General features: G+C 42.5%; 23 protein-coding genes and 2 long non-coding RNA genes across 59 annotated transcripts; 12 read left to right on the top strand and 13 right to left on the bottom strand.

Annotated features, from left to right (window-relative positions):
• The first annotated feature begins 3,965 nt into the window (after positions 1-3,965).
• Positions 3,966-23,601, top strand: acap1 (ArfGAP with coiled-coil, ankyrin repeat and PH domains 1). Its single transcript, XM_071459377.1, has 23 exons — positions 3,966-4,107; positions 6,888-6,945; positions 9,785-9,904; positions 10,223-10,276; positions 10,463-10,521; positions 11,430-11,613; positions 12,070-12,114; positions 12,297-12,392; positions 14,210-14,284; positions 14,425-14,537; positions 14,734-14,785; positions 14,925-15,025; positions 15,180-15,291; positions 15,464-15,672; positions 15,785-15,854; positions 16,033-16,127; positions 18,128-18,321; positions 18,664-18,714; positions 18,971-19,146; positions 19,691-19,800; positions 20,978-21,088; positions 21,167-21,228; positions 22,857-23,601. The coding sequence occupies exons 1-23, from the start codon at positions 4,055-4,057 to the stop codon at positions 22,952-22,954; spliced, it is 2,298 nt and encodes a 765-aa protein (XP_071315478.1). The 5' UTR covers positions 3,966-4,054; the 3' UTR covers positions 22,955-23,601.
• A 219-nt stretch (positions 23,602-23,820) lies between these two features.
• Positions 23,821-32,336, bottom strand: slc16a13 (solute carrier family 16 member 13). Of its 5 annotated transcripts, XM_071459387.1 has the most exons (9): positions 32,318-32,336; positions 31,731-31,832; positions 31,282-31,438; positions 30,383-30,421; positions 28,130-28,372; positions 27,441-27,584; positions 27,049-27,305; positions 26,019-26,550; positions 23,821-25,371 (listed from the first exon to the last, which is right to left on the bottom strand). In XM_071459387.1, the coding sequence occupies exons 5-9, from the start codon at positions 28,356-28,358 to the stop codon at positions 25,145-25,147; spliced, it is 1,389 nt and encodes a 462-aa protein (XP_071315488.1). In that variant the 5' UTR covers positions 28,359-28,372; positions 30,383-30,421; positions 31,282-31,438; positions 31,731-31,832; positions 32,318-32,336; the 3' UTR covers positions 23,821-25,144. The 5 variants fall into 5 exon arrangements, with proteins under 5 accessions (XP_071315488.1, XP_071315487.1, XP_071315491.1 ...); XM_071459386.1 differs by lacking the exon at positions 32,318-32,336 and having other exon boundaries at positions 31,731-31,915; XM_071459390.1 differs by lacking the exons at positions 30,383-30,421; positions 31,282-31,438 and having other exon boundaries at positions 32,318-32,335.
• A 2,197-nt stretch (positions 32,337-34,533) lies between these two features.
• On the bottom strand, positions 34,534-39,158 carry bcl6b (BCL6B transcription repressor). The gene is made up of 12 exons (XM_071459763.1): positions 39,025-39,158; positions 38,643-38,717; positions 38,307-38,515; positions 37,700-37,948; positions 37,429-37,548; positions 37,052-37,244; positions 36,723-36,934; positions 36,529-36,635; positions 36,239-36,382; positions 36,008-36,138; positions 35,538-35,675; positions 34,534-35,435 (listed from the first exon to the last, which is right to left on the bottom strand). Exons 3-12 carry the CDS (start codon positions 38,504-38,506, stop codon positions 35,295-35,297), a joined length of 1,635 nt encoding a protein of 544 aa, XP_071315864.1. The 5' UTR covers positions 38,507-38,515; positions 38,643-38,717; positions 39,025-39,158; the 3' UTR covers positions 34,534-35,294.
• A 4,403-nt stretch (positions 39,159-43,561) lies between these two features.
• On the top strand, positions 43,562-51,885 carry trip6 (thyroid hormone receptor interactor 6). Of its 7 annotated transcripts, none has more exons than XM_071459431.1 (11): positions 43,562-43,664; positions 44,163-44,209; positions 46,450-46,663; positions 47,207-47,310; positions 47,427-47,540; positions 47,650-48,237; positions 48,352-48,445; positions 48,558-48,727; positions 48,935-49,113; positions 49,247-49,367; positions 49,751-51,885. In XM_071459431.1, the coding sequence occupies exons 3-11, from the start codon at positions 46,456-46,458 to the stop codon at positions 49,880-49,882; spliced, it is 1,710 nt and encodes a 569-aa protein (XP_071315532.1). In that variant the 5' UTR covers positions 43,562-43,664; positions 44,163-44,209; positions 46,450-46,455; the 3' UTR covers positions 49,883-51,885. The 7 variants fall into 7 exon arrangements, with proteins under 7 accessions (XP_071315532.1, XP_071315526.1, XP_071315530.1 ...); XM_071459425.1 differs by having other exon boundaries at positions 48,349-48,445; XM_071459429.1 differs by having other exon boundaries at positions 43,586-43,664; positions 44,163-44,197; positions 48,349-48,445.
• Positions 51,886-51,987: 102 nt separating this feature from the next.
• sst5 (somatostatin 5) lies at positions 51,988-53,110 on the bottom strand. The gene is made up of 2 exons (XM_071459432.1): positions 52,709-53,110; positions 51,988-52,480 (listed from the first exon to the last, which is right to left on the bottom strand). The coding sequence occupies exons 1-2, from the start codon at positions 52,835-52,837 to the stop codon at positions 52,286-52,288; spliced, it is 324 nt and encodes a 107-aa protein (XP_071315533.1). The 5' UTR covers positions 52,838-53,110; the 3' UTR covers positions 51,988-52,285.
• Positions 53,111-54,977: 1,867 nt separating this feature from the next.
• LOC139607295 (uncharacterized) lies at positions 54,978-61,610 on the top strand. Of its 6 annotated transcripts, none has more exons than XM_071460048.1 (19): positions 54,978-55,189; positions 55,290-55,379; positions 56,064-56,153; positions 56,255-56,379; positions 56,506-56,604; positions 56,903-56,957; positions 57,052-57,221; positions 57,348-57,444; positions 57,537-57,754; positions 58,029-58,182; positions 58,776-59,002; positions 59,083-59,200; positions 59,647-59,870; positions 60,282-60,399; positions 60,496-60,665; positions 60,744-60,841; positions 60,918-61,048; positions 61,131-61,181; positions 61,341-61,610. In XM_071460048.1, exons 1-19 carry the CDS (start codon positions 55,171-55,173, stop codon positions 61,436-61,438), a joined length of 2,352 nt encoding a protein of 783 aa, XP_071316149.1. In that variant the 5' UTR covers positions 54,978-55,170; the 3' UTR covers positions 61,439-61,610. The 6 variants fall into 6 exon arrangements, with proteins under 6 accessions (XP_071316149.1, XP_071316147.1, XP_071316151.1 ...); XM_071460046.1 differs by having other exon boundaries at positions 56,461-56,604; positions 56,903-56,953; positions 57,048-57,221; XM_071460050.1 differs by having other exon boundaries at positions 54,979-55,156; positions 56,461-56,604.
• LOC139607302 (uncharacterized) lies at positions 60,561-61,859 on the bottom strand. The gene is made up of 3 exons (XR_011684830.1): positions 61,612-61,859; positions 61,318-61,419; positions 60,561-60,646 (listed from the first exon to the last, which is right to left on the bottom strand). It is a non-coding gene; the product is annotated as an uncharacterized lncRNA (long non-coding RNA).
• Positions 61,860-61,994: 135 nt separating this feature from the next.
• Positions 61,995-66,305, top strand: LOC139607297 (uncharacterized). The gene is made up of 19 exons (XM_071460053.1): positions 61,995-62,154; positions 62,244-62,299; positions 62,372-62,461; positions 62,610-62,737; positions 62,896-63,036; positions 63,103-63,174; positions 63,285-63,455; positions 63,600-63,696; positions 63,783-64,000; positions 64,089-64,239; positions 64,308-64,516; positions 64,606-64,723; positions 64,803-65,008; positions 65,111-65,228; positions 65,308-65,480; positions 65,592-65,689; positions 65,783-65,901; positions 65,986-66,126; positions 66,202-66,305. The coding sequence occupies exons 1-19, from the start codon at positions 62,132-62,134 to the stop codon at positions 66,246-66,248; spliced, it is 2,376 nt and encodes a 791-aa protein (XP_071316154.1). The 5' UTR covers positions 61,995-62,131; the 3' UTR covers positions 66,249-66,305.
• Positions 66,306-68,290: 1,985 nt separating this feature from the next.
• On the bottom strand, positions 68,291-72,697 carry LOC139607296 (uncharacterized). Of its 2 annotated transcripts, XM_071460051.1 has the most exons (19): positions 72,537-72,697; positions 72,392-72,447; positions 72,230-72,319; positions 71,762-71,889; positions 71,484-71,624; positions 71,344-71,415; positions 71,085-71,255; positions 70,911-71,007; positions 70,598-70,824; positions 70,359-70,509; positions 70,082-70,290; positions 69,875-69,992; positions 69,590-69,795; positions 69,370-69,487; positions 69,114-69,286; positions 68,905-69,002; positions 68,693-68,811; positions 68,468-68,608; positions 68,291-68,392 (listed from the first exon to the last, which is right to left on the bottom strand). In XM_071460051.1, exons 1-19 carry the CDS (start codon positions 72,557-72,559, stop codon positions 68,346-68,348), a joined length of 2,385 nt encoding a protein of 794 aa, XP_071316152.1. In that variant the 5' UTR covers positions 72,560-72,697; the 3' UTR covers positions 68,291-68,345. The 2 variants fall into 2 exon arrangements, with proteins under 2 accessions (XP_071316152.1, XP_071316153.1); XM_071460052.1 differs by lacking the exon at positions 72,392-72,447 and having other exon boundaries at positions 72,537-72,693.
• A 146-nt stretch (positions 72,698-72,843) lies between these two features.
• On the top strand, positions 72,844-77,251 carry LOC139607294 (uncharacterized). 5 transcript variants are annotated; one of them, XM_071460042.1, is made up of 18 exons: positions 72,844-73,025; positions 73,115-73,170; positions 73,250-73,339; positions 73,575-73,702; positions 73,792-73,932; positions 74,009-74,077; positions 74,157-74,327; positions 74,404-74,500; positions 74,641-74,855; positions 75,053-75,412; positions 75,507-75,627; positions 75,709-75,914; positions 76,017-76,134; positions 76,218-76,390; positions 76,537-76,631; positions 76,716-76,834; positions 76,923-77,081; positions 77,147-77,251. In XM_071460042.1, exons 1-18 carry the CDS (start codon positions 73,003-73,005, stop codon positions 77,191-77,193), a joined length of 2,388 nt encoding a protein of 795 aa, XP_071316143.1. In that variant the 5' UTR covers positions 72,844-73,002; the 3' UTR covers positions 77,194-77,251. The 5 variants fall into 5 exon arrangements, with proteins under 5 accessions (XP_071316143.1, XP_071316142.1, XP_071316141.1 ...); XM_071460041.1 differs by having other exon boundaries at positions 75,053-75,418; XM_071460040.1 differs by having other exon boundaries at positions 74,617-74,855.
• A 133-nt stretch (positions 77,252-77,384) lies between these two features.
• Positions 77,385-81,503, top strand: LOC139607299 (uncharacterized). Of its 4 annotated transcripts, none has more exons than XM_071460060.1 (5): positions 77,385-77,874; positions 78,005-78,125; positions 78,208-78,281; positions 79,576-80,439; positions 81,165-81,503. In XM_071460060.1, exons 1-4 carry the CDS (start codon positions 77,848-77,850, stop codon positions 80,404-80,406), a joined length of 1,053 nt encoding a protein of 350 aa, XP_071316161.1. In that variant the 5' UTR covers positions 77,385-77,847; the 3' UTR covers positions 80,407-80,439; positions 81,165-81,503. The 4 variants fall into 4 exon arrangements, with proteins under 4 accessions (XP_071316161.1, XP_071316159.1, XP_071316160.1 ...); XM_071460058.1 differs by having other exon boundaries at positions 79,558-80,439; XM_071460059.1 differs by having other exon boundaries at positions 78,208-78,296.
• On the bottom strand, positions 80,725-97,594 carry arhgef15b (Rho guanine nucleotide exchange factor 15b). The gene is made up of 16 exons (XM_071460038.1): positions 97,259-97,594; positions 91,616-92,144; positions 88,945-89,946; positions 88,775-88,829; positions 88,129-88,184; positions 87,559-87,827; positions 86,719-86,879; positions 86,311-86,463; positions 85,686-85,815; positions 84,616-84,690; positions 84,155-84,247; positions 83,892-84,046; positions 82,798-82,965; positions 82,620-82,705; positions 82,411-82,515; positions 80,725-81,977 (listed from the first exon to the last, which is right to left on the bottom strand). The coding sequence occupies exons 2-16, from the start codon at positions 92,046-92,048 to the stop codon at positions 81,808-81,810; spliced, it is 3,111 nt and encodes a 1,036-aa protein (XP_071316139.1). The 5' UTR covers positions 92,049-92,144; positions 97,259-97,594; the 3' UTR covers positions 80,725-81,807.
• A 2,075-nt stretch (positions 97,595-99,669) lies between these two features.
• hdlbpb (high density lipoprotein binding protein b) lies at positions 99,670-115,493 on the top strand. Of its 2 annotated transcripts, none has more exons than XM_071460036.1 (28): positions 99,670-99,801; positions 101,572-101,651; positions 102,907-103,008; positions 103,220-103,371; positions 103,631-103,846; positions 104,756-104,962; positions 105,313-105,528; positions 106,858-107,064; positions 107,210-107,317; positions 107,607-107,711; positions 107,994-108,072; positions 108,779-108,918; positions 109,026-109,130; positions 109,237-109,350; positions 109,438-109,524; positions 109,813-109,944; positions 110,296-110,514; positions 110,686-110,907; positions 111,135-111,353; positions 111,621-111,762; positions 112,073-112,200; positions 112,296-112,400; positions 112,592-112,726; positions 112,942-113,085; positions 113,242-113,421; positions 113,560-113,676; positions 113,793-113,951; positions 114,102-115,493. In XM_071460036.1, exons 3-28 carry the CDS (start codon positions 102,933-102,935, stop codon positions 114,192-114,194), a joined length of 3,807 nt encoding a protein of 1,268 aa, XP_071316137.1. In that variant the 5' UTR covers positions 99,670-99,801; positions 101,572-101,651; positions 102,907-102,932; the 3' UTR covers positions 114,195-115,493. The 2 variants fall into 2 exon arrangements, with proteins under 2 accessions (XP_071316137.1, XP_071316138.1); XM_071460037.1 differs by having other exon boundaries at positions 99,797-99,930.
• A 1,687-nt stretch (positions 115,494-117,180) lies between these two features.
• neurl4 (neuralized E3 ubiquitin protein ligase 4) lies at positions 117,181-136,598 on the bottom strand. 3 transcript variants are annotated; one of them, XR_011684827.1, is made up of 30 exons: positions 136,237-136,593; positions 130,927-131,443; positions 130,771-130,836; positions 130,189-130,688; positions 129,215-129,326; positions 129,007-129,095; positions 128,820-128,892; positions 128,217-128,490; positions 127,641-127,822; positions 127,399-127,484; positions 127,153-127,315; positions 126,840-127,050; positions 126,168-126,244; positions 125,973-126,051; positions 125,311-125,480; positions 125,061-125,189; positions 124,643-124,788; positions 124,273-124,491; positions 123,186-123,284; positions 122,929-123,081; positions 122,656-122,823; positions 122,382-122,540; positions 122,015-122,194; positions 121,403-121,496; positions 121,201-121,308; positions 120,972-121,116; positions 120,630-120,742; positions 120,311-120,470; positions 117,986-120,148; positions 117,181-117,878 (listed from the first exon to the last, which is right to left on the bottom strand). XR_011684827.1 is itself a non-coding variant. In XM_071460035.1 (29 exons), the coding sequence occupies exons 1-29, from the start codon at positions 136,399-136,401 to the stop codon at positions 119,944-119,946; spliced, it is 4,839 nt and encodes a 1,612-aa protein (XP_071316136.1). In that variant the 5' UTR covers positions 136,402-136,598; the 3' UTR covers positions 117,181-119,943. The 3 variants fall into 3 exon arrangements, 2 of the variants coding, with proteins under 2 accessions (XP_071316136.1, XP_071316135.1); XM_071460035.1 differs by having other exon boundaries at positions 117,181-120,148; positions 124,643-124,785; positions 136,237-136,598; XM_071460034.1 differs by having other exon boundaries at positions 117,181-120,148.
• On the top strand, positions 120,369-125,154 carry LOC139607301 (uncharacterized). The gene is made up of 3 exons (XR_011684829.1): positions 120,369-120,507; positions 122,969-123,101; positions 125,015-125,154. It is a non-coding gene; the product is annotated as an uncharacterized lncRNA (long non-coding RNA).
• A 1,097-nt stretch (positions 136,599-137,695) lies between the features above and the next one.
• On the bottom strand, positions 137,696-142,428 carry shbg (sex hormone-binding globulin). Of its 2 annotated transcripts, none has more exons than XM_071460054.1 (8): positions 142,167-142,428; positions 141,372-141,469; positions 140,733-140,922; positions 140,342-140,503; positions 139,291-139,447; positions 138,887-139,023; positions 138,489-138,690; positions 137,696-138,212 (listed from the first exon to the last, which is right to left on the bottom strand). In XM_071460054.1, exons 1-8 carry the CDS (start codon positions 142,266-142,268, stop codon positions 138,079-138,081), a joined length of 1,182 nt encoding a protein of 393 aa, XP_071316155.1. In that variant the 5' UTR covers positions 142,269-142,428; the 3' UTR covers positions 137,696-138,078. The 2 variants fall into 2 exon arrangements, with proteins under 2 accessions (XP_071316155.1, XP_071316156.1); XM_071460055.1 differs by having other exon boundaries at positions 142,172-142,421.
• Positions 142,429-144,068: 1,640 nt separating this feature from the next.
• On the bottom strand, positions 144,069-170,307 carry zbtb4 (zinc finger and BTB domain containing 4). Of its 4 annotated transcripts, XM_071460033.1 has the most exons (3): positions 170,169-170,307; positions 169,871-170,013; positions 144,069-152,695 (listed from the first exon to the last, which is right to left on the bottom strand). In XM_071460033.1, exon 3 carries the CDS (start codon positions 152,677-152,679, stop codon positions 147,187-147,189), a length of 5,493 nt encoding a protein of 1,830 aa, XP_071316134.1. In that variant the 5' UTR covers positions 152,680-152,695; positions 169,871-170,013; positions 170,169-170,307; the 3' UTR covers positions 144,069-147,186. The 4 variants fall into 4 exon arrangements, with proteins under 4 accessions (XP_071316134.1, XP_071316132.1, XP_071316131.1 ...); XM_071460031.1 differs by lacking the exons at positions 169,871-170,013; positions 170,169-170,307 and adding an exon at positions 162,923-163,318; XM_071460030.1 differs by lacking the exons at positions 169,871-170,013; positions 170,169-170,307 and adding an exon at positions 158,392-158,546.
• Positions 170,308-172,773: 2,466 nt separating this feature from the next.
• Positions 172,774-185,990, top strand: polr2a (RNA polymerase II subunit A). The gene is made up of 29 exons (XM_071460029.1): positions 172,774-173,131; positions 173,987-174,119; positions 174,230-174,366; positions 174,511-174,684; positions 174,807-175,088; positions 175,218-175,379; positions 175,525-175,745; positions 175,853-175,985; positions 176,106-176,230; positions 176,378-176,588; positions 176,710-176,919; positions 177,012-177,180; positions 177,328-177,422; positions 177,516-177,719; positions 177,846-178,068; positions 178,174-178,357; positions 178,550-178,721; positions 178,868-178,973; positions 179,402-179,607; positions 179,694-179,957; positions 180,082-180,289; positions 180,380-180,480; positions 180,561-180,665; positions 180,801-180,983; positions 181,080-181,283; positions 181,417-181,603; positions 181,709-181,822; positions 181,907-182,056; positions 182,281-185,990. The coding sequence occupies exons 1-29, from the start codon at positions 173,045-173,047 to the stop codon at positions 183,429-183,431; spliced, it is 5,901 nt and encodes a 1,966-aa protein (XP_071316130.1). The 5' UTR covers positions 172,774-173,044; the 3' UTR covers positions 183,432-185,990.
• A 1,004-nt stretch (positions 185,991-186,994) lies between these two features.
• On the top strand, positions 186,995-202,262 carry capgb (capping protein (actin filament), gelsolin-like b). 2 transcript variants are annotated; one of them, XM_071460061.1, is made up of 10 exons: positions 186,995-187,140; positions 189,155-189,244; positions 195,619-195,812; positions 198,406-198,560; positions 199,338-199,496; positions 199,698-199,847; positions 200,003-200,089; positions 200,176-200,308; positions 201,592-201,683; positions 201,928-202,262. In XM_071460061.1, exons 3-10 carry the CDS (start codon positions 195,620-195,622, stop codon positions 201,991-201,993), a joined length of 1,035 nt encoding a protein of 344 aa, XP_071316162.1. In that variant the 5' UTR covers positions 186,995-187,140; positions 189,155-189,244; position 195,619; the 3' UTR covers positions 201,994-202,262. The 2 variants fall into 2 exon arrangements, with proteins under 2 accessions (XP_071316162.1, XP_071316163.1); XM_071460062.1 differs by lacking the exons at positions 186,995-187,140; positions 189,155-189,244 and adding an exon at positions 190,414-190,573.
• Positions 202,263-204,502: 2,240 nt separating this feature from the next.
• Positions 204,503-211,165, top strand: LOC139606810 (E3 ubiquitin-protein ligase TRIM39). Its single transcript, XM_071459159.1, has 10 exons — positions 204,503-204,609; positions 205,505-205,554; positions 205,838-205,980; positions 206,165-206,263; positions 207,179-207,310; positions 207,405-207,527; positions 207,673-207,801; positions 208,720-208,798; positions 209,161-209,187; positions 209,301-211,165. Exons 1-10 carry the CDS (start codon positions 204,518-204,520, stop codon positions 209,831-209,833), a joined length of 1,407 nt encoding a protein of 468 aa, XP_071315260.1. The 5' UTR covers positions 204,503-204,517; the 3' UTR covers positions 209,834-211,165.
• LOC139606812 (CD209 antigen-like protein E) lies at positions 210,841-214,291 on the bottom strand. Its single transcript, XM_071459164.1, has 6 exons — positions 213,675-214,291; positions 212,847-212,948; positions 212,457-212,573; positions 212,027-212,187; positions 211,477-211,601; positions 210,841-210,958 (listed from the first exon to the last, which is right to left on the bottom strand). The coding sequence occupies exons 1-6, from the start codon at positions 213,817-213,819 to the stop codon at positions 210,841-210,843; spliced, it is 768 nt and encodes a 255-aa protein (XP_071315265.1). The 5' UTR covers positions 213,820-214,291.
• A 125-nt stretch (positions 214,292-214,416) lies between these two features.
• On the bottom strand, positions 214,417-222,722 carry LOC139606808 (receptor-type tyrosine-protein phosphatase eta-like). The gene is made up of 11 exons (XM_071459158.1): positions 222,297-222,722; positions 221,377-221,465; positions 220,188-220,779; positions 219,341-219,589; positions 218,581-218,823; positions 218,158-218,281; positions 217,347-217,501; positions 216,968-217,225; positions 216,253-216,519; positions 214,923-215,020; positions 214,417-214,757 (listed from the first exon to the last, which is right to left on the bottom strand). The coding sequence occupies exons 1-11, from the start codon at positions 222,343-222,345 to the stop codon at positions 214,674-214,676; spliced, it is 2,208 nt and encodes a 735-aa protein (XP_071315259.1). The 5' UTR covers positions 222,346-222,722; the 3' UTR covers positions 214,417-214,673.
• A 65-nt stretch (positions 222,723-222,787) lies between these two features.
• On the bottom strand, positions 222,788-229,630 carry tp53 (tumor protein p53). Of its 3 annotated transcripts, none has more exons than XM_071459160.1 (11): positions 229,493-229,630; positions 228,362-228,495; positions 228,196-228,274; positions 227,875-228,063; positions 226,498-226,672; positions 226,272-226,384; positions 225,963-226,072; positions 225,593-225,717; positions 225,418-225,509; positions 225,259-225,329; positions 222,788-224,621 (listed from the first exon to the last, which is right to left on the bottom strand). In XM_071459160.1, exons 2-11 carry the CDS (start codon positions 228,448-228,450, stop codon positions 224,525-224,527), a joined length of 1,140 nt encoding a protein of 379 aa, XP_071315261.1. In that variant the 5' UTR covers positions 228,451-228,495; positions 229,493-229,630; the 3' UTR covers positions 222,788-224,524. The 3 variants fall into 3 exon arrangements, with proteins under 3 accessions (XP_071315261.1, XP_071315264.1, XP_071315262.1); XM_071459163.1 differs by having other exon boundaries at positions 229,426-229,600; XM_071459161.1 differs by lacking the exon at positions 229,493-229,630 and adding an exon at positions 229,442-229,464.
• Positions 229,631-235,298: 5,668 nt separating this feature from the next.
• Positions 235,299-246,349, top strand: LOC139606925 (solute carrier family 2, facilitated glucose transporter member 4-like). Its single transcript, XM_071459368.1, has 11 exons — positions 235,299-235,625; positions 238,037-238,132; positions 239,648-239,808; positions 241,913-242,037; positions 242,195-242,310; positions 242,577-242,739; positions 243,119-243,306; positions 243,462-243,566; positions 244,076-244,177; positions 244,292-244,495; positions 244,675-246,349. Exons 1-11 carry the CDS (start codon positions 235,593-235,595, stop codon positions 244,900-244,902), a joined length of 1,521 nt encoding a protein of 506 aa, XP_071315469.1. The 5' UTR covers positions 235,299-235,592; the 3' UTR covers positions 244,903-246,349.
• Positions 246,350-246,515: 166 nt separating this feature from the next.
• On the bottom strand, positions 246,516-250,999 carry LOC139606926 (Y-box-binding protein 2-A-like). Of its 2 annotated transcripts, none has more exons than XM_071459369.1 (10): positions 250,838-250,999; positions 249,731-249,794; positions 249,620-249,653; positions 249,455-249,544; positions 249,120-249,359; positions 248,711-248,799; positions 248,399-248,606; positions 247,735-247,866; positions 247,559-247,635; positions 246,516-247,146 (listed from the first exon to the last, which is right to left on the bottom strand). In XM_071459369.1, exons 1-9 carry the CDS (start codon positions 250,914-250,916, stop codon positions 247,597-247,599), a joined length of 975 nt encoding a protein of 324 aa, XP_071315470.1. In that variant the 5' UTR covers positions 250,917-250,999; the 3' UTR covers positions 246,516-247,146; positions 247,559-247,596. The 2 variants fall into 2 exon arrangements, with proteins under 2 accessions (XP_071315470.1, XP_071315471.1); XM_071459370.1 differs by having other exon boundaries at positions 247,559-247,632.
• Positions 251,000-253,341: the final 2,342 nt, after the last annotated feature.

Below are 253,341 nucleotides of genomic sequence, written 5' to 3'. Positions count from 1 at the left end.
CTCTAAAGTTGAGCTTGAACTTTCATCGACTGAGGAAATCACCAGAACAGCCACTAGTGATCACTGCGGTGAGATCGTTTTGTTAAATGCTGATTTTTTTTTTTTTTGTTGATGTTGTATCTATTTACTTATTCAAAACACGGGACTGGTTGTTATCAGAATAACAAACAGGTATCAGTGTGTTTCCTGATCTAATACAAAGTTTATTTTGTGAGATACATTATCTCTGCAGACACAAAGGAGAGAACGTGTTACAGTGGCATTCTTCATGAATCATGTTTTGAATATGTCCTTTTAAATACCTGGTATAAAGGCAGTGAATAAAGGGTTTCTTTTAAAAGATAAGTCTTAGTAAAGCTACATTTTTTTTGGTTTGTTTTTTGTGGTAATTTAACTGGCCTTACAGTTGCTCCTGCATTTTCACCTGATCTTGATCAGCGCCATGTGTTAAAATCTGGTTTGTCTGTTTGTTTTTTCTTTTTGGAGGATTTCACATCTTTACTAGACAGCTGCCAGTGGAGAGAGGGCAGGAAATGGGGGGAAAGGGTGAGTAATGACATGTACCAAAGGTCCCTTGCTGGACATGAATTATTTGATCAGCACCTTAACCCCTAATTCACCAGCTTGTCACCAAAATCTGGTTCTAATACTTTTAGTATTGCAGTAATACTACAGTATGCTTACATGCTGCATATTCCTAAACAAATACGTTCTTGATTAAAGTGGCAACAGGGGCCCAGTTAGTAGATATTTTGATTTTTATTTCATTTAAGTAGCTACTGTGGACTAACCACCCAATCACAGTGGGCATGACAAATTACATCCAGTGTGAGCCAGGTCGTTAATTTTGAAAAACCCTCCGGATGTGACACCTTGAATTGCCTGACTTGACGTTTGGACAGACGCGTAGGGGATCTCCTGTCAGAGACAAATACGAACCTGTCGAGTAGCCAAGTTTGACTTCGTCCAACAACCGTTGTATTTCTTTTTCATAAGCAGCTGTCTCCCATGAGTGTCTGCGCCTGCTGCACTCTCAGTCTGCGCCATTTACGCACACGCCCCCGTTTTGGGTTTTTTTTTTGGCGCAGCGCAGCGCAGCGCTCCTGACGCTCCAGCGCGCTCCAGGAAGGGGGCAGATTATTTGCTATGGACAGCTGGGGAAATGAAGGAAATAGTCAAGCTTTTTTTTATGAGTCTACTGGTAAATTTAAAGTTCATTAAAACTTCATTCTACGCAAATTAAGAGGCCTACAACTTGTTTCTGGAAGTCGTGGGTAGTTTTTTTTTTCTTCTTAAACCTGTTTTTCTTGGCTATCGAAATAATTCCCACAGGACCTGGGTGAATGGCACGGAGAGAACATCTCCGGACTATTTATTTTGATGAGGCAACTTAGCAACACACACACACACACACACAAAAAACCTACCTACGCCCTTTCCGTGACGTCTGGGAAGATAAATCTGAGTTTTTCACTCACTGGCACAAAGACAGAAACAGACTGATCAGTGCTGAGGTCAGTGAAGGCACCACAGTGTAGTATCAGGGGGGGGAGATAATCTGAAGCATGAACCAAAGTAAAGGAAGAAAAATATCACAACAGTCACGTTGTTTTCAGATGAGAAAGGCCCTGTAACCCTGTAGTGACTGTTTCTGATCAGCAGGGGGGGCCACAAACACCATCTCATTGGATAGATAGATAGATAGGTAGATAGATAGATAGATAGATAGATAGATAGATAGAAAATGAGTGTTTTTGTTGCATTTCAGCACAGAAAAATAAAGGGCACAGCCTGCTGAGCCTCTGTAATTATACTGTTCTGGCTTCAGGGCATCTGGCTTCTCAACCACACGCCTCACAGTGTCTGATTACACCAGTTTGTGGTGATGATGACAAAGTGCAGTTGCTTGTTTAATGTTGCCCAACACACTGAAATGGTTTGTTTGGTTTTTTGTGACACCTGTGAAGTATGGAAGCCCCTCTGTGCCAAAAAGAAAAGATGCATGAAAAAAAATTGTCTTAGTAATTCAAAACCTGCACTTACTATGTTATATTAGTAGATCTTTGTTCTAACATAGTATCACATATTTCTGATATAGTTATTCTTGGTTTCGGTGCACTAGGCCTATCATCATCCTCACTCAGTAATTCATAGTTTTGACACATCATACGAGGACTAAGTAAGTCCAAAGTTTTACTAAATATGTCATCATTTTGAATTACTGTCTTGTAATTTTGCCGTCTGATTTAGCTGGTCATAGTTTTGACTTCGTAGCTCATGTTTTGATTTAGCTGGTCATAGTTTTGAGGTGGTGTCTCATATTTTTTGACTTATCTCATATAAGTCAGTCATACTTCTGACTTCACATGTCATACTGAGCCATAGTTTTGATTCGCGTCTCTTTTTTTTCACTCACCACTTACTTGGTACTGCATAATTCTCATTCACTATCTCATAACTTCTAAATAAGTCATAATTTTTATTCAGTACATCACAGTTTTGGCTTAGTGTCTCCTATTGTTGACTTTTGACGAATGCCAAATTAGACCACACAGTATTTTTGACTGATAGCATGGTCACAAATTCTTGCTGTGACTTAGCTGAAAAATATGACAGACTACATGTTGGTGCCGAACAGATCATAGTTCATCAACTTCTAGTGTGAGAGGCTTATCACTGGCAGATCACAAGGTGCCAGGGACCAACTTTAGGGAGCAGGAATGTAAACACAGAGTGGAGTCCAAAGCGGTGTGTATGAAACAAAATGGGGCAGGGGTGTTGTTGTCATTGCTCCACCTTTCCTCTGTTTTTCACAGTTCCACTCAGCAGCATGAGAACCAACAACATCATCATCCCTCTTTCCCCCAGCACACGTTTACAGCTGTATGTGGCCAACATTTCATGTTTTAACTCACTATTTCATGATCATCACTTCAAATTTTGATGTAGTATTCAATAATTTTAACTAATTATCAACAATCTGACTAATTTTTTAATTTGGAAGTCATTATTTACCCTCAGTATTTCACATTTTAAATTTTATTATGACATATTTTTAACATAGTATCTCATACATTTGATTTAGTAAGTCCCACAATTTTGACAGTTTTGTCTTTTTTTTTTAAAATACATCAATATTCATCTATTTCCTCTTTCTTTTCTTGGCAGACATGAGCTTCCATACAAGGTACGCAAGGTGGACGTCTTACAGTGCCTCCTCTTTGCATCTAAAAAGAAAAAAAACAGACAGTTGCCAGACAAGAATACACACCCAGTCCTCAGCATGACAATCTCACAGTTCAATGAAAGGAGTGGAAACAGCAAGTGGAGAAACCAAACGAGGGAGATAAGCATGTCCAGCTGTGTGGAGCCATGATATCAAGTGTCAGAGCCAAATTATAGCTCATCAAATCCCGTGTTTTTTTACATGATGCAACGCAGAGGATTCAGCCTTCAAGTGAGCAGAGACCATCGAGTATTACTTCTCATTTTGTGCAGTTTCCTACTTCAAAACCGCAACTTGCCGTGAGTAAGAAACCCGGAAGTACTGAGAAGAGCGATGGGGGGTTGGACCTCTTGAGTGTGTGTGTGTGTGAGTGTGTGTGTGTGAGTGGAAAGAGAGAGAGAGAGAGAGAGAGAGAGAGAGCTACTCCAGTACGCACCCGTGGGAATAAGTTCACATCCAATCCACAGGCTGCCAACTGATTCAGTCTTACTCATTTGGGAATATCGATCCGATTGGATCAATACGGAGACTTGGCGCTCCCTGCAGCATCTCGCCTTTTCTCTGCCGGATAAGATGGTAATAACGCAGCCAGCGGCCCCTGCCTTCATTCATAAGTGGTGACAAGTCGTCCTCTGGCTCGGATGTGCGGCAGGTCGGACGAACAGGACGAGCTGTGGGAGGAATACAAAGCATAAGAAAAAAAAGTCCTGCAAGAGCCATGAGTCAGGCTGAGGAGTTTTAGTCTCTCCCTGCTGTCCACCGCCACCTAAAGCGAGGGCTCAGAAACATTTGCAGCAGTTTGTGTGAGAGCTGAAGTCAAACGGAGGGATGACAGTCAAGCTGGACTTTGAGGAGTGTCTGAAAGACTCTCCACGCTTCAGGTAAGAGTCTCACCTGTTTCACTGGCGGAGTCAATGAAGTAGTGGTTGAACCATGACTTCTAGCAGCGAATAACCCTTTAAAATCATGTTGTTTTTTTTAATCTATAGTTTAAAATATGGCTAAAATAGGTGGATACAACCTATTCTATTTATAAAACAATATGTACTTGGGTTTACCTTTAATTGAATTCACATTTACAGGCGTGTATAGTGGTATCATCTTGTTTCTGTGGCTTTTTCAGACCCCAAAAACATTCATTTCAATCATTAGTTCCTCAGGGTCTGAGGTCAAGTCGTGTCATTGTAGGGGCAGGGGTTGGGGGTTGAATGAAAGGAATGAGACGTGCAATCTTGCAGGGCTGAAGACACTGATCTCTGGTCTGATAAAGTCTGATGTGCCACAGGAAGCTTCCATTAACCCTGGAAATTCAGTGTTGTCATTCAGCCTGTTTAAGCAGAGCCTCGTCCATGATGGCTGCAACTTATAGTGAAGCATGGGTGTTGGAAACATTGATTTCCGTTTCTTTTGTCAAACTCACACAAACATTCCTCATATCACCCATGCATGCACTGCGTGATAGTTTACTTTAAAGCACATTTAAGAGGTTTCACTGTGCGTGCCAGCTGTGGCATACGATCGATTTACTTTCAACACCGAATCGGCATCTTGTGCAAGCGAAAGGGAAGTGTCGCCGAGTTGGTTTTGCAAGCAGCTCAAGAGAATCTGACAGAGCTTGGGTGTGCCCTGGTAGTTTTTGGCAGGCCGCCTGAGGCACAGTGGCTGGTGTCGTCTCCTCCAGCTGATTTGGCATGTTCCAGTCCTGACTCTCGGCCTCCTGTTCTCCCCGTCCCTCGCTGTTGCCCGTGTTGAATTTATGAGGCTTGCACAGTGGTGGAAAGTTTGAGCTGAGGCAGCTGCGGCAGCGGGGTCTCATGTCAGGCCGAGGGAAGGAACAATGGAAAGAGAAGGGAAGGAGGGAGAGGGAAGGCCCAAGCTATCACACATGCAAACACAGTCAATCAGACAAAAAAAAAAACAAAAAAATAAAACAGGGAGAATGAGGGAAAACCAAGGACTTAAAACTGTACTGACAGCGCGGGACAGCCACTCAAATGTGCTGCCTCCTGTTGCTAGGTAACGATGGGGTAGGAGGGCAACAGGAAGTGAGGCGAGATGTGCTGAGGTGATCAGCAGGAGAGACAGGAAGTGTGTTTTCTGTGGGGAGAACCACGGCGGAAACTCAGCCTTAGCTCTGTCTCAATTTGCTCTCTCGCTCTCTGTCTCCGGTGCATCCGAAAAACAGCGACGCTCATTCAGGGAGAAATGAAAAGGAGGTGTCTCTTTAACGAAAGAATCTTTTTATCCGCCTCTTCTTGGCCTTCTTTTCATCCTTCCCTCTCTTTTCTTGCCCTCTCTCTGTGGCTGACTTGTCATTTGGTCATGTTACAAGAAGGCATGACATCAGGCTTTGATTCAAACATCCCCGCACGAACAAACACAGAAACACAAACAGTTACTGTCCGTCCAGTCCCTCCTCTCTCTTCTCTCTCCACTCAGTCTCGCCTCGTTTTTTTTGTTTTTTTTTTTCTTCCCCTGTCTGGCTTTCTTTCTCTGTCTCTCTGTACTGTTGGTGGAAGGGAGCGGAAACCACATGGTTGAGCTGTGTGTATGTGAGGAGACAAGAGGCAGAAAAGAGATACTGACTTTCACACCAAAAAAAAAAAGGCAAACTAGCAACGGACAGTACGTCTGAGGCCCTTTTGTGCACATGTGTGAGATGCCAAAAAGCAAAACTTAATCAATCTGATTCTCTGGAGTAAAAAAGACTGGCTGTTTTGTCTGCAGGCCCACACAAGCTCCGTTTAAACCCACAGAGATCCATTTCAAGCTCTACTCAAGGTCATAAAGTCGCTAAAAATACCAAATATGTCAAGCTCAGTTACAGTGAAGCGAGCATAAAAGGATGCACATGACTTGAAATATGTGGCGTACTGAATCACAGTAACGCTGCAGCTTCATTCAAGCATCGAAACAACACAACAAACAGTGTTGTATGAAAGGTATTTTAACTTGTGGAATTTTTGAAGAGTTGCAACAGATCGATTGATCTGTTGATTGGTTTTTTTTTAATGAATTGATTCATTCATTTTATCCATCAATTGGTTAATTTAAAAGGGACAGTTTACAATTAATAAACAAGAAAGTAAAGAAAACAAAGAAAGTAAAGGTATCATACATACATATTGTTATGCCACGTTGTTGGCTTTAATTTAAAACGTGCAACAGACAGGAAATGCAAAGCAATGACATGGGGATATTCATGCGAATAGAAATCTGTTCTAAACTAAACATTTAGTCCATAAAAAGTTGGCAGAAGCTGAGGTGGCATCTTTAACTCGCTTGTTTTATCCAGTCGACAGTTTTAACCAAGAGATTTTTCATTTTCTGTCATGTAAACAAGAGAAAAGCAGCATTTGGGAAGCTGAAGCCAATTAATGTTTGCCACATGTGCTTGATGATAAATTACTTAAACATTTAAATGTTAATCAGAATCATCCATTGATTTCCTGTCTATTGTCTCAGAGATTAATGGACTAATCTTTTCAGCACTGAAATCGCTCTGACGTCTTCCAAACTCACCACGTTTGGCACTGATCTCTCTCCATAAAATGTAACAGGAATATTAGCACTCTGGGGTTCATGTGTTGCTGTAAGTGAATTTGTAGCGACCTTTGACACCAAGATCCTGTGTGTGACTCTGTGCGTTTGCCTGTTTCAGAGCGGATATCGAGGTCGTCCAAAACGACGTGAGCGAACTCGAGACACGATTAGACAAGGTGAGATACATCAACCTTTACACCTACACCCACTCTCTAACACCATCCTGAGCCACTGCTGTCCAACACACACAAACAAACAAACGCACATACAGGTATCAGTTGTTGGAAACATGCTCCTCGTGTGAGGAGGCAGTGAAGTGAGAGGTGGGTGGCGGTGGTTTAGGTGCATTTCACCTGAAATTGAGCAGGAAGTAGCTTCAGGTGCGGCTTCCCCATCGCATTGTCCTGCAGCAGAGAGAACTACAGCTTGTTCTGCTTTGATGCGATAAAGTCATATTCCCTGTTGTGTATTTGTGTTTCATGTTGAGGTTTCATATCTATTCAATTCAGAGGTCACATGCTGCGTTTCTGTTCCCTGATGATACAGAATAAACTGTAATAAATTTGGATGCCGTGCCACTCTGTGCTGTTTATGACGCTGCAGCGCAGGTTTCCGTCTGTTTCATAATTTATCAGAAAACAAGAAAACATGGGTGCATGGAAATAAACTGTAAGTCCTAAACAAAGCATTTGGTTTATTTAACTTTCACTGCAAAGCCTCACACATTTCATGTGAGTGATTAGTGTGTGGCAGCAGGGAGATGTAGTGATTTAGAAAAACTGGACTAACTGGGTTCAAGCCCTTCAGGCAACTTTTATCTCCTGCTGTGCAAAAAACTGACTCTGAACCGGCTCCAGTGTTGAACTCTGACCTTATTGTCAAAGAAACAGAGAGACGTTTCCCAGCTTGCATGAGTACCGTTAAAACTGTAAAATTAGATAAAGAAAATTAATCCTGTTTTTTCTGTCCTGCTGCCATGCTGCACTGTATCATGCGGTAACAAGCCTGATCTGAGGACAGATTAAAACGTAACATTTGAATACATTTCTTCCTGTTGCCCGAAATGTAAAAGTCAACAGTTGGAAGTAAAAGTCCTGCACTCAAAATGTTCAAAATGCCACTTTTGTAAATGTTTTATTAGCAAAATGTTTTAATAGCAAAGTCTATTTAAAGTATTCAACATGCAGAGCTATACTGAGCATACTGAGTTATATTAATACATTTGATATTACTGATGTATTAAAAGTATCATTTTAATGTTAGCTAGTTCTATTTTATATACTGTTGGGTTGTTTAATTTATAGCAGTATGTCCTATTTTATAAGATAAGTACAATATTAACTTTTATAAAGTACTGGAATAGTATAAAGTATAAAGGATGGAAATAGAAATACTCATGTAAAAGACTGTTTATTTGGTGCCTGTTAGCGCCTGTTAACTTTAAACTGCAGCCTTCAAAAGCTGTGTAAAAGCTGAGCCTACAGTTGAATCAACACCTCTCTGAAACAGTCTCAACAAAAACTGAACAGTATAATCTAATGAAGGGAGGATTTATTGCAGGACTATTGTATTGAAGTGGAGGAGCATCTCTGCTGCCTGGTAGAGAGTGATGGTATCAACAGGCCGTTACCATCGCTGACAGTTGTCTGCTGCGGCCTGTCACATATGCAAATGTAGAATCAGATAAGATAAACTATAAGCTCCTTTTTTTTTTTTTCCTCCTGTTTTCAATTATTTCCAAATAACGGTGTCACCAAGCTCAGTGTGGCAATGGAGTCTAAATTATAAACACAGATTCGCAAAGCTAACTGTGGAACGACCGAAGTGACGTAACCACTGTGGACTCAAATGTCGTCTTCTAAGATAATGTGGCACAATGATAGCACAGGAAGAGGAGAGTCAAAAAGTCAGTTTAGTGACTCAGAGATGTGAGTTGCACAACAATATCTGCAGTTTGCTAACATTAGCTAACATTAGCCACCACAAGCCGCTGGCGGTAGAAGGCCAAGTGAGACTGAGGCCGACTGGATTGATTAACTGTGTTCGATTGCCTCAAAATGTAAATATTCACTTGTAAGAGGAAGAATATGAAATTAGTTCTTTCAAAAGACGCGGTGTGGCCTTAAACACTGCGTCCATGCTCACAGTCCTGAAGAGAGGCCTAATCAGGCACGATACATGAAACACCTGTGTGTTTAGGCTGCAGTTTAGGCTTTTTATTTTGCTCAGGTCAAGTTTAGTCAATATTTTTTGTTGTAGGGTCAAATTTTATGGTTATAAGGTTTTAAGCACCTTACTACAGTTAGCTAGCAGCTAGCTTGCGGACACAGTGCAGCATTTAGCAGCTAATGAGTCAGATATTTCCCTCAGGAGTTTGCAGGGACCAAACTGAGCTAAAGGGTGAATATTCAACTTATATATTAGATATTCAACTTACTTTTGTTGGTTGGCCAGTAACACGACTCCAAATGAAAGCTAACGTTGCTCTTTCCTCGCTGGAAGTTAGCTAGCTGGGTGTTAGCAACAACAACTTTAGGAGGTGTTGTTACCTCCATGTTATGTTAGCTTGTTAGCTGCCTCCTTCAAATGGCTAAAATAATCAATGAACATAACTTTTTTTTTTTTTTTACTGTAAATTACAGTTTAGAGTTCAAACTGTAATAGTAATATGTGCAGTCATTTTGTATCTCTTAAAATATGTGAAATATCTGGAGTCAGTACATATTCCCAAAATCCAGTCTGTAAAATCTGCTCTGCTGCAGTTTAAAGAACTCTGGTCAGTATTTAACAGAGGTTATTATATTCACTATTCACAGTGATTACTTTCAATTGGAGTATCTTCTCACTCTTGACTGTTTCATTGCTTTAATATGAGCTCTCCTGGAATAACTCCTCATTATGTTTAATTATTCATACTGATTATGACCGGCCGTTAATCGCCTCAAGTGCTTCTATTTGAAGTATCCAGGATGAGTGTGATGCTTGACTGTAGTGTTGCGTGTCTGTGTCCTGCAGCTTGTGAAACAATGCCAGGCCATGCTGGAGGCAGGCAGAGTCTACTGCCAGACCAGCAAGAGCTTCGTCAACGGCCTCCGGGAGCTGGGACCCCAGTGCTCCGGGGACAAGATGATGGCGGTGAGGGGAGCATACCGACATACCAGTCATCAGGGAGTTATTTATACACTCATGTTATCCCTCATGTAGTGTTAAACCGTCATTTCCACACTAAGATTGTGACATATGTATTCAAGGAAAATGTGCTTCAGCGTTTATGAATATCATTTTATTCACCCAAACTGTCAAATACTGAATATTTTATGCACAATTGCATAACTTTTTTTTTTTTTGGAGTGGATTGAATTGAACTTTGGATCAAAAATGGTTGTTATAGATGAAAAACATAAAAAAGAATTAATGAAATGCAGAGTCTGATCTAGGATCTCTGTCCTGCAGGAGTGTTTGGACACATTTTCCAAAAAGTTGTCCGTCATCTTGGAGGCACAGGGGGTGAGTATGTTTGTCTAGGCTTTTGATTTACTGTCTCTGCACACACTTTCCATTGCAGTCATAACGCTTATTTGCTGCAGTATGTGGTCAAGCAGGGGTTGCAGCACGTCGTTGAACGCTTTACATTTGACATTTAACAGTTATAGCAGATTTGTCTCTCTCTTCGTGTCTACTTGTCCCTGCTAGGAAGTGATTGAGACCACACAGAAGACAGTCAAGATAAAGCTGCAGAACTTTGTGAAAGAGTGAGTGCTCTGCTTTTTGTTTTTGGTCCCTCTCTCCCACTAGCAACAGTGTAATTCAGACTGAGTCACTCCCCTGCATGTCTGCCAACCATTAACCAACTGCATGAAAAAAAATATTTGAGGCTTATGATCCTTAATTTCCCTTCTCCTCATACTTTGTCTTGCATTCTGCTCTCGTTAGTGGAAATGATACGGTAGATTAGATGAGAGAGAGGATGTCTGATAGCATGCGACAGTAGGACATTAGCTTAATGTTCAGCCAGTGACACATTCTGAATGTGGTTTGAGCTGCTAGCAGGTCTGCACGTTTCTCATCAAATACTTAATGACATGCACAAATGCTGACACAGTTTTCTTCAAGTAAACTTTACTGAATTTAAATAATATAATACCAGACAAAAACACATGAATAATGCATCACGTAACTGCATTTATCCCCAGTCCCTACCTACTCAGTCTGCCAATGCTTAATGAAAGTCACAGAGATAATATGATTTGGTGCAGTGTTCTACATAGTAATATGACAGAACTTATAATGAGAGCCTATTATAAACATACATAATTTATATGCAAAAGTGAAACAGTGCGTAGAATAAAATGCCAGAAATGTGAAAATAGTTTATAAGGTGCATTGTGCTAGGTGTATAATGAGGAAGAGAAAGGGAAAGTTTTATTGTGGTATTCAAATCTGCCAGTAAATTTTCTGGAAAACATAACCAAACCTTGAAGAACAGCCTCTTATTTCCTTATAAACCTGATACCGTCTATAATGCATCTGTCAGTGCCCCTCCATTACACCGTATCATCAAAACTGTTCTCTAACTAATTTGTCAAATGAGGACTAAATACACACGTGAGCAGAATAATCAAACCAAATTTCCTTCATTTCTACTTTTCTCGTCCTCCAGAGATGTTCGTCGGTTCAAAGATGTGCGCAAAGAGTTTGAGCGCGGCAGTGAAACCCTGGAGGGGGCGCTGGCGAGAAACGCTCAGGCCCCACGGGGGAAGCCACACGAAGTGGAGGAGGCGAGTAATGCTCTGCTCAACGCACGCAAAACCTTTCGGTCTGAGGCCTTGGACTACGTCCTGGAGGTGAGAAAGAACGAATGAAGAAAGATCTGACTTCATATTTTTCTCACTTTATCTCTCATTAATAATTCATCAACTTACACTTATATGTGTGTGCGTGAAAAACGTAGATATGCAGGATCCACTTCAACTTAGACTACATATGTGAGTAAACAAACATGTTATACCAATCAGCCAGAGGAGGTTCGAAGACTTTGTAGCAGGCTGAACAACACTCTCGAAACACATCAAAGCTCCAAAGCAAAAGATTAGGAGAAAAATAACCTGTGGATCCAGGTAGCAAAAACAGCCAGGATAAAATATGCATGAGCGTGTCCTTTGCTGTTTTATATGACAACAAGTTTGCCTCAGAGCTTCCCTCCAGGCTTGTGGTTGTGGCTCCCTGCAGTTTCACTGGCCATTGAGTTTTTGGTTATGGAAACATGAAGTTTATGAAACCACTGCTTCCTTTTGTTTCAGATTAATGTCATTGAGGCCAAGAAGAAGACAGACATTCTGATGGCAGTGAGTTCATATTGACCCATTTTAAGTCCATCTTGTGTTTTTGATTATATATTGTGTCTCTATATTTAAAATGTCTACTGTATTGTGTGTCTTTATGCCTTAGTTTTTTTGCAGGGTTTCTTGAGGGTGTCTTGCTCAAAAAATAAGAGTTCTTGTAATTGCTTTCTCATGCTTCCTGTCAGATGTTGTCACTGATGGAGGCCCAGGCTCAGTTCTTCCAACTAGGCCACCAGTCTCTGTCAGAACTGGACGACTATCGACGAAAACTGAATGAAGAGGTAACTTTTCAAAGAGTGAATACTGTTGTCTCAGTGTGTCCCCGGAGCTGGGAGAGAGGAGAGGCATGCATCCAAGGTTCAGTATAAATGGGGGCTCGAATCACTTTTGGTAAGGGAAGACGAGATGATTAATGGGATAGAGCAGAGGAAAAAACAAAGCTCTGCTACTCACTGTTCTCTTTTTATGTGTTTTTATGTTTTTCAAAACTTTGCCTTTGTCTTGTGAAATGTTTGATAGTGTGCCTCCTCTAGCCTCCAACAATTATTAACATGAAACAATCAGAGTTTTTCCACACAAGCCAGAATCTGTGGAATAACTGCAGTTTGTGGCGCCAATCTACCATAAAAGTTGAAATGTGCAAGTTAAAGAGGAGGAGATGTACGCAAGCTGATGAAATCAATGCAGGTTTCAAACAGGTTTCAGGCAGGAAATGGACTCCAAATGTTTATTTTGGCTGAGGGATGTACAACATATTGGTAAGACATGTTGAATACAACAAAATTATATTGTTGTACAATAAACCACATGGTATGTTTAATGTTAGGATCCAAAAAGTTGTTTGGGTGAATTGCATCAGATGTTTATTCTGCATCTTTCTGGGGAGGTGGAGCTGAGGAATCACAAGTTGACATCACACTTTCATTGTGACAGGAAAAAGTGAGCAACAACAGGAAATATGTCACATGTCTGTGTGTCTGAGTGTGTGTGTGTGTGTGTGTGTGTGTTTCGGGTGGGGGGGGGGGGGGGGGGGGGGGGGGGGTTAGGCCTTCAGTTGTGATGGTTGTGAAGGTTAGGGTAAGAAGATAGGGAATGTATTATGTCAATGATTAAGGTTAGGAATAAGGTTAAGGTGTGTGTGTGTGTGTGTGTGGGTGTGTGTGTTTATTCCTGCTTCTTGACTGTGGAAAAACAATTTTGCACTGTCAACCTTGAACATCAGCAGTTGTCATTATTGAGCGTTTTTTGCTAAATGAAAAGAATTTGAAACAGGAAATGAATGTGTCAGCAATCACTGGCAAAATCAGACCACAGCAAAGCACTTCCTGTTTCAACAGGAAATGACAGGAATTAGAATAAGTAGATGACACAGAGAGATGGAGAGACAATAAGGAATAATACACTAAGCAGACTCTCTACAGGAGAAACCACCATGGCTCTTTCTCTGTTTGGCATAGGATGTTCAACACTTCCGAATTCCTCTGCAGGAGTGATAACCTGCCTCTAACCTGTTGATGTGTCTCCATTTTTGACTTTCTCACACAGTCAAACATGTTGGAGAGGGAAGAAAAAGCAAAAAGAGGAAAATTTTCCCTCTATGCAGAAAAGACAGGATAAAAACTAAATAGGCACAAATAGAAAAATGAGAAACATATGTGCATAAATCAGAGTCCGTGCAGTTATACTTGTTCGGATTTTACAGGTTTTAAGAACAATAATCTGTAAAGAAGAAAAACCTTTCAAGGACTGTCCTTTAATCAGATTTTCATCTTCACTTCTTTTGTTTTTTATCTATGTCCCTGTTGGTTTTATCCCTAGTGTTTGTATTCAGCCTACTGAAGCATCTTTGGGCAAAGCAATGAATCATTGCCTGTTTTATTTGCTGACTCTACTGAAACTGCAAATCAGTAAATGTACCATAAAGTTTAACGCATTATACATGAGAGCTCTTTGAAACTCTTGATGCTGGCATCCTGCAGACAGCTTAATTGAGAGAAATGCACTATGAGAGTTATTATGAGTGGAGTCATATATACATCATTTAAAAAATCAATGGTGGTGTCTGGAGAATGACCTCTCTCTACTTCTGTTTTAACAGCACACTCAGTTTGTCCTAAATTCAGCCAGAGAGAAGAGGGACATGGAGCAGAGACATGCTGCAATCAAGAAAAAGGTAACCTTTAGCGATATCCCATAGAAAATCAATTTCTTAACCAAGATAAAAATCCTGTCACACCTACAACTAAAGTGGTCCAATCCCTTCCTTGTGACTTCACTGACACACAGTAACTTGTCTTTCTAAAATATTTCTAGGATGTGTCCTATGATGACTCCATCATGGATTTCAATGCTGACGCAGCTAATGGGATCGCCATGGAAGGATACCTCTATAAGAGAGCCAGCAACGCCTTCAAGACCTGGAGCAGGTACAGATTCACCCAACTACAGCATCTCAAATGATTTTCTGCCCCCATTGGTCTCACCTGAAAGGGCTCAAATGTCCCAAGTAGTTTCTAAGCTGTGCTGTTTGTGTGCCCACTATTTGTCTTTTCTTTCTGTGCTTAAGCAACAAAGGTTTAATGTTTGACTTTATGACCTTTTCTTTATCTTTCTCTGCTCCAGACGCTGGTTTTCAATTCAGAAAAATCAGCTGGTCTATCAGAAGAAATTCAAGGTATATTTTAAATAAATTCTATTTTTAAAATGCAGAACAAAAACAGAACAAGGAGCTTTATTTAAACACAGATCTGCATGTAGAAGCAAACACCTGCACAGTCTGACCTGCATGTTTCTCCTGTCTGCGTCACTCTCAGGATCAGCCCACGGTTGTCGTGGAGGATTTGCGTCTTTGCACAGTCAAGCCCAGCACTGAAAATGAGAGACGTTTCTGCTTTGAAGTGGTCTCCCCATCAAAGTGAGTTACGTGGTTGAACATGTTCATGTGTTTGTGTATTTCAGTAATGGTGCCTCCTGCAAAGTGGGTTTGTGAGACTTTGTCCATGTCTGTTTCACATGTACTCAGAAATTAGATTATTAAAGTGTGTGTGTGTGTGTGTGTGTGTGTGTAGGTGTTGTCTGTTGCAGGCAGACTCAGAAAGGCAGCAGCAAGCATGGATCAGTGCTGTCCAAAACAGCATCGCCTCAGCCTTTCAGGAGCGCAGAGAGGACCCACACAGCCCAGTGAGAATACACACCTACACACACTCACACACAGACACACACACGCATGTACACAGACATTATCTTCTATATCTGCATTACTCAGTGGGCGTTAAATCCGAGGAGATACAGAGGAAGTTGTATACCTTTGTGCGTGTCCTCATTCCTGTTTATGTGTGTGTGTGCTTATCAGAGACAGCGCTGCAGCTCGGTGTCGACGAGCAGTTTAGCAAGCGGGGGAGGAGGAGGCGCCGATCAGGAGAGCGAGGGCTGCAAGGCGCTGGAGGAGGTTCAGGCGATCCCGGGGAACCGGCAGTGCTGCGACTGCGGAGAGCCCGGTCCTGATTGGGCCTCCATCAACCTGGGCATCACGCTTTGTATTATCTGCTCAGGAATACACAGGTACACACGCACATATACATATGCCTGCACATGCACACACACACACACACACACACACATATACACACGCTTGACTTGAAACGGGAGCTTTAATAGTTTTCCTGTCTCACAGGAGCCTGGGAGTCCATTTCTCCAAAGTCCGCTCCCTCACTCTCGACTCCTGGGAGCCAGAGCTCATTAAGGTAATTTAACCTTTTAACTGCAACAGCTACACAACCTCATTATTGCCTTTTCTGTGTTAACACAAAGTTCCAGGGAGAATAATGATGCATTATGTAATAGTTTACTTTAACTAAACTCTCCAAATAGAGCACTCAACACTGAAATAAATTATTATTTTTGTTTCTGTGCTTTCTCTAGTTGATGTGTGAATTAGGAAACACAGTAATCAATAGGATCTATGAGGCCCGGATCGATGAGATCACCATCAAGAAGCCACATTCCTCCAGTCCCAGGTACAAATAATCAAAACTATCCAGTGTGCAGACATTAAAGGGCCAGTTCACTGATTTTACACATGCCTAGAAAGTACAACTCGGGCTGTGAAAACTTGAGGTTACACATTTATAACAGAAAGTCTGTGTTGAAAGATGTGGACATTTACCAGGCAGGAGGGATCTATGAAAAGATGTTTTCGGATGCATTAGGGGAAATGTAGAACGTAGTGTTTCTTAAGCTTGACCAACAGTAGAGAGTAAAAGTCAGGATATCTCAGCCTCTGTTGCTTCAGTCTTGACCACTTTTATTTCAACATGTCTCTCTGAAGTCTCCTAACTTTATGGAGGTCTAATACTAAATGGGTGGAGTACCCCTTTAAGTCAGGATTATTTGGAAATTAAAGAATGAATGACAAAAAATAAAGGAAAATGCACAGAAGATTTGTAAATTAATTTATTCCACATTATTTATTTACATTTTCATTTACTAGTCTGAGACTTAGCTTGCCTTGAGCTGGATTTTCCCAAAAAATCCTTTTATAATTTATTATCTCAATATGCTAATTGTGAGAATGTCAATCAAACACTTCGTTTGGCTAATCTATGCCACAGCATCAAACTCAATTTGGGTAGCCAAATATAACTTCATAACTGACATCTTCCTTTATTGAAATGTTAGTAGTGGTTTGCCATACCTTGTTGTAATTAGATGTCAGCTTGGTTTGGTTTTTTTGAAAGCAGTGCAGATTGCGATTACACTGCAAGAAGAGCAGCTGATGTAGGAGGCATTAGCAGTGGAGACGGGTCTACCATAGATGGCAAACCAGAGATGCGAGAAACCCATGATGGTTTGATTGATACCCGCCTAAAGTGTATTGAAGGAAAATGGATTTAGCCACACCTTCAGTCACCATACTGATTTAAATCTTTTGTGCATTTTATTCATTTAATCGTGTGTACACATTTATTTAATACTCAGTTTATTTGGGCATTTGAATTGTTTGCCTTTAAATAAGTCATGTTTGGTCCTCCATATATTGAGACAACAATCCACACTTGAACTGCAAATCTTTGGAGGAACTTATTTTCAAATGATGAAGGTTTTCTAGCATCATTTGTTAAGCTGCTACAACACTCAAATTTCAACAGAAACACACCCATCATCTCTTCCTGCTCTTATTTCCATGATGCCTTTACATCAAGGTTAAACTCTGCCTGTGCTCGGCATGTTTTTACACTGACTCAAGACTGACTTGTCACACTCTGATTGTGAGCAGATTGGCTTCTGCGCTACACGACTCAGTGGTTCAGTGGCTGAGTGTTAAAAAATATACTCTCTGCAGAGATCTGTGTGGTTTACAAATGATTATATCAGCAGCCTACAACTCTCTTTAGACTTACTTTTTAACTTCCTCTTCTCTCCTCTCTTGTGTCACAGCAGTCAGGAAGTGCCCCAGGTACATGTTACAGATGGTTGACATTGTGACTAAAATGTCCGGAAACTTGTTGTGAGGCTGCATGCTTTCTGCAGCATGAGCTTTCAGTCTTGTCATTATTTGATTATTTTAGTGTCGCACTGCGCAGTTAATGTTTTATTTTGTAGTCACAAGTTCACAGACCAAATGCTTTATGGCAAACAGCTGATAAACGTGGACTTAAACATATTATAAGTTGTAGAAAGTTTACATTACAGTTGTAAAAATGACACATTGTGCCTTCAACAAACTTTTTTTTAACTGAATTATCTCTTAATTAAAAGATACTCAGTGCCTAAGAGACATGTGTTAAGCATTCATGTTGCACAGCTGTCCAAGCAAGTTATGGAGTCAAACTGAGAGCAAGTGAAGCCAGAAACATACTGACAAACAAAGCCCTGCATGTAGGCTTCTTTTTCTTTTGTTTTGTTCATTGTCTCATTTTGTGAGACTTTCCTGGAGAAATATGAAGTCATCAGCAACATGCACACATTCCTTCTCTCAATCTTTCTGTCTGTCTGATCTGTCATTCCCGTCCCTCAGAGGAGACAAGGAGTCATGGATTCGATCAAAATACGTTGAGAAGAAATTCATCCAAAAGCTGCCAGAGACTGGACGAAACCCCCCGCTGAGGCGATCCAGCGCTAGGAGGAACCGCGCAGGCACGCAGGACCGGACTGTGCAGCGGCCGCCGCTCAAACCCAAACCGAACCGAGCCACTCTGCCTCGGGTCACAGGTAAACCCTGAGAGACAGGAGTCAGGATGGATAAATGGAAATCTGTGGACTGTTAAAGTCTTATAACTCAGCTGGTTTACTCACCTGTTGTCTAGGTCATCACTCGCTCAGTCCTGCTGATGTTAACAAAACAGTAACACACAAACACCAACACAATCCCCAAACTTGGTGATCCAGCAAAAGCTGATAATCCTGAGGACCTACTCTGCTGTATTTATGTGTGTGTGTGTGTGTGTATTTGTGGGTGGGGGTGGGTGGGTGTGTGTGTGCTGTTGTTGTGGCAGTCAGCAGAATAAACCAGTAATCATGGCTCTCTCCCTCTCTCTCTCTCTCTTTCCTCAGGGCTCAGCCCCAGTGACCTTGTCCAAAAGAACAATACAGGCTTTAACAAAGGTGAGATAACACACACACACACACACACACACACACACACACACACACACACACACACACTAATGAACTGACAAAAACAAGCTTGTACAAGGGTACTTAACATGGACTGTCAAACTCCAACATTTGAGGTATTACACCACATTAAAAGTATTACATCAAGTCATAAAAGAGGAAAAAGGTAAAAAAGGTTCAAATATGTGTCAAAACTTAATTTCCCATTTGAAAAAAAGAGAATTGAACTGTCTGCTCCTCTCAGATATGGATGAGGAAGAAGAGGATCTAAGCGGACTTCATCCCGGGGCGCTGTTGTACCGATCAGCCGCCCTGCAGAACTTCCCCGTCATGGCCGACGCTTTGGCTCATGGCGCCGATGTTAACTGGGTCAATGTGGGTGAAGAGTCCAGCACGCCACTGATACAGGCCGTCTCAGCGGTGAGGGAGACCACATCAGATATTACAGGAATATTTATGGTATCCAGAGGATGCCCCCCCCCACCTTTCCTCTAGCAGCACCTGCAGACCTAACATTACAGTGCATGAAAAGCTATGAATCCTATTAACAGTGGTTACCACCTAAATTTGCACTAGTACACAAGCAAAAACCAAAGATGTAGAGACCAATATGCCATGAAATTCACTCAGTCACAGTCATGCTCTCAAGAGCGGGAATTATGTCCATTTTCAAATTCATGTGTGTTCCTGTTGCACCACCCAACAATCAAAATATACTTTGCACTAAAAATATCTCATAATTGGCATGAAATTAGCTGAGCACATTCATGCAGCCAGGGGGATAAACCCTTAGGGTCACCTTAGAATTTTTTAGCCTGACTGTTACTGGTCCAAGAATAACAAGAGAGAGAGTTTTTACTGCAGCCTCTATGTGCCACTGGGAGGGTTTTATCATTTTAGTGCCTTTGTGTTGCCCTGTTTGGGCAAGGTGATAGTATCTCATGTGTTCTCGTGTTTGGACCAGAACGCCCTGGCAGCCTGTGAGTTCCTGCTGCAGAACGGGGCCAACGTCAACCAGGCAGACAGCAACGGGAGAGGACCGCTGCACCACGCCACCATCCTGGGTCACACTGGGTAGGACACACACACACATAAGTAACAGTTCTAATCAAAACAGCCAAAAAATTAGTAGAGGCTCTTCAGATGCAGGAAGAATCAATTTCTTCTGTGCGAATGGTGACACAAAGTGAAAAACTGTGTTTGAGTTCAACTTATAAACCATGTCATTCTGCAGACATACTGTAGCGGCTATCAGACTAACAACAATAACCAGTCAGATACCTGACAATAAAATAAAGAAAAAAAGATACACAACAAAATTACACACTCAGCCTCTGTGAACAACATTTTTATCTTCTGCACTTAAGAGATTGACACAGGTTGGTTTATCACACAGAAATAAAGTGCAGACAAATAAACAGATTACTTCATATACACACACAAAACCTGTTTAAGCCTCCAGGCACGGTGCCCAAAGCCACTAACAGAGTTAAATAGATTCACCCTGTTTTCCCAAATGACATTTGAGTGTTGGCTAAAGTGCGAAATCTCAGCGAGTGTTGAATTAAAATGAAATAAAGAGGCTCCTACAGAGCCCACCAGCACTAATTTAAGACTTTTAATTAGGCCTTTGTTAATTTATTTCATCTTAAAGCATCACAGAGCTGTGTGCAGTTGACTTGATTCGTACTGTAACTGTTTCATTTTAAAACAGTGTCCAGTGCAGCTTTGCAGCAGCATTTCTACCAAGTAACCTTTGCAAAATGAACATGACCATTTGTTGGCAAACGTTTCTGAAAGGAAAGAAAATGTAGATAACACAGTGTTTCACTGTTTATCAGAAAGCTAAGGCTGAATCTGGCTCTAATCTGCTCCGGCCTGAGTCAGATTGGGAGCGCTGCTGTGGTGCACAAATCTGGTTTGAACATAATATTCTCATTCCAGAATAAAGTCTATAAAGTGAATGAGACAAATTTATCTGAGATTTCAGTGGTCCTGGAAGATCCTACGTGTTCTTTTCCCTTTCTGACCAGATAGGTCCAGGAAGTAATAAGCCACAAGAACCTTTGTCCAGGCCTGTTTGCATTTCTACCCCTTCTGAAGAAATTCATGGATTTTGAGATGCAATACTCACACGATCAAACAGCATCACAGAGTCTTTGTGTTGTTTTAAGCATTTACTTGGATACAGGCTACTGAAAGTCAGGATGTGACACTCTCACACTCTTTTAATGTTTCTTTTCTTTTCCAGGTTGGTTTGTCTGTTCCTGAAGCGAGGCGCTGACTACAATGCCAGAGACAAGAACCAGAAAGACCCCATAACCATCGCTGTGGAAAACGCCAACGCCGACATCGTCACCCTGTGAGTGTTTGAGACAACAGAAACCTCTGATGTGACATGTAAACCTTTGACAGCTCTAACTGCTCCTCTCTCTTTCAGCCTGCGGATTGCCAAAATGAACAAGGAGATGCGGGAGATGGACGGAGCATTCGGCCAATCAGGTCACTCAGGGGGGCAGGGATCTGGGGGGATAGTGGGCGGGAGTGGAGGCGGGCTGGCCCACACCAGGAAGAGCCTGCAGGCTATAAAGAACCATATAAGCGGCTGGGCTCTGGGGGGGCAAAATGATTAGTGGGGATAAAAGTCAGCCCTGGATTGGGCTTGTTTTTTTGGCTGTAAGCTACAGGGAAAAAGAAAATGTAGCAAAGTTTTAGTCAAGTTTCCAAGTGAAATCACTGCTTCTGCACCGTCATGTGGTGTTTATCTGCAGAGACATTCCATGGCCTTCCATGTGTATTATTCATGGAAACATGCATCATCACTTCTAAGATTTAAAAAAAAAAAAAAGAGAATTGCCTTTACTGAGGAATCATCAAAACCAGTTCTTGTAAACCAAGAAAGAGCCAGAACACAGGGTACAACAGTAGAAAGTAGAAAGTAGATAAATGAAAACAGGTTTATTGATCAGCAAAGACTGGAAAATGTCTTGTGAAACAAAGAACGGACATCGTGTGAAACTTTCATCCAAGGAGTCCACATGCACTTTGAATTACAAACGCACATCATCCTGCACTTTGAAACCCACAAAATCTCCATATAACTTGTCAATAGAGAGAATTTCATGTGGGTGTTTCCAATGTCACTGTTGTGTAAGTGAGGTTTAAGAATATGTAACTATCTATAACAGACCTATATCAGGCCTGTTTTTCTGATATTGTATATTTGGGATGTTTTTACATACATCGTGTACATGTGCTGATTTTTTTTGTTATATATCTTGATGTTGGTTGGGCTGTTATTTTCAGTCCAGTTTTGTAAGCTACATTCAATGTTGGGTTTGGTTCTCAAGGACGATTTTCTCCTGCTATTCTGTGAATAGTGACGCAGTTTGAGCTTTTACACTGTTTGTATTTGTGGCCCAAGAGCTCTGTGCTGTAGCCCTTGAGCTTAAGGTTAACAGTGGGTTTTGTTTGCAATTTGTCATCTGGCTCCTTTTCAAGCTGCAAAGTCCATTCTTTCATGAATGTCCTCGAGGGTTTTTGTTAAGTTTCTCTGCAGTTTCCAGTGTGAACTGTGTTCAGTTTTCACTCATGAAGGAATGGAAATGTGAGGCTTTTGTCTGCTTGAAACAACTGCTGGTCAGTATTTGACGTGCTGTGCTTTATCGTTGTGTGTCTTTGTTGTGTGCACTCATGTGCCTTTGCCTTCTGCCTGCTGAGATGTCCGGCTGGTCTCAACTGCTTGTGCAGTGTGCCACCTACTGAAAACTAAGAGGTAAAGTGCATGTGCATGCCCTCATGTGTGTTTGTCTGTTCAGTAGCATGCGTCTCGCTTTAGGGCTACAACTCTAAATGTGTTCAGGAAATAGCTGGTGGAGTTTAAGTCGTTAAAATTGAACATTTCCCTGAGAAAATTATGTAGCTCTTGAGGAAAGATGTAATGGTTCAAACACAGCTGTACCTCATTAAAACAGAGGATGTGCCCAGAAAGAAAAAAACATTAAGCAAAGAATTAAAAACCAGACAAGATGGAATTAATTTGACAGCAGACTCTAAAAGTTAACAGCTTGCAATAATCTTTAAAGATGTCCGGCTTTAAGGCTCATGTCTTCTTCTGTGGTCTTTTCCAGGTGATGAAACCTACCAGGACATCTTCAGAGACTTTTCACACATGGCCTCAAACAACCCCGAGAAGCTCAAACGCCGCAGTGCAGACCCCAAATCTTAACCAGCTGCTCCTCAACCTGTTGTACAATGCTGCATTTCACGTCAGCCAGACATACTTGGAGACACATACATGCTAGTATTCAGCTCTCTCTCTCTCTCTCTCTCTCTCTCACTCACACACACACACACACACACATTTTCCCTGGCTACCTGCCACATGGTCAGTCATAGCTCAGCTGGTGTTGACTTCAGAGGGACGAACGCTCCCAACAGTGAATTCTTTGTGCAAACACGTCAGAGCAGAACAATTGTGTCCAAGTGGAAACACTGGAACAGCTTTATGAGACCAGCATGAGGTGTCTTTATGTCTAGCAGAGGGTAACACCATCACTCTGCCAAGATTTCCTAATTAAATCCAGCAAATTTATTGTTTTGTTTTTTTTTTTTAAACCAAAAGGGCCGTGTTTTTATGCTCCTCTGGCATTGTCATTGACTTGATACATGAAAATAAAGTGAAGATGTTTGTTGAAAATGGACATAATTGTGGCAAAAAGTGAAATTTTATATCAATTGAATAGTAATGTATGCAGATTTTTTACATTTGGAATATTTTCAGACACTGTTCATGTCTGTTTTGTTTAACTATGTGAGGTACTTTGAATTTGTATCATGATCAAATAAAAAATGCAAAGCAAAACTTACTTTTAAGTTTTTGTGAGTGTCTAAGTTTTTACAATTTAGAGTGAGGAAATAGTCTGTGTTGATGTTTGAAGTGATGCAGTGGTATGTTTAGATGTCAAGTGTGCAGGTCCCCAGCAGAGGGTGCCAACATTTTGTGGCTGGTTATCTATGATGTTGCCACAGAAGAGCTGCCTGTTGAATTCGATAAAGACTGAAAACTACTAAAAGTGAAGACACATTAAAACATAAATACAATGTTTTTAATTAAAACTGAATACAAAATATCACATTTTAACATATAACAGTGACTGCAGGAAGTTTGAGTGGTACGTTTCAGACTTGAGGGTAAAAACATTTCTGATTAAGATGAACATTTTCCACTTCTCAACAAACGCTGAAGCTCCAACGTTCAGTAGCTGCCAGCAGGATGAAGAGTCATATTTGGTCAAACGGCTTTTTGCACTGCAAGGACCCTGACACGAGTCTGTGCCAGTAACCAGCAGGTCACAATGACCCCGGTCATGTCCTGCCTGCAAAACTGGTGTTCATTCAGCTGTTCTCAAAGCCAAAACATCTCTGGTTTACAAAGGCAGTCTTGGTTTATGGTTTACAACAGTACAAAGCGCTTATGCACTATTATATGTCATCAGAAAATGCACTTGAGAAATACCAGTCTTGTGTTCCTGCCCAGTTCCTTAATGCACTGATGGAAAGAGAAATTCCTGAGGCTGAGGGGGAGAACTGGTGTGCAGCTCTTTTAGAGCTATTGCTGTGCTCCTAATAAATCATTGTTAACAGAGAGCAGTGCAGAGTGGTGCTGCTGATTATCAAGAAATGTACCTACTTACTCTGTGAATCTGCTTCCATAAATTACACAGCAGTGTAAAGACCAACAATCATCAGGGAGGCTCAGTGAAACATTGGACAACACCGCTGTTTGTCCATGGCTCTTCACACACTTGTCATGTGTGCTTCGTTTAAAGAATATAGTTTGAGTGCAGAGAGTGAAGGTTAAATAGAAATCGTCAACATATATAGAGATAAACGAGTCAGTCTTTTAAGTCACATTCACATGAATCACAAAGAAAATAAAACAGTTCCTTCTCATTTTTTCACGTCAAGTACGCTGAATGTGCCAACTCTGTGTCGTAACTTAAAAAGAAACGAAACTCAGTTTGCATTTTCATTTTCATTTCCTATCTCGCGCTGCCATCCCACGGTGCATCTAAAGCAGCCACACATCTGCACATTGTAAATAAAACATGTCAATGCTCAGATTTTCGCTCAGACAGAAGGTACTGGCCTGAACATCAAAATGAGGTTTGGCTGTGTAACAGAGTGAGCAACTCATTGGCCCCTTTCTGCCGCCCGAGCTTTCACAGTGAGCCTCACTTTGGGTCTGAATCTCTGAGGTATAATACAAACACACAGCCATTCACCAGCATGTGCAACAGCATACTTATTGGAGGTATCTCCAGGTGGGCGCCACCGTTACACTGACCCACCTGAAGAGTATTATCAAGGCTCTTGGACCATTAACTCACACAGTCTTTCAGCTGATCCAGCAGGATCACTGAGCTCCTCCATGACTCGTGTCAGAGGGCGAACTATTGAACTTTTCCAATTCTGAATGGAAACTCTTATCTTTGTCGTCATGGGAACGTCTTCGAGGAGCCGGTGGATCTGTGCAGGAGAAGTAGTGAGGAAGAGTGGCCATGGTCAAAGTACCGAGAATAAGGAAACTGCCCGCTACCATGAAAGAGGCGATGTACTTTCCTGTGACGTCCTTGAGCAACCCTTAGGACACGGAGAAATAATCATATTAAAATAATAATAACAAAATAATTACACTGAAACACAGAGAACATCAACAGAAGGGGATGAAGATGTTGCGTGGCAAGGGTAAGAAACACCTAAATTTATCGTGACATCCCGAATATAAGGCTGCAAACAAAACTATCAACTGCGTTTAAAGTGCATAATATTAGCCTCATGCTAATCAAGAAAAAGACTCACTACAATGGATTCATGTCGTCCTGGTTACATGTGAGGTCTTATTTCTGTGACATTTAGATCCCCATTAAAGGAAAATAAACTTATTAGCTTGCTTGCATGTGTACGCTATATATGAAACTACAACTAGCAACCGGTTAGCTTAGCTGAGCATAAAGACTTTACCTAATAAAAACAGGGGAGGGGGTAAGAGAACTGGTCGACCCTGATTACTCCACTTAATGTTTGACTACATTTAGCTTCAGTGTGTTAACTTGTGTTTGTGGACTGATTTACGTCACTTTCTATAACAGTAATGTGTTTCCTACATTGGGAGACATATATTAACACACTGCCCTCAGCAACTCAGCTTTGACTTTCTCTATTGTAAACACAGCTCAGTGCATCTCCTCCAACACGTGACCCCTCTGGCTCCCTCACTGGGCTCCTACCTGACAGAGGCGTCCCCAGCAGTCCTGCACCGCTCTCGATGAGCTGCAGCAGCCCGAGGGCCCCCATCATACGCTCCACGCCCACAATCAAGGGCACCACCGCGAAAACCAAAGAGGTCAAAGCCCCGGAGCAGAAGCCGTAGAGGAGGCTGATCGTCATCAGGGCAGCATAAGAACCCGACAAAGAGCTCACAGGCAGCAGCATGATGAACGCTCCCGCCAGCGTTGTCCACAAGCTCAGCAAGTGGATCAGCCGGAAGTGTCCAAGGTCAGCGAACCAGCCCGACGCTACGCGGCCCAAAATGTCTGTGGCTCCGGCGGCGGACATGACAAAAGCAGCTTGGTACTCTGAGAAGCCGACTTGGCGGCTGTGGGCCACCAGGTGGAAATATGGAACAAAGTAGCCGACATTAAGAAGAGTGATGGCTGCGGTGTAGGTGAGATAAGGCCTCTCAAAGAGCAGCGGCAGCTCCAGGTAGGAGGAGACGCGTCGCAGCACAGCAGCACATGATGACCTGCTCTCTGAACCCACCTGGGGGGTAAAAAAAAAAAAAAAGGAAGGAAATGATGATCAAATTATGATCAAACTATCAATCTTTCTTAACTGCAAAGCTGGAACAAGATCAGACCTATCTGAGTCAGTGGCTTGAAACCAGGCTGAATGTAAGAGAGAAAAGCCCTTTAACTTTATACCACAAGTAGAGTCATCTCATAGAAATCATCGACTGAATCCTGAACTTATTCCTACGGAATATTTTTTGACCCCATTATCTCGAGATAAAAAACGTGTTATTTTGAGATCACAAGATATTATCAGTGAAACCTATTTTTTCGTTTTCTTGAGATAACGGGATAATATCTCAAGAAAACAAAAAATCTCCTGATAACATTTTGTTATCTCGGGATAACGAGCTTTGTTATCTTGAGATAACGGGGTAAAATATTTGCAAGTATGGCCTTTCTCAGCTTCCGTAGACTCCAATTTCCTTGCTGTGGATCTATGAGGTGCTACAACAGATGAAGACAGCACCTTTTCTGGGGCTTTAGAGCGTCGCCGTGGGCGGACGAGAGCCCCACAGGGCACAATGTTGAGGCTGAGGCCCCCCAGAATGAGCAGGGCCCCCCGCCAGGCGTACATCTCCACCAGAAACTGGAAGAGCGGATTGAAAGCGAAGGAGGAAATGCCGATGCTGGAGAACGCCAGTCCCAACGCCAGGGTGCGGCGCCGCGTGAAGTGAGCCATGACGGTAGCCACCATGGGAGTGAAGACCAGCCCCCAGCCCAAACCTGGAGGAGAGGAGATGGAAGGTGGGAGCTTGGTCTGTTAAACGAAGGTGATCTGAAGCATCGACAAGTAAACGAGGGATGTTTTCTCATCCTGTCGTCCAGTTGTTGATTGTTATTGTTGGACAGATAGATTACCTGAAATGACACCCATGGTGAGGTAGAGATGAACAAGGCAGGTGGCCTGCGAGGCAAGTATGAGGCCGAGTCCAGAAAGAAAGCCCCCGATCATCACCACCACCCGGGTATCATATGCATTACACAGCGCTGCACCCAGAGGACCTGCAACACAAACACATGCAGGTGTCTCCATCAGTCAGGACCTTTTCAAAACTTACTCTGTCTATAACATTTTCTTCCCTAATGAACAGTTCGCTCTTTGTTTCACCTTCAGTGACTTTAAAGTGGCCAAAATCTCTCTTATTCCATCATATATAAGTGTATACAAGTCTGCTTGTAAGAGTGAAACAGTCAAACCCACGATTCCATGTTTTCATGGCTGCACAGTCGGACATATTTAGTATCTTTAGAGACTTTGGGATCTGCCCTAGAATTTAAAATTAAGTTTTGAACAAAGTCTGGCTCCGCAGCATGCCTTTGTTTTCACAAACCACTTATAAAAGGGCTCAGACTCAATTAATCCTTCCTTAGGTGGTTAAACAAAATAAACAACAGGGAGAAATATTCATCTTCCCGGGGTCTGAGATATCATGATTACAGGCATTTTCACACTTGTGATAAGTTCCTTATCAAAAATGACCAACACATTAATCGACAGTGAAAGTGAGCCATAGCTGCGTAATTACAAACAGCTCACTGATACTCACTGAAGAACTGCTGTGCAGCCAGGCCTGTTGAGGAGATCCAGGAGATGGCCTGAGCGCTCTCCTCAAAGTACTGGACAAACTCCACAAAGAAGATCCCCAAGCTCCGCATCAGGCCGAACACGAGGCTCGTGCTGACGAACAGGGCGCCGACCAGCACCCAGCCCCAGCCTCCATCCGGGCCCTCAGCTTCATCACTCCGGCTCTCTGCTTTGGGCTTGTGGTTGGTCATGTCTTAGACAGAGTCTGTTAAAAATAAAATGAAATCCAGGTCGGTGTGAGGCGGGCAGATTAGGAAGCATCAAGGACAGTACGATCACCTTGAGCAACAGCGCAGAATGAGTCTCAGATCTGCTCTGTGGTTGTCAACAGCCATAATCATTAACTTCCCACAGGCCAATAAATTCCCTGGTTGTGTCATGTAAGTGTGACTGAGCTGCTTAACTAGTTGACCTCCATTTGAGAACAAGATATAGGTGAGAGGTGAACTCTGACCAGTGCTCACGATGCCTCACTACTGAATCAACCTTCACGACACTTTCTCTTCCTGCTTTACTGAGAATACAGGAGTCTGCAGGACGTGACGCATTACACTTCATTTTTCCTCTGCATTAACAAAACTTTTAATACAGTAATGAGACAATTTGTGACTTTAACATTTGATCATAACCGTATTGCCCAGTACTGGTCACTTTTAGCTCACTAAGCAAATACACATCTGTCTCTCATTTGGCACAGGCACATATATTATTACTGATTCACAAGCTGTGTTGTATTTTCACATGCTTCTGTTAACTGAGAATGTGTATGCTGGGTCAGCCGTGTCATGTCCTAGAGGTTAGAGAAGAGAAGTGGGCTTGGGATCGAAAGGTCACCAGGATGGGAGGTAGAAAAGAGGGTTGGAGGGGGGCGGCCCACTACTCCTGTGTGTGTGTGTGTGATGTTTTATAGCCAAGGAGGCTGAAGCAAGCACCTCCACTAACACCATAACAAATATAAATACACTGAAATGCACTATGAACTTTTAGGGAGGAAGAGCAGATGCGCTATTCCCAACAGCAAAAGCTTTTGTATTTGGTTTGGTGATCGCTCAGGCAGACATTTTCAAATAATCACAAGACTAAATGCATCAGGTTCTGGTCGGCTTAACACTTTGGCTAAACAATCTCCTGGGAGGAAACTGTCTTGACACCCAGATCTACGCTAAGAAAAGAGAAATCCGATGCACAGCTCAGATATCCATTCACTCACACATAAATCACACATACAGAAGCACTTGAGCTTATCTGTTGGTTTCTGGAGCATTCAAAAGCCGTGAGACACACACCAAAACAACACTCGTCACATGTTGTGCCGCTGACGGTAACAAGCCGGTCACATGATGCTCTAGAAATACAGCTGCTGCAGGAAGCACAGTAAGCAAACAGCGTTGAAGCTCCCCTTCAATTCAGTTCAATTCAATTCAATTTATTTGTATATCGCCAAATCATAATATGCATTATCTCAAGGCACTTTACAGGGTAAGGTCGAGACCTTTCTCTTCAGGTTCACAAAGCTCTGGCAGCCAACGTGCTCTCACTATTGACTCTCTGTGACCTGCTGTTACCCCAGTCTCCAGAGGAGCTTTCTCCATTTTCACTTCGGTTGCTGTAGTCAGCAGTCAGCTGCTTCTGTAAGGTTTCCTGAAAACTGTGCCTCACATGTTCACTCAAACTTTTCTCAGTATGCATATAATTATTATTATTGTCCTGAGGTGGCTTTTTTGTTAACTGCAACTTTACTGCAAAAAATAAATAAATAAAAGTGGTGGTAACAGTTCACTTTTTATTACAGGTAAATTATGTAAAATGAAAACAATGATTAAGATTATTTGTGCCACTGGTTGGGCAGTATTTCCCCTATGTTCACTTAATTTGCTGAGTTGAAAAGAAGCCAAAGCAACATGTAGCACAGTGAGCCGGTCCATCCCTGAGTAATACCACTCACTTCACTGCTGCAGGAATGACAGGAATCTGCAGCTAACACAATCCCAAACACACACAACCTTTAAAGAATTGCCCCATTGGGAATAAATCAAGTTTTCTGAATCTGAAGACTTGATGCTCACAAAGCAGGAAAATCAAAACTTCAGCAAACACAACTGTGACTCAGAAACCTGCAGTCAGTGTTTCGCAATGGTCTGACGACTGTTTGTGTAAATTCATATTGTTAATCTGTGTGTGCTGCAGAGTTCATGCTGCTGAATGTGAAACCAACCTGTTGCAGGAGATGCTGGAGACTTCAGTGAAGCACAGTCTGCAGGACAACAGAGAGTTTCACACTATGATCACGTGATGTGCTTGCCAAATATTTGTTTTCTGTTTTCTGGGAAACCAACACGGGAACTGCAACCAGCAACTCATCATTGCAGATAGGTACTTTTGCCATACAGAGGGCTGTTGTCTAGCCAAGTCAATTGGTTTTCTGTAGTCCAAAATCAAAAATCATTAATTTACCTCAAAAGACTGTGATCAAATCCTCCATTCAAGCAGCTGATGGGGACTAATAAATGGGTTTAAAATCGTAAGAACACAGCTTTTAGCTTCACTAAAACAACACTGAGCCTCATCACACTGCCACTAACTTTTAAGAGAAGTTGGGTATTCTGGATGGATATTTTAAAGCCTGATTCCAATATTTTTAGGTTCATTATATGTCAATCTGAGTAGCGGCAACTAAAAAATAAAGGAGTATTTTAATCATAGCAGTCCACATAAGCACATCCTTAATGCTGAGAAATTAAATATGCAGAACAGATCACGTAAACATGTTGTCAGGTGGGACTAAAGAACCAAAATCCTGGATGTCACCGTTGTCATGGTGAGTTTTAGATTTCGTTATTGATATATAATTTAGTCATTACTATGAACACTGAGTTATTTTTATGAATGAATTCAATATTAACTCTGTTCTATGCTCTCCGTGTTTATAATCATTTGATTTTTTTTTTTTTTTTCTGTATTTTTACTGCATCAGCTAAATTCACACCAATGCACAACACTAAAAAAAACAACAATATGAGTCTGAATCCACATGAAGTTGCCTGATGGTTGAGTTTGCTGGGGCCACGTCATTAAAACGTACCGACTGCAAAACCACAGGAAGGAAACACGCACCTGCAAGAACCTGCTGTTCAAGGACTCAGTCAGCTGCAGCCATGTTTCTCAGTGGTGCAGGTAGGCGGTCATGGACAGGTCAACAGTCGTGAACAAGCACTGGAAGGTGTCCAGGAAGAGCTCCACACTGCGCCTGCGCACTGGCTGCCACAAGCGGCTGCGTTAAGATAAGGAGGAGCGCACTGTATGCAAATATATACATGTTTTTGCCGATAAAGCAGTCATGCTTGTGTATTTCAGGTTTTAAAATTAATTTTCCAAATATTGCCAACATGCCCTGTGCGAGGTTAACGCTTCATGAGAAAAATGTAACTGTTGCATAACCCGTGAGCAAGTGAAACCTCTGGACCTGAGCTGGCTGTGACCCAGATAAAGTCGTGTTTAACCGAGACACCGGTGCTCTTCACGGTGCTTTACACGGTCCGCAGCCCAAAGCGGACCCCACTCACCCTCAGCCTCGGCCCGGCTCCGTCCAGCAGCTTCCTCCGGGGCAGCACATGGTCCACAGTCTCCAGGCTCAGCTGAATGAAAGCAGGTCCTGTCACCCTGAGCTGCAAGTTCAACAGTCCACAGTGAAAAACCAGTAACGGGGCGTGTGCACGGCTCCACGAGAACGCGCATATTGTACATGTTTGTCATAAGGTCTGGGTGATCAATACTTATAATACTGAATATTTTTCCTATAACAAGCAATCGTTTTGTTTTATTGATTTTGTCTTGTACATTTCTCCTCCAGTAGTGACTTTGTGATTGTGTAAAGTGCTTAAAGTCTTTTAAGAATCAACCTTTTTAACATCTGTATTGTGTTTTTTATGTAATGCAAACATATGAATGAAATAAGCAGTCAACACCATGACTGTATTTCCACCTTATACATCACACACCTAAAGAATCAATCACATCCACTTTCAGGAACATGAACCCGAAACATCATCAGTACAGAGACCAAGAGTTTACATCAGCACAGCCACTGACACTGTGTCAGCCACTGCCAATTACAAGCTAACAAACAACATAAACAATTAACTACGCGTACCGTTCAGATACATCTTCTAGTCACCGACTTTAGTCCACAATAAACTCCTGAGTCTGGTTCTGACTGAAGCTCAAACGTGGCTGAGTCCCTGATGTTCCCCCCAATATTCCTTCATACACACTCTTTCACCTGTGAACCAAGCACAGGCAGTAGTGGTGGGCGGGGCACAAAGCCTGATCCACACTTCTAAATGAGGAAGTAAGCTCAGATGTGCTCCCAGCCTCAGTTTTCCATCCCCCCCCCCCCCCCTTTTTTTACATGGGAAAACCATGTTAAACAAAATATTAATCATAGCAGAATATTTTTACATAGTTCAAAACACGTCTGGAGAGGAACTTTAACATGTCAACATGTTAAATGTTTAAGGTTTTCCATCCTCATAAAATGTTTCAGGTGAACTACACAGGCCTAAACTAAAATTGTCATGAACAAAACAAAACAAATTTAACACAAAATATACTATAAGAATATCTTCCATTAGCTCCCAGAAATATTATAGGTAGAGTAATATTGCAAGACATGAATCTATGGGAAAAAGTAAAAACGATTGCGCTAATAATTGCATTGCCAGTTGTTTTTATAATTCATATTCAAACAGAATTTAGTTTTAAACATGAAAGAATTGATGGTGACAAGATAATCTTGACTCAAAGTCTCCTTACCTTGTGGTTCTGCTGCTTTCTACCATGTCACACAGTCTGCACCAGCATCAGTTGTTGCTGTGTAACTGCTGAAACTTGAAACAGGTATGTCCAAGGTGAAGAGTGAGCAGTCAGACTCAATCATTTATTTTCAAATCTGAACATGTGGACTTCTGGCTTCTCAAGTTGTAAGTAATTACTTTCATCATATGGTTATTGTACAGCAGGTCAAGTTCTCCCAGCATGCTCAGCTACATTACTGAAATTAAAAACACAGTTTGTTCTAAAGGTGCTAAATTTGGCAAATGTAGTATTTTTAAACATTAAGCTGCAATGTTAAATTCACATAAGAGAAGCTATACAACTTCAGTGTAATAAGTTCATCATATAGTTAAAATTTTAGCAGTACAGTGAGTGAGTTTAAGACCCCAACTCTCTTAGGATCTCCCCAAAAGGTACATCTAGGCACAGGTAAGGTAACATAATCTAGGTAAATCTAAGAACAAATCCTTCTCAAATAGTTCAAATTTCAAAGATGTAGGATGGCAGCAAGGTGCAGCTGGAAGTGGAGATTGATGAGATAAAACACAGAGAATGAAGTGATAGAAATCTAACACACCCATGTGCTCAGGAGACTAACGCTAGAGGGAGGCAGCCACAAGCTCTAAAGGTGTCGGCCTCATAGACACACACACACATACACAGAGTGGAAATGGTCTGACTGGCTACAGTGCTTGTTTTATGTGCCCTGAGGAAAGAAATAATTCTCCCAAACATGTCAACATTTTCAATAAAATCCCTAAAAGTTAAAATAAGTTGCACACATTTCCCCTCTCATATTCACTTCCTCATATTCACTTCTTGGCAAACGGACAGGGTGTGATTGGCCTCAAATTGATAAAGGCAAAAACTACATGGCACAGTTTTCTTTCCTTCTTTCTTTCTTTCTTTTTTTTTTTTTTTTTTGTAGTGGTGGAGGGACGATAAAGGTTGGAAAGTCCCGTCAAACTTCCAACGTTTGTCTGCCGAGCGTGGACAATAAGCCCCACTAGCCACAACTCATCAGGCAGCAGGAAGCCGGGATGACAGAGGGTGGGAGAGTTCAGCAGGAGTCTGAAACCCCTCCACAGTCACCCGCTTCACCTTCAGGAAGCACCAGCGAGCTCACACACGTGTTGTCGGCTGGTAGTGTATGTACAGGCTATTAGGACCCTGGAGGAAACAGGTGCCCTCGGCTTCATTGTTTCCACACCAGCACCAAGAAAAAAAAAAACAAAACAAAAATCTAGAAAAATGGCAGGACAGAAGACGTGATTCATGGGCAGAAAGAGTGCGTTAATGAGAGGAAGGAAGTTCAGGGAGGAGAAAGGCTGAAGCATGGAAGCGTGGCAGAGAGAGAGCACACTTTATTGAAAATGCGTGCAGTGTGGTCAGCAAATTATTTTCTTTACAAATTCATTTTGACCATCTTTTAAAACCAGACCCTTGTTTCTGGATATTCTCTTGTTTTTCCATCATATACAACATAACACACATCATTGTTTGATAAATAAATGAGACACCAAACAACAAAAGTCCAATTGATATAAAAATTTAATTTAACTTGTACAAAACCATCTTTGTCCAGCAAATGAACTCATACACATACAAATTTAACATTATTATTAATCATCCAATTGCTTACAGTTGTATTTTTTCCTTTCCCATGTCAGAAAACAACATATCTTTTCATTTTTATACTTTACCTTCACTACAAGACAGCTAAGTCCTTTGCCTGCTTGGACCATAAAAACAGATATCACTGCAGAACACACAGGCCCCAGGCCCCAGGCCTCAAGGTTAAGATAAATCTGAGTTAAATACATGTCTAAGAAGAAAAGATCAGTATCTTAACACTGATGTAAGTGCTTCTCCAGACTTAAAACCCATGTTCACTTCTAATTTACTCCAAAAACTCCATTATTCACCGCCTCCTCCTTCATAAAACTTGCTTTATCTTTCTTTCAGACAGTTCACAGACTCACAATTCTTCATAATTCAGTGTGCACACAACCTCAAGTATAAATCCTTTCTTTCCATGTCTCCCTCCCTTCTTTCTCTCCCTTCACAAACCCTCAAAAACACTTTTATCAACATCCTCTCCATCTCACAAAAGCCACCCAGGATTCCTAATTAACCTATAAGATTCATACTAATAATGTTTAAGTGTGTTATGATAGCTCCCAACTCCCAAACCTCATCCAACAACGTGCTGATGCTAAACATTATTTGTCACATTTTCTAACAGTTGTAGTTATTGTCCAGATGTTCCTCTGCTTGTCGTGACTGATGAGCCTTCAGCAGGCCTGCAGTATGGGCTGATACGGCTCCGTCAGGACCTTGTAGCGGATCTTGGTGTTGGTGACGGCCCCGTGTTTCTGGCGCAGGTGAAGACGCAGCTGGCTCTTGTGGCGGAAGTGCAGGTCGCACTTCTCACACTGGGGAAGACGGAGGAATCAGCAGGTTAGACAGCAGGGTCACCACAGGACAAAGTCATGTGATGTGGCACCGTTGGACAAACAGGCGGCAATTTCACTCACCGTGTAAGGCTTCTCTCCGGTGTGGATGCGCAGATGGCTCTTCAGGGTCTGCAGGTGGCGGAAGCGGGTGCCACAGGTGTGGCAGGGGTAAGGCTTCTCACCTGTGTGGATCAGGACGTGGGCCCTGAGGTGGGCAACCTACAGCACACAGACAAACCACATGATTATGATGAGAGCTTTGACAAATGGGACAAATTAGCTAAAAAAAAAAAAATACTATCAGCCTCAACCCTTGAATAAAACTTTGGCGCCAGGTATGAAATGTTTTCTGCCCACCCACAGAAATTAATTCAACATTAAGAGTGAATTTCCAACTGTGTTCTATTGTTTTTAATGAAATAATGACCAGATCAGGTCCTTCAAATGTCTGACAGGCTAGTATTTATCACTGCTTAAAGACACCTGTGGGTATTTCTATGAGACAAAGAGGATACACAGTATTCTCACACGCTCAGAGAGTTAGCCCTCACCTGAACAAATCGTGCGCCGCAGGTGTCACAGCGGTACGGTTTCTCCCCTGAGTGGATGCGGGAGTGAGTCTTCAGGTTGGCTGGTCGATTGAACTGGGCGCCGCACACGTTGCAGCGGTACGGCTTGTCACCTGCCACAGCAAAAGGTAACTTACTGTTATTTAATTCTTCATTTCTACAAAACAAAGGCAGAGAAAGAGAGAATAGGGGAGATTTTTCTTCTAGCCTCACCTGAGCAGGTGGTCTTGGCTCCTTGAACGTTGCCAGAATAACAGTAGGGCACAAAGTAGTTCTCACGCTTGATTGCATGTTGGTTGTGACGGGCAGCTTCTGGATCAGTGGGGTCCCGTTTTGGGAAAATGGTGCAGGGTGAAACTGGAGAGGCACACAAAATAGATATTTAACACACCAGTGCAGTGACTGACTCTACAGTTGTGAAGTCTGTATTGAAAATACTGAAACTGTCTGAGGAATGAGGTGTTTGGACTTCTTCTGCTGTATGAAGGTGTTTTGCTTTATACCTGTTCCCTCCTTGTGAGTTGGGGGCACAATTAGGGGATCCACAGAGGGGGATGGCCCGAGGGGAGGGGCTCGGCCAGAACCCTCGTAGCAGGAGGCCTGCCCCTGTCTGATGGAGAGAGGTTCGTGAATTTGGATTTGCAAACACACACTCTGTTTTTATTGCTTATGATTCCAGTTTACAAAAGCCTCCTACCTATCAATCTGACCAGGCACTTCTCCAGACCACGCCTCTGCTGGGGCTTTGGGTGTCAAACCCATCCTGTCCGTGATGGGTGACGCTTGAGTTTGGGGTTCCTCCATCTCCTCTTCCTTCACTGTGGTCGCAGCACACAGAGGGTTGAGGACAATGTACTTGTATTTTTTCCAGTTGCAGGCCTTTGGGTCTGGTGGGGCTTTGGTATCACTCTGAAGAAAAGAAAATAGAAACACAATATATAACTTCAATTTATTTATCACATTCTTAAGGACTCCTGGTGTTAGTTTTCGGTATTATGATCATTCCTGATTTTCTTGAAAACCTACCACAAGGTTCTTGTTACAGGTGTTGGACTCAGCTGGAGAGTTCGGTTGGCAGCTGGAGCGGGCGGGGCTGTCTGGAGATGGGGTCGGGGTGCCCATGAGGGGCGACTCAGGCTCTCCTTTTAGCTCCTTTGACCTGGGCTGGCTGGACGGGAAAGCCCCTTGCTTGAGAGAGCCCCCACCCTCCGCAGGGACCCTGCAGGAGAAACAAAGGAAGTGCTATAATGAGCTAAAACCTGTCGACCAGACAAAGGCACACAAACACAAACCACCGGCAGACACACTTGTGGCAATCTGTAAACATACCCTCGCGCATGTTAATATGCTCCAGTTGCCAAGATCAGCAGATTAATTAAATTATTTTTTTAGTTTTCTCTTACCTTGTTGCCCCTGCTATTGGTCCTGGATAAGGCAGGTCTCCTCCATTGGGGGCAACAGAGGCTACAGACACACTGGAGTCCAGCTCCAACTGTGGGTGTCTTGCACTCACATTCTCCCTGCTGAAAAACAACCAACCTGTCAATCACTCAAGTCAAAAACATGCAAGATTGAACATTAAAATAGATCCAAAGCCTTATGAGGTCATATCTCAGCATCTCCTACAGTATTAATCCACAAAAAAATAAACCTGTCCTGGCTTGAATCCCTCACCAGTGCAGGTGCATGAAATCCCGGCAGGTATCGGCCACGTGGTCCATCTGCAGGTAAGCTGCAGCAGCGAGCACCCCTGGGACGATGCTCGGTGTCAGAGGGAGACGGGAGGTGTACATGAAGTCAAGCAGCAGGGAGACGCTGGATGGGTCCAAGGTGTTGGGGAGAGTCACAGTCATGAGCTGCTCGCTGCTGCCGCCACGCCCCTGAAGCAGCACACGGCGGGAGTACAGCGAGTAGAAGAACCCACTGAGAGGAGAGAGAAAGACAACAATATTTAAGGATGATATTGTTTTGGATGAGGGGAATAACACAGAAATGGAAGGAAAGAGATGAGAAGATGAAGACAATTGATGTCCCAAGTGGAAAGCAGGAAAAGTGAAGGAGACGATACAAAATTAGAGGGACAAACAACAAGTATGAGTCAACCGGAGGAAAGTCTAAAACATTACAGAGGACTGTGTCATCAAGGGAAAAGAGAGGAAACACATTAGCCATTGTCATCAGGGAAATACTCCTTTGAAAACTGCACCAGTCAGAGAAAAGCTCAAGCCTCCTGCATGGCGTAAGAATGCAGAGGGACTATTTTGTGGCACTGTGCACTGACCTGCAGGCCACAAGCACAGCACAGTGTGCCCTTAGATGCACGTTGCCGACGACCAGGGTGGTGTCGGTCAGGATGTTGCGGTGCCGGAGCTCGTTCAGGTTCAGAAGCACATCGTTGGAGTGGCGTGTGAACTCCTTCACATATCCCTCAGCCCTCAGCTCCTGCTCCCTGTCGACCCTGAATCCTCCCATAACCTCCATCACGTTTATCTGTGTGATTGACAGAGGGATTACACAACCTGGGATTCAACTGTAACAGTGCGTTACATGATTTAGTCACAATGCATGAATTGAAATTTTGAATCTTTGCATGAAAAGATCCACAATAACAACGTACCTGCGTGTAACTGATAGAATAAATAGACTGGAGTGTTCCAGACACATCTAGGTGAGACCAGCTCCCTACTCGTACCTGCATGAGGAAAAACACAGGAAACCTCCATTTAATCCACTTGATCTTTATTATGAATGCTCAAGCTTTACTAGGAGTTGCAAAGTGCTGCAAAATGATCATTACAGAGAGCTCATCAAGACATTAATTTTTTAAATAGAAATGTGAATTAAAAATTAAAGACATGACATCTGATGGCTTTTCTAAACTTAACAGGATTAATCAAGAACAAAGGGAATCATATACTTCTCCTCTTAAAAACTAATAAGTCAAGCAGTTAACAGAAAGCCCATAAAAAATATACCAATAAAACCATTTCCCAACTCACCCCGACCAGCAGGGACGAGAACTAACGCGCACCACACCGATGTCAAACCCCCTCGGCTCGGTGTTCACTCTACAATCAAAGACGTGGAGCAGGGGCTCACCCACAGCCTCCACTGGCTCTGACCAACAGTGTGAGGGGAGGCTGGAGGGAGGGAGCTCTTTATAATGTTGTGCAGGAAACCCCCATACAACCAGAGCTGCTCGTTTCCTCCTTCCTCAATGGCCCATGCGTACACTGGAAGCAACGCAGGAAAAAAAAAAGCCCCGGCCCAGGCTCCGGGCTCCAAGTATTTTTAGTGGGCTATTAGTTTTTCTAAACCCCCATAGCTCTGAGCAAAGTAATGGCAGGAAAGGATAGTGTTTGTGTGCCATGTTGAAAAAATATATATGAGGACCCTTGGGGAGATGCAATACGTGCCTGGCTATCCAGGGGTAAGCCAGAGAACATCAGGCTTCCCCCACCAACGCTTTCCTACCCTTCACCCCTCTCCAGGACAGAGGAAACCGCCTGAGAGGAAGCTGGAGGACCAACATATTGCTGGATAAACAAGCTGTGCCAATGTCATCACTGAGATTCTGTTTTTATCAAGGGATTTTTTTTTTATATATTATTGCAAATGTTGTGAAAAAAATTCGCATGATTTATCAAACATTTCATCCTAATCTGTGAGGATGTCACTCAAATATAGGAAGCAAAGGTATGACAATGGTAAAGACAAACTGTGTCATTGCTGAGTTGACTAGTTCAGGTAAACAGGGATTAATAAGTGCTCCAACAGTGTCCGGAAGCTTCTGGCCTGCTGCCCGAGAGCAGAGGCGTTGTGTTATGAGGATGGAGAGGAAGGAAGCAAGACAAAATCGATCGTTCTAGATGGGAGACACCTTCTCCTGGTGCTGAAAAACAACCTTTACCCCGCCCTTACTGAGAGAAATGTAACCGACAGATGTGCAGGAACTGCCCTTCAACCCCCCACCCCCCCAACACACACACACACACACACATACACACACTTCTGAATGCATCCTGCGAAGCTGCTCAGAGACATGGATGAAAACGCCTGCGCAGGACATCCGTCAACAATAAAGCGAGCAGAAGACAAGGGAGGAGAAATGGAGATGGAGGGGGGGGGGGTAAATGGAGTGAGGGGACAAGGACTCAGAGGTCACGAATGACTTAAAAAACAAGCGGAAAGTTACCTCATCCTGAGTGTAGCCTTGGGTTCACAGACAAGCAGGCACAGGACAGTTAATTGAGGCACTGCAAAAGTGAACTATGAACTGTGTTTCCTTCACATCAAAGTGTTTCACAGAAAAAGGAGAACGAGGAGAAAAATCTTCAAGGTTGACTCAGGGTAGATTACCTGCCCAAGAAAGCTGGTAAAAAAAAAAAAGGTCATTTGACTAATACAGAGAAATTTACTTTTATTTTCACCAATAACATTGAGTACTGCGTCCAATGCATCTTTACTGTGAGAGAAATATGTGGAATTCCTTGTTTCTATCTGCAATGCATACAGTGTGTAGTGAACCTGCAAAATAACCTACAATACTAATTTATATTTTTTGTCTTTTAGGATCAAAGTGTATTGTAGAGAACAGTATACATACAGTTAACTAGGAGACACTTCAAAACTCATGAATGGGCTGCAAGACATTATACCAGCTAGAAAATGAGAGCGCAGACCTTTGTCAAAACACATACACCAGACTTCAGAGGAAAAAAATCAAATTCATAGTAGATAATCCGAATCTGACCCAAAATTCAATGGCTTCTTTTGTGGCCCGTGCCCCATCTCTCCACCAAGTTCGGTGCAAATTGGTTCAGTACTTTTTGCATAATCCTGCTGACAAACAAACAAACATACTAACTAACAGACAAGAGTGATTACATAACTTCCTTGGCACGTATACCTGTCTGCAGATCACTGCAACTTGTAAGGAAGTAAAACATCTTTTATAGACAGCAAGTTGTTTTAAAAGCTTTTGAGTCAAACATGAAATGAAAATCAAACGTGACTGTATTTTGATATAAATCCTTTGAAAATGTGAATCGGAAGTGAAGTGCTTGCACGGGGTGTAGAGCTCGTGTGCATGTCCTTGTGCTTTTATTTGTTTGGATGGAGGCTGGATCAATTGTGTGCTTTGTAAAAGAAAAAAAGGAAAAAACCATAAAGGAAAACAACAATTAAGAAAACAGAGAGGGAGATGTAGGTCTTGGCTACTTCCAGGCATTGTGAGAAGAACGGATGGGGGGGGGGGGGGCGGTTGAGGAAAAGTGAGAACATTACTAAACAGGTTCAGCAATGGGCGGAAACCATTGAGTCTATCCCGTTGGCAAAGCTGGGCAATGCTCATAGTAACTTCCTGCTTCTTACCCCCGTCTGTCAGTGTCCGTCAGTGACCCACTGGCCCTGATTGTGATAACAAAAACTTTTAACTGTCAAATTTAAGACTCTGATTAACTTGAACTTGAAGTCAGGTTTGTAAAATTTAATGAACATCCAAAATTCTCAACGTCTATTAAACGGCTGTCACTCAGAACAAAGACAGGGATTCCCCCTTGTTTTGTGGGTTCCTGGTTGCCTAGACAGAACTATATTGTTCATCTGATAATGTATGGACTGAAGCCATGCTTTGACTTCAAATCCCCCCGTTGGTGCCAAAGTGGTGACAGCTCCTGCAACAATAACAGATCTGCTTAAACTGCCTCTTCCTGTGATTGCAGAGGACTGTGGACATATAAGGGCAAACGGTACAGAGCTACTGGGAGGAGGAACAGGAGGAGGAAGTGGGGAGATCCCAGGGAGCAGCCTTGTTTGTTTGTCCACTTATTGGCAGCGATAGACTAGGAAATAAAAAGATAGATGATAGTTATGAAACCCTTCCTGTGAAGAAATGCCTTCAGGAGATCAGTAGCCCTCCAACATAGTGCTGGGTGGAGTGGGAGGAAGAAGAAAGAGGGTGGGGGTAACGGTTGACCCAAATCTCATGAACCGCAGAATAATAAGGCGAGTGTGTGACCTTCATATGCCACTGCTGCTTGCAGATTTCTCCATAAACAACTGGGTTTATGGAGAAATCCAAAGACCAAACTCTGCATGCATGATGAGAAGCTATAACATTTACAACCAGAATCCAAAATGAAATAACCTTAAATATAAACACAATAAACACAAATCACACTTTGATAGTTGGCTAATGCTAAATAAAAACGTAATCACGTCATGTGGTACAGTTGATTTATCCTCAGGTCCTGAGGGGAGAATCATTTGTGTTTCAAATGTTGAACGTGGCACTTTTTCAAAAAATGTTCAGCAATATGGATGCAGGACGGACTGCTTCAGTGCTGCATAAATTTGATTTGATACATTTTCACACTTTGCTCTGGTTTTCAGTAAATACATATGCATATTAATTTTCACTTAATAACACAAATGTATCTTTTTGTACGAGAGTGCGTCGTTTCTTTATTTAGTTTAGTGTTTATTTTCGTTTAGTGCATAGCTAAATTTTTGAATTTAAAAAAAAAAATTGTAAAATATCTATAGAAAATAATCTCATTTTACTACATGTGTTAATCAAGTATATTAATGTTATTTACATTTTTTTTTTCTGGCTGGCCTGTACAGTATCCGCTCTGCTGTATGTACTTACCTGTACATAAACAGATTTTATTACACTCAGGTTTTGACGCCTTTATAATGTCAATACGCATAAATCATCTTTTTACAGCCATGTACAATAGGCTACAGGATCTCACCTCAAAAATATCAAAATTGGCTGATGTGAATAGAATAACACAAATTTAGGTTTTGTTTCTCCTCAGAGATTTTAAGTTACACCAACAACCATTTCTTTGTTGCAGACAGCCTTAAAATTAAATGTTTTTATAGTTTTTACTAAAGTAGGTGTACTAGTCAGTAATAAGTTGCTAAAAACAGAAAATTGTGCCAGTTTTATGTTAAGACAACAAAACATTTATGTGTTGCAAACTCTTGTTGTAGTTTAGTGTTTTTTCACATTGTAATATGAACATAAAAACTTTTATTCCATATTTTATAATCATTTTGTGATTCATTTAACTATTTAACTATAAATGTATGTGTTGTTAAGTGGCCTAGATGTAATTATATTTATTGCTTGGCTGTATTGATTTCATAAACTCAAAAATTAGAAAGTGTTGATTGAACATAAAACAAAGATGGCAAATCCTGAGATTTTAGATACTGCCTCCAGTATTATCTTAATGGGAAAAAATGTGAGAAAAGTGTTGAATATTTTTGGAAATATATGAAAAAACTGAACACCCTTGCACACCCTAACCAAAAAACGGTGGGATATTAAATAACTTTTGAACCTGGACATATATTGGGATTGCTTTATGAAATCTGCATTTAATTTATTTATGGGTTTCTTAAATAAAATACACAAGGACGGTATTTACAGTACAGCCTTGTTGAGTTTCTTATTTTTATTTTTATTTTCAGAGCTGTATGTGACAGACCCCCCCCCCCCCCCCCCCCCCCCCCCCCTCACCACGCACACGCACACACGCACACGCACACAGAGCAGCTACGTCACACGTCGGGAATGCGGTGAGGAGCCGCCGCCGCTGCTGAAGGCCTCTGGATCCGGGACAAAGTAGGTGAACGACGCCGAAGCTAAAAGAAAGTCCTTTCGGGGAAACTTTCCCTGACCTTTGGACGCTTAAACGGAGGTGTGCGTTGTGTTTGTCTGGCTCATTTCAGGCGGTAGGTGTCGGTTATTTCACCGCTTCCTCTTCGGCTGTGTTGAAGTTAGCCTGGAGGCAAGGCAGGAGCTTTGCCCGAGTTCAAAACAGGCTAGCAAACAAGTAGACAAGCCTGTTATTAAAGTTAATTGTTGATAATTATCATACATTATGGGGCGTTATATCACGTAAGTGGTGTGCTTTGCTCATATGTGGTGCACAAAGGACTGTTTTGGACGAACTACTGGACAGTTAGTGTCTGTTCAGCCGTTAACGTTGCTGTAACGGAACTAACGGAAACGTTAAAACCGACAAAATATCGCTAACGTGTCTTTTATTTGTCGACTATGTTTAATTTTATTTATTTATTTTTATTTTTTAACCAATTTTGTATTGTTCTTGATTTGTAGATGAGACCGAAGGGAAGAGGGGAGTCACAGTAAAGGTACTGTAAAAGGTAGGAAATGCTAACAGGTTGCTAACGTCGATTAGATATTCTGTTTGCGGATATAGTTTTAATCCTGTTTCCTGACACATTGATTTAAATCGAGTTGTCTACTTGTCATTTTATTCATTTTAACTAGCACATACAGCCACACTGTGTCAAAGCTAAAGCGAATAATAGTCCGTCGCCTTCAAAATAAAAGCCCAGTTGTTACAGAATAAGAAATACTGTGCATAAAACAGGGAGTAGGAATTATTCGGACTGACCTCTTAAATGTTTGCTTTTGCCACCAGTTTTAGCTGTGCTGCGTTTATTTTTTAATCAGTTTCCATATTGCAGAAACGTATGAGGTAGAGACATTTTATTTTGTAATTCGAAAAACCACCGGATGTCCTCTTTGTTTATTCCCGCTGGCTTGAGTCTTGTCACTGTCATCAACTTTGACATTTCATGTGTTGCAGCGGCTCCTCTGCATTCAGCAAGAGTAATAAATAGACAGATGCTCCAGTGTTGTCTTTTAAATCACACGAAAAACCTCACAATTGGCTTTGAACACAGAGTGATAAAACCGTAGAGATTAATTTCCTGGCCCAGACATCCTCGGATTTGAGTGTTTGCTCATCCGGATTCAGACAGGGACTTAATTCAGGTCGGCAGTGGAGGTGGTGGTCACTCTTTCCTCCACATGGTGAGTGTGGAGTGTCAGCTAAGTCCATGCTGGCACTCAATGGTGTAATGGTACCTACAACAACCCCATGAACAGAAACAATAGAGGAACACAAAGTCTAAAATAAACCAAAAGGCTTAAGTCCCATGTTCAGGCGTTGTATTTCAGTATAGCTGCATCATCCTCTCATCCATCATTATAATCCGCTTACCAACAAGGATTTATGACGGCCACACAACCCACATACAATCAATCTGAGTGGGGTATTAATTTCCCCTCTCTGACAATAACGATTTACTGTGGCTTGTCTCTGTGCTTGCAGTTCATCAGCCATTGTGTAAGTCACACAGTGGCTTCGTTCATGCATAACCTTCCTTCCTTATTACATGAACTCTTAATCACAATTCATTTTTTAGTTAGTCATTCACACTCTGTAAAATGATAACTATGCTGACAGGAGTCCATCAGAAGTTCCCAAAGTGCTGAAATGTTGTACTTAATCTCACCCCATATTTTGTATTTTCATTGTATAATGATGTGGAGTTGGTGATGTGTGCAGTTTCTTGCATTTGTGGAGTGGTAAAGAGCAGTGTTTGTTTTTTCTCCCGAATATGTGTAAAATGATGAATCCATAATCAAAATGAGTTTCATTCTCAGGCATTGAATGTTGAGCACTAAAGGCCCTGACCCCTTTGCTTGTTAGACAATATCTGACACTTATATATATATATATATATATATATATATATATATATAATGCATTGAAATATATGTGATGTTTTCAGTTGTATTTTTCCTTATTAACACCAGTATCCTGAAGCCCGTCAGGTACAGGTCAGCACTTTTTCAGCTCAGCTGTGTGCTCCAGTGTTGTTATTTATCCCGCAGAGAATACATAATATATTGTTATGAGCCAGGTGTTCACAAGTATACAGACACATATCATTACACAACATTTCCTGCCTTGTTTTTGTCTCCGCTTTTTTTGGAAATCATTGATACTGGTGTATAAACACCCAAAGACAATAACCATTGTGGACAATAACAGGCAAAGGACAGCCACAAATTTGCACCTGTTTGTGTATCTGTATATGAGTGTGTGTCCTACGTGTGTGCCGGAGATTTTTTTGCACGAGTGTTTGTGTCTCGAAGTACACACAAACACACTCACACATGTTATGGGGCAATGTGCGAGCCTGCTGGAAATCCCCATGCCTTTCAGAATGGCTGCTCTCTTCCTGCTCCTCAACTAGGAACCTATTGTTCAATCTGTGTGTCCCTGTTGCCATAGGAAACAAAGTCTGAGGCATCCCTTAGTTTCCATTGGTTACCTATGACAAAAATACACACAACAGCTACAGCTGTGTTCATGCAAATCATGGCTAAAAGCTGAAAACATAGTCATGCGCAGTCACTGAACTGTTACCAAGCAAAGTAAAGGCAACACTGTGAGGCACTTATTTGCAGTCAGGAGGCCATTGCATTGTTACAAATTAAATGCACGCAGCACTTATTTTACAAAATAAACTTTATTGTCAGAATAACATAACAGCAGCATTTTCCTTCCTCCTTCTGATCTCAAAAGCCTGCCATGTCCGGTCCCACCTGGCTTCCTCCGAGGACTCTGGACAGCCCAGAGCGAGCCGTGCCACAGATGTCCCACTCTGCCGGATCAGCGATCTACCGAGCCCCCAACAAGAAGGGCGTGTCCGACTTTCGGCAGAAATATGTTCCCTACGACCAGAATGGTGGAGGAGGAGGAGAGATGGCCAATAGGTACATGGCTACTGGACCCACAGGTAAGACCATGCCACTTACTGGATGCCACAGTCACATACTGGAGTCAGGGACTGGGGGTAATTTAAAGGAAATCTACTTAGAGTACAACTAAATTATTTCATATGTCAGACTTACACATCCTGGTCTCAGAATGCAGTATTAGACGCAGAGTCATCATATCAAACACATGTGTTTCCGTACAACTGCCTGAAATGTTAGTACAATCACTGCCATTGTGTGAAGAGATGAGTTGTACTAGAAAACCTTCTCCTTCCTCATGAGTAACTGTAACTCTGCCTACTGACCTTTTCATAACTACAGCAAAGTGGGAACCATTTACAGTCCATATACAAATCATACAATAAGCCCTGAACAGGCAGACATTATCATTCTAAGGGAACTATGAAGTTATCGTGTTGAAGGTTTGATTTCAGTGACTGATAATGCTTTCAATATGCATACAAGCATTTCAGTATTGCTTTAGGACGGACATAAAAGACTGTGAAACATATTTAAAACAAGACCTGCCATCCACACTGCGATGTCTGTTCTCTAATTAATAGGTGGACCCATCCATCATCCATCTAGTGATCACTATTACTCCCCTCCCCATGGTCCCAAGGAAGAGCGCAACTGGAGCCCTCACATGGACAGCTACGAGCTGATGGTGAGGACATGCTTAAATTTGGACCTCCAAGCTATGGGGGAAGCACTGGAAAAGTCATTGGAACATCTGCACAGTCCTTATATACTAACATGTTTTTAATGCTGTTGTGGTGTCAGCATCGTGGACCTGAGAAGCCAGTGAGCTACCACTCCAAAATCGATGCCGATATAGACTCCCTCACCAGTATGCTCGCTGATCTGGACAACCACCCGCAGGATTCCAGCACACAAGTAGGAAAATACACTGTTTTCTTTCACTGCATGTGAACAAGTCACTTTCAATTTCATAATCAATTTTGCTGGCAGTTCTTCATTTTATTACTACTACGTCTCCCCACAGCTGTACGACAATGTGCCTTACAACAAATACCTCTCAGGGGATCACTACAAGCCTGCACACCAGAGCGCAGCCCCTCCTCAGGGTCGGCCAGCCATGGGCTACCCCGCTCATGCCCAGAGCCAATACCACCCGGCTCCCCCCTACCCCAGTGAGCACCAGACACCTCAGTACTCCACCTCCCACCAGCAGGACTACTACTCCTCCTCTTCAACCCCTAAACCCTACCCTCAGCCTGTTCCAGCCTCCTATACCACTGCCTCAACTCCCACCGGGCCCAGGTTCAGTGTCCAGGTCAAGACAGCACAGCCTGTCACCTACTCACAGACAGGGAGGCAGGCGGAGCAGGCCTACACTCCACCCCCTCCTCGCCAGCACGTGTCTCGCCCGCCACCCCAGACTCAGGCAAGTCCTCAGGGCTGGTACCCTCAACACCCCAGTTCACAAGCTCAAGATTTGCACTCTGAGACAGGGTACAAGGGGAGCGGCTCAGGGTCTGGAGGAAGAGCCAACCAGGTTCCAGTGTCTAAGAGAGGGATGGAAAATAATCAAACTGGGTCAGCACAGAGTCCTGCTTATCAGACCAGCAAGGTAGGGGCACAAACCTGCATCTCTAGTCTGTTTAAATAATACAAGTGAGCTTTAAATGAAATTGAATTCATTCTTGTCAATACCCAGTTACCCATATCCTCCCTTTTCCAGCAGGGAATAGCAACAACCAGGCCTGAGGAGGAGTTGGATCGACTCACCAAGAAGTTGGTATATGACATGAACCACCCGCCTGCAGAGGAGTATTTTGGTACAGTCCCATCTCATGACATTAATGACTTTATGACACCACAAAACCTGCGTTTTGCCATTTAAAATAAAACAGTGTGTAACATTTTCTGTGTCAACCTTTCCTGCTTCAGGTCGCTGCGCCCGCTGTGGTGACAACGTGGTCGGTGATGGAAGTGGCTGTATCGCCATGGAGCAGGTGTTTCACGTGGAGTGTTTCACATGTATCACCTGCCACGCCCGTCTCCGAGGGCAACCCTTCTACGCTCTGGACAAGAGGAGTTACTGCGAGAGTTGTTACATTGTAAGTGAAGGAACTACGGAATGACAGTGTCATTGGTTTTATTTCCATCCATCACAGCTTCACATCCTTGACCAAAACAGAAACCTTTTCTTCTGTCAGTTGTTTTCATTGCTTTATATCTCAATACTTCCTGTTAAACTTTACTGTACTTTTTTGCAGTATGAGTCCTACCATCATCCATTCTCTTATTTCCATCTTTGTGTTTAGAGCACACTAGAGCGCTGTTCAAAGTGCTCCAAGCCCATCCTGGACCGTATCCTGCGGGCCATGGGAAAGGCCTACCATCCTCGCTGTTTCACATGTGTGGTGTGTAACTGCTGCTTGGACGGTGTGCCCTTCACTGTGGACGCCACCTCTCAGATACACTGCATAGAGGATTTTCACAGGTACAAACACATTCACACACACCACGCTGAACATTGTTATGTAATACTATGTCTGACTTTCTTTTGGAGCTAAAGCACAAAGTGTCGCTAATTTCCACTGAGTGAAAACCTTGATGCTTGTTGTCCCTGACAGAAAGTATGCACCGCGCTGCTCGGTGTGTGGTGAGCCCATCATGCCTGAACCGGGCCAGGAGGAGACCGTCAGGATAGTGGCTCTGGACCGTAGCTTTCATGTCAATTGTTACGTCTGTGAGGTGAGTCAGCAAAATACCAGAAACATCATCAAGATCTGTTGATTCAAAAATTTCTTTGGTGATGGTTTAAGAGTTTTAAGCAAGTTTAAGTTTGAAGAGTTGCATTTGAGTAGACATATGTTCAGTATTGGTTGAAGAATAAAGGCTGAAAAAATATGCAATTTATATTCTTAAAGTTTCTTTTAAGCTATTAAGGTACTTACAAAGTTTATAAGACCAAAATAATTTATGCAAAAACTCTAAACTTTCCTGGAAAATGTTGTGTTAAATTACCATATATTACCATATTCTCTACAGTGGATTTGTTACTACTACAAATATTTGCGGTACAAGTCCATGTGAGAGCATTAAGATGAACTGACTGGAGTGTCTGTATTCATCAGGAATGCGGTCTCCTGCTGTCGTCTGAAGGGGAGGGTCGAGGCTGTTACCCGCTGGATGGCCACATCTTGTGTAAGAGCTGCAGCGCTCGCCGCATCCAGGACCTCTCAGCCAAAATCTCCACTGACTGCTAACAAAGCTCCTGTGTCGACGCCACCTTTTCAGCACTCTCACAAACAGTCGACATATTACACCTGATTGACATCGCAGACAGGATATGCCCCAGCTTTGTTCTGTCTAGTGAATTACTTTTTGTTTTTTCTTTTGGTTGCTCTGAGCATGAATCATGATTTGATAAACATTGCTATAGCTCCCTCTGTTGGTCTGCAGCTGCAGAGGAATGTTTTCTTTTTTGGTGTCACTGATTCAAATCAGAGTTGCAACCTCACTAATTTCCTTTCATTCAGATGTCCTACCACATTTTCAATCTTTTTTTTTTTTTTTGGTACACATTTAGCTCAGTATAAGTATGACAGTAGCCTGACCTGCAGGCAGCTTGGGCTCCACTTACCATTTATTCACACCGGTACTTCTCACCCAGTAGCTTGCACATTGTTATCACTCGGATTATCACTGTCAAAGACCATGAAAGTGTGGAGGGATAGCACAGATTTAGGCCTGAAAATGCACATTTTTGTTGAGAAGCAACACAAACGATAATGAGGATGACTGCTCGTCTAAACGCTGGGACCTGTACATTTGTAAAACAATAAATGTCAAAGTGCAGAACTGCCTCAAAACAAGCATTTTAAAAACACATAAAGCAACAACTGTGACTGTACATAACAGACTGCTTTGGTTTGACAGTGAAACAGATTTTGAACAGCATGTAGCCTTTAGTGCAGTGAATCTTTGCAGTGAGTAGCCTCGTAGAACAAGAAATGTAGACGAAAGGAATGTTTAGTTAACTTTACAACCCCACAACCCAATTATTTTTTAATTCTCTTTAACTTTTACTGAATGCTATTACAATATTTGCTTGAACAGATCGCATCATTCAAACATTACAATCATGTTGTTTAGCTGATAAATCAAAGCTCATAACAGGATTTTTGCCATTTTTTTTTTAATCATCCAGAATAACATTTTTGAATGTCTACGTTACACAATCTTGCTTTGGTTTTGTTTAATATTTGTTGTTTGGTTTATACTTGACTGTTACATTGAAGACGATGGTGCAATGAAGTCGAACGCTTTCTTCTGTCTAAAGGAAAACAGGGTGTTGGTCACTTGTGTGGCTTGAAAGCATCCTGCTATATGAAGCTTGAGCCTCATGTGAAGAGTCTGTAAACGTGGGGAAATAATGAAACTGAAGTTTTAGTAAATTTAAAAGTATACTGGGTAAATTAATTTACTTGACAAATACCTTTACATACTGTTTATCCTTTACATTAGATGAAAAAAGTTGTTTGATTTGACGTATTTCCTCCCCCCCAAGAGAACGGATTGTAATTTTTGGATTACAAGTCTTCACATATGGAGTTTATTTTTGTTCATCCTTGCACTCGTGTGGGCCAAGTTGTCATATTCTGAGACTTTGGAGCTACAGTATTTGTCATGATTGTGTTTAACCGCTGTGTTTCCGTCCTCATTTTGTACATGTGTAACTTAAAGGGCTAGAAATTTGAAAGCCTTACCTCAAGGATGTCATTCAGTTTCATAACAATCCTTTTTTTTGAAACTGGCTTTGTCTGTGAATTCTGCTTTTTTTTGTGCTCATGCTAAAACGGTTCAGAGTTTTCATCACTTGTTAATTTATCTCACGATGTATATACTGTATTAGCGTTATTCAGCTTCTTTTTTTTTTTTTTTTTTAACCACCAAGGTAACATTTCATTCATGCTCAGATGTGTCATTTTTAAAATCCTGAATCATGCCAACTCCATTTGTCATCGTTACTGTTTAAAATGCTGTGAATTGGAGCTTGTAGATCAAAACCCACGGTACTGCAGCAGACTTCAGTCCGCTGAGAATTCACACTGAGGAGGAGGAGGTCATTTTGTACTGAATAGACAGGTTGTTGAAGTAGAAATGACGTTAGTTACATGAATGGGAGAGCATGTGAACCCAAGGATGGATTTTTCTTCTGAAGCAGGTTGTAGAAACATAATAGATTATTAAAATGTCAGCAAATTCATCAGCGTGTTTGTCATTTTTTTTGTGTGTTGCATTATGGGAAATATATCATCCAATGTTTTTGGTGTTTGATATCTCACCTCTGCTGCCTCAAGTAGACAATTCCTGTTGAATTTGTCTCTTGTAACTCTCCAAATTTCATTCAAGTGCAGTACTAAATCTGTGAAACACCTCTAACACACACAAATAAAAGAAATGATGTAGCCTGACAAACATATTTAAATCAGAAAAGTTTATGTTTGACACCAATCTTAAAATATACAGCTATATTGTTTACAATTACCAAAAAACGCCAGTATATTTGGCATCTTGCAGTAAATTACGACAAAGTGAGCAAACATGAAATAAAGTACAGTTTAAAAACAGAAAATTGCTCCAGCTTGATCAGCTCTCGTCTTGTGTTAACACGAGGTGAATGTCTTCCAGAAGAAGTTGCGGCAGCCTGCTTTGCGCTCCCTCTGGGAGAGGGGAAGGTGCCGCCGCATCACCTCCTCCCTGACTCCCACCTCTTCCTCCTCCAGCTCGGGGAGCATCTGGTCGACTCTCGCTGCCATCAGTTCAGACACAAACTTCAGCAAGAGCAAGTGAGCGAGATCCTAAAGGAGGACAGACAAGGAAAGGAATGGCAACTTAAAAAAAAAAAAAAAAAAAAAAAAGCTGCAAGTTTAAAGTTTAAAAAGAAGAGGGTTAATGTGAACCAGCTTCTGATCACCAGATCCTATACAAAATTGTTCATATCTTAACTTAACTTCCATTAAAAAGTACTTCCTGTATTTGAGAAAGTTAAGTGCGCACAATATGAAATTAATGAATAATAAAATTACCTTGTTGTTTGCGAAGTCGGCTCTCAGTATTTCTGTCTGCATGTCTCTGCGTGGAGCACCGCTGACCTGCACCAGCAGCACAAAGGAAAACAAAGCCACCAGAAGTACCTGCACCTGAGAGCCAAGCATCTCCACCTCAAACAGCAAACAAAAGAATCCTCCTCTTATCTTCCCTGATGCTCTTTTCAACACAGATGATGTGCAATGCTGCAAAAGTCCAAAAAATATATAACCTCTAACCAATCAGAGGTGCAGGAGCTGAACGCTATCACTGTTTGAGTGGGAAGTGTTGAGCTGATAAATAGGTCTCTTCATCCTCAAATCCTCCTCATTCGCAAGCCAACCAAAGGATGTGATTGGTGGAGAAGAGGAATGGCAGTGAGGGGATGAAGAGGTGTGTCACTGGACAGGATAAGGTCATCATTAGCCATGACAGCACGGACTGAAACAGATCCCCTAACACGTCCAGCAGAACCTCCAACACCTGACTTCTGGGTCAGTCAGTGCTCGTGTTGTAACAACATTAATTATGAAGTGTTACATGCAAAACACGACAATAAAGAGAAACTTGATGTTAGCACATGGTTTCACTTCTGTCAGTCATGATTAGCTGCACTATGCTTTGTAGGTGTCCTGCACAACATGAGTTCCTGCATGCTGTGCAGTGTTGTTAATGACACAATGTGACTCAAATGTTAATGAGGCTGCCTGGACACTGCTACCCACTCCGACACGCCGCCACCCTTTACGCTGTCACTTTGAGTCAGTGGGAATTAAACAAGGAAAATGAACATCTAAACATTAGACTGCAAACAAAACGATTGATGTAAGTGTTTTGTTTACAGGCCGAGACATAAATGAGGATGTAGTTGTGTCTGGTCAAGATGAGAAAACTGTAAATTATTATCACCTTTAATCAGGAATTTACATTTTCATCTCCTGCAACACGATGCCTAAAGAGGGTGCCTGTGATCTTCCCACTTAACTTAGTTCAGTGGTTCTTAACCTGAGGTTTGGGACCCCCAAAAGGTCGTAAGATCAAGAGTTGTGAGACAGCTTAAGTCAATTTTACACAGTGTGTTTACAGGTCTCAGGAAGTACTACACATAGCAAAATGAAACTTCTGGCCCAACACATGCCCAAGTCTGGCCCATACTCTTACACATCTGGGCAGATTCCAGCTGATAAAATAAAGTGAGCTCACCAGACCTCTGTAGCCTACTTTCTCTGCTTCATAAGTTAGAAAAGGAAAATTCAAGGTCCTCCTTTTAACTGATTTAGGATTTAATTAGGGAAATTATTTTAAAAATGTCTAGCAGGACAACATTTTATTGAAATAATACTATAAAGTGCGAGACATCCATGTTACTTTTCACCTTTACATGATATAGCATTACATAATGTAAATAATTTATATAAGATGGGTGAAAAATAGTCCTGTAATTGAAACATACTCATTTAAAGGTGAATATGATAAAATTGATGTTGTTGTTTTCTTCCTGAACGGCTCGTCAGAAAATGGCATTAACCAGTATCACCTCCTCACCCCATGCTTTAAATAGATAGTGACCTTCTCTGCGGCTGAGTTCTCCTGTTTCTTCTCCACGGGACTCTGGCTCATAAGTCTGATTACTCACACTCGACTTCGAGTAACATTTCATATTGGAGGGAAGAAGTGGAGGATGTCGTGACTGCAGGCATCCAGCTGCGCTGAAGGAGAGGGGTCCAACACTTCGATGATCACACAAATCACACCTCCACCGCCTCCACACCCGCTGCTACATGATATAAAACAGTGTCATCAGTTTGTCAAATTAATTAAGGATATTTTTCACCCAATAGAGACTTACTAAGACATACTTTTCTCCGCTGCTTCTTACTGACAGTTTTCTCACAATAAGAGGCCTTAATGTAAATCTTGTTGTTGTCTTCAGAAACTCTTTTTTATTCCCCCATCACAGCAAAATAATAAATAGCACAATAATTGATACTCATGTAACGGAAGAAAAGTGTCAACTTAAAAATACCCAACATTTAGAGAAATAATTCAATAGCCCTTAATTTATTGATCACCCTGTATCATTGTAAATTGTTCCTAAAATTATAATTCACATCTCTGCAATATTTCAAAGCATCACACAAATACAAGAAAAAGATCTATTGAGATGATCTGGGCTCCTCTCCTCTTCTTCCTGTGCTGTAAATTCACATCAGAGACAAAATACACCCTGTGCTCCACTAGATGTCCCTGTGAGACCACAGCTTGATTCAGCACCTTCATTCATTTCAGCGGCTTCAAGTCAAATACAGCTGTTGTAAATTCTTTAAAAAAATATATAATGTTAGTTTTTGCTAATTGACTTTCAGGCTACTTATAAAATATATACCGCGTGTGTTTATAAGGACTAAAGTAAAAATGTTGGCGCTAATTAGCTTCTCAATTTACAGGTGAGTCTTTCAAAATGGCGACGTTTCCCGAAGGTAAACACTGACTGACATCGAGAGCACACATCAACTAAGTCTCCGCATTTTCTCTTGAAAAAAATGAAAATAGCATTTCCCCATATTTTGTGTGGGTAAGTTTCACAGTGGACGACAGGAACATGCTTTTATCGGGTTTGTTTCAGTGTGGTGCTGCTCCTCGCCCTCCCTCCGTGGACCACCAGCCCAGGTGACATGAGAGGAAAACTCCTCATTCATTACATTTCTCTGGGTCGTTGTCTTCACCGGCTCCTTCAGCCATGCTAATAACTAATAATATTTCACCTTCCAGTGTACAGGCTCCTATATGTCAGCACTGTTAAAAAAATCCTCCACATGGGAAATATTTTTTTTTATCACAGTTAGAGCTCTTATATACAGAATATGGAGGTAAACACAAAAAAGTATGAAATAACACAGTGTGGAATTATATAGGAGATACTGTACTGAACATTACATGGTTTAGTCATGTTTACCTGCAATTTTAGAAGAATGTTTTTACAATGTCAAATATTCATGATGATATAGCAGTGTATGTACGCAAAATAGCATATAAAGTAATCACATTTATATTCAAAGCAATGAACTGTGCATGTGAAAGAAATCTTCATAGATATTAAACCAAAACATTACTTTTTATTTTGTTATTATTTTTGCCACAGTTTACCTGGAATCATTGATTTAGACGACAACCTTTTGTAAAACAATTACTCAAGTTATTCATATCACAATCTGGTTGTAATGGAAGTCTTTATTATATAATATTTAATTTTTTCAGTAGGCTGAGATATATATTTATATATATATATATATGATAATTCTGATCTCAGTTTAAAGTTCAATAAACCTAAAATGCCATTATTAACACTTGCAGGACCTTTTCAGACCAGATGCCTGGAGCGTCACTTCTGGCTCTCGGTCAAGTCCAGCTTCCTCAGCTCAATGATCCGTTTTGACTTTGAAGGTATGCGTCTTTATGTTCATTCAGAAAACGGTTAGTAGAGAAGTTGTTGCTACTGTCAGTGGAAGTTGTGCTTTCTGATGATGGTTCCCTGTTGTCACTAGACCAGTATGGATACCACATCCTCTCTGATCAGGAGGCTGCACTCTGTGGATACACCGTCCTAATCAATGATGTTGGAGACCTGGTGTTTCGTGCCTCCTTCCTGGCCTGTCATGTTCACACTCAGGTACAAGTGGCTGACATTTTGTGCTGTGATGCGTAAGTGCCCTTCATGTGAAACTCCCTGTTTCATGTATCTGCTCTGCAGATGGGCCCTGACTATCACCTGCGTGTCTGGTTTGTGAACCTGCAGGAGGATGGGAGGGTGGGCCTGTACCCCTTCCAGCTCTACTGCTCTTTCCAGGGGCGATGGAGCACCAGAGAGATCGTCTGTGAAGAAAACTACATGGAGGTGAGTTACTAACCTGCAGAGCTATGTCATCACATCACAAGAAATTTGAGTCATTTCATTATTGAAAATGCAGATTCTTCTCATTGAATTAAGATGAAAGATTATATTTAGTGAACAATAATTAGCAAAGTTGGTAAATGTTTTGTAATTATGAATGAAGCATACTATACTGGAGAAGAGTTGTGGGACGTGTTTTAATTTGAAAGTTAACTTTTCCAACACGTGCAGGCGTATAAAGAGGATCTGAGGAGTGTGTGAGGTTGTAAATGTGTATGAAGACTGCGTGTTTCCTCTCTAGGTGTCCATCCAGCTACCTGTCCTGACTGAGAAATCCAAAAATGACAAGAAGGCAAGTACTGGGATGTTTTTGACTGATGTTTAAATTTCATAGCTCTTCAAATAAAGTCATATAAGTTGATTAGATGCCTCCTGTCACTGAGCAGGGAGGTCATCGAGCAGACATGTCTGTGATGTTCCACAGAGCGGCTCGGCTGCATGAAGAGGCTGTGGTGTTGTCCCTGACCGAGGCTGCTGCTCTGCGCTACCACATCTCGATGAGAGGTCATCATCTCACCCTCCGCTGTCCCTACTCCTCCCCTCTCTCTCACTTCATGAAGGTACGCAGAGGCAATATTGTTTACTCATGATTACACCTGCATCGTTCAGTTATTTAAGATTCTTGCCTTTAGACTTTGTGTTTTTGTGTTTACCGTATGCTGTGTGTGTTTCTCTGTTTTTCTCAGGTGAGTGGAGTAGATTTAGAGATTGTCAGTGCAGCTGTCCTGTACCGACTCCAGAGCAACTTCCTAGCTGTTGACACCACTGTTGCCTGTGCCCTGAGTTAGTACAGTTTAATGCTATTCGGCTATTTGGTAAAATACCAGAGTGAAATGTCTCACATTTCTCTTCCCTCCTCCCTCTCTCACCCCCAGATGAGGCTACAACAGATGGGTCTGACCTGCTGTGGACCGTCCCTTTTATTCTGTCTCCTCTAGTTCGTGGGCAGTTCAGGGACAGAGGCATGAGGTTCGGAGTTAACGGCCAAACTCTGAGTGAATCTGACATTAAAGAGAGACGATACAAGATCGGCCTGCAGGAGGGGCGAGTGGAGGTCAGGATTCCTACAGGAGCCCATGGTGGACACATAAAGGTATATAAATAAAATGTGCTCTTTGAATAAACAGTATGAATATATACTTGAACTTTAACTTGAAGTAAAGTAAGTAAAGTAAAATTAATTCAGTTTTTAATGGACCTTTCTAGATCAGATGTCACAAGATGCATCACAATAAAAGCCAAACTAAATACATAAAATGATATAAAATACAAGTATAAGTGCATTTTAACTATAGTGCACATACACTGTACAACAGTTCTCACTGACTGAGTTTTACTCTTCAGTATGTCTGCTGTGATTTTTCCAGAGTGGTGTCATCAGGGGAGAGTATGGCCAGTCCATGTCTGTGGATCTGTTCTTCATGAGTCAGTGGGAAGACGAGCGCTGGCCTCTCACACAGCATCGCTCCTTCAGGCTGCTGAAGACCCCTGCCATCCCTCAAACCCCTTTCTTGACCAAGAGTAAGGCTTTCTTAGACCATTTTAGCACTTTCATGTATTTATTTGATAAAAAGTTCAGTGGGAAGGTGCTAACATCTTCCACACAGATGGAGGTAAGGTGTCTAAACACTAATCAATGAGATTTAAAATAAAACAGTTCCCTCAGAGATGAGAGCTGCACTTTTGCCCCCTTTTCACTTCACCTTTCAGTGGTATTGTATCAGAAATATGTGAACATAGTATGCATCCTTTTACAAAACTGCTCTGTTGTAGTTTATTGCTTTCAAAGTACAGGAAATCGAAAACAACGAAAGTGAGTTATCAAAGGTTTTATTGTAGACATTAGAAGAGTTGTGTGTGATGTTGAACATAACAGAGAAACATCAGATTCATTATTTTACATTTTACATGCATCATTGTTGAAAAATGTTCTTATTGATATAGTGATATTGATTTAAACTGATTCAAAAGTATGGAAGGAATAACTGTTCTGTTTAAAATGTTTCCAAAATGTGAATAGATCAGTGGATCTGTCATTTCAGAAAGAAAAAAATCACTAAATAGGAGCTTTCATGTTTCCAGTGTGTTGAAGATACATCTCTCTCTCTCCACAGACACAGTCCTGTCCGAGGGACTGTTTTCTGTCACCTTAGGCCCCTTTGCACCTGATGTCTCCCTCCAGAAGGTGACAGTAGACAGTGGTGGTGACCTTTTAACCTGGACCCAAAGCCAACAGACGCAGAGTGACACAGACCTCGTGGTGTCCAGGCTCTCCCACGTTAACGGGAGCTTCTCCTTCCAGCTCAGTTTCCTGTTGTCACACCCGAAAATAATCCCCGAGGTGAGAGTTTCACACATTAAGCAGCTTCATCATGTGCAGAAGAGCAGAAAGATTTGAAACAGCCTGCTGTCTGATCCCAGAATATAGGTGCTGGCTATAAGACGTACAGCCTCACTTTCACCTTTACTCTTCACATCTCACCCAGTAGAGAAGTGTTTTACCATCAAGCCACCATAGAGCACAGTGTTGAGTACACAGGTGAGTTATTGTTCAGTTTCTTCACTTTGTTGTCATCTACCATCATTATAGTGATGGTTTTGCACTTTTCAGCCCAATAACATGGTGCATGTCATTGAGCTGTGTATGTGTCATCACTGCTGGCTGTTTTTTAATTATGAATAAAACCATACATTTTCATTTGATTGATTTTACTAACTAACGTGCTGTCAGAGTTTGTCTCTTCATTTTATGGTTACATAAACTGCAACTTGCAGTTTCAAATTTCTATTTCACTGATCACTGAAATGGGACATTAATATAAAGTCTATGTAATTGATAGGTAATGGAATAAAAATAGGTCTGGTTGTTATAATTGAGAACCAGCAGTAAAACACTGTGGATTGTAAATGTAAAGAAATTGTTGAAAAACAATGAAATGCTGATCTCTTTCCCCAAAAGACAAAAACAAATCTATCCTGGTGCAGCTCCAGGTTCCCCCAGACTTGAGGGGAAGTGCACAGAGAGCAGCCTCCTGGTGCTGCTGCATCATGGGGCCCATGGTGCCCAGGGCGAGCTGCAGTGGGAGCTCTTCCTCGGAGCTCGCAGGCTGGACTGGGACCTGGTGGAGATGGGTGGCTTTGTGGTGGAGGCACAGGAGGACTACTTAGCTGTGGAGATCCCTTTCTACAGTCCTGGGATGAACTATGAGGTGAATCAGTCTTTCCTTCCCCTTTTTTCTTTTTGGTCATTTGAAATTTTCTTACCAGGTGTCTGCTGTTTTTATCACCAGGGCCATTTTGAGCTATGTCTTATTTGAACAATTTTTCATTGTTAGCAGATAACTTTTTAACCTCATAGCTTTTCTTTAAATCGCTCATTTACTCAGCTAATACCTGATGTAAATTAACTCTCAGAGGAAATTAAGGAAATGAAGGTCTTCGTTTAAAGTATGTCAATGGGTAGAGAAGATTTTAACACCTTGTAGCTACTTAGATGAAAAAAGTTTCTGGTCTTCACATTCCCATCAATGTTTACAATCTACAGTGTTTGTTCTTGTTTTCTTATGTCACTCCATTACAGCTGTTAATATGAACACGTTTGCAAACCTTTCCTCATGTAGGAGCTGACATTGCAGGGTCTCGTTGCTGGAGTTGAAGTGTCTGTTGTGGATGCAGAGTCTCTGAAAGTACAGGACAGTCTTGTCCATAAATGCACCTTTCCTGCTAGAGAACTATTAGGTACACGAAGGAAGATCAAAATGAAACTGCTTGTTATTATATTTAACCAGCGAATTTATGTTTTAGTCGTAATTCACAATGATGTGTCTGTGACAGTATGTTTGCCAGAAGGGAGGATGGTGGCAGTGGTCGACACCACCCACACCATCCCGCCCACTCACCCCAACCGAACCACTCTATTGGACCCCAGCTGTGTTCCCATGGAGACAGACGGTGCCAGAGCTCTGTTCAGCTTCAGCCTCGACTCCTGTGGGACGATTGTCACTGTGAGGGACTTATTATTCAGAATCTACACAGAAAATACACAGTCTGGCCTCTGTTCTGATCTCCTCATATTTCTTTAGACTGAGGGAAATTTCCTGGTTTATGAAAACCAGATCAGCTACAATCAAGATTTTCTGCCTTTGGTTGATCCTGTTATACACAGAGATTCTCCGTACAGGTGAGAGAACTACACTGAACACAGTCTGTCTTTGAGTAAAGTCAAACTCATGTAAAGCAAGTCTTGTCTGTTTTAGACTGACAATTCAGTGTCGCTACCCTGCAAACGATACTCGAACTCTTGCTATCCAACATCCTGTGTACTCATCTCTGGACACTTCAACCATGATGCCAGTTAAACACACACACAGAGAAGCTGTAAACACAGGTATGTGTGTGTAAAACTGCAACTGATTTGTGATAGTTGTCTTAGAAAATGTGTAATATGAAAAAAAATCTTCCTCATTAAGGTCAAAGGAAATCTAGGGTGAATCTTGAGCAGCAACAAAAACTTCATCAAGGTATTGGTGGTATAAAACTGTATCTAAAACATTGTTAACACTGTCCACTTTGAATTGAACCTAAACTGGATGAATTTTACATCAGTGATAATTCATGTATTTTGTTGCTTTCTGAAGAAGGAAGATGATGTTTAACCTCTTGTCTCCTGTTTTCTGGAGTTTCAGTGTGGATCACATGGACGTATGTCTCCATCCTGCTGCTACTCATACTCTGCACATTTGTTTCTGCATACTGGACCTGTAAATTAAATCAATGAACACCATTTTATTTATTTTATTTAGTATTCATTCTAAATTATTTTTTCTCTTTAGTTTTTATCTCAACAAGGTTTGAGAAATTAACAAGTAATTGTCTCTTTTTCCAAACATGTTTTCCATTCTGTGATTTGGTTGAAGTGTTCATTAAAGACTATTCTGATAAACTCTTTACCTGCACAGTCCTTTGTTTATGCTTCAGTTATCACTACTCAAACACCAGGGCCACAAATCAAGTGCTAATGCAGGTCTTATATTGATGTGTCAAACCATAAGAAACACAGAATTGGTGACATGAATAATATCTGCTTTGCATTTTGGTGTCCCAGTTCCAGTCCTGTGTATTGTACATGTTGGTTCACTGTCATGGCTGACTGGGATATCTAAATGGACTTGAGCCATCATTAATATTATTTGATACACATGTGCTTGTCCTTCTGCCACAATTAAGACATCCTGATTGAAAGAAAGCTTTGATTGCTAACGAGCTACACGTGTGGCTGTAGCTCCTGAGAGCCTCTGGTTGGTCAGGGGAACTAACTGTCTTATAAAAGCTGGTACAGGAGACCTCACCACATGGTGTCTGTGTGACCAGGATATATCAAGCAAGTGGTTCACTTTAGTTTGTGTTGGTTAGCAGGTGTAGTTTGCTAGCAGCTAGGCTAGCTTTAGACACTGCAAACACATTAGTGACTATGGCTTTTGGATGCTGCTTAGGGTAAGGTGTTTTAATGGTAATTCAGAAGCAGTTTGCTGCCATTGATGCACCTTTATTGCTTGTGATTGATGCATGGTTTTGTCTTGTAGTTTAGCCTTGCTCCTGTCTGTGTGGTCAACTACAAACTGTGATAACATTCCCGATGGTAAGAATTAAAATCTGCAGAAACACCAGTCTGCAACCATTAGCACAATAAGAACTAACTTTATCCGTACAGGAGTTCTTCATATGGAGTGTCGTGATCGTTTCCTCATGATAGCTGTTGACCTCTCCTTCACTGGGAATGAACCTCACTTTGAGGCTGTTGGTGAGTGCTGCACAGCTTCTTTATAAACTGGCACTCATGAGCTCAAGCATTAAATCAATGAAGTTGCCCAGTGTGGCCTGAAAATGAAGTTCATTATGGGATAGTACAGGAACAGTTTGAGGCTTAAACCAATGTGATTATCTTCCAGATGGAACAGGCGTGTACCCCATCACTGAGCAGTATGCTGCCGAGTGTGGCTACACTGTCAGTGTTCTCCCTTTACGGGGCCAAGTGGAGCTCCGAGCCTCTTACTTCAGCTGTCACACTGACAACAAAGTATGTAAATATAGCATATAAAACAGTTTTTCTATGTTTGAGCCACACAAACTAGCTTACTGTACAGAGTAGTTGTGGCATATCAGGGAAGGATAAAGTTCTGCAGGACGCAGCCAACAGTGATCACAGCTGTGATTATTTTCTTCTGGGTCTCTCAGGATGACAAAGTGTTCACATTTAACTTCAACCTGATTACAAACCATGAAGAAAAGGAGGTCACCTTTGCCTTGAACAAGACCTGTTCTCCCTCTCTCCCCTGGTTTCCCAGAGAAGTTACCTGTGAGGAGAACTACATGGAAGTAAGCATGGTTACATCTTGAAATAAGTTCAGTTTCAGCTGCTTGCTAATCTTGGTTTGTGTTCAGGTGTCTGTGAGGAGTGAAGTCACCTGTCCGTCTGAGACAAAGACAGAGGACTGGAATGCTGCTCTAAAGCCTGTACGTGTCAACATGAGAACTGTTGAATATTACGTTGATTCCTGATGTATAGTTGTGTTCCTGAATAAGTGCAACTTTTTTTTTTTTTTTTTTTTTTGTTATGTCTCTAGGCCCATTCCTCAGCCACTTCAGACTGGCAGGTGATGTTTCAGAGAGCAGAGGAGCAGTTGCCGCCCATGACCCTCTCTGAAGCTCGTAAGCAGGGCTACGTGTTTGACATGACAGACAGAAGGCTTGTTTTTCGTACCCCGTATGGACAACCTGACTCACTCAGCACTGAGGTAAACCATGGCAGTATTTGCTGTATAGGTTGTCCATGGTATTTCAAATTCCCATAACTGCATTTTTACTGCAAAGGGAACATGCAAAGTCTATCTCGTAAAGCATTTAGTCCGGAGCAGGTTTTGATTTGAGTCTCTCTCCAGGTGAATGGTGTTCTAGTAGAGGTGGTCCATGCAACTCTGTTCTCCAGACAAAGCTGGGTGGTCCTCATGGTTGACCTGGTGGCTGCTTGCTCCATGCGTCAGTATTACAACCGTTTTATGCTGTAGCTGCTTTATTTTCTTTTGCCTTGATGCACAAAGCTTTACTTGGTGTAAAATCCACAGATGAAGGATCATATGATGACAATGGATACATGATGTGGGAGACTCCCGAGGCGCTGCACCCGCTGGTGTCTGGTCTGCAGGATACGCAGGTCAACATCGGTGTGGATGGTGAACTTGTGGAGCAGCCAGTTGCAGAGGAGAGAGGCTACATTGTGGAGAAGCACAGCAGCACAGTGCAGATCAGCATCCCCTATAACGCTGAGGGAGGATACAGGAAGGTCAGACAAAAGGATGCATAAATGTTATGGACTATTTACAGTATTCATTTAGACATGACAGCATTTCTTGAAACTTGATATTTTGCAGAGCTTTGTGACCGATGACCTGTACGAGTACTACATCTTTCATCTCTACTTGGAGCAACTCTCGGTGGATGAGGATCATATTGACACCAGACTTCGCTTCCACAGGACACTTGCCACTCCTCTGCTGCCGTGCCCTGTTTTTACTGAAAACAGTAAGTTTCCCATCAAACCTCTTTGCCTGTATTGAACCAACCATAATCTGACTGGCTTTTTATTTCAGGAACGGTTCATGAGGAACATGTGTTCACCATCTACCTGGGAGATGTCCCTGAAGATGTTGAATTAGTTGCTGTTCAGTTGAATGGACACACATGTACAGTGCCATTTACAAATACAAGCATCCACACCATCACAAAAGTTGTTCATCCCAACAACACCCATGGCTACACTCTGAAGGTGCCTTTTGACGACCCTCTTGTCATACAGCAGGTAAAGGTCTTTTCAGTGAGTGACTTCTTTACATGTCAGGCTGCTTTATTGATCCAGCTTGATCAGTCAATTTATATTCTGTCTCCTAGTTCTCCAAAGAAGATGCAGCTATGCAGCACAGGCTGGACATCAACTACACACTCTCAGTTCTGCCTGAAAATGAGCCTCATCACCACCTGACATCAGTCATGGCACTAACAGATGTCTGTAAGTCACTAACCTTGTATTTAGACAGACTCAACACCAGTGTTGAGTAGTTATTCATTTATTATATTGTATCTAACAGCTCCTCCGGTCTTTGACGCCATCTGTTCTGAGTCTGGCATCAGCTTCAAACTGGACCGCCGGCCTTTTGACTACCTGTGGTACATCAGTATCGGCTCAGACCTGCTGACATCAGAGCTGGCAGCTCAGCACGGCTACATCATGAGCAATGACAGCCAGAGTCTGCTGCTCGACGTGCCGCTCTACACTCATGGATATGAATACAAGGTAGGAAGAGGAAAATGACTTCAGCATAGACTCTTGTGTCATTGATGCTGTAGCTGCCTGTCGTTTGAACATGGAAAGAAATAACCAACCTGTGATTTGCAGGACATTTCTCTGAAGGGATTCCTTGGTACTTTTGAGATCCTCGTGAGGGATCATGAAACCTCAGAGGTTCAGAGTTCAACTGTCAAGACTTGTTCGTTCACTACTTCTGAACTCATCAGTAAGAACATCCTTTTCTTTACTGTGAGTGGTTTGTGGACTTGACATGTAGTTGACAAGTTTTAACTACCTCTCTGCAGTGTGTTCGACTGATGGGAGGATGACTGTGGTGGCTGACTTGTCTCTGGCCATGCCAAGTGGAGGGGTCCCTGCTAGAACCAACCTCATAGACAAATACTGTGGACCCAAAGAAGCAGACGACACCAGAGCTCTCTTCTCGTTCCCTCTCAACAGCTGTGGATCCATAGTCAAGGTAGCGCTGCTTACTGTACACATAAGGTGCTGTTGCAAACTTAATCCTCAAATTACATTTATCTGTGGGAACATGTGCCTGCACCCAAATATAATTGCTTTGTTTTTCCAGCTCGGCAAGGGGTATGTGACGTATGAAAATGAGATTTTCCTCAGCAGGAAATGGCGAACTCAGAAAAATCCATCAGATTCCAGCAATGAGTCTGACAGGTGTAAATCTTCAACATCTAATTCTTTGGGTCGGGTCATTTACCCCTCACTCAACTACTCATGGTGACTAAACTTATCTGTCTTGTCTTCCAGGGTTATAATGCAGTGCACGTATCCTCTGGCTGGCCTCTATCGTCTCTTCTCGGTGTACAGGTTTGAGTCTGACACAGTTGGTGTTGGCAGCATCGTACATTCTGCACACTCCACTGAAGGTAGGCGACTCGCTGGTCAGACTGCATCAATCGTATCACTCAGCATCTTGCTTGCTGACAATTTGTTTGGTCATCATACTCTAGATGTACAGCGTCCCACCATCAAACCCACTACGGTGCTTCATAGTCCTGTGCCTGCTACCAGACGTACCCCCAGACCTGGTTACCACCCTCCTGCTCAGCATATCAAAGTCTCCAGCTATCTGAAGAAGCTCTCAAAGAAAGGTCAGTACTTGATAAATTAAAGGTGCTCAAATTTTAACACCAACACATTGTTTAAATCTTTATTTCTCTTCACAGGAGCTAAAGGATCTTCACAAATCAAACTCAATGCTGCCATATTTTGAAGGAATGTGACTCTTTATATTTTTAATGTAAATCTCATTAAACTGGTGTCTTAAAAATGCTGAGCCTTGTCTTTGGAGACTTGAACCAGCACTACTTTAGCTGATAATGACCCAAATAAAATGGGAAGGAGTGTTGACCTCTATTTTCAATTATAACAACTCAACTTGGTGCAAATTCAACCAACATGTTGCTATGGCTTTAAAATGCATGATTCTTGAGCCACCTCATCTCATTGAATGTACACAGGTTCAATGTACCAGAAGTCTTATGTTTAGCCACATAATTGCTGCCTGAATTGCTGGTGCATGGTCACAAGTGTTCTTTGGACAGCAACTTGTCCTTCAACCTACACAGTACACTATCCTCCAAACATGTCTTACACTCTGCCATCACATTAGTGACTGAGTTCTGGCATTTATGTAGACTCTAGTACATTGACTCTACTACATTGAGGTAGGGTCATTTGATGCACAAGCATTTCCTGACATTTTGGCAGGACAGATCCAAGAGGACAGCAAGGATAATTAAGTCACGTGCCTTCCAGGAGTTTAACACCAGTCTGTAAAATGTTTTTTCTTTAAATCTTTCATAACCAGGGTAAACTATAACCTGGCACAGTTCAGAAATGTCTGGGTGGTTTTATGAATTGTCTTGGTTATATTGTTGGCTGCAGAAAGAACTTTATACACACCTTGCAGGTTAAACAACATGATTCAGATATCCAGGGCTCAAAGTAATCAGAATAAGTTCTAGTCCCGGCTTCATACACTGTACAGGTTCATTTCAACATTAAGTATCAGTTGCTAAGGGCATAATAACATACTTTGTGCAGTTACCCAGCTTGTGTGTACTTCAGTAGAGATGCTCTATGAACATGCACTGAAGTGAGTTGATACAACCCAATGAAGTTTCATTGAAGAGGGGGGAGCTACTCAACCTTCTCATGTGGGTCGCCACAAGAGTCAGGATGGTTCCACTCTCCATGTCCAAGTCAGGAGCATTTTTTTTTTTTTTTTTTTTTTTTTTTTTTTTTTTTTAAAGACAAGCTTTATTGGATTCCCATTTCAAATACATTAAATCCTCTCACCCCTGTGAACAGAATTCAAGACCAAAAAAAAAAGTTCACATTTGACCAAGTTTCAAGTAAGCAGCTAATTTTTCAGAGATGCTTCAGATAGTTTATACTTTTATATGCTGAGCAGGAGGATTTTAACCAGGTCTTGTTTATGTTGAAAACACAAATGGGCCCAGTCCTAGAAAAAGTCAACAAATGCTAGAACGCTGATATCACAAATGTGGTGGCAGTGTGAGAAAGGCTTGGACAATAGTGTATACTGAGTAGGTTGGAGGAGTTGCTGTCCAAAGACACTTGTGACCATGCACCAGCAATTCAGGCAGCAATTATGTGGCTAAACATAAGACCTGCTACATTGAACCTGTGTTCAATGTTCCAGTTCAGAAATGTTCCAGACATTTCTGAACTGTGCCAGGTTATAGTTTACCCTGGTTATGAAAGATTTAAAGAAAAAACATTTTACAGACTGGCGTTAAACTCCTGGAAGGCACGTGACTTAATTATCCTTGCTGTCTTCTTGGATCTGTCCTGCCAAAATGTCAGGAAATGCTTGTGCATCAAATGACCCTACCTCAATGTAGTAGAGTCAATGTATGTACTAGAGTCTACATAAATGCCAGAACTCAGTCACTAATGTGATGGCCGAGTGTAAGACATGTTTGGAGGATAGTGTACTGTGTAGGTTGAAGGACAAGTTGCTGTCCAAAGACACTTGTGACCATGCACCAGCAATTCAGGCAGCAATTATGTGGCTAAACATAAGACTTCTGGTACATTGAACCTGTGTACATTCAATGAGATGGCTCAAGAATCATGCATTTTAAAGCCATAGCAACATGTTGGTTGAACTTGCACCAAGTTGAGTTGTTATAATTGAAAATAGAGGTCAACATTCCTTCCCATTTTATTTGGGTCATTATCAGCTAAAGTAGTGCTGGTTCAAGTCTCCAAAGACAAGGCTCAGCATTTAAGACACCAGTTTAATGAGATTTACATTAAAAATATAAAGAGTCACATTCCTTCAAAATATGGCAGCATTGAGTTTGATTTGTGAAGATCCTTTAGCTCCTGTGAAGAGAAATAAAGATTTAAACAATGTGTTAGTGTTAAAATTTGAGCACCTTTAATTTATCAAGTACTGACCTTTCTTTGAGAGCTTCTTCAGATAGCTGGAGACTTTGATATGCTGAGCAGGAGGGTGGTAACCAGGTCTGGGGGTACGTCTGGTAGCAGGCACAGGACTTTGAAGCACCGTAGTGGGTTTGATGGTGGGACGCTGTACATCTAGAGTATGATGACCAAACAAATTGTCAGCAAGCAAGATGCTGAGTGATACGATTGATGCAGTCTGACCAGCGAGTCGCCTACCTTCAGTGGAGTGTGCAGAATGTACGATGCTGCCAACACCAACTGTGTCAGACTCAAACCTGTACACCGAGAAGAGACGATAGAGGCCAGCCAGAGGATACGTGCACTGCATTATAACCCTGGAAGACAAGACAGATAAGTTTAGTCACCATGAGTAGTTGAGTGAGGGGTAAATGACCCGACCCAAAGAATTAGATGTTGAAGATTTACACCTGTCAGACTCATTGCTGGAATCTGTTGGATTTTTCTGAGTTCGCCATTTCCTGCTGAGGAAAATCTCATTTTCATAGGTCACATACCCCTTGCCGAGCTGGAAAAACAAAGCAATTATATTTGGGTGCAGGCACATGTTCCCACAGATAAATGTAATTTGAGGATTAAGTTTGCAACAGCACCTTATGTGTACAGTAAGCAGCGCTACCTTGACTATGGATCCACAGCTGTTGAGAGGGAACGAGAAGAGAGCTCTGGTGTCGTCTGCTTCTTTGGGTCCACAGTATTTGTCTATGAGGTTGGTTCTAGCAGGGACCCCTCCACTTGGCATGGCCAGAGACAAGTCAGCCACCACAGTCATCCTCCCATCAGTCGAACACACTGCAGAGAGGTGATTAAAACTTGTCAACTACATGTGAAGTCCACAAACCACTCACAGTAAAGAAAAGGATGTTCTTTCTTACTGATGAGTTCAGAAGTAGTGAACGAACAAGTCTTGACAGTTGAACTCTGAACCTCTGAGGTTTCATGATCCCTCACGAGGATCTCAAAAGTACCAAGGAATCCCTTCAGAGAAATGTCCTGCAAATCACAGGTTGGTTATTTCTTTCCATGTTCAAACGACAGGCAGCTTCAGCATCAATGACACAAGAGTCTATGCTGAAGTCATTTTCCTCTTCCTACCTTGTATTCATATCCATGAGTGTAGAGCGGCACGTCGAGCAGCAGACTCTGGCTGTCATTGCTCATGATGTAGCCGTGCTGAGCTGCCAGCTCTGATGTCAGCAGGTCTGAGCCGATACTGATGTACCACAGGTAGTCAAAAGGCCGGCGGTCCAGTTTGAAGCTGATGCCAGACTCAGAACAGATGGCGTCAAAGACCGGAGGAGCTGTTAGATACAATATAATAAATGAATAACTACTCAACACTGGTGTTGAGTCTGTCTAAATACAAGGTTAGTGACTTACAGACATCTGTTAGTGCCATGACTGATGTCAGGTGGTGATGAGGCTCATTTTCAGGCAGAACTGAGAGTGTGTAGTTGATGTCCAGCCTGTGCTGCATAGCTGCATCTTCTTTGGAGAACTAGGAGACAGAATATAAATTGACTGATCAAGCTGGATCAATAAAGCAGCCTGACATGTAAAGAAGTCACTCACTGAAAAGACCTTTACCTGCTGTATGACAAGAGGGTCGTCAAAAGGCACCTTCAGAGTGTAGCCATGGGTGTTGTTGGGATGAACAACTTTTGTGATGGTGTGGATGCTTGTATTTGTAAATGGCACTGTACATGTGTGTCCATTCAACTGAACAGCAACTAATTCAACATCTTCAGGGACATCTCCCAGGTAGATGGTGAACACATGTTCCTCATGAACTGTTCCTGAAATAAAAAGCCAGTCAGATTATGGTTGGTTCAATACAGGCAAAGAGGTTTGATGGGAAACTTACTGTTTTCAGTAAAAACAGGGCACGGCAGCAGAGGAGTGGCAAGTGTCCTGTGGAAGCGAAGTCTGGTGTCAATATGATCCTCATCCACCGAGAGTTGCTCCAAGTAGAGATGAAAGATGTAGTACTCGTACAGGTCATCGGTCACAAAGCTCTGCAAAATATCAAGTTTCAAGAAATGCTGTCATGTCTAAATGAATACTGTAAATAGTCCATAACATTTATGCATCCTTTTGTCTGACCTTCCTGTATCCTCCCTCAGCGTTATAGGGTATGCTGATCTGCACTGTGCTGCTGTGCTTCTCCACAATGTAGCCTCTCTCCTCTGCAACTGGCTGCTCCACAAGTTCACCATCCACACCGATGTTGACCTGCGTATCCTGCAGACCATATAGACCAGACACCAGCGGGTGCAGCACCTCAGGAGTCTCCCACATCATGTATCCATTGTCATCATATGATCCTTCATCTGTGGATTTTACACCAAGTAAAGCTTTGTGCATCAAGGCAAAAGAATATAAAGCAGCCACAGCATAGAACGATTGTAATACTGACGCATGGAGCAAGCAGCCACCAGGTCAACCATGAGGACCACCCAGCTTTGTCTGGAGAACAGAGTTGCATGGACCACCTCTACTAGAACACCATTCACCTGGAGAGAGACTCAAATCAAAACCTGCTCTGGACTAAATGCTTTACAAGACTGACTATATGCATCAGCTTTTTTACCTCAGTGCTGAATGAGTCAGGTTGTCCATACGGGGTACGAAAAACAAGCCTCCCATCCGTCAGGTCAAACACATAGCCCTTGGTATGAGCTTCAGAGAGGTTCATGGGCATCAACCCCTGCTCCACCCTCTGGAACATCACCTGCCAATCTGAGGTGGCTGAAGTATATGACTGGAAAAAGAATTGGAAGTAGACTATTTAAAAACAGGTACTGTAAATGGTTAATCCACACATTTCCCAGAAAGCAAAGACAGCATACAGTTTGGACAGCAGCATCCCAGTCGTCTCTCTTTGTCCCAGTTGGACAGGCCACGTCACTCCTCACAGACACCTACAGAGAAATCAGGGTTAGCAAGCAGCGCAAACAGTCCTCTGTTATAAAGATGTAACCATGCTTACTTCCACGTAGTTCTCCTCACAGGTAACTTCTCTGGGAGACCAGGGGAGAGAGGGAGAACAGGTTTTGTTCAAGGTATAGGTGACCTCCTTTTCTTCATGGCTTGCAATCAGTTTGAAATTGAATGTGAACACTTCATCATCCTGAAAGGCCCAGAAGAATATGGCATTGTATTAAAACGCCAGGTTGACAGGATTGGAACTCAAGATGTAAAGTAGGTCATACCTATTCTGTGTGTAGAGTAATGCAGTTTGTGTGGATAGAGGCCATTTGTACGTACTTTGTTGTCAGTGTGACAGCTGAAGTAAGAGGCTCGGAGCTCCACTTGGCCCCGTAAAGGGAGAACACTGACAGTGTAGCCACACTCGGCAGCATACTGCTCAGTGATGGGGTACACGCCTGTTCCATCTGGAAGATAATCACATTAGTCTGAGGCTCAAACGGTCCCAATCTTCAAACTCTATTCTTGTACCAGTTATTCCTGTGAAATAGTTTGGATGCAGTTTAGTGCATTATAATAAAGCTGAATCTGAAACAGCTCAGTTTTGAGAACTGCCTAAAGAAATGGGGTGAAAGATTCAGTGGAGCTCAAGAGTGTTTACTTTAAACTCTTCCCCAGGAGCCTGCCTGCCAAGTCAGTGTATTGGGAAGCTTTGGTTGGAGGTTAAATTACCATACTCTTACTCCACCCATGGCACATGGTTGTTGACCCCTGCTGTAGGTGGTACTGAAGCTGTGCAGCACTCACCAACAGCCTCAAAGTGAGGTTCATTCCCAGTGAAGGAGAGGTCAACAGCTATCATGAGGAAACGATCACGACACTCCATATGAAGAACTCCTGTACGGATAAAGTTAGTTCTTACTGTGCTAATGGTTGCAGACTGGTGTTTCTGCAGATTTTAATTCTTACCATCGGGAATGTTATCACAGTTTGTAGTTGACCACACAGACAGGAGCAAGGCTAAACTACAAAACAAAACCATGCATCAATCACAAGCAATAAAGGTGCATCAATGGCAGCAAACTGCTTCTGAATTACCATTAAAACACCTTACCCTAAGCAGCATCCAAAAGCCATAGTCACTAATGTGTTTGCAGTGTCTAAAGCTAGCCTAGCTGCTAGCAAACTACACCTGCTAACCAACACAAACTAAAGTGAACCACTTGCTTGATATATCCTGGTCACACAGACACCATGTGGTGAGGTCTCCTGTACCAGCTTTTATAAGACAGTTAGTTCCCCTGACCAACCAGAGGCTCTCAGGAGCTACAGCCACATGTGTAGCTCGTTAGCAATCAAAGCTTTCAATCATCTGCACCTGATGAGGTCGGAGTTGACCTCCTTTCCAACCTCATGGTTTGAAAAATTAACTTATAAAAGCTGGTCAAGGAGACCACAACACATGGTGCCAGTGTGGCCAGGATATCAAGCAAGTGGTTCACCTTAGCTTGTGTCGGTTAGCAGGTGTAGTTTGCTAGCTGCTAGGCTGGCTTTAGACACTGCCAACACCGTCAGTGGCTATGGCTTTTGAATTTTGCCTTGGGTGCGTTGTTTTTCTGGCAACTTAACAGGCTATTATGCATCATTCCTGCTGGCATTTTTGCATGCAATTGATATGTTTTTGTCTTGCAGTGTGGCCTTACTCCTGTCTGTGTGCTCACCTGCAAAATCTGATTACATTCCTGATGGTAAATAAATGTTTACTTATTGGCTAAAAAGAATTAGTAGGTGATCATTACTGAGATCTCAACTTGTTTGTTCATACAGGAGTTCTTCATATGGAGTGTCGTGATCGTTACTTCATGATAGCTGTTGACCTCTCCTTCACTGGAGAGGAACCTCGCTTTGAGGCTGTTGGTGAGTCCTGCACAGCATAGCATCTGCCACAAATAATTATTTAAATGATGCCCCTCACTAGCACCCATTAAATGAGAAGTGTAACAAATTAAATCACCTGTGATAATCTGAAGCTGTTGAATTAATAAGATTTTAGCTTCAGCTGTTTCAGTCCTAATTTCTGTTCTAACTGTACAAGAAGAGATTCAGAGTAAATATTGGGCACCATTAATGGTTTGTACGAATGTTCTTTCAGAGGGAACAGGCTTGTACCCCATCACTGAGCAGTATGCAGCAAAGTGTGGCTACAGTGTCAGTGTTTTCCCCCTATGGGGCCATGTGGAGCTCCGAGCCTCTTACTTCAGCTGTCACACTGGCAACAAAGTATGTGCGAACAAACACATACACACTCTCACACACAATTTACAGGCCTTCTATGGCCCAAAGGGAATAAAGTCTTCTGTTTCTTTCAGGATGATGAAGTGTTCACATTCAACTTCAACCTGATTACAAACCATGAAGAAAAGGAGGTCACCTTTGCCTTGAACAAAACCTGTTCTCCCTCTCTCCCCTGGTCTCCCAGAGAAGTTACCTGTGAGGAGAACTACATGGAAGTAAGCATGGTTACATCTTGGATTATTTTACTTATAAAATAGATTAAGATGTTAACTAATTATGACTTCTCTATAGGTGTCTGTGAGGAGTGAGGTCCCATGTCCATCTGGAACTAAGAAAGAGGACTGGGATGCTGTTAAACCTGTATGTTTCAATTCAGTTGAATATCACTGGTGTTGAATTCGTCCCCTCTTGCAGCCCCTTTATTGTGTTGTCTTTCCAGGCACACAGCTCCACTACTTCAGACTGGCAGGTGATGTTTCAGAGAGCAGAGGAGCAGCTGATGCCCCTGACCCTCTCTGAGGCTCGTAAGAGGGGCTACGTGTTTGACCTGACGAACGGGAGGCTTGTATTTCGTACACCGTATGGACAACCTGACTCATTCAGCACTGAGGTAAATGGCTGATGCATGTAGTCAGTCTTGTAAAGCATTTAGTCCGGAGCAGGTTTTGATTTGAGTCTCTCTCCAGGTGAATGGTGTTCTAGTAGAGGTGGTCCATGCAACTCTGTTCTCCAGACAAAGCTGGGTGGTCCTCATGGTTGACCTGGTGGCTGCTTGCTCCATGCGTCAGTATTACAACCGTTTTATGTTGTGGCTGCTTTATTATTATTATTATTATTATTATTATTATTATTATTATTATTATTATTGTTATTTTTTTCTTTTCCCTTGACACACAAAGCTGTACTTGGTGTAAAATCCACAGATGAAGGATCATATGATAATGGATACATGATGTGGGAGACTCCCGAGGCGCTGCACCCGCTGGTGTCTGGTCTGCAGGATACGCAGGTCAACATCGGTGTGGATGGTGAACTTGTGGAGCAGCCAGTTGCAGAGGAGAGAGGCTACATTGTGGAGAAGGACAACACCACAGTCCAGATCAGCATCCCCTGTAACGCTGAAGGAGGATACAGAAAGGTCAGAAAACACTGACATAAGTTGGTGTCTTTGAGGGGAAAATGCACACCAGCCTTGGCAGTCTAAATGAACTAACCCCTGGTCACTGGAAAGTAGATGGACTTTCAAACTAGAGTAAACCTGCATTGACAGCAGGTTTGAAATGCATCTGTGAAATGGCATATTTAATCTAATTACAAATCTAATGTATCCTACAGAGCACTGTGACTGATGACCTCTTCGAGTTTTACATCTTTAATCTGTACTTGGAGCAAATCTTGGTGGATGAAGATCAGGTAGAGACCAGGCTCAGATTTCATAGGAAACTGGCCACTCCTCTGCTGCCCTGCCCTGTTTTCACTGCTAACCAAACGGTGCTTGAAGAACGACTGTTCACTGTCTACCTCGGCAACATCCCTGAGGACGTGGAGCTGGCTGCTGTTCAGCTGAATGGACAAGACTTTACAATTCCATTTACAAACGCAAGCATGCACACAATGACAAAAGTTGTTCATCCCAACAACACCCATGGCTACACTCTGAAGGTTCCTCTTGATGACCCTGTTGTCATACAGCAGGTAAAGGTATTTGATTATGGCCGGTTGATTCATACTTTTTGTAGTATACTGTTGACCACATGAGGTCAGTAATTATGTATATTCTGTGTTCTAGTTCTCTAAAGCAGATGCAGTTCTTCAGTACAGGCTGGACATCAATTACACATTAACTGTTCTGCCGGAAAATGAACCTTTTTACCACTTCACAACTGTCACTGCATTGTTCACAGATGTCTGTAAGTCACTCATTTTAGAACTTGTCTCATCTTATTTGTATAAGCATTGAGCAGAGCAACCCATTGTCTTGTATCTAACAGCTCCTCCGGTCTTTGACGCCATCTGTTCTGAGTCTGGCATCAGCTTCAAACTGGACCGCCGGCCTTTTGACTACCTGTGGTACATCAGTATCGGCTCAGACCTGCTGACGTCAGAGCTGGCAGCTCAGCACGGCTACATCATGAGCAATGACAGCCAGAGTCTGCTGCTCGACGTGCCGCTCTACACTCATGGATATGAATACAAGGTAGGAAGAGGAAAATGACTTCAGCATAGACTCTTGTGTCATTGATGCTGAAGCTGCCTGTCGTTTGAACATGGAAAGAAATAACCAACCTGTGATTTGCAGGACATTTCTCTGAAGGGATTCCTTGGTACTTTTGAGATCCTCGTGAGGGATCATGAAACCTCAGAGGTTCAGAGTTCAACTGTCAAGACTTGTTTGTTCACTACTTCTGAACTCATCAGTAAGAAAGAACATCCTTTTCTTTACTGTGAGTGGTTTGTAGACTTGACATGTAGTTGACAAGTTTTAATCACCTCTCTGCAGTGTGTTCGACTGATGGGAGGATGACTGTGGTGGCTGACTTGTCTCTGGCCATGCCAAGTGGAGGGATCCCTGCTAGAACCAACCTCATAGACAAATACTGTGGACCCAAAGAAGCAGATGACACCAGAGCTCTCTTCTCTTTCCCTCTCAACAGCTGTGGAGCCATAGTCAAGGTAGTGCTGATGCCTATTTAACCAATAATGCTTGTCTCTGGCAACATATTTATCCTGCCTGTTGACTCTGCAACAAGGTAAATGATTGCCAAGTAACTATGCTGAAGTCAATAGTAAATGGCCTTTAAATAAAATTGCATTTTTAGCTTGGCAAGGAAAATGTGACCTATCAAAATGAGATTTCCTACAGCAAGAAGTACCTCAGTGTGAGCAAGGCAGCCTCTGAAGATACTACTGAGAAGTGAGTATCACCCTCACACTACTGTTGTAGTGTAAAGTGTTTCTCCAACACATCCAGGCCAGTAAATTAGTCCTTGTCCTACAGGATAACAGTGCAGTGTACATATCCCCTGGCTGGTCTCCATCGCCTCTTCTCAGTGCACAGGTTTGAGTCCGATACAGTTGGCAGTGGCAGCATCGTCCATAATGCGCGGTCCACAGCAGGTAGTGTGGGCAGTTCACCTGCAGGACATGACCAGTTATCACTCATCTCCTTCGCTTTCTGAGCATTTGCTTGTTTCCTACACTGTAGATCCACAGATCCCCACCATCAAGCCTACGACAGCGCTTCAAACCACACCTGCTACCAAAAGACCAACCAGACCACCTATAGCTTTCCTGCCCTCTGTCCGCCCCCCTGTCCGCTACATCAGGGTTACTAGGGTTCCGAATTTTAATGGCATGAGAAAAGGTGAGAACTTTTAAAGTTAAAGACCTTACCTCCTAAATCGTTTAAATTTTGTAATTTCTTCACAGGAGCTGAGGGAACCTTGCAAACCAAAGTGAGCGCTGTTGAAATATGAAGAATGTTTGATTTTTATAGAAAAAAACATCATTTAATAAAGCTGTTTCTTAAGTGTTTGTTTGTCTTTATTGATTTGTCAACGTGTACTACAGACAAATGGTAAAGGAACAGGGAGTTGTTAAATGTGGAGATGACTAAAATTGTGAGGACTATTGTTGTTGAAAAGACAGGCTTGATTTTTGGTTAAAGCGAGTCTAAGATTACTGTAACTTAAGAGTCATGGTGTGTCCCCTGTTTTTGTCCATGTGAGGACCTTTTACTTTGACATCTTGTGTCCAATAGTTGAACTTTTTAAAATGGAAAAATAATATTCATAGGTGTAAATGACATTTTAAGAATTTCAAACCAAGTAATTTATCATTTTTAAGGAGGCAAAGCATTATATTATTATTCAAAGCAGACATTATCCTCAAACATGTCTGAGATTAATATCTGACTCATGAATATATATTAGTGGTGCAGTGACATGAACGGGGTCTCTTGAGTCGACCTGCAGGGGGCGCTAGTCGCCATGTTCCTCCACCAGGTAGCGGCTACAACCAAGTGTTTATTTTTGATTTTACTTTTCTTTTTTCCTCATTTTGACGCCGACGTGAGGTAAACGTCGCCACTGACTCTCTTCGAGCCTCAACATTGAACAGAAAAGTCAACCATGAGCTGCAGTGGAGGACATTTAGCCGTGAGTTTTCTATCACTTTCGTTTCTTGGCCCAAAATGTACTTTGGAAACAATGGCTGTCAGCAAAGCAGACTGTAAACGGTGTTGGGGAGTTTATTAGCTGACTGATTTTCATGTTTCACCTCAAACAGAGACCCAGGCAGCCAGTCCTGCCCTCTCTCTCCACCAGGACCCTGCACCACCCCTCCTTCCTGCCTCTCTACATGGCTGCAGGCTTTGCACACCATCACACGCACTCTTACAACCAAACAGGTGAGTCAGTCCCCCACATCTGGGTCCAAGCCTCATCCAGCTGTGCAGCATCACCCACAATTCAATGTCTTCCTCTCTCCAGTCCACCCCATCATCCCAGCTGAGGTCTTCTACACTGACCCCACCATGAGCTGTGGCAGGAGGATCCACAACATAGTGAGTGATTTGGGGGTAAGTAAGTAACCAAGTGTGTTGATAAACCCACTTTCAAAACTGGATGTCACGGATATCCATATACAGTAATTCAAACTCCAACAATTTTGGGATTTAGTCCCTGAAAGGCAAAATAAACACATGTTCATAAACCTCATTATATCATAGATATTAGATAATGCTCAGGAAACACATCATTTTTCTTCCCATCCAAAATGTGATGAAGTTTTGGAAATGCATAATTTAAATCTTGATTTAGTCAAGAGTCACAGTCATTTTAAGAACATGTCCTGTTACATTTAATCAGTCTGGATCATTATCTAAACTACAACAAACCAAGTCCTGTTGTTTACTTTTATTTTCCCCAAATAACAGTTATTTTTATGGTACTACTCATTGATGTGTTTGTTAAGTCGGTCCTTTGACCTTCAAATCCAAATAAATAACCTTAAACCATTGTTCTTGATCTCTTCAGTTATTTGTCACATGAATTTCTCCAATCATGTGATGTAATTGATGAGGAGGGTCCTCACATAGTTCCCTGGTGGCAGCCCGGCCTCTGTGCTCTGTGGGTTGAGGTGGGGGTTAGAGCTTCTGGAGAGGATCAGACAGACGAGGTCATTTAATAAGATTGGCTCAGTCCTGTCAGACAGAGCTAAGACCCTAAACCAGGGGTCTGGAGGGAAATTGAGACCAAGGGAAAAGGAGGGGGCAGTTTGTTTTGATAGTCAAGATCTAGAGCCATACGTCTGTTTCAGTTTAGAAAAAAAGGAGCTAGAGCTTTATACAGTTACACCAAATTTAATTTGTATTCATTAAAATATATAAAACGGTAAAAACAGTAGTTTGGCCTTGTTATGTAATTGTGGTTAGGATATAGAAACTGACAGGTTCAGTGTGTTTTAGTGGGGAAGGGAAGACTTTCTGCGCTGTCTCCCTCTTTTTGACATGAATCACTTCTGAGCTCATCCACACCTACTGAGATCTACTCATTACTCAAATTAAATCCAAACTTTATCTTAGACGCAGCAAGTATGATGCATTATTTGTGTTTCTGTGTCTCCCTTTGGTATAAATCATTCAGTTAACGAAGCTGCAAAGCTGCTGTGTGTAGTTTACTTATGTTATATGTTGACTGTTCAAGTTTCGGTGAAAAAGGAAACCGCTTGATGCCATTTGGTGCTGGACTGTATTCTTGTCCATCCTTCTGCTTTTGTGTCCTTTTTTGTCATTTACACTGTGATTAAAACTTTTTACCACCCTCATTTCTCCTCATCAGGTTTTCGATTGCTTTCAGCTCAACACTCCACCACCAGTTATGTCCGCCTGCCTGGCCCCACCAAACCGTCGAGACCCATTCAGGCCTGGACCACACCCCACGAGAGACCTGGGCTGCCCCAAGTGGAGAATGAACCCCGTTCACTTACCAGTGCAGCCAAACCGGGCCGTTCTCCAGCTCACCCAGGAGGAGGACCAGGCCATTACTAACCTCCTGAAACTGCACCACCAGCAGCCTACACAAAATGTTGACACTACACACATGGACTTTCCCAGCGCTGCAGGGCCACCAGGAGACTTGAACCCCTGCCTGTTCCTTATTCACCCTGAACCTGTGGACTCAAGTTCAGCTGAGGAAGTAAACAAGCCCGTCTGTAGTGATGTGCAATATCCAAGGAGGTCTGGTTTGGGGAATCACCTGCAACAGGGAAGAAGTTGGTCGGCTGTGGAGCTTGAAGCAGCTGACACCCTCTTGAGTCGCTTTAGTCTCATGCAGGAGGACAGAATCTGGGGCCCGTGCCACCAGGACTCAGCAGTAACACTTTCTGATCCTCCACCATGCCAGCATAATATGGATTTACCAATAAGCGCTAAAACCCAGCAAGAGTCAGAGGCTTTATCCACATTAAAAGCTACTCATTGTGCTCAGAATGACATTAGCCTCACCAGGTTTACTTGTGTCAGTGAGAACAGAGAACCAATCCATGAGGATTTTAGGTCCGTTGAGGACAGAAGTGCCTCTGGAGATTTTTCAGAGATGAGGGAACGGATGCTGTCAGATTTGGAGGGGGACGCTGTGCATGTACTCCTCAGCCTTGGAGACATTGGACCTTTGGATATCCCGCAGTGATGGCCTTAAACCCAAGGATCTCCTTGTCCCTGGGTGTGTTTTTTAAAGGACTTTACTACATCTTCCTCATTATGGAAAATACTAGTTGGGCATTTTTTGCTTTGTTTTCTGCAGTTGTTGCTCAGAAAAAAAGTAAATTTACCTCAAAAGCCTTTATTTTTCCAGGGTGTAAATTTATTTGCCCACTTGAACGAAAATGAAAACCATATTTTCATGCCTACCTTTGAATATTGCACATATACCTTGTTATTTTCTGTCAGTGTTCAGTAAAAATGATCCCGTCCAGCCTGTTACCTAGAAACAAACACCTACATTAGCTAAAAAGACACAAAGTTTTTATTAAAAGCACTACTAGTGTTTTGAAGGAGAGAATTCTTCTCTCATTATGTACAACATATTGTACATTTACACTTTATGCACAAATAATACAAACTCTTCACTGACAACAAGCTGCAGGGGGAGCTACAGTGTTATTCCACAATGGCTAGTGTCACAAGCTAACAAGCTAGTCAACAGCACAGCTACTGAGACGTCACCAACAGCTACAGCTCAGCCACTGGTTACATGCACTTTCAAAGCTCTTGTGCTTGATATGGTCACGACTGAAGTCTCAATGTGTAGTTCTGTGTTTTGAGTTTATTCAGATGTCTGATGATTCTCTGTAGGTTTGTCTTCTGGTGTGAAAGATCAATTTTTAAATGTTAACACTGTTGAATCTTTCAGTCCGTCAGTCTTCATTGTTTCCTTTTATATCACAGGTGACACTTGCCAGGTGGTTGTGCGTGGCAGGAATGAGAGGACCGAACTTGAGCATGCGTGACACAAGAGGAATTTACGGGAACACCCGCCTCTTTTCTTTCCAGCAGGTCTGACATTTGCACGGTCTGGTCGAGCTATGGCTAGAATGATTAGCATCTCAGTTTGGTAGTTTCCCAGCATTCCCAACATGAAGAGACGTTAATGCGGGGCCACATGCTCACAAGAAGAGGTGAACTCTTCGGCTGAAATGCCAGATGTTGCTGGTCTCTGTTATTGAATGTAACCATGCACACATGACAAAGTTTCTTTGAGCATCATTAATAAAAGATTCACTTCCAGTTCCCAGCTGCTTTAGTGCACGCACACCCATACACACACACACACACACACACACACACACACACACACACACACACACACACACACACACACACACACACACACACACACACGTACTCCAGTAGTATAAATAAGGTTATGATTGCAGGTTAGTTATGATTATTGCCCTTCTCCTTTTGTCTTTCATATCCTGGTTGCTTGAAACTGACACAACTCAAAAGTCTCTGAATAATCTTTGTACAGTGTTTCCATTTGTCGTCCTTTTAAAAATGATTAAATGTAAACATCCATGAGCCTTTGTCCCTAATTAGCGCTGCGGGCATTGCTGTTGCAAACCGCGCTCGCAGCCTGTATGACCCTGTAGCGCTCTCGCAGGTTCCGCCTCCTCACGTGCTCGTTGGTGATCTCGATGACGTTCACTATGGGGAACCAGCCCTTCTGACCGTCTGACAGGCGGCTCCCCTCATACCAGCCTGCGAGAAAGAGGAGAAGTCGGAGAGGAGAGGGGAGGGAGGAGAACAAACAGGGGAAGATTGGAGGTTTCTGTATTGTTCATGCAAGAAAGTCAAAACAAATCAATAAACTGCTAAGGTGGAGGGTTGAGGATTGACACAGTTATGAGGATCAGGGTGTATGAACAAGCAGAGTCAAGGGAGGGGGGATGTTATTGATGCAAAATCATGTCATTACATTTGACTATTTTAATAGGAGTCAGGTCTGTACTGCTCAGAGATTGATATCACTTTTGCTCAGCTATAGATTTGTGTTCTGTAAAAGAGAAAATATATACTATCCTACACGTGATCTTGTTTTAAATTTGAAAGGCCAGCTTGTCTCTGTGACAGTCTGATAAGTAAATAAATGAACAGCTCTTTCTTTGTCCCAGGATTCCCTGCACGTTCTTACCCTCGTTGGTTTTGCGGATGACGTTGACGATCTCAGTGGGCTCCAGGGTGAGCTCGTCTGCCTGCTGGGCAATGTACTGCTCCACACACTGCACCTGGGGACAGTCTGACACACACACACGAATGTAAAAAATTATGGCTATAAAATCACTTTTGCATGAAGCAAAATAGGTGCATCACATATTTGAGTGCATGCTTGTGCCTCCTCACCCCAGTCCTCATAAATGACCTCATCATCCTCTCCGTCTGGGTTGGTGGGGTTGGGAAAAGCCGCCATCCACCTGTGCATGTCTGACCTGTTGACAGAAACAATGAAATGGGGCCTCATATCTGTGACATGTCTCAAAATGGCTTGTGAAGCCCTACTCAGTCTCTCTTTGCTACTCACTGGGAGGGAGCTTTGAAGAGCCGCTCCATCATGCGTCCCTGGTGGTTTTCCAGCAGCGTGAGGTTGAAGCAGTGCTCGTAGGGCCCGCTGCTGCTCCCAACTTCATCTACCGGCTGCACCTGCACCAGAGAGCGATGGGCGTGGTCGAGAACCACAAAACGCTCCGCGCTGTTCAAGAAACAGAGGTAAGTAGTTGTTTTCATGTAAATTTTATTTGGGTATTATCAGGAGTTAATGGGAATTGTAAGTAGGAAATACTGTTAAAACTACAATGGTATAACATTAAGTTGCATTTTAAATAATACGCATGTTGTGTTTGTTTTTATTTCTTTACTGCTGTCTACGAGGCACCAGTGAAATCTACTCTCAATTCACCTCAAATACCACTTCCTGCTAGGTTTAAAGAAGTTAAACCTAGCAGGAAGTTATTTCACCTCCTGTTAAAGAGTTGTGATTTCATTGTGGAGCGTGGTCACATTCATCATTGTTAAAGTGGGATAATGACAGCTTGTCAAAGCAGAGACAGCTGGAGAGCTTCCAAGGAGACTGCCTGCAACCTCCCGTCTACGGCGTCAATATAAGACAAGCATGAGTCTGCAGACCCCCCCCCCAATCACTTGTTCATACCATCACTGTTCACAAGGTTAATGATTAACCTTAATTTATGATCTTGAATGTTAAGTGCATAACTCTGAAAGAGCCCCAGTAACTAAGCTCAGCTTACAGAATAACTCGCAGGTGGAAGTGAGATCATAACTGTTGTTTTCCAGCAGCTGCTTCAACAAGGTTTACTGTCACTCTGCTTTTTAATGACATTCATGTGTGCAACGTGATGAAGACAGTGGTTTTCTCTGCTAAAATCTTAGAGTAATGTCACTGGATTGTATCAAAGTCTACTTCACATAGACATTTATCCTTTAAATCTATTAAAAACATTTTTAAAAAATCAATGTTATATCTTTGAATAAACAAAAGCAACTTGATAAAAGTATCAAGACCCAAGACCTGGAAATGTTGACATCACTTGGCCCTGCTGCGTAAGGCATCATTGCCATCTTTAAGTATTCAAAGACTAGTACCAGTCAGTGCCTCACCCCTTCTTGGCAGCGATGATGAGCAGATCGTTGAAGAGGAAGAGGTAAACGGGAGTGAACTTGGCCCTCATGTTGAACAGAGTTCCTCCTTTGGACATTTCCTGCAGCTCTCCTTTCTTCTCCAGAAATCGAGTCTGAGAGATGATCGGGATCGCCTGATGAGGACAGAAGCAAAGGTGGCAACATTAACCTCTTTTTTTTTTTTCAAGCTCTGACAAGCCCAGATAAAAATAATGGGCACATTTACCGTTGCCTGAATTTACCTTGAGCTTGTCAAACTCCAGCGTTTTAGAGATTTGAATCAGCTCCTCCATCTGCCTCATCTTTCCCACCTGAGTGTTGCACTCGTCAATGATCTTTGCGATTTAAGGAGTGAAAAAGAGACAAAATGATGAACTAATCATCTCATCAGTCAAGAGAATTATTACTTTTCCACATTTAAAAACCTCATATTCGCCTCAGCTGCGATTATATAAAACTGGCTGTGTCTCACTGACAGTATCAGGTTCATCCCTTTAAAAAAGAAAAACCTCAGACTCTCTCTGAGTAAACTCATTGTCCTCAGTGACACGTATGACTCACTGTCACTGCAGAGCTCATTCAATAGGAAATCCTTCACTGAGACAATGACTGACGTCAAATTTCCAGAGGCATGTGAGGTGCTCAAAAGTCTGATTATATGGATCTGTAGGCAGAGGGGGGGTGAGGGGTGCTGGACTTTTACCTTAGACACAGAAGCCAAAGCCTTGGAGGCGGTCTCCTCCTCCTTCGTCCCCTCCTTTGTTCTCTTCAGGATGTTCTGGAACGACAAACAACAACTTTCCATTTCTGCAACGGACAAGCAGCATCAACAAGACGCATTTTTTCCACCTAGATGCAAACAAGGCCATAAGCTTGAGACAAAGTGTGTTTGCTTACAGGTCAAGAGGCAGTGACGAGTGTGAGCGGGGAAGATTACGCTGGAATGAGGACATTCCACGCAGCAACACCCCGTGATGAACTCGGACTGCTGCCTTTCAATAGCTCAGGGTCACGTATACAAAATGTACTGCGGCGCTTTGTTTAGTCACTTCTGAAAAAATATTTAAAGGTTGCAAAGGCTAACTGCATTGTTGGTCATGCTCCAGTCACATTTCCATGGCACTGACTTGAGATTTTTCCTCTCAAGAAAAGAAAAAAGTAAAAAGGTAAAAGTTGCGAACTGACTCCAAACGACAAATTTATTTAAACATTTCCATCCCGGTCAGATCATTTAGTCATTTTTACCTTGCAAAGGTTCAAAAGGACTTGAAACGTCATCTTTTTGATTAAATCTGTAGTTTGGAGTCAATCTTACTTTTTGAGTTAAGCTGTTTTTCAGCCTCAGCAATGATGTGTGTATAACTATGTTATTACTTTTAATAATTTGACAATTTGTGAGACATTTGACACCACTCTCGTGCCTCTACATGATGTATTAGGCTGGAGCCAAGAGGCAATTAGCCTAGCTTAGCAAAAAGACTGGAACCAGGGGAAAAAGCTAGCCGAGCTCTGGTTTAAGTTTAAAAAAAATACTGTTATTACCCCTAAAGCTCAATAATTAACATGTTGTGTCCTGTTAAAAATTACAACTTACAGTTTAACAGGCAGTTGTAACTATCAGTGAACAACAGTCACACAAAGAGCCAGGCTAGCTGTGTTCCCTGTGCTACCACCCTTTATGCTAAGCTAAGCTAACTGCCTCCTGGCTGTGTTTGTCCATATCAAATTTTAATTTTGTCAGGATTCATCTAGTTGTCCCATGACGTTGCCGACCTCAATGAGCATCTTGATGCGTGTTATTCGCTGGAAGGGCAGCAGCAAGAAGGACATGAAGGGCAGCCGCTGGCACTGAGGCGACTCCTGCAGACGAGTGATGACAGCAGCAAACTGCACGTTGTTCTTCCTGTGGACACACATGAATGCAAATGGTTAAGTATGAATATACGGACAAATTATTGGCACCTAATGCAGCTGTACTGTTACTACTCTTATGGAATAGAGAAAAGGAGGGAGAAACATGGTGTTAGTGGATAAAACCTGATTTAACGTCACTGTTTTCCCTCATCTTTCGTGCTCCTGCAGGGAAAAAACTTAGCCTCACTGTCTGACAATCTGTGCCTGCTTTAGTGTTGAGCTTTCCTGCCACATGAAAAAAAGCTGTGAGATTTATGAGGTTTTGCTGAATTCTTGGACTGTGACTCAGCTAAAAACATTCAACTCTGAAACCTGAAACTGGTGAAAAAAAGCGAAGATTATAGAGAATTGTAACTTGTGGAACAAGACGGCACAGTTTGACTTCCTGATTCCTGCAGGTCTGTCTCATCTTTGCTTCACACCCAGAACTAAATCCGATGAAAGCAGCAGGTTCAGATGGAGAGGACCGAGTGCTTTTCCTTACATGAGTGTAGTGAAGGTCTTCTCCTGGTAGATCTGGTTGCGAACATAGTCGATGTAGACGGGGAACTTGTGCTGGGCGTGGTAGTGGATAATGTCACAGATGTCAGGGAAGACCAGGCCCTCAAATATACGCTCCTCCAAGTCTTTGAAGAACCTGTAGAGCCAGACAGCAAAGATTTCACAACAAACCTAAAAAAAACGGTGGCTAACGATGTGTCATCTCATTGCATCAGCTTTTTGAACCAGACAGACAAAAGCCTAAAATGCTTTAACTAACCGCCACATGGCCTGAAGTCAGCAAATGGTGAATGACATGCACCAAATGACCTCTTTGCAGTTCAAGTCATAAATCACCCCCCTATTTCCTTTTTCCTTTATCGCCCTCATCCTTCCTTCTGTCATTTCTCACCTCTCGCTGACCTCCTCGACCTTCAGGATGTTGGAGAAGAGGGTCTTCTTGTCCCTGATGATCAGCGTCTCCTCCAGCTCCCGGCTGTCCAGGAAATGTTCAGTCAGGACTCGCAGGGATCGAAGGTAAGAGGCCTCTGATGTCAAAACCTCAAACATACTCTGCCAGGGAAAACACACAAATATAAGCTTCAGCCTTAAAATGTGTCCCACTTTACTGTAGGTTTCCTGTACATAAAATATGACAGACTTTCCAGCCTGTGAGCAAAAACGAAAGGTTCTTTCTACGAATGGAAATGTTGATGGTTTGTCAAAAAATGAAACCAACTGCTCCACATGACTCGTATCTAAAAATCTGAAAGAAAGTCCACACAAGCTCATATGATGGTTAACAAGCATTTGCACGGCTCTTGATGTCCTGATGTGTATTTTCTGGTCTGTTGAAGCCGCTGTTGTATGTACCAGGTACCCAGTTTTTCCAAACAGAGCGCTGCTGCAGCTACTGGAAACAAAAACACATCACTGCCTGTACTTACAATGATTTTTTTTTTTTTTTTTTTTTTTTTGGAAAATCCTCCCTGATGTTGGAAAGTTAGGAGTGTGACTCTAAAAGCTTTCACGAACTTCAGACAGGGTGAATCAATATTATGTTACAGCAGTGAGTGATACAGACAGGGGGAGAATGGACCTTAATTTATATTAAAACATCACATTATTACTTTAAGCTGAGATTTATAATGTGATACTGCATCTCCAATTTCTCTCCTCCTTGCCTCATTGATTTTTCTTTATGGGATCTCTCGTAACATTAGCCGCCCCCTCCTCTCTTCAAATCTCTCACCTCCTGGTACTTGCACTGTTCAGGGCTGAGCTGCTCCAGCACTCCACTGGCTCGTACATCCGGCAGGTCCTGCCACAGAGTGCTCTGGCCCGGTGTGGGTACAGGGCTGCCCCTGGGTGGTCCATTTCCCATTGCAGTCCCAGTCCCAGAGCGCCGGGGAGTCATGTCCATAGCATAATCAGCACTAGTCTTACTGACGTTACGGCAAACTGTCTGGCGTCGGATCTCCTTGGTGATGACAGAGGCGCGGTACGTCTGGTACAGAGGCTCTGAGGGAAACAAAAACGAAAGAGGTTAAAAAAACTGAATTGTACACTGAATTACTAGTTTACTACTAACTACTATGACAAGTAGTATACAGCCAATAGTGTGTGTGATAAGTATGTGGTATAGAATTAACTAAGTTCACAACTGTAAGGTGCAGAGCAAATGACTGAGTGAAGATGAAAAGTTTCCCCAAATGTGCAAAGAAATCACTGAATTACAGACAAATGGCTCATTGTGAAATTTACCAAACTACACTAACTATTCTACTTTTTATGTTGTGTTTGTTACAGGTGTCAGTCTTACCATCCTGCAGGCGGGACTCCCAGCTGAACAAAGTCCCCCTCTTTAGGGAGCTATTCCTGAAACAGGAAGTAAAAGGAAATGGGACAAAAGGATCAACCAGTGTGATACGGAACCAAACTGTCAACAACAAGAGTGAATGATACAGTTATTTAAAGGGGAAGTTAAAGGGAACGGCTGGTGAAGTTCAATATTTTTATTATTATGAAAAATTCCATAAAAATACCCAAACCAACAATGTGCCATTTAGTCTCTAAATACCATCTACCTCCCATACTCTTCAGAACAGCAGTAAATAAAGGAAATGTTGGGGACTGTTTTCAGCTGTGGATTAATACACATTAGGTGCACTAGTGAGTTTTTCTCACAGCAGGATTGATTAAAGTACAGTGGCTGTGTTCAGAGAAATGTCACAGTGCATCAGTGTGGGTCATTCCTATGTTTTTATGGCTTTTGGACGAAATGTTTTGGTCTATGTCCTCAGAGGAAAAAGCTATTTCAGATTTTGACAACACATCAGTTCATCTCTGGTTTTAGTCTTTTCATGTGATTTGTTGATTTGTTGAACTGACAACCGCGGAATCGTCCGCCTTATCCTTTTAAAAATAGAAGTGTGGGGTCAGAGAAGGAGCCCAGAGTTATAACTCACAGTTCTTCCACTATGTCCTCTTTTTCTCGTTCACTCCCTCCATTCTCTTCTCCTTCTAAAAAGCAAAAAGTAAATGGTGTCATTGCTTTTGATTACACAGAAGTGAACAATGTGTGGATCATTCATTTTCTCATCTCAGGCAAAGAAATTACTGTTTGTTCAGCACAAACCTTTTATCTGTGTGAGGGACTGCAGTGAGGCACTGCTGAGCCTGCGGGGATCTGTCTTTGGTAGTGGAGGTGGGGGTCTGTGAGGCACGGGGGTGCTGGTTTGTGGTGGAGTGATGGGTCTTTGGGGGCTCAGGCCGCTGGAGGTGGAGCTGCCGGGTGATGAAGGTCGTAAGCTTCGCCACTCCTCCAGGGTGGGCTGAGGGAGAGGAATGCCGCCCCGGTGCACCGGCGTGAGGCTGCGGCTTTCTTGAATCAGAGGCATCCTCGGCGGGATGGCGGGGGGCTCGTCCTGAGGGCTTGAGATGGGTTCGTTGTCCATCTGAAACTCGGATGTGGGGTCTGAGGCGCTGGAGGACAGTTTGGCCCGACGGGCCGGTTTGCGCACCTTGATTAGAGGAATATCCAGCTCCTTACACTCAGCTGTGGTCTTTTTAGGAGCAGGGTCAAACACTGGAAGTGTGGCCTCGTAAATATTTTCTTCATCATTGTTGGTGGGTGGGTCGTTGTGCACTGGGGTTGACTTAGCTTGTTTGGGGGGAACAGGGGGGGAGTGAGAGCGAGTGACAGCAAGAGAGGCGAGGACACTGTGAGGCCCTGGGTCCGACCGCCTCCTGTGACCCTCAGCGATCAAAACATCCAAAGACTGGCTGAACCTCACTTTTCGTTTCTCGCTCTCATCAGGCGCAGAAAACCCGTCCACCTCGTCCCCTTCCTCACTGTCCTCCTCCTCTCCTGGCTCCTCCTCAGACTCCGCCCAATCCTCCCCATTCTCCCCCCTCTGCTCTTCCGCATCAGTCTCATCCTCCTCTCCACCTCCACCCCTCTGCTCGCCGTCTTCTGTGTCCACTGGCACCCACATCAGCCTCATGCCGGGCCGCTGGAGGTGGCACACGCAGCTGCAGCTCGGGTCGCAGCAGGGGCTGAGAGGGGTGTCTGGACTGTGCTCCGCCTCTGCTTCACCTCCTCCAATCAGCTGAACCTCCACCTCCTTTCCATCAGGCGCTGCATCAAAAAGAGGCACCACACGTTAGCAGCTTTGAAATGTTTATGAAAAGGGAAGAAAATAAATCACTGTTAAATTCTCTGACATTTTTTTCATCATTTTCTTATGTTTCTGTTCAGTGTGAATGAGCTGCTTCCTGTCCGCCTCTTTCCGACATGAGTATCCCCAGACATTTAGATTAAGAGCCTTTTTTTTCCTCCATCTGCTTTTATCATGGCACACACTGGACTGTCGAGTCAGCACTTCATCACTATGCAGCCAGTAAGTGGTGTCTTCAAATATTCATGGAAAGTTTGGATCATTGCAAGGGAAAAATCCAATATTGACAAAAGGAAATGAAGGAGGTGGAGGAATAATAGAGGAGGATGAAGGTCAGCGAGTAAGATTATGAAAGGCAAAGAAAAGTAACATCAGTCAGTACGGATATGTTTTTAAAAATATAGTTCAACCAAAGTACAAAAAGTCCAACACATCCAAATGAATTAGATTCTTTTTATTTACTTTTAAATGTTAAAATTTAGCACATGCGTCAGTGCTGCCTTCTTCTTCAGTTCTATGGTTGAGTGCTTTTAAAACCTATCAAAATAAAGGTTAAATAAAGACACAAACTGGATTTAGCCATTCAGACATGTTTTTTTCAGCTAACTGCATTACTTTTGATAAAAGGCATCTTATTGCTCATTTAACAGTCACATTAAATCTAATTCAAAATTCATAAATGCTCAAATATCACCAGCAGGGCCTTAAGTGGTTAGTTCATCAGCCAGCTATTCTGATACTGGATTCATAGTTGAAGTTATTTATAACCTTAGGCTTAGGAAACTGTGATCAGCATTTTTCACTATTTTCTTTTATTTCATAATCTAAACCACCAGTAAAGACAATCTTCCCTTTTAAAGTACCTATTTTAGTATCTATCTATAATAGTATTTATTGACAAAGGGGGCCTAAACAAGTGCTTTCTGTTTCTGACAGGGAACCAAAACAAGGAAGTGATATCATGTGTAACTGAGGAGAGAACTATTTAATCAGGCCACTCATAAAGTGTCACATTTTTGTGTTCCTCTTTTGTCGAGTCAGGTTGATCACTATGACACAACAAAGAACGTCCCATGTTAACAAATGCTTATGTGCTTGACTTTATGACTGCTTAATAACTAGAGGATACTGTAAAGTGATAAGGAAAAGACCTTTTCTTACTGCAAGCAAACACACAAACACACACTCACAAACGTGTATGTACAGGGGATCAGGTGACTGACAGAACCTGTTTATGACTGACCAGACAGATCAGCCAGCATCACCACACCTGTCTGTTTAAAAAAACACCCAGACACCCATATGTAAATGTGTTTACATACATACATACATTTCTGCATCAAATAAAAAAATTCTACTAATGTAAAAATGATGTGTTTTTTTCAAGTTTATCGTTCTGTTTGATCTAAAACGATATTCACTCCGGCGCCTGTGAAACTGGCACTTGCTTAATTTACACTTGGTCTTTGTCCTAAAGCTGCAATAAGTAACTTTAAATGTCGCTGCCTTAGAATATTTCCAAGAAATCATGTGACACAGCTTCCCATGACGAGGGGTAACTACACCAGCCTTAATCTGTGCATATTTTTAAAATCTTCAGTGACAGAGACAATATAAAATCCACTGTACCTGAGCGACCTCCTTCCACACTGATGCTGTCCCCCTCCTCCCCTCCCACACTCCTCTTCTGTTTCTGCAGGAGGCGACTCCTCTTCAGAGGCAGCGGAGGCGCCTGCTCTGCCTGCATCTGAAGCTGCAGACTGCTGCGCCCCGGTTTGGGCTTCACGGTAGGCGGCCTTTTAAACCGCTTATTTGGTTTGAGTTTTGAGGTGCCATTGGTGGGTTGCGCCTCTGGTTCATTCGATGCAGGGTCCTGTTTGCTAAACTTGCTCACAATCCTCTTGACTTTCCCACCAGAGACTCTCGTACTGCTGCCTCGGTCTCCCAGAGGAGGGGAGCTGGTTTGTGTCGGCGGCTTCGGGGGGATCTCTGGTCTTTGTTTGGTCTCAGGTTTGAGGGATGGAGGAGATGTGGGCTGTTGGGATGCTTCCTGGACAGACATGGTAGCTGGAAGTGGTCTTCTCTTATGGCTCTAAGCCCTGACCAATCAGGGGTCAGGCTTTGAGGGCAAAGGTCACTGTGAGCATGTCATCATCGCCTGAAAAGAAAGGAAAGACGAAATGTTTAAAACCTGAACCTGAAATTCGTATTATGCTTCCTTATAAAAATGCAGCGCCTACATTACCCACAACCCAGCTTGACTGCGAACAGTTCAGTTGGAGATTCTGATGTGCTATGCTAGTACCGGCTAACGTAGCCTCGAGCAGCTAGCGGGCTACAGGCGTCTGGTGAGTCTTTCTAACTCCACACACCCAGATTTTTTTTTTTTTCATTTGCAAACTTGTAGTCTTCAGACCCAACTGCTGCTGACTCAAGTGACATCACCTGAGGCAGATTCCACACGGCTTTTAACACATGAAGTTTCGGTAAAGTCATTAGAGTTGCCCTTCCATAATGTGACATAACTAGGGGCTTCCTGGGACAAATCTGAGGGATCAGAAGAAAGTTAAAGAAATGAGAGAGAAATCATTTATATGTTTCAGTTACAGTTTATTTTTCATGACTCTTTTTCCTTATTTTTCTTACTATTGCATGGGCTAAAAGGCAGACATTGCTTTATTTCAAGTTTCTGGGAATTTGATGACTTAATTAGACAGTGAACATAGTGAGCTGATGGGAATGACCTACAATAAAGGTCCCTGGCCCGGCTTGAACTGGGGATGTTGCAATTACGCCTTAAAACTCTAGGTTAGTGGTTCTCAACCTTTTTGGTTTGTGACCGCTTAAAAAAAGAAAAAAGACTTGCAATAATTACAGTCATTTTCTGTAGCTGAAACAAACATTTGCAACAAAACTATAAACACTACACAATTCTGTATTTCCATTACAGTATAATCCTAAAATCAGACTTTGAGCTCTGTGCAACAAATCCCCAACAGTAAAGCCTCTGAAGAAAATGAACTTTGTACATTAAAGGGCCCACGCATTCCTGGTAACATTCCCACAAATAAAACAAGAGATAATGTAAAAGCAGCTGAGTGGCTGAACGTGAAGTCTGTTGACTGTAAGGTGATGCAGTGAGGGCAAATCCACTTATGGCTACAATCCATTGATTTTTCCATTGAGATTTTCCCTGATATCCCTGTACAACGTCTTAATCTGTTATCTAATAATGACTGAGAGCTCAAATGCATGACTTTGTTTATTCACTTACTGCCTCGAAGGCTTAAATGTGTCAGCAGTATCAGAACAGGGATGCCGGAGGGGAAGTAGTGCCAGTAACAACAATCTACCTACAGAGAGTCTGCAGGATGCAGAACTTTGATTTTTTGTTAATGTGATATTATTACATCTTAAACTTCTATGTACAAGGACACAGTGAAGTAGCAAATACAAATGGTTGTTCCTCTTTTGTTTGAGTATTATATAATTCTTGCTGGACTGGTTAGGTCCAGGTAATAGTTAAACACGGTTTCAACACAAATGTACATCAATAATCAGTGCTGTCCACCTCAAGCACCTTGTAGCTTTGTAGTTTTACCTTTCAGCCTGTGATCACGTGCTCCTGCTCTACAGGTGTGTTTGACCTTCAATTGTTTATCTTTCTTCTAACATCCTCATTTAAAAAAAAAAAAAAAAGCCATGGTTACTTGTTTATTATACACAAAAGAAATCACAATTATAAATTCACCACATGACCAATCTGAAAATGTTACACTCATGCATGTGGATGCGCACAACTGTGCAAACAAAAGCACTTATCATTGCACTAAATCCACACTGATTCAATCTTTCTAAACTCAAACCTTAACAGATTTCCATAATCAAAGCGCTCCAGTCATTCAAACGAGGCTGAACCTTTTTTTTTTTAGCCTGTAAGTTTGTATAAAAAGAAACATGATGACGACGATGTGAAATTCAGTTTCCATTCTGGGTGACCAAATGGCCATGCAGCAGATTCTTCTCGCCATATGTTTTTTTTTTTGATGTGTGTGCAACAGCTGATGTAATACCAGACCAAACCAGTGTTAGTCATCTTCTGACTCATGCAGAAAAAAGAGAGCAGAGACGCAGGAAACTGCTTTGCGGGTCTCTTTGATGAATAAATGTAGCATCATCATCAAGCAGCTGCAACAAACAACAATTTCACTAACGATTAATGTAGTGAGCGTGTCTTAGATTAATTGATTAGTCATTTAGTCTATAATTATTTCAAACTGAGACTTGCTCGCAGCTGGCAGTCATACAAACCCCAGGATCTATTTTTCAGCCATGCCAGCGGTGTGGCTCTGTGGACGGCAACGTCGATGTCAGTGCCAGTCCATCACTTTGGTCCGGACTGAAATATCTCAACAACTATGTGCTGAATGGCCTGAAATGACTTGTGGGTGGAGTTGATATATTTCCTGTTGATGGAGTCAATCTGTCTGTTAATGTGTACACATTGACTTTTGGTTTTTCGTTGCTCCGGATTTACTTTCACACATCCAGGAACAAGTTTGAGAAGAGATGTGCAACTAAAACAAGGACAGCAAAGCTAAATGAAGATAGGCAAACATAAACATTTAACTATTATGTACATACAAATAGGTGAAATAGATGTCTGTATAAATATATATATAACAAGCAACAGCATACAGCACAGTGTCCATATACAAGTCAAAGAAGTGTGTCAGTTGTAAACAAAGATAAAATAGTGTGGGGGTGCAGAGTGCAAATAGTGGTAAATAAATGCTGAATGGGTAATGTAGCGTGTTGCTTTATATGCAGTACATGAATTAGGTGGTTATGAGCACATATACATGACTGTATCTAATGTATTCAGTGTGCTTGGATTTATATTTGACGATGATGATATCTTCATGTTAAGGCACAGATGTGTATGTAAACTATATCATTTATGAGCTGCAGGTACAGTAGATGTTTTAGTGTTAAAGCGTTACTACACAGTGGTTGTTTTCTGGTACTATATGACTAAGACGTTTTCTCTGCCTGATTCTTAAAGAGGCACTCCACCAATTTTTACAAATGAAGCTCAGTAAACTTGTCACTAGGGGCACCGCAGTTGTCTTATCTGTGGTTCTCAGCTTGGGCTCAGAGGAATTGTCATTAGAACGTCTGTGTTTCAAGGTAGAGGTGTGGAGTTCGAAAGAATTTAAAAGATGTGGACTTTTACCAAGTAGGTAAGGTCTCATGAAGGGTGTTATTGAAATGCATCATGGGAAAAGTGTTTTTTTTGTGTTTTGTTTTTTTTTATCTGTCCCTTGCAAGTCCCTCAGCTTTATGAAAGAGCAAAACGAAATCCACAGAGTTCCTTTTAATGGGACAATCACAAAGTGGTCTGTTGCTTTATGAGAGATTAGAGGCCTGTCATTTCATTTTGAAGTGCCAGTAATTTCATATTAAGTCGTGACCAGACCGGAGAACATTTTAAAGAAATTATTCACAGCCTGGTTTACATGCGAAACAACAGCAGGCAAACAAAGGCATTACAGATAGTCATCAACTATAATGAGTTCTTTCATGCAACTTACTAAAGGTAATAACACACAACTGGCGGCTGCTTGTTACTGACAAAGTGCACCAGCTAGTCGGACCAGTTTGAAGGAGATGTGCATGCTGCACAGTCACTGAGCTTGTAATTAAGAGACAAATGGGGTGTCACGTTTCGGTCTGACTGAAATGTCTGGCTGACAGGACGTGTATAAAATAATTAAAACGTGACAAAGCAGGAAATGCACGGTATGGAGACCTGAGGAATCAGTTCAAAAGTTGCGTCCTTTTACACCCACGCATCTGCAACCTGTACATCCTCTCATTTTTCTGACACTTGTTTTCTTCTTAGTTTTCAGATTCCCCGATCCAAGACACATTTTTTTCAGAAACATGACATACTAGAGAAAAGTATGCGTATGGGTGTGTGAGTGGGTGTAGTGAAGTTTCTTAAAGGTTTCAGTTTGGGCCCTCTGGTTATTATCATTGTCCACTGGGTGACATATGAACCTTTACTAGGAGGGTGTGTACACTCACAAAGCACTCTTGTAGACATTGGGGATCGCACATCTGATATGTGTGTTAACGCACTCCGAGTACACTTGAAGTTACATCCCCCCCGATTTTCTTCAGGCAGCCCCCACCAGACACCAAGCCTTTTGTCTCCTTTTGCTTTTTCGACCTGGTTAGTTCAATAGCCGCATCCTCCAGTCTACTGGACCTGACTGGGTCAGTGGGCCAGTCATTCATTCCAGTAAGTGTATTTGTCCTGGTAAATCCAATACATATCAGATATGGTGCGATCCCTTAAATCAGACCAGCTTGAGAACAATCCTTAAGTGCTTAAGAGGACGTCCATTAACACAATGCTGTGTGTGTGTGTGTGTGTGTGTGTGTGTATACAGTGTGCCATCTGCTCTGGAGACTAATGGCTCAGTGTGTATATAAAATGGGTAGGGGGCTTTAAGAGAGCTACTCTTTGCCTGACTAGCATCAACCAATATAATTCCTGTGCAAGCTCCACGTTGGCCAGGAAGAGGGGACGGAAAAGGTGTGTCGGGAAGGAAAACATGCACACACACACACACACACACACACACACACACACTAGGGGTGAGAATTCAGGGAAACAAATAAGGATATAGAGTCGGTTTGTTGATACATGGAGTAGTAGCATTAAAGCTTTCCCATGCAAATATAAATAAACTGTTTATGTCTTACGACTGTGCTAAAGGGAAATGCAACAACTTTAAGGCACCTTTAATATACCAACAGTGGTCTCGCCTACTCTGTGTCGATTTTTGTGATGACAAATCCGTTTTCCAACATGAATTTTCACATTCAAGATGAATTAAATGTCATGGACAGGCTATTCATAAAATGTTCCAAATCAAATGTTTGCCTATAATTGTCTTATTTTTATCCCTTAATTGCTTAATGTACGTTTTAGTCTGTGAAAATGGGAAAGTAATGGGAATACCAGGCAAAATATTACACAACTGAAAATGCTGGAGTAATGGCAGAGGGATACAACATTACTTCACAGTATAACAATGTCACTACAATTTTATAAAAACCCTTTGCAAGTGTTGCAGCGATTTTCCATTAGGGAACAGGTGCTTTCAGACGCAACCGCCAAAGTCACCAAACTGGAATAGCTAAAGTACGAATAATTAACTAATCTCACTTCAAACATAAATTACAGAAAAGAAAACTCACCAAGATTACTCAGACATGTCTGAATGTGTCCCTTCAGTCATTCGGCTGTAGTGTTGGCTGTCCAGCAAACTGTAGTTAGCTTTTCCAAGAGAGAAAGCTTTAGGTTCAGATCGGTCCGAGGCGCAGCTACGTTAGGGCACTTCAAACTTAAATACACTGTTAAAATGATCCAATACGTAAAGGCACCCGGGTCAGTTTCTTACTGTTTCTCTGTCAGTGTTGTTGTCTGAGCACACATCATCCCCCTGTTGTTGTCTCCTCTTTGTTACCCGCAGCATGTATGAGCCAAGAGGGGAGGAAAGGGAGGTAGGAGAGCAAGCCCCCCCCCAAACTGTCAAGTCACATGCGGTAGCGTTAGAAGGTTCCGGTGCATAATTTCAAAATAAAACCCTGACTTAAAACGTGATGTGCGGAAAGGAAAATATAGAAAGCTGATACACACACAGAACCAATTATCCATTTATAACATTACAAAACCCACAAAAAAAAAAAAAGTTTAAATGCTTCTGATAAGTCAGCTAATGATATGATGATGTGCCTTATTTAAAATTAATTTGTGTAATGGATTTTAACAAATGTAGAGTGTATTACTCTTTTAATTATATTCTTTATGTATTTTATTATGTTCTATATTAAGGTTTGTTTGTGTTCAGTACTTTATTTGGCTGCAGGACAAACTTTCTCTCAGGGACATTAATAGTCGAGCAGAGGTTGAGCTGAGTTGAAGAACACTACAAAATCTTGCCAATCAGACAACATTTAAGATTTTGACTATAGATAACATATATTTATGATACATAATATACTATAAATGCATTTTTACCTATCTTTCTTTCCAGCAGAGCTTTTCAATTCTTTCCAGTCAACTTAAAACAGACTCATTTAACAGCAAAAAAAGTAGAAACCAATGACTAAAAAAGCTGAAAACTGAGCAATAAACAAACATAAATTAAAACAGTGATTTATACACAGGTTCATTTACTCATAATAATAGTTCCATTGATCTATCATTATATAGTTTTTTGCACAAGATTCACAATTGATTGAGATAATTATGATTAATGATTGAAAACTGAAAACTGTGTAAGAGTTGTGCAAGATACAAACATGTAAAAACACCCATCATCTTAAAATATTAACCATATATGTTTTTCCTTTAACTCTCAAACGATTTACAATTTATTCTATTGTATGATAGTGTATTTGTATCCTTCATTTTTAAAACACAAATCTTGCATGTATGACGGTTATATTTTGGAGACTCTTATTTTGAAGGGCAAAACTATCATAATGTTGGCACTTTCCGGCTTTTTATCGTAAACTTCAAAAACTTCCTCTACTAACATCCCAGAAATTCATATTAAATCTTTTAATATACGTGTATTGTAGTATTATCACTGTATCATGTTATATGTTAATGTTGCACAGCATTATGTGATATTTCGTGTTTGTTTTCAGTAAAGCCCTCGCTTGAACAGTGAACATGAAGCAGTGGGGGGCTATGACATGATGTGGTGATCACTGCTTGTACATGAAATCACTTGAAACAGCAGCCATGCACAGCCAACCCTCTGTGCTAGATATATATATATATATATATATATATATATACAGATATTCCTATATATATATTATATTCCTTAACAGGTGCACAGAGGGAGGTGCTTGGCTGCTGCATGTGTCCCTCCCCTCACCTCTGGATTTTACTTTTGTGTCTTACTTCCACCTAGTGCTTCAGTGGGGAACAGGCGTGAGGTGTTTGTTGATGGAGAAACATTATTATCCAAGGATTACTGTTTATTTTAGATGCTTTTACCGTTTTCTCTACCATATCAGAAGTGAATGCATATTTTGGTTTTCATAAGTTTCCATTGTTCTGCAAATCTGTATCTTATCTCTCTGATTCAAAGCTTTGACCTCCAAAGTTATAATTATTAGATAGATATAAGTTATTGATTTACAAAGTCAAAATTATTAGTATAGACATTAGACAGTTAGATAATTACAGACATACTGAGTCAAAACATCACAATTCTGACCTACTATCTTATAATCTTAAAATCTAAAATAAATAACTTAGTAACTCAAATTTAGGACTTTATCTTATCTTTTTATTGACCGTAGTATTTTTTACTTTCATCATCATGCATTATCTCGCCCAGGAGAAGTGTGACGCTCTGATCCCGCAGAGCATCATGAATGAGAAGTAGACCCGGTCAGTTTGATGGTGGTGAGACGTTACATGGCCTAATAACTTCAGACGTTCTGTCGTTTATCGATGACCAGTCGGGACACCACCTCTGTCCCTCCCAGCTGAATGTAAGGACAGAGCGAGCACACTGACATGAACACTATGTAGATCTATTTGACTTGGATGTTCCTGTTGCGCAAAGATACTGCGGCATTTTGCTTTATACTCGGTGAGTCGCAGTGCATGCTCGTATCACTCCGCCGGCAGAGGAAATGCTCCTAGACCAATCACATCTGTGTTTACACCATCACCTGTCAAACACACACCCTCTGCTATATTTTCTCTCTGAAAGGTAGGACTCCTCTGTTTATTTTATTGTTCGCTTTTATCTAAATGTGATCACAGCGGAGGAAGCCAGAGCCCGGGCACGGTGGCGAGAACGCCGGCTCGACTGCAACGAGAAGCGGCCAGGGTTAGCAAGGTTAGCGCCCCTGGAGCTAGCGAGCTGGAGCTGGTTATCTGCCCGCCCGGCTTGTTTCTTTTTTTTTTTTAGCCGATTATCATAAAGTCCTTGCGCCTAATCATCCCCGGCCTGAGGTCGGAGCCAAGTGATGTGTGTTAGCTTAGCGAACACGTCTAACCAATATCTGAAACCCTTGGCTTATGTTCGCCAGCGTTAGCAGATGGTAACTTAGCCTTCGAGCTAACCGGCCATGCAGCGCATCCTCAAGCTAGCAAGAAAAGCCGTTAGTCGGTCAGAGAGAGGTGCTCTTAGCGGGGTCCTTAGCCAGCACCGTGCACGGCTGCATTAATGTCGCCGTCTGTGTTTCTTATTCATCTGCAAGGCACTGATAAGTGGTATCGATAGCCACAGTTAGCGTCAGACTGTGATGCGGTGAGCCGAGCGCTCTTTGTTTCTGTCCTTCCTTTCAAGTTTCTCGCTTTATTTGGTTTCAGTGTCGTTATTAGCGAACTAACATTTAGGCAGAGGATGGAGATGCACAGTAGGACACGTACGACTGTAAGTTAGTCAAAGGTGGAAGAAGAGTTGAGACCCATTACTTAAGTAAAAGTAACAAAACCACCACCTAAACATCCATCACCCATCATTAGAGATAGAGACATGCTTATATAAAGTTATGTTACCATGTAGTTGCATTAACTATTACTAAGGTATTAATGTGGAGCAGCCTTGTACAGTTGTATTAGGTTCAGGTGGAGCTACTTTTAGTCTTTTTGTTGTAGTGTCATCTGTAAGAGTACATCATGTTTTATAAGGTCATTAGAGGTTTTGCATACACAGTCTTCTTCTGCATAGTAAGTAGCTGTAAAATAAATGTAGATGGGGATATAGATGGATGAAGAGTACTTATATTTGCCCCTGAAATGTGGTGATGTAGAAGTCTAAAGTAGCTATAAGTGGAAATGCATGAAAAGTACTTGTGTGAATGTGCTGTCTATATTCCACCACTGCTCTTCACATACCCTTTTACTCTTTTGTTTCCATTTAAGTAGCTTTAAGACTATTTAAATAACCCTTTTCACGCTGTCTGACAGTATCGTATATCAGCTTGTTCCACCTCCTCACTTAAAGTAGTGAGGGAAATATTCTGACCCGAGACTACATGTTTTTATGGCTGCACTGTTGCATCAAATGATAATATTCTCCAGGTCTTGCAGATTATTTTTGTACATGTTTTCCCCAAATTCCAGCCTGGAATATTTGCTGCCTTTGGAAATTTAGGGAGCGACACTATAATGTAAACCGAATTTCAATCTTTGGCTGCGCAGCATGAGTTTGTGATGTGTGAAATATTGAGAGAAAAAGAGGCTTCGTGATTTTTATTCACCAAGCGCTTGTAAAAAAAAGTCACATCATGTGGTCACATTTGCTCGCCCATGTCACTGAACTGAATTAGTGAAAAACTATAAAGGAGGGACCATCGGCAGAGAGATGTGGAGAAGGGAGGGGAGGGAAAAGGAGGGGAGCGAATCAGATCCAGACAGTATAAGATGCAGTGCAGTGTGGGTGTTTACAGTATTAGCCTAACCTGTGTGCTGTAGAGCTTTTTGATTTACAGTGTTCACTTTCGCTCACTTCTTTCCCCTGCTGTGCATCCAGGAGCTGAAACACACACTCACACTGAAGCGCCTACGGTAGCCGCTAACTGGACGGACTCTCTGGCAATTGACCTTTTGCAGGTAAGCCCAGACTCACTTTGTGCAATGTGTTAGACTGAGCTTCGTCTGCTTGAGCTCAGAGTTTATAGTCGGTGTTGTTGTATATTTCCCAAGAGGTTTGTGTCTTATTCTTTTCATACTGCAGTTATTTCTCTTGGCTTTTGGAAGGGGTCAGACAGCGTCTTTACAAGCAGGAACAAATTTCATGTGCCGCTTATGATCTGAATACACACTGGGAGCAAATGGTAACATTTCAGGAGAAAAGCCCTACTGGAACCTTTCACAGATTTGAGATAATAAAACAACACAAAGTCACTGTTGTGCTCAGTCAGAAGCATCATGCAGCAGATCCACAGATAAATTTGCATGCCTGTTTATGAATGAGCAAAACATCTTGGCTGTAAAGCAAAAAATATTGAATAAAAGTGAGCGTTTCCTTTCATTCTGGAACAGCTGGACCTTTATTTCGGAACATGACTTTTATTTTTAAAGTTTTAGAAACCAGAAAAAGAAGTCAGAGATGTGAGAGATTAAACTTGTTTTCCACCATCAACTGTTAATTGAAGCCCAATGCTTATGGGGATCTTGTAAATGTGTGCTTTTAAGCTTTCAATTGCTTTTTTTTTTTATTGCTTTGCTTGCAGGTAGTAGCCATAAAAAAAAGCTATATTCTCACTAACTCACAAGAACGTCTTTGTGTTCCTGAAATTGGTCTCAGCCGGTGGAGCAGTGCAAAGATCTGCAGATTTGGGGTTTCTTTTTTTTAAAAAATGCTCTGGGAAGAGTTGCTTGACCCGGCTGTACCAATGTAAGCGAAGATCCTGTGATTCTGCATCACAAGGAATGTCAGCAGCGGTTGTTTTTTGGTCTAGGACGGCTCTTAGAGCATGACTTGTGATAACCCTGTCCCTGAGGCTTCGTGTCAGCGTGTGTTTGTCTGAGGCTTGTAAAGTGTTAATTGGAGCACACCTCAGGTGTAGGGTGCTGCATCGGTGCACTGTAGCAATGCCACAGAGGCAACCTCAATCTTCTGGGGCTTGTGGAAAGCAGTCCTTGAGAATATAAAACAGTGCATTCAAGGGAGGGAAGAAGAACATCAGAGACACAGTTGTAAATAGGCCTCTGTCTGTATTTTTGATGGCTTTTTGCTCTTGGATCACCCACTCACTATTTAATGAATATGATATTTCATGCACATACAGCAACTAACCTCCTCCTCAGAGATTAAAGGGTGTGATTTATTCATGCTTTTGCACTTCATCCTTCCCCACCTCAGTGGAATAGCGGAATAAGTCTTGAACCATGAGCTCAGTGGCAGTGTTGACCCCGGAAAGCTTTGCAGAGCATCGCAGTGGCCTCAAGGACCAGGAGATTACAGGTAACCTGTCATCTGTTATCTGTTTCTACTTTTGTTCCAGCCCAAGAGAAACATTTAGATTTTCTCCTACTGGCCTTTGTGTATGTGCAGTGCAGTTTTCAAATGCCTCATCTCTTTGTAGTTATTGGTGTCTCTCTTTTCATTCGAATCATCTTGTATTCATCCCTCTTTTGCCATCCTTACTTTCTTTACCTTTGTTTCTCGGGGCCAGGCTGCGTCCCAGAGGATGAGGCCTACATCCCCACCTACCTGGAGGCCTTCCCTCCGCTGCCGGAGAAGGGAGCACCAGGAGAGAAGGCCGGGGAGCCGGCTTCAGCGTGGGGCAGCAAGATCAGGCCCATCAAAGCCTCTGTCATCACCCAGGTCAAACAGCCACTGACACAAACAGACGCACCTCTGTTTAAAAGCATACATGTGCAAATGTTACAAGTGAATACACACACACACACACACACACAGGAGAAAGAAGGAAAGTCTTCATTGCCTGTGTCCAGTTTCTCATTTGCAAATTGTTTACAATTTATGCAAAAAGAAAGTATTTCCTCACCATAGCAACAAATAAGCAAAGGAGACTTGTAGTCTGATATCTGATCTTCCCCTCCAACCTGCCCCGTCACTCCAGGTGTTCCATGTGCCCCTGGAGGAGCGTCGCTACAAGGACAACAGCCAGTTTGGGGAGGGCGAGGAGGCCAAAGTGTGCCTGGACATCATGCAGCGGACGGGGGCCCACATCGAGCTGTCCCTGGCTAAAGACCAGGGCCTGTCCATCATGGTCACGGGCAAACTGGACTCTGTCATGAAGGCTCGCAAGGAAATTGTGGCTCGCCTGCAGACACAGGTAAATGCACCGTATTTGTTTGTGCTTACATTATGTGAAATGCCTAAATTGTGAGATGCTGAGGTGTAGATCTACTGATAAAGCTGTCTTTCTGCTGACATAAGCACAGCACATGACTATCAGAAAGCAATTTGAAACTAGGAATAAATCAGCAAGTATAGGCTTTACTCAGTGCCTGGCTACTTTGACTTAAAGTTGTGATATTAAAGCATAAAGTACTGTAACAACTTGGAAAAGCCTATTTCAGAATTTTGCATCTCAGTATATTTTCTGACAATTATGTCTGCAACAATGTGTATTATATATATAGAGAGAGATGTTAAATTCTTTTATCTTGGCCCTCATCGTCTGTTTTTGTCCACCTGAACAAAATGGTATCACAGAAGTTAATGTAGAGGAGATAACTAAAAACAAAGTTACACAAGGATAGTTAGTATTAGCTGCAGATGGAAAACTACTTACTGTGCAGGGAGGCCAGTTTAGGACAAAAAATTGAGCTGGAAAATGACCGTCAGCTCCCAGAGGTGGGCTTTCCAGGCTTCAGCAGCAAACATGCTGATTTCCACTTCAATAGGTGCACGGAGGTCCAGCTGTTTAGCTGAGCTGCAGTTATCGATACAATAGCGCAGGAAAACACTCCGTCCTCTTCGCAAAGTCGAACTCCTCTGTTTTTGTTTACCTACCGAGTGAGCACTTCATGTGAAAACTGTTTCATTGCTTAAGAAACTGAATGTGAAATCTGAAACTGCTGCATCAGCAGTTGTGGTTTTTATGGATACGTCTGCACCTTAACTCATCAGAGAGATTTATATAATGCTAATAAAGTCAGTTCAGGCCCTCATCCACTGTTTCACTGCCTGTTTCCACTGCGTAACACCCTCGCTCATGTTCTCCCTGACGCTTCCCCAGGCCTCAGCTACGGTCGCCATCCCCAAGGAGCACCATCGTTTCGTCATCGGCAAGAACGGCGAGAAGCTGCAGGAGCTGGAGCTGAAGACGGCCACAAAGATCGCTATTCCACGTCCTGACGACCCCAGTGCCAACATCCGCATCACTGGCACCAAGGAGGGCATCGAGAAGGCTCGCCATGAGATCCTTCTCATCTCTGCTGAACAGGTGAGCCCTGTACATTTAAAAAATGTAGGAATACAAACCGAAATAGTTGAAGTTTTTCTGGAGTTGCATTGGAATAAAAAATAAATGAATATAAATACTCCCTTTATTAGGTATTTTTGATTGATTGGGTCTGACTCATCAGGTCATCAGGAGCCATTAAGACTGAAACTGTCTTTTCATAGATACTAATTAACCTGATTGAATATTAAATTTAATACTCTATCGCTCTCCAATAGTGGAAGCCACTTCTTTGAAAACCGATATTTACAAATTCTCCTGTTTGTTCAACTCTTTGCTGATTCCCCTCCTCCCTCCCTCCTCCTCCTCTTCCTCCTCCTCCTCCTCCTCAGGACAAGCGTGCAGTGGAGCGTCTGTCCCTGGAGAAGGCCTTCCACCCCTTCATCGCTGGCGCCCACAACCGGCTGGTGCAGGAGCTGAGCCAGGAGACGGGCGCCCGCATCAGCATCCCTCCGCCCAGCCTGCCCAAGGACGAGATCGTCATCACCGGGGAGAAGGAGGCTGTCGCCCTGGCGGTCAACCGCATTCGAGCCATCTACGACGACAAGGTGTGTTTACTGGGGAAGGATCACAGAGATCATGTCACGCCAATTCTAACTAAATTAACCTGGCGCCTGATTGAGTTTAGAATTGATTTGTATTGTTTAATTGATTAGCTTCAGTTTAGATAACAGAGCTTTCATGTCCATACGGTTCAGGGTTTACCTGCAGCATTCACAGTTCTGTAGCTTAACCCTCCCCTTTTATTTGCTGTCTTTGTGTCTCTACTGCCAAAAATACCAAAATAATCTTTAAAACTGTAGCTCTAATTTATGTTTTTATGTTAGATTATTTTTCTGCAGCTGCTTTTTTGCTTTTGTTTTTTTTTTGTCTCCATATTTGTTTCAATAAGTGCTCAAAATATTTTCCTTCAGTCACTGATGGTGATTATTTTTTAATCACTTTTTTTGTCTTTTTCATGAAAATTTCAAAGTGCTCTAAATTAAGAACGCAGAAAAAAACATCATTGGAAGCATAGAAGGAAAAACAAAAGCAAACCCAAACACAAAAATTCAAGTACAGTTAACGAAAGTCAGTCAAACATGAGACAAGTCTCAGTGGTTTGTTTACATTCCTACGGCCTCGTGTTCTTGATCCAATCAGACGTTTTCTGATTCGCTCAGTAATTCATGCCAACTTTTAGTCTGTGCTACACTTGCATTCAGGTGTTGCTGTTACCGGGGGAGACTTGCTGTGAGCGAGCAGGTTGCGGCTCAGTTTCGGGCTGAATGGCAGGACACACATGTGACTGCAGATGTTCACTTTGTGGTTCACCACTTCAACCACTTGTTCACGCTGCAGCTGAGGGCTCAAAAACTCATCTACAGCAAAACCTGTTTTGGTGCAGTTAGAAAACCTGTTATCACTGTTACAAGAAACTACAAAAGATGGACAGATGAAACATGGAGAGGAAGTGTGTGTTTGTGTGTGTGCGTGTGTGTGTGCGCGCACCAGATGAGCGCTGGTGATAGGCAAGCCGGAGATAATGTGGAGAGAAAATTGGATTTCGCCAGAGAACAACAGGATGGGAATGCTAATTTGATTCAGTGCATATGTATGAGAGGCAAAACAAATACACTTTCTCTGCTTTCAATCACTCTGTCGCTCTTCTCTCCCTCTCTGCTCATCTTTATTTCCCCTGCTTCTAAATCCACCTTCTCCCTCTGTTCACCCAGCCTCTCTCTGCTCTGTCCTTCCTGTTTCCTGTCTTTCATTTCTCTTTCTTTCTCCTGTTGTATTCTCATCCATCCCTCATTTTTGCCACTTCCTCTTACCATGTATTTTTTTTTTTTCATGCTGCTCATGACTTAAAATCTTGTCCCCTGCCCGCTCTGCAGAAGAGGAAGACCACCACCATCTCTGTTGAGGTGAAGAAGTCTCAGCATAAGTACATCATAGGTCCAAAGGGCAACACCCTGCAGGAGATCCTGGAGGCCACGGGCGTGTCCGTGGAGATGCCCCCTCTGGACTCCGGCTCAGAGACCATCATCCTCAGGGGGGAGCCTGACAAGCTGGGACCAGCACTCACACAGGTCTACGCCAAGGTGAGGAGGAGAGAGGGGAGGTGTGTGACATGGGGTGGAGAAATCAAAAAAGCAGAGACAGCAAATCTCTCTGTAACCTGTAGATAATACATTCATAATAGTGGGTTTGTGAATGTAACTTGTTTTGGTTTTGGTCTCTGCGCAGGCTAAGAGCGTGATGGTGGTGGAGGTGACCGCTCCAGCCTGGCTGCATCGCTTCATCATCGGCAAGAAGGGACAGAACATTGGGCGGATCACGCAGCAGCTACCCCGGGTAAGAGCAGAGCGAGAGAGGAGGGGGTGAGGAGAGAGATGAAACAGGCAGGCAGGGTGTGGGATCCTTTATCTGGTCAAATGGGACCAAGTAAAACAGAAAATGATGAACAGCGCGTGTGAAGATCTGATGTAGGAGGTGAAGAGGGAGGGAAAAGTGGCAGCATGGCAGAGGGTACTTCATGATGGAAACTTGTGCTTAATTAACTGTGACACTGAGGAGGATCAGCACATGGGGGAGCAGGAGAAGTGGCTCTTTGATCATGTTGTCTTTATTTGTGTGTGTGTAGGTTCACATCGAGTTTACGGACGGTGAGGAGCGCATCAGCCTGGAGGGGCCTACAGAGGAGGTGGAGCAGGCTCAGGCTCAGATACAGGAGATCATCAAGGACCTGGTCAGCACACGCACACACACACACACACACTCACTCACACACGGAGCCAAGTTCCCCTGCACTGAAAAAAAGGGAAAATTCAGAATTATTAATTGCTAATTGCTTTAATGGTGGCTTAGATGTAACACACCCACTATGACTTATGAGAGAGTTTTTTTCGCTCAAAGCATAGAACACCTGAGAAACACGAAGGAAGCGACAGATTCAACAGGATGCAGCTGTGTACCACTGAGAACGATGTGCAACTTTAATGACAAATCTTAAATCTCACTCTCTGTTCAGCTGGTGAGGATGGACTACACTGAAGTCATCATAGACCAGCGCTTCCACAGGCACCTCATCGGAAAGAACGGAGCCAACAGTGAGTAAACCTCTGATCTGATGATCTCTCCTCCGCTGGGGCTCAGTGTTTGAATGTTAGTGGGGGCAGCCATTTTTAAATAGGTGAGCTTTCAGTTAGGATAAGGTGCTTTGGTGAAAACATCCACCACATTCAATGTAAACACACATTCACACAGATCAATTTATTTGCTATATAATTGCTAATAATCTGAGGGGTTTAAAGGTATCTGATAATTCATGTCAGTTAAAGGAGCTACTTGTACGTTCTGCTATTGCTACATAGCTAATGTTAGCATTAACAGACAACTCCCCCAATCTGCCTTGAAGCGCTGAGAGGGCGTATTATAACCTCTCGCCTTGTAAACGCAACAATGCTGGACAGTCGAGTCAAGCAACAATCACCACCACCTGTTCCTACTCCACTACTCTAGTAGTGAAAAGTTTTCACAGTGTGATACAGGAGTGGTGTGGCAAGTTTTATGAACATCACCCATTTTTTTTCCACCAGGAAAAGTGTCCAGTATTGAATTTGTTTTTAACCCTACAAAATCAATTAGAGTGCAGGACAATCTTTTTACAGCCACGTATCAAAGCTACAGGAGGTTGGTGTTTGATCCTCTAAAGATGTGGGTGTCGACCTCTGGCACATCTTTGAGAATTTACCCTGCTCTTCATTTCTTCACCACCTTGTCTTCCTGCTCACTTCTCCCTCCTCCTCCCTGCAGTCAATCGGATCAAGGAGCAGTACAAAGTGTCAGTACGAATCCCTCAGGACTCGGACCGAAGTGGTCTGGTCCGGATCGAAGGAGACCCTAAAGGAGTCCAGCTGGCACGCAGAGAGCTCATTGAGATGGTCCAGAGAATGGTGAGAATTGGATCGAAGTTTAGGTTTAGTCATTCATTAAATCATACTGGTCGACATGAACCAAAAAAGAGTCATCACTTATGTTCGCACTTCTTTCTCGGTCCCAGGAAAACGAGCGCACCAAAGACCTGATCGTGGAGCAGAAGTTCCATCGGACAATCATCGGCCAGAAGGGAGAAAAGATCAAAGAAGTTCGAGACAAGTTCCCCGAGGTGACCCTTCCTGCACTTCATCTCACCTGGACGTCATAAATAATAAAGCAATTTGTTTGACCGAGTTGCAATTTAATTTGATGAGTATTACCTCATCGACTTCCAGGTCATTATCAACTTCCCCGACCCATCACAGAAGAGTGACATCGTCCAGCTAAGAGGGCCGAAGAACGAGGTGGAGAAATGTGCCAAGTTCCTCCAGAAGATCATCGCCGACCTGGTACGAGCCACCACTGCCTGATGTTGTCTCTTTGTCTGTCTCAGTGTCTCTGCTCTTGACTTCACAGCAGCTTTCTTTCTTTTTCAGATTGAGAACAGCTTCTCACTCTCTGTTCCCATCTTCAAGCAGTTTCACAAAAACATAATTGGTAAGGGCGGCGCCAACATCAAAAAGGTGAGACTTTGAAGTCTTTGAGCCACTTAGAATGATTAGATTATCAAAAGCTGTGTGTTGATCAAACATTTACCTGTATCATATTTTGTGATATCGCACGGGCAATAATTTCATCACACGATTTTTCATGTCTGAGCTTCTGATTCTGTTGAAGGCAATCTTCATAGTCACGGTGGTAGTTATGCTCAGTGTTGATAGTGTGGTTCAGATTAAAGACGCTTTCATCAGAACAAATGTTGCATCATCATGTTAAAGACAGAAAATAACAAAGGCTGTTTATGCCACCAGATCCGTGAAGAGACCAACACTAAGATCGACCTCCCGACAGAGAACAGTAACTCAGAGATGATCGTCATCACAGGCAAGAAGAGCAACTGTGAGGCAGCCAGAGACCGAATCCTCGCCATCCAGAGAGAACTGGTGAGAGAGCCGAGACCTCAGCGGCTGCTAATGTCATTTCTGCTGCTTTCAGGGTCTCTGGGAAAACAAACGCTTTTCTGTTTACCTTCCTTCACGTTCCACAAGTTATCCAGTTGACATGAGATTAAAATATGAATTCAAGGACGTGCCAACCACTTCCTGCAATATTCTCATTTGAATTTTAATGAGGACCTTTGTTTCACCTCTCTCTCTTCTCATCTCATCTCATTTAGATTTTAAGGAAGTGTTCACAAAATGCTGCTAACAAATGATCACTAGAATATTCTTCATTTTCAATCTTTAACCGCAAAATGTATTTTTTACTAAACTCACGATCTCTATCCATCCAAGGCCAACATCAAGGAGGCAGAGGTCGCCATCCCAGCCAAACTGCACAACTCTCTGATTGGCTCCAAAGGCTGCCTCGTGCGCTCCATCATGGAAGACTGCGGCGGCGTCCACATCCATTTCCCTTCTGAGGGCTCCGGCTCAGACAAGGTCACCATCAGAGGGCCTGCTGGAGAGGTGGAGAAGGCCAAGAAACAGCTGCTGCAGCTGGCGGAGGAAAAGGTTGGTGGGAGTGGGCAGAGAAAAGTTTGAGGACTAGTGGCTACAAAGAGTGAAAGAACAAAAGAGGTGCCTCAAAAATGACTCAGAAGTTTAGTTACTATAAAGAGAAGTGAAGGAGAGGGTAAATAGTTACATCCTTTTCCTGTCCTCTTTCCTTCCTGCCGTTTTCAGCAAGTCAACAACTTCACAGCTGAGCTCCAGGCAAAACCAGAATACCATAAATTCTTGATTGGCCGTGGTGGGGCAAATATCCGCCGTGTGCGGGACAAGACGGGGGCTCGAATCATCTTCCCGTCGCCGGATGACACAGAGCAGGAGCTGATCACCATCGTGGGGAAAGAGGAAGCGGTTCGTCAGGCTCAGAAGGAGCTGGAAAGTCTGGTCAAAAACCTGGTAATTATTCACTGCACGTGCTTCGTTCTGATCTTTGAATTACTTTTTAAATCTGAATATGTCCTTTAAAAACTGATCGAACAGATGGAAATTGCAAGAAAAAGAGGAAGAGGCCACCTGAAGGACAGCATGGAAAAAAAGTAGCTTCAAGCCTCGAATCTTCAGTGTCATATTCTTAAACATCCTCTTTCTTTCTTTCTTCCTTTCTTTGTTCTCTCCTCCTCCAGGATGATGTGGTGGAGGACAGCATGGTCGTGGACGTTCGCCACCACCGCCACTTTGTGTGTCGGAGAGGCCAGGTTCTGCGGGAGCTGGCGGAGGAGTACGGCGGCGTAGCTGTGAGCTTCCCTCGCACTGGAGTCAACAGCCAGCGGGTCACGCTGAAGGGAGCCAAGGACTGTGTGGAGGCTGCGAAGAAACGCATCCAGGAGATCATCGAGGACCTGGTGAGATACGTTCAAGAAAAAAAAAACACTTTGTGCCATTCAAAGTGTGTTTTTGCTGCATATTATCATTTTTGATTGTTTGCAAACTACTTGCGCATCGCTTTAGTCAAGCCACTTGGTTGCCATGGTAACCGGCTGATCTTGTGGCCTCATGTTTCGCTCAGTGATTTTTTTTCACATCCCGAAGTGATGGAAGCACAATCTGTGTTTGCCGTGGGCGCCGTTGTTACCCAGCTGCCTCCTCTCTTCCTCCCCTCTCTCGAGCAGGAGTCCCAGGTGAGCGTGGAGGTGGCCATCCCTCAGCGCTACCACCGCGCCATCATGGGGCCCAAGGGCTGCCGCATCCAGCACATCACGAGGGAGCACGAGGTTCAAATCAAGTTCCCCGAGAGAGACGACAGCGCCGCAGGTCAGAAACATAACACAAAAGAAATGTACCTGCCGCTGTGAGACTGAAACAGCTGTTCAGACGTTGCCACCACAAAGGCGGCACGAAAACAAAGCTCTGATATCTACTGTTTATTTTCCACCTGCCAACAACTAAATGTACTCAGAGTTGTTTTTATATGGGAAACATACGAGAGTGAAAGAACAAAAGAGGTGCCTCAAAAATGACTCAGAAGTTTAGTTACTATAAAGAGAAGCGAAGGAGAGGGTAAATAGTTACATCCTTTTCCTGTCCTCTTTCCTTCCTGCCGTTTTTCACGATAAAATTACAGGGCAGGAGGCTCCACCACACGAGAACGGCGAGGTCAGTCCAGAGGCAGAGTTTGTCCCCCGCAAGTGTGACATCATCACCATCTCTGGCAGGGCAGAAAAGTGCGAGCTGGCTAAAGCTGCCTTGCTGGTAGGCACTGGATTTTTTTTTCCTCGGTTACAGATGTGACACCGTCTGTCTTTTTCCCCTGCCAACAACGATCTCGTCTCTGCCTCCTGCTGCAGGCATTGGTGCCCATAACGGAGGACATCGAAGTGTCTTACGAGCTGCATCGCTACATCATTGGCCAGAAGGGCAGTGGAATCAGGAAGATGATGGAGGAGTACGAGGTTAGCTGACGCTCTGGTGCCACCTTCTGGCCGAGAGACAGGTCAAAAGGCCTGTGATGTAACAAGAACAGCTGGTTTAGACATTCTCGCATTTAAATGGTAACATTAATAAAATGTCGGAGTGTAAGTAAGAGGAAAATATAACAGATTGTTTGCGTGTGTTTGTGTCTGTTTGTGGTATGTATGTGCAGGTGAACATCTGGGTGCCGCAGCCTGAGAAGCAGCTGGATGTGATCAAGGTGACGGGTCTGGCAGCCAACGTGGAGCGAGCCAAACAGGGTCTGCTGGAGAGGGTCAAAGAGCTGCAGGCCGAGCAGGAGGACAGGGTGAACACACTTTAAAAATCACATTTCTGGTCCCAGAAAACCTCCTACAGTCCTTTTAATCAACACGTCTGAAGTTACAGAACTGTTTCCTGCTTATTCTTTTACATACAGATGTTCGAATTATAACGGCAGAGTTCGTAGGAAATGTAGACGTACTGTAAACATATTTTAGTATCTGAGGTCTCGCTGACCCTTGCTGCTCTGTGGTCTCCCAGGCTCTACGCAGCTTCAAGGTCACCATGTCTGTAGATCCCAAGTTTCATCCCAAGATCATCGGACGCAAGGGAGCCGTCATCTCTCAAATCAGAAAAGACCACGACGTCAGCATCCAGTTCCCTGACAAAGGAGACGAGCAGCAGGTGGGTGTCGTGTAGCCGATGTGGAAAGCTAGATGTACCTCAGGCTCCTTTCTTTCCCTCTGTTTACATGGAACTATCCTTTTTCATCTCAATCAATCACACGTCTCCTCCTGGTCCTGCATTTTTTTTTTTTCCATCCTCGGCCTCCCCTCTCAGGATGTGATCGTGATCTCGGGGTACGAGCGTAACGTGGAGGAGGCGCGTCAGGCCATCCAGCAGCTGGTGTCCGAGTTGCAGGAGATGGTGAGCCAAGACGTTCACCTGGACCCGAGGACTCACGCTCGCATCATCGGAGCCCGCGGCAAAGCCATCCGCAAGCTGATGGAGGAGTTCAAGGTTAGATGTTGGTTCACAGTTAAATTTCTACTCGGAGAAACTGATTCTATTTTAAATCATCGTATCTCATCTGTTTCTTTCTCGTTGTTGTGTTCCACTTCTATTGGAACCGTGTTCTCCACTTCTTTACGTTTTCAGGTGGATATCCGGTTCCCCCAGCCGGGTTCTGACGAGCCTGACAAAGTGACCGTGACGGGCCTTCCCGAGACTGTCGACAACGCCATCGACCACCTGCTCAACCTAGAGGAGGAATATGTGAGTTCACAGCTGAGGAAGCATCAGATACAAGTACACAAAAACTCCTCGGCAGCAGCAGAGCAGAGCTAAAGGAAGCTGTTTTTAAGAGCAGTTTTCTTCTCTCCTGTCTTCAGTTGCTCAGTGTGACAGAGACGGAGACCTTGGCGGCGTACATGAAGCCTCCGTCTCGCTATGGAGGGGGAGGAGGAGCAGGAGGCATGGACGATAGCAGCGGGGGTCCGGCGAAGGGCTTTGTGGTGCGGGACGCCCCCTGGAACGCAGCAGGGAACAAGGTGGGACGTGCAGATTTTTAGCTCTAATTTCTGGAGAAAGGGAGGGAGCTGAAGACAAAAAGTCATCTTAAATGTAGACTGATGAAAACTTTGCGTTGCATCCATGTCAGTTGTGTAGCGTCTCAAACTCCTTGTGTCTGTCTGTTCCAGGCTCCTGACATGAGCAGTGCAGAGGATTTCCCTACGTTTGGGACGGGCGTGGCCCCGAAACAAGCGTCGGCCTGGGGCCCCAAGAAGTTCTGAAGCCGCTCATCTGGAGGAAGACAAAAAAAAAAAAAAACCTTCTGTAAAGTAGATCATGAGAGACAAAACAAATCTCTAATCAAATTGCTGCTCGCCTTCCTTCCTTCTTCTCCTCCTCCTCCTCCTCCTCCTCCTCCTCTCCTTAGTGACCTCCCTTTGTCTCTCTTTCTCTGTAAACCCCCTGTACTGACCTCCCACAACCAGCCACAATGAATTCTGGGAGAACTATCCCTTCTTTTGTCCTTATCTGTCTCTCTTCTTAGTACCTCCACCTCCTCCTTCTCCTTGAGAGGGTTAAAAAAAAAAAAAAAAAAAAAAAAAAAGAACGTTGAATGCTCCCTTCATAGTTTCGCTGTCCCGCTCTGCCTCTCGGGTTGCACCACCCCTGCCGGTCCTGCTGAAACATTTACAAAAAAAAAAACAAACAACAGTTCCACTTTTTTCACCTCTGACTGCCAAACTCTCCCCACAGAAGCAAACGATCAGCTCACTGGAGTACGTTAGAAATGTTTCAACTCTTCAGAGCCTGTGGAGTCAGAGGGCACTGAGCAGCCACCCGAAACTAGGTGGTGGGTGATGGTGTTTCCAAGTTACGACAGCTCATTCTTGGATTTTTAAGCTTAAAAAAAAAAAAAAGAGGCCAGTGTGTGTTTTACTGTGCAAGAAGAGTTTGTAAACAACGGCATCTTTTAAGGTGCTTTTCCTGTGTTAGCTCACTTTTAATGTGGTGCAGCAGGTGAGGCAATGAGCTGTGTGTGTGTGTGTGTGTGTGTGTGTGTGCGCGTGTGTGTGTGTGTTGGTGGGTTCAGGAGTGCTCATTCACCCACAAAGTGTTTGTAGATTCCCCCCCCCCCCCTTTTTATTTCTTTCAGAGCTGGGAGCAAACAAACAGCTGCTGTAGTCGACTCTCTGGAGGCTTTTCTTTTTAAATCACGACAAAATCTAAAGATGATGAAGTCCTGCGCCGATCGTTTGTAATGAAGGTCGTTTTGTCACAACTGTTTATTTATTCAAAAAGGAGCCATTTTATTTGAACTACTGTGACCATGCATTTTTTTACAAAAGCACTCACTGTAGCTTGATGCTTAAAACCTTAAGTTTGGGAGTGAATGTTGTACGTCAGGGTTTTGGAGCATGTTACCAGTTATTATGTGTAAGTGTACAAAGAACTTTTGGCTATTTTTTTAAACTGTGGGATTTTTGTTGTTATTGGTTTCTGGCATATTTGGAAGACTGTATGTATGCGTGTGCGTGTGGAAGTTAAGATGTATATTTGAATGAAGCTGAACCAAACTTTTACATCGTCTTTGTCCGTTTGTGTCTCTTCTCGGAGCTGTTCTCAGAGCTCTTGTGGAGGTTTTTAACCCTCTTCAGCTCATCATTAACACTTGATGATTCCTGTCAATGTGCTCACAGTGCTGCTTAACCCCCCCCCCCCCCCCCCCTCTTAACACCCCCTTTAAAAAAAAAAAAAAAAAAAAAATTACTATCAACTGCTGCAATTTGGTTTCCCCTCGTACAAGTGCTTCTCACGTATGACGTGATATTTTGTAGCAAACACCTTTGTTGCCCCTTATTCCTTTGTCCAGTTATGAGATTTTAAAACGACACGTCCTGTTGCTAAACCTCACAGTTAGCCCAGATTTCAATTCGATAAATCAAAGCTTCGCTCCTGGAATCTTAAAGGAATAGTTGAACATTTTGAGAAAGATGCTTATTAGTGTTCTCTCTCACAATTTGATGAGAAGATTGATACCACTCTGACGTCTGGGTGTTAAAGTGGAGCTATGGTGTGGAGGCCAGTGACCTAGCTTAGCATAAAGACTGAAATCAGGAGGAAAAAATGGAGAAAATGCATCTACCAACACCACTAAAAAAAATCACAAATGAACACATTAAATCTCATTTAATCTGTACAAAAACAGAAATGGAAAAACTGCAAATTTTGGTTTTATAGGAAGTTATGTGCTAAAACTTTCTCTAGGTGAGCAGCCATTATTATGAGTAGAGATTACTCTATTGTGAACAGAAAATTTGTGTCCAATGAGAATTCAGACACTCACAGAAAGTGAGGGACAGCAAATATTGTGCACAGTCCTATAAACATTTAATTTCATTATTACTCTGACCTTTATATTTATGTGTGATTTTAACAGGTGTTGCTAAGCGTATTATTTCCACTTTGGAGAGAGGCAGGTTTATTTCCCCCATGTTTTCAGTCTTTATGCTAAGATAGGCTAACTGCCTCCAGCCACACTCAGACATGACAGTTGTATCCATCTTATCATCTTAACTCTTGGAAAAGAAGAGAAGCGTGTTTCCCAAAATGTTGAACTATTATTTGAAGTGAATTTTGAAGGGCCAGGAAGAGCTCAGGGTCAGAGTGAACAGCTCGAAGTCAGCGGACATTAAAACAAAAAGAAAACTCAGGGTCCAACTAATAAGTGAAAGCTGGTGCAAAAGTGTCTCTTTACAGCTGACAACAGATAAGTAAACTAAACCGACTATGCAACCCAACAGGATCATCCAGCAGATCACTGTCTGTTAGTGGTACGCTACTGTACTTAGCTAAAAGTACAGCATCATTACTCATGTTTGTGGCACAGCAGACCAGTAATTTGTCTATTTTTAGTTGTATAACTCTCGGCTGAGTCTCTCTGCATTTTTAAATTACTTCATGTGTGTCTGTTCTTACATGGCAGGACAGAGCTGCCCCTGAAGCAGCCACTATTTCTGTAAAAAGCTATGAAAAAAAACCCACTATTGGCCTTAATGAGTAATTAGTCTACAGCATTTTGGAAAAGGTGTGTTTGAGAAAGTATGCAACACTGCAATAACATGTCAGTGACCGGATTTTCTTTCCTACTCTAAATAAAATGTGGAAAAAAAAAAAAAGGAACCAGAAGCACCAGTAGGTTTTGTCTTTTCTTCATGGCATCTTTTTGTTTTACAACCCTTCCCAAAACAAAACCAAAACAACTTTAAACCATCTTTCTGTGCATACTGTCTGTCAGTTTATTTTTATTTTTTTATAAATCAGGAAGATATGATTTGTTATGTAACAGCCTGTACAACGCAACTTACAGAAAACAAACAAACAAAAAAAAATACAAATCAAATTGTACAAAGCAGCACTGGGCCGTGAATAACCCATATAATATTTTTCACATTTTTGATTGGAAGTTTTTCCTTTGCCAAACCCCCATATTTCTTCCATCAGTCAAATCACAGCTGCTCTAAGAAGGTGACTGAGCTTCTTTAATTATTATTTTTGAGTTTGACTCATCAAATGTGTCTTGAAAGGAAAAATAAATGTTGGGGTTTCTTGTTCTCTAGCAGGTTTATCAAATTGGCAACAGGACTGTGAAAGTGGTGAGAAAGAAAGAAACGCTTTGGAAAGCTGTTCACATACAATCAGTCATTGGGTGGATGTTTTTGGATCAAATAAAACCCTTGTACAAACATTTTGACAAATGTAAATCCATGAAGTTAGCAGACGTTATAGAGCCGCAGAGCCCTAATTTATAACATTCACATGTAAACACCAGCACAGGCCTTGGTGTGAGGACGACTCGGCGTCCCGCGGATCTCGTCGCTCCTCAGCGGTTGGCTCTGGAGGTCCTGCCCGGTAAACAGTCCGACGTGACGGATGGATGGATCCGAGGAGAGGAGGTGCGAGTGGATCTGATGTAAACGATGGAGGGAAGGGACAGAGCGGGAGTGATGTGGAAAACCCCACTTAAACACACTGGCTTCAATCCATTTAACCACCTTTAAAAGAAATAACTCACATTTTGGGAATCGCGGTTACTCGCTTTTGAAGATGCTACTCTTAGTGTATGCTAACGGATACATGCTAACATGAAGCTACAGTCAGGAGACTTGGCCTTTTCTCTGTTTAAAGGTAACAAAGCCTCCTACCAGCACATCTTAAGCTCACCGATGAAAACACATCTTTTTTTTTTTCAATCTGCACAAAACTCAAGTGTAAAATCCGCCGTTGTGCAGGAGGTTATGTGGCGAACAATTTGTTAGCCGGGACTGTCAACAGTTTCCAGGCAACTAAGGGATACTCCACCGGTTGCCTGGCAACTGGTCCAAGAAATGACTGGTAACGTTCGGGCTGCTGTGAGGACCGGGTTCAAGCCCGATCAGGACTTTTCCCGAGTCGTTCCCATAGAGAAATGAGGGGAGTGCGGCCCTGCCCTTTATAGGGTGGAGGGCAGTTTACCACATTCGCCAAATCAATCACTCAAAGTAATTTCTCATGTAGAAGCAAAAAAAAAAAAAAAAAAAACAAAACAAAAAAAAAAAACTTTGAAAACACTTCCATCAGTGCATAAAAACATTTGTTATCTGTTTTCAGCTTCAAATAGTGTTTTCAAACGGTTTCAATCGGTTTTACAGGAGAAAAGACTTCAAGGATGAAAACTCTAACATATCAAGAGTGGTTGGTTTGTCAAATGGTTTGTTAACTTTCCCACGGCCACTGAAAAGGGAGCACACAGTCACTTCCCAAGCTTTTCTTTGGGACCCGTCCAGAAGAGCTGGCTGCTGGCTGTAGCTTCATATTTACTGTACAGACATGAGAGTGGTGTAATCTTCTTATCCAACTCTTGGGTAGAAAGCGGATAACCTTATTTCCCAAAACGTACAATAGTTCCTTTAAATCTTTGCGCTTGTGCCAGCAGCAGTAGGTGTATCATAACCCACCAAATATAGAAGTAAATATATATATATTTTTTTAAATATTTCACAATGTATCCTTTCACTTGTAGCACAAGTACTTCGCCATTCAGTATCTCAGGCTACTTTTAGCTTCCCAAAAGGTGGAGGTTTTTTCTGAAGTCAAATTTCTCTGTCAAACTTTCCAGTTTTCTCCACAGTTTTAAGTCTGTGATTGTTTTTCCATTTGACGAGAGTAAGAGGTGATGCTGGGCCGTAAAAGAAATGCAAACAGGACTGAGAAAAGTATCCAGACTGCTAATGTGGCGACACGAAGAGGACAGCAACATACAGTGGTACATGTGTAAACATTTTTTCTTCCTCCAGTTTTAAACCCCCCCCCTCCCACTCAAAAGAAGTCACAGTCACAAGACACTCTTGGGTTTCTGTTTTTCGTATTTTTGTGAAAACATTGTCACTCTTAGTTTTTTTTTCCTCTTTTTTTTTTGACCCACGTTTCAGTCTCTTTAGGTGTCAGTCCATTCACGTGCATGTTGGCAGGGGACAGCTCCTCCTAAAGTAAAACACTGACCGGAGCAAAGGGGCTAAGTGTTAAGATAAGTGCCAAAAGGTAAAAGAAAAAAAAAAAAAAACAGCTGTGAAAATAAGATGTTGGGAAGAATGAGAGCAAAAAAATGTGGCTAAAAAACACAACTAACTGCAGTGAATGAACAAACATGTCGTGTCGATGAGAAGTTAGTTTAAAAAAATCGCCCACGAGTGTCCGAAACATAAAGTGCAGGCAGTGTCTGTTCTTCTTTGAAACCGCCGTCGCCCCCGGCCGTTAAAAGACTCCAAGAGCAAACAACCAAAAAAAAAAAAAACCAAAAAAACAACAAAAACAAAACAAAAAAATCAATAATGCTGAATTGTCAACAATCCAGAGTAGGAACAGCTGGATTCCAGAGGAGTCTCTCGCTCAAGGCAGGGGTTGGATTTGGTTGTCAGTTTATTAAAAGTACGAGGAGTGCCGCACAGACCCTCTCCCCCCACTTCCACCCGAATGCCTCCCTTGTTGCTCCATTCACTCGATCCGGACGAGCAGGCCGTAGAGGAGCGTGCCGCCCTGCTCCTTAGTGATCCACTCGATCTCTGAGTTGCTGAAGCGGGGGTCCAGGGGCTCGCTTTGGCCGAGAGTCTGGGGTCCCACCTTGTAGGAGCCTGGACGCACACACACCTGGAATCCCACCTGGGCCTGGTGGCAGCGGTGAGAGCGGGGGTCCCGAAATCTGCATGAGGACAAGGAGAGTTACTTTAAGTCTTCTCTCTATCTTCTCATTCAGTGTTAGCTCCCTACTATAGACTAAAAGGCAAAATAAATAAATAAATAAATAAATAAAATAAAGTTTTTTTTCTGTGTGCAAAATGCAGATAAAAACAGGTGGACTTACTGCACTTTGGGAGCAAAGATCTCCAAGCCGGAGTAGCGCATGGTGGGGGAGAGCCGCACTCTGGGAACCTCCCTGCCAGGGGCGCAGTTCTCCTCTGGCTCGCTGTAGCCGTTAGGCCCCTCCGCCTTCACCGGAGACACTGAGAAGATGGACGACGTCCCTGCAACAAGATTACACATGATGCTCTTGTCCAACAGGTGAGTGCAAACAACAGCAAAATGTACTAAGAGTCAACAGATCAAATATTCCTGTTTCTGGAAAAACTACTTGAAAATGCTCAATAATGGGAAAAAAACATGAATTTCAGTCGTCTTCCTACCAGGTAGCAGCTGGCTGTGGTCCAGCGTGCGTCGCAGGGCTCCTACACTTGTGCCGTGGTATGCAATGTGCCACTTCTTCAGTGCATTAGAAACCTCACAGTGGGGTTTGATCCTGCACATAGAGGGCACATCTGGTTATAGACACATCCACCAGCAAGCAGAGCCAATAAGCAAGGTAACAAGTCTACTGAGAGGGATTGTTTTGTACTTACATTAGTCAAAGAATAAATAAATTGGCTTTGCACATTAGCAAGTAAACACTCACACAATCAACAAAGATTTATTTTAAGCTTTAAAGACCTCACTGTTTTATTATAACTGTTGAGAGACCGTGCTCTCACCTGAGGGCGAAACGGCACCATCCGAAGGGCAGGGCGTAGTCACGGGGCGGCTCGCCTCTCTTGTAATACGCCTCGTCACCTCGTAGCTTGTGGCACGACTCACAGTAGCACAGGTTGTACTTTGCATCTTCATTGAAGTAACCATCTTAATGAAAGAGCGGTGACCAACGTTAGGATTTTAGTTTCGACAGAAGGAGGTCATGGCAGAAAGGCTGGGGGTCAAACTCACCTGGTAACGTGAGCAGGTCCTTGAAGCGTGAGCACAGTGCCTGGTACTCGCAGGTCTTGTTGGGGTTGACCTCTGGAGGGGGCGTCCAGCACACACTCTCTTTGATTCCTGCATAAACAATCACACTCACAGAGTCAGACACAACAGTTAAAAGTCAACACTTTAAAGATTAAAAAAACAAACAAACATTGCTTCTTCTTACCGTCAACCATGTCAGCCTTCTCCATGTCGCCCTGACAATGGGTCTCACCACTTTCTCCACCCACAGCTGGCACATTATTTGTCACTATAGTGACCTGTCGTGATGACAAAACATTCCTTGGGTTTTAGGCGATAGTGATGTAACGGGTTATCTAACTGGTCTTCAACTGAGGTCAGACCAACTACAATTTGGACAAATCTGAATGTGAGCTAGACTGAGATTTGAGACTATGGAGGATAAAGCCTAGCCATTTTTAAAATGCTGTTTATATTACACAACGTGCATCCACGTAAAGATCGGCTTCCAAAAAGAAACCCCAAAACCACAGGAAAAATTGCCAAATCACTTCTCCGTTGTCCTAATTTCATTCAGCAAGTAACGACCCTGACTCACAGCCAACATCTGTACTGTGTTTTAATGCAGCTGTGTTCACGGGTTAGTTGTTCTCATTTACATGTTTCCCTCTCACGCTAAAACACCATGCCAGCTAGAAAAAGCTGCATCTCAGGGTGAGAAGTACGCTGCTAAGTGTGAGCAAAGGGCAAGAATGAAGAGAAAAAGATGCTTTTTTTAAATGTAAAAATATGGGAAATATTCCCTGTGTGTGCAGACCTGTTCACACTGGCCGTAGAGGTCGATGAAGGGGTAACAGGGTGATGGGATGTCCTGTGCCGCCACACCTTGGTCCATGCCGTTGACATAAAGGTGGAGACAACTGTTGGCGTCCACCAGCAGACCCAACACCGTCCCCTCTGGACAAGTGTCTAGATTAGGACCATAGTTTTCACATATCTGAGCAGGAGAGAAAAGATGGAGGCAGAAGAATTTAAGAATGAGAGGACAGAAAAGTTGTGTTCGAACAGGAAGGAAAAAGGAAAGTGAGCCAGGAGACACTTTGTTTCCTAATGTAAATTAAAAAAAATTCAATAGACATTTTCAACACAACACAGATTTTGTGTGTGTAGGTGTGTGTGCGTACCTTTAGTGAGTTGTGGAAGACGGAGTCTCTCTGCAGCAGCCAGGCCGAGCGTTTCAGACAGCACGCTGTGGAGGGGAAGTTGAGCCGATCGGGAGAGTGACCTATGACCCCTAACGACAGCGACGACGTCCATGACGGGTTCAGGCGGTCGATCTGAAACTGCCAACCAAAAACAGCCGTAAATGTCACCTTATGTCTTATTTGGCAGAATTTCATGTTCACATAAAAGCGGCAAATCAACTTCTACGAAGAAGACACCAAACTGTCGCAGTACCTGGAACAACTGCTGGCGAGGCAGCGGCTGGGCGGTGACCAGCAGGCCCTGGTTGTAGCTTGACACTCTGGCTGCTGTCAGGTTCTGGTTGGACAGCTGGATGTTTTTACCGTGGTTTTCCAGGAACGCCATGATGGTAGGCACCAGTGCACAGGGCTCAGCCTCGACCTGAAGGCAGCAAGAGGTGACATGAAGACTCTGAGGAAATTCGGGGATGTGGCGAATAAGTGACCTGTAACTTTAGGACTGACCGACTCTCGTTCTGGCTCCTACCTCTCTGACAGGGGTGCTGTCCTCTTCTCCTTCACTGCAGCTGTCTGAGGAGAGCGACGGCGCCTTGACACTCTCCATGTCCTCCATCAACGAGGAGCTGACAATCGACACTGCTGTTATCCGCCCGTACAGGTCCAGCACTGCAAACACGTTCTGCAGGAAGCAAGAGAAAGGTGCTGAATGGCAGTGTGGAGCCAAGTAGCTGTTGTAGATGTGTGTGTGTGTGTGTGTGTGTGTGTGTGTGTGTGTGTGTGTACCTTGGCCACTGCAGTTGCAGCAGGTCCCATGTCTTCTCCGTCGATGAAGATGTGCATGGTGTCATCACTGCACCTCTTCACACCCACACGGTTCCCAACCTGGAAACACATTCAATCTTAACGTCTACTGTTTCAGGGAGTCCAGAGACAAAATCCTCATGTACACAGTTTAATTTGTCCAGAAAATAAAATTTTAGAAAAGTGTAGTTTTCTTTTGTGTTCTACAGGAGCACAACACCTGTTGTATTGATATAAAGTGCTGGTGATGGACAGACTGATGTTTCTAAATGTGTTTTCTCTTTAAAAATACGTTGTAAATGTACTTCAAAAGAAACTGTAGATATAAATATTAATTCCAGATCAGAATCCTAAAGCAACACAGTGATGTTCATCTAATTAAAAATACTTTTTCTTGTCTATCTCATAAAATTAATTTTAATTAAACTGTTAATCACAGAATATTAGTCTATAAACAACAAATTAACATGGTATCTCTTTATATCATCTACTGAAGACTGATGGGTCGATTCAGCTCCTTAATATTCAGCACAGCTACTGATGTTAAGGTCTGAGTGTCTGTGGCTTTTATTTTCTTAAATTCAATATTAAATAACCACATTTCTCCCTGTTAAATGTTCAATTGTTAACATATTATTTTGCCTGAACTGTGAGGTACCCAGCTGTTTTTAAAAAGATATTTTACAGTGATTTGACAGTAAAAATAAATACATAAAAATCAAATACCAAAGTGGTAACAGCTAAAAATAAAAGATATGAAATTAAGAAGACAGAAAAAATAAAATATGGTTGAGGAATAACAGACATCACATAAAAAGGAGTGAAACAGCTCTGATAACTTTATCGTCCTAAGTCAGGGCTTTGAAACGGCCAGAGGGGGGCTCTGTCAGTGGCTGAGAGGCAGAGGAGGACGTCACAGAGGGTTTAAAGGCGATGACCTGCAGCCAGATCAAACTGTGCTCTAAGCCATTCATGGCTTTTTTCATGGATTGTAAACCTAACAAGAATCCAGGAGGAGCCTTATCTCTGGGCTCAGGTCACAGTGGAGAGAGCAGAGGGTGCAGCTCACCGTCAGCCGGTCCAGTGAACAGCCGTAGTTCTGGCGCTGCAGCACGCCGTTGCGACGGACCTCAGAGCCGCAGAGCAGCCAGGTGACCTTGGTGCGAAGATGCGGGAGGGAGGGGGAGAGGCCTGACAGCGGGCAGGACGGCAGCTCCGGAGGTGCCAGCGTGGTCAGGCCGATATGCAGTGAACCGCACCACTGCTCGTCCACTTCATCAATCCTCACCTGCAGAGAGAGGGAAACAGAGAGGAGGAGATCAGGAGGGGCAAGAAGACAAGTACTGGCTGGTATTTTTATTGAAGTTAATTTATTTCTAATCAGAAAACATATTTTTAAAAAAAAACCACACAAGGTAGTTATCAGGTTGATTTTTTACCTCAAACAACTCGTCTGCTTTGAGTTCCTTGGCACTGAACACGATGCCGTGAGCGTAACCTCCGACCCTGACGGCCTGGCAGCCTTCACCCAGCAGCACCACGTTCTTACCGTGTTTACTGTGGAGCCGATGAGCGACGCCCGCTACTACACACACACATAAAAGAAGAAAGATGGACATGATTGATGTGATTGATATGTGTGTCTTAATCATTTTCAATATCAGAATCCCATAACACTGTATGTAAAAATTTAAACACAACTCTTACGTTGGTTGTAACTATACAAAATAGTTATGTTACCAAACTTTTTACTTTTAATACTTAAAGACCTAGAAATAATTATTTATTTCTATTTTTCCATGTTTTTTCAGGCTTTTCCAGGGCTTTCCAGGCCTGTGTAAGGACCCTGTGGAGTACCTGGTGAGTGAATGGGGAAGCTCTTCTCAGTGATGTTGCTGGTACAGAGGCTGTTGTCCAGTGGGCCTGAGGAGCTGGTGATGGACACCTGAACACACTGACCATACAGGTCGATCACTGCATACACCTCTGAGAGAGAGAGGAGGGGGGGGGTTGGGGGTGAATGAAGTATTAGTAGTAGATCAAATAAAAGTTATCACACACTCCCAGCTCTCGCCAGTGGTATTTCAGCCCCTAGACTCTTCCTCACCTGGTGGCAGACCGGAGCAGGCCACACCCTGGTCCACGCCATTGATGTAATAGTGGAGGTCGCCGCTGGCTGAGCGCATCATGCCGATCCGTGAGGCCGTGGTGAGGGAGTCCAGGTCGCAGCCGTAGTTGTTGCGCATCGTGTTGCCGTCCTGCATGATGGCTGTTCCACTGCGAACAAGGGAGGAAGCAAAAGAAGATTCTGAACTGAGGAGCTGAACTCCGTGTGTGTCTGGATGAGGTTTCAGAAAAGCAAACTCTGATCCAGATGTAAACAGATGTGTCGCCTCATGGCCAAAATTCAAATTCAATGTTATTATTATTATGTCATTGTTATGACTGTGAAATTGACAGACAGGTCTTTCAATGCCAGGAAACACACTAGACAACATGCTCAAAATATGAAAGTCTATGTTCTACAACCTAATTATATTTTAGGTTTTATAATACATTTATTTTTCTGCGGGTCAAGATATCTTCAAATAATTACAGAAAAATAACCTAAATAAAGAAAGTTGATGTCTGTAATTCCTCGTTTTAAGTTGAAAACGTAAATGAACCAATTACAGGCATCAATACTGAGGACATCAAAACAACGGCTCGGTGTGTGTTTTAAATGACATAAACATGGTAATACACCATATTCACACAGCGCATCACTACCTGAGCATCCAAGTGTCATAGTCGATGTCAGTCATAGTGTTTGGAAACTCGAGCTCCTCTGGCCTGATGGCTGTCACTCCTGGACACACAGAGGGGAGGAGTGATTACACACGAGATACAGATATTTGCAACATCTAAAAATGCTCTTATTGAAATATATGTTAGGCAACATACAACAGAACAGAAACACCTCACCTGCTTCTATTGAACCCGACCAGCGGTCCACCATCTTCTGAATAACAATCTCAAACAGCTCTCCATCCCGAAGGCACCTGCAACATGCAGGTGTCCAGTTAAAGTCCTGAGGTGGCTGCAGCCTCATGGGAAAAATATTACGATGTATTCACAAAACACTGAATCCCTTTTGATCTTTATTCAAATCATGTCAAACTAATAATTTCTATTTTGTGACCTTTAACCACATTAATAACAACACTGACAGAAACATACCCTGTGTGTATCATAATTACTGATTCTAGTGTCAAAAAAATGTCTCAAGACACAAGATGTGTGACTCGAAACCTTTGCAAATATTTTGCACTCTGCTGGGTTGTTGTCAGTCTGTGCCACAAATGAGATTTCATTAGCACAGTGTCACGGTTTAAACTGCAGCACAGATGGTAGAGGTGATGTGGAGGCCTGTCGTCAATCTGAGGAGCTCTTTACAAAACCGGAAAACCGCACCAGCTGCTAAAAAGCAGGGCCTCTGGATTTACACTACAGATGTGTGACAATATAAACGTGGTGTGAAATGTGTTGCCTCTAATGTGCAGGAGCATTAGCAACACAAACCAGTGCAGGTGTGACTCAACAGCAGAGTCTTTGAGGAGTTAATCAGTTATTATGTTTTATCATTTGTTTCCTCACCTGTTGGAAATGACAATCGCGTCGTTGAACTCGCTGCGGCAGTTCTGACGCAGGGCGGTGCGCCCCCCATTGGTGATGACGGCGTTGGTGCCGTGTAGCTGGTGGAAACGCAGGTCGCTGGTCGTGGTGGCCCCGGCTACTGAGCAGGGGCTCCCGGGGGACATGGCGGTGGGGCCCTCTGAGCTGTCCTCTGGGAGAGGGGGGAGGTCCACTGAGAAAGGGGGAGGTGAAAGAGAGGAGGAATAGTTACACGCTTGACTTCGAACCTGGGTTACTTCAGCCTCCTGACCGTTTCTCGGCCTCCCTCTCTCACCCATGTCGTCCATGATGGTGGCCTGAGCAGCCTGCCCGTAGAGGTCAACCACGGCATAGACGTTGGGAGGGACGTTCCAGGCCGCTGGGCCCTGAGCCACGCCGTTCACAAAGAAGTGGAGGCTGCCGTCTTCTTTCCTCACCACACCGACAGTGTCGCCTGCCTGCAGGAGGGAAAAGAGCCGTAGTGACAGAATCAATAAAGGCTCAGAGTGACTGACGATAACAAAAAAGAAGTATGACTCACCTTGAGCCGGTCCAGGTTGTGTCCATACTCGTCCAGTATTGTTGTTCCGTTGTGCATCACACCGTTCCCCGTCATCATCCATGTCCCTGAAAAACACCACAAACTGTTTTTATTTTTGTTGTGACGTCTCTGTTTGAAAAGTGTCTCACACACTCTGGTGACTCACAGAGAAATGTAGGAGTTTATTATGAGTTCATCAGGTACCTCAGTGCTCAAAAGATTCTTGTTTTGTTTTTTTTTACCTGAGCGCAAGTTCGTCATGGTGGAGGGCAGCTGCAGGTATGCAGGGTTGTGCGTTGTGACACCGATTTCGATGGAGCCTGCCCACTTGTCCACCATCTTGTCGATGCGGACCTGGAAAACTTCATTGGAGCGCAGAGGCCGGCTGCTCAGGACCACGCCGTGGTTGAAGTCATCAGTCGCACTGTGATAAAAGTGTTGTTACCTTGTTAGTTCTATGCTTAACATACTGCAAATGTTTGTGGCTTTTTTCTCACCTACATTTACTGGAGACTAATACAGAAACCAGAACTAGACCAGTCCCAGAAACCAGACAGTAACACACTAGAGGCTGGCTCAGTACTTCCATAGTCCTGAATATGAAAAACTGTACTGTGCTGCATTTTTTAAATACATCTTTGATCAAATAATTCACATCATATCCAGTTTTATTGTGGCAAAATTACTGTTGATGTAGTTTTGTTTAAACATTTAACATTTAGGTTTGGCTGCTGTTGTTGAATGAATGAGAGTTTTGAAGAAAAGGCCATTTATCTTTCTGAAAGTGAGCTGAAACTATCAGGAGGAGGAGGACTCACTGAGGCCGCAGCGCTGTCCTGCCGTCACTGATGATAGCCGCCTTCTGGCCACAGTTGGGGTGGAAGAGCAGGCGGTCGGGCCCCTCTGGGTCTGGAGTGAGGGAGAGAGACGGCCGGGGCCGACCAACATCGGGTGATAAAGCCCTCATGATGGCGTTGTTGCGTCTGAGACGGTCACTGTGGTTGTGGTTGTGGACTATGGTGACTTTTACGGCCATGCCATAGAGGTCGACCACGCCGTAGACCACGCCGGGGGTCTGCGCTGCTGCAACGCCTGGAAAAACATCAAGTGAAAGAGAGGTACATTCTCAATTACAGTATTTCTTCTGTCCAACTTGTGTTTTGTTTAATACTAACTATAAGTAGGAAGGTCGTACGTCTATTTTACAATAAGCACATAATCATACAAAGCATCATGGGATCACAGGGTAACAAAAAATAAACTACAAATAACAAATAGATCTGTTCATGTTCTACTTGGTCACATCTTTCTGTTCTGAGCTGATAGTTGGTGCCTTTTTATAGCCATCACAATAATATCATCCCCCCACCCCTCCAGCACTGAGCTTTCTCTCCCTCATGAAGCCTCTTGATGTGTCTCACCTTGGTCGATGCCATTGATGTAGAAATGAAGCGCGCCGCTGGCTTTGCGCATCAACCCTATGTGATCTCCCTCCTGAAACACGACGGGAGGAGATGATGGACATATTAAAAACACACATACTTGCATCGTAGGTGGCACAATGCAGTGTGTGTGTGTGTGTGTGTGTGTGTGTCTCTGGTAACCAACCTGGAGTTCATCAAGGCTGAATTCACAGTATTCCCTGCGGGTTCCTTTCCCGTTGGTTAGTATCCCACAGCCACTCATCATGATTGTACCTGGAGAAACGAGTCAGAGTGTCATTAATGACCTGATGAGCTTCATCAAGCCTCTTATGTTTTGTTAAATACAGTTGTGTGTGTGTGTGTGTGTGTGTGTGTGTGTGTGTGTGTGTTACCTGAGCGCAGATTCGTCATAGTTGCAGGATAGTCCAGGTTGTTGGGGTTGTGTGTGGTTACACCGATCTCTATTGAGCCTGACCACTTGTCCACCAACTTATCAATACGGATCTGCAAAAAACAAAACAAAAAACAAACAGCAAACAAATTAAATCTCCTCCGGTGTAGTTTTTAATTACTCATTTTGAGTTTCCTTTATGTGCAGCCTCAAACGACTCATCACATATTAACAACCCCTTGAACAGTCGTGTTTATCTCGGATGCTCTGCTGTTGGTTACAGCTGGGTCATATATCAATAAAACAATAATATCCTGGTGTGAGACAAGATTTTTTTTTTTTTTTTTTTCACTTAACTGTGGTGAAATAAATGTTTATTTTCCTGGTCCTAAAGGCTGAATCACAGTCTCGACAACTTTCTCTTACTCATGCATCATCTCATCTTGACCTGCAGGGCCATCATTTAGCTCATTTCTCTCACATATGCAGTGTCAGAAACTGCGGTTCTTTCTGATTAGAGCTGAAACAATAAGTCAGTTAATGAGGCAGCAGAAGTGACACATTTTGAAAACTGATGAGTCATTTACATCAGGTTTAAAACAAAATCAAACCTTTGCTGGTTACAGCATCTTGGATATGGAAACATACTCATTTTTAATGTTTCAAATAATTGTAGAGTCAATATCTTTTGGTTTTGGTCTGTTGGTTGGATAAAAATTAAAATCACAATGAAATTGAAATTATATATAGAATCAATAGTTGCATCTTTATTTCACTTTAAGTCACTGAATTCTCAGTATCAAGGTGTTTAGTTAGAAATAATATGTTTACTTAGTAAAAATCAGCCTTCCTTCCTGACTTAGTCAAACAGCTGCACTGATAACTGTAAACAAGTCAGTCATAACTCATTATCTGTCACTTCATTATTCATGAATGAGCAAACACCGCAGCATTGACTTGTGTGATTGTAATCACCTCAAACATCTCGTTGTGTCGCAGCGGCCGGTTGGTCATCACCACGCCGTTGTTGAACTCGTCCAGGGGCCTCCTACGCTCCGCCGTCTTGTTGTTGTTGCTCAGTTTGATCAGCGTGCCACATTTCTCGTGGAAGAGCAGCGCGTCATTGGTGGTCATCCCACCTGTCAGAGCTCCTGGCCCCACCCCTCCGTTACTAGCAGGGCCGTTATTAGTGTTTCCACCTTCTCCTCCACCACCACCACTGGCTCCTCCTCCTCCTCCTCCTCCTGTTGTCCCTGTCCCACTGTCGCTGTTCGCTGCACCTCCTCCGCTGCTGCTCCCTCTGTCATTCCTGGAGGAGGAGTCAGTGCCTGCATTTCCTCCTCCTTCTCCTCCACCGCTGCCTCCCCCTGCTCCTCCTCCACCTCCACCGTCCTCCCCTCCGCCCTCATCCTCAGAGCGATAAAAAGATACTATTGCGTTGTTGAACACGTCGAAGAGCTGGTGCTCTGTGAGAACTGAGGAGAGAAAGGAAGATGAGGAGGGTTGTCAGCGCTGGTCATGTTGTAAAACCATCTGATCCGAGGAGGATTTTCTCACCTGTGTCGGGCTCCAGGTTGTTGGGGAACTTGTCTGGTCTGTTGTGACTGCAGCTCAGCTCAGGCACTGACAGGGAAGGAGTGAAAGGGACATGACTGATGAACACAGCCCAACCTACAGAGTGCCAAAGAAAAAAACACAACACTCGCTCCCTACCTTCATCTCCATTCATCATTCCATTCATTGCTGCCACATTCATCAGTGCCGTGATCCCTGCATCCTCCCGATTCCCGCATACCACCACCTCTTCCTCCTCCTCTTCCTCCTCCTCATCCTCCTCCTCGTCCCGCTCTATTGTCTCTCTCTCCCTCTCTGCAGAGGGCGGCGGCGGCTCGCAGCTCACCACCGTCACTTGAGTGCACTTGCCGTACAGGTCCACAACTGCCCAGAGCTTGGGCGGCAAGCCGCTGGCGGCCGCACCGCAGTCCTGCCCGTTAACCCAGAGGTGGAGCTCCCCACGGGAGCTGCGCTGAATGCCCACGCGGTCGCCCTCGGCGAGCTGGTCCAGGTCCCGGCCGTACTCCTCCAGGACTGAGCGGCCGTCACGCAGCACCGAGCAGCCCGACACGATCCAGGAGCCGCCCTTAAGGCCTGTGGCGCTGCTGGGGAAGTCCAGCGCGGCGGGGTCCAGTGCCGTCACGCCAATCTCTATGGAACCGCTCCAAGAGTTCACCTGAAGGGAAACAGAGGAATTAATGTTTACATCATCAACCATTTGGCCATACTTTTGAGAAACACCAACCATTTAGTTGTAATATCTCAAAAATACAGACTCATCATGGCCCTCACAAGTTGCCAGAGCCTGATGTTAACACCAGCTGCAGAGGGAGACAGCAGTAACAGCACATTTGTGAGCAGCTGTTACTCTGATCACTGGAAGCATCTGAGCCGTGATGTGGGAGTTACTGCTGAAAGAGTCAGGTACTGTGCTAAAAACTGCAGGTAGATATCTATGGAGGATGAAGTGTGCCTTGTTGTGGGATCCATCCAGTTATTTATAGTCTTTCCGTCAGTGAAGAACGTAGCTTTGAAAATAAAGCAGGACAGTGAGGACACACTGTAACACATTGAAGAGAGCTCACATGTCAACTGTAGAAGAAACGAATGAAGTTTTAACAGTTTGCAAGAAACGTCATGTAAAAGAAATTTAACCCAGGGTGGAAAAAAATGTACGTCTCATTACCAGTAAACCTTAAAGATGACACCAATGGTGCTGCACAACTGTGCACACTAAAGTAGTATCATCATCCCAAAATCTGATGTTGAAAGCATATTGATGAGGAAAGGTGGCTGTGTTCACATGCCGTCCTATATTTAGAGCTGGTGCAGAATACAAGATCAAGGAACAAAAAGGAGAGTATTACTTCCTGCTGACATCACAGTCAGTCATCTGAACAAACAAAAAAAAAAACAAAAAAAAAAAAACAAGAATATATGTATATGACTTGTAATATGATCCTCTGGGTCATATAGCAAGTCTATATTTATTTGTTTGATCAGTTGACCATGACGTCAGAAGAATGTCATCGGTTTTGTGGCGTCATAGACCTTGTCCTTTGTCAAGTTGGCCGTTTGCCTGGTGAGGGCGCACTGGGTCACAACGCTTTTTGATGCATGAAAGTTTTATAAGATTTAACTCATTGTGCACATAAAAGGTAAGAGCTCATTAAATATAAGCTTACTGCTCATTTAGTCTGAGGCTTAATAAGCCAAATGTTTTATTTCATTTGAAAAAAATTCTCATTTCTGAAAGCACCTCCAATACAAAATGCAATTTTAGCAATGTACCAAACATGTTGGTAATACACTTGTCTAAATTTGATACCTAGAAAACCTGGGGATCTTTGCATCACTCTAAGTCACTCATCACTCTAAGTATCTAAGTTGAGGGAACTTTAAGTCCACAGCTTCATGACTCCTTTCTCCAATTTTGTGGTTTTTTTTCACTGCATAGTGACAGAAACAATATCAGAGATATGAGCTCATGTGGTCCAGCTGTGATGCACACAGAGCAATATTTCAAAACAATATTTAAGCAAACAAGCCTCTCTTCCGTGATCTTGCAGATTCAAGACATGAAAACACCAAAGATCTTGCTTTTTTTTTGTCTTCCTATCACTCAAATGTTTCACTGCGAAACTCCTCGTGTCTTTGCATGACATTGGACTCCTATCACATAACAAGCAGCCTAAGATATCCATTTCTCCCCAGAAACACAAACCTCAACAAAAGCTCACAATAATGTGATACTTTATTGATCTCCAGGGGTATTTGTTTTGCCTCCACGATGTGGATGACAGACTGCAGTGTCAGCTATAACAGAGTCAGTGCAGCTGCAGTGGATTCACAATCTTGCTCAGAGACACCTCACTCCAACAGATGCTTGCCGCCACGGGGACGTGAACCCACGTCATCTCACTGAGGAGGAGTGATCTCCTGGCTCGCTGCCCACCACCTCCTGGCCGGTGGAGAAAAACATCCAACAAAAAGCAGTGCAGTTTGTGCCTCAAGCAAGAGAAAATTTAGTCAAACGTAATCTAAACTGTAAGATCAATATTCAGCTACTCTTCTTTTCCCAGCTTCTCCACAGGACTCTAGTTTAAGCTGGCAGAAATCCACCCTGATGAAGTGACCTTGGGTATAACATTGAAGCCCTGCCACCACCTGGGATGTTTTTCTGCAGCTCACGTCTGCGCCAAAGAGAAAACAAAACTAAATTTCCTTTGAGATCAATATTATTTTGAAAGTCTTGTCCTGTCTGCCTCCTTCATCTGTTCCCCTGAGCTCCGTGGCAGGTGCTATGTAAGGCAGTGTGCTACGACAGCGTGGGTATCTAGGTTAACAGATTTAGTAGTAACTCAGCCTGACCGGGTCGCCCTGTGGAGGAGACAGACATCTCCTTCTCTCGCTCACTCACTTATGTAACGGCAGCCTGTGGGTGTCTGCCTCTCAGTCTCGCTCTGTTCAGAAGCCCAATAACTACAGGATACAACCACACATGCCAAGTAGGACCAAAGAACAGCTTTTAAAAAGAATGAAAGATGAACTGCATGTGATTTAAATTCAAAAGCAGTGCCCGAGAAGCATTGCTGAGACTAAACAGAGCAGAGACAGCTTTGAGACCGACCATCCACACACAAAGTCTAACAACTGAACTCTGAAGCAAAAAATGAAGCAAAAATGTTAACAGTTCAAATATAGACAGGATTTGGACAAAGAAAGTGACACACTGAACTCATTTGGATTGACATGAATGAATACTTGATTTACTGATATCTTCATTCTATTGAGTATTTGACTGTTGTTTTCCTCTAATATATTCTGTAAAAATAAAAATGACCACTTCAGTTTTATTGTTGCCAACGAAAATAATAAATATAAAAAAAATAAAATATTATATTGAAGATGCATTTCAAGGCCACTGGGCACTATAAGGCTGTGACTAAGGGTCATTTTTGTTATTGATTAATCTGTTGATTACTTGTTTGGTATGTATTACTCATTGACTGATGTTTGGTCCCTAAAATATCAGAAAATTGTTTATCATAATTTCTAAAATCCCAAGACGACATCTTCACACAGCTTGTTTCAGCCAATTGGAGAGATCGATCAACTCCATGAACTCAATGTTTCAGCTCTGTCTGTGCTGATTTAGGGCTTCTCCTGTTTAAAGTCTAATTTTTTCTGACTAATGCATAAAATAAAGTTGGATCATTCCTGTTTGTAAACAACAGTAAAGTTACTTCTTCCAGTCTTAAATACAAAACCCAAACCCTAAACCACTGACAATAATAAACCTCTTAATTCCCTTTCTTGCACTCGTTTTCCCAACTCCCACCGTAGCTTAGTGGATGTGAGTGGACAGGATGGGCAGTCATATCAATCTGTGCACTCTGTGATGGAAAGTTATTGATTTTAAGACAGGCAATGCATGTCATGACAGAGCGTGAGGCTGTTTATGGGAGCCCTTATCAGACTGAGAACGCCATAAGGGATGGATAATCATTTATATACAGTGGGTGCTATTAACCTGGATGTTAGGCTTTACTGGCACTCATGCAGCTCCGCCTCTGCGTGGTACATTTTCAGAATAACCTGTCTATGGCCGTTGGTCTTGGCTGGACACACTGTCATTTTAGAGGGTGTGTGAGTGGCCCAGTTGGCATTGGCACACGCTCCAGAGCTGCCATGTTGTTGATAAACCCAATGGGTTGGCAGACTGCAGAGGCAGAGGCCATTACAACAGACAAGCTATCTTACACCGAAAACAACCAAACACTGTAAACACTGTGCACAGGCACTGACGAGATGTGGAGAGATAAGAGCACATACCACAAACAATCGTATATGTAAATGAACTCCACATGTTCTACCATATGATTAAACTAAGTTAAATATAGAAATGAGGGATATACAAAGATGTTTTACTGAGGAATGAGGGGGAGAGCTTTCCCAGAAACCGGCAGAAATGGATCACAGAGCAGTCTGTAATATCTGGATGACTCTGGACAGACAAATAATAAATGTATACCCCAACTGGTCATGTTATTTTTTCCTTTTTCTATTCTAACTATCTTCAAGTTCTTACAAATAAATAGTGGCAAAAGTAAAGTAAGACCACAAATGTCCCAGCAATGACGAGTGCATGTTTAGATACCTGTAATTAATGAGTTATACCTGTTAGTGGTCAAACTCTTCATGCATTACACTGCCTGATCAGAGCTGCTAATGTCTCAATGTGCTTTGTTCCAGGCTCAAGATATGCGTAAATAAGAAGGAGACAAGCTCAGTCCTTTATCATGCAATTGTGGATATTATAATTAGTGACTGTAAACAGAAAGCAGTGGCTAATTGTACGTATTTGTGCCCATTCAGGTTCACACACAGCCTTTGAGTCACCGTGACAGCACGGTCTGGTCTGAGCACTGCAGCACTGTTAGCCACCGGGACGGACAGACCGGCGGAGAGCCTGACAGGCACCGGCGACTGTCAGCCCCGCAGCTACGGCAGCCGGCGTTACTCAACTCCTGTGGCACAATAAACAACACCAAGTCAGTGTCAACACACAACTGAGCCCCCATAGCACCTTCCAGAAAGGCTAGCCCCGGCTAGCCTGGAAACCCACCGCCTGCTACTGCTAACGGCTCATTAGCATGGCTAACTGCCTGCACCGAGGCGCCCCGGCAGGCTGTCGTTAGCTCAGCCATCCGTTTAACATTTCCACACATAAGAAGGTGTTTACTAAGCCACTGCGTCCCCGCTAAATCTCCGACAGCGTGTCTAATTCACCTGAACGATCCCGACAACCTCGGTCGCTGTCAAGCCGTTTGAACCGCCCCGAGCAGCAGGAGCTCCTCACTGCGGACAGTGACAGACCACCGGCCCGTCCCACCGGCGCTGCTCCCGCATTACCGCTGCTCTCGCCCCGCTCAGGAGGAGCAGCGGCGACGGCCTGTTGTTGCTTACCTTCTTGTCAATGCGGACGGTGAAGACATCCCTGTCCCTCAGCGGCTCCTTGCTAAGCACCAGGCCGTGGTTGAACTCCTGGACTGGCTGGTTGCGCCGGGCGGTTCGGTTCGAGTTGGACAGGCCGATCAGCTTTCCGCTCCGCGGATGCAGCTCCGCCGCCATCTTCAGTGGGCGGCCAGTATTCACGACACTCGGGGTTTGCGACAGTACGTAATGGTATCCGGTAGATTTCAGAAATCAATACAATCGAGCCGCACCGCGCCCTGAGAGTAAAACATTAAATGACACGATATAAATTAATTGCAGATGTACACAGCGTTTGTGAACTATTGCAAATAGATTTATTTCCCTTTCGATGGCATTCGCATGACCAACATTTTTAGCCAATAAAATCGACTTATTTACCAAAAAAATGTGTTTCTCATTCTCCCCCTTCTTTTTTACTTGATTCATTTAGGATAATCGGCTAATGTATAGTGGCAAGAAGAAGTATGTGAACCCTTTTGAATAACCTGATCGTATTCTAAGTAAAGTACAGACAAACACAATGTGCTGACTAATATACAAACTTTGGCAGAAATAACCTCAGAGAAGCTGGAAGTTTCTCCCAAACATTTTAACCCTTGTTCAATTAGTCTTTATTTTCCATGCAACCATGCACCATGCTTTGCATTTTGCATATATATATATATACCTTGCATATTGCATATATTTTGCATATATATATATATATATATATATATAAATACTCTTCAGGTTCTTTGTTACATTACTGTTTTAAGACCAAAGGGTTTACTTTCCTTTTTATTGCCCCTGTACATTGATTTCATGGATAAACTTTTTTATTTATTTCTCAGTTTGTTTTGTTTAACATCTACGCATAATTCCAATGTATTATTCAAATAATTCCAGAAATGTTTATGCTTAAATTTTAGACAATACAGAGGTGAAAAATATAGGACATTTCACCCAAGCCTATTATAACTTTCATTATACCATAAAGCAACAGATAATATCCCAAAGAACCTGTCATCCACAGGAAAAAACCTGAAAACAGCCACTCAGAATCTTACAAATATGTAAAACTCTCAAATATAAAATAAATAAATAAAAACCTCATATATTTTTAATTTTTATATTATTCCTTGTTCCTTACTCCTAAGAATATAAAATGTTTTTTTTCATCTGACGAGCAGTATGTTTGATCTTACATCAATCTACTTCATTTCTGTTATTGGTCACATTGCATCACACACAGAGTGGATGGTGCATCTAACACCGTCTGTAAAATCCACTAGAGGGGGCAAAATCCATGTCTTAAATCCCCTGTTCTCTCCTCTACCCTGGCCTTTATTTCTCATCAGTGTTCAATCACAGTTTCTGAATCTCATCAAAGCACCATTAGCCTTTATTTGCTTAAATGCAGCCATAAAATTCATATTCACGCAGAGCCACATTAGAGAGAATTATATTTTATTCAGAATTATACTGCTGCACATACCAAGGTCAGAAAATGACTCACATTTCTCAGATTAATCTGTATATTCTGTTAAACTGGGGCTTGTGGAAGAGACATCAATTTAAAAATATTAATATTTAATAGTAAACTCTCCACATTTTAGAGGTTAATTGGTTCAAATACCACATTTAACTACAGGATGAGCAGCCTGATTAGAAACTGCAGGGGTAATGTTGTAATGTAATGTTGTTACGCCCCCTAACAACATGACATTTTGTGGACAATTTTGCAAACTTTTCATGCATTGTATTTTTAATGCCATTCAAACCCAAAGTCATCCACTGCAAACATCTACTCCACATATTGTACACGCATACTTTCTATGCAGGGCAGCTGTGGGAGGAGATTGACATGTGTTTGACAGCTAAATCCAGATCCAGATCCTTCCCTTGGACTTGGATTTTCTGCAGACAGCCTGTTAAGAACTGGGAGCCAACGTTGTCCTCACCGTCTCCTGAACAGTGAACAAGAGGAGGGAAAAAACCCAAGTGACTTTTGATGGCAGGCAACTGAACTCAGTGGATATATATCTCATTGCAGCTGGTTGTTTTCTTACACTTTCTGTATTTTGTTATTAATGTTGTTTTACTGTGGTTTGTCTATGAACTCTTCTGAACAATCATATTGGACCTTAAATTTGAAGATATACAGACTGTGGCTGTTAAAAAATTATTCAAGACTGTCCAGACAATTTGGAAGAATGCTGGACGTCATCGCTGTTTAACCTCACCTAGGAGACCTCCAATGGCTAGACGGCCCTCTCTCCATGTGGTCAGATAACCAGGATTGCTCAGTAGATTGACAGATGATGCAGTGGTATTGGGTTTATCTTCTTCGTAAAGCACTTCGAGTGAATCTGTCTGAAAGCCTATCACCAATCTATTGAAAGTGTTTTTCATACTGATCTTTTCTTCTCCGAGGAGTGTGACCTCCTGCAAAATCGAGAGAAAAAGAGAGAAGAAATAACTTTACATAACCGTGGATTGATTCACAGTGGTCTCCAATCCACATGAAGCAAATGTTCATGTAAGATGTGAAGCCAACCTTACAGCGCCATGAGCAGTTTTAAACAGAACCTAGGAACTGTCTGTGAATTCACTTTGGTTCACAGCTGATTTATATGCATACCTTTGTGTTATTATTGGCTACTAAAGCGAACATCAGCTCTTGCCCAGGAGCCCTGATGCTCAAAATGGTCCCATCCATCTGACTGAAATCTCCCCACAATTCAATCTTGACTTCACTGTTTGTCTCAATGGGGAAAACTGTGAAAGAACAAAAGATTAATTCACACAATTAACAGAATATGTGTTGGAGTGACCTGTTAAGCATCCAGTAAAAGGTATGTCCATTTATTGTCAACTAACATGTCAAATCTGATTAAGCCCAAGTAGAAATAAACATAAATATTATTGATACCTCGGATGCCTTGTCATACAAGAATGCCTTATCCAGGCCTGTTGAAAAGCTTGTTATTAGATGAAGTGTTAGCTCTTGCCCATCTCTTGTGCAGCTGAGCACAATGTTCCCACCTGAGGTGTTGAAAATGGCAAATCCAGTGCCAGGGAAGTAGCTGCCAGCCTGGATGTTTTGATAGCAGGGCCAGAGCTCCTCCGCCTCTGTCTCCCAGGGGACGCTGACGTTTAGCCAGCTGCCTTCCCGCACACAGCCGTCCATCTGCGGCTCAAACTACAGCAGAGAATGCAACAATGCATGTGGAAGAATGAACTGCGGTGAGACAAACAGTGAGAGGAAGAGCTGGAACCTGTAGAGGCTTCAGAAATGTTAAACATTCACGATTCTTCAGCACACTTATGCAAAGGAGAACAAACTGAATTTTCTCTTGTACCCAGGTGCAGGAAACATAATTATGTATATAAAAGTGCAACAGTAAAAATACAGTGTGTGTATGTAGGGTAATAAAAAGATGTAGTGACAATAAAAAACACAGGAATATACACTCTGTCACAGTGTAATTACAGGCTGTTTAAACAAAAAATCCACATCAAATAGTGAAGTCACATCTATCTGTTACCCAATAAAGCAATCTATAATTTATAGGCCCATTTTATGGAGGTATATTTGTCTTATTATCCAGATAATTGAACAAATACTGATATGAATCATATAGGAGAGGTATTTCCAGCTCAAAGCCGCACCTACAGTGTACAATACACTGTGATACATCCTCAACTTTAAAACATCTAAAGCTGTCACACCTCCAGCAGCACTTGCAGCATACAGAAGAACTTTATTAGACTGACGCAGTTCGGCTTGTGGCCTTCATCTGGGTCACCTGATGAGGGTCACTTGATGAAGGCCACCAGCCAAAGTGCATTAGCCTAATAAAGTTCTGTATACTGCAAGTGTTGCTTGAGTCTTTACCTCTTTAGACTTTTCCCTTTCTCCATGCACCTTGGAAGTAGGTGTATTTGTGCCAGAAACTTCTGGCAAAACATATTTTCATGTATCTATGGGGATACTTAGAGCAAAAGTTTGTACTGTGCATGAAATGCATTGAGGAAAAATGGATGCAGTGATTATAAAACAACTTCTGGAATGCACAAAAAAAAGCCACCTTACCTGAACAATCATCTTGTCCTTGTCGATCAGGATCCCGCCAAGAGCCAATCGGAGTTTACCTGATATGACCTCCTCTGACTGTTTGGACTGCATGCCCACCACCAGCCCACTGGAGCCGTCCACCTCGAGAATCACAAACTTCCCATGGTTGCTCACCTCCAGCTTGGCGGCAAAAGGAGGGAAAGAAATTCGGACCCAGAGTTCTTTTACAAGTCTAGTGTACTGTATATTTTCTGAGTGCATGGCAAGGAGCTGTTCCTCTTAACAAGACATATAATCTCTTAAATCTTCAAATAATTTAAGGATTAAAAAAGATACATATATATATATATTTCCAATGCAAAACGTTGCTGCTCCATTCACAATAAATTAAACTGTACTGGAAACTCACTGTGTGCCACTTCCCATCGTTGAGTTTGGGGCCGCCAAACACGCTGATGAGTATGTCTTCTTTGCTGATCTGCATCAGAGGGATGCCGTCTCTCAGGGACAAAACAAACCAGTCCTCTCCGTTTTTGGTGTCTCCGTAGAAAATGATACCTTCTGGGTCAAACGTCCGTACCTGAAAGGATGACTTGATGCTGCAGAAATAGAAAAGAGCAGATTAAAATATTAAATTCAATGTAAGAGAACTATTCTCCTCATTTCTGATAACTTTCTCTCAGGCTCCTTTTTAAATCTTAATGCTGACCAACAATATTTTACCCTATACACTTTACCCAGACTAGTGCCCCTGACAAGGGGGCAAATAGTGATAGTTATAGGAGCCTGCAGTTGAAGAAAGCCAATAATATAAAACTCACTGTAATATGTGTGTTGTTAAACATAAGAGAGCCAGGATCAACAATCTTCCAGTGGGCCCAGAGTTCCTCACCATACCCTGCACTTGCTTACACTTATTCTCCTGCGATGCTTGTACTGAAGGTCTTGTGCAAACTGAATTAGCTCACAGGCCTCCTGAACCACAGACTTCCACTGAACAGTGGATGTGAAGCCTTCATGCTGTGGCGTTTTGCTGCCACTGACATACCTGCTGATCTCACTGAGGTTGACTGTTGTGTGGATCAGTGGCCTCCACATGTCTCTGTCCTGGCCGAGGTAGACGGTGGCCCTGCCAGATACTTCCCTCTAGAAGACACAAGCTTTGTAACGGTACTTGTTTAACACTCAATCATAACTTTTGGCTCTTTATTCTGCACAGTTCACATTCATTAATCCCTGATTTATTAGTGGTTGATTCTCGATTGATTAGTGGTTAAAACCATATCAAACTCGAGTGATGAATTTTATTCCATTATTGATCCATTTTAAAAGCTTTAATTAGAACATAATATGGGAAGTGTGGTCATTCAAATTACATGTTAATGAAGTGCAAAATCAATTGTTATTCATTAACAAGAAGCCCATATGAAACCAATCATGAAACCTAATGGAAAAAAAATCATTCAATGAGGTAAAAAGAGCTTGTGGTGTCATGGCTGATTTGTCCTTCCACAAACTGAGCAAAGTCCTAAGTTTAAACAAATTATTAGCAGGGCATGCTGGGATACCCCACATCAACTGGCATCTGAACTTTACAGTGAGCAAAATCAACACTTTAAACATGTCATAGGAGCCCTTCACACATACAGAGAGTCTACATCATATTCATATTAGGATATCCACCATCTTTAAAATTTGTTCTTTTTAATAGGACTGGTGGATACACATGGTCTTTAGATGAGCAGATAGAGATAGATACAAGCATTTTACCACAACACACACATGCACACACACTAATGCCCTATTATTTCCATTACACTTTTTGCATTGCATTTGAACATACCATACCCCGTCCGTTTCCTTGCCCCTCGACTCCCCACCCCAGCAGAGCGAGGCTCAAAGTAAGGAGTATCCCATCTGCCATAGTTTTACAAAACACGGCCATCCTTCAGTGCATTCACCCACCCAGGCCTCCCAGTGTGCAGTGTCCTGAGACCTTGGGTGGTCCACAGACTCCAAACTACCTTGAGGTGTGGGTGGTGGTATGAGGAGCAGAGTGACTCTACAACAGTGTGTGTGGAGCAGGCTGGCACTCTCCTGGGGTCCAGAGGGCAAATATGCCATGGTCAGTGCAAGTTATCGATCCCCGGGAGGGAGTGCTTCGTGGCTGTGTGGTTGTGAATAATGGGAGGTTTTGCTGAAAGGTAAGTGGATAAGAAAAACACAGTGGGCAGCAGAACGAAGAATCAGAAAAAAGAAAAGGACAAAAGTGTCAGTTAAGGGCTTATATGATATCAAAAATTGTTCCAAATTCAGTAAAAAAAAAAAACCAAACAATAAAACAAACAAAACAAACAAACAAATAAAAACAATTCTCAGTTAAAGTGTGCAATTTCTATCTATCTGTCCATCTCCTTCCACTGTGGTGATTCATGCAGCATGAACATAATTGCAGGCTGGGTCAGTGACCTGAGCCAGACCGATGTGTGTTTACCCATTACACAGGAACCTTGATTCACCACTGCTGGGTATGACTCAGTGTGTGTATTTGTTGTAGAGTGAATGGGAGAGAGAGTTGAGAAGGAAACAGTGCTGCAAGTCACAGAAATGTTTTTTTCTCTTCTGCTGGCTGCATTCCTGTGATAGTCTCCTTCCAGGAAGTCTGCGATAACTGGGAAATACTAGGAAAAGTGCAACATGCACACAGAGAAAGCAACAATCAGTAAACAACAATCTGTTATTCTATTGTTGAATATTTGAGTTCAATCTGAAATATCAAATCATGGCATTTCAATGCCTATTAACTGTCACTGAGTATATGGATACAGTAGGGATTTTATTTTGACATGTCACAGTAGGAAAAGTAGAAATAATAAAATTAATGATGGCTGAATTCCATTTAGCTGCTTCAGTTTCAGTGTCCTACTGTTGTGCATGCTTGCCTATTATCATTGCTTACAAGGACACTTAATATAACTGAGCCATTTGTTAATATTAGTAATATCTGTGTTTTTTCTACAATCTGAGATCAGTTGAGGTAAACTAATCCTGTGCTTTGCTAAACTGAAGAACTGCAGTGATTATTTGAGCACTGTTTACTCACTTTAAAATACAACCACCCCCAACTCTATGATTGAATTTTTTTCCACTCTTGACCTTTCAAGGAAAATGTTTTCAGAAATCACTTAAATTTCATTCATATTCAGTGTTTTCAGGAGAGATTAATCTCCGACATCGTGTTGTTGGGATTGCAAAGACGAGCGGGCTACTCGACTGACTGTTCCAGTTTAAACCACTGAGTGTCACCAGAGGGAAAGTGCTAAGAAATCAGCTCCTCACTCTGCCAAGAGGAAGCCTGGTCAACCTGGTTTATAAAGCGTGTCTGCAACCAACTCACAGGACATGGTGTAGTCTGGAGAAAACATGAATGTGTGCTGTTGTTATTATTACATAAAAGAAAACAGGATGGAATGCATCACAAATGATACAAAAAAAAAACACACCAGTGGAAACAGAGAAGCTATTAACTGGCTGGCTGTGTGCTTCAAAGAAGTGCAAATGATCTCCACCATTGTTCTGCTTTTTTTTTTACAAAATGTTAAATGCACATTTCTCTACGGAATTCAAACCATGTCAAAGTAGGAATCTGCCAGTTTTGTAGCATGTGGTTCATATTAAGAAATGTGAATCAACAGTAAAGATAAACAGAGACAATTAAAAAAAAAACATGAGACCAAACTAGAGCTGATTTCATTGGGTCATCAGGTTAATACTTTATTTTGTTTGATTGCAGCAAAGAGAAAGAAAGGGAGACGGAAACAAGAGGAGAGAGAGAGAACAAGGAGAATGTCGGAAAAGGAGACTACAGACTTTGGGAGAGCTGTGGCTACAAGCCTTTGTATCAAATCTAAAGACAAAGTCATCAGGCAACATTAAAACATCTTTTAAAAATAACATTAACATATTTTGTGGGCTCTATATGGCACAGTATTACCCTAGACATGTACACGATACCAAAACAGTTTAGCCACACCCCTACATCTATGAACAGCTTCATAGCAAACAAAGCCATGAAATCTATCTCCAAATCTTACTGTCATTTCTCAAGAAAACGTTCATTTGCTATTCAAATTTCTTATGCCATAACAAGGCACCTTAACAGTTGAAATCTGGCAGATCCACATCTTACTATAGATAATTATTTAAATATCAAAGCAGAGGCACATTCATTTAAACTAAAACATACAGTAAATAGTTGTATATTACCACCAGATTCCAGTCCAGTCACTACAATACGTCGATTTGCATGCTTTTGGTCTGTATGATAACCGTGATGGCAAACTATGGCATAAGAAATGGTCCAAAAAACACAAACATGTCCATCTACAGGAATGGCTTGAGATAGTGTATTGGAGACAGCAAGGCTTTTTTACACTGAAACTAACCCACAGAAAAGTGTCAAAAAAAAACAAAAAACAAACAAACAAAAAAAAAACAAAAAACAGGTGCCCCATATACTGCCGAGGGATATGCTGCTTAGGCAGATTTATTTTGGTTTTCTTATTCACGCACTCACTCGCTGTTGTACACACAGAAACATACACTCACACATATGCAAAAGGCTTGTAACCACACCCAAAGGGACGCTTGTGTGCCCTTTCAGTTGGTCACGCTGTGTTTTAACACTCCTGCCCGATCCAAAAGGCGCCCCAGTACCGTTACACACACACACGCACATACACACACACGCCAAAACATATGTCCTTCATTCAGAGGTGCAGTGCGTGAGTGTATGCTTGAGGGAAGAGGGAGAATTAAACAGCTCCTAAGTAGTGACTGTGAGATGTAAATGTGGCAGCTAGTCTTGTGGATCTTCTCCAAACTGTGGTCTATAATTAATAAAAATAAAAAATAAAAAATATTAACAGAGATATGGAAGATTAAAAGGCCAGAAAATATAAGAGGAAACAGAAACAAAAGCTGTGCGCACAATGCCAGATTTGCTGAGGATATAAACGGTTAGGAAGCAAGTGTTGCTCATGCTTTGTGGATACAGAACCCAAGTTTACTGACATGTTCCTAGGACTACTGTATATATGTATACCAGACGTTATACGGTTCTTTAACAGGTTATTTGTGTCAAAACAGAAACAAAAAGAAACTGAAACCAACTCTACCATTAATGCAGCTGTACTTCATTAACCTCATGACTAAATTTACATTCATATTTTTAAGTTTACTCCCCCTTTTCACTGAAGCCACTTCCGTCTGGTAAGAGGGCTAAACAACATAAACAACAACATAGTTTAACAAAACAAACATATAGAGATAACATTACACATAACAAAAGGGCCCCCAGGAGGGCATCTGGGGAGTTTCGGCCGCCACTTTGGCTGCTTAGCTCAGCCTTTTCCTACCACTTAGTAAATGACACAGGGCAGGAGGGGAAATAGTTCAGACTATTTCCAATGTCCCCTCAGTTGGGGAGCAGGAACACTTTTTTTTTGTTCCCCAAATCATTTCCGTGGGGCCTTCTCACTCAGAGTCCAAAAGTTTTGTGCCCATATATTTCTTTTCCTATCCAGAAATAACTCAATACCCTGAATCCATTTTTTCTTTTTCTTTCCTTGCTGTCGCTTTCTTCTTCCTGGCTTAGGAAATGGAGCCTTTTCCTCTTCCAATCAAAGAGGTAAAAGCTACGCAAGGTGAAGGCTGACTGGTTTTTTATTCTTTTCGTTTTTTCTTTTTAACGTGAAGGAAATGAGATGAAAAACGGAAGTGCAATGGTCTACCAGCCTTCAATTCTTACCCAGTGGCCAGCTACATATCCAAAGCAGCTACAAGTGTCCCCTTTAAGTGACCACTACTTTTCTGTGTTGTGCACATAAGGTATAAACTATGGTGAATGCTATACAGATCCTACAGTGTCATCTGGCCGCAAAGTCACACAGTTAGTTGAGACATGAGAAGCTCAGATGATCTGTCATTGTCATAGACTCGCGTTCAGCCATAGAATTGACTTCTTAATGATTTGGATATGAGGAATCACTTCTAAATGCACTTCTATACATTGACCTACAGTAGCTATTCCAACTAGAGTAGGAATGCTGTGTGCGTCTGACACGGAATGATCTAGCCATTCATGCACACACTCACACACACACACACACACACTTTCATACATATGCATTAATACCTGCTTAAGCCCACCTCTGCATGCACAAATCCCTACATACGTGTGCATGTACATGCTCATATATAACTCTCATGGACAGTTTAACGCAGCAGGCTACACCTGCTTCCTCATTCTCACAAACAAACATATGCAAGGTTTGAGTTGCTTAATGCTCCGCCTCCATCTGTGTTGAGTGAGGACTCCTCTGTCTCATCTCTTATCGTTGCCCACCCAAGCCTTCCCTGAAGAGCGTTTATCCTCGTTATGCGGTGACTATAAAGGGAAGCAGACTGAACTAATTTTTCACACAACACACACCCTGTTAGCAGTTCTTATTTTTATATTATAGATAATATAATGATTCAGAGAGGAAGATTAATCAAGCTCTAGAACTACGACACACTACAGCAAAACAGGAGAAACGGAGGAAGGTGAGCGGGAGTAAAGAGAGGGGAGTAATGATACATCACTATAATGTCAGCCTATCCTCCCCGTTTCTTTGCTCCTTCTCCTCCCTTCACACCTACTCCTGATTTAATGCCTAGCTCTGATCTCTACTGAATAAAGGAGAGGCAGGGGTACTGTACGGGTGTAGTCAGTGACCCAGTGAGCACGCACACCTCCCGCTCATCTCCAACAGGCAAGGCCGTCCCCTTTGAAATATATTCCTCATAGTGCTTCTGTTGTCCTACGGTTTGCTGCTGCTGCTATCTCGTTGCTTCTTGCTGCTGCCACTGCTGCTGCTGTACAGGCTGGGATTTGCCACAAGGGGGTGTGGGGCTGCACCCATGTAAGGCCCAGCAGTGGCAGCGTAGTTGAAGATGGCTGGGAGGAAAGGCAGAGGCTCCACCTTGTCTCCCCCAGGTGCCATCATATTCAGAGCCACAGGAAGAGCTGCTAAGTTGTAGGGGTAGGCCAGCAGCTGGGGGCCATAGAGCAGCTGGTAAGGGTCCGGATAAAACGGCAGCTTGGCCAGGTCCCCGCCGTTAGGGACCATCACTTTTCCCAGTGGGCCGAAGGGAAGAGCTCCAGCAGGATAGGAGGACATTAGCAGGTTTTCCTCCTGCTTCTTACCAGAGCGGTAGCTGTCCGGCACAATAAGGGGCAGGGGATAATCCTGGGCAGAGTAGCCCACTGGGGTGGTGTCCCCCCGCTGGGAATCTCTGGAAGAAACAGTGTCCTGGTGCTCTGGCTCAGGTGGTTGAGGGGCACGGGGGAGAAGGAGAGCGTGGGCAGAGGGGCGGTCACCGGCACCAGCTGCTCCAGTGGGCAGTGTGAGCCTGTCGAGTCCTTGTGAACTGGAGTGAACCTGGCGGTTGGCTTGAGCTAACAGTCCGATAGTTGAGGGGGACCGACAGGGGGACTTGGGGGTGTGCCTGTGTGAGGAGGGTCCATTAATAGTGGTTTGAGTGGGGATGTGCTGGGGGGACGGCACAGGACTCAAGGGCTCCTCTTTAGGGACCAACAGCGCAATCTGCTCCTCCGGGGCATGAGCAACTCTACTCATTTGCTGGGCCCTCTCTATCTCTTTTTCCCTCTCTCTCTCCATTTCTTTGTCCCTCTCCCTTTCTCTCTGTCTCTCGAGCTCCCTCTCTTTTTCCCTTTGCCTCTCTATCTCCCTCTCTCGAGCTAGTATAGAGGACATGGTCAGGTCTTGTGCTTCATTGGGAGAGGGACTCCTGGACAGGGTTGGAACTCTGAGGTCTTGGACCAGAGGTGGTTCCTCATAACCTGTGTGTAGAAATATACCACCCCCACCCTGCCTCTCCCTGTCCATAATGACCCCATCCCGTTTCATGAATCCCCCCTCAGAGCTGGGAGCTGTTGTCATGGAAACAGGAGGAGCAGCAGTGGTTATTCTGGTCTGTGACGTCATGGGCACATTTGGAGAGGTGTTGGTGGATGCCACGACGTGCACAGGGCTGGGTATTCTGTGGATCTGGCTGTCTAGGTGCTTTTTGCTGGGGGTGCGGTAGTCCAGACATTCAGGTCCATTCATGACCAGCACACTCTGGAGAGTAGAGGGCGCGGCAGGTGTGAAGTCATGTTTAGTGGGCGTAAGATTGACCGGACTTTCTAATGGAGGGTCTGCACTTTGTGGGCTGGGCTCTCTCTCTGGAGCTGGATGTGTGAGCTCTGTTAGTTTGGGTTTGTCAGTGGATTCTGACATCTGATGTTCACCTGTCAGTTCACTGAGATGGTCTTCATGCTGCTGTGATGCCAAACAGTCGCCGCTGCTGGGTGGGTCTGGAGTTGAGTAGCTGATAACTGAAACAGAGAGCGCACTGGGAACCTGTCCTTTTTCAGTCTCTAGGTCTCTGCTAACAGCGTTAACAACTGTCTCTGTTGTTTTTGGCTCTGACGCTTTATCTTCCTTTTCTCTTTCTGGGGAACTGCTTAACTCATGGCGTCGGATATGGCGAGTTAGTGCTGAAGATGTCTTGCACACTTTATGACACTGTGGACAGGTGTGCCGTGATAATGCTCTTCTGCTGAGGCGACTTGGACTAGAATTACTCCCAACTAAGCCCACTTGCCCCCCTTTTTCTTCATCGTACTTTGCAATCTCTGGCACAGATTTTATCCCGACCCCTTCAACTTGTTCGCCAAGAGCCACTTTAGGGGGTACAGTGGGTCCCTCAGTAGGTTTGGGATGCTGGGCTCTCTGGTGGTCTTCCAACTTATCCCTTGAGGGGAAAGTAGCTCGGCAGAAGAGGCATACAAACTCCAGCAGATGGCTCAGCTCGTGTTTGTCTCGCTTCCTAGGGCTTGAGAACCAGCGGCCACATGTACCACACTCTGCTGCATTCCCATTAGTCCAAGGCCGCCTCTTTATTCCCGTGGGAGCCACTGAGGTAGACAGAGGAGGCTTTGGAGAGTGCAGAGGAAGGGTGGAGACCTCATGATGGGCCTCCTTAACCTGATCTTCTGCATCTTTGTTTTTCTCCTTCAAAGGGGTAGAGAGATAATCTTTCTTCTTCCCCTCTCCCTTGTTTCTGTTAGCGTTTGACAGTTTTGGGGTCTCCTCAATCTTCCCATCCTCCTCCTCATCTTGTGATTTCTCTGTGTCTTTATTCACACGGTTCTTGAGCCTCTCTGTCCTCCTCTTGAGCCGGATAGAGCGCTTGTACTTGAGTTTCCTCTGCCAGCTCTTGACCCTCTGCAGATGTGCTTGGGCCTTTCTCTTAGGCTTGTAGGAGTAGTAAGGCCGCCATAAATTATCCTCGATGTCATGGTCACTCTCCTGCTCACGCACCTCCTGACGGAAGTAGTACTCCCTCACTTCATCAGGAGATTTGGAGGTCTTTTTCTTGACCTCTTCCTCACAGTCTCCTTCCTTATCATCGTCTACTTCCATGCTGGCTCTGCGATGGAGGCGATGTTTATGGTGATGATGGTGGGAGTGGGAGTGCCGTGGTTCCTTGGCTTCCCGCACAGACGATGTTTCACTCCGCTTGGTTTTTGGGGGAGAAAGGCCCTTGTCTCTCCTCAGGTCTGTCTCAGAGATGCTGCGCTTTACTATGGCTTCCTCACCAATACGTACAGTGATCTGGCACAGCGGCCCTGCCTCTTTGACCTGTGACCCTACAGATGCTGACAGCTGCTTCGTGTTAGCGATGTCACTCTTGCTGTGGGACTTGCGTGATTTGTGAAATAATCTGCCTGTCTCTGTGTCCTGTCCACCTCTTGAACCCTCCTCTCCAATGTCTGAACTGTCTCTTGATCTTTTTCTATGATTATCTGCACTATCCCTTTGCTTTTTTATTGGCCTGGGGCTGCCCTTATGTGAAGTCTGACTGTTGCTGGTTTCAGAGGATGGACTGCTCATTGGGCTTTTTTCACTCCCAGAAGTGACCTGGTTGCTATGCACAATGACAGATGATGACACTGCTGTTCCATGAACTATGACGGAGGGTTTTGAATGTCCATATGTTATCACAGAGGGCATGCTTGTTTCTGTGCCTTTACCAGTCTTGGAAGTTTTGGTTTTGTTGCTACTGGACATTTTGAAGCTGCCACTACCTCTGCCCTGCTCTAACTCTAACGCTTCACTCTCATGTTTCTTAACTTGGGGCATGTCTGTCTGGGGGAGGGATGTAAGTGGGGAGAGGTCCCCGTGTTCAGCAGTCACAGAAACAGGGAAGTCATCTGGGAAGGCATCTGGGTCAGGCTTAACGCTCTGAGGGTGGGCTCCACTGATGAGGCTTTGTAGGTCCCCAGGCCCCAGAGCGCAGCCCAGGCCAGGCAGGGAGAGAGGAGGTGTTTCAGTTGGTGGCAGTAGCAGGCCATTATGCAAACTGTCACTGTAGGTCTTGTAGGGTCTCTTCTGGGAGCGCATGGGGAGAAGGCGGTAGAGCTTGAGGGCATTAGCTTTCTGCTTATAACCCCCATTGGCTGTCTTTTCACTGGAGATGAGGCTGGGGTTAATTCCATGAATGGTCTTCTGGTGCGTTTTGAGATTGTAGTAGGTGGCGAAGGCGTCCCAGCAGAAGATGCACTGGTAGCGCCGCTCTCCCGTGTGCCACACTTCATGCTTTGTACGATACTCAGCCAGGGCAAAGACTTTGTCGCAATAATGGCACGGATATTTGCGACGCCATGAGTGCACATTAGAGTGACGCTTCAGGCTGGATAGGGTCATGTAGGAACGCTCACACACAGAGCAGAAGTAAATGACATTGCCATCTACCACCTTCACAAAATGGTTCTCATCACCCGCCAGTAACTCTGTAGCTGCTGCATCATCACCTTGGATACGCGCCAGGAGGCTCCGTGCTTTCTTCCCTGGCCGCGCCTTACTGATGTCTGTTTCTCCCACAATCATTCCCCCCTCCACTCTCACCTCGCCCTCCTCCAGCGGCTCCTCCTTCGGCTGCACAGTGAGAGGAGGAGGGCCCAGGCTGTTGGAGGGTAGGCCTGGCACCTTGCAGGATGCCTCATGGGATTGCAGTCTCTTGCTGTGGATGAAGACTTTGCCACAGTAACGGCAACTGAGGGCACGGCTGCCACGATGCAGCCGCATGTGGACTGTGAGGGAGGAGGCCGAGCTGAAAAGCCGATGGCACACCCCGCAAATCAGCTCAGGCTTCAGGCTGTCAGTAGGGGAATAGGAGGATGAGTGAGGGGGTGCAGTAAGACCCTCAGATGGGGGAGGAGGAGGTGGTGGTAAAGGGGGAGGGAGGTGGAGAGTGGGTGGGTGAAGGCTTGGTCCATGAGGGCTTCCCACTTTCCCAGCTGGTCTTCCTGTTATTTTTTCTCTCCTCTCTGCATCTCCACCCCTCTGATAGGCTGATGTGCCCAGGCTGAAGAGGATCTGGGCAGTTTGAGAGGGTGAGGCTGTACCGTTGGCCACCCTGTGCCTCTCATCCCATCCATCTCCGCCATAACAGCCCCCTAAAGAGCCGCTGGAGGATCTTGGGGGCGACCTCTGAAACTGAGTCTCTGGATTGAGTTTGGAGCACTTGAGAGGAGGTGGAGATTTTATATCCTTCCTGATAAGTGCATGAACAGTCATGGGAGATGAGGAGGAGGAGGGTGAAGAGGACGGAGAGCTATCATGCCTTGGGGGCTTGAAAGGTCTGTGCTTTACATCCATAGTCGCATCCAGTTTCCACAGCGATCCCTCATCTGAGCTCTTGGAGGATGGCCGCCGCCGGTGGGGGGAAGGGGAGGACGAGGAGGAGCTACGACAGTGATTTGGAGATGTCAGGGAGGCTGGGAGCGGGGCAGCGCTTAGTGGGAAGCTTAGGGTGATTTTTGCGTTTTTAGGTCCATCAGCCATGTCCTCCAACCTGTCCTCCATCATGGCCTCTCCCCGGCCTCCATGCCTTTTACCCTTCATCTCCAACTGCTCAGCTTCCCCTTCCTCCTCCTCTTCTTCAGGCTGAGAGGCCACCCCAAGACACTGGGCAGGTCTGTGCAGTCCTTCGATCTTTTTCGAGCTGTACAAATTGACAGGCAGGTGTAAAGGCGAGGAGGCCTGAGCTGCGTGAAGGGTGTCTAGAGCCACTAATGACAGTGGCGGGGAAGACAAAGGTAGCGGCCGCTGACTCTGGTCCTCAGTTGTAGTATGTGTGAGTTTGCAGAGGGGAGTTAGCCCAGTAGCCAGGTGCTGTTCACTCAGATGTGACTGAATAAGGCCCGCACGGAGGGGGTCCCACACCTTCTCACCGGACACCATGACCAGCCCCCGAAATCTGAAAGAGAGATCAAAAAGAATATGTCAGCACTACAAACACCTTAAGGCAAATGTGCAATACATGAACGTACATTGATAGATAGCGAAAATTAACACTACACCCAAAGCTTTTGCAGAAGCAGTCATGGTGCTCACGGAACACTTTAGAGAAACGGCAAAGAAAACTAAATGCCCCAGCAATGCTGAACTCCAACAGCTCAGCCAGGAATGGTGAGTGAAAGGAGGGAGAGGGTAGGGGGAAGGAATGAATCTGCGGCAGTGCTGGTTTAGATTTCAGCGTGCCACAGCCAAGCCTTCAGAAAGGCATTCCAGAGATCCATCTCTCTCGGCTGTGACACAACATTCCCTATGCCTAATTGGAAGGCGTTCAGATTTAATCAAGATTCCCTCAGAATAGAGTGTTGACTTAGATCCATGGCCCTAACGCACATAAAAATAGTCCCACTCTCTTGCTATTTGAGCAGAAGCCTTGTTAGCCATTCCTGGCAGTGGCTAGTATTTGCCGGGCATGACTCTAACCATTTATTTGTGAAGGCGAAGGTGGGGGTGTGGGTGGGGAGGGAGGGAGATTGCATGCATGTGCACAGAGAAGGGTGTTTTCCCCCCCCTCTGCATCCGGTACAATCTCGGCTAAGCTGTAGAAGATGAGCGGCGGGCTATTCTCATTTCCATTCTAATTCAGCAGCCATGGTGGTGGAGGCAGTCCTGCAATTTCTCTGTACATAAAATAGCTGCAGATACACGTGCGACAGGCAATTTTCTGTTATTACTTTATTCAAAATGGTTCCATTTGTTTAGGCCGGCAGATTAGGGTGAAGAACTGAGACAGTATAAGGCCATAATGATGCGACAAGAAGAAAAATCCTCAGTCATGCTTTTCTGCCTGCGTTTTCAAGCAGCAAAGCAGCCAGGAAGGCAGGCCGCTGTAAAATTCCACAGGCAGCCCTGAACAGGCAGAAACTAGGTCAGCACTGTTATTGCAGAGGGAAGAGGAGGGAGAGAGAGAGAGAGCGAGAGAGAGCAAGAGAGAGCGAGAGAGGGTGAGGATGAGGTAGAGTGAAAGGGTGATAGAAAAAGGGAGAGAGAGAAAGAGTGAGGGTTAGTGAGAGAGCAAGAGACAGAGAGAATGAGAGAGGAAGAGGAGGAGTGGAGGGGGGGGGGGGGGGGGGGGTGAAACAGGAACAGTCAGACACACTGCACTGTCAGACAGACAGGAGCCCAGGCAGACACTAACACGCACAAAAGCGACCAGCAAACATACAAACCAACATGCATGTGTGCACGGTACTGTACATACGCTCATACATGCCACAGGCAACACAGACAGGAATAAACAAAGTAGTTCAACATGGATGGGCACACTTGTAAATGACATTCAAAACCAAAAGGTGACTCTGAGTGCACCACAGCACTGAGACAGAGGGTACAGGTGGAAGTGTAGTCAACGCAAGGAAAACAGACCTGTCAAGTAATGACACAGTGTGAGCAGTGGCTCCTACTTTTCTGTGCAGAGAGAAGAAACCAGGGAGTTTGCCCCACCAGTTCATGCCTATTCAAGATGGTCTGTGAGAAGAAACAGGGATACACAATCCTGCCTCCCCCAGGCCTGCCATATTTTGTTTCTCTGTATTAAATCAGGCCTTCATTGTCACTCACATTTGCTGAGCGATAGATGTTGTGCAGGAAATCCCTTATGGCAAGCGCCAGCCTGCTACAAGTGGGCGGACACGCTGAGAGACAGTGCTAAGGCTAAAAATTTCACCATCTCATCTGACGCTTGCGCCGCGGACAGGAAAATGCGTATGACGCCCCCTCGCTCTTTTTCTTTATCTCCCTGTGACGCACACAGCCGCTGCACAAGCAGAGCATGCACGACATGCTGTCTGACTGTGACAGGCAGCTTTTATTTCGCTTTTTATGTACTGGGTTTACTTATACACAGAAATCTGTGCACAGTCACACAGGACGTGCAGATCCGTGCTATTATCGCTTCCTTATTGGTGAGGATGAGTGGATATGCACATGAACACATATACATCCTTGCCGATAACTCAAACCCATTCGGCACGCAAACAAATGTGACCGTGAACGTGGTAAGGACCCTCAAGCAAAATCAAAATAAACAGGAACCCTTTTCCCACACCTCTCTGCAACAGGATGTTCTGCACAAACAAACATGCTGGTCGGCCTATGAAGTGTTCATCTATTTAGGCTTGCGGCAATACAAAACCACACAGCACGAACAGGTGCTCAGCTGGTGCAGGACAAATTACTAACTAGACTCACGTAAACATAAAACACATTACACCAAACACATTGGCATTCATATAATAGAGGCTCCTCGCTGACAGGCAGACGGAACAGCGGCACACTTTTATCCATGTACTGATTTAATTTGTTTTCCATATCAAATGACAAATGTGAGGCAAAAATAAACACCATCAGCTTTTGGGAATTTTGAGAATTTGGCTTTTTCAATGTGAAATCATTAGAAATACCACAAACCTGCAGATTAGTCTCCCTCTCTCAGCGCTGTTTAACTTTTAAAACCAATTAACATCGGGGAAATTAGAAGAGCTGTTTGGCTCAATAATCCTAACCTTTTGTCTGCTCGAACTTTTAGACCAATTCAAAATAGCAAAGGTTTTACCAATTGACTTTGAGATACGTTTCCATTAGCATCTTAAAAACGTGAATGACTCTATGACCTTGGAAGCCATTAGTTAGTAATTCACAAAATTTAAAAGGACAATCAGTTACCAGGAACATCACTGCTAAAGTGGCTTTGCATAACATAAGGCCCGACGGCAGAGGAGTTTGGCTGGTACGCCAGCTCAAGGCCTTGAACCAGCCGTTGAGCAATCTGTTTATTCCACTCAAACTGGTACTTGTGCTAACAGACAGATAGCTGTTAGGACTCAATAGCCATGCTTTCTTTAGGCCATCTTCCATCTCAAAGAAAATTCCTTCCTTTGGCTCAATACTTTTTATAACTGAGGACAAAAGGTATGATGATAAATTTTTTTGTTTTGTTTGTGCAATTAATTTACTTCCACAGTGCAATATGAATGTAAACAGATGACATTTGTAGCAAAGCCTCAATTAAATTTCTTTAATCTAGTGCAGCTAAAATGATCAAGTCATCTCTGCTTGTCCCAGTGCTCCTGCCGTTTCTCATCACAACTACAACTTGGGTCTTATTTTCACAGTTTTAGTTCACCAAAAGTAATTGCTGCGATTTAGGAATAAAGCAACTGATCTGATAGACGATCAGACAGGTTGTAAATGTGTTTAAAGATGATCTAAACCACTTTGTAAGAATGACAGTGAATGCTACTGAAATGTTGGTAACTATCACTCACTGCACAGGAAACCTGCATGTGCACAAAGCTAGAATACACTGGTGCCTGAAGTACCTGCAGGTTAGGGCTGAACCAGGAAGTCGGTCTGTAATTTGTGTATTTCTTCTTCACCCTTCTTTTTTAGCAATGTCACTGCACTCAGAGATCTCAGCAATTAGGCTTCCTGAGTGCATATCACTGATAGGAATGATGCCCATAACTACAGAAATAAGAATCAAGTTGTAATGAACCAAAATTATCTTCAACAGTGATGCGCCGTCATTGTGTGTGTGAGTGAGTGTGTGTGTGTGTGTGTGTGTGTGTGTGTGTGTGTGTGAGGGGTTAAGGGGAGTGCCTGCTAGGCGGAATGTGGGAGGCCTCGGTGTTCCAGCCGGTGAGCCAGCGGCAAGGAGCATGTGGGAAGAGGAAGGTGTCGGTTGGGCTTTCTCCCCAGGGAGGGGCAGCCAGAGGGGCCCAACTATCAGAGCAGCAGTTGGTCTATGAAGAGGAGGGTGGATGTGTGTGTATGAGGGTGTGGGTGGGTGGGTGGTGGGCATCGTTAGCAAGAACAGCTACTGAACTCTCCACAACCCCCCGGCCAAGAGAGCGTAGTGGAGCCAGCCATAAGGAGGGAGGAGGTAAGGGGAAAGGAAGTTGGTATGGGCTGGGGAGTGGTTGAGTGGAGGTGGTGGTGGTGGTTGTGGTGGTGAGCAGGGGGGAGGTCGGGGTAACTTCAAACACATCTCTTCCATGTTCACATTTCATGGCTTCCTTGTCTTTCTGATCCCCCTCAGCATGACTGACTGCGTGCCCCTTCTTCTCTCCCTCCCCACGTGTAAACTGTCGTATCGTGGTGTTTCTGCATGCCGCTCCACGCACCAGCGAACCTGCCCATGTCTAGAACGCCATTCCCTCCACGGTCTGTTAGCTCTCAACCCAGCACGTAATTCCCATAATTCTGCTCGCTGCAACAGAATCATAGTAGGAGGCTGGAAGGACAAAAAAAAGTACCCCCGGAGAGCAGTAACGTGATACCAATGACCTTTTTGAGATAATTTCCCCAAAATCATTTTCAATTTCACGCGCAGTCCCAGTTGAAGGGGACGTGATAGCCCCATTGGAGTTCTCCATCTAAAAGAACCAAGGAACATTCGAGTGTTAGTAAGGCTGAGCCAGAGTGCCATGTTACAACGGTCACCATAAACTGCAAGTGTAACTACGGTAGGCCAGAGAAAATGAAACGCTGCCACATTTTCCTGAACGCGACTACTCTGTGGTACATCAACGTCTTTTATGTTGTGGTGTTTAAAAAAAAAAAAAAAAAAAAAAAGCTGCATAATGTAAACAAAGCCGAGCAGCTCCATCCTGCAAGCTGCAAGACTTGCATGCTACCACTTTGACAACATCATAGCAGCACATCGCAGCATGAAACTACACTTCCTATTGTCTGACCTATGACCCCTACCCCTGTGGCAGTGTAGATCATATTTTCCATACATTGAGCACGGGGGCTTGGCTTGGCATCCATGGAAACCAGGAATGTGGAGTAGTTGGCAGCAGATGCTCTGTTGTTTTGGAAAAAAAAAGTGAGGCTTAGGGCAGCAACAACGGGGTTGGTGACATCAATATGCCCTCTGCTGCTCTACGAGAGACAACCTCCAGCAAAACAACAGGCTGGTAAAATGGAGGACAAACTGGGCGGCCCAAAACTGAAATAAGAGACAGAACCAGTCGGTGGAACTAGAGATGTTTACGGTCGCCTGCATCCAAGTTTTTCCTCCCAAAGCACTTCCTCTAATGTTGCTCGTAAGTTGATGGGCAGGGGTGGCAGACTGGCCCACCATGTTAAGACCCCAACAACAAAGCTCACATCATGTTTAATGCCCGTTCTGACGTGTGCAGGCCACCCCTCGTCTGCGGTGAATCACAGAGAAGCAAGAGGCTTCGATAAATTAAAAGTTTCATCACAATCTCAAAACGAGTCATCGCTCTTGAAAAAGAACTGCGTGGTGCGCCAGCGACAGAGGGGAGGATGAGGGAGACAAGGCCTGTTACTGGCACACACACACACACACACACACACATACACAGACAGACCCAGCACAGGCACACACACACACAAATACGCTACCACAAACACACACTGCATAAATACACACACCCACCAACACTCACGCCCCAGCACACGCACGGTAAATTAAAAACCTTTTCCTCCTCTTCACGCGCGAAGCAACCACCGCCACAGCAGCGGAGTGAAGCAGAAAAACAAGCAGGAAAACAACAGATTTCAGCCTCTCTTCCTCTTATTCTCTCTGTCTGTCTCTCAGGAAGGCAAGCATACAAGAAAACGTACCTCGGAAAACCTCCTGCTGCATCTCTGCTGCGATGTGTTTTCTCCCCTCACACTCCCTCTCTCCCTCTCTCTCTCTCTCTCTCTCTCCCCCTTGGTCTGTGTATGCGCACGTCTGAGTGTGTGTGTGAGAGAGAGAGAGAGAGAGAGAGAGACAGAGAGAGAGGGAGAGAGAGAGTGAGCGCAGGGAGAGGCGGTGCACACACACACACACACGCACACACACACACACACACACACACACACACACACACACACACACACATACAGGCAGCAGTGTGTGAAGACAGAGGGCAGGAGCGATTCTCACACTCGAACTTGCTTGCTCTCCCTCACTCACTCCCCCTTTTCTTGCTCTCTCTCTCTCCTCTCACTCCAGTTTTTGCCTCTGACACACGATTCTTACTGTTTTTGCTCTTTTTTTTTTTTCCAGCAAGTGACCCCCCTTCCACCCCCCCCCCACCCCTCCCTCCCCACTGAATCCAATCTTCTTTTTATTTGGAAGTGTTGTTCCCTCTCTCTCTCTCTCTCTCTCTACACACACATACACATACACACACAAACACACACACACATACACACTACTTTATATACACAAAGCCCAGCGATAGGGAGAGGGAGGGAGAGGCAGAGGGAGACAGAGTGGGAGAGCAAGCAAGCAAGAGGACGCCATTTAAGCAGTTTGTTACGAGCACTGCAAGTCCCCAAAATGGCTGAAAACAAACAGGAACCACGCCAACTCAAAAAACCTGGGCACAAGGACGGACAGACAGACAGACAGTGAGGGAGTGAGAGGAGTGTGAGCGAGGGAGACAGCGAGAAAGTCAGACAGAGAGAGGACAAACTGGCGGCAGTCAAATGGCGGATGGGAGCACTCTGTGAAACAAGTGAAGTTGAGGGAAAAATGGAGGAATTAAAGGGGTACTCCAGCGATTTCGCTCTGTACTTTGATTAAGTTTGGGGGCTTGCAAGAGTGTGATTAAAAAAAGAATCGTCAAAATCGATGCAGCAGAGGCCGAGATATCGTGACTTAAAGTCCTTCGTATGGGCCAAACTCCAAAAACACAGCATCCTACATTTCCCATGATGCAACTCCATAGCATCTTTCACTAGACTCTCCCTGCCTGGCAAATGTCCACATCTTTCAAACTCCATGTCCTTAGTTTGCAACTCTGAAGGGCATCATCGAAAATAGCACTGTGTGAAATCAACGCAACAGGCTGTGGTGGTGGGGGTGGGGGCGGGTCCCCTCAAGTACTGGCGAAACAAGTAAATACGGTCCAGGAAGGCCGGTCTGACACATGAATCCATGGATCTGAAGGCCGAAATACTGCACAGTGGTTTATAGTGCTATAAGTAAGGACTTTACAACTTTGGAAAGTTGTCACCAAGACAATAATTCTGTCCTCCATCTTGACTGGTTGTCTGTTTACACACATATCGCACATGGTGGTGGCGTCACATTACACAAATCTTTGTCGCTTTGCAAACTGCAAGTAAATTTGCTTGCTAATGCATGAGCATGGCGTCGGGCGTTCAATACGTGTCAACGTTTTCAGCGGAAGAAATTATCTTGTATCGCAAATCGCAGCTTACAAGTTGGAAATTTGGTGATCAAGTCTTTTGCCGAACCTCTTTGCTACTGTGCCAACACAGTGATCCCGAAATGGTCCTCAGAACATGAGCTTACTATCTCAGGCTTTAGAAAGCACCCTCCAGCCATTATACAACTGTTTTCAGAGGCTGAGTAGTATTCCCCATGACAAGTAAAGTGATCTTCACGTGTAAAATCAGTGGAGTGCCTCCTTAAAAGAGAAAAGGGGCTAAAGGTGGATAGACAGGGACAGAAACTGGGGCAGGGACACTCTTCGATTGTTCATGCCCTCAGCTAAAAGGGTTCAAGTGCTATCAGCCATGATGCCGGACATGTCAATTAACTGCTTTTGGGTCAGCGTGTGTATCTGTGTCTGACACATGTGGCTAAACTCAAACTACTAGTGACAAGCTTCCGTTTTGTTTGGCAGTGCTTAAACGCCGCCCTCCCCTCACCAAAACAATAGCGCCACCGCACCGCCATCAAGGCCTGCAGCTGGGTATCACTTCTGATTCGTCCGTATCCATGCAAAATGTCTCACAACAACAACTGTCGTCGTTCTGGTTGCTCTCGGCCACGCACGTCATGGTCAGTGGAAATTCCACATATCTCTGTTCTCCCTCTGTCGGCCATGAACCACTTGGCGGCCTTAGATCAGGAGGTATTCTCTCAGCTGGAACACGAAGGCAGAAAAATGAGAGGAGGGGTGGAAGAATGTTCTAGTGCTGTTATGCTACAACAGCATCATACTTCCCACTGTCCTTTTGAGTGGAGCTGCCACCCCCCCCAGTACCCACCAACTGAACCTTGACGCCAACAACCCACCCTCCTCCTACTCTTCCCCTGCCCTTTCCCTCTCTCCCTCTCTTTCATCACTCTCTCACCCTCATTGTATGCTGCCACACTTGTCTCCATGGGAACCGCTCTGGGATTGGGTGTTGTTCCTGTGACCTCTTTGGCTCTTCGAGTTGGACGAACTTTTTTTTTCTCCCCCCCCCCCCCCCGTCCTCTCTCATGCACTCCTGCACGTTTTCTAGGCATGCTGGGTGTGTGTGGACGGGACACATGACAGCAGTTGTGAGCGGCTTCAGGATGGGACAGTAGAATTATAACTTTAAGTAAAATTAAGCCTGCGTGAAAAGATGGAGAAGCGAAAGTGAGGCCGTGTGTGTGAAGCAGATTGCCCGTTGGCAAAGACAATAGTGTGTGTGTGTGTGTGTGTTCCAGGAGTGCGGCCGCTCGGTCCACACATGTGTGCTGGCATTGTCCCGTGACTGCAGCCAGCCACCAACTCTGTATTCAGAGACACCCCCGTCGTCCAGCCGTCCCTATTCATGGATGTTTGGCGAAACGTGATCATAGCTTTTCATGCTGTGCTACCAAGCGACACACACATCTGAACACACAAAGATGAAGAACTAAGGAAGCCATCTTGGTGGAAAATTCAAACCATTAGCTCATCAAGACTTTTGATGTTTAAAGCCAGAAAAAAGAAAAAAAGGAAAAAGTTGAACCCAGTAAAGAGCCTTCATTGGCTCACTTAAATGCGTCTTATTTTTATATACAAGATGTGGTCCAAAAACGGATCTTTTCGTCAAGATCACAAATGACGATAATAATAAAACCAGAATTATCGCCTCGCGGTTGTATGTCTCAGCTACTTAGACTAGCTTCAGATTACATCCCTGTGTATCCAGAGTCAAAAAAAAAATTTTACGATTTGTGTGAAATTTTGTCGTAATTGTTGTGTATCTTCAGTCTTCAGTAATGGCTAAAAAGTTTTTTGTGAGGTCACATCGACCTTGACCTTTGACCAACAAAAACTAATCAGTTCATCCTTGAGTCCAAGTGAATCTTTATATCAAATTTGAAGAAGTTCCATCAAGGCGTTACTGAGAGAATGGGATGGACAGACAACCTGAAAACAATGTGCCCCCGGCTCTGGCTGTCGCCTGTGTGGAGGAGCAAAAACAACCTCCTCAACATCTTTGAAGGAAGAGTAACTAGCAACTTATACCAACACATTCACACACCACTGAGTAACTGCTGCAGTTAAAGGTGCCCTGTGGAGTTTTTGACAACTAGTGGTGCAACATTTTGATGAACAGGTCCCCATATTGTTTGTTTTTTGTGCTCTACCAGGATGTGTAAAAAAAGGCATATACACATGCACTGGAGTTCAGGGCAGTAATGCATATGTGGTTATATGCTCTACGATGTTCACCTGCTAGTCGAAAAGTTTCTTTGTTGCTTGGGTACGAAGCGTAACGGGAGATTTTTTTGTCTAAAAACTGCTAAAAGGTAGCAAAGAGCTTTATAGTCAGTTGCTGCTGAGTCAGGTTATAATTCTCTGTTGGTTCATCACTGGGGGCGACCACATTCACAGTACACAGTCATTTTAACCATTGGTATAAAAACACAGATTACAGTTGCTTTAAGGAGAAACCATGAACTTGAATGAAAACCAAAATTTGCTTACAATGAAAATTCCACTGGGTAACTTTAATACCTTCACTCTTCACATTTCAACAGCTCCACGTGAGACTATTAAATGTGCTTTGCGGTTGCAGTGAAAGATCTGAGTGAGTCACCCATCTTATATCTGATAAAGAAGGGAAACTTGACCATTACTGTCAGTTTCCAAAGTGCGTCACACATCCAGTCTGCTGGCTGTTTTGGTCGTAGTTCAACTAGGCACTAAATGTGTTAACATACAAGCTTTGACTGCCATGTACATCAAGTATGAAATATATTCATTCCGCAGATTGTTGGTATAAAGACAACAGTTGATCAGCACTAGTTTATGAGTCTACTGTATTTAATGTTTGTTTTCTTCATAAAATCATGCTGTATTCCTACTTGTACATGTGTGAATATATCCTGAGGCATGCTGAAGCATTAGTAAACATCCTCAGTGATCTCAGTGAAGGGATGACTAACCTGCTCTCCAGCTGACTTGGACAGAGATCAAAGTGGGAAGTCAAACGACGTTCAAGGAGTTCAAATGTCAGTGGTTTCTTAAAGTGGAAGTCGTGGGTTTACAAGAACGACGGAGCGATTCCTGTTTCTGTGGCCTGCACGCAGAAATGTGAGGACAGAGAGGTAGAATGAACCCACAGCACATACATTCTCTGCAAGTACATGTGCAGATAAGCATGACAAATGTTTACATTTGTCTCCAGACACGCACACAGACGCATGGGTTAGTAAGCCCTCAGCACTGTCTTACAGACGCAGGGGCGGTACAACGAATAACTTGATAAAACCTCCCCAGAAACAAAGAGGGATGAGCGTGTTGGAGCATGTCCTTAGCTAACACTTCTCTGCTGTTTACAAAAATAATCTGAGGGCAGTAACCCAACAACATGGAACAGAAAATCCACTCAATAAACAGTTCCCTTAAGATGAACTTTCACTGCAGAAGAGACACTTCAAGCAAATCGCTATTCAGAGCAACAGACCTTACATACCAATGAACTCCATAAAACTTCACTTATGATTAGATACACCTGTTAAATTGATAGTAATCAAAATGTAGGCTGTATACACAACTAAATACCTATTCACAGAAAAGATTAAATTCTAAGTTCTATTGAAAGAGGCTGAGGTACCCTGCACATGGATTGAGAAAAGTTTGCAGCACAGAGTTAAAATCATTTTTCACTATTTCCACATATGTTAGTGCTGAGATGTTATGTTGTCACAACCCTGGCAAAAAAACGACTGATATCCTTTAATTTGTATCTGTTAAAATGTGCAATTCCTATTAATGTGACAAGAAAAAGTATGTGGTCCCTTTGGAATCACTTGGTTTTCTACATTAATTGGTTATAATCTTTAGTGTCTTTATTGAACACAGCCATTAAACATTCACAATGCAGGTGGAAAAACATTGGTTTGGATTGGATTTGGATTTAGCAACTGGTCAAATCTCAGATGATTTCTTTAAGCCTTTAGCTGTTACTCTGGGGTTCTTTACATCACTGATTATTCTGTGTTGTCTTTGGAGTCATCTGAGCTGAGTGCCCTCTTCCAGGGAGAGCAGCCACAGCAATGAATTGTGTCAAAATACAGACAGTTTTTCAGACTGTGGACTGATGAATTTCTTAAGTCTTTGAGATGTGTTTTTTTTTTCTCAATTTCCAACGTTATGCAAATTAGTGGTTTTTTTGATCACGAGTCCTCTGAGATCTTTTCTGCCAGGCAGATGTTTCTAGTGAATAGCAAATTCTGTGTTCTTTTTTTCTATAGGTGAAAGTTTCTCTAACTCCAATCTGGTTTCACTGATTGAATTTCAGGTTTGATAAATCCTGACTCCAGTTAGCTTTTGGTGATTGTTTGAATGTTGTATTCCATTTGGACAAGAACAATACAACTATATGTGTGTTATTAGTTATAATAGATAGTGTTTATTCACTGCTGTAACTTAGATGAAGATCTGACCACATGTTAACACAAATTTAGACATAAATGCAGACAATTCCAAAGCACTCACTTACTTTTTTTTGCCACTGCACGATACATTTCCATCTGTTCCAGATGAATCATGAAGTAAATTGATCAAGTATGGAACCTTTACAGGTTGGACAACATGTTTTTCTATGTTGTTATGTTGGGTCCCTGGGTGTATTGCTGTATTATTCCACTGTGTATGGTTATGTGCCAGGGACATGTCAAACATTCATTTCTGTTTATTTTCCTTTACAAAGTCTCAAAATCCTTTCTTGACACACCACAGAGTGTAGAAAACCCGTGTAATAAAATGTTATAAGAGATCTTGAAGCAACCAGGCTTCAACTTGGCCCCGGTAAAGAGGATTTCAACCAGGCCAATAAAAATTTAATAAAAATTTAAATATTAGAGTTCTGCCTCAACATCCTTTCTTATGTGGAAACATATCAAACCGCATGGTTAGAGCTGCAGCAGAGTTGAAACAATCAACTCAATCCAGAGGTCACTGCAGAAATACCTTTCTGTCACAAAATACTTTTTGCACAATTACCCTTTAAAGTTTAAATAATGTCGACAGTAGCAACCAAATAAAACAAAATGTTATCAAGCATCATGACAGACCACATGTTTCTGTGTATTACCCAGGATTTTTCATTGTATAAATCCTTTTTCATATGCATGCACCGTGCGTAACTTACATGGGCAAATGTAAACCTCATGTTTTGCGGTCTAACGTGGGGGTTGAGGACCCCAAGAAAGGCTCAAAATACAAATCTGAGAAGATGTGATATGATCGACAGATTAGAACATGAGAAAATAAAATCAGATTTCTGCCACACAAAGTTATGTTTATTTCCAGACTGACCACAATCTTTTCCTCTTACTGAAAAATATTACTTCTAAAGTGTTCTGCTCTTTAATTGAACAGATTAGTAGACTTATGCAACAGGTGACAAAGCGTAGCAAGCAGACATTAGTTTGATTTCAGGCGTCACAAGCCAAAACAGTTGGGAAACACAAAATTACAAAGACTGCTGCTATCACAAAAATATATTGTGTAACCTCAAGAAAACATGTCCAGTATGCTGACATCAAGGAATAATTATCCTGTGACAACGTGAAAACGGAAGAGAAAAATCTTTAGCCATGTCCTCTGTTACCTTTTGCACAAAGAACTACAGCAAAAAACAAAACAAAAAACAACTGCATTTTGACAGCAGCTGTCGTCTGAGTGTCATCTGAAACAATGTTTTTAAGCTTCAGCAGAGAAGAAACTTAAAAAGCTAAAGTTGACTAAGGAGAGGGATTACTGAGTTCAAGACTGCACCACCACCACTTGCCTGCAAGACAGCACTGATGGACTAAAACATGGACTAAAACACACACACACACACACACACACACCGCTCAGAGGCTATCCTGAGCAGATGTGCACAACCTGCACGCTGCAAACTTCAGAGTGTGTCTCATACACAGGATGAAAGCACAGGAAGGATTCGTAGAGTTAGGCTGACAAGTAGTGTTACACTGTTGCGCTAGACTAGTTTAATGTATAACTCAATGGGTGGATCCATCAAAGTATCAGATGACAGATATGTTGTTTCATCATGCAAAGTCTGACAGGCCTGCTTCAGGTCCCCGTAGCAGACACACTGAACTATAACAAGCATGTTTGTGTGAGCAGCGAAGCGCTGCTGAGTCACACAAACTGTCCCCGGGAACACACAAGAGATAAAATGCTAAAAAAAGGAATGAGATGGGTGTAGGCCACACAAGAGAGTACAGTTGGCATGCAATTTACAATCAGTTTGATACGCAATAAACCGCTGGCAAAATATGGTTGTGTAACAGGAACGAAAAAAAGCAAAAGAGAGGAGGAAGAGAGGGTTTGTGTTGTGGACGTTGCCAAAGGAGACTGGAAAGGATAGGTGGAAAATCATCTGGGAGGGGTGCCTGATACGGTGTGGAGGCGGGAGGGGGGACGGATGGCTGTTTTTTCCACTGCCAGAGAGAGAGAACGGCTAAATCAAATTAATTAGCTCCTTCATCTCCAGGCAGCTACTCAGGCATGCTGTACTGGTGAAGACAGACATTTGGAGGGAGAGGTTTTGGTGGTGGTGGGGGGGGGCTGTAAGCATAAGAGAAAGGGAGAAAGCGAGATAGGACATGGTGGAGGGGTGAAAAGCCTGCTGTATATGTGCGCCATTCAGGAGGACGGGCAGCAGAGGGGAGGGGTGCATAATTCTCTGATAAGCGTGAGGGTTGTTTTGCTGGAGCCTCTGTTCAGCCATGAAGAGGAGGAGGAAGTGGCTGCATGTTGGCTGACGCTGTGTGCTGCTGCGCTTCGGGGCGATGGTACTTCCTGTTTCTAGACAGCCTGTATTTTAAAGGGCACTGTAAACAACCCGGCTCTTTAAATAGCACACAGACACTTCAATCAGAACCTCCCGGAAACACGGGGAGCTGAGAAAGTCTTGCAAAGACAAAGAAAGAGAAAGATACAAAGGGTTTTTGAGCAGTGGCAATGTGAGGTAAAGTCATCCTGTGATCAAACAAAAATAATAAATCACTACTAACTGCGCTGACATCAGAAGAAAAGGAAAAGGAAAGCAGTAAAGAGGGGACAGGGAAAAAAGAAAGTGAGGCAGATGGTCAGAGGCGATGGCATCATGCCAGGGGAAACAACAGCAGCAGAGCAGAGAAACTAAACACAAAAAAGTGAGAAAAGAAGAAAAAGAAGCAAAGCGAGCGGTATGGCCAGGAGAGAGCCACTGCAGGCAGCATGTGGCCATCTCTGAGGCTTAGCGGTGAAGGGAATGGAGCGAGGGAGAGAACAAGAGACAGTAGAAGAGGGCGTGAGAGAAATTATGAAAAAGGTTCGAGCATGAGAGGGAGGATCAACTAGGGAGACAGTTCTGTGAGGGAGGAAAAGCAATCATGTGAGTAGAAGGGTGAACTGTACAGAGGAAGGACGAGTTGATTCACGATAAACAAATGGAGCTTCCCCAAAGCTTAACAATAAGAGAGAAGGAAAAGATAGTGAAAAAATAGGATGTATGGCAAAGGACAGCCTGAAAGACGTCACCAGAGGTCAGGACCTTGGGAGAAGAGGGCAGTGGACAGCTCAGTGCAGCAGCGTTGCCCAGACGAGACTTGGCTGCACTGTGAGAACCCCAGATTAGCACTAAGCCGATTGCAACGCGAGGTGGGATCAAGAGCAATTAATTTAGCACCCAGATAGTTCCAGGAAGAGGCTGAAAGAACCTTAACAAAACGCAGATCTCCTGCAAAACTCTGGTGTGTCCTCTGAGTCAAATACTAGGTGACTTAACATTCCTACGTCTGTCTACTATTTTCTGCAAATGAGCCGCCTGAAAAGAATCCTGTGTAAAAGACGGTAGATGAGAACTTGGAAGGCTTGAAAGAGTGTGTGGATGATAAAAGGAAGGATAAAAGAAAGATGAAGACGCTTGGCAGAGGCTGACATCAGCCAAAACAAACACCCAAAGAACAGGACATTCTCTTGTGGACAGAAATGGGCCGGCCTGTTCCAATGGGCTCTCAGTGAGAGCATGCCTCCAACCCTGCGTCACCCATTTTTTATTACAAAACAACATCCTGGTGCATAACTTAAGAGGAAATATAACCTAAGACACATATTTTTTCTTGTTCATATAATAATGGACGATTCTTATTCTTATGTTGCGCACCAGAAATAGAAACAAAACCACCTTGACTTGGCATTTTTCCTACCAGTTTTGTCTATTTTTTGGTTTTTAGAGTTAAAATGCTACTGTAGATTGGGACTGGTTATTTTTACATCATGAATTGTCCAGAATCTCATTAACACACTTTATAAAGACCCATAAAATCTCAATTTTCTAGTCAGCAGGGAAGTTTTATCCCAAAAAAGACCCCAAAACAAATTAAAAAAACAAGAAAAAAAAACCTGCAACACAGCCTTGAAGACATGTTGCCTTGGTTTTAGTTTTTGGAGAAAGTTACCCATGCTCACAAACAGTGACTGAATTGTTTTAGAGAAGCAAGTTTTTTTGTGGTTTGTGCTTCAGGTGCAACGGCTCACTGGCTGAATACATATAATGGGGTTGCTGTTTTTCTGAAGTAAGTCGAGTTCAGTTACAGTTTAGGCTTTCTGATTGTAAATCCGATTGAACAAATACATATTCTGACCCTCCAACTATGCTTTGCATCTGCCTGTCTGTCTCTTCCTTCATTCTTGTTCGCCTACTTTATTGTGTTACAAAGGTCCCCCGTCCCTGCCTCCCCACCAATCCCTGAAAACACACACATGCACACACACACACAGTCAGGTTCTGACATCATCAGACAAGAGCTCCCCCTAGATACATGAATCCTCACCCTTTCCAGGAATTTCTGCCTCTGGAAAACAAACACGTGCACTAGATTTACAGTACACACACACATATATATGCATATAAACTGCCGAGGTAGAAACCAAAAGTTATACCTGACTTTTTCTTCTTACAAACATTACACCACTGCACTGTGACACCTGCTCTAAAAGAGCAAACCACTGTAAAGAACCTGTAGCAATGGAGTAATTGTCTATCTTCCAAAACCATCAGCCACTGTCCAGTAAGACCCAATATTAGCAGACAATTTGCAGGTTTAATTGAGTTGGATTAAAGACTGGATCGGATTAAAGAAATACAATTCAAATCAATTAGAATTGTAAAAAAACACTAATTCAAAAAGCACCACATTACTATGGTATTATCAGCAGATATGTACTTATAAGTATTATAAGCAAAAGAAGTTGTTATAACTGCTTCTTTTAAAACGCTATTATCACTATATACTTTACATTGTTAGATGATTATTTATGTAATATGAAAGCAGCACCTAACAGTTGTAAAGGGCTGCACAGGTTCTGAGCAACTCCATATAATGTTAATGTCACTTTGACAAATTATATAATAGAGAATGACCATGTTTTGCATGTTAAATGTAAATATGCAAAGTAGTAACTATAGTTGGCAGATAAAAGTAGGTGATTATAAATTATATTTCCTGCTGCAATGTAGTGGAGTCAAAATATAAAGGAGCATGAATATAAAAATACTCTGTTGAAGGACCTCAAGACAGTACTTGAGTACAAACACTTAATGCACATTACAATGAATTTGGACATCAGTTTAAAGTCAGCTGCAAGTATTATGTGTTTTACTCTGGGCATCTATGCAGTTTGTGTTATTTACACTTATGACAGGCACTGCCCATACTGATCTGCATCAGGTGTACTTGTAATCCTTATATGGACAAAAGTAGGGAAGTTCTTTCCTAAAATATCTTTAGTACAGTGCTGTAATAATCAAATTTCAAAACTATCTTAGAGATTTGGTTAAATTCCGACCAAATTACATGCCTGACAACTTTAAGCCCCTATGCACTAACCTTCGTGGAGCAGTAGAGGGAGCACGTTTGACAGCCTTGTGGGACACACTTCCGCATTGAAAACGTGGTTGTGCAATATCTTTGCAATGCTGATCATTCTCAGTATAAGCCAGAGGAGGGAGCCAACTGGTCAATAATGAATCCTTTGTATAGTCATGGTATTGCATGGCACATGGTGAACAAAGTGATTTACTGTCACATTCCTCTATGAATTTCAAACCTGGCATGCATGCTACTTTTTCCAGTTTAATAAAAATAACTCAAAACAGAAAATGGTTTGATGATGGTTCAAGGATACTGCAGATGTGGCATCTATTCTTGCTTCTGGGCTTGAATGATACTGTCCTCTGCTGGACCTGCCAAAAAGAGATGATGGCAAAGAGGGATGTTCACGCTGGCAGTAGCACAGAAACACCAAGCAATCCCACTCACCAGGTTTTTACATTAATGTTACTTTTTAACATGAATTCAAGGATGTAAAAATGAACTTGGAATAATCCCCAAAGAATAAAATCAACCCAGTCCGTCATGTTGGTTCAATGTCTTTATTTAAACAAAAAAAACAGTACGAATTATAACATAACCTGACAAAATGTTCTTTTGAGCACTATTACAGAGTCATTACATTATAATAAGAACTACACCTACACAATTGAGATTATGAAATCACAGCACAGAGATATTGAGAGGCGGATAAACCAATGTGTCTAGATTCTACTTCCACTTCCTTTTTACTGTCTGAAAACAAAATGCGTAAAGGATCGACACAAACATATTTCCTTACCTTAAACACACATACTTTAACACCTGTTGACTGGGACAATTAATATTTAGGGCTCTCAGAAGACCCAACATCAACACAGTGCACCGTTTCGCTGTTCGTCATTTAGTTAGCCATCAGCAGTAGCCAAACGTTACTTCTTCCCTTCCCTTGGGTACAACTAGCAAGAGCTAACCGGATAAATCTATTGTGTAACAAGCTAATGGCATTTCCTAGTCCTCGAAAACAAGATTAATAATTAAACTATTGTTACCTACACTACTGTTTATAAACGCTTACTTACTACACAGCAAGCATATTATTCCATTAACAGACCAATACGCACGTAGTAAGCTAGCAAAATGGCTTCAACTTTCGACATCAACTGAGAGGCAAGACCATAGAAATACTGGCTAGCAAACTTCCACGTAGTAACGACACTTAAAACCCTGCCACGTTGTAAGATAAAACAGCCACAGTCCCGTTTCTCATTTAGTTACGGAGTTCAACATCTTTAGAAATTGCGTAGCTCCTTGGCTGGTCTAGTAAACCAACAAGAATATTCCAGACTCCATCTTTCTCGTTCACAACAAGAAGCGTCAAACACCGCCATGTTGAGCGCTAATGGAGTAACGGGCTAGCTGTACTAGCCTGTCTTTTAGTCCAGAAAGAAACGTTTTAAGACTCTAAATACCCACATTGCCACAGTAAATAATACACATCCTGTGAAGCTAACACTAAGATGAAAACTGGCTCGCAAAATCAGGAATGGAATTAGCTAGTAATCAAGTAGTAAGCAGCTAACTGAACGTTTTGTCATATAACATCTAAGACTAAACCATCAGGCTACTTTACCTTACACAAAAGATATATTTTGGGCATATCAGTACTTAATCGTTTAACATATTCCTGTCACAGCTACAGTAGCTACACACAATAAATGCTGAGGATGTTTAAAATAGCAGACAAACAGCAGGGAACATACCGTCGTTGTTAGCGAAGTAGTCCTACATTAAGCTAACCAGATCACCAACTGCATTGCTAAGAAATCAAAATTTCAACACGAGTATTTAAATATATAATCAGCTGGCTTATACACGATTTGTTATAATCACAGTTTTGTGTAAATCTAATCGGTACTCAATTAACTTAATAGCGAACTAATGTTACTTAACCGCCAAAACCACGGCATTTCGGGTTGCTATCGAAAAGTGGCCTACGGCAAAGTTACGAAATTTAACAAAAATATTAAAAAAGTAAAAACAACACAACAATAGAATCTAATATAAATTAAACATAGAACATATATATGTAAGAATAGTCAATAACAGTTGAAAAACAAACGTTAAATGAACACTTAAGGCTTCCCCCAGACTTTCCTACGGGCTGTGCGGAAAATCCAGTCCCCTGGCCGGCCACCGTTCGCGGGCGAGTCCGAGGCTTGCAACACAGTCCCAAAGATCCAAAAATCCACTGGACGAAAACCCGCCACGTCGTCGTGTTTCTAAAATAGCTCGAAAAATAATCCATAATATTGTATTTCGAGGTGAAAATATAATGTATTTCGACAATTTCTCCGTTTCAACATAGGTTTGAGCAGGCCTCAGCCCTGAGCCTCTTTTCTTAGAGCCCAGGCTGATCCAGAGCGAGACGAACGGGACAACAGAGATTTTTTTTATTTTTGCTCTGAGGGAAGAAATTCACATCGGCCGCATTCGGCAAGAATCGGAAACTGGGCGGATTTTGTTAAAATTATTCTAAAAAGGTTCATTTCTTCGTAGTCATTGGTGCTGTCCTCTCTGCTACTTAATATTAATGACAAGGCAGACGAATCGAGAGCAGTTTAATTGAATATTAATATTCCGGATGCAAAATACACTGAGCACCGCCTACTTTGTTTTAATAAAGCCAATAGGGATGAGTTCAGATTAAATAACACCCGCCTTAATCTTTGATTGGTTGAGAAAATAAACGTGTTCTCTCATTGGCTGTACGTGTGATAAAATTAATTATTCATGTGACTGTCTTGAATGGCCAATGAGCGTTTTACTACAGAGATCCATGTCCCACCTTCCGAAGAGCCAGTCCCTGTTTTTTTGAGTGTGCAACCCCGTAGTAACCGCTCAGTCTATATAACCAAGCGTTGGTCCGCTTCATGCTCAGAAGCGCTTAGAGCGCTCCAGAGTGTAGATCAGGAAAAGGGAGGGGAACAGTCGGTAGCCAGCATACTTAGGACCAAAACATAAATAAATCGGCTATAAAGGCAACCGACAGCAGAGGTACCTGGGATATCGCCTTCGGAGACTTTCCGGTCACCGTTGGCGGCCTGACCAGAGCCGTGGTGACAATTTAAAGGCTGTTCCTGCTCACAAAGCGGTGTGCCGAGGAAGGACGCGTCTCTTTGAATAGACAGGATGCACGGACCGCCCTCCGGCGACAGCGCATGCCCATTGCGCACGATCAAGAGAGTTCAATTCGGCATCATCAGCCCAGATGAGCTTGTAGGTTTTCTTTCTGGGGAGTCGGGATTTTTTAATTAATTCTCTGACAGATCACACGCTGCTCTTACAGTTTCTTGACTAATCGTGTAGTTTAACATGTATGGAGAAGACATGGTTCTGTTTACAACGGGAATGTTTGCTGTTGCTGTTAGCCTAGCCTAGCTAGCTGTGTCAGGCTGGTGGAGCTTGTGCTAACTAGCATGTAGCAGGAAGTTTGAAAAAACTTAAAGCACGACATTATCAAATAGGATCCATGCTATCACATGAATTAAACCCCCTTTTTAATCATGCACTGTAACCTTAAGGCCCTCCAGTAAGTTAAGATTTTGGTTACTTTTCGCTTTTTGTTATGGGCACAACGTGTTTGGTTTTACCACCGACCACATTGTACGCATTGGTCTGTTTTCTCTCACAATAAATGAATAAAAGGTAACTTAAACAAAGACAGATATGCATGTTTTCTTTAACGCAGGATCGGGTGTAGCAGATATAATGTGTGCAGGAATATTTGTTTGCTTTTGTTTGCATTTTATCTGTAGTTGAGTGTAAAGTTTCATATCATAGTTATTTCTTACAGAATTAAATGTTTATTCACACGCAGCAAACATTAGACACTTTTATTTGTCTACGTTTTGATTTTCTCAAAATGCCAGTGTTTGGTTTTTTTTTGTGTAACACTGGTTTAACACTTGGGTAATGGAAATTTAGATTTCATCACTTATGAATTATTATAGAAAATTGATTTTTGTGACAGGCACACATTAGGTATGGAAAATAATATTCTTGCACTGATGGTAGACGATCAACTGCTGGTTACTGTAGCATCAACTTATGTATATGCTACTCTCTCCCCAGAAACGGATGTCGGTTACTGAAGGGGGAATCAAGTACCCTGAAACAACAGAAGGAGGACGCCCTAAACTTGGTGGCCTTATGGACCCAAGACAAGGTGTCATAGAAAGAACTGGAAGATGTCAGACATGTGCAGGTATAGTGCTATGCTAGATTTCTATGCTTAAATATTCCAATAATCAGTTGAGTGCTGTTTCCAGTTAATGTCATGACTTAATGTTATTTACATGGCTTTTGTTCCCTCAGGCAACATGACAGAATGTCCAGGTCACTTTGGGCACATTGAACTGGCAAAGCCAGTCTACCATGTCGGCTTCATTACAAAGATAATGAAGGTTCTCCGATGTGTCTGCTTCTTTTGCTCCAAGCTGTTAGTGGATTCGGTAAGTATATTCAGCATATTATAGTACATCATGCTAAGAATCCACTGATATTTTATTGCAACTATGTTCTTTCCATCTTTTTGTTATAATGCATAGCTTTTGCAGTTTTGTTGCTTAATTTATTCCCATTGCTGTAATCTATAGAATAATCCAAAGATCAAAGACATCCTGACAAAATCGAAAGGGCAGCCCAGAAAGCGTTTGACACATGTGTACGAGCTGTGCAAAGGAAAAAACATATGTGAAGGAGGGGAGGAAATGGACAACAAATTTGGAATGGAACAGCAGGAGACCGAGGAGGATCTTACCAAGGAGAAGGTATTTGTTTTGTTTTTTTTATACAGTTAATGTGCATTTCTGCTCTCAATATCATGGCTCTTGCGCAACCTATTTTCTTCCTCCTACTCTTAACTTCACTCCTTGCTTTGTGACATACGCAGGGTCATGGTGGCTGTGGGCGCTACCAGCCGCGTATCAGACGCTCTGGCTTGGAGCTGTATGCTGAGTGGAAACACGTTAATGAGGATTCGCAAGAGAAGAAAATCCTGCTGAGTCCCGAGCGTGTACACGAGGTCTTCAAGCGCATCTCAGATGAAGAGAACATCATCTTGGGCATGGACCCCAAGTTCGCCCGGCCTGAATGGATGATTGTAACTGTGTTGCCTGTGCCTCCACTGGCTGTGAGGCCTGCTGTAGTCATGCAGGGATCTGCTCGCAACCAGGTAAGACAGTATGACCCAAGACTGAAAGTTTTGTTGTACTGTTAAACTACATTTCTTCTGTTCCATGTTTTCAAGCCGTGTTAAAATGAGATAGACACATGAGAATAACTATCAACTTCTGTTTTAAAGGATGACTTGACCCACAAGCTGGCTGATATTGTTAAGATCAACAACCAACTGAGAAGAAACGAGCAGAGTGGTGCAGCAGCTCATGTCATAGCTGAGGATGTGAAGCTGCTCCAGTTTCATGTGGCCACAATGGTGGACAATGAATTGCCAGGACTTCCAAGGGTATGTGAATAAATATACAGTTACACATCAACCCAAATATGCTAATTTGTGCCCAGTCAAAGTGGTGGTTGACATTATTTTGTATTTCAATTGTGCACAGTATTTTTATGGTGCTTAAATTTTTTCCCATGTTTTCTTTTTCCAGGCAATGCAAAAATCTGGCCGTCCCCTCAAATCCATAAAACAACGTCTAAAGGGAAAGGAGGGGCGAGTCCGAGGTAACCTGATGGGCAAGCGTGTGGACTTCTCTGCCCGAACTGTCATCACCCCAGACCCCAACCTGCAAATCGACCAAGTGGGAGTACCACGATCCATCGCAGCCAATATGACCTTCCCAGAAATCGTCACACCTTTCAACATTGACAGGTTCACCACAGAAGTTACCAATTAAACTTCATGTAATATGCAAAAACTATATATTTTTTTTCAATTGAATTTGATGCCAGCTAATTTATTCTGATTTCTTTTATTAGGTTGCAAGAACTGGTGCGAAGAGGCAACAGCCAGTATCCAGGAGCCAAATATATCATCCGTGACAACGGGGACAGAATTGACCTGCGATTCCACCCCAAACCAAGTGACCTTCATCTGCAGATTGGCTACAAGGCAAGATTAAACAACTACAAACTGTTCAGCAGCAGTGTGTATTACAAGGAATATCTTTTGTTACATGGTGGTATGAAATAATTTAATTCCAACTAAAACTTTTTTTTTTTCTCTGTTTAGGTGGAAAGACACATGTGTGATGGTGACATCGTCATCTTCAACCGACAGCCTACACTACATAAAATGTCCATGATGGGGCACAGGGTTCGGATTCTGCCCTGGTCCACATTTCGACTCAACCTCAGGTACCAAATGAAGACCAGGCCCCTTGACTTTTATGAATGTTTTCTTTGTCACAGGCTGCAACCTTTTTTCTTATTGCAAATTTCCGGCTGTAGTAAGAGTTAGAAATGGGGTTTAGAGGCTTTAACATCCCATCCTCTCTTCTCCAGTGTCACCACCCCATACAATGCTGACTTTGACGGGGATGAGATGAACCTCCACCTGCCTCAGTCCCTCGAGACAAGGGCAGAGATTCAGGAGCTGGCCATGGTGCCGCGTATGATTGTCACACCCCAGTCCAACAGGCCCGTCATGGGTATTGTGCAGGACACCCTCACCGCTGTGCGCAAATTCACCAAGAGAGATGTCTTCTTAGAGAGGGTGAGGAGACTGTTGGCATCTCTCACATTAACCTCATGAATGCATAGTGTCTGTTACATGTATCCTGTCAGGCTCCTAAGTTGCATCATCTCTCCACTCACTGTGCGATTTGCCTCCACAGGGTGAAGTCATGAACCTGCTCATGTTCCTCTCCACCTGGGATGGGAAAATGCCTCAACCGGCCATCCTCAAGCCCCGTCCTCTGTGGACAGGCAAGCAGATCTTCAGCCTCATCATTCCTGGACACATAAACGTCATCCGCACACACAGCACCCACCCGGACGATGAGGACAGCGGTCCTTACAAACACATCTCACCTGGGGACACCAAGGTACAAAGCCCCGATTAATTCAAGTATAGATGAATGACTGAATGAAGATTGGTTACAATTCAAGTAACCTCACATTCAACTCATTCACATAGGTGATAGTGGAGAACGGCGAGTTGATCATGGGCATCCTGTGTAAGAAGTCTCTGGGAACCTCAGCTGGCTCCCTCGTCCACATCTCCTACCTGGAGATGGGCCACGACATCACCAGACTCTTCTACTCCAACATTCAAACTGTGGTCAACAACTGGCTGCTCATCGAGGGTAAGAAAACAGTAAAGTTAATACAACTTTATTGAATAATAAACATTAGGCAACAATTATATTTTCTCCAAAACTGATGTTGGTGCTTTGCAATGATTCTTCTTGTTGTTTCCTTATTTACAAGTTTACCCGTCATATCTTCTTCAGGTCATTCCATTGGTATCGGTGACTCCATTGCTGATGCCAAGACGTACCTTGACATCCAGAACACCATCAAGAAAGCCAAACAGGATGTGATAGAAGTAAGCACAAAGCATTTCAACACAGTTTTAACAGCTTTCCAGGCGGGGCGACAGTACAGAAAAGTTAGTTGTCCTTTGCCTTTCACCTCCCAGGTCATTGAGAAAGCCCACAACAACGAGCTGGAGCCGACCCCTGGTAACACACTGAGGCAGACCTTTGAGAACCAGGTGAATCGTATCCTCAACGATGCTCGTGACAAAACAGGATCCTCTGCCCAGAAGTCTCTGTCTGAGTACAACAACTTCAAGTCCATGGTGGTGGCTGGTTCTAAGGGTTCAAAGATTAACATCTCACAGGTAAGAGAGTCAGTCTAACTATGTTTCTCTTACAATAGATCAATTAGATGTGATTTAGTACAATACAGTTGTCGAGTGCACATATCTTGACTGCTGCTGTATCCCCGATCTTCTCTCCTAATTCAGGTTATTGCTGTGGTGGGGCAACAGAACGTGGAGGGTAAACGAATCCCCTTTGGCTTCAAACACCGCACGCTGCCTCACTTCATTAAAGATGACTACGGTCCTGAGAGCAGAGGCTTTGTGGAAAACTCCTACCTGGCCGGCCTGACACCAACAGAGTTCTTCTTCCACGCCATGGGAGGCAGAGAGGGTCTGATTGACACAGCCGTCAAGACTGCTGAGACAGGTGAGTGGAGGCTCCCGGGGGGAAACAGTGGATAAAGGAAGAAAACGGAAGGCATTTAAATGTAAATGGCATTTAAAATGTGTCAAATCTGTTCTGCCTCAACAGGATACATCCAGCGTCGTCTGATCAAGTCTATGGAGTCTGTCATGGTGAAGTACGACGGCACGGTGCGTAACTCCATCAACCAGGTGGTGCAGCTGCGCTACGGTGAGGACGGCCTGGCGGGAGAGAACGTCGAGTTCCAGAATCTGGCAACAGTCAAACCCTCACACAAGGCCTTTGAAAAGAAGTGAGTCACACACTCATACACTTGTTTATAATCAGTCAGAAAACTGAAGCATTGTATTATGTCAAAATGACAGTTTTTCAGGTCAATGCATTTTTGGCTTGTGCACACATTCATTTTAGTCTAATGCCAAAAGATTCCTCATGTCTATGATCAGCGGTGTAACTTTTGTCTCATCTTGTCTAATCTGTCCAGGTTCAAGTTTGATTGCACTAATGAGCGAGCCCTGAGGCGGATGCTGCAAGAAGACGTGGTAAAAGACGTACTGACCAACGCCCATGTGCAGAGCACCTTGGAGAGGGAGTTTGAGAAGATGAAGGAGGACAGGGAGATCCTTCGAGCCATTTTCCCCACTGGGGACAGTAAGGTAGGTGTGTGTGTGTGTGTGTGTGTGTGTGTGTGTGTGTGTGTGTGTGTGTGTGTGTGGTCACGTCCGTACACACCTCAGCTCTTAAAGAGTCTCTTGCTCTGCCACATTAACCCAAAAATACGATACTGCCTCCTTGCATTCAGGTGGTGCTGCCATGCAACCTGGCCAGAATGATCTGGAACGCTCAGAAGATCTTCCGCATCAACACTCGGACCCCAACAGACCTGAATCCTCTAAGAGTGGTTGAGGGTAAGCTCACAAAACTGACAAACCTCATGGGTGGAGTATATTCTTTATTTAATCAGCCACTTTTAATTCTCTTAATGCATTCAGCAAAGTTGCAGTGTCATATTTTTAGTTACAGGATTTTGTGAAACACGTGGACACAGGACTCGCTGTAGAATTAGAGCTAAGAGGTCGTGGCCCGGCCTCAAGTACGCCTTTAAAGCCGTGTAAAGCCACCTGGGGAATCCACACCTGTTACATAACAAGTAGAACAACTCAAGTCCCTGTGGAAGAGTCTTGTAGAGTGTGGAAATGATCACTTTCAACCACATTTCCGACCAAAACGAAAGTACAATATAAAAGAAAAGAAAGGAAAAAGATGAAGGCTTTAAAATAATTAATTTTCAAATTTTTCTAAAGGTCAATCTTTGGTTGTGTGTTTGGATCCTCAGGTGTTCATGATTTGAGTAAGAAGCTGGTGATTGTGAATGGTGACGACCCGCTAAGCAGACAGGCCCAGCAGAACGCCACGCTGCTCTTCAACATCCACCTGCGCTCCACGCTCTGCTCCAGACGCATGACGGAGGAGTTCCGCCTCACCACCGAGGCCTTCGACTGGCTGCTGGGAGAGATTGAGACCAAGTTCAACCAGTCCATTGTAAGTTCAGAATACTGATACACATGGATGAAGAGTTGTTAAAGAGCTGTGAGACGGTTTAACTTAATTTACCTCTGCTTCCTCAGGCCCACCCAGGCGAAATGGTCGGTGCTCTGGCTGCTCAGTCGCTGGGAGAGCCAGCCACCCAGATGACCCTGAACACTTTCCACTACGCCGGTGTGTCAGCCAAGAACGTCACACTTGGTGTGCCTCGTCTAAAGGAGTTGATCAACATCTCCAAGAGGCCCAAGACACCGTCGCTGACCGTTTTCCTGCTGGGTCAGGCAGCACGTGATGCTGAGAGGGCCAAAGACATCCTCTGTCGACTGGAGCACACCACACTGAGAAAAGTGAGCGAGAGAAAATGTCTGTTTCTTTGACGCCGCTAAAGAAGCTACAGACGTTCCTGGTTATCAGGTGGAGAATTTCATCCTAATTTCAAAGCTGTGGCTAAAAATGTTTCTCTTTTCTCAGGTGACTGCCAACACCGCCATCTACTATGACCCCAACCCTCAGAACACGGTGGTGGCCGAGGACCAGGAGTGGGTGAACGTCTACTACGAGATGCCCGACTTTGACGTGACGCGCATTTCACCGTGGCTGCTGCGCATCGAGCTCGACCGCAAGCACATGACTGATCGCAAGCTGACTATGGAGCAGATTGCAGAGAAGATCAACGCCGGTGGGTTCCTCACACACGCTCTTATTTTGAACTTTGAGAGACCTGAATTGCTTTTCCCCCTAACGTTGTCACGGTTCCCTCTGCCCTAAGGTTTTGGAGATGATCTGAACTGTATCTTCAACGACGACAATGCCGAGAAGCTCGTTCTGCGAATCAGAATCATGAACAGCGATGAGAACAAGTTCCAAGAGGTGAGTAATGATGATATGTTCAATAACTTAATAATTAAGTTATTTGCATATTAATCACAAACTGTGTTTTCCTTGTCCAGGACGAGGAGGTGGTGGACAAAATGGACGACGACGTGTTCTTGAGGTGCATTGAGGCCAACATGCTGACAGACATGACTCTACAGGGCATTGAGCAGATCAGCAAGGTAACATGATAAGAACACGTAGCATTCCCATAGAGGTTTCCGCAGCAGACTCATTATGATGTCAGTAACAAAAGCTGCTACTGTACCTGCCTGTGGATCTAAGTCAAAGGTCAAACTCCTCCTCTCCCCCTCCAGGTGTACATGCACTTGCCCCAAACTGACAATAAGAAGAAGATCATCATCACAGAGGACGGTGAGTTCAAGGCCCTGCAGGAGTGGATCCTTGAGACAGACGGAGTGAGTCTCATGAGAGTGCTCAGCGAGAAGGACGTGGATCCCGTCAGGACCACCTCCAACGACATTGTGGAGATCTTCACGGTACAAAAGCATAAAAAATGGTTTCATCTCGACCGGAATAAATTACATTAAGATTTCCTCGATATTCATTTTGTCTCCTCTCTCTCTCTTACATAGGTGTTGGGAATTGAGGCTGTGCGAAAGGCTCTGGAGAGGGAGTTGTACCACGTCATCTCCTTCGACGGTTCCTATGTCAACTACCGTCACTTGGCTCTGCTTTGTGACACCATGACCTGCCGCGGTCACCTGATGGCCATCACACGTCACGGCATCAACCGTCAAGACACAGGACCACTGATGAAGTGTTCCTTTGAAGAGACGGTGAGAGGATAATCAATAACTGAATCATTTTAGAAGAAAATCCTTTGACTTATCGTTATTTTTAGTTGCTGAATGGGGGAAAAATTGACTTTTAAAAACTGGATTATACTTATTTTCCATTTTCCTTCTTAAGGTGGATGTGTTGATGGAGGCATCGTCCCACGGTGAAAGTGACCCCATGAAGGGTGTGTCTGAGAACATCATGCTCGGCCAGCTCGCCCCTGCTGGTACCGGCTGCTTTGATTTGCTGTTGGACGCTGAGAAGTGTAAATACGGCATGGAGATCCCTACAAACATACCTGGCATCAGCGTGGCTGGACGTAAGTGGAGAGACGTTTGTTGGATATAATGCATTGTTTTTGTTCTTAAAGTAGATATAGTGCTGGAGCTCTGATATTTATGTTTTGTTTGTGTCCTATTTGCAGCCACTGGAATGTTCTTTGGCACGGTGCCGAGCCCCATGAGTGGTATGTCACCTGCCATGACACCGTGGAACACTGGAGCGACGCCAGCCTACGGCGCCTGGTCCCCCAGTGTCGGTGAGTGTGCGCCCAGGTTTCTGTGGCTGTTCTCCTTTTTGTTGGTTTTCATTCACTGAGTTTATTTTTGTTTTGTTTCTCCAGGAAGCGGCATGACCCCTGGAGCAGCAGGATTCTCTCCCAGTGCAGCATCAGATGCCAGTGGCTTCTCTCCGGGCTACTCCCCGGCATGGTCCCCCACTCCTGGGTCTCCAGGGTCTCCAGGACCCGCCAGCCCATACATCCCATCTCCAGGTTAGACGCTGCAGAAATCCGTCATTTACTTCAGTTTGTTGAAAATTCTTTGTAACAACTATGGTGATGTTGATTTTAACTTGTACAAAGTGAAATCAAACGAGCATAGAAATTACAGCAGAAAGTTATGTGCAGTTGTGTGAAGTTAATATTAATCAGTGACAGTCTGGTTTATTTTAGGCTGGACTCCATGTTTTTTAACATTTGTCTGTTTTCTTCTTTAGGTGGAGCAATGTCACCCAACTACTCGCCCACCTCCCCAGCCTACGAGCCTCGCTCCCCTGGAGGTTACACCCCTCAGAGCCCGGGCTACTCCCCAACGTCACCCTCCTACTCCCCCACCTCTCCCTCTTACTCCCCCACCAGCCCGAACTACAGTCCGACTTCTCCCTCCTACTCTCCCACTTCACCCAGTTACTCCCCGACTTCTCCTTCCTATTCGCCCACATCTCCTTCCTATTCCCCGACATCCCCGTCCTACTCCCCCACGTCCCCGTCTTACTCCCCCACCTCCCCCTCCTACTCTCCCACCTCTCCAAGCTACAGCCCGACATCGCCGAGCTACAGCCCAACGTCACCCAGTTACTCTCCCACCTCGCCTTCTTACTCACCCACCTCACCTTCTTATTCTCCCACGTCTCCATCTTACTCTCCCACCTCCCCCTCATACTCCCCCACCTCTCCTTCCTATTCGCCGACCAGCCCAAGCTACAGCCCCACCTCACCGAACTACACCCCCACCTCACCCAGTTACTCCCCGACCTCCCCCTCCTACTCCCCGACATCGCCCTCTTACTCCCCAACCTCCCCCAACTACACCCCGACCAGCCCCAACTACTCTCCCACCTCTCCCTCGTACTCCCCAACCTCTCCGTCCTACTCCCCTTCCAGTCCACGCTACACCCCGCAGTCACCCACCTACACCCCCAGCTCACCCTCATACAGCCCCAGCTCACCCTCCTACTCCCCAACCTCCCCCAAATACACCCCGACTTCACCCTCATACAGCCCAAGCTCCCCAGAGTACACCCCCACCTCTCCCAAGTACTCCCCGACGTCGCCAAAGTACTCCCCAACATCACCGAAGTACTCGCCTACTTCTCCTACCTACTCCCCGACAACACCGAAGTACAGCCCCACCTCTCCTACCTACTCCCCCACCTCCCCAACCTACACCCCCACCAGCCCCAAATACTCCCCAACCTCCCCGACTTACTCCCCAACCTCACCCAAGTACTCACCCACATCTCCTACATACTCGCCAACTAGTCCTAAAGGCTCCACCTACAGCCCCACCTCCCCTGGATACAGCCCCACCTCACCCACCTACAGCCCGGCAATCAGCCCCGACGACAGCGACGAGGAGAACAACTGAGCCGCAGTTGAGAAGGGGCGGCACCTGAAGAAACTCCGTCACCTCGCGGTGGACACCTGAAGGACAGCATCTTTAACCAGCTGGAGGTGGCGGTGTTTTTAGTCACAGGGGTCCCAACTGTGATCATTTTTCTTTGGGGAAATCTCCACTTTGGGACCTCTGTCTTGACCATTTGAGGGAGTTGCCCCACCTTTACCCCCCCCCCCCCCCCCCCCAAAAAAATAGTTAAAACTATTATGTGAAAGACTTGAACTGCTCTGCCTGAAGGAAAAAAAGGCTGCCTTTTGAAATAGTTTTTTAATTTCCACATGGGGTATCGAAGCAAAACTGCAAATCCCAAGAGGGAATGAAAAGGAGAGGAAGATGTGGTGAACACATGAGGGGGAGAAAATGTCCCTTTTTAACTTTATAGTGTATTACATCCAGTCTCTCTCTCGATCTCTAAATGTTGGGTGTATAGTTGTTCCTGGAAAGCGTACATTTTGCCAAAAGCCTTTTTCAAAAAGCTAAGTGGATTGTATTCATCACTAAAGCATAAGCTCTAAAGAAAATCAAGGAGGTAAGGTTTAGACTTTGTTTACTGCACATTTCACCAAGGTGTATCTTGTTAGACCTGTTGCTGCTTTTGTAAAAGTACAGTTGCTGCCAGTTTTGGGGGCATTTTGTGGATGAAAGAAGATGGAGCTTTAGGTGTTTGTTATATTCAAATGAAGAGTTGGATGATCGGCATAAATACATATGTGATAGGAGAGAGAAACTGGCTTGCAGGGAAGGGAAATTTCACTTAATGAACATCATTAACTACATAGGTGTGTGTACCCATCGCCCTCCCCTCTTCCTCCTTCACACCCCCTAAGACAAAACCTGAAAGATGTCATGAAAACACCCACCAGCATCCTCTTGTCCTCTACCATTTTGGAGACTTGTGCATCAAAAGCAAAAGCAAACAAAAAAAAAAAAAAAAAAAATTTTCCAGATACTCTTCTTCCCTTGACACTGGGAATTTAAAGATTTATATGAAAAAAGATAATAGTCAGAATGATTATTCTGTCTTTAATTTCGAATCTAGGAGGAAATGGGGCACATGTGGACGAGGGATACTAGCTTGGCGTTGCTGCTTTTGTCATTGTTTGCATGAGTAGCACATGTTAATACATTTTAATCGAGCTTTAGGTTGAAATTTTTTCGAATCCCTCCCACTTCTCACTAATCTTCGTCCCATTTCTGATAGCTGACGTGTACACAGGTTTATTTGGACTGTTCAGTTTATTTAAGAAAGAAAGTTAACTACTATTCTGTGTGAATATGAATAGAGGAAAATTAATAATTTTAATTATTTTTTGGCTTTTCTCTTGTTTGCTTTTGGTGACTTTGTAAACATGTTTGCAGGAGGCTCATGTTCATATATTGTGGATGAAGGGGCAGGGGACGGAGGGGAGTACTTTGATTTTTTTCATCACCTCCCCCTGTTCTCCCCAACAGTCCGAGTTTTTGCCATCTTGGCGACTGCTCTTTTCACTAACAGTTGTACGAAATGTTGCAAGCTGTCACCGTGGCTGTGGCGTCGCTTCAGTTAAAGGTAGAAGGGCAAAAAGTTCAGTGTTCAGTTTGGTGTTTTCACTTTTCGGGACGCCAAAGGGCAACATTTGTCCTGTTGGCCAACAGTTTATTTTCTGTGAAGCAGAGATTGTCCAAAGAAACAGCACTTTTGGCCTCTCTATTTTTAAAAAAAACCTTACCCACTACATTAGTGTGAACTTTCTTTTGAATATGGGTGCTTTCTCACATGACTTGACCTAGTTCGACTGCGTTAGGGAGCCGTCTGTACGCCTGATGACAATGGAAACATTTTTTCCCTCCCCCTCCTTGTTCCATTTGATCAGTCAGCACGGTTTCTGGATTTCTTGGATTAGCTGGGTCTCCTCCCTCTTCCCTCTTCATCCACAAATGATCCTCATTTCTGAAATCAGTGTTTCTTTTTTCTACCAGTGTATGTACCTGTGATGCGGGGAATCAAGGGGAGGGTGGGGATGTATTGGATCTGACTGGGAGACCCGAGGAGATAAACTACAACCAGTAATTTTTGGGGTTATGTTCTGAAAATGTTTAAATGATTTGTCTAGTTTTGTGAAACATTGCCTCCAATGTTGTCTTGAATTGAATGGACGGCATCCTCTGGCCTTTGAGATAAAGCAGGTTTGGTCATTGCACTTAGTAAATATTGTGGTGGAGCTTGTTGCTTTCCATAAAACCCCTTAATTGTCATATTTTGTCCACTATGCTTGCATCCAATCCTGTTGTCTTAACTGTGTGCGGTCCAGTCAATTCAGGACTTCAGGGCTCCCAGGTTGAATGAATGGAAAGTGCGTATGTGTGTGCGGTTAGTGTGTGTCCAGAGGCGAGACAGGGTTTCAAGCAGAGGAAAGACTTCATGTCTGGGCAAAGGAAGGTTTAACTTAAAATTGCCACTGTATAGAAATCGATTCATTATCTCATTCTCTGTATCTTTGTTCTGTTTGTTTTTTGACTTGGGGAAAAATGAATAAAAATTTTACTACATGTCTTTGTCTTTTTTTTTTATTTTTTTTTATTACCCAACTACAGCTGGCAGATGATGTACACGTCTTGTGCTACACCAAATGCTGTCTTACAGCATTTAGGGAAAATGCTAAAATACATAGTGAGGGGAGCCATTATTAATAGTCCCCAGGTAGTTTTTTTGTAAGTTGGGGCAAATTCATCATTTAAATCATGAGAAATTGACAAGTGATGGTAAAAAATGATTTCAGCCACTCAAGTATTTTACTCAAGTACAATTTTGAGATCCTTCAACCTGAGTTGTACCACTTAAAGCTACTTAATACTCTACTACATTTTTCAATCCATTACATTTATTTGCCATTTGTAGATCTTTGTCTGCAGGTTAAGGTTTTATTTACAAAAAAATCACATCTTGAAATAAAAATATGAAATAACAATGCTCCTTATATAACAAGAAACTAATAATAATTACAGAATCACTCTTTTATTTACATATAAGTATCAATACCACAGTGAAGAAATACTGGTAGAGAAATTCCTGCATTCAAAGTTTTACTTGAACTTAAAATACATTTAATGCACTAAAATTACACCACATTTCAAAATATGTATATGGTATTATACTTATTGATGCATTAGTGTGTGTGCATCATTTTAATGCTGCATCTGGTAAAGATTGTGCTGCTGGACAGTTTAATCTACAGTAATACACCACACGGTTGTTTAACTGTATCAATAATATAAATCTGCAAAGTAACTTGTAGCTATATAGTCAAATTGTTGTGGGGTATGAGATGTAGAGGCAGAAAAAAAGGAAATACTCAAGTAAAGTACAAGTAGCTCAAAATTGAACTTCAGTGCTGTACTTGAATAAATACTTTTTTTTTCCACCAGTGCTATTAGCTATTATATTACATAACGAGAGGGAAGTCATCCGTCAGTTAACATGAGCGCGGTGAAGCCAACACGCTCCTTCCGCTTGGGGGCGCTCCCACCCCGCTGTGCACCCCCCCCCCCCCCCCCCCTGCCCGCCGACAGGAAGCTAACCTCAGGCTCACAGGCTCAGTCACACACCGGCACAGGTGCAGCTGCAGGACTGATGAGACAGAAGCACCAGAACTGCTGGAAAAAGGTCCATTTTGACCGTGGGAGACTACCCATAAAACAGGTAACCTTATGGGAGCGGTTCTTAATGGACGTTGGTTAAAGGTTAAAGGTTAAAATTTCGCAAATTTTAGTTGTTTTTGTTAATGATACACAGATAAGATAATTACAAAATCAGCCCACTACCATCTGAAAAAAACTTTGCTAGAATTAAAGGACTTTTGTCTAGATGTATTCATGCATTTATTTTGAGCAGGCTTGACGACTGTGATGGTGTCTTCACATGTCTTAGTTTAAAAACATAAACAAACAAACAAAAAACAACAACAACAAAATAACAAAAAACAACAAAATCGACCAGGCAGCTGCAGCTCATCCAGAATGCTCCTGCTGGAGTCCTCACGAACACCAAGAAGGTGGAGCACATCACTCTGGTCCTGAAATCACTGCACTGGCTTCCTTATAATAGACCTGTCTATAAAGCAAAGAAACAAAGTCCAAACAAATATTAAGGTAAATACTTTACCTTATGAAGAGGTCCACCTATATAAACATAAAGGCTACCTATGGACTAGAAATTTGGTGCAGGAACCATCACATAGAGACACAAAGAGTATCCTGAACCTCCCGTGATGCCGTACCGAAAGTCCTCCTAAGGTTTTTTTTTTTTTTTTTTTTTTTTAACGCAAACTTTATTGAAGTATATCAATTTTACAAACGCAGTGGCATAATACTACGTGAACACAATACAAACAGGCAAAGGACAAGCATCATAAACACAAATGATAAAATTAGAGAGAAATGTAAGAAAAGACAAAAATGAAGTGGAGGAAAGGATAGAAGGAAAAAAAAGATAAATGAGAGTAGACGGAAGCTCTAGGAACGTTCGCGGAAGGTTCTGACACAAACCTTCCACGAACGTTCGTGGAAGGTTTGTGTCAGAACCTTCCGCGAACGTTCCCTGACGGAAGCTCTAGGAACGTTCGCGGAGCGTTCGCTGAAGGTATCCCTCGGAACGTTCGCGGAGCGTTCTGAGAGCAACCTTCCACGAACGTTCGCGGAAGGTTGCTCTCGGTTCCTTCAAACAAGTCTCCTTGCCTTTAAAGTTTGTAGAGACGCGTTGTGCAAGAAAACATTTTAATAGTTACCATTAAATTGTATTCAGATTTTGAGAGTTGCTAAGTTAAAATATATATATATTAGGTCCCTGTTCAACTTTGAATTGTGAAAATGTTAATTCATTGAGTTAAGGAGTTGTGACTGGAATTTAATTTCAATTTTAAGTCAAGAGCAAACAAAAATTTTAAGGTAACTAAAATATTTTAATTAATTTTTATGCAACTAAATTATTATGAAAACTACACAGAAATATATTTAGTTAATCATTTTCTCATTTCATTTAACCCATTACACTTTAGAGGGTCAGGTATGATAATCTAATACTGTTCAAACCCACAGAACTTAATTTAACATTTTGGTTAAGTTTCCAAAGATGTTACATAGTGTAAGTCATGTAGGATTTTGTGGAAATGTGGATAAAATCTATTCTTGATGAGTGATAAAAGTGTCTTTGGTTTTAATATTTCACTCTGTGTAAACATATAGCAATATACATGTATATGGTTCTCAAGGTACTGCCATACAGATGTGAAAAATAGGGAGGTAGCTCTCAGAACGTTCTGCGAACTACTGTCAGCAAACGTTCAGCAAACGTTCCGAATCTTAAAAAGCATTGACAAAAATGATAAGTGATTGAGCTATTAACTTTGAAAGGATGCAGCTTTAGGTCAAATTTTATAAAAAAAAAAAAAAAAACTGCAAGACAGAAGGACAACAAGAAAAAAAATTATGAGAAAATTTTGCCTTAGTTGTGTTGAATGTATGAAAGAGTCATACTAACTGTTCAACTTGAAATTAAAGTTAACATCTACTGATAAACTGCAGGAATGTGCACAAACTCACTACAGGCTACAGCCATTTACTGACCAAAACATCCATGAGTGTAAGTGTCACTATTGGCGCAGAGCTGTTTCATTGTTTGAGCTCTTAATGTTTGTATCATCTCCTTTCTCCTGCAGGTGGTGAACCATCTTTAAATTGCCCTTCCTGGCCACCAGATGGAGACAGGGTTATCCCACCAGAGACAGAAAAACCTAGAGCTACTTTAGGTAAGGCCTTCCCACTTGACACATGTAAATAATGAATTACTCTTTAACCCCTTTACATATAGTTTCCCTATTTTTCACATCTGTATGGCAGTACCTTGAGAACCATATACATGTATATTGCTATATGTTTACACAGAGTGAAATATTAAAACCAAAGACACTTTATCGATCATCAAGAATAGATTTTATCCACATTTCCACCAAATCCTACATGACTTACACTATGTAACATCTTTGGAAACTTGGCACCTCTACTAAAATGTCAAATTAAGTTCTGTGGGTTTGAACAGCATTAAATTATCATACTTGACCCTCTAAAATGTAATGGGTTAAACGTAACGGGAAAATGATTAACTAAATATATTTTTGTATAGTTTTCATAATAATTTAGTTAAAAAAAATGATTAAAATGTTTTAGTTATCTTAAAATTTTAGTTTGCTCTTGACTTAAAATTGAAATTAAATTCCAGTCACAACTCCTTAACTCAATGAATTAACATTTTCACAGTTCAAAGTTGAACAGAAACCTACACTAAACAGTTGAAATGAACAAGATGTTGCCTATTTTAAGTTAGCAACTCTCAAAACCTGAATACAATTTAATGGTAACTATTAAAATGTTTTCTTGCACAACATCTCTACAAACTTTAAAAGCAAGGAGACTTGTTTGAAGGAACGACAGTTGCACCTTACACAAGTGTAATTATTAGCGTAGATGTTAAAGTACATCTCTTGTTGGTACACACCCTTGTGGAGATATCAGTGGGCTTTCCTAGGATCCTCCAGCCTTGTAATCTTCTGTAGAAATGATGAATCACAGGATTCACGCAGCTCGAACTGTGTGGGAGGGAACGCCATATAATGATCTCAGGCTGCACTGTGCTCCTTAAACTTACACATATAGGTGTGTTTGAGCGGGGGAGCCCATGTGTGATTAATAAGTTTGTTTGGGTCAGTTGCTGTGGCGATGTTTGCCAACAGTGGAGACCTGGGAGTGAGTCATTAATGACAGAGGGTGATGGGTATAGGAATAGTTCATATTTTTGTAAAGGAAAAAAGAATCTTGTGCAACTTAGTGGTACTAGAAAGATGTATTTGAATTCTCCCTCCACGTGAAGCCCTGAATCAGTCAGGTTTAAGCACTCTTGTGGTTGAGTCAGAGGGCCGGGCTAAGCTTCTACAGACAGAGGCAGGAAATATTGTGTGTGTGTGTGTGAGAGAGAGAGAAAGAATTTGCGTGTTTAGCTACGTGTTTCTCCTCGCTTGTCTGCTTTCCTCTCCCCTCTCTGCTCAGACGTGCTGTGTCTCACTGCTAACTCACTCTCCAAGGTAAGTTTTAATAAGAAACCTTGTTTTGTTCACACTCTCTGCTGCACACTCTCAAAGTGAATCCTCTTCTCTCTTTGTTTGCTTTGTGTTTTTTCTGTTTTACCCTGAAACTTTTCCCCGTTGTTTTTCTCATGGACTCCTTTATCCGTTTGCTCATCACATTCCTGAGGAGACTCTCACAACGGGACAATGAATCTTTAGTTCGTCTGGCATCCATCTTTCCATTTATACTTTGTACTTCTGCTCTGCTGAACTTTTCCGTTATCAGCGGGGAAAACTCTACCTCTTATTACCTTTCCCACTCCGACCCTGTATCACTTCCTGCACATAATCCTTATTTGCAGCTGTTTCACCACTTCCTTAAAGTTAGGGTGGGGTACGAAAGAGGTAACAGCCTCAGAGATCTTGCGCCTTGTCTGAAGAGTAGATGTAGAAGTAGAAGTTTGTTTGTGATGTAAATTAAAAACAGTTTACTGCAACTTATTTATCTTTCATATGAGAAAATATGTCTTTTCTCAATCCTCTTTGTTCTCTGATGCAGGGGCAGGAAGAATTTGAGAGGTCCAGTCTGTCTTGATTTCAGTCTCATAAACACACACACACACACACACACACGTATACATGCACAGAACATCAATTGCCAGATTGCTTTCAGATCTCTCTACGCCTGCTGCTCTGCTTATTGTCTGCTCTCATATTTCTGTCTGCTTCTCAACGCATGAATGACTGATTGACTCAGTGACCCCTGTAGCCTATCTGTGACCCTGTGTCTCCATCTAAACCCCTCTGTCCACTCTGCCTCTCCCTCTCTCTTTCCATCTCCCTGTCTCCTCCATCTAACCAGACACCACTGACTGCTTCACTAGCCAAGGCCAAAAGGGCACATTTCTATCGTCTAACCTCTCGCGCTGCCTTGTTTTCCCTTTGGTGCAATTTCCAGGAGTCACCTCTGTTTTTATTCCTCACTCTGTCTTTGTTGCAGCTCTTCAAGTCTCACATTTCAGGAAAAAAATCTGTCTCAACAGCAGAAAATGAACCTAAACGTATTCGGTTTACAATATTAATAACAGCAAAAACAGCAGATCTCATAGATAAGAAGCTGTACTCAGAAAATAATAAATAAAATTAGTAGTTCAAATGAATAATTTATTAATTTTCTATTGATTAATCAATAGACAAATAATTTTAGGATTAATACTGACGACCAAGAGGGCGGGGCTTTAAATGATTTTTTTTTTTTTTTTAAAGACTATGACTATAGCTAGCTATGACTGTTTATTGGACTGCTTGATATAGAAAACACCTGAACACTTTTGGAAACTATATGTGGCTCAGATGAACAACCAGACATATACCATAACTGACACACATCAGCAGTGGAGACACAGCAGCAGCGTGTTGCTGCCATTCACCATCACATGAGTCTGTTTCACCACAAAGCCAAAATGTAGAACTCAGAAACGAGAGCTGCTAAAACCCTCCTGCACAGATCACATCTCATGGTCAATGTGGTCTGACAGAGAGAGCAAGTGAGCCCTTGAGTTGAAACGATTTTTTTATGCGAGCAGTGTACAGTTGTGTTGAAGTGCAAGAGCTGGGGCTCTAAGCAAGAAATTGCAAATTGAGCGTCCTGCATCCTCTGGTCGTTTGGAGTTTGTGCTTTTAAGTTCAGCTGTAAATTGGGACCAAACACTTCAACATAGTTAATTCTTTTAACATGTATATTGTCTTAATAGAACCAAAATGCACCTTGGGAGACGTACTTAACGTCTAATCTTAACTATGTTTTATATACACAGGCTTGTATCTTTGACTTTTTATTAAATGTTAAGATATTTTCTAATGAAATGTTAATACTCATGATTCAACTGGGACAATTCCAAGCAGTGGAAGTGTTTCAACTGTGAGCTATGTAGCACTGTCTATGGAGAAAGTGAGCAGGACTTTTACTTAGGGCACCAGGGACGCTCAACCTCTCCTCTCACTTTGCAGCACGTTTGAGACTGACCTAGTGTTTTGTATTTGAGAGTTCATAGATGAATGAGGAATGATGCTGATGTGTGGATCATAGGAAAGAACAGAGGGTTCCAGAGTCACTTGTGTAGCCGTCAGGGGCCTAAATATCCTCATTGTGGCCCTGCTTTCCCTTTGTGGAGACAAGCTGGAGCTAGAGGAGAAGGGAAGAGTGGAAAGATGGAGGAGCCTGTGGCTCGCTCTCCAGTAATCATCCACTTGGTGTTTAGCTTTAGCCAGGAACCAGGAACCCGACTCTATTCCCCCACTCCTCCCTCCCCATGCAGCGTCCTATCCACAGGCCGCAGGTAGGCTTTCATCACACCGGCTCCAGTTACCCCCCACATATAAGCTAACCAGGCCAGGTGAGCGCAAACACTCCTCCTCACCAGACCTCTCGATCCCTTACAACCCCACACACACACCGGTTCACACACACACACACACACACACACACACACACACACACACACACACACACTCCAGTGGACACGCAGAATGGAGCCGGAGTCAGACAACATGCCAGAGGTACCAGAGGAGATCATACAGTTAAGTGGACCAGGGCCTTTTTCCTCTGTCTCCTTACTTACTCTTGGAGCGGCTGTCAAAGCATTGTAACCTTAACCCGAGGGCCCCTGCATGTGCCGCCTCAGACTCTTTCTCTGTTTCCTCGCTCCCCTAGCTCGTCTCCTCCTCTACTCTTCCATTTTATGTGTTCAGATATCCACTCTGATGCACTGTCGCCCTCTCTGTCTGCCGCTTTGGCCAGTGAACAGCACCTGTTGTTGATCCCAGCTTACTAATAGTTGTAAAACTGTGAACTGATTGAATCATTAAGTTATCTTCCAAACTGAAAAAAAGGGGGGGAAGGGAAGGGGTGGAGCTGCTGCTGACATCCTGTGTGACTGACCACATCGCTGACAATTTGTGCTAATAGTTAGTATCTTTTTCTGCTGCCTAATGAGTAGTTTTGAACACTTACTATAAGAGTTTGCAGTAGTGTTTTGGATATTGGGTTGGTGCGCTCACTTGACTGTAATAACTATAATCATGTTAATTGTTTGTTTTTCTACTCCTCCTTTATCAGTTATGGTCTCTGCTGGCGCCTGTCTAGCTCCAAAATGGAAACATAAAATCTTATATAAAGATAGTTTTATCAGGAAGTGTTATAAATGCTCCACCCTATATTATGTTGATGTTTATTTTAACACCATAATATTTTTATAAATGTGTAAAGAGTTTACTCTAAAAATATCGCAACCCCCATAAAGCATAACACAGGAAACCTTTGCAGATTTAGATAATGTACCAGCAGTTGTGATAAGGTTTCAAATGTTTGTGCAGTATCATCCCGGAAAAGCCTTTTGATTATCTGTCGAAGTATGAAACTGCAAATATGAAATATAAATGTTTTTTATTCTTCCATCATTTACTGCTGAACTCAATGAATCAAACAGTCGAACTGAAAATCAGAAAGAGTTCGTTCTTCACCTTAAAACATTACTTTCAACCACATTTCATGGTTTTCCCCAGGGGATAGAGATGGCTCAGTTAATCACGTGTCCGACTGTGACTCACCAAACAACTGAGCTAAACTTTAGCTCATCACAGACCTTGAAGAACCACATGATGAACTGAACTATCTCTGTCTGTTGAGGAAGACCATGAGATGAGGTTGAAAACTCTTAAAACAGCTAGAAAGTGGACCTTGAATTAAGTTTTTTTTTCTTCTTTTTTTGTGATCAAACAACAATAATTTAGAGCGTGAAAACTCATTCTAGGCCTTGGAACCAGCACTCTGTCAAAAAAAATCCTAACTCAAGGTCAACTTACTCTTTTCTGGAGCTTTCCAGCACATCTCATGGTCTTCCCCAGTGGATAGTGATAGCTTAGTTAATCATGTTACTTAAAAACTGCTCAAACTCCAGTTCATCATGCAACTTAGGCCATGAGATATTATATCCATCTTTTAAGGAAGACCATAAGATTTGGTTGAAAGCTCTGAAAAATGCAGTCAGTTGACCTTGAGTAAAGATTTTGTTTTTGGTCGATTATCAAGAATTACAGTCTTTTTAATTAATATGTTTATTTAAACAAAAACAGTCACAGGTTCCCACTTAAATGTGTGCGTTTGCTAACTTAACGTTTTACATCAATGTGAATTGAATCTTGGTTTTCAAATGTTGCTTGGACAAAATAATTTGAATATGTCAGTAACTCATCTGTCTCTAAACCTCACTGTGTTTCAGTCAGGTGAAATATAGCACAGCATGGCAAGAGCAGTCAAGTGCAGACAGAGGTGTGGTTGGGTGACACACTTACTATATTAACATTCAGACCGCTGTGTTGTTGTTTTTTTTTTTTTTCTTCTTCCTGTGTTAAAGGGTGGGAAAAGTACATGAGTCCACACCTGGCTCATTCTCACCTGTGACATGATCCAGCGTGCATATGGCCACACCCAGTTTCTGTGCAATGACTCTAGTGTTGTGTTAGCGTGACCTGCTTGGTGTTGTGTTGCATAAAAGTAATGTAATGTAGCCTGTGGTCTTTAGGCAGCAACACAACCCCTCATTTTGTGTCGACTTGTAAGTGTAATAGTCTCATCACATCGACCACATCCTCCACTTTCTTAAAGGAACTGTGGTTCGGAGACATCTGAGATTAGTTCTGGTCTTTCCAGTTTAACTTTACAGTTAAAGTTTTCCTCCACCTGCATCTCAAAATCCACCTTTTCAGTCAGTATGGAGAGGAAGAGTCTGTTATTGAGGATGGTGTAGTAAAAATTTTGCTAAATTTAAGAAAGAAGTAAGAAAAATGGAGATCCGTCTTGTGATTATGACACACCACACACTTCCTTTATTTGTCATGACATTGTGGGTTTACTTCTGCTTCTACTTCTCTTTACTCCAACCAAAACCACGCGTCTATTCCCAAATGGAGACGGTGACACACTGTGTTTACACTTCCTGTTTCAGCCAACTACTTCTTTCCTTTTCTCTTACCAGTCTTCTTCTTCTTTTCTTTTCTTGCAGTATGCTCCCATTCAAAGCAGCACCAGGTCAGTTCAGTCCAGAGGTCCGGGGGCCGGGCCTACGAGTGTGGAGGGTGGAGAAGATGAAGGCGGTGCTGCTGGATTCCTCCGAGGTGGGAGCCTTTTATAACGGGGACTCCTATCTGGTGCTGATGAACCGCGGCGAGCAGGGGGCAGACCTCCACATGTGGATCGGTGAGAGACTGGAGACACATCTGGATATGTGATGTGTGTCTGTCATATAAGAAAATATAAGACATATGTATATAATCATTATTATTACAAAAAAAAAATAAAAATACAACCTGACATGAATCAAAGGGAACACTGAGGGAAATCATTGAGTTGACATATATACTGTGTTACAACACAGGTATCCCCGTGACAAGGGACAACACAATAGGATTGTGTAGCACGTAGCTATGCAATCTGACTCGAGACTAAAGGTCTTTGTACACTCAACAGCGTGTCTGGGTGTGTGTCACCTTTATAATGATGCCATCTAATTTCAGGACAAAATCAATAAATAAGTAATGACACTTCAATCAACATGAAAACTGTTAACCACTCATAGCAAATGCTATCACAGCAAATAATTACCTCTGCCAAGGAGGTTATGTTTTCACCCAGGTCTGTTGTTTTGGGGTTTTTTGGCAGGTTTAGGCAAAAAGTACTGATCTGATTTGCACCTGACTTGGTGGGTGGGTGGGGTATGGGTCAAGGAAGAACCCATTAAATTTTGGGGCCGATCTGAATCATTTAGTATGAATTTGAATTTATTTCTTATAAGTCTGGTGCATGTTGTTTGATATTGGCCTTAGTGGAGGTCTGCACTCTCTGAGTGCCCTTGTAGTTTACTTGCTATTGATTTGATTAGGGCAAAAAAACAAAAAAAGAACAACACCAAGAAAACAGTTTACATGAACACAGTATCACTGAATCACAGAGTTAAAAAAAATGGCAATAAAGTCTTGATTATGAAGCTAAATCTAAACCAGTTCAAATGCAAATCTGAATAAAGTAAAAATAGCTTGAAATTTAACTTGGCAACCAGTGCAGCAATGTGCAACATCCACAAGAACCACACAGGGGTGGAAATGAAACAGTGCAAGGCCAACATGCAAAAGGACATGCAACTACACGACAATATGCAAAATACCATAGCATAGCAATAGCATAATGTACAGTTTCCAGCCTTCGACAGGAGACGGGTGACATCTCCACTGTTCACTGGAGCATGAAGGTCCTTTAGTGTTCAGGGAGTCAGGAGAGACACAAGTCAAGACCTGCTGTGGGTTTCTACATCAATGTTTACTTCCAGGTCGTGGGAGATTAAGAAAGTTGTATAAAGCCTTTTATGACTAAAGGTGGAGCTGTGTAAGCCCTGATAAACTGCCTCAAGTGATGTCATTTGAGTCAGCATCAGTTGGGCCTGAAGACTAAAAGTTTGAAAATAAAATATAAATCTGGTGATGTAGAGGAAGAAAGAAGAAGCTCACTGACTACTGTAGACCACTCCTCATATTTGCTTGAGGCTACATTAGCCTCTACTACTACTAAATCTCCATCTGAACTGTTAGCAGTCAGGTTGCATTCTGGGTGATGTAGGCACTTCCTTTTGACAAGGAAGAAGAATGCATGTAATAAAAAGGACGCTATCTCTGATTAGCTGCATCGATATTTCTTTTTCTTTTTTATAAACTCCACAGTGACACAACATTATAGGAGTCCATTGCTAAATCGGTGGATTACTCTTTTACCTGTCCATCTAGAGAGAAGAAGAGGATGCCTCTCGTGTTTCTATCCCACTCCATCCGGCAAAAGCTATTACCATTGTCCAGTGTTTACTACACTCCTAACCCTGGCCTAGCGCTGCGGTTGAAAAGCTAATAACCATCCCACTAATGGTGATGACACATGAGACACGGAGCTGACCTGCTGCATCATTGTGTGAGGAGAGAGGCCGGATGGAGAGGGATGGACAGATGATGAGAGAGAGAGAAAGAGGGAAAGAAGTCCCGAGGGAAGCGTTGGATAGTTTTTGAGCAGGGCTCATTAAAAATGCAGGAGGACTGTTACAGTACTCAAATGTGGCTGTTGTTTCCAGCATGTATCCGGTGCTTAGGTAACACTAAGCTGATTGTCACAGCTTGGAGAGGGCTCTCTTTGCTCAAGCGTGCATCTCTCTGAACCCTCCTCCACTTGTTTACAGTTGATGACCCCTGTGTTGTCTTTGTGTGTCCGCTGTTTGTTTCTCATCTCATGTCTCCATGACCCGTCACCTCCGTCACTGGCTCTTTGTTCCCTCATTTTTTTTACATTTTAACTTTTATGCCCTCATTTCCTCCTGCCTACTCCCTTCTCTCTTCTCATTTCTTTTTTCTATTTTCATTTTCCTTTCCCTCTCCCTGCTGCCTCCCTCTATCCTTCAGCTTTTCCTAACAGTTACAGGGTGTCAAAGATAAGTCTTGACTTTAACTGTTTTGTTTGTCAAAACACAGCTTTAAGTTTTAACTGCCTCACACTCTCACTATCATTGTGTTGTATTGTATACAGAAAGCAAACTTCAGGCTTTTTCAAAGTTTTTTTAAAAAGTTTGTATTAGTTTAATAGTTTAGTCATGAATGAGTTTAAAAAACTAGAAGTCTGTCATAAAAAGGCTGACATGGATTTTCTGTAGGGTCAAGTTTAAATAGCCAAAGGGATTCTCTTTGGAGGAATGTGTGGAAACAGTTTTTCTTCTTCATATCTTGGTCTTTCTTCTCTGACAAATTCTTTTGTGCTGCAGGTGAGAAGTCGTCTCGGGACGAGCAGGTGGCATGTGCCATGCTGGCCACCCAACTGGACAACTTTCTGGGTGGCGACCCCGTTCAGCACAGGCAGGTTCAGGGCTACGAGTCCCCAGAGTTCATGACCCTCTTCCCCAGAGGGGTCAGCTACAAGGTGAGGAGCAGCGACGGCCCTGACTCTGCTTGTGAGATGTTAGAGAAACTAAAATAACAACAAAATATGAGGAAGATTCATAGTATAAACATTATTAAACATTAAACATTATTATTAAGTTATACCTTGCAACAACTCAGCAAATTGCTTCACAAGACAGAGAAGGTAGATATATATAAATGATATTTAAAAATAATGAAACAGAGAGAATAAATGGAATAAATGTCATGTTGAACTTTATGTACAGATTTCATATTTTTGTATATTAGCAGACCTGTTAATGCAGCAATTAATTGGAATTGATTAATGTCCCAGTTAAACGCAACCTTTGTTGCTTTCTCCATCATTGGTACTAAATTGCCTACAGGAAATGTCTTGGAAATTATTTGGAAATTACAGAAGCATTGCCCGCTAAAAAAAATAAACGTGCACTTACGCTCCATAAATGTGGACGTTTTAGAAACACAAGGTTTTAATCCTTATTTCCACCTAATTTAACCTATTTCCACTTAATTTAACGAGAAACTTAATTGAAATGTTGCCTATAGACATATCTCTCATTTTATCTAGCATCTATCTTTTATGACTAGATAAAGCCAGTTATCATTTCACAGCGTCCTAGATATTACAACCAAAAATGCCAAAGTACATTTATGTCACCCAGTTTACATGGAGGCCAAGTCTAACAATGATGTTAAACCTGAAATATCTCAAACATTTAAAAAATAAACATAAAAAGCACAAGAGTTTTAAATGAATCTCCTTCTTCTCTCTCAGGAGGGGGGTGTGGAGTCCGGCTTCAGGAGGCCTCAGGGCTCGGGGACGGTGCAAAGATTGTACCAGATCAAAGGGAAACGCAACATCCGTGCCAAGGAGGTGGAGCTGACCTGGAGCAGCTTCAACAAAGGAGACTGCTTCATCCTTGACCTTGGAGAGGTGAGAACCGTCACTCTCAACTGATAAAGATTAAGGAGGACAGGCATAATCTTTAGTGCAGCCACAAAATTCACCTAAATGTGATGGAGTTGATGTGTGCAGGACAAAATGAACAGTTAGTGGAACTGAAGCACATTTAACAACTGCAAACTGCATAAATAATAGAGAGTTTCAGTTTCTTACTCTTGTTCATCTCTCCAGACGATTGTGTCGTGGATCGGATCACAAGCCAACATCTTCGAGAAGCAGAAAGTGCGTGAGATCGCCTCGCTGATTCGTGACACGGACAGACACGGTAAAGCCCGGATTGTGGACGCCAACGAGGGGGAAGAGCCTGAAGAGATGCTCAAGGTGAATTCATCGTCAGTGTTTTATTCAGGGAACACTGGAGAAAGAATCATTCATATGATTACTGCACTTTATTGCACAACACTTCTTCCAAAAAATGATTTAAAATTAAGTTACAGAAATAACAAAAACAATCTGTTTCCTGTGTTGATGAGCAGGTGCTGGGAAAGATGCCAGCGCTGGCAGAGAGCACGCCAGAGGAGGACAGCAAAGCGGACGCTTCCAACTCTGCCTCCCTCTACAAGGTAACTCCACCTGCACTGATGCATCAGATTAACATTCACATCTGTCTTGGAAGTGGAGCATAAACCTGAGTACATTTACCCCCCAGGTGTCTGATGCGACAGGCTCCATGACTATGACCAAAGTGTCGGAGAAGAGCCCGTTTGCTCAGGAGCTGCTGGTTCGTGACGACTGCTTCATTCTGGACAACGGCGCCAACGGAAAGATCTTCGTCTGGAAAGGTGAGGAAAGTGATGCCAGTGATATTTGGTATCTAATTAGATGAAACTTTCACGAACAATGTGAAAAATAACGATTGATGGTTTATCAGAGAGGTTTTAGAGTTACTGTACAGCTCCATTGTGTCCATAAATGATGTCACTATTCATGCAGAACCTGCTGTATGTATTTAGTGTTTCATCATTTTTCAAAAACAAATGTACAGTGTCGAATCTGACATAAAATAAGCTGCTGTACATGAATGAGTAATATATTTTAAAGGTTGGTTTCCTTTGAAGATTGTGGTCACTCAGTGAAATACAGACAGTGAAAACATCCAAAAACATCCAAAGCAGCAAAACCAAGTTGAACCTCTATGTTTACTGTGTATGTTCCAGCTGTGTAGAGGTTGTTTATTCTTAATCTTTACAAAACTGGGCGGGCACAGGCTTCGAGGCCTGGGGCATCATTAGGGCATCTTGGCCACAGCTTGTCCTCATGTCAACTATCAAATAGAAAAACACACAAGCAAACAAAAAAATAATAATAATAATAATGATAAAGGTAAGATGCGCTGGTTCTGTGATCCCTATGATACTGAGTATTTGCTGATGCAAAATCTAATCTGACATTTACTTTTACTATATTTCTGCATATTTTTGTCCAACATAATGCAGCTACACAGTGCATGCTACAGCAGCAGTGAGTCTGCAGTAAATACATGAGGTTCAATTCCCCACAGCTGCCAGACACAAAAGACACAAGTCTCTCACATCTGTAGTGACGGTGAGCTCAAAGACAGGATATATGAGAGATGTGAATATGAGAGATGTGTTTTCTCAAGGAGCATTGCAAGTTTTTCTTTTCTTCCCTGTCATATATCTGTCAATCTTGTCATTCTCTCAGAAAAAATCTTGAAAACCCAAATATTGCAGCTTCAGGACACAGTTTTTCATCATTAATTTTCACAAATCAGATTTGTTTCACCTTATATGCTCTTCACATTTTTCTATCTGGTCGTGTAATATTTGTCGAGAGTAGTGCCAAGGGTTTAGGAGCTTCCAGCAGCACTTTACAGTTATAGTTAACCAAAATGCAAAATGTTGCTCAAATGGTGCAAAAACCAGCACGAGCTGCACGGGCGTTCAAACTCTGATATCAACTACACTGAAAAAGTACAAACCTGGGAAATCAAGCACAAAGACATCATCCTTTTAAATATGTGACCCTGCTTTGGGGAAATTAGCATTGAGACTGATTTATGTCAATGCCAGCACTAATGTCATTCATCGACTCTCACTGTCAGGCAACGGAGCAAACGCTGAGGAGAAGAGGGTGGCCTTACAGATGGCCGATAACTTCATCGAACAAATGAAGTACCCCAGGATGAAAACACAGGTACGGCTCCTAATTCTTACTAAAATAAAACATTACTAACATATTAAGTCTTGGTCCAGCTGGTACACTCTCTCACTTATTGTAAATGTTTTATATCTCAGTGCACCTATTACCGGCTCCTGCAGACTGTTACAGCAGCCTGTTATGATTTTTAACTGATTTACACGTCTGGATTATGACCTTTAGCACTTGTAGTGTCACTTCCTTATGTGTACAGTAAAGGTTTCTGTGTGTTTTGATGCAGGTGGAGATTCTGCCGCAGGGGAAAGAGACCATCATCTTCAAGCAGTTTTTCAAGAACTGGAACTAAACATTTCATGGGATCGTTTGACAAACGCTGCACTCAAGAAGAAGCTGTATATCTGAAAGCAGACAGCATCTCATACAAAATATATTTCATTTTTTTATATACATCGACGTGTCTGTATATATTTGTAAGGTAGCCACTGAGGCTTGTTTTGGACCAGAATCAGAGATGTGATGCCACTTTTATAAATGTAAACAAGTTTCTTCTGCTAAGAGTATAGAGATATGAAGAGATACGAAAAGAACCTTAAATAAATGAGTTTTTTTTTTGTTTGTTTGTTTTTTTTTTTACATTTGTTCTAGTGTCATAGATTTGCCTGCCTGTAAGAAATAAATCTGAAACTGCTTGGTACTTGAAGAGGAAGTGGTTTGAGTCTTCCTGTCAATACACAGTGCCAGGGGGTTTCAGAAGACTTTCAGCCACGCCCCGTGCTCAATAACAGTGGTTTTTGGATGACGGTGTTGAAACTATGCCCTCCCTGTTGCATTGGCTCCACGAATGGCTCCAGTACGACAACGTCACAGTTATTGTGCTGGAATTTAACCCGGTGCTTTAGAAATACTTTACTTGAGTATCACCATTTAGTGCTCCTGACTATATGTTACAGGTAAATATTGTCATTACTACACCACAGCCACCACAGAGAAAATGAAAAATAAAATTAATTAATTAATTTTTTGTAGATTTTTTAAATTACACATTAATATTGAAATTACTCTTGGCCTTTTTTATTTATTGCTTTGTTCAGATGTTTTACACGTCACCCGTTATGTTATTGACGTGGTAAGTGGATTTAAAGGTCCCATATCTTACACTTTCCTGTGTTTTATTTGAAGTGTTGATATCCATAAGAAGGTACATTTGTTGTTTTAACAACCAAAAACCATCTCAGTGTAGTTTTACATCTCAGGCTTCTCTCTGGAGTTCTAGCAACAACAATCTGACTGCAGGTTTCTGGTTAACACTCAGAGAAACCAAATCTTGCAAAGTTGGATGGTGGGTCCTGGTGGGCCATGCTTGGGGCCTGGCTGACAGTGGTGACTGCTTTGTTGTGGCATCACAAAGTTACAGAAGTCCTGACGGCTCGTTTCAAGGCTCAGTTTCTGAATACAGGCTGTGTGCATTTCTCTGACTGAGGCTTTGATACTTTCACATTATTATTATAGAACCTAGACCTGCTTTATAATCACAAAAAGACAGATCTCACTTCATACAGTATGGGACCTTTAAAATTCATGCCTAACAAACAAGAAAATAGAGACATAGAGTAGAGGGATATCTGAAACACACACACACACACACACAAAACATAAAAAATAAATAAAACAAATGCTGTTATAATCCCGGCTTACCTGTAGCAGTTCACATGTAAGTGAATTAACACTTTGACCTTGAAGTTACAGGTAATCACACAGTGAAAGTGTCCCACAGTGATTGTGGACCAGGTTTGCATGCTCTAAATTACCCTGTTGCATAAAGGTGTTATATAATAAATTCACCTTCTCTCCTGCAGCAGCTGCAGCTGCACATGGCTGATGAGGGCATGTTAAGAGGGCAGATTGATGCATGTTGGGGGTAAGAGAGATGTAAAGAGTTTTTCTTTGATATTTCTTCCTGTTAGTAACCAGGAAGTCACTGTGCAACTGCAGTGGTGCAAACATTTTAAATTTTGTTTCAGCTGAGTCATTTTTGATTTTCCTACATTCATCAATTTTTTTTTTTTTTTTTTTTTGCAAGCATGTTGTTTATGACGTACCTTCAGCCTACTACTGTGTTTCTTTTATTTCATTTGACATTTAATGAGCCAGGAGCCAAAGTTCAGGTTGAAATAACTGTACACAACAAGGAAGAGAAATAAGGAAAAAAGAGGTGAAGGCCTAAAATAAACATATATATATATATATATATATAAACATAAGATTATGATCAAAGCTTCATGGTAGTTTTGTGAGCACTCTGAAAGTTGCGCCCTGTTAAGCCTACAGGACAAACTCCAAAACAATTTTTATGGCAGTTTATGTTGGAGAGAAGATATGTCTGATTACAGTAAGTAAGTAGTAAGAATAAAGTAAGAATAAACAACCATTATCTCAAATCAGTGATATTATGTGTGTGAAGGCAGAGATTTACACATTTTACTAGTGTTAAAATGGAGATAAACACACTGGTAGTTTCAGTAAAATATTACATGTATGATTTGTAGTTCATGTTAATGTCAAAAATCACATGGTTTCACTGTTGAATTTGTTTCCTTTTGTTATTATTATTTTTTTACATTTTAACATTTTTTGAATCTTTTTTTGAATATTTGATATTTACAATAACAATAAATGTATCGATTGTTACAGTAACACTGCTGCTTCTTAATTCCAGCATGTGCGTCATTCTCTGACTTATCACTGCTATAAAATATCATGCCTTCGAGTCCCCATGGTGAACGTGCCAGCCGCTGCCAGGAAGTTTGCACGAAATTCATGTCAGGCAGGTCTGCAGAAAAAGGCCATAAAAGAGTCCAAAGATCAGGCAGATGCAGGCAGGAACAAATAGCCTGGTCAGGCAGCAGCAGTTGTCCAGTCTTCTCCACCAGCAGAACTGCACCACCGCTCCCTCAGACAAAAGGTATGACACAATGAACTCTGGGAACATCAGCATAGGTTATATATGATAGACTGTATATATCTGTGGTGCAGGTCTGTGTGATATGAATGAAAATTTCCTTAGAATTCATTTTGTTTTACTCTGTTTTAGATTAATTATTTAGCTTTTTAGGTACAAGTGTATGGATGAAGATTCAACACTGTAGATTTTTTGTTTGTTTGTTTTTGGATGTGATCACCAACCTAAAGGAAATACGTTTTTTCTAAACTTGAAAAAGTTGTTTCTCATTTTTCTAAACTGATATTCAAGTATTGTTGCGTTTGATCACTAAAGAAATGATTCATTTGTATTGGTTATCATTTATAATCGCAGAAATGAATTATAGAACAAATGTATAGCATTCTGTACACAGGTGAATCATATCTGAATGTTAAATTTTCCTTTATAGCTTAAATCATGTTTCTCAACAGTCAATAGCTGTTTTCATATTAACATTTGAATATTTTTTACTTATTAGAATTTTTTTTTTAACAAATTGATGTGATATCTTGAAATATTCATAAAGTGTGATATACTGATATAAGCCAATACATAAACCAATTCAAATTAACTCTACCACCACCAACTACAGTAAAATGTTTTTTTAGACATTCATGCATTGGTAAAAATGAAAAATCCAATAATATCATAATGCTAATATCATAAAACTAGCAGGAGCCATTTGCCTGCATCAGGAGTACTTTTACTTTGGATATTTAAATTACATTTTGTTTTGTATTATTCACACGCTTACTTAAATGATATTTTCAGAGCAGGGCTATTTATACTGCAGAGTTAGAGCAACAAAAGGATCTGACTATTTCTTCCTCCACTGGTCACCAAACATTTGAATGTTTTTTATGTGACTTCTTCACAGAAGTGAGGACACCACCATGGAGAAAAAGAGCATCCTGAAAACTAACAAAAGTAGGCTTTTTAAAAATGTATATATTTCTATTCATTCACTGCCATCGCTACTTTTTCACAAACATGCATGTTTGATAACTTACAACCTTTGATCGGTGTGGGGAGATAATGCAGCTCACATTCAGTCACACGGAAATAATTTAACTTAGTAATGTCTTTGATTGTCAGTGGTTGTTCAGGACACTTTTCCACTTTTCCCCTCATTTTCTACTGGAAGTCTCTGTTTGAAATCAGCTGTGTGAATCAAGACACTGTCTTCTCCTGAATCCCCCCTCCTCCACAGAAGTGAGCTTGGTGACGGCTTTGGAGACCACCACCCAGAGCAGCTCCATCGGGGCTGTGCGCTGGACCCTGCCTGATGAAAACCTCCAGGCACACAGCTCGGCCCCCAGCAGACCTGCCAACCCCAACAACCTCACCAAACAGGTACGACACTTATTCCTGATTTGTTTCTCTTTTGTTATTCAGTTTTTGCCAGTGGTTTCTCTTTTGTTTTACCTTGGGGTTAAGGTTATTTTTTTTATACTTTTATGAGTTCATCAAACTTATCTAGGCAGTGTGACTTTTATGAATCCGAATAAAAGTTTAAATTTGTGTGTTTTTCGCACAGCAACATCCTCGTCTGAGCGGCCTGAAGGATCTGCGCAGCCTGCAGGAGTGTGTGCACTTCATCCAACGCTGGAAAGAGCAAGTGGACCAAGTCTGCAAGGTAGGAACTGAGTGAAGGAAGGAAAAGTTAGTTAGTGGCTCAGTAGACACATATTAGTATTATTAATCATTAACAGCAGCATAATGGAATAAATTCAGAGGACAAAGAACAAAAAGCCTTTTACAGACATGAGCACACCTGCATATCTGTCACATGAAATTTGAACATGGCCGACAAGATGAAGAACAACTGATATTAAAAATTTGTTTGCCCCATTTTTAATCCACATTTCATGTAGAGGCTGCTGTAGGTTGTTTGCCAGCTCAGGAGAGGAGTCATGTAAAAAACACAGATAAGAGCTTGTTGTTCACCCTGTTAAAAACTCATAGCTTAAACAGGTCCTTGTTTTTTTTTCAAGCTACATCACCTCATTGAGTGCATTTGCCTATGAGTTCATGTGAACCTGAATTAATGATTGCACAAATTGGATAAGCGTTGCTAGGGGAAACGATTACTTTGCTTATTCATGTAGGGTTGATTGGGTGCGTGGATTCTGATAAGACACGTTTACTGACTCTTTTACAACCTGATTGCTAACCCTCTAACCTACTGCACTGAAACACATGGCTGGGACATGTAGGGTGGGCGTCAACATGTGCTGCAAGATGTTATATACTATATATGATTTTTTTTTTTTTTTTTTTTACAAGGTTCCAATATTGCTACAACCTTTTGACATTTGTAAATGTGAAAGCAGATTTTTCCTCCAAATCAGCTGTTTTCGACCTTCAGATGACATAAACCCAAACAGTCTGTGCCTGATTTTCATGAGCTTTGGCTTTGAAACTCACATTTCTGTCAACATGAGCTGGAAGTCATTTGTCTTTATGTTGTATCATTGTCATAGTAACACACTATTATGTTTTTTAGAGTGTATAACTATGTCTGACAGTGTGTGGTCTTGTGTTTCATCAGGGTGGGAGCGATTCAGAGGAAGGGACCTGTAAGAAAGAAGCCCAGAGTTCGGACCGGCGTACCGAGCGCAGTCTTGAGGAGAGCAGGAAACTGATCCTGGAGTGGGCTGATGAACTCCATCATGTCGACATGGTCAGTGCACGCGCTACTCCATGTGTGATGGATGTGCTATGTGTGAACAAGTAGCAAATATATCAATCTTAACTTATTGATTTTGTGTCCTTAGCTCCTGAAAGAAACACCCTGGATATCTGAGAGTCAAGACCATGAGAATAGCGATAAGGATGGCAATGAGGACGCACAGCTGAGGATCATGGAGTGGGCAAAGGAGCTGCAGACAGCAAGTGAGGTGAGGCGTCCTTGACTTCAAACCAAAAGTCAAAGAAACTCGTGGAGAGAATTTTAAGCACATGGAGGAAAATAAATATATAAAACAGAGTTGGTGTTGTGGGTGTTTTTTTTAAAGAATCTAAAATGAGTATTTATGTTTGCAGAGTTTTGGTGTGCAGAAGGAAGAACTGGGCAAAATGTTGCGTCTGTTGGGGCTGAAGAAGAAACGGCTGGTCAACCTGCTGCCCCTGCTCGAGTTCATCACCTGGTCTCTACTCAAGGAAGACAGCATGGTGAGCAACCACTCCTACAAATCAACACTTTACCAGATCTCTTACTGTGCATCTAATCAGTAAATATTTCAGTTTGGCCATAAAGCAGTTTAGCAACTGAGTTCCTCAAAAGGGTGAAATGAAACAGACACCGTGACAAGCTACTTGAATTCTAAGATAAACGAATAGACCATTGTTGAAGCCATAAAACACAGATATGGCTTAATCTCAAAAATCAAAACTGAGCAGTTGCTCGATATCATGCAGTCCTGACATGACCAGGTTATGAAAGCACTTTACATAACATGCTATATAAGTGAACCCTGCTCTTTGAATGCGTGTGGAAGCCCAATAAATTAACTGAGTGATTACATTTATATGACCCCGATCTACCTCTGCCCTGATAACTTCCAACAATCAAAGCCCTGAATAACTGATAGAGAAGGCTTTCCAGATAACACATCACCATATTTGCAGATGATGGTGTAGTGTACATTGCAAAGTTAATGATTTAAGTTTGAAAGAATATTCTGTAGTTGTGCTTGGTTTTTTGTTTCAGTTTTTTTATTTTTTATAACAGTGTAGTGAGACTTTGTCCCTAACAACAATCTGTTACCAGACATTTGTGCATGGTTATGACCAGTTTGGGTTAAATTTACTGTTAACTTGCTTCCAAGAACACAAGAGCCTTATGTTGGGCATTATTGCCATTATACAACCGACCACAGCCAGCCAGCAGCCTAACCATGCGCTAACTGTGAGGGAAGGAGCGTCCTCCTGAACATTTACACCAGGATCAGTGATTTACTGCTGAAACTCGTGGTTATAGTCACATGGTCATAAGGAAATGGAGACAAAGGGCGAATTATAAAGGGAATCAAATAAGAAAATATTGTTCACATCAAACATGTCTTCATTTGATTTTTTTTTCCTTTTTAGAACATGGTTCCACAGTTATGGTTACTGGCAAAACAAAGGACCTGGATAGCAGGAATTCCAAGATACATCCCCAACTCAGGTGTGCATTTTTAAAATCTGTACATTTGTTTATGTTGCCGCTGACCTCTGAATCTTAGATTTCAAAATGACACAGATTTTCCCAAAGGAGAAGCACAATTATAGCAGGGTGACAGAGTGTTGTTTAGACATTCTTTTGCTTGTGATCCCATAATACAAAGCATTAGCTCCTCCTCAGACCCAAAATAATGATTTTTGAGGTGCAGAATTTATCTATTTTTTTGTTCTCCTAACCTGGTAATCACCTCATGACCCTTTCATTCTTTGTGATTAATTTCAGTACTTGTTTAGACCATGTACCATAAACATTTGCCTTGTTCAGCCACTGCAGCTATAATATAATGCCTGTTCCTCTATTTTCAGTTTGGAGTTGGATTTGCAGTGCAGCAGGTGAGATCACCCAAAACTTTATCCTTCTTTCATCTCACGTGACAACTAGAAAAACAGCAAACAACCCACTTACAATTTAATAAGCTAATTTGTCTCCCTGTTTTTACAAACAGCTGATGTGATGCTTGACCCCATGACCCACCACCCGTGGCTGCAGCTGTCAGACGACCAGCGAATGGTCCAGGAGGGCCTCTCAGCATCCAACCTGCCTTACAGCTCCCAGCGCTTCGACAGTTGGCCATGCGTGCTGGGATGGGAGGGCTACAGCAGTGGACGCCACTACTGGGAGGTGGACATAGCCAACAATGGCTACTGGCGCATAGGAATGGCCACCGCTGACTCCAAGCGGCAGGGTCAGTTCCCCATGACCCCAAAGCACGGCTACTGGGCCCTGTGGCGCAGCACACACCAGTTCTACGCCTGCACTAAGCCAGAGGTGCCACTGCCAGTTGGCCTCGTGCCTCGACGGATGGGGATCTACTTAGACTACGAAGAAGGCCAGATCTCTTTCTACAACGCAGAAACAAAGTCCCACATCTACACCTTCACTGGGACCTTCAGAGGGAAGCTGTACCCTCTGTTCGCCCCGCTGGATGGTCGCACACTCATGAGAATCATCCTACCTAACGACATCTCAGCAAACTGAGAGACATGGATCTTAATAACTTTTAATGGACTCTTGAAAAAATTCAATTTAAGATAAGACAGATAAAACACTTTTTGGCATTGTACATTGTACAACGAAATTCTGTTCGATACTCACAGCATGTAAAACAGATAAAACAGATAAAAACAGATGAAATAGATAAAAACAGATAGAACTGACAGAACTGACAAAACACACATAACAGGAAAGGAAGCCGAGAGTACCAAGCCGCTGTGTCAACATGCACCACCATGTTAGGACTTGTGACTTTCAGGAAATAAATGTAAAACTATCTTGACTAAAAAGTACAAAAAACACAAAACCAGCAAGATATGGAGAGAGTTAGCTGTGACTTTCAAAATAAAAAATATTTAGAACTTGACTTCCCTTAAAGGTCCTTAAATTGAATTTAAAGTCTCTTAAGCTTCACTTAAAAACTGTCTCCGTTCAGTGGATAAAGACTGAACTACATCAAAGTGCTGACAGAAAAAGTGACCAGATGCATCGATCAAAGCGCTCTAAGAAGAAAACCCTTAGCAGGATGGAGTCTGATTTCTACAACATTTACATTTAGACGCGTTTGACACGAAAGTGTAAACACACCCTGCATTTACACACAGGATGTGTGCATAACTCTCTGACATGCACACAATAAATGTTTCTTATACTTTACATGTTGTCTTTTATACTTATCTCTGACTTTTTTTACTTACATATCTTCCATATTTTTCATCTTAAACATTTTACAGAGTAAAAATATAATTATCTACTTAGCAGGTATAATATAAAGCTCTCTAAAACAAAAACAAAAAAAACCCCACACATTTCCTTCACTGTTGCCTTTGAAAAGTTGTCTTTCATGCAAGAAAATGTAGCTGAAGAAGGAGTCCACAGATTCTGCAACAATGGTCAAGTTCTCGGTACAAAAAAGGTGAAAAACACCAGCCTTTTGCCAGAACATTGTAAATAAAGAAATATAAGATGCGTGTGGATCTGTTTGCAGCCTGTCAGGACTCTCTCTTACAAGCCCAGGGTCCGTATGCTTCACAGTCGGCAGCGAAGAGGCTCCCACCTCCCCTCAGGTCTGCACAGTCCCTGTGATCAGCATCCCATTCCACCTTCACCCTTTACCACACGAACACACACACAAAAGAGGGAATAAGAGAGGAAAGTCCACCAGACCCGACAGCATTCAGCATTCAAACTAGAATAAAACCATCAGTATTAATTTAGAGTAAGTGATGATTAATGATTGTATGAAATGAAATGTATATGTAAATATTTATATGGATGAACAGTTTGTCATGGTAATAAAAACAAATTGAACTAAAATATTACGAGGTCTGCGTGTCAGTCTTCAAGAAAATACGCAATGTGTTTTACATCAGTAGCTACTTGACTTGCACTTCTGATGTAAACTATATTACTGGACACTATCACTGCAGTGGATATTTGATACAGAATATTAGAGTTAAAGATTATGGTCCTCATCTAATTCTCTATTCTCACCTTTTTTCTTTCCATGAATGCTGAGCCACAGAATATTCTCCCTCTCTTGTCACCTTTGACCTCAGGTGTTTTATGTCATCTTACATTTGAAAAACTGTTCTACCTGTTAACTGGGAGTGAGCCAGTGGACTTACGGGATGTAGTGCTGGAGGTCCGACCCGTCCCACCACAGCCACTGACCCTCCTGCTTGGAGTCTGTCAGTCCCACCCACAGGAAGGGGAACTGAGGGAACTTCCTCATCACACCTTGGATAAATTCCTGAGGATTAAGGATGATTTTACTTCCAAAATGCTTTTGGGACAAAAAATTCTTCCTGATGCTTCCTGTTCGGTTGTTCTGAAACTCATGGGTTTCATCATGAGTTTACAAAGTGCAGTATTAACACTGTAATTTCTGTACATACAACTTCTATTGCACATCTGTCCTCTGAGATTTTACTCTGATATATATTATATATTGTGCAGATTGTGAAGCCCTTTGAGGTAAATTTGTGATGTGTGATTTGTGGTACATAAATAAAACCAACTTGACTTGACATCAGGGTTATGTTAAAGATTTAAAGGTTTTCATTAAAGGTCACAGAGAGCTTACAGAGAGATGTAGCTACCAGAGCTGTAAATTTAAGTTCTTAGTTTTACTGATGTGCACTCGAGGTCGACTGGACTCCCACTTTGCACAGTTACCATCTCTGCAGAGTCTTTGATTACGGCCAGACTGCTGTTGTGTGCCCGACAAAACTCAGCGCTCTGATTCCACTGGCGGTTTTCCTGAATTCCCACTGAGAAGAAGTAGCAGTGACCTCTCCACCACAGCCAGCCGTCCGGACACAAACTGCATCTGGAGTCTACGCACAACAGGTAAGACACACGGGTGTAAGTTTAGGGTGAGAATCCTGGAAGTGCTGGAGGTGATATATTGCAACACTGTAAGAATCAGTCTATCATGATTTCATGAGACTAGATTTCAATGAAATCTCAGGCATACGCATCAACACAGTCCTGACAGGTCAAACCATATTTCCTGTATTGAGTAAACTATACATTTTTGAGCTTTAGGAGATGTCACATTTGCAGGATGTCAGATGTTTGAACCAGAGACGAAAATGTAAGTCACCTTGAGTGACAGTGTGAAGCATGAGGCTCAGATCATGGCGCTCTTTTTCACACTGCTGCAGCTCCTGTCTTGTAGTTTTAGAAGTCTGATCCACTTCTGGTGCTGCCGTCCACGCGACTGACAAATGAACACAAGCTGATCCAGCAATCGAATAACTTTTTGTTAAGTTTGAGGCGCTTTCAGAGTAAAGCTCCAGTTTAAATCAGGTGCAGGATACCAGATTTGGTAGAAAGAAAACATAGAGATTAACATTTCCTTTTCACAGCAATTGAATTTAAACGTTCACCAACATGGAAATACTGAACTGAAAAGTATTATAAATGATTTGTACAATATATCAAATGTCACAGTTATAGGCGTGTATGCTTATTATTTTATATTGATACTCACCAAATAACACCAGGTAAAAAAGGAGTCCAGTAAAGAGGATTATTGTTGCCATGGCAACAGCCACTCCAGCTATCAGATGACGACCTGAACAGGATGCTGCATCTGTGATGGTTAGGAAAAATATTGTTTGTCATGAAACAGTGTCTGTCATTACAGCAGAATCTTTTTGTGGTTTCAAATTGACGTGTCTTTGTAATCATCAGCAAGAAAGTGATCATTTATTACATCATTGATACTTTTTCTGAGCTGTCAATTTGAAGAGACGGAAATATTATCCTTTGTAACTTTATTTTCAAGTTCGACTGCACGTTCTCTAACTTTTTGCCATTTTGACACTTTGACACTACACATGCTCTTTAAAATGAAACCATTATCTTACATTTATTATTTTTAATTTCTCTAAATGTAGATATTTAATCTGTGGTGAAGTGATAACCAAAGACTTAAAGACAATTCACTACTTTAAAACTTCATCTTTAAGTACTTTTCATATGTTTATTTGCCCGTACAGTTTATACACCACTTCACATTTGACCTCAGATGCTGATAAAGATAAAATTGAGACGCTCTTTAAGAATAGGAAAAATAAACTTGGATGTTGATTCCAGGAAAACTGTAGATCTGCTCGTAACTGTAATATCAGGTGATGTTTTAGGGTTGACACACAAAGTACTAAAAAAAGTGAACAAGACTGAATATGAAGTTTGCTATTGCATTAAAAAAAATCTTGCTTGCTTATTGAGAAAGTAAAGTTCTGTCTTTGACTTTAGTACAAAAAGTGCACTTGATTTACACCAGTTGTGTCAGGAGATGCTGTTAATAACTAACCTGCTGGTGTTTCCCTCTTGACCTCATTGTCCAGGTCTCCCAGTGATGAGTCCATGCAGGTGTTTGATGCTCTTTGTCCTTTTACTTCGACTGTTTCATGTGCTTGTCGACTCATAATTACAACATCCTCTCGATTTTCACACATTAAAGCTGTTCAAAATATGATCACCCCGCCCCTTCCTCATACCAGCGCTCTCTTCGACAACAAAAATAAAGTATTGAGCCCGAAAAAACACTCAGCAGAGGAAGCTGGCAGGGTGCGTGGAGAACTAGCAGCTTGCATATGCAGCAACTATTAATAATGGCATCATCTCAGATGCTGGAGGTGTTATATCTGCGTATATTCAGCTGGCCCAAACCTGAACCTGAGACATTACAGTTTCTCACTGTTGTATTTTTGTTTTTATGTGAATTTCAGACACTCCTGCTGACCTGACTGATCTATCTGCTGCTTATCTATTGATTATCTTCTCATTATCAAAGGTGATTGTCACTTTGAGGTGCAATCAAGTTTGTTTGCTGTTGATAAAAGGTGCAAAAAATATATGTTCTCTGCATCTGTTAGAGTTGTAATTTGGAAAAAGGAGGATTGAATTACTTTTTATTTTTTATATGTGGTCATATTCCCTTTTCTGTATGTACATATGAGCTTCTATATGTGCAAAAGAAACATCAAGAAAAAATGAAATAAAATAAATAAAAACCAGAGGAAAGCAACAAAAGTATATTATATATGGTTTATTTTCTTTTTTGATCATTCAAATGATCAATCCAAAAGACTGAGAATCAGCACATTTTCTGAACTGTAACTAGATTTAAAACTACAGAAGACAAAATTATGTAAAAATATACTGTATAATCTCATTTCTTTTTTCTAAATATCACACACACAGCATCTTATTATTCTAATTTCTAATTTGACAAAAAAAAAAATCCAAGACAGAAACATTCACATCCAAAATACCTTCACCAAAACCAATGCAATAAAAAAAAAAAAAATCATTCTGCAGTATGTTCACTTTCTCGTGTCTCAAGTTTCCAGAAAACACCTCCCTCCAGAGTTCTATTAAAATGTTCTTGTAGCTGCAACACAACAACACATAAAAATAAAGAAAGCTGTGAATGGATATACATTTGTAAAACTCTATCTGTAAAACACAAAGAATCACTGCATGTCCCTTTTACAAAAACATCACCTTTCATCACCAGATCCTGTATTTCTTTTATCCATGTGGTGCATTGACATACCTGTTCAAATATAAGTTTCCTCGTGTTTTCGTTAGCACAGTGGAGAGGTTCTGAGGAAGAGCATAACATGGACAGACCAATCTCCCTTAACTGTGGCTCTGGGGAACAAATAGAGATGTGTAAAGAGGAAGTTGGACCAAGGAGACACACTCACTCATTCACACTGTAAGATTTGCATGAGAAATAATATCCACTGTGCTCAGACGCTATCAGCAAAAAATGCAGTTTAGTTTTGTCGCCTAAGTTCCAGGTTGTAGATACACACAGTATATGGACCTCCAAAGAACTTCCTCTTATTTATCTTGAAGTTTTAACCCATTTAACCATAAATCAAATATTACACACACAACCTAAATATTTAGATTGATTTATTAGGGTGCTTTCACACCGAATCTGTTTGAACAAACTGGTGCAATTTGCCAGTTTAGCTGTATATAACAATAATCCCTGATAATATGTAATATAATCAATTGATCAACTCAACCTTAACCCAGATAAGTAGCAGAAAATTGACCGATTAAAAAAAAGATTTGTAATAGAAAATGTCGAGATTTTATCCTGTTCAGTGTGTTTTGGTATTTTCTTATTTAAAAAAAAAATAGGGAAATTTAGCAACCACAGACCTTCCCTTACCTGTCCTGTTTATACATGTTAGTCATTCTCCATTACATGAGGTCCAGTGTTGACTAATAATTCTAGTAATCAGTGATTTCTCCAGCACCAAAGATTAACACTTAGACACACGAGGTGCAGTAAAATGCTGCATGACTTGCTGTTGGTCGCTGAAGCTGCATTCAGACATGAGTCGGTCATTTAGCAACTGAGCTCAACATACAGGTGTGAAAGCAACATCTGCTTCCAGACAGCCATCGAGATCAGTGGACATCAGCATAAAGTTTAAACAGTCCTCAGTTCCTTCATCTTTGTGTCAGCTTCAATTACAACCGAGCAGACACACTGAAAGCGGTTTATCAGTTTTGGTGTCTATATGTCAGCAGGTAAGTTAAGTGAGGAAATTCCTCTGTACAAATATCTTGGTCACTTTCTTTAATAAACAAATCTCAGAAACGTCTGTGTCAAGGAAGCTGTAGAGTTGAGAGTTTGCTGCCAACCTGCAGCCTCCGGGGTTTCATCTCCTAACTACGCAGCTCATGGATGCAATGGTTCTGAGCATTTGACTCTCACACCTGTTTGATGTTTGATTTTCCTTGAACGCACCTAATGAATTTATGTCCAGAAGGTTTAAAGTCTCTGCAAGTGTGTTTCCAGCAAAATGAAACTAACAGCTGCCTGGAAGTCAGAACACCTAGGAAAACATTCACAACCTCACCTGTTTGATGTGACATGCATAATGGGGGACTCAGGTCCTGATCCGCCATTGTTCGAACTTGAAAGTCGTAGATGGTCCCTGATTTCAAGTTATCAAACGTGTAGCTGGTTTTGTTATCCACATTCCCAGTCAGGCTTTGGCCCCAGAATTTGGAGTTGAGGTTGACCAAGTACTTGGCATTTACTATGTTGGGAGGGGCTTTCCACTGGAAGGTGATTTGGGTTTCATTGAAGTTACTGACACTGACATGAGTAGGCTGGCGCGGCTCTGAAGAAAGGGTAGAGAGAAAAAATGAGGCACTGTTGTATCAGAGTACCTTGAAGTCAGATTTTCATTACAAATGTTTTGTATTTTCAATCACTTAGAAAGAAACCCTTTTTTGATCTGATTTATTTATGCTCTGCAATTATCGAGCAACAGAAGCAGCAGCCACGGTCAGATGAAGAGCCACGAGCGACAGACTGAGATAGGCACTAAGGTAACCAACATCAGTGTGCCCTGATGTTGTGCTGGAAATTACTCAGACCATGTGCAGCATGGAATCAGATTGTTCTTACTCATGGTATGATGGAAAGTCCCAATTATTTATTATAAAAAAAAACATGCTTACTGCAGTAAATTCACACATCACAAAATCAACAGGGACAAAAATCTTATTGATTTTAACTTTAAACACATAAGTGGATGAAATACAACAGAGGGGAAAGTGACTCACTGGTGAATTTGGAGCCTTCCACCGGCGAGCTTACAAGATGTCCGATAACACTATAGACCTTCACTATGTATTCGGCCGCAGTCTTCAGTCCTGTAAAGCGAGCCTCGGGCGTTGATGGGCGCTCTATTACAAGGTCATCTGTGCCATTCATCCGGAGCTCGACCTTGAAAGATGGGTAATTACCAGCAGAAGGGGACCAGTTGGCATTAAGGGATTCAGATGTTGTCTCCAACACCAGGTTTGAAATCGGCCCGGGAGCTGTGCAGGAGAGTCACAGAGTCAGATTAGTGACATTCGAGGCGGCGGGGTGACAGTTTTTGTTTGGCGTCTGTGAATCAACAACTAACAGTCAACTGAAAAACCATCAGCAAAGAGCTACCGGTGTAGTTAGAGATGGTCACGCTGTCTCCCCGAATGTGATTGGCCAGTGCTGTCACGCTGAGGGTTATGTTGGTGCCCATCGGCAGCGTCGTCACATTCACTTCCTGCTGGACTTGAGATGCATTGCATGTCACCTTGTTCTCAATAAACGTGCTGTTGGGAGGAGAAACTCATTTGACTCAAACTGCTGTTACTGGCAGAGGCAACAGAGCGTGACAAGTAACACAGCAGTGGAACCCCTCAGTTCATTACTGCTTGAGTCCTATCCTTGTTACAATCAGAGATCTTTGAATGCAGCAAAATTACTATGGTTCAAGAAATTGGAGCCGTCACTGGGTGAGACAAACAACCCCCAGGTTAGATCAAGTTGTTTGAAAAGAAAAGTTAAAATGTAAAATGACACATCACAGTTTACATTACGACTCCTTGGTTCAACTTTTACCAGCCGTGGTCGCTGTCGCTACTTTGGGTGCGTTCATTTGAAGCAAAAAAGGGGAATAATTTCTATTCACTATAATTCCATCTATAAGTGACACAGGGACAATGTATGAATTTTTTGGTCGTGGGGTTCAAACCTTTTCTGTAATTAATTATCTAAAAGTAAAAATCTGGGCCCTGAGATAAAATCGTATCAAATGGTCAGTAAAGGTGTCCTTGATGTGATGTAATGGTTAAACTCCTGCCTTGACTAGAGTCTGTCTGACTCCTCATCATACAGCAACGTTGCTTAGGAACTGTAAGTGCAATGTCATCACTTGGCATAAACTATGAAAATAAGACTCAAATGGTACATATGTACAAATACATACTAATTACTGTCATTCTTAGCCACCACGAAGAAAGCGGTGACACTTCCCTCAGGCGGCTTCCAGGTAAGCAGCAGTGACTCTCTGGTGTTTTCAGTAACATTCAGGCTGGTCACTTTACCGGGCTCTGACAGAGAGGGCAAACAGATCAGAACAGCAAATACAACAACACCAATACAGGTCAGATGTGACTCTAATTTGCCTTCGCTGATTTGAATTTCATATTATGTGGGCAAGAAAACGACCAGCTGTAAAACTTCTTCCTCCTTTAAACCCGAACAAGCTTTGTTTTTATGTGCTTTAGTTTATCTCAATCACAAAGCTTCCTGTTAAAATTCACCACCAGGTAAAAGGTTAAAAATATATATATATATATAGCATCATTACCCGTTCAAATATGTTTAGTTTCATGTGACAGAAACTCACTGGTATGTGTTGTGATGTTAAGCGCTTCACTCAGTCTGTTGGAGACTCCTGTGATCACGGTGAACGTGTAAGAGCTTCCAGGTCTCAAACCATGGACTTCTTTCTCCACCATGTCACTGCAAGTCCTATTACCTTGAAACTCAACATAATAGAAATCTGCATTTCCAGCCGGTTTGTCCCAGCTCAGAAAGACAGATGTTTCTGTCACCATGGTTACAGTGAGGTTTTCGACTTTGCTGGGTACTGAAAAACAAAGAGAGAGGGAGAGAGTAACCAGCTCTGAAGTGATCAATAATATCTCTAGTAGCAAATGACACTTTAAATGAAGCAAAATCGAACATACAGTATTTTATGGTATTTATAGGTAAAAATGAAATCTAAAAAATTGGCTGAAATCGAAATGAAAGCAAACAGAAACTGGAAATTTAAAAAAGAGAGAAAAAGGAAATTTAGGAGCATCTCTGCTTGTGAAGTTTGTGAGTGGGAGTAAAGGTGAAGGTTTGATAAATATGGGCACTGACTTCATGAAATAGGGGACAAAAATAATTTATGATTATTGTGATAAAAGGAGAAATGTTAATGTAGCCTGGAGATGTGTTGGCACTCGGCCCCTCTGTGCTAAAACATGTTGTTCCAGGATTATTATTATTAAAGCAATGTGGATATGACCCACACCAACTCTGCAGTTTGAAGGTGACAGGTGTAAAGGAATCTAAATAACAACAACACTGTTATTTGAATACAGTCAGATGTTACTCACTGGTGTAGAAGAAGACCTCCTGTGAGTTCAGGTCTCGGTCACATTTGACAGGGAACACCTGGACTGAGTAGCGGCTGCCTGGTGTCAGGTCAGTAAGGCCATACGTAAAATTATTCATGGATGCCGTCCAGTTTTTGTCACCCCTGACCTCCACACGGTAATGGCTGATGGCGCCTGGCCCGGCTGGCCATGTGAGCACAGCACTGACGGCCGTCACGTTCGCCACGTCGGCTTGGCAAACGAAATGCTCTGTGGTCAGAAGGAAATGAGACGATGATGGTTTAATGGCAGAGAACCTGAGATATCCAGGGAAAATAAAAATACACAATGTTATATTGTTACACTTATCTTCTTGTTTTTACATTATAAAAATAAACATTAGCAAAGCATCTCAGATGTTTATTTCCTCCTTGTTTGGGTTTTTTTTTTTGGATGGGTTTGATTGAAATTTAAATTTGGACTAACATACAGATGGTGTGACCCTTTTTGATTTTGTATCTGTTGAGGAAGAAATTTGTCCCATCACTACATAAAAAAAGTCACAAGGGGAAAAATGTGTTTATGGAGGTGTAATTTCACATGCAAACTAATGTAAAACTTATTTATTTATTAGACATACTAGCAGACCAGTGGACTCTTTATCTAGAACAAGAGACACAATATACTCTGAACTGTAACTAATAATGGTGTAAAATTACTTTTATGAGAAAAGCCACTGTGCAGATGAGGTTCAGAAATAATCGCACCTTTAAAGTTGCCCCGCACAAATCATAAATACGTTATATACATATATAAGTTCTGTGTGGGGCTGTGTGAGACCTACAAAGTGGCTTTAAATGAGTCCTACCTTCATAACAAATAAAAGGCAGGAGGTCTGAGCAGTTCTTTTCAACCCAAGATCCATAACTGAGCATGGCCACACAAGAGTCTTCTATGTAGTTCTCATCAGGATCTGGGACATCAGGAAGCACCATGGGCGATCGCACACATTCAGCAATGATTTCTGCGTTATCAGTTACGTCTGTCACAGGCTGGTCGGTGACGTCGGTGAAGCTGGTTACGTTCATCCAGTTTTCAGTTGTGCCTTCTCCAGACCCGGTAAAGTTCATCAGATCTGGGGTTGTAAAATCTGTGTATGTGGTGAAGCTCGTCATCGTTGGGGCCCTCATTGCTGGGCAGGTACAGGAGCAGCTGCAGCAATCTCTTCTGGGGAAGGAGGATTTGAACACAGGCCAACCAGGGTACCAGTTCTGGAAGGCGAGGGGATCCCCATTGGCCCAGCGGGTCCATGGCATACTGGAGTTACTGGTGGAGTTACTGGTGGAGTTACTGGAGGGGTCGAAGTTCTTGCGGAGGCCAATCCAGGAGTCAGAGGTGAGATTTCTGGCGATGCTCTGGGTGTTACCAGGGGTCACAGTCACCAGGTCTTTGAAACAGACCTGACGGGACGTGAAAGGTTACGGTCAGATTTAGACCCTGATCCTGATCCTGTCTGATTTAGAATTTTATCAAATCTGAATCCACATGTTCACAGGTACCAAAGGTTGTATCCTAAAGACGCTGGTTATTCCCCTCATCTTTAGCACAACCAGCACGTCAAAAAAAACTCACTTATCGAGTGAACTAGTTTGACATCAGGTACATGGATGGGCAAATGTTTTTTATACAGACATTCATGGTTCCCAGAGGTTGTATCCTAAAGACTTTGGTGACTTCTCACAGTGAAATATCTGTTGAACTACAGGATACAGCTTCCAGCCTTTATGCTTAAGCTAACCTGCCGCTGACTGTAGCTTTATTTTTAGAGGACAGACATGGGATCGATATCGATATTCTTACCTGAGTCTTGGCAAGAAAGCAACAAAAGGATAGTTTCCAAAGTGTCTGTTTCTTTAAATTGTTAAGGAAATACACCGTTAAGTGTTTGGGTCAGTGCTGGTGAGTGTCTACTTGTGACCACTGTTCATCTCGGTTCCAGTATTTTTTCTGGCCTCATGTTTCAGCCTCTGTTTCCTTACATCAGGTTCATAACGTACCTGGCAGTGATTCCTGGCCTCATCCCAGTTGTGATTTTCGGACTGGAGGAAGAACTCATGCTCTGCCACGCTATACATTGACATCAGAGCTGGAAAGAAGCGTGCAACACACAAGTCATGTTATTTTCTTCTCTAAGTCATCAAAATCTGAACATTATCCCACAAACAGAACATTATTATATTCTTAATATGTATCTCAATGGTACTAACTTGACTGAACTATGATTCTTTTGTTTTCATGACTGGCGGTCACGTTTTAAATATAGGTGCAAAAACTGGATCTTGTGCCCTCCTTAAAATAAATTAAGATAAAAATAGTCATTATTGATTAAATTCTTAAGCTTTAAAAGATAACTACACTAACAATTCTACACTACACAAAACCACATCACCAAGATCCTCAGACCACACTCAAATAGACATTTCTTTGTCTGGACTCTGCAGCAAAGTCCCAAATGTTGGACTAAGTGTATTAGGTTAGTTACATTTCATGATTAGTTTCTGTTGGACTGGCAAACTGTTGCTCCATATTTGCTTTCCCCATAACTCCGAAACTCTTATAATGCTGTAATAATCAGTCGGACAGAAAATTTATCAATTATAATATCAGTTGATTCATTTTCCCATTGCTCAAATGCGAAGGTTTGCCACTTTTCTCTATTTCATGTGGTTGTAAATTGAATATCTTTGGGTTTTACTCCATTCAAAAAAAACTAACAAAAAAACAAAACATTAGAAGACGTCACATTGGGCTCTGGGTAATTGCTGTGAGAATTTTTTACAATTTCATCGTATGAGCAAAAAATTTATCAAAAAAAAAAAAACAAACTTGCTGATTAATTGATAACATTAATCATTACTAAACTGAACTTTAATACTGTACCTTTAGAAAGTGCTGAATGTAGAATAGTAAGACTCACCCCATGATATTAAAATAAAGACTTGATCCTGTAGAGAAAACTTTCTCATGTTGGCTTCCAGTGGATCCTGTGTGCAATTTCACCTGAGAAAAAAAACAAAAAACAGCAGGAACCACAGATAATATATTCAAACCAAATCTAAAATTATTGAAAATTTAAGGTGAAATGATTGATGTCTCACCAGAGCTACAGCTGCATCCTCTGACTCTCTAAACATGGATGGAAATAATCTCTCAGTATAAGATGTGGTCATATGAACACACACACACACACGTTCCACCTACATGGAAGATCAACAGGTAATAAACAGCACATTTGACTGACAACACAGGGCTCCATTCAGCTCCAGCTTGATTAACAGATGCTGCTGGTTTTGCATCCAACATGCAAAACACTAATAGGAAAAAGTGTTGTATAACCCGGCAGGGGGCAGAGATACAAAGACCAAAGACATTTATATATATGTTTAATAGAATACAAGGAGAACTGTATGATATTGAGAATTTATTTAGGCTTAAAGCTTTGAGTTACAAAATGCAAATTAGTACAAAAAAAAGCCATGAAAAAATAACAACAATGAAAAATATAGAAAGATAAACCTCTTATATAAAACTACGTTCCCAAAATAATCTATAGAGATACAGAAATAAAACAAAGAAATGCCTTACGTATGCTTTTATGGCAGTGATAAAACAAAAAGTGGTTTAATTAACAGTGATTGGTCACATCAACTGAAGTGCTGATCTCATGACAAATTGCATGGTGTATGAATGAAGGCCCAAAACAAAAACATCACATTTTATCAGTTTATGCAGGCAACAGAAAAAAACTCAAATCCTGTTTCGATATCTGAACAAACATCCTGATAATTCTTGTATAGGTCCCATGAAAAGAACAAGTTTGTCATATTGTGTCCCTATATGTTCTGTAACCTTGTATTTCTGTGTCAAAATTCCTTTTATTGGTGTAATTTTTTCCCACAAATATCTGGTTTGTAAAAAAAAAAACCTCACAGGTACTAAATGATGAGCTTTCGGGGTGATCCAGCCAGCCCCTCAGCTATCAAAACTAGTGTTAATTCTGACAAAAACGTTATCCATGTTCATCCAACATCACCATGTAGAAAGAACTGTCACTGAGAACATATGGATTTTTGAAAAATAGGGCTAAAATTGTATTTACAGCTTTGTGATAAAGAAAAAAAAAACATTAAAAAACTTAAAAAAAAAAAAGCCCCACTGACAGAATATGATCGTTGTCAATACCATCCAGTCATGCCTGTGCATTCATTTATTTATTTATTTTTTTTAAATCTGTAAATTTTTTGGTATGCTTGAACAACATTCACAGCTGGACAGCAACACATGGGCCGAATCTCCTCTGACAGGTACATGAACATGTGAATTTGTATGGGATGTGGTGCAGTAACTGTGCGTCAGGCTGTGGTGCAATAAATGTGACGGGCTGCGGTGCAGTAATACAGCAACAGTATTGGAGGTAAACACTGATTCAAGTTTCACAATGGTGACTTTGCGCTTTTTCAAACAAATGGCAGTGACTTGTGTTATGATTATGATTTTTTGCAGTCACACATCTGCCTCAGTCGTGACTCAACTGGCTGAACTGCTCAAGTTCTTTTTAACCAAATTCAGCTCATAATTACTATTCTGACAAAACATAAAAAAATTAAAAAAAAAAAGAAATGTTGCAGAAAAACCAAGAAACAATCTCTTTGGTTTTCATCTACTAACTAAAGAGACTAAATGTAATGCATTATAAATGACAACATGACTGACATACATTTTAAAAACGGAGTCATTAAAATTAAAATCCCAGCCAAAATTAACACTGATTAAATCCAGTCCTGCCCAATTTGAAGTCCCACCCCAACATCCTGTCTCATGCAGTCACAGAAAGATTAAGGTCTCAGTCCTTTCAGGGGACCTAACTAATGCAATGAGAGCAGCGAGGAGGCGGCAAGGCCTGCTTACAGTATGAATTGCTCTCCTTTATTCATTTGCATATGTCATAAACAGCAAGACACTGTACAGTACAGTACAGTAAATGGTCAGGCAGTAAAGTTACCAGCTCAAGTGATCAAGTTTTCTAGCGTACTGTGGCAGGAGGTGATTTGGGGATCCAATGACGAGTAAAAACCTGAAGTAAACGTGATGGCTTGGAAGGAGTAAGAGATGACGTTTGCTGTCATGATCGTGGCAACGAGCTTCTCAGTCACTGTCGCTCCGCTCTCCTCTCTGCAGGAGTCTCTTCCCGCACGAGGGCAGAGGGACCTCGTGTTTCACAGAGACCTTAGACTTGGTTTTGCTGTGGAGAGACCGCAGGACACACGAGGCAGATGTGACACATGTGAAAACACACTGGAGTGTATCTACACCACAACTGGAGAATCTTTTAAAATTATTATTATTTATTATTATAAAATGGTAGATAGTCTTTGGAGTATAAACCTGCTTCATTAGAACTCAATGTAATATCAAAACATTGTAACTATGCATTTGTTGAGTGTATATTAACTTTGAATGTGACACCTAAACACAGATGAATGGAGTTAATTAGCTCAGTTATGTCAAAGTCTTTTTTCATTAGACATGGTGAAAAACACTAATGTTCAGAAATATTATAGTGAGCTGTTGCAGTGTTAAAGCTGTGTTTAATCATTATGCACAGTGACCTCTAGTGGCAGATGATTTCTACAAAAATCAGCAGTAAGGTTCAGACTAAAATGCAGCTTTGCATTAAGCTGCAGCTTCTGACAACATTCAAGAGACTGCACAACGTGTTCACTGCAACATAAGTTCAAACTCTCAGCTGGAGCCAAGACAATGACAGCCTACACGTGAAGATCAGGTATTCTTCAAGAATGAAGTTGGAAGTTTAGTCAGATGGAAGCGATTGATCTGAGTGGTTGTTCTGATGCTCAATAAGTGGGTCCATTTCTTACCTGTCTTTGTCAAGCAGCTCCAGACCATCGTTGATTTTCTTTAACATTTCGTAACGCTCACGACCACGAACCTGCAGCAGAGATCATAGTTTAATTATTTGCAGCAAGGAAAATCTTGTGAGGCAATCAAGCTTTGTAATAGTAAGCATCTTTACTCACATTCAGAACAAAGACATCCTTGTCCTCCTCCTCTGCACTGGAGGCAGACTTGGACTTCTTCACAGAAGTTGTGTCAGGAGCAGGGGTGCTCTCTAAACAAACCAAAGTGAGGTTAGCAGGGAAACAGAAGGTCAGGATGGAAAATGAAATCCAATATAATGCAACAAAAACATACTTCGTTTTTTGGTTTGCTTGGTGCCATTCTGCATCTTGGTGCTATTGTCCTCCTCAGTTTTGCGGTCCCTGCCTGGACATGCGCAGACACGCACCTCGAAGCATCTGCGGCCCAACACCAGTCCCCTGGGGAGATGATGAATAGAGGCAAAGGTCAAAAATAGTTCCGGAGTCTAAAAAACAAAATCTTATCTGAGACTTATCTGAGGCATCCTTAGCAATAAAGTAAACAGTTTAGAAAATGTGAACAACAGATATCCATGTACACCATGTTGCCCACCCCCCTTTCCACTCTTTCCTCCCAACCAAAAAGATACATCAGTACCACCCTCCACCCTCAACACATCTTGCTGAAGAGAAGAAAAACTCACTCTGGGGACTCGAGGGTCAGGATGGTGAGGATTGGCCTGCGGTTCATGCCACCCATGCAGGAGCTGTTGCACATAAAGCTCAGCAGGATGGTTGTCATCTCTGAGCCCAGCTGAAACAGGAAAATCACATTTTTTCATGTGCACAGCGCACTTACGTTTTTGTTGTTTAGCCATTTCAAAGTTCATATACTCACATAAAAAAATGCTTAAAAAGTCACATCATAGGAAATGCGAATGGATAAAAATAAAAAGTGCTGTAGACCGTGTAGTCGTCTTCCCCTTTAGTCAGATCAAGTGGGGCAGCCGTACCTGGGGGGGCTCATAAGGGACGGTCACACTCTGTCTCTTCGTGTGTGGATCTTCAAAATACTGAGCTCTCTGGCTGCCCTCCACTCTGATCAGATGACTGCGATGCTCCGCAGCTGAATGGAAAACAGATTAGAACAATTTTAAATCACCTTGGTTCAATTACTCTGACAATCAGATTCTTCCACTGCACATACAAGGAAATTTTTCACTGAAACATTTTCCTTACCGTCCTCATTCTGGTGATGGGGACATCTGCGGACCACATCAGCCACATGCTCAGTCTTCTTATAAACTGCCGTAGCCCTGAGGATGGCGCCCTGAGGAGGCTCCTTGCTCACCAGCACTTCCACAGGGGTGGTTTTTGCCAGCTGGCAGTACAGCTTGTTGAGAAGCTCAGAAAACTGAGAGGAACACAGGGAGAAAGCCATACACCTTATTCTCTGTGCACTTGTGGAGAAGCAGAGCTGTCAGCACAAATGTGAGGACTCAAAAACCAATCACTGGTCTGAAGTCTGCCTCAGAACATAACGGACACACTACTATAAAGACTGAAACGCTATCCTTAAAGTTTGATAAAATCGACATTAACTTCTCTTTCTACTCTGACGATCAAAAACCAAACTACATGTTGAATCCTCCAGATCAGTAAGTTCAGATTTATCACATCAAAAAACTATATTCACCTGCTTTTGTCCGTTTTTAACCACTTCAATCCTGGCGCAAGACAGTGCAGGAACATGTCCCGTCATGTCAGGGCTATACTTCACCACCAGACTGCACCACTCTCACAGACCGCAGCACAAGTCGCAGGGGCGGGAGTTTCAGTGCAGACCACCCTAACCCTAAACTAAATTGACTAATCAGGGCGCACTGCTGCGTGAGTCACCAGAGATACATTAATGCCATTGGCTCTTCAAACGCAGTGAGTGACTCCAGATCTTAAAATTTAGCAAATGGTCACAATGAATAAGATTCCACATGAATGCCAACATGAGAGATACGAAAGACTGGATTTTTGACGTGGCGCCATGGTAAGAGAAGATATTTTATTTTGCTGTTAATATAAAACGTTTCAAAGTTTTACATAAAATAACGTTAAATAACTTTATTGGTAAGAGTCCAGCTGGTGAGTTTACTAAAACTTTTCTATTTACAAAAGTCAAAATTTGAAAAATCTGTGCAGATAAGTTGAAGCAAGGTATCTGCATATAAACATGACACTATGGATGGAACAAACTCTCTTTAACAATGGCGTCTCCACGATGGGCAGCTGTTGAAATCCCTTTTGTCTCAGGCAAGAGGCTCAAACAGCAGACTAGCGCTACTTGCCATGTTTGGTTGCAGGATAATCTGCTGCAAGTGCGGTTCAATTTAACATTTTTGATCTAGTACTTAGATTCTATGTAATTCTGATAAAATTATACACTATATGCAGATTTCTGCTGCTGCTGTTGTCCGATATTGATCCAAACAGATATATGACAAGTATTCTGGTACATGTACCCTTTAAAAAAATGTGCAGCACATTTACCAGTCAGTTAAAAACAGTAATCAAATAAATAGAATTTCTACATTTTGAGCACTCAGACCTGGGTTTACTTACAGTGGAAGTGACGGACTTGGCTGTGCCAGACTTCTGAAAGCGAAGCTGAAAGCTATATTCCCCTGGATAGTCAGTTGTAACCGGCACGGTGGAGGATGGGGGAGTAACACCGTCTTTAGCTAATGTCTCTGGGGGTAGCTCAAACAGATTCTCATCAAATCCTTCAGCCAGGACTTGATCAGGCATGAGCTGCAAAAGGACAAAGATAAGAGAGTGTGAGTCTGCCTCCATAAAAATATAAGTTCAGATTAAAGTTACCATCATCTGAATATTGAAAAAGTTTTCTTGTACAACAGTTCGTTCATGGGTAGGCATGCTTACCAGCATGTCCATTTGTCCATCAGGCCTCCACTCATGCTGCACAGTGGCCGCTGGGATGGTGGAGATGGAGGGAGTGACGCTGCAAAAACAAACAAGCAATCAGGTTAACTTTTCTAAAGTAAACTAACAATTTTAAAATGTTATCCGCCATCAAAAGATAACTTACACACTCTCCCAGAGCTCCCTGAATGAATCCTGGCTCAGTGGCAGGTTCTGGCTCAGATGTAAATTTTCAAGGCCCTGCTCTTCCATCATATATTTCTCTACAAGAAACAATGAGGGAAGAGCTGCAGTGCAGAGCTGTGGGGATAAACAGGAAGTGAGAAATTGTGTTGGACTGATGAGGTATGTAACAATTTACTCTCTATCAAACATTTGACAAATTACACCAAGCTAATCAGGTAGTGTATGAAAAACATTTTGTCAGGCAATTGTCATTAATGTCCACTTTTTTTTTGTTTTCAATCACTCTCTAAAATGACAGGAAATAGTGAATAAGCATTTCCAAGAGGCCAAAGTAATGTTTTCAATTCGTTTGAATTGTCATACTGACAGAAATATTTGACTTACAGAAAAGCAGCAAATCCTCACATTTGAGAAGATTGACTTTTTAATTTCACTGTTCTCAGGACTACTAAAGTGACAAAAACCCAATAAGGATAGAACAGTCAATCTTTTAAGATTTTAGCAATGTGTTAAATGTGTGTTTTATGTTAAATATAGTAAAATGTTAAACTCTGGATACTGCCACACAGGAAATGCGAGCAGGCCTTCTGCCCTGCGAGCTAATAGCTACGTTAACCTGTCAAACTACCACTTACTAAATCACATAAATATTCCCACGGATAGCTATATATCTCACTAATACAAAGTTTGAAGGGACCCCAGTTAAGCGACGCCAGCAGCCCTTCAAACAAACAACTCGAAAAAAAAAAAAAAACCATTCAACCCGCTAACGCTAGCCACCGTCCATTTTGTCAAACAGGAGGCCCTCAAAACTGGGCCACGACGTCGACACTTTACGCCACCGTGATTTTAAGAATATAACTTAATTTTGAACCAGAATGTGCTAAAACATAAATAACTACCGGCTGTGCGACAAGGCTGTAGCGCACAGTCGTCTTTGTGTTGGCTAGCTAGCCTTGCGTTAGCTTCCCTAGCTAATTACGTTAGCACAACGGTCAGGTCCGAACGACTAACGTTAGCTAACCGCAGCCAAACTTTCTTTACCGGACAAAGTCGTTACCGGCGCTCTACGGCTGGCTTCAACGGGAAAGGCGCACAAACACACAGCTACCTTGGATGTCCCACTACCGCTGTCCGAGAGCGATGAGTCACTGAGTGGGGGACGCGAACCGAAACTGCCGAAAAAGCCAAAATATTGTTATCCACGGAGCACGTTGTTGTTGTAGGGGAATCCCGCAGGCAGGAGGGGCGGGGGCGGGGCGGGGCCGTGTCTTAACACCGCCTGGCGTCCAATCACAAAGCTCCCACTCACCTGACGAGCACAAACGCAACACTGCGAAATAATTACTGCTGATTTCATGACTATTGGAAACAAGTCTTTTTTTTAAATAAAAATTTCCAAAATGTCCATATGGTGATACAAAATTATGACACGAAAAGCGAAACTGCTTTGACATTTTCCTCAGGAAAATTAATTATGATAAAAAATTATGAGAAACTTATTAGAAACAAGTGAAGCATATGATCATATGATATATATATATACTCCCTAGCAATAATATTAGAATAATTCTGTAACAATGTTGGTAAACTTGCCATAAGTCATAATTATAAGAAAGAGTAGATGCCCTACTTAGCACAACTGATAATTTCAAAATAAAAGCCCCATTAGTTGACTTCCCAGCAAACAGGTAACCTTATGTGAGCACTCCCTAATGGTTCTCTAAAGGTTACAAAGGTCACACCTTTAGAGAACGCTCTAGGAACATTCACTAAAAGTTATGTTTGTAGAACCTTCAGAGAACTTTAAGGGAACGTTCCCACAAAACGTTCTACAAACATAATCTTCCATGAATTTTCCTTAAAAGTTTTTTTTTTTTTTGTGGAACCGTATGTCACAACATCCTCAGTAATACATTAGTATGAAGTGGTATCCATACATTAGAACTAATTTATTTATTTATAAAATTCTAATTTTTTTACTTCCTCTTGAAATGTGTTTGACGTGTAAATTATGTTATATTATTTGACTTTATACAGCATTAAATCCTGAATTCATAGAAGGAAAAATGGTAATTGTGGTAATATTAGACCCTTCATGAAGTCTTGTTTGTTCAGTGCTGCTCAGTATACAGATCACTGTTTTCTTTTGGCATTGTTGTTTTTTATCAGAAGCATATGGAAACAATACTTCTTATAATATTTAATAAATATAATATGATCATAGTAACTGATGTCTGATTTGACAACTCAGATTTTAGGTCATATGTAGGCTACATTTGAAACAAAAAATCACACAGCTATTTAATTAAATTGTATTTTTTGCCATTCTGTGTTAATGTTGTATGAAGGGCTGTGAGTTTTTGGTTTGGTCCCTAAACCACCTTTTATTTACTAATGCCTTGAGTGTATTCGTCTTGGTTATAGTTGGATGCTAAAATTTCCATTAACTAAACTCTAAATTGATTTAAGCTCATTTCTAATTTTGCTCCAGGTTATGTAATGTTATGTACAAATTGTTATCATTATTAATATTTTAGCTTTCTATGTGGGGAAATGTTTCCGATGAGCACTCGAAGGCAACATGACGACAATATGACGAAATGAAAATGAATGTTAAAAAAAATGAATTTCACAAGACATTTCAGTGGGATTGCTGGCTTCTGCACAAGAGGAAGCTCAACTATGATGCTGGCTTGAATATGTGTGAAGACGCAGTTGTAGTGGCGTCAATAGATGGAAAAGGGGAAAGGGATAAAGACTGCAAGCTGCGGTGTAAGCAGTGAAAAAACTTTAAGATGTGAGTCATATTGTTTAAGTGAGTTGAAAGAACAAACTGCATTGCCACACTGTAAACCCCAATGCCCTCACTCAACCTAAAAGCTCAATGGAAGCGGCCTTCATACAGAACTTGGACCTGTAACTACTTTCTGACTCTCACCACCCACTGGAGCCCACCTCCACAGATAGCTGCTGGGGGAGGCGGCTATGACATTCAGACGTATCCCCAGACTTATCATGCCTTACCATGTTTTACTGGTTAGTGAGTTGGATTCTGGCCTCCCTATCAAAGGCCTAATGGTAATTGTATGAAATAAAATGGCTTTCCATTGCAGGGCGAACAAAGACATTTTAAGCAGCGCGTCTTTTGACTATGAAATGTTCTTGAGGTATACTAAGCATGTGCTGTGAGGAAAACAAGACTTTGTGAATAAAGTTCTTTTGTCAAAATCAGTGATACAGAGCAGAAAACTGTAAGACGTTGTGCTCAAGGTTCCTACACAGTGTGTGACACTGAGATTACAAGTAGAACTTTGACCCTATTTTTACACCTGAACCTGATTGGACAACGACAGTCCAATCGCAAAGGAGAGTCCGATCAGGGGATAGGTGGTTCTGTTGCCTTCGTCTCCACTGCAGATCCTGAAAGGTGTAGTAGATTTTCAAGAGGGATGATGACACAGGCTGTTTTATTGTTATATTATGATTATTAATTGATTGCGTTTGCAGTAGTCCCAGCTAAATATTGCAACATAAACTTACATAACAATTTGTGAAAACCACATTATGTCTCTGCTTCTGTCTCCTTCCAGTGAAGTCAAAGGTCGACTCTGAAGCCTGGCCCCGGGAGTGGACCGGGTCAACGTCTCACTTGAGGACTGTGATGGGTTCCCCCTGTGTGGGTCTGGCCATCTCCCTCCCTTTACATAGTGCGCTGATTCTGTTTAAATCAGCTGATTTCAATCTTTTAATAATGTGGCACAGTTTCATAATCTGCTCCTACAGGCTAGACGATGTCACCTCTCACCCCTCAAACGCCCCTTTGCCGATAAGATACACTTCTGTGCCACTGGGATGGTGGACCTCACTGACGTGGCTCTGGTTATACCACCTTCGCCACGCTGCTGCGCTCCTCTCCTGATCTGGCACCTGGAGTGACATCCACAGACTACGTGCTGAATGTTGGTTCTCGTCCATCTCCAAGGGTGCATGGCAGTTATTGGTGCCACTTTTGGGCTTCATGGCTGTTTGACCTTTGAATGAATGTACATGTGCGGTGCCAGCGAGTCCACTGTGAACCTGATCCTGAGTGGGACTGCATATAGATACAATAGTGAGGTCTGACAGAGCAGGACCAGGCCAGAGAGAGAAAAGAGGACTTGCATAATTAGCATGCTGGTGCAGATGGTTTAGTAAATCTGATGTTGTGTGAAATTTTAGATTTTCTTGTAGTAAGTCATAACACATGACAAGAGGCTGCACACGTGTGTGTTTTTTGGATGACTGCAGGCATATGGCAAAGATCTTCATACATAACACTGAGCTTTTCATATCTATCTGTGATTTTGTTGGCCGATCATTATATTTTTAGAAGCCAGTCCACAGATTAGTCAAGCTGCTCTCTCTTTTGTTTGAGCCTGCACGGTCTCCTGGTTTTATTGTAATTCACTCGTAAGGTGTTTTCCCGAGTGGAGCCAGACTTAGTCTTATGCTGCCGACCTGATTTTCCCAAGGTGCCATGAGAGAGATGTAGCCTGAGCTACATGTTGGATCTAGTGCCAGTCTGCAGCTCAGACATAGCGTGTGTTTTTTTTTAGGATTGACTATGTGAAATGTGAACTTGGCCTCAGTGGCTTGTGTTATCTGAAGTATATTTTATATGTTGTCAGGCCAGCACAGACGATTGTTAAATTTTTTTTTTTTTTTTTAATTCTAGTATGTATATATTAGATTTTTGATATTTATTGTAATAAAGACTGTTTAATTTATTATCTGGTTATTCTAATAAATGATCTTTTTCTTGCTTCTCCCACACTTTTTGAACTTAGCGATGTCATAGTTGGTCCTCTGCAGTCAAATCTAATTCAGTACAGTTTACTCCACCTTTTTACTGTGTCAGGTCCCATAATGTTGCTTTATCTTTTGATACTTAGATGCCTCTCGCACAACATAATAAATAGAACATGTAACTTAATAAAGTATATGTACATAGTATCTCTAACCCTCACCATTGATTGAACATATGAATTCCTCATTTTCCTCCCAGAAATCAGCTGAAGTCACAAGACAGTTTGGTGCAAATGTTGACGCCTCTCACACGCTGACGCTGACCATACAGTGCAACACTTGCCGTCCATCACGCGACTCCATTTACTGTAGCATGATTTTGAACCAGCTGACCTGACCAACCACACACACGCACGTGCACACACATACAAACACACACACTTACATATACAGGTCATGACAAGGAGGAAAAGTATTTACACAGGCCCTTTTGCTTCATCACTTGGGTGAGCAGGAAAGGGCAGTCACATGGTGCATACTGTGTGTGTGTGTGTGTGTGTGTGTGTGTGTGTGGTGTGACTTTTTGTTTCAGATAACACTAAAACATGCTCTAGTTTCCAGTTTGGGGACAACACAGGTGACATTTTGCGCTGCGAAACAGCTCAGCAGGGGTTTTTTGGTTAAAAATGTTTTGCAGGATTGCGAGTGTGAGTGTATTTATACCATCTCTAAGTCTGTACTTGTACTTCTATCATTGCTCTTGGCTGCCTGTGTATGAATCAATGTGATACCTTTTGGAAATGTAATATTATCTCTGTCTGTTCCTCGCCGCGTACGTGAACCCTTCAACTATGCTGGTTGGGGCTCTACACCACTGTTCTGATGGTGTAATGTTTCTCTGCATTTAGTCAGAGTCACACACGCACACATGACTGTGCTTGGGGCCCCTGGCTTTGGATGAGGGGTGTCAGGTTCCCCCACTCTCTCTCAATGTGCATACCAGGGCAGCAAAAGGAAAAAGCAAAGGTGGTGACGAGAGAGTGGTGTGAGGTGGGGGGTGTGTCCGCGAGGGCTGGGCGTGTATCTCTTTATTGAGAGATCTAGAGCAGATATTTTTCCACTGAGCTCTTTGGCAGATATGTACTTTTCCCGCCCAGTGCAACCCTCCCACAACACACCCCCTAATCCCCGCCTTCAGACGCACCATCACTCCTGGCCCCAAACTTTCCCTAACCACACCCACACTGTTAACTCAGGTGGCACAGCCCAGATTTAGGGTCCACCTGTTGCCTGCTGGAAGAGGATTAGGCTTTGTTGTGTGCAACAGAGGGGGAGGGGAGCAGTTTGTGGAACAGGGTGAGCTGCGGTGTGCGACCTCTTTGGCATGTGATCTGAAATAGAAAGGGATTTATGGCTGTTGGGAAGACAGACAATGGCAACCAGAGTGTCAAAGACGAGCCCCCTCTTTGCCGCCCATGAGAAATGTTGAGTCATAGCTGGATAGACTCTGATTTGGCTTCATCTGCGGTCCAGCACCTGTGCATCCATGTAGCCTCCATATTTTACTTTTATAATGGGTGATGCTTCAGAGATTTGTGGGTCCAAAAATCTAATTAGAAAACTCTAATTGCAAATCCTGCCCCCTATGAGGGAGAAAAAAGAAAGTTGGATGCATCTCATCTTTGTACATGAAATTCTCTTTAGGTGTTGGTTTGCAAATCTGCCTCTATTGTGCATCTAGAGTTTATAATTCTTTGAAAGGCCAGTCCACATTATGTAACATGGCTCATAAAACCGGGACCTGAGACCAAATTTGGCCCTCGGTGAAGCTCCTGAGCTCCAGCTATTGATGGATGATTGTTGATTTAAACAGGAATCTTAAAATGTAATCACATCTCTCCTCTCATGTCTATGCTTCATCTCTTGAGCACCATAATAAAAGCCAGACCACCGTGTCTGTAAGACCCCACCAGTCTTCTCTTGGTCTTCTTCCTGCACACATGCTCTGCATCTTCAGCCAATGGAAGTTAAGGTCAGGAGAGCGTCCTCTGTCGCTCGCCGGCCTGCGGGGCCTCTCTTGAGCAGCAGGCTTACCCCCCCACCCCTCCTCCTCCTCACCTCCAGTCCCCACCCCTCCCTCTGGATACGGAGAGAGGTGTACACGTTGGTGTGCGGGTGTCACTCTATCCCAGCTGGACGGACACAACACAAGGAGGGAGGACACCCCCCAGGACAGGACGCACCAGGTTGCTCAGTGAGGGCTTCTCCTTTTTGGATTTTACTTTTCCAGCCGTTTCTGGTGCCAAAGGCTTTGAGGTCGAAGTTGGGGCTTGTTGTCCCGCTGACGGAGTTTCACGTGTCTTCATTTGGCACCAGACGCATCTGTCACCGACCGCCGCTGAGTGTCTGGAGCTGCTGAAGTCATGCCGGCCGGGTTTCAGCAACTCGGAGGGGAGGTAGGTTTTTTGTCTAGTGAGCTTTCCACAATTTAAAAATGTGACTAGGGGTTAGGATTAGGGTTACCCCACAAAAGTGATGTGGTTAGTTGTGTGCTGTGTATCTGACTCCGTGCGTATTTTCATTTGGAGAGGTTTTACGCACGGGTTTATCTCCGCTCTACATGAAAATTGTGTGTGAACTTGCAGACTTTGCGGGGCCAAATTGCGGTTTACGACCCAATAAATAAGAAAAATGTAACTGACAGTTCGGTTAAAAAGTAATTTTAAAATAAAAATGATATAATGTAAAGCAATGATCGGTATTGTACTTTACCTAAAGTCTAAAATAATGAAAAATCTAAAATAATAAGAATCTATAATATAGGCTGCTTGCAGCAACTAATATTTACAGCATGAGTCAGTTTCAACAGGAAGAAAAACTAACATCAGCCCTGGTCTGACAGGGCTGTGGCCCTTATTTAGTTCTGAGTATGACCTTGACCAGGCAAATATCTCAGTTTACAGGTCAGAGCTCAGTATTGTGGGTTTGTATGTATGGCCACCTAGTTTGACTGGTTCCATGTCTCCACCCCCATAAACAGTGCCTGTGTTGTATACTCCCTCCAGCTCTCTTTGACAAATCATTTCTAGGTCAGATGGATGTAGGTGTCAATTTTATTAATTGTTATAGTCCTTTGATTCAGGACAATTTAATCTCTCTTTGGACGGTTATTTGTGACGCCTTCAAGACAACAGTCTTTGCTCCATTGCTGAAAAAATGATCTGTGTCCAGGCAGATTGATGTTCCAGGGATGTGGGAAATTATATTAGCTCAGAGGTTTTAATGTAAAATGAATTCCTCAAGCATGGAAGGGGTTTCTCATGTAGAGGAAAAAACATACTAAACTACACAAGAGGATAAAAATGATAAAATGCTACTTTTGTTTTGGTGTGGCCTCCTATTAGAGTTGTTATAGTTGATAACCAGGCTATTAAATGCAGACAGATTCATACCAGATACATGAAAAATAAATGAGTGACCGCACATTAGGGAGTTTTAATGAAACACAATGCACATAAAGTGTAACAGAGCATAACTGGCTGCTTCTAATGGTTTTTTTTTTTTTTGTTACCTTTTCTGCAAGGACACGTGCTCACAGGCAAATACACACCCTTTTGTTTTGGTTTATGAATACTAAACAGCACTTATCTACAGACTCAACACAGCAAGGTCAAGACACAGTGTAACAGACGCAGAGCAACTCACACTAGCTTTGCAAAATGATCCAAAAAATAGAACAGAAACGAATACAGTTGAATGAGAAGGTCAATTTTGCCCCCGTTAACCCAGGACCACACTTTAAAAATGTTTATGTCATATTGTTGACTTGTTGTCAAGTGACTCACATCACTAAAATGTCAACTTTTTGGAAAGCATTGGTCTTGCTATTTTTTCGCTTGTCCATTAGGTCACAAGACGTCACAAGTCCTCCAAAGGCTTATAAAATCACCAGGTTTTTCTGTTGTGGACAAAAGCCTTTAGCGTCTATCTGCTGGGTAGCTAATCTGCAGCTTATGACATCGCTCTTTGAGATTTAAACACACTTCGCTTGAGGGGAAGACTTCCTCTCCCCAAGGACGTCTCGTCTGTCACCGTGGAGACAGGTGTCTGTGGCCTGATGGGAAACTGGGGGGAAGCTAAAGTTCACGCATCAACAGTAAAGTAGCCTGTGAAGTCATGGACAGCGCTGAAGAGATTGTCTCTCATCAGCATCACAGTTATATATAGTCTATGTTAGCAGAGTAGAGCTGTGAGTGTGTGTGTGTGCATTGAAACCAATCCCTGTTGTCCACTTAAGCTCTCTTATTATTTGACATTATTATCTTTACCTCTTGGCATTACTCACCATTCTGAAAATAATATAAAGACACCCCTGTACTCAGTCATTGACATGTCTGAGTATTTCTACCTTGGAACTGCACCGAACCAATCCCGTCAACTTGTGAGGACGGGGATTGGACAAATCAAATCTGAAACCTTGTGACTACGGAGAGATATAGTTTGCATTAGCACAACAACAAACACTGTGTCAGACCCTACCAGTTACAAGCTAACAAACAACATAAGCAATTACTTACGCTTACTGTTGCTTCTTCCAGTCGTGAAAAACTCTCTCTGTCTCTGATGTGGGGGCTTGAGGCCTGATCCAGATTTCTCAATTAGGAAATAAGCATAGATGTGCTTAGAGCCCCAGTTTAGATTTTTTTTTTTTACTCTTTATGTGAGAAAACCACATGCAACAAAATATTAATCATACTGGAGCATTTTTACATAGCTTAAAACATGTCTGGAGAGGAACTTTTTATTTATAACTATTTATTTTATTTACATCTTTACATGTGTTTGTTTGTGTGTGTTTCTACTCCAGACAGTGACTGGAACCCTTGCTCTCTCAGTCTTCACTGCTGTACTGGGATCTCTGGAGTTTGGATACAACATCGGTGTCATCAATGCACCTCAGAAGGTAAAAACTGAGCACTGATCACTTGGATGATGTTCATTACTGCCAATAATATCCCAAGATAATTTCTGAACCGGTGCCAGTCTGGATTAATGGAAGAAACAGTGTTTATAGAAGTCGATAGAAGGACACACAGTGACATTTAACCAGCTGTCACTTCAAATGTTTCTCAATATAAGAGGGTGTGTCTGATGCCACAACATCCCATCATGCTGCCTCAAGACACATGATGCTGTGCAGGAGATAAATGCAGGGGGAGTAAGATGAACATTTTATGTCAAAGAGTGGAGGACTGTGAAAGCTGGGTGGTGCATCCTCACTGTGCCAACACAACCACAACAAAGAGAGGATGTCTGTCTGAGGAGGAGGAAAGCGTCTTACATGATTCATTTTCTGCCACATGGTGCTGTTTGCACATATGGAGCCTTCAAATACAGTGTCACTGTCTGCGTATTTGAAGTATGATGGCACGCTTGAGTGAGATGAATGTACTTGAGGCAAGTCAGGTGAGCTGTTTGTGACTCAGCTGCTGGTGTTCAGGCATCTGCTGATGACAATGTCTTACCTTGACCCCCAACTAGAAACTCAGCTGACATATTCACAGAGACACCAAAACCATAATAGAAGCAGAGTTGCCGTGTCTCAATGTGTCTACTGTATTTTGCCACAGCTTTTTTTATTGGTTGCCTTAAAGATACAAAACAAATTGCTCTACTGCACAGGAACTTCTGTCTGATTATAAGCCCATGATTTCTGGCCTGTTACTGGTAGATAATACATTGTCCATTGAGCATCCTCCATATGGACTTTTCTCTGTTAGTATCCATGTTGCTGTGTTAATGAACCACTTTTTATTATTGTAGCACCTGCTCACGTGCCAACATTAAAAGCCTGTCAGGGATGTTACTGAAGAAGAGTGCACATAGCAAGTAAATCTTCCTCTGAAAAAAAAGGTTAATTCATTTTCACTTGGCTCCTATTTTATATTATTTTACATTATATATTTTATTTTATATATATATATATATATGTGTGTGTGTGTGTGTGTATGTGTGTGTGTTTAGTGTGTTTAGAAAATCAGATTTTCAGGTCAGTTCATTCCTAACTAAATTATAACCATTCAGATCAACACAAAGCTAAAAACATTTAAAGGCTATAAGCTTAAAAACTATATGTGGAATTGATGAAAAGTGCATGAATAAAAACCCAATATGCAACATGAACAATCTGAATGGATACACAAAAAAATGTGGTTGTGTATAAATGCATTTAGAAGCAAAACAACCTGAGAAGGAGACAGCAGAGGGAATAAAGGACTGTGAGAAACACTGCAGCGCACCTCAGATATTCAAGATCTCCACACAAGCCACCTTCACTGTAACAGACAACTTATCTTGCTTTTTAATCAAATTGTTCTGTTCCTGCAGAAGAGATCTCTCACTGGGAAGACCTGTTGGAGGAAAATTCTCAGTATTCATTTATTTATTTATTGTTTGCCACCTTTGTTCCCCCATACAGATCATTGAGGGAGACTATAACGCTACATGGGTGCACCGGTATGGACAGCCCATCCCCTCAGGGACCCTCACCTCCCTTTGGTCCCTGTCTGTGGCCATCTTCTCCATAGGAGGCATGCTCTCCTCCTCCTGTGTGGGATTTGTCTCTGAGTGGTTGGGCAGGTACGGAAACATCATGTGACACTCTCTAATTTAGGTCTTATGTCTAGAAGTGGAAGTTTTTCCTGCATCCTTTTACCAGATTATGAAAACCTTTGAAAATATTTCATATACTCCAGGCTCCAGACAGCCCACCACTTATACATGAGGATTAATCAAAATGTTATAGTCAACTTTACTGCCTACACATTACACTTAACACTTAAAAACAAAAAAAATTTGCCACTGACACTGGGTCATATTTCTGCCAGCCCATTAGCAGAATTCATGCCAAGTATAGTCTGTGTTAGACAATAAAATAAAGTAAAACATTTCAATGGCTAACTCTGTAAGTATCGCCTTTCCACCTCTGCATGGATCCAAAATGGATTCCAACAACCAGCTTCGGTCATTCAGGGGGAACTCTGCCCAGGATGTTCCTCCTCGACCCAGTTTCCCACTGTAACTGGAGCCGGGATGCAAACTGGACTGTAGCCCACATCTTCCACTGACTGAAAGGGGATCTTAACAGAGCTGGCAGAGTGGTGTAGAGGAGTGGGGGGTTGGGGTGGGGTGGGTGCTCTCAGGACAAGGTCTTCCTAAAAAAAAAAAAAAAAAAAAGAAGAAGCAGGGGTCACCCAGTGCGGCTGGTAAAGACGCTGGGAGCTGTTGTGACCTCTAAGGTCAAAGTGCTTTAGATGCAACTCAATCTCCTGGGAACATGGAGGTCTCCTCTAACAGTAGATCTTATTGTTTGGTGGGTGGGACGGGCACAGGAGGAGCGGTGAGCAGGCAGTGTTTACCACTTACAGTAAAAACGTGCGTTCTTGGTTGTTTCTTCACTTGAATGTTTGAGCTTCACTGTGTGGAATGATGTCACATCACAGCTACAAACCGATCCTGGTCCAGTTTGTAACTGACAGAAGTGCGATGTGGAAACTTGAAGCCTCCAGTGCACATACAGTGAGAAAGGAGACGGCAAGGGGAGACATCTTGTGTCCAGCAGCTAAACTTTTGAAATGATCAATGTGTATTAACGCACTATGGAATTTACAGTACTTTTTATCAAGGTACTTTTTTGTGGGAAAAAAAACACATTAGATCCACTGAGGGGACCTTTAAAATATGATTGTGTAGCCTTGTAAAGGGTCCCTCTGTCACTGCTGCTCTAGCCATTGTCCTGCACAGCCTTTTGGCTTGACTTAAAAAGATCGTCATCTAAAAATATCTTCAAAAAAATGGATTGATGCCAAACTGCAAGTGCTGTTTCACTGTCATGTTCAGATTAACCTCGGGGGGTGTTAGTTACCACTGAGCCTTCGCTGACATGTCTCTGCAGCCACTTGTCAATGCCACAGGTACTTTCTCCATCATTTGGCGTTTTTAACAAAAAGAATAAGTACTGGTTGTTTCAGTCAAGTGACCAATTATAGCCTTCAGTGTTTTTGTGTGACAATGCCCCCTGGAGGCTAAACTATCACCATGTGTAGTCTAACAAACCATGTCGAGGCAGTCAGACACAAAAATGGAGGAAGTAGGAATGTCCGGTGAAATCTATGAAGTAAGTCAAATGTAGTAAACTGAGGGACATACTCAGCAGGCTCATTCTCAATGAGTCCGTCAGTCAAAGTGCAGTATGGGATCGTAGGGGGCAGTCTCTGCTTCATCACCCACCACCACACTGTATCTTTATATCTAATTACAGACAGGCTATGAACAGCATCACATTCATCGCCCTGATGCTAAAAGTGTGTTTTAATTGTCCCATTTAACATCTTTTGGACAAACATTGTGACCTGGAAGGCAAAACTCCAGTCTGTAAATGCTCTGACTTAAGTTTATCTACAATCATTTGTTAAATGACAATAATTTTACGCTTTGAGTTATTTTTATAAGAATGTATTTTTAATTTTTTTTTCAAACACTATGTCAGTAGCAGCATATGTCAAATGATCAAACAAGTGAATTTACTATTAACAGTGCTTGAGTTAATGTTAATCTTCTGGATGAGTGCTATCAGTATCTTGATAATGATAATGAAATAGGTCAAATTTATATCAGATTAGATGGGATTCAGAGTCAGGATTTAAAGGCATCATTTCAAATATGTGAATCTGTGTTTTTCCAGGAGGAAAGCCATGCTCATAAACAACATGCTGGCCTTCATTGGTGGAAGTCTGATGGGGATGGCCAAGCTCTGTCGCTCCTATGAAATGATGATCTTTGGCCGTTTTATTATTGGTGCCTACTGTGGTGAGCGGTCCACTTTTTTGTTCTTTAGGTATTTTTCTGACAAATTTGGAAAAAAAATCACAGGAAAGTATTTTCGAGTTAGAGTGTGCCCCTGTTTAAACAAGAGTTTATCTGATTCTGTTAAACACGTCTGTCATCCTACTTTCCCCCTCTGCAGGGTTGGCATCCGGTTTAACACCAATGTATGTGGGTGAAATCGCTCCTACGAGTCTGAGAGGGGCTCTGGGCACGCTACACCAACTGGCCATAGTCACTGGCATTCTCATTGCACAGGTACGACAGTGCACTATGATGCTGATGATACAGATTTTATAAAAGGTTTTCAGATCTTCCAATGTGGACAAAGATTTGCAGCATCATTAGACAGTTTCTCAAAGTCATATTCATTTCTGAAGTGTCCTATTTTCTGTATCTCCATGTTCCATTGTGTTAACAGGGATAAGTGTAAATCTGAGTTCAGATTATATTTCATCTGGAAATATTTTTACAGTACCTTTTAAAATGTTAACCTGTCACATCTGGTTCCTCTCTCTGTGCAGATTCTCGGTCTGGAGTCGTTACTGGGCAGTGAGGACCTGTGGCCTGTTCTGGTGGGTTTAACGGTCGTGCCAACTGTACTTCAGATGGCGCTTCTTCCCTTCTGCCCCGAGAGCCCCAGATTCCTCTACATCATCCGCTGCCAGGAGCACCATGCCAAGAGCGGTGAGCACGGCTGAGACATCTTTAAAGCCTTGGTCTTATCTTGGAATAAGCTTTACGTTTATGACAATGGTTGGACTTCACTACTGTATCTAACCACTTACAGTACACAGTACCCAGCTATCTGTACTTAAGTACTGTTGGGTCATCTTATGTAACATTTATGGGGTTCAATATACTAGAACAAGTGTCTGTATATGTAGGATCTTACTTTGGCCCTCCACAACAAATTAGAGACCCAGCGGGTTCCAGCATGAATTGTCCTTGAAGAATGAATGGCCTCTCACAGAAGGCCCAAAATCCCAGTGGGTTCTCATAATTACATATCAGTTGACCACTTACACTTCTTCATTCGCACTCCTTACATTCCCCCTTTGTGCAGGCTTGAGGAGGTTAACGGGCAGGCAGGAGGTGGGCGACATGCTGGCGGAGATGAAGGAGGAGAAGAGGAGGATGGACATGGAGAGGAAGGTGTCCATCCTGGAGCTCTTTCGCTCTTCACTCTACCGCCAGCCCATCATCATCTCCATCCTGCTGCAGCTCTCCCAGCAGCTGTCCGGGATCAACGCAGTGAGTTGGGACTTTATTGATTTTGTTAGTGTTAGCGAGCCACAGATAGACAATTTACAAGGACTATTTAAAGTCCCCAAAAAGAAATCTGTCGAAAATGGGAATCAGTGCAGTATAATATCGACTTAACCTAATTCTGTTTACCCGTCTGGCAGATTTTCTACTACTCCACCAGTATCTTCATGAAGGCAGGAGTCCAGAGTCCAGTCTACGCCACCATAGGAGCTGGAGTGGTAAACTGTGCCTTCACCGCGGTCTCAGTGAGTAATCACGCCATCATGCCTTCACCTTTGCCTTTATGATATGCTCCTTTTTTCTTACATGAGTTTAATTTCAAGCATTGAATCTATTTTGAATTTAGTACAATAAACATTACAATCCTGCCATGTACCAAAGTGGGTCTCTATTACTGTTTAACACTGTTATCAAAGAGCAAATAAGATAACAGAGGAGGCTGGTCGCTGTTTTTTTCTTGTGCCCGCCATTTAAACATTCCTGTACCCAAATAAGGCACGTTTGGTTTGGCAAGCTAAGATGTTTCAATGTCATTAAATGGGTCAAGGAATGTGATTTTTACCGGCGCTAGCAGTACCATTTTAGTCCAGACTGAAATACCTCAACAGTTGGTGGATGGATTGTTGTGAAATTTGGCACAGACATTCATGTCCTCCTCAACTGTATTCTGCTGTAATATATTTGAAGATGTCCTGATTTTTCATCTAGCACCAACGTCAAGTCAAAATGTTCCTCCATGTCTTCTTATTAACAGCTCTTCCTAGTAGAGAGGATGGGTCGACGGACACTCCACATGTTAGGACTGGGAGGAATGTGCATCTGTGCTGTCATTATGACGGTGGCTCTTGCTTTACTGGTCAGTCTCCCGGAGATGCAAATGTCTCATACTCTTCTGTTGTGGATTTTCTTTTACCCACATGATCCCCGGTTTCCACAAACATCTGAACCTTGTCTTTTTTCCACCTGACAGGACAGTGTCCCTTGGATGAGCTATATCAGCATGCTGTCAATCTTTGGTTTTGTTGCCTTCTTTGAGGTGGGTCCAGGTCCCATCCCTTGGTTCTTTGTAGCCGAGTTGTTCTCTCAGGGTCCAAGGCCGGCTGCAATGGCTGTGGCCGGCTTCTCCAACTGGACTGCCAACTTCATCATCGGCATGTGTTTCCAATATGTTGCTGTGAGTATTTTTTTTTTTTTACCTTAAACAGATGATATGGATTCTCTAAACAATGGTGGAAGTATCCCACCAATGATGCGTCTGCCTCATTCATGTGTAGCTCTAGCATTTTCTGCAGATGTCCAAAGTTTACTCCTTCCCATGTTCTTGAATCTGGATTTCCTCTCATCCTTCCCCAGGACCTTTGTGGGCCATACGTCTTCCTGATCTTTGCAGTGCTCCTCCTCTTCTTCCTCATCTTCACATTCTTCAGAGTGCCAGAAACACGGGGAAAGACCTTTGACCAGATTGCAGCAAACTTCCACCAGCACTCGGCGGGAGGAATGATGGATATGGGCATGGATATGGACATGGACATGGACAAGCCCAGCACTGAGCTGGATTACTTGGGGGAAGAAAATATCTAAATAACTTAAGAGTCCCTGCTTGAAGAGAGATGGAACTGACTATAGCTTGGGATGAACTGTGTATATGGGCCTGATGCCAAACTTTTATTGACATGTATATTGAGGTCTATTGTTATATTCATACAGATTGTGGTGCCAAAGCAGTGTTAAAAGTGTGCGACACTTTGGGTGTTTTAGAATTGTCTTTTGCTGGTGCCACTGCAATACAAGGTTAATAGTTAACAATTCTGCCTTGACAAAGGCTAAAACCTATGGATTTAGAGTTGACACTTATAGTTTTAAGGAGTATGATGCACATATGAAGTTGTCTGGACTGCTGAAGCATTAACTGCCAGTGTGGTAGGATTTTATGCAACGCTAATGCACTCGGTTTCTATATTGTGAGACAGAGGTGGAGAAAGAGAAGGATTTCCTGCACTTTATCTACAAAGACATCCAAAATTTCAGAGTTAGGTTAAAAAAACTAGGATATACAGCCATTGCATTGAGTATACTTGCCTAAGTTGTACTAAAGCTGAGAACACGCTGGAGCGTGTGTAAGAGACATTGGTTTCAGATATGTGATTAGCAAAATACAACTAGAGGATCATGTTCTGATTTATAAAGCTGGTTAAAATGCACTGATATGATGGTTAGTAGCTCTGAGTGGTTTGAAACTCAACTGGAATGCTACAAGGGCAGGATTATTTGTTTGTACTTTATTTAAGCAATGCTCTCATGTTGTATTTAGATGCTTGGCTTCTTTCATAAATGAAAAAGGTTTGTAAAAAAGCATTTTTATATTCATTTAAGTAGCTGGAAAAATGTTAGTACCTGTAAAGGTCAAGGTTTTGAACATGGCTATAGGCAAACTTCAAAGGATACCCAGCCCTAGCTCTTATGATAATATGCCAATTATTCACCATGACCTACTAATCTACCCAGACAATCTTTTGGAGAAAGACACTGAGGCTCAAGGTCTTTCTTGCCAAACTGGGGTATCAATCATGAGGTGCATTCCCAGCTTGCGCTAAGGCGAAGTGCCATTAAGAAGTATTTTTCTGATCATGAGAAACTCGTTGCACAACCTGTAGAAATGCTACTTTTAAAGAAACAAAGTCTATTTTAGTACTTCATGTGTACATATAGTGTTGTTTTAAGGGTGTGAGGGTCTAAAAGTTTCAATTCTTGATGCACTCCAGTTGGTGTTTGGTTTTGTAAACAGAAGCCTGATATACTAGACTAGAGCAAGATGTGCAATTTGTGTAAAGAGATCTTCTTGTAGATCAGTTTTTTATTGCACAACCATCACATTTTTCCTGCATCTGTTATGTGTGCGGTTTGCTGTCTTCTTTTAATGGTGTGTATCACTACCTTCTGAAGAAAATTTGTAATGAGATTGTTCAGAGAGGACCTGTAATTTGTACAGAGAGAATACGGATGCTGTGGTCATTTTGCGACTAAAGAATGCAAGTACTGTAAATAATGTTACTGAAAACATCTCCATTAATGACTGACCATTAATAATATTTGAGTAATCCAATTTTTGTTAAAAAACATGCAACAAATCCAAAAATTGCAAAGCATTTTTGATCCATTCATCTGCAACCTAGACAAAAACAAGGACTGAATCCTGAGATTTGCAAACATGATTTATTCATTAGCATTGTAAGTATTGACATTGCACATAATCCCCTCCAAAGAAAAGCATGCACAAATAAGTAAAACTAAAGAAATAAAGTTCTTTTCAATCTATCCTCAACTGAGGAGGATGAAGGGAGTAGTATGTTTTAAGTATCGCTTGAGGTGGTAAGAGAACTAAACTGACTCCCATTATGCACCACCAACCTCACACCTGCTTGGTTTTCCCTTCTTCAACCAAATTAAGTTAAAATAAAACTCAAGACTGGTTCCTCTAAACTACTTGATGTGCCCCATCTGGTCAATTAAAGAAAAACTGTTTTTAAAGGGGGGTTGGCATAACTGGGCTACCAAGCAGATTGTCCATTCTTTCCCATTTTTCTTTTTTAAAGATGTATTTTCAATTTCTAAACATGCACCCACCACCCACCTGTATCCCATTTCTTCCCTGCCCCATCCCTCTCCACACATCAGTGTCTAGACAGGACAACACAAGACAAGATGAGTGGGGGACGGTTTGGAGGGGACTACAGCGAGACAAGGCGAGTTGGAGGATGGGGGAGTGCAGGGAGGGGAGAGCAGTGCATGTGTTCTGAAATAGGTCCAGTCCTCCAACCCTAGGACCTATGAGAAACCAAACAAAAAAAATGAAAATAAAAAAAAAAACAAAACAAAAAAAACAAAACAAAAAAAAAAAACAAGGGAGACACAGGGTTTGAAAGAAAGATGTTAAACACAAAAGACACCCGACTCTGAAACAAGGATTAATCTGAAATCCAGGTTTCCAGGGATCGAGCAAAAATGTTCCCTGCATTAAACAAAGATTCAGTCCAAACATATGCAGTCTTTAGAGACTGGACATAAAATCCTTTCCACTTTAAATCCATTATTTTGACTCAACAGCCCATTAATGTCCGTCATCCTGCCCTCTGTAAAAGATAGCCAATATGGGACATGTAGCACAAGTGCAACCCTACACCCTCATGTCTCCCACCCCACCTGACCCAGGGTTGCACCACAGTAATGTGGCTCCCACCTCTTGCCAAGGGTCATGTGACTGTCCCCTCATTGACGTCACTCTGTTGGGGCTGGGACTGTTGTGGCAGCTGCCTGCTGTGGGGACAGACAGTTGAGATATTTGTGTCATCACAACAAACAGTGATAATTATTAATTAGAATCCAAAAGAAGGCAATGGAGTTTTACCACTTCACCTCAGGTGATTTGGGTGTTTTAGTAGAGGCTTTGGGGGAAACCTTGGGTGATTTTGATGCAGCTTTCAGGTCAGCTGGTTTTGAATTCTGAGGGGGGGTACCAGGTTCTGATGCAGACTTCTCTGTGTCATTCTGCAACATTGGGAAGCAGAAACATTGTCTCAAGCATGCAACAGTAACAGTTTTGAGATTATTTTCCTATTAACTCGTCTTCTCAATACGCCAATTCATGTATTTTAGGATTTGGTGCAAGAGCCTTTGATAGTTGACAGCGGAGAGGCGGCACATTGGTAGAAAGAAAAGGTGACAACGTGCAACAAATGTTCCACAGCCTGAACTGAACCAGAGACACTGCAAATACATGGTATGTACTACAAACCGTCACTGACTCAAGTGTTGGCCATTCTGGACAATACTAAACTAACACGTATGTGGTGCTACGCTGCTGTCATCCATTACGGCCTCTGGTCAGTATTCCTTCACATCACTTCCTGAAACTTTATCTCCAAACAACAACAAAAAGCTCCAAAGGGAAGTTCTCTTCTGTTTCACGAATTTTTTGTATCCGTTTTCTTTTGGCCTTTTTGGAAATGGCCCAAATCACTCATGTGTCACTCTCAGAGCACTGGATGCAATTTGCCAACTATGAACAAATCTGACTCACTTTTGAAGCAGAAGATTCTGAGTTCCTTTGCCTGCGGCGTCTAGTCTGGCGTCGTTTCTGGCCTTGGCCCTCAGCTGCTTCTCCATTGGTCTGTGGGCCCTCAGAGGCCTCTGCTGGCTTCACCTCACTCTGCTCCTGGCTCTCCTCTGGAGCAGCTGCCTCCTGACCATCTGCAGCCTGATCAGAATGTGGGCGAGGCCTGAACGGTCTGAATCCCAGGACAGAGGAATAATCAATCAGTTCTGAATCTCTGGAATCCAGAAGTGAAAATTATTTAAACCTATAGAAGTTCGGGAAATTATGTCAAGTCACCTGCGGTATGGACGCCAGAATCGACGCCGTGGCGGTCGCTGCGTTTCATCGCCCTCTGCTACTCCATTCTTTTGCTCTCCAGACTCACCCTGACAGATCAACAGACAAAACTTTAGACTGGCCGGCCACAAAACAATTCCTCAGTGGATTTCAGTTGTATTCATCTATTTAAAGTAATCACTGCAATATTTAAAAGATCTTCTCAGATTTGTTCATAAACAGTACTCTGCAGTGATTCTACTTTGCTAGAAAAACTTATTTATACCCTTTTCCATAGATTCTACTCCCCTGTCCTAAACTACCTTTCTATGTTGAAAAAACACAAAAAATAAATATATAAATTCACCCTGCAGCCACATCCTTCAGCTTTCTACTTCTTTTTAAGCTCTACAGCGCTGCTTCAGCTTACATCTTGTGCCTCCTGCCGTGGTCTCTGGGGCCTACGACGGCGCTGCTGGGGTCTTGCTCCATCACTCTCCCCCGATCCTGCGCCCTCAGCAGCGGCTTGGCCATCTGCTGGTTTGCTCTGGTCACCAGGCCGAGGGCTGCGGGGGAAGAACCGCCGACGGAAGCGGCGTTTGTTGGGTGCGTAGCGGCTCCCTTTGACTGGAACACCACCTGGTCCAGTCACATTGGCTGCTTCCGAGCCCTGAGGGACACCACGGACAGGGAAAATACAGAGACATTTAACGGCAGACATTCAAATTTGTTGCCTTTACACCATAATATCAGCTGGACTCTTACCTTGGCCGCCTCAATCACGTCAAACTCTACAACCTCTCCATCTCCCACACTGCGGAGGAATTTCCTAGGGTTGTTCTTCTTGATAGCAGTCTGAGGAGACAGATGAAGCATGAAAGAACGGCATACATCTATACAACATTATTAGATAAAATGCTCTCATCTTACCTGATGAACAAATACATCTTCTTTAGTATCATTCCTAAGAGACACGGATAATTATTAGTAAACTTAACTCACGGGGCTTTCAATTAAATTGACTGTTAGGACTGAAAGTACCTGTTTATGAAGCCATATCCATTACGCACATTGAACCATTTCACTGTGCCTTGGACCAAGGTGGCTGCAATAGCAGGTGGCACATGATTAAATATACACCCCACAACATTTCACATATCGTTATACAGCCAGTCAAAGACTATACTGTTATCTTACTTGTATCATTGGCAGAACTGCTAACAAGAAATGGGAGCAGTGTGCGTCAATCATTAACAATAAAAACTTTGAAACCAGGTCTGCACTAGGTCAGGAGGGAGGGCTGCTAAACAAAGATACGTGTTTTCTCCCCTCGAGAAAAAAAATGGGGGGGGGGGGGGGGGGGGTCACAAAAACAAGTCACAAAAAAAAAAAAAAAAAAAAAAAAATCCCTTGTCCTTGCGGGGACAAGGGATTGTCCTTGAAAACCTTAAACGCATTCAATTGACGTTTGCGTCAAACTATAATGACTCGCACCTGTGGAGGAGCCCGGGGCGCACGACAGCTGATAAAGAGGAAATCCAGGTCAAGTGTTTCTACTGCTGATGCACAGGGACACACACACACAGGGGCCGCGGCGCTGAGCCTTTGTCCCCACTGCTACAGGGATGAGCGCAATGAAGCCGTTTAACAGTCAAACGCACGAAAAACGGGCAAAGAAAAAGCAGCCACGACCCAGAGACGCATTTATGAGTCACAAATTTAATATCTGGGTTTGCAAAATGAGCCGCTTCCAATCTGAAGTTCACAGCACAGGTTTATACTTCACACACACACGCACACACACGCACACACACACACACAATGCATGCGTAAAGCTGAGGACACGTGTTCCTCCCGAACCGAAACACAACATGGTGTCAGAGGAAGGAGTGATTGACAGACAGCCAGCCTGCGTGTCGACACATCTCAGGGGGGAACTTGCTGTTGTTGACACAATAGACAACCAATCAAATTTCACACATAAACCTGCGGATTTTTTTTTTTTTTTTCTTCCTGCATTAGTGAGACAAAAATGCCAGTAAACGACAACACAGTATGTTTATGTTCCTCATATCACAAAGCGCAGGAATTCAGACTAAAGTTGGTGCGGTTTAAAACTTTCCCTGACAACCAGCCGTCGGTACCCACCTATGACTTTCCTCTCCGGCTGTGGCTTGTCTTCCACCGGTGCCGACGGTGGAGCGCTCTGCGCCTCCGCGTCGGTCATGCTCGCTGTCGGGTTACTACGCTGTCGCTCCTCAGTCCCCTCCCTCCTGCTCTTCCCGAAACTTTTCTACCCAGCACGGCTAAGTTTTTATCCCGACATCCCCTCGGGCCGCCGGACAGAAGCCGCACCCTCATTGGTTTCCACGGGACCCCGAGCTGGAGTGTGATTGGCTGGGCGCGGTCGGAAATTGGGAGGGAAAAATGGACAGGTGGAGAACAGGTAAGAGTGAGAGGGGCCTGATTTATGTAATGCTCATAGTTCATGAGTCTGAATAGGATGTTATAGGATCACTGCTGATTATATTATTCAGTTATGAATAATATGATGCTATGCCTTGACTTTGGTTCATGACTAACTTCACTGTAAATCAAAAATATCTATCATACTACCTACCTTATACTAATATATTTGTTTCTATAGGTTCCTCATCAGCACAGGCTATAATAAACAGATGCATATTTAAGCCCCCCGTTGTAATCATCATCAGTCGTCATATGGCAGCTCTAGTCTTGGATTTACTCATGTTACAATGCTAATGGAAACAAGTTTGTGTCAGAAAGAAACAGAAAGACAGATACGACATACACAGTGAAAAAATTAGATCAATTTATGCCAAAGCGTTCCATAGTCTTCAAGTTAATGGTGAATCGATAGATTATTGTTCTCCCAGTAATGTATTTGACTCAGTTTTGTTAGTACAAATCAAACTGTTAACAATATTATTTCTTCTACTCCAAGCCGACGTGTAAGCACAACAAGCTTTTGACCAAAAAAATGAGCTAAATCAGTGTGTTCAGACCATGGCAGACGAGTAACTCATCTATGTTGTTTTGTCTCAACATGTTGAACATGAGACCAATAATATACAGTAGAGGAAAATACTTCCAGCTTGATAATGTATATATAATAATATATGAGACACCAATTTATACTGGTGAGAGACAAATTGAATGTACTTGTCATTTACAAGGTAATCTTTTTTTTTTTTTTTTTTTTAACACAGTGCTGTGTTACTTTGTTGAGTAATTACAGACAGTATTGATCAGGAAGTCATTTCCTCACCTCGGCCCAGCTCTGGTTTCCTGCTGTGCTGCAATGCAGAAATGAACTTTCCATGTTGAATATGATTGCTGTCCTGAGACATTTAATGAATATTTTGACCCGCAAATAAATCGCTTCTTTAGCTTTTGAAGAAGTTATTGTGCTCTGGGGACAAGCTCGCTGTGGCTTGGAAGGTCATACATGAACTTCAGTAAAGGTTTATGGTGAAATAGCATTAAGAAAGCAATGACAGAATGAATTTTCATTTTGGGGTTAACTATGCCTTTAACGGCAGCCCTCAGCACATAGGTCATAGGACTCTAGTTTCACAGCACTAAATTTAACCTAGCAGCTCTAAGAACTGCCAAGTTCAATGAAACCGTTTGCTGAGCACAGAAACCATAGGTGTCTGGACAGAAGAAAAAAAAAAGACTAATTAGAAGTTAAAAAAGATCAGCAACAGAGGGAATTACAGCCAGCAGAGGAGCACGCTGACAGGATGACAGCACCGACACTGTGGTGGTATACTGTACCAATATGCAAGTAAAGGCACTGGAGTCTGTGTGTGCCACACATGGGGCACTGAAACTGTGCTCTGGGAATATGGCAACAAAACCCATCTCTTTATTCTTTAAACTAATATAAATAACATGAACATGTTAAAGTGTTCAACAATTTGAACATGTGAATTTTTCTTTTTTTTTTTTTCATTTACACTAGTGGTTATGGGTCATGTTGATGAATATGTGCAATTTAAGTATTTTTAGCCAAATGTTTCCACAGTTGTATATAGACTATGCATTTCATATGAAAATATCTGTAAAGATCCCTGAGTAGATCAACACACATGTGCCATAGCGTTTATGTACAGTGGGTAAATAAATCCATTGAAAGAACCGAGTGGTCCATGCTGCACAAGAATGAAAAGCTACGCATGCGCAGTACGTGTCAATTTGCCGAGGTTTGTTTCATAGACATTTGGATGAGAGAAGCAGCAAGCGCTTTTAAGTTAGCCAAGCAGAGACCGGAAAAGTTGCAACTTCACCTTCAGAGTAAAAGTGTGATTTATGTCAGTTATGGAAAAGAAGAAATTAGCTCAAGTATTATTCACATTTTAGCATTAGTTTGATAATTAATGAAACAAATATTCATATTTTTAAAAAAATAATGAGGGAGCACCCACTCTATCCTATAGTATGTTTTCCTGAATATATTGCTGCACTTTTGAACACAAATGCCTAAAAGGGTGTGCCCACTTTAAAATGGCAGTAGCTCCTTTAAGCTCCTGAATTACTGGCCACATAAACAACACTCTTTCAGAAAAGCTTTTAAGGTTTCATGTAAAATTGTCAGACACATTATGCAGCGGTACATATGAAGCACT

The sequence above is a fragment of the Trachinotus anak genome, unplaced genomic scaffold (genome assembly GCF_046630095.1).
Source record: "Trachinotus anak isolate AG129_WGS33_773 ecotype Australia unplaced genomic scaffold, CSIRO_AGI_Tana_v1 ptg000023l, whole genome shotgun sequence".
NCBI classification, from domain to species: Eukaryota; Metazoa; Chordata; class Actinopteri; order Carangiformes; family Carangidae; genus Trachinotus; species Trachinotus anak.
The sequence above is the reverse complement of the archived record's forward strand: the minus strand, read 5'-3'. Positions and strand labels throughout refer to the sequence as shown.

Excerpts from the sequence above, each read along its gene's own strand:
- acap1 (XM_071459377.1), top strand. The coding sequence starts at position 4,055 with ATGACAGTCAAGCTGGACTTTGAGGAGTGTCTGAAAGACTCTCCACGC. Across the intron at positions 10,522-11,429 it reads CTGCAGAACTTTGTGAAAGA|AGATGTTCGTCGGTTCAAAG; the intron begins GTGAGTGCTCTG and ends CTCGTCCTCCAG. Across the intron at positions 21,089-21,166 it reads AACGCCGACATCGTCACCCT|CCTGCGGATTGCCAAAATGA; the intron begins GTGAGTGTTTGA and ends TCTCTCTTTCAG.
- slc16a13 (XM_071459387.1), bottom strand. The coding sequence starts at position 28,358 with ATGACCAACCACAAGCCCAAAGCAGAGAGCCGGAGTGATGAAGCTGAG. Across the intron at positions 27,306-27,440 it reads CACCATGGGTGTCATTTCAG|GTTTGGGCTGGGGGCTGGTC; the intron begins GTAATCTATCTG and ends CCTCTCCTCCAG. Across the intron at positions 25,372-26,018 it reads GCTGGGGACGCCTCTGTCAG|GGTTGCTCAAGGACGTCACA; the intron begins GTAGGAGCCCAG and ends CCGTGTCCTAAG.
- bcl6b (XM_071459763.1), bottom strand. The coding sequence starts at position 38,506 with ATGGAGGTTATGGGAGGATTCAGGGTCGACAGGGAGCAGGAGCTGAGG. Across the intron at positions 36,383-36,528 it reads AACTCACAAGGAGGGAACAG|TTTCACCCTGCACCATTTTC; the intron begins GTATAAAGCAAA and ends GTGCCTCTCCAG. Across the intron at positions 36,139-36,238 it reads AGCCAAGACCACCTGCTCAG|GTGACAAGCCGTACCGCTGC; the intron begins GTGAGGCTAGAA and ends TTGCTGTGGCAG.
- trip6 (XM_071459425.1), top strand. The coding sequence starts at position 46,456 with ATGTCCGGTCCCACCTGGCTTCCTCCGAGGACTCTGGACAGCCCAGAG. Across the intron at positions 48,238-48,348 it reads CTGCTTATCAGACCAGCAAG|CAGGGAATAGCAACAACCAG; the intron begins GTAGGGGCACAA and ends TCCCTTTTCCAG. Across the intron at positions 49,114-49,246 it reads TGCATAGAGGATTTTCACAG|AAAGTATGCACCGCGCTGCT; the intron begins GTACAAACACAT and ends TGTCCCTGACAG.
- sst5 (XM_071459432.1), bottom strand. The coding sequence starts at position 52,837 with ATGCTTGGCTCTCAGGTGCAGGTACTTCTGGTGGCTTTGTTTTCCTTT. Across the intron at positions 52,481-52,708 it reads CCGACTTCGCAAACAACAAG|GATCTCGCTCACTTGCTCTT; the intron begins GTAATTTTATTA and ends GTCCTCCTTTAG.
- LOC139607295 (XM_071460046.1), top strand. Across the intron at positions 59,201-59,646 it reads GCACAGTGTTGAGTACACAG|CTCCAGGTTCCCCCAGACTT; the intron begins GTGAGTTATTGT and ends ATCCTGGTGCAG. Across the intron at positions 61,049-61,130 it reads CAGAGAAGCTGTAAACACAG|GTCAAAGGAAATCTAGGGTG; the intron begins GTATGTGTGTGT and ends TTCCTCATTAAG.
- LOC139607297 (XM_071460053.1), top strand. The coding sequence starts at position 62,132 with ATGGCTTTTGGATGCTGCTTAGG. Across the intron at positions 63,175-63,284 it reads GGAATGCTGCTCTAAAGCCT|GCCCATTCCTCAGCCACTTC; the intron begins GTACGTGTCAAC and ends TTATGTCTCTAG. Across the intron at positions 64,240-64,307 it reads CCCTGTTTTTACTGAAAACA|GAACGGTTCATGAGGAACAT; the intron begins GTAAGTTTCCCA and ends TTTTTATTTCAG.
- LOC139607296 (XM_071460051.1), bottom strand. The coding sequence starts at position 72,559 with ATGGCTTTTGGATGCTGCTTAGG. Across the intron at positions 70,825-70,910 it reads GGTGGCTGCTTGCTCCATGC|ATGAAGGATCATATGATGAC; the intron begins GTCAGTATTACA and ends TAAAATCCACAG. Across the intron at positions 69,488-69,589 it reads CTCATGGATATGAATACAAG|GACATTTCTCTGAAGGGATT; the intron begins GTAGGAAGAGGA and ends TGTGATTTGCAG.
- LOC139607294 (XM_071460039.1), top strand. The coding sequence starts at position 73,003 with ATGGCTTTTGAATTTTGCCTTGG. Across the intron at positions 76,632-76,715 it reads TCTGAAGATACTACTGAGAA|GATAACAGTGCAGTGTACAT; the intron begins GTGAGTATCACC and ends CTTGTCCTACAG. Across the intron at positions 77,082-77,146 it reads TTTTAATGGCATGAGAAAAG|GAGCTGAGGGAACCTTGCAA; the intron begins GTGAGAACTTTT and ends ATTTCTTCACAG.
- LOC139607299 (XM_071460056.1), top strand. The coding sequence starts at position 77,848 with ATGAGCTGCAGTGGAGGACATTTAGCC. Across the intron at positions 78,126-78,207 it reads GCACTCTTACAACCAAACAG|TCCACCCCATCATCCCAGCT; the intron begins GTGAGTCAGTCC and ends TCCTCTCTCCAG. Across the intron at positions 78,297-79,557 it reads ACATAGTGAGTGATTTGGGG|GTTTTCGATTGCTTTCAGCT; the intron begins GTAAGTAAGTAA and ends TCTCCTCATCAG.
- arhgef15b (XM_071460038.1), bottom strand. The coding sequence starts at position 92,048 with ATGTCTGTCCAGGAAGCATCCCAACAGCCCACATCTCCTCCATCCCTC. Across the intron at positions 86,880-87,558 it reads AACAGTGCAAGTACCAGGAG|AGTATGTTTGAGGTTTTGAC; the intron begins GTGAGAGATTTG and ends TTTCCCTGGCAG. Across the intron at positions 82,706-82,797 it reads CTCTTCAAAGCTCCCTCCCA|GTCAGACATGCACAGGTGGA; the intron begins GTGAGTAGCAAA and ends TTCTGTCAACAG.
- hdlbpb (XM_071460036.1), top strand. The coding sequence starts at position 102,933 with ATGAGCTCAGTGGCAGTGTTGACCCCGGAAAGCTTTGCAGAGCATCGC. Across the intron at positions 104,963-105,312 it reads TTCTCATCTCTGCTGAACAG|GACAAGCGTGCAGTGGAGCG; the intron begins GTGAGCCCTGTA and ends CCTCCTCCTCAG. Across the intron at positions 111,763-112,072 it reads GAGAGACGACAGCGCCGCAG|GGCAGGAGGCTCCACCACAC; the intron begins GTCAGAAACATA and ends ATAAAATTACAG.
- neurl4 (XM_071460034.1), bottom strand. The coding sequence starts at position 136,401 with ATGGCGGCGGAGCTGCATCCGCGGAGCGGAAAGCTGATCGGCCTGTCC. Across the intron at positions 122,824-122,928 it reads ACAGCACCCCTGTCAGAGAG|GTCGAGGCTGAGCCCTGTGC; the intron begins GTAGGAGCCAGA and ends TGCTGCCTTCAG. Across the intron at positions 120,743-120,971 it reads TGGTGCCGTTTCGCCCTCAG|GATCAAACCCCACTGTGAGG; the intron begins GTGAGAGCACGG and ends CTCTATGTGCAG.
- shbg (XM_071460054.1), bottom strand. The coding sequence starts at position 142,268 with ATGGCCGTGTTTTGTAAAACTATGGCAGATGGGATACTCCTTACTTTG. Across the intron at positions 140,923-141,371 it reads AACCTCAGTGAGATCAGCAG|CATCAAGTCATCCTTTCAGG; the intron begins GTATGTCAGTGG and ends CTATTTCTGCAG. Across the intron at positions 138,691-138,886 it reads TAGCCAATAATAACACAAAG|GAGGTCACACTCCTCGGAGA; the intron begins GTATGCATATAA and ends TCGATTTTGCAG.
- zbtb4 (XM_071460033.1), bottom strand. The coding sequence starts at position 152,679 with ATGGTGTCCGGTGAGAAGGTGTGGGACCCCCTCCGTGCGGGCCTTATT.
- polr2a (XM_071460029.1), top strand. The coding sequence starts at position 173,045 with ATGCACGGACCGCCCTCCGGCGACAGCGCATGCCCATTGCGCACGATC. Across the intron at positions 174,120-174,229 it reads AAGATGTCAGACATGTGCAG|GCAACATGACAGAATGTCCA; the intron begins GTATAGTGCTAT and ends TTGTTCCCTCAG. Across the intron at positions 181,284-181,416 it reads AGTGTTCCTTTGAAGAGACG|GTGGATGTGTTGATGGAGGC; the intron begins GTGAGAGGATAA and ends TTCCTTCTTAAG.
- capgb (XM_071460061.1), top strand. The coding sequence starts at position 195,620 with ATGCTCCCATTCAAAGCAGCACCAGGTCAGTTCAGTCCAGAGGTCCGG. Across the intron at positions 200,090-200,175 it reads ACTCTGCCTCCCTCTACAAG|GTGTCTGATGCGACAGGCTC; the intron begins GTAACTCCACCT and ends TTTACCCCCCAG. Across the intron at positions 201,684-201,927 it reads ACCCCAGGATGAAAACACAG|GTGGAGATTCTGCCGCAGGG; the intron begins GTACGGCTCCTA and ends GTTTTGATGCAG.
- LOC139606810 (XM_071459159.1), top strand. The coding sequence starts at position 204,518 with ATGCAGGCAGGAACAAATAGCCTGGTCAGGCAGCAGCAGTTGTCCAGT. Across the intron at positions 206,264-207,178 it reads AAGTGGACCAAGTCTGCAAG|GGTGGGAGCGATTCAGAGGA; the intron begins GTAGGAACTGAG and ends GTGTTTCATCAG. Across the intron at positions 209,188-209,300 it reads TTGGATTTGCAGTGCAGCAG|CTGATGTGATGCTTGACCCC; the intron begins GTGAGATCACCC and ends TTTTACAAACAG.
- LOC139606812 (XM_071459164.1), bottom strand. The coding sequence starts at position 213,819 with ATGTGTGAAAATCGAGAGGATGTTGTAATTATGAGTCGACAAGCACAT. Across the intron at positions 212,949-213,674 it reads CAAGAGGGAAACACCAGCAG|ATGCAGCATCCTGTTCAGGT; the intron begins GTTAGTTATTAA and ends TAACCATCACAG. Across the intron at positions 212,188-212,456 it reads GCTTCACACTGTCACTCAAG|ACTCCAGATGCAGTTTGTGT; the intron begins GTGACTTACATT and ends TGTTGTGCGTAG.
- LOC139606808 (XM_071459158.1), bottom strand. The coding sequence starts at position 222,345 with ATGAGAAAGTTTTCTCTACAGGATCAAGTCTTTATTTTAATATCATGG. Across the intron at positions 220,780-221,376 it reads AGGCCAGGAATCACTGCCAG|GTCTGTTTCAAAGACCTGGT; the intron begins GTACGTTATGAA and ends ACGTCCCGTCAG. Across the intron at positions 217,502-218,157 it reads GCTAAGAATGACAGTAATTA|CACGTTTATTGAGAACAAGG; the intron begins GTATGTATTTGT and ends TCCTCCCAACAG.
- tp53 (XM_071459160.1), bottom strand. The coding sequence starts at position 228,450 with ATGATGGAAGAGCAGGGCCTTGAAAATTTACATCTGAGCCAGAACCTG. Across the intron at positions 226,673-227,874 it reads CCAAGTCCGTCACTTCCACT|TTTTCTGAGCTTCTCAACAA; the intron begins GTAAGTAAACCC and ends TGTTCCTCTCAG. Across the intron at positions 225,330-225,417 it reads AGGATGTCTTTGTTCTGAAT|GTTCGTGGTCGTGAGCGTTA; the intron begins GTGAGTAAAGAT and ends TCTCTGCTGCAG.
- LOC139606925 (XM_071459368.1), top strand. The coding sequence starts at position 235,593 with ATGCCGGCCGGGTTTCAGCAACTCGGAGGGGAG. Across the intron at positions 235,626-238,036 it reads TTCAGCAACTCGGAGGGGAG|ACAGTGACTGGAACCCTTGC; the intron begins GTAGGTTTTTTG and ends TTTCTACTCCAG. Across the intron at positions 243,567-244,075 it reads GTGCCTTCACCGCGGTCTCA|CTCTTCCTAGTAGAGAGGAT; the intron begins GTGAGTAATCAC and ends TCTTATTAACAG.
- LOC139606926 (XM_071459369.1), bottom strand. The coding sequence starts at position 250,916 with ATGACCGACGCGGAGGCGCAGAGCGCTCCACCGTCGGCACCGGTGGAA. Across the intron at positions 249,360-249,454 it reads ACGTGATTGAGGCGGCCAAG|GGCTCGGAAGCAGCCAATGT; the intron begins GTAAGAGTCCAG and ends GGTGTCCCTCAG. Across the intron at positions 247,636-247,734 it reads AAACACCCAAATCACCTGAG|CAGGCAGCTGCCACAACAGT; the intron begins GTGAAGTGGTAA and ends CTGTCCCCACAG.